Here is a 280,675-nt window from a genome sequence, read left to right as displayed (position 1 = left end):
TGTTCATGCAAATGCCGCAGGGGATATTTAAATCCCCTGCGGCATTTGCAATTCTGACTGGTCTCATTAGCATCCCTTTTCCGGAAAAGGGTGCCAATGTAGACACAGCCCAAGAGTGGTGAACTCTTTGAGATGGTGGATCATCCTCACCAGCATGTTAGTAGGTGCACACTTTCATCCTATACCTCTCTTCCTGTCCTCTCACTCTCCCCTCCGCCTTCCAACTGTGGAGGCTTTTAAAGGCCTTCAGCAAGCCAGCAGTGGAGTCAGCTGGCCCCAATTTGCTTGAGCCAGCCCCCTCACAGCTGCTTCTAATTGTCCTGCCACCCTCTGCTCCTATTTAGCAGGTCTTTCCCCCTGTTTGGGCTGCCTTTCCCCCACTCTGCAGGAGCCCTCTGGCCTGACCATGCCACACATCGTACATACCTGGCAAGGACAACATCACTGCCGATGTGCTCAGCAGGTATTTTGTTACAAACCATGAGTGGGAACTACATTACCAGGTACTACACGATGTCTTCTGCCTCTGAGGGTTCCTGGGTATAGACCTATTCGCCACACACCAGAATGCAAAATGCTGGTACTACTGTTCCAGAGCAGGCATTGGTCTGGGCCCCTGTGGGATGCATTTCTTCTCGGCTGGAGCACTCACCTGCTTTATGCCTTTCCCCCTTCTCCCATGATACCAAGTCTTCTAAAAGATCTCCAGGGACAATGCAATGGTAATTCTCATAGCTCCCTTTTGGCTGCATCAGACATGGCTCCCTTATCTTTTTCGCATATTGCCTCACCCACCCTACCACCTACCCAGACGCCACGACCTGTTGACCCAGAACCAAGGAACACTCATGCACCCTCAACCCAACCACCTTCGCCTCACAGTGTGGTTCCTAGTTGGTTCCAAGACTCAGAAATTATTTGTTCCCAGGATGTTAGGTTCTGCTCCAGAGTAGAAGGCCCACCACTTGGACTATTTACCTGCACAAGTGGTGTAGGTTTCATTCCTGGTGCACTGATAACAGTTTAGACCCGACCTCGGCCCCCATCCATCGCATTCTTGACTACATCCTACTTTTAAAGCATTCTGGCCTGGCGCTGGCTTCTCTCAAGGTTCACCTTGCTGCGATCACTGCCTTTCAACAGCCAATAGACAGGTATTCTGTATTTGTTCACCCAATGTGCTGGAGGTTCATGAAAGAGATGGCAAATCTCCCCATCCCCAGTGGGTTCTGCAGTCTCACGGTGCTTCTTTTGAAATTGGTAAACCTTAAATTACGAGGAAGAACACCTTTTTTGAAAGAGCTCTTTCGAAAAAAGGTGTGTGGGGACGCAGGGGAGGCAGTTCTTTTAAAAAAAAAAAAAAAAGCCTGCAGCCTGCGGTAGAAGTAGGATTTCCTAAATACGCAGGCATCATGTGCCGACCCAACCACGCAACACAAATACCTGTAAACTGTCCCCAGTGGTCAACCAGGGCCTGCAGCACTACAGAGACGTAGCCCTTCTTGTTGATATACTGGGCCTCTTGATGGGGCAGTGCACGGATTGGTATGTGTGTCCCATCGATGGCTCCTTTACAGCTCAGGAATCCAAGGGCAGCAAAGCTATTCACGATGGTGTCCAGGTCTTCGAGGTGGACGATCCTGCGCATCAGCTCTGAGTTGATGGCCCTCACCACCTGCAGAAGGAGATGTATAGAAACACACAAAACAGGGAATTAGAGAGGGGTGCCTGAGCCCCTGGGAGGTGCCCGCCACCTTCCCCTCCCCCCCAGAGACCCCAGGAGCCACACACCCACCAGACTGCCCCCCAGCAGCAGGGCTGGGTGAGGCCAGGAGGTCCCCTGCCGGGGCCGGCCCTTCCCCCACTCCCATTCCACCCCTCACTCCCCCTACCCTTTGCAGACGGTCCCCCTTTTCCAGCCCCCCCCAGGAACTGACCCCCAAGAGTGCCTCACCTCCATCAAGATGGTCCCAATGGTGGATTTCCCCATGCTGAACTGGTGTCCCACTGAGCAGTAGCTGTCGGGGTGGCGAGCTTCCACACAGCAAAAGTGACCCTCTTCTCCAGGGGAATGGCGGGCCGCAAGTGGGTGTCCTGTCATTGGAGGGCGTGGATGAGCCAGGCACATAGCTCCAGGATTGTGGCCTTCTGCGTGCGGAAGTTGCTGAGCAACAGCTGGTCATCCCACCACTCCAGGACGAGGTGGTCCCACCAGTCAGAACTGGTATTCAGCCTCTAAAATCGCCTCTCCGACAGGAGGCTTGGGGGCAAGGGCATTGGTCCTGCATGCAGGTCAAGGGTCTCAAGGTTGAGGTCTAAGTCCAGATGGGGCAGGACTGTCATGATGGTGTGATGGAAGTGCTACAGAAGCAGCAGTATGACAGTGTGGGGCCATCACCTGCCCTGGGACTCTTATGCCTTTTCCTGGTTTTCTCTTCTATCCAAGGTCTGTTTGAAAACTGCACAAAACAAAGCGAGAGTTATTCTGATTGCCCCTTTTGGCCAAGGTGAGTCTGAGTCCCTTACCTGACACAGATAGCTCTATTCCCTTCTTTTCTCCTTGGCTGAATCCTCAATCTCTCAAAACAAAGCCCTGCTCCTTTTCCCCAACCTGCACGTCCTTCACCTACATGTGTGGCTCCATCTTAGTTCCAAGACTTAGAGGCAGAATTCTCTGATGAGCTAAAAGACGTGTTGCTTACACAGCCTAAGTTGACCACTCAATATACTTACCCACAAAATGGAAATGATTCCAAGTTGTTGTTCATCTCAACACGTAGACCCAATCTTATGTTCTGTCCCTCTGATTTTACACTACATTTTAGACCTCGAGATCAAAACTCTCACTCAGCACCATTAAGCTACATCCTGCAGTGAAAACGTCCTTCCACGACCAGGTAGACAAATATTCAGTGTTGTCTCACTTCTGATGAATAGATTCCTTAAAGGTATTGAGAATCGATTCCCATGTGTGACACCACCCGCTCCAGCCTGGGATCTTAACCTAGTTGTCAAGACTTTGACTACACCTCTCTTTGAGTCTATGACAAATTGGCCTCTTGTACATCTGTACATGAAAAGCACATGTATGAGAGATGGTCAATTCCTTTTTAAAAGACAAATTAACTCAAAGGCCATATCTTGAGTTTCTCCCTACCATTTCTGCATTTTCCATATGAATCAACAGATCCATCTCCCTGGGTTTTTTTCCGCAAAACACTTTGTGATAAGAGGGGGATGATTCTGCATATGCTACATGTTGGAAGAATATTCTACTTGGAAAGGACTAAGACTGTTAGGAAATACCCTAATCTCTTGCTTTCATCCACTGAAAGATCCCAAAGCGCTGCAGTGTTGGCTCAAAGACTCTCCAAATGGGTCAAGGATACAATGTGCTTCCGTCCAGAGTCCACATGCACTTCACAAGGTTAATTTCTACCTTAGGAATATCTGTAAGAAATATTCCTCTCTCAGTAACCTGTGGAGTAGCATCTTGGGCCTCTGCCCACACACTCTCAGAACATTATGTGATCACCGAAGATTCAGTCCCTAATTCCATCTTTGACTCCATAGTACTCTAGGTAGTAACAGACTCCACTCCAAAGCCACAGCCTCCAATGGTGAGTACTGCTTGGAGTCACCTATAGTGCAGCTCCCATAGGGACACTACTCAAAGATGAAGAAGTTACTCACCTTGTGCAGTAACAATGATTTTGCCAGATGTGTGTCCCCATGGGTGCTCCACAATCCGCCCTCCTCCCCTCTACTTTGGAATTCTATATCGAGCTCTGCGGTAGAGAAGGAAGTGAGGGGATTTTGCCCACGCCGTGCTCACTAGCCTTGAGGCAGACCACGGGGCGGGAGAGCTCAACAGGCACTCCTACCAAAAATCTGAGTAGAGGCACGGGAGCGCGCATATACCCACAGTGGTGCACCCACAGGGACACACATCTCAAAGAACCATTACTGCACAAGGTAACTTCATCATTTAGTATCTTTCAAGTCACAAATGATTTCCAGGACATATTCTCTTATGAGCTATTTCTTCATGCTACAAATACAGGGAATGTGTAGAGCATGAGAGTTCTGATACTGCCTGTCAGAATAACTGGAAAAGCTTAATTTTGAAACTTTTCCAAAAGAATTAATCATGCCAGTTTTAGTGTTTGCATTGCACATACTGTGCCGTTTGGATGTACTGTAAAATGTGCGAGCTCTCTGGTTGTACTAATATTGCTTTTTTTAGGGGGTTACATTACCAGTTTGGCTTATTACTGTCCCTGTTCGAGTTGTCAGACTAATTGGACACTTTTGCTTCCTGCCTGAGAGAGTATGACTTCCTTCAGTGTCCATAGCAACCTCACGTTTCTCAGCAACCGGGACTTGCTTCTTGTGTTTCCCCCATTCTAGAAATATTACCTCGAAGTATAAGAAAAATGTCCCTTTGAAACAATGAGGAAGGAAGATTTGTATTTAATTATTCAGAATATTAATCAATTAATTATTCATCTGTGTTTTGGCTACTGAGATAATGTATAATGTCTTGACTTGAGCCTTTCCTGTGTATTGTAAACAGCATTCATTTAAAAGCAGAATCACAATACTTTGTGACTTCCAAGCCTTTGGTAGATAAGAAAGAAAGGTAAGAATCATTACTGTTTTTGAAAAGAGATTGTATTTACAATTACAGCATGAAAATAATTTCCATCCCCCCTAAAAAAATAAGAAAATGTTTTATATTGCTATGTTTTATTCTGTATTTAAACACCCTGAATATCTTGCCTGACTAAGGAAAGCAGAATTGGGCCTGTTGATCTTCTTCTATAGGTATCTTTGCCAGCCTTTTTATATGCTTTATCTTAATGATTTTTTCATATTTAAAAAAAAAATTGATGCCAGGATATATTCTAAAGACCCAATTCTGCAAACACTAATGCAAATGAGTAACTTTAATACATGTGATTGTTCCCACTAACTTCAGTAGAATGGCTTATGTGAGTAGTGTTACTTATACCTTGCACTTCTGTTGTGACTTATGTTTGCAGATGAGTTCTAAAGGTGGTATGAATTCTGCCGTGCATATTCGTGATTTATCTTATGTTATTACTTTGTTTGCTTAGGGCCTACTTAATTATTAAATAAAACACTTACTGTTAGACTTATTGTTATTGACATCAGATCTTACTGAAATTGACAGGAGGTGTAAATGCAACTATTAGTTCATACCTGAAAAAATATTACTTTTACATAAAGTATGTGAAATAAAAAGGTATAGAACAGGTATTAACTTGAGACAAAATCCTGTTCACCTCTCAAGTAGTAAAGGCACTCACGATTTAATTACCTCTCTTTCAAACACAAAAGTTTATACATTCACAGAGTGTGTAGGTGTGATAATGTAATAATGCCTTAAACACTTTGAACCAAATGCATTGCTGATGCAACGCCATTGATATCTGAGGCTCAGTGCTTCAAGATGCTGAACGCTCTAATCCAGGGGTAGGCAAAAGGGCCTACCCGGGCCAGATCCAACCCGCCAAGCAGGTGGACCCAGCCTGCGGAGGCTCTGCTGCTCCCCTGACCAAGGCCAATTAGGGCCTGGGGGCAGGGGAGCACCCAAAGCTTTCTTCACTCTGCCCCTGCCCCCTGCCTTAATTGGCCTGGGAGCGGGGGAGCATTCCAAGCCTCTTCCAGAACATGGATGCCTAGTGGGAAAGGGGGGCAAAGGAGCTCCCCACCCGCAGACCAATCATGGTCTGGGGTTGGGGTAGCCCCTCCCCTTTCTGTTTAGGTCCTGTCCCTTCCTGGGTGGCCTGGGGGCTACTTCAAAAATGTTTGAAGTGGCCCCCAGGCAAAAATTATTGCCCACTCTGCTCTAATCCAACCCAGCAAAACACATGAATACATGCTTCACTTTAAGCAATTGAATAGTCCCATTAATTCAATAGGACTACATCTACGCTAACTTCTAGGGCCAGGGTCTCCAACCTTTTTAACCACAAGATCACATTTTCAATGTAAGTGCAAAGTAAGATCTACCTCAAACCCAAATTCCCTTGCCTGGCTTCCTTCCCTCCCTTCTCTGAGGGATCACCCTGCTCCACCCCTTCTCCGAGGCCTCACCCTGCTCACTCCATCCCCGAATCTCATTCCCTTTCACCAGCCTGGGGTAGGAGGTTGGGGTGCAGGCTCTGGTCTTGGGCCAAGGGGTTCAGAGTGTGGGAGGGGATGCCCTGAATGTAGGCAGGTGGGGAGGGTTCAGGAGTGGTTTAGGGGTGTGGGCATTTGCCGGGGAAATGCAAGGTTGGGGACTGGAGTCATCCCCACCTTCCACCCACCCTGGGAATGGCCTGACAGCTAACACAGGCTGTGCAGGAATGGAGCTGGTGTCTGCATTAGAAAAGCAGCATAAGGGACCCTCTGCAGGTACAGGGTGGGGTTCTGGAGTGGCATAGCAGCTAGTCCAGGCATGTCCAAAGTCCGGCCCGCGGGCCAATTGCAGCTCGTGTTCCGATTTAATACGGCCCCCGCTTCCTCCCCCTCTCCTGGCTCCCCGGCGCTCTTTTGAACTGGCGCGCCCAGAGCGCCGCTTCCGGCCGCACCACCGCCGCCGCCCATGGCCTCCACGGCCCTAGAGCCTGCCCTGTAGGGCATGTCCGCAGCCCTGCTCCCCCGCTCGGCTGCGGGTTCGCCCTGCCCCCGGGCCACCGTGAGGCTGGCATGCCCTGCGCTCTCCGCCCGCCTCCGACCCGGCCCTCACGCCTGTTCACTTCTTCAAATCTGGCCCTCTTTGAAAAAAGTTTGGACACCCCTGAGCTAGGGTATTCATCTGGAGAACTCAGAGTGGCAGGATCAAGCCCTGCTAGACTACAGGGTTTTTTTTTAAAGTGGCCTTTTTTGAAAAACACTTCACCTGCATCTAGACTGCCGCCGCATTCTTTTGAAATGAAATTGAAAGAAAGCAGCAGTTTTTTCGACAGCAGTAAACCTCATTTTATGAGGAAGAACGCCTTTTTTCGAAAGAAGCATGTAGTCTAGATGTACCCTGGAAGCAGCCAGACAGCCAACCACGGGCTGCCCAGGGATGGAGCTGGTGCCTGCACCTGCCTTAGGAAGGCAGGATAAGGGACTTTTGGGTTCTGGAGTGGATTAGGGGCTAGGGCATTCACCTAGCTCAGGGTTGTGGGATCAAGTCCCATCCCTACTAAGGCAGCTCCAGCCCTGCCTCCCTCCCCCAACTCACACTGGGAGCAACCAGACAGCCAACACAGGATAAGGGACTCTCTGAAGGCAATCAGGGAGGTGGGTTCCAGAGTGGCCTAGGCGATACAGCATTTGCCTGGGGAGCTCAGGGTTTGGGGCTTACCACCTGGGAGCAGCCAGACAGCTGGCCCAGAGATGGAGCAGTGGAGTTAAGGCAGGTTGTGCAATCCTGCCCTGGCCCTGCAGCAGCTGGCATGTACAGCAGTGGCTCCATGTGCTGCCTCTCACCTACATGTCCTAGTCCCACAGCCTCTACTGGCCACAGTTCTCTGTTATTGCTCAATGGGAGCTGCAGGAGTGGTGTCCACAGGCAAGACAGTATGTGGAGACCTCCTGCTCTGCCTTTCTCAGGGGCTACAGGGACTTGCCAGCCACCTCCTGGAGCACAATCACCACAGGGATACTTACTCCAGACATGACAGGGTAGGCATTTTAGATCTCACTACTCAAAGAATTAAATTGAAGCATAAGAGAGAAATGGACGTTATTAAATGCACAGACAAGTCAAAATCTGAAAAGAACCCACCTTGCGAGCTGTCCAAGTAGTAACAGCCCCCCATGTACATACGTGCTGGGTCAGGAGATGAGGGAAGGACAGTGTGTGTGTGTGTGAGAGTGACAGAGACACACACAGTGTGTGAGAGTGACAGAGATTTGCATTGCCAAGCTCCCTCCATCCCCTTCTCTCTGTGTGGAGATGGGGTGCAGGAGTGGGGGGATGAAGGACACCTTGACATCAGCACCCCACCCTTCTCTCCCTCCCACATCCTGCACAGTAGGCAAGAGGCTTCCAAGGGGCAGCTCCAAGGCAGAGGGAAGGAGCAGCAGACGGTGGATGGAGGAGCAACTGAAGTGCCAGTATTTGATAGCTTCCCAGCCAAACCAGTCAGGATCAGCTGTCAGAGGCTCCAGGATCTACTGGTAGATCCCAATCTACTGGCTGATGACCACTCTTTTAGGATATGCATAGATGTTTTGGTGGATCAGGCTGAAGTGTTTAACATCTTGCGATATCAAGCCTTAACAGATTTGCTCTCAATGTATAACTTCACTGAAGTCGGTGGAACTCTTACAATTTATATCAATAGTGTGCTTGTCCTATGTATCCTTATACACAATGTCTCTTCTTGCTTTGTTTTGTGTACTTTTGTTGGGAAAAAAAGGTAATTCATGTAACAGAAGCATCTATGTGTTTATGGATTCAAGAAAAGTAAGGCAACCTTAAACGACACCTTTAATAACAACTTGTGCTGTGATGCACTAGCATGTACCTCAGCTGTCCTTGGATAGCATTGATTTCCCTGGAACTAAGTTGTACATCTGCTTAAGAGAATTGGGGTTAGCAGAGCTAATGTAGGATCAGGCCCATAAACTGTAATAAGGAAGAAAGGAAAGAAGAGATGGAATAAAGAGAATTTTAAAAAATGATATTCCTTTCAAAGCAAGAGTTTTGAAAAAGTCTATAAATGAAGAAACAAAAATGCTGGTTCCTTTATTTAAAAAATTAATATGGAAATAAAATTGGGACCCAAAGTGACAGCTTTCACCAAATTAAATGGTTATCAATATATCTACAATGGACATGAGTTTTTCAGACCCAATAATAGATTATTGACTTTCTATGCAATGCAATTGGTATACGTATTACAAGTTGAATCTCTATAGTCCAGCACCCTAGAAAACTAACTGGTGCCAAACCAGAGAATTTGCCAAACCATGTTAGGTCAATGTTATTCAGCAGCATTACCAACACTTCCTCTGCTTACTGAGCTCTTAGAAGACATTTAGGGTAAATTAGCACTAAATAACAGCATAGAATACAAAGCCAGAACTGATGGCTGTAAACAAACTTTATGGGACTGCAGGAAACTTGGCCACACCCATGATAAGTAGACATCTGGGTAACTAAAATCATGCTGGACCACAGATGTGTGGGACCAGAGAGTGTCAGACAAGAAAGGTTCAACCTATACCATGTTAATTTAATAAATAGTGTTCTATGGCTATGAGTGGAAATATACAATATGATGAAAGCTTGGATAAAATTCAGCTTTAATGTCATATTTACTATTAATGTTTCAGATAATTTCCAATTCTGACTAGGTTTCTTATTTCTTGTTCAACTGAACATCAAGATTTTTCACTCTGAATATAATGTTTGAGGAACCTCATAACTCTGTTCCATTGTGCCCCATGTTGCTAAAGGTGAGTGCATAACTAGAAGATAAATGTCACAGGAATTACATACAGCTAAGAATGGAATTTAATTTAATGCATTTCTTTAATGCAATATAAATTGAGAGTAGAGCTTGAAGTCTCCACTGTTCTCAGTGGTATAAGGATTTTTGTTTTCCAGAGCAGGAGTGGATTACAAATGTTTTCCTTTTCCCTTTCTGTAATAATCTTTGAAAAGAAATAACAACACCTTAGCTGTAGAATTGTATTACGCTTGGAACCATCTAAAAAGTTGAATTATTGAACCATGTGCAATTGAACTTAAGTGACTAGCAGACTTCAAGACATGCTTTCTTCTCGGGTATTATTTACTCTTGAGTGGCTGGTAAAGTTGTATGTGCACATTGGATCATTGAATAACAATAGAATCCTTCCCATCATGTACCTCCACTTAAAATTTCCGTTGAACCAATTTGATTGTCCTCTCACATCAATTTACAATTACTCCTGTTTCACCCTGACTAGGAGAGGGGAGGCAGGCCCATTGTCCTCAATTGGTGCAGCAACATAATAAGGGGCTCCATTTTAAAGTAAAAACATGTTTAATTTAATCTTGTAAATATATCAAGTAAATTAAGATGCCAAGTTTAAAAAGCTTCTACATACCCTGGCTAGGAGCTGTGATTTAATGATATTTTTGTATGGTTACAGAAAGTCCAGTGGCATCTGTCCATTCTAAGCCTTTCTGTGATGGATCCACACCAGCAAGGTAAATATTATTATCAAGTGCTTCCCACACTTCACAGTGTCCTAACTGGTGAACTTAACAGGAGTTGTTTAATCTTTGAATCTTTGTTATAATTCAGGAGACCCAAACTAATGCTATGTCAGGTCAGCCAGTTGTAGATCATACAGCTTAGAACAAGGATTTCCTGGTTGTGTTATTCTTAGGCTATGTCCATGCTTGCAAGTTTTGGTGATGAAACTGCTGTCAACAGGCAAAAGTCGCCAAAATTGGATACTTGCCAAACTGTTTTTTCTGGTACCCTCTGTCAGCAACTCATGGTCACATTTGCAGTTAGAGTAAAGCATCATGGGTATTCATCCCAGAGTGCTTTGCATCACCTTCACTTGGGAAGTCCTGTGGGAAAGTGCAACATAGCACTAGGCATGTTGGGAACTTGAAAAATGTCCAGTCAGACATTTCTTTTCTTCCCAGACGTCCCTGGGTTTCTGGCTTACTTTTGCACCAACACTAGCAACTGTGGCAAGACAACATGGATCCCAACCTTCTGTCCCTTATTGTAAGCACCGTGCAGAAGAAGGTATGCATTGCAGCATAGCTAATTATGGACCTACCATTGGATGACAAGGACTTGTCAGATTTGTATTCAGATTCATATTAAGATTCACAAGATGATGAATTGATATATCATTGGGCTATGGCAGTTGTTCTCAAACTTTTTGTACTATGGCCCACCTAGCTCAATGTAAACCTTTCCATGGACAACCATTTGCTAACGGAAACTTGCTATTAATTACATAATTATGCCTGAACCATTTTGCTAGTGCTTCAGCTAAGGAGAATGATTTAATTTAAATTATTCAACAGATTAAGCATTTTAACTTTCTCATGTTAGTTTATCGAACACAAGAGGTTTCAATGTTTCTTTATTTTTAGCTGGAGTGGGGAACCATTTTTGAGTTGGTGGCCACTGGCCCACAGAAAAATCAGTTGGGGACCACACAAGTGAGAAGCAAAAAAACTCCTGCAAAACCCCCCAAACCTCACTGATGTGGCCCCAACTGAGACATCTTATTCCTCTGATGCTCTAGCCCCACAGTGCACGAGGAAGGGACAGGGAGGGCTGAGGTTCAGGGCTTTCCATAGACCAGATTTACTTTTTTTGGATTCTGGAGTTAGTGGATTTAGTGGCCACCTTAGGCTCTGGGGTGGGGACAAAGATGAGAGGTTCGGTGTTTGGGACAGGGCTGCCAGTGAGCGAGATTGGGATGGGTGTGCATGATCTTGGCAGGAAGTGGGGTGCATGAGGGATGAGGGGGTAAAGTCTGGGTGGGAGCTAGGGTGAGCCCTCGCTGCTGCTCCAGCCTCATGTTCACTGTGCAGCCATGAGGCTGGAGCAACAGTCTGGCTTCCCCCTTGGAGCGTGCACAAGGGCAGGGGCAGAAGTGAAGAAAGCCTCAACCTTCCCTGCCAACCCCGGCTCCATGCCAAATTACACATGAGGTCCATGCAGCAGTGGTTAGGGACTGTATACAGACCACATTACAACAGTGTCCACAAACTAGTATCAATCCCGAACAGAATCAATCAATCACTGGACTGGTGGCAGACCCAGAAAACATGTGCGTTGTGGTACCTTTTTACAGACATCCCCCAACCATGACCATCACGATGGATACCTCTCTCCTCCACTGAGGGGCACAATCAGGCCTTCTCAGAACTCAGGGACATTTGTCTCTGCAGGAGTGCACCCTGCACATAAACATACTAGAGCTCAAGAATGGTATTTTATACATGCCAACATTTCCTTCATCTTATACGCAACAGCACTGTGCAGATTTTTACAGACAATCAAGCAACAATGAATTACATCAACAAGCAAGGTGGGGCCAGGTCCCACCACCTATGCAGGGAGGCTGTCCCTCTGTGGACATGGGGCATTGCACAGTCACATACAAGCCTCTTACTTTCCGGGCAAAGACAATCTTACCACAGTCAATCTCAGTCACGAATGGGAAATGGATCCCAAGATTCTATGACAGATTTTCAGTCTCTGGGGATTTCCAATGATGGACTTGTTTGCAACTAATACTATGAGGACTGTTTCCCACTCTGGCACTCCGAGTATAGAAGATGGGGGCCCACAAGGGACCTTAAATACCTTGCCTCTATAGCCTCTGCTTCCAAAAACTCTCCATAGTCACAGAGTTACTTACTTGGGGGGTAGCTGCCACCATCAAGTGATTTAACCCTGAAAAAACAAGAGGGAACACTTGCATTCCTTCCTCAGGGGTACCCCAACCTCTTTTGCCCCAAGAAAGCTTGAAAAAAGAAGCAAAAAACACAAAAAAATAAACTATGGGTACGTCTAGACTACATGCCTCCTGGGATGAGGCTTACCTGGGTTGTCGACAAATACCTTTGATGTCGACACCCGCGCGCCCAGACTATCGCGCTGAGCCGACAAACAGCTGATCAGCTGTTTGTCGGCTCAGCGCGGCAGCCATGTAAATTTAAATGAAGCCGCGATTATTTAAATCGCCGCTTCATTTTCCTATGTCTGGTAGCCTAATCTACATGCCTCTGGCGACAGAGGCATGTAGTCTAGACGTACCCTATGTTTCTGATAGCTAACCTCAAGGCTAGGCAAACACACACAGACCTTCTGCTACCTTCCAGGACACAAGAATCAAATCATTGCCTTAAAAAAAATGACTTTATTAACAAAATAAAAAGATCTACTTGACAAAGGATACTTGGTTGTTAGGTGTTACAGAGCAAATAAGAAAAGGGCAGGTCAAAAACACAACAAATCATAGTTCTTCGGGCTGTAACTCAAATGGTGAGTGGGGGATGGAAAGCACAGATTCCCGCAGAGAAGTTTAATTAAACATCCAAAATAAAGAAAAATACCCTGCTCATGACTAAATATATGTTTTTCCCTCTACTCAAAATCTGTGCTGATCCATACTTCAAGGCCCAGTTAACTCCCATGTCCAATATTTCTTATAGGCATCATAATTCTGATTACTGCATCTGCTCCCTCCAGCCCTTAATTTAGAATTCATCACAAAGAAAGCAGGCAAGGATCTGTATACAATTCAGATGTTAGCACTGAATGCCCCTTCGTTCTTCTTGCCCCCGTCAACACCCTTCGCTAGATACCTGAGTTTAACCCTTTAGTCACCGTGTGCTAGCCAGCACTCCTCCTATCCATCACAAATGCCAACGTGAAGTGTCCACAGTATTGTTCCCATATGGGCATTGGCTTGCACACCCTGTGGGAAGCATGCACAATACCTTAAAATGCATCTCTCCTATATGCATTTCCTCCAATACCACTCCTTCATCAAGTAGTCAACAAAACAAGGTCAGATGCTGCCTCAGTAATTCTTATTGCTCCAGCCTAGCCAAGACAGACTTGGTACACTTACCTGATTCAGATGTCCAGGAGGATGCTATGACATATCCCACTGCTTCCTCATCTTCTGACACAGGAGGGTGGCCAGGTTCGTCATCTATCCCTCCAAATTCTTCACCTCCAGGTGTGGTTTCTCAGTAGTTCACTTCAATAAAGATAGCATTCTCTGGTCAAGTTAAGCAAACTCTACTAAACAGTTGCAGACTCTCAACCAGGAAATCTTACCTGTATAAATGGTATAGATTCTCGACTTGGTCTGAGCAAAAATGTGGGAACCCATTGACGATCCCGCTTTCACATGTTTTGGAATATCTTCTAGGCCTGAAACACTTGGGTCTTTCATTTAGTTCATTGAAAGTTCACCTTGTGGCTATAACAGCTTTTCATCAGCCCATTGACAACAAATTGCTTTTCATCCATCCAGCAATCAAGCATTTCCTTAAAGGCACGCAGAATACTTTCCCACCTATCAAATATCCAGTCCCAGTCTGGGACCTCAATTTAGTACTCTGGGCCCTCACCCATAGGCTATTCAAACCCATGGCAACATGCTCTACCTTTCTATGAAGGTGACCTTCTTGGTGGCTGTCACATTGGAAATTGGAGCACTTATGGCAAAACCTACTTTATGGTATTCCATTTTTTGAGGAGTAACATTAGTTCGGACTAAGGGCTTTAGTCCGAACTAACGCATCCCGGCGCGCACTTCCTGGTTCGAATCAGCTGTGATTTGAACTAGCGCGCCGGCGAGATCATGTTAATGAAGCGCGGGATATTTAAATCCCCGCTTCATTAACTACTTCGGTCGTCTCCATTTGCATCCCTAGTCTGAGCTAGGGATGCAGTATAGATGTACCCTTATGGATTTTTGCAGATCCGTGATCTACGTGATCTTCTGACCAGATGTTCACCAGACATTATGCTTGTAGGATGAAAATTTCTGAGGCAGAAATTTTCTGTTAAGAACCCAATCTAAATTCAGACCCTGGGAATGGCACATAAACACAGGACATGGTTATTTCCCTTCCCCACCAGTCTAGCCCGTCAAAGGAAAGCCATCACCCAGGATGGGAGGCAGGACAAGACATATTCAATGATGCTAATGTCTCTTCTTTAATCACCAGATATTCACAGACATTCCCAAATGGACCACAGACATATCACCACCTAACTGATAATTGATAATTGATGTCTGCTTTGTTTAAATACTTGTTTTACTGGAAACACTGATGTTGCTTTGTTTAAATGGAAGCACTATGTAACTTTATATTATTACTCTTATTAGTACCTATCCAGGGGTCCAGGATCTTACTCCCCCCCATCACTTTGATCTGCCCATTGAGCATCCTATGTAACTAGTTGTAACCTATTGTTTGGCAGTGTTCACTGAGCTCAAGCAAACCATGTGGCACTCCACCCAGCGCTGCGTGTAGTAAACTTCCGCTTGCTTCACATTCGATGTCCAGATTCCTTCAATGCTCTTGATACTTATCTCTCCCAGGGCACTAGATCTGGCCACACCATTCTGGCCACTGTCCAGGACATTGACTAGCTGAAGCACCCACCTCTGATTATGGGTACTGCTCTATAGTCATCTCAGGTGGAGCACCCACAGGGACACTCCTGGAAGAAGAAGAGAGAGTTGCTCACCTTGTGCAGTAATGGAGGTTCTTTGAGATGGTTGTCCCCATGGGTACTTCACCACCTGCCCTTCCTCCCCTCTGCTTTGGATATAGTTGTTTTTCTCTGGGACAGAGAAGGAACTGAAAGGACGGTTGGCTGTGCATGGGTAGTAGCTGCACCATGTGTGCCGTCTGTTTCACGTGCACGGCCTACTGGAGAGCACTGCTACCAAAAATCTCCAACAGGCACGCTGCAGCGCCCTAAATACCTAGGGTATGTCTAGACTACATGCCTCTGCTGACAGAGGCATGTAAATAGGCTACCCGACATAGTCAATGAAGTGGGGATTTAAATATCCCCGGCTTCATTAAAATAAAAATGGCCACCGCATTGTGCCGGCTCAGCTGATTGTCGGCACAGCGCAGCAGTCAAGACATGGATACTGTAAACCTCATTTCACCAGGCATAAGGGAATGGTCGACACAGGCTTCCCCTGTCGACCGATCCACATCTTGACTGCTGTGCAGTGCCCGGAATCAGCTGAGCTGGCACAGCGCGGTGGCCATTATTAATTTAATGAAGCCAGGGATATTAAAATCCCCACTTCACTGACTATGTCGGGTAGCCTATTTTACATGCCTCTGTCGGCAGAGGCATGTAGTCTAGACACACACCCCAAGGTGGAACACCCATAGGGACAACCATCTTGAAGAACCTCCATTACTGCACAAGGTGAGTAACCCTCTCTTCTCCGAAACAACAGCAAACAACAATCTGACAAAAGCAAGACTGGACAGATGGCATAGCAGACACAGGTTAACATCTATATCATAGGAAGCAACTGAGAACCTACAGGATCTATAATTTGCTGACTGTTAACATTACACTTGTACATATGTGAAGAACCACTACTTGGCCCACTTCCACAGGAAACAAGTAGGGAGTTTTGTGACCTGTTTTCAGTCATTTATGCATGTCCAGTTTATCTACACTCTTCATTGTCGTTAGTCAGATTTTAACTCAGGCTATGTCTACACTACAGAGGTTTTTTTGGAAAAAGGCCATTTTTCAAAAAAAATTCACTTACATCCTCACTGCAATCGTGTTCTTTCAAAAAAAAAATATCCAAAGAACAGAAGGGTTTTTCTGACATTGGTAAACCTCTTTCTATGAGGAAGAAGCCTTTTTCCAAAAGAGCTCTTTCAGAAAAAGGTGTGTGTGGATGAAGAAGAGGGAATTCTTTTGAAAGAAGAGGAATGAGGTGCCCTGGTGGCCATTCTGTCCATAGCAATCACAGCTTAAATGCGAGATAGCATCCATTCAGTGAGGACGCTATCTTTAAAAAAAAATTGCTTTTCGATGCGCTTTGGCAGTGTGGATACTCTCTTCCAGAAAAGCTTCTTCTGAAAGAAGACTGCAGTCTAGACATAGCCCCACTAACTGTAACTGAGTCCAGACTGAGAGCAGGTGTCATCTGGACAGTTTGAGAAATCCTGCTCTCAGAGGTCAGGTTTCTGAAGGCTCCTTTCATAATTTTCCATGTTCCCTTAAGTGTTCCTCCATCCCTTCCCTTCATAACTAGCATAAGATAATCGGTGGTACATTATATATGTTTTCTTTTACAGAAGCTCTAAATGAGGTGCAAAACACCATCTATAGAACAGCCCTGAAATTACGCACTGTGCAAATCCTGTGCCAATGTAAGTAGCTCAGAGAGGTCATGGGAGAGGGGAATCTGGAAGAGTCTGAGTTGCCATCATAAATGATACTACTTGCTTTTCTCTAATGCTTTCCATTTGAAGATCTCAAAGATTATCATCAACATTAATGAATTAGTAAATAATACTCATCACATGCATTAGCATCCTTTAATATCCTCGGCTGAAAGGCATGAGGTATCATTATCCCCATTTTACTGATTGACAAACTGACGCACAGAGGGGTGAAATGACTTGCCCAAAATGACAGTTTAGTCCGTTAGTTGGGGGGTAGAGATTAGATTCTACATGTTTTAATAACTAAATGATTTCCCAAAGCCTCACAATACAGACATGACATGGAGAAGCATCATTGTCTCTTTTTGTGTTGTTGTGAATGAAGTACATATAGAACTGTTCAAAGTATTTTCAACAAAAAATCAAAAGTGGATTTTTACTTAAAACAACACTTTCTAAAGAAAATGTTGATTTGATTAACTGTTTTTTGTTTGGAAAATTTTCAAAAGAAATGAGAAAATTGAATTTTATTTTTAAAATATCAGGAAAAAAATTTTCACTTCCTTTTTTTCTTTCTGCATTGCAAAAGCTAAATACATTTTTTAAAATGAAAAAAACCCTGTCTTTTCAATAGAAAATCAAAAAGGAATAAAAGAAAATGGAGAAAAAACTAATTTCTCCTTTCATCTTCCCACTTAATCGTGGAAGCAGGGAGTACAGATATTTATTTTTAAAAATAGCATAACAATTTAAAAAATGTTTGTTTCTTTCTGTTGGAGGGGGGAACCTACAATTGAAGTGAAATATTGGGATTCCACCAGTTCAGCATAACCCTTTCATAGTTTAGCTTTCATTTATTGAAGCTCAGAGGCTAGAACTACTTCTGACCAGAGGAATCCCCAAGGAAGAGAAGCTGATCCTCAAAAGGTACTTATGTACCTGTCAAAGCTGTTTCCCACTTTGGCTCTCCAAGGGCGGAAAGTGGAGGACCGCATGAGACTTTAAAATACCTTGCCACTAAAGGCTTCTGTTTAAAAATTCCTAAGGTCACAGATTCCCTGGCCTTAGATTGGCATTGCTGCCACCACCCAAATACAAAAACCACTTTGAAAACCCAGGAAGGTGTTTTTGGGAATTCCTTCCTGTGGGATACCTTCAAACTCTTTAACCCTCCCCCTGGAGAGAGCTTGAAAAACTGTCAGGCTGTGTCTACACTGGGCCACTTATTCCGGAAAATCAGCCGCTTTTCTGGAATAAGCTGTGAGCTGTCTACACTGGCCCTTGAATTTCCGGAAAAGCAACGAAGCTCTATTGTACAAAATCAGCCACTATTCTGGAAAAACTATTCTGCTCCCGCTCGGGCATAAGTCCTTATTCCGGAACACTGCTCCGGAAAAGGGCCAGTGTGGACAGCCCAGTAGTCTTTTCCGAAAAAAAGCCCCGATCGCGAAAATGGCGATCGGGGCTCTTTTCCGGAAAAGCGCGTCTACATTGGCCACGGACGCTTTTCCAGAAAAATGGCTTTTCCGGAAAAGCAGCCTGCCAATGTAGACGCTCCTTTTCCGGAAAAACTGAAAACGGAATAGTATTCCGTTTTAAGCAATTCCGGAAATTCATGCCAGTGTAGACACAGCCTCAGGGTACGTCTACACTGCCACCCTAGTTCCAACTAGGAGCTTTAGTTCGAACTACCTAGTCCGAGCCACGTGTAGCTGCAGGCAGGTAGTTCGAACTATGGGGCATTTAAAAATGGCGGCGCCCGGGAACATGCAAATAAAGCCCAGGATATTTAAATCCCAGGCTTCATTTGTAAGTTCGAATGCCTACATCGAATACAGTGTAGATATACCCTAATTTCTCCTAGCAGTATGGCTTGCAGTCTTAGGCACATGCACACAGAACCTCCTGCCCTCTAGGACACACAAATCAGATGATAGTCCTAAAAAGGTGATTTTTTAAATTAACAAAACAAAGAAAACACTTGGTGTTTAGTTTTATACCAAGTATTGTAAGTAGCTTTTGTTTCCACATGTGTCATGCATTTTCAATTCAGAAACATTCTTCCATTTGCGATAAAGATGGGACTGATTAATTTCTCCCATTATTTTCCACAGTGGGCTGGACTGATGTCTCCCTGATCCAGCACATCTTGCCAAGCCGCCAGTGTCAGGAGAAGCAGAACTCCCTGACAACTCAGCAGCTATTGCAGTTGCTGAAGGAATTATTCCAGAAAGCTAAATTAGAGAACCCAGGCCAGGTAGATCCACAGGGCCCTGAGCACACCCTGAACTTGATAGTTTCCATGTATGACAGGTGAGAGCAAGAGTTCATCTACACTGTAATAACGCCCATTCCCATCCCCTCCTGCCATGTTCAGTGAGAAACTATCCATCTCCCAGTTCAAAAGGTGCATATTATTTAAATTATATATAGCAATTAAATGGGTTTTACCCATGAAAGCTCATGATCCTATATGTTTGTTATAGTCTCTTAAGTTCACATTTGCACTGCACCCTTACCTTGAAATAAGCTACGTAATTTCTAAATAAAGCACTATTCAGAAACATCCCTTAATCCTTGTGGGACAAGGTTTACAGGGACATCAGAATAGCGAGCCCATTGTGTTCCAAAATAACAGGCGTGATGAAAAGGCGTGGAATAGCTATTTCAGGATACGTCCAGTATTCTGAAATAGCGCCACAGTGTAGACATAACCTAAGATGCCACCGGACTACTCATTGTTTTTATTGTAAAATGGGTTTAGCTTCAAATGTGGATTAAGTATAGGCTTAAGGTTTGGGATTCAGGTCAAAGTTGAAAGGGCTTAAGGTTCAGGTCAGGTAGCATAAAAAATTGCAGACTTGTTCTCATGAGCTTTCAGGCCAAGTTGGTGGAAATCTCATCAACTCTGCTGCTTTTGCATAATTTCTGCCATTTTGAATCAACCCCCTCGATGGCCATCTCAGCCAAGAGCTAGAGACTGAAAAGCAGCGAAGGCTGATCTCTTCAACCTTAGAAGCAGTGCTTCCAGGTGAGGGTTGAGGCACGTTGGCAGAGCAATGCAGGGAAGACTGTACATTGGCTGCCCGCTCTGCAGTGATTTAGTCTGATAGAATAATTCACTCTCCAGTTCTGGTGAACTTCACCCACCAATCCCTGTTATTAAATAGAATAAGCACAAAGTTCACAAACAGCAACACAAAAGGGAAACGTACAAGTGAGTTTTGAGAGAAAGAAGATCTGGAGAAGCTTTTTTGGTGTTTGAACAACCTCAGTCATGCTATAAAAAAGCAATAATTATGTGCAATAAGGGCTGAACCTATAGGGTACGTCTAGACTACCGGGTTTTGTCGACAGTATCTGTCGACAAAACTTCTGTCGACAAAGAGCGTCCAGACACATTGAGTTCTGTCGACAAAGCAAGCTGCTTTGTCGACAGATCCCTGTAGTCTAGACGCAACCCTAAAGGCAATAACACCTTCTGTCGACAGAACTCAGCGGTAGTGTAGACGCTGGTATAGTTTTGTCGACAAAAGTCCACTTTTATCGACAAAACTCAGTAGTCTAGACACACCCACAGTGGCTTTCTATGCCTCGAAGAAATTTAGTGCTATGTTACATGGCATAAACTGTGAGGCTGTGTCTAGACTGGCAAGTTTTTCCGCAAAATCATCTGCTTTTGCGGAAAAATTTGCCAGCTGTCTACACTGGCCGCTTGAATTTCCGGAAAAGCACTGACAATCTCATGTAAGATTGTCAGAGTTTTTCCGGAAATACTATGCTGCTCCCGTTTGAGCAAAAGTTTTTTTCCGAAAGACTTTGGCGCAAAAGGGCCAGTGTAGACAGCACAGTACTGTTTTCCACAAAAAAGCCCCGATCGCAAAAATGGCGATCGGGGCTTTTTTGCGGAAAACTGCGTTTAGATTGGCCACGGACTCTTTTCTACAAAAAGACTCTTTCCTGCCAATCTAGACGTGCTTTTCCGAGAATGCTTTTAACGGAAAACTTTTCTGTTAAAAGCATTTTCAGAAAATCATGCCAGTGTAGACGTAGCCTGAATGTTCTGTGCAGATCTTACTTGAGAAACTGAGGGATGGTGAATTGGAAAGGTGGATGAACCTCATTTGCTGTTCACTGGACTAAAAAGAAATGCCCAACCTGTAGAGTGACAAGAAGACAGAGTGTGCACTGACAGCAATGGCTGTGCTGACAGCTGGTTTTTACTAACAAGGAAGCCATGGAGCTGAACTCATTTTAATCATGGTGGGAAATTAATGCAAAATTTCACTAATGAACACAAGGCTTTTCAGACAGTTTTGCAAAAATTCTCAGTCATTCAGTTTGACTCTGCTAACACCTCATTCTCCAGTTTAAAAAGTTTGTCATCTATTCATAAGCAGAATCAATCAGGCACAAAAGAAAAAAACTAAGTTCATTATTTAATTTATTCACAGTGAATGGAAAGCACCCCATGCAAAGGTCCAGAACAAAACCTGTGCACCACATAAGCCTTCAAAAACAAATTACGTGATTCATAGTATTTTTACTATCCCTCTTGAATTTTCCATAATGAATAAGTTGAGCTGCTCTGTTTGTAATTCCATATGATGAACTGCTTACAGAAATCATCTGAAGGTTAACTAAAATCTACTGCATTTTGGAACACAATGAGAAATAGCAGCAATATTTTCTAAGCTTCATACTCTAAGTATGAACAACCCAAGGGAAATTGCATAGAAGAATCTCCATTACAAGATTGACTTGGTCCCTTTTTGCAAGCCATTTTCTGCCTTCCTAAGACTAGGCAGCGCAAGGAAAGTGATCCAAAGATGAGTCCAGACTCCACATCAACTTGCTTGAGCTTTGAGCAGTTCACAACATGTGCAAGCACTTCCTTCCACATATTCGAGGATCTTCAGTGAGTATCCTTACAGACAATATGACCATGCTGTTTTACATCAACCGCCAAGGGGGTGCAAAATACCCTTCGCTATGTGCAGAGGAGATCCGGCTTTGGAATTGGTGTATCTGCCACAACATAACCATCATGGTGGCATACTGACCTGAGGACAAGAATATCATGGCTGATACCCTCAGCCTCAACTTTCTCACAGAACATGAATGGGACCTACACAGTCAGATTACCCACAATCTGTTCCAATACTGGGATCATCTGCAAAAAGACCTCTTTGCAACTAGCCAAAATTCCAAATACACCCAATATTGTTCGAGAGCAGACATAGCATATGGCTCCTTGGGAGACATAATGTTCCCCAGAGTTCTCTGGAAGATATAGACTCATAGACTTTAAGGTCAGAAGGGACCATTATGATCATCTAGTCTGACCCCCTGCATAGTGCAGGCCACAGAATATAGACAGATGGGGCCCATGTAATTCTAATAGCCCCAGCATGGCCTCAACCAACATGGTTCCCATGTCTTTATTAACTATCTCTATGACCTCCCTACCTGCTTCTGACCTGCCTGGATCTCCTCTCCCAGAACAAGGACACGACACTTCATCACTAGCCGCAAACACTGCACCTGACAGCATGGTATCGATCTGGTTCTCAGAAGTGGAGCAACAGTGCTCCCAACTGTGCTCCATAGCAGGAGACAAATGACATGCAAGACTTACCTGTACAAATGGCAATGGTTTACACAGTGGCACAGACAGAAGGGAGTCCAACCATCTATGGCTCTGCTCTATTTGATACTAGAATACATCAAGAACCTGAAACAACAAAATTATCCCTTTCATTACTCTGAGTTCACCTGACTGTGATTATAGCCTTCCACACCCTGCTCTTCCATTGATGGGTTCTCTATATTTGCCCATCCCATCTTCAAGAGATTTTAGAAGGGTCTACAGAACCTTCACCCACCATATATATCCGTACCTCCCATGTGGGATTTAGAATTGGTCCTCCACTCACTCACAAAACCACCCATCAAGCCAGTGGCAGCTTCATCACTTACCCAAAGTTGGTTCCAAATTTCATATCAATGAACCAATAGTTCTTCTCACCTTCTACCTGAAACGACATTGCTTCAGGGACAAAGCCATATTGCATATTCTGGATGTCAGAAGGGCCATTGCCTTCTACCTAGATAGGACTCAGCCCTTTCAACTATCCCAGATATTGCTGGTATCCATGGCCAAAAGGTCCAAGAGAAAACCACTTTCATCCCAGCACATATTAAAATTGATAACATCCTGTATTACTACCTGCTATTCACTACAGAATAGAGCATTACCGACGATACCCAAAGCCCATTCCACCAGAATGATGGCAATGTCAACTGCCATATGCAATTCCACCATGCTTGACAACAGATACTGCAGTAGCTACTGCAGTAGCCATAGCCTGTAACAATTAGCCAAAGCCCACCTTCCATCTAAATGGGCACTGCTGCACAGTCACCAACAGTGGACCACCTTCAGGGATATCCCTGGGAGAAGAAAGAGAAGTTATTCACTCTGTGCAGTAACCATGGTTCTTCAAGATGTGTGTCCCCGATGTGTGTCCACTACCTACCACCCTCTCCACTTCTTCAGGTATTAATAATCTGCCCAAAGGACATCAAAGAAGAAACAGAGGGGAATTGGGTTACGCACACTAATTTCAAAGGTGGGAACACCTCTCACACATGCGCTGCCCAACTGGACACTGCTCTAAAAGTCTCCAATCCGTGGCAGCAGGATGAGCCTGACACCAATAGTGGAGCACCTATGGGGACACACATCTCGAAGAACCATCGTTACTGCACATAGTGTGTAACTTCTCTTTCCACATTTATGGTCTCTCAGAGATTCCAAATGTATTCAGTTTAAAAAAAGAAAAATGATTAACTGCCCACCTGCCCAACTGTGTCCTTTCTGGCCTATACAGTTAAGGCACGTCTACACTTGCTCCCTAGTTCGAGCTAGGGATGCAAATGTAGGCGACCGAAATTGCTAATGAAGTGGGGATTTAAATATCCCGCGATTCATTCACATGATCTCGCCGGCGCGTTACTCCGCTCAACAGCTGATTCAAACCAGGAAGTAAACACCGGGTCTTGTTAGTTTGAACCAAATTTGGTTCAAACTAATGTTACTCCTCATTTTTTGAGGAGTAACGTTAGTTCGAACCAAGGGGTTTGGTTTGAACTAATGCATCCCGGCATGCACTTCCTGGTTCGAATCAGCAGTTGAGCGGAGTAACGCGCCGGCGAGATCATGTGAATGAAGCGCGGGATATTTAAATCCCACGCTTCATTAGCAATTTCGTTCACCTACATTTGCATCCCTAGCTTGAACTAGGGAGCAAGTGTAGATGTACCCTTAGAGCTTAGGCTCCCAGCCTGCCTATCTGTAAGCCTATGAAGAGTCCCACTGACATTTGTTGGTATCTGCTCAATCACTAGGACCTCCCACACAGATCTGTTGGACGATGGACCAAGTTAAGACTTTTGATGATACATAAAACACTGTCAGGCCCCAAGCATAATTTTCTGGACACAGTACAAACTTGTCAGATGGGCCCCCTCACATATACATACCACAATTTGCAAGCTGGGCCTTTTCTGTATCCTTTTTCCCCTTTGTCCCCTCCATTACTGTCCCACAGCTGCCTGGGCACCACTGGAGTCAAATATAGTAAAAATTTGGGGAAGGGGGGCTACAGTTAAATAAAGCAGATCTGAAACATGCCTACTGAGTAAGAGCATGCCAATTTATAGGCACCTTTCACAACTGAATCATGTTTTACAACAGTGTTTCAGATGAGACATCATTTTGTTAATTTTTGTGATATAACAGTGTAAAATCTAAGGCGAAAATCTACTTAGATTGTAACCTTTGTGCGTGTGTGTTCATACAGAGCCTGGCACAGTGGAGCTCTGGTCCATGGCTATCTCCTAAGCACTGCCCAGTGCAGAATAAATATGGTATATCAAAGCATGTACATATAAAAGGACCTGGATTTGTATGAGATTTTCTTCCAATATAACAATGGATTTTGCACTAGTAGATTTAGCTTTCATGTTCCTAGCTTTATTTTTATCTTCTTCTAGGAGTGGAACAGGTTTTATCAAAGCCAGATCAGCTGCAACTGCCCTAATTGCTCTCTCAGGAGACAGTCTGCTTACTAAATACAAAGGTGGGAAAAACAGACTTTTAAACATTGCCTAAAGTACTATGTACTGAGTGCTGGCCAAGTCTCCAATGTGTTTTATTTTTACACAAAAAGAAAACAGTATCCTAGTGTTCATGAATGTAAGTATGTGGGGCAAAAATGTACTGCCTTACTGTAGGAAAAAGGTTCCTGCACAAGAGTTATGTCCATCCACCCATCAATTATTATTACATAACTAGCCAATTAGCCTGTCATAAGACAGGATTTTCAGGTATCTCCTCCACGTCGGTCTTCTCTCCTGAGCCTCCGGTCTCTCGCTCCGTCTCTTTCTCTCTCTCTCCTTCTCCTCCTGCCTTCCCCTCTCTCTCTCAGCTCTCCTCCGCCTTCTGCCTCTCTCTGTGTCTCTCCCTTTCTCTTCTCCCCATCCTGCCTCTCGCTCTCTCTCCGCTCTCCTGTCTCCATCGGGGATGCATGCTCATCCAGGCCCTACCCCCTGGGCATGTATGTCACCGCCCCGCCCCCCCTTCGCCTCCCGCCATGGTGCTCGGCTGACTTCTGTGCCACTTAGCCGGGCCACCGCGCAGGAGCAAATGGCCTCGCTCTCTCTTCTCCTCCTACTGCCTCGCCCTCTCTCTCTCTCATCTTTTGTTCGCCTCCTGCCTCTCTCTCCTTCTCTCTCTCTTTCTCTTCTCCCCCTCCCGCCTCTCACTCTGTGTTTCTCTTCTCCTCCTCCTGCTGCGTCTCTCTCACTTTCTCGCTGTCCTCCACCTCCTCCGTTCTCTTCTCTGTCTCCTTCGCATCCGCTCCGCTTTCCTCGTTTTGAATCCAGCGCCCTTTCCTGACGTCAGAGATGCACGCTCGTCCGGGCCCCGCCCCATGGCTGTTCCCTCTGGGCGGCGCTGTTGCCCCCCGCCATGGTGCTCGGCTGACTTCTGCGCCGCTCAGCCAGGCTGCCGCACAAGAACAAGCAGCGGAAGCGGCTGTTTGGGCCCCACGCTCCCCATGCAGCATCCCCATGCTGCTTGGGGAGCGCAGACCCCAAGCAGCCGCTTGCATTGCTTGCTCCCACACGGTGGCCCAGCTGAGCAGCGTAGAAGTCAGCCGAGCACCATGGCGGGGGGCAACAGCGCCGCCCAGAGGGACCCGCCGGGGTTTCAGCGTTACAGAGTCACAGACATTGGGCTACTATATAGATGATACCCTTCGTGTATGCATCTCAGAACAAATCACAGACAACGTGCCAGTGCCGGTAGTTTTCTTGATAGTGGCACCCAATTGTTGCCATGCAGCTTTTGTTGGAAATAAGCTACATTAAGAATCTGCCTTCTCTGGTCCTTTCCAGCTTTCTTTCAACTCTATGCTGACCCCAGTGGGAGAGAGACCCTGATCACTCAGAGCGCCATGAAGAGCCTGCTGACAGACTTACACCAGGTAATGTCATCGCTATTCTATAAGTGAAATGAGAAAATGCACATGACAACGTGTAGTCAAGTGATCCATCCTTCCTGTTTCAAGTGGGGGGGATGGGGACTATTCCTCACTTTGTTGTGCTATAGCTAAATAAAGCAGCAAGTTCCCAGCCTGCAGCTGTGAACTGAGAGTTTGTTTTGTTGGATTGAGTCACTTTACAAAACTAACTGAAGTCAGGGGGGCTCCATCTAAGCAAAGGGATCTACCATGCAGACCCATTGTTGGATCATGGCTTCAATGTCTAAACCTGTCTTTACACAGTCGAAAATCCCATTCATATCACTGTCGCTGTGGCTCAAATTTTGGCTCAATTTATGGTAGCCAGCCCCTGTAAGTAATTTCAAGAGCATGGAGTTGCACCTATGTAGAATCCTGCATAGTGTTAGCCTCCTTGGTGTCAAAAGGGGCTTCATGCAGGCAATGTCCATTTCCTGGAGCTGCTTTCTGGGTCCAGACCATAGCTACTTGGACTGTAAGCTCCTTGAGGGAGGGACCTTCTTTTGTTCTGTATTTGTCCAGGGCCTTGCACAATGGAGTCTTGGTCTCTGTCCGGGGCTCCCGTGGGGCTATGATAATACAAATAATAAGGAGCAGCAGCAAAGAGGCATTGCTCATTGGCATGGCTCTGAGAATGGCCTCCAAGAAGTGCTCAGCCAGGAGATGGTCTCAGGTGCGAGGGCGAAGGTGGGAATTTTCTCACTTCACTCTGTTTAGGAAAACATGAAATAAGTCTATGCTGGAATAAAAGAGAGTCTGTCCAAATACTGGGTCCATCGCTCTAAACCAACAGCACGAATTACTAGACCAGAGGCGTCATTATGACACATACTCAGGTTTGAAATTACACTATTGTCATGTCTCTACATTGAAACAGTCTTTCCCCAGCACAGGAAGTAAATGGTTTTTCCACTGACAGTTTCCCATATATGCTGTCACCACCTACATATTACACGGTGGTGGCAGCTGTCTTTTATTATGGCATTTTTGAACAGCTGTCTTTCTTCCTGATGTAGATCCCAGCTGCTGTGGGGGAAAGCTGTGGTCTGTCTTGTGTGGAAATTGCTATTCAAAGCTGCTTCCATGGGGTAAGTGGAATTCAGATGACTCTGGGAAATGACAATTGAAATTACCAGTATAGCACATTACAACAATTAAAGTTACCTGATTTGAATGGGCAAGCTTGCTTCCCAGCTCCAGATGATAAACATTTGACACCAATAGAGAATACTCAGAATGGTATTAGCATGGACCCCTCCCTGCATCTCTGTGGAGACCCTTTGAAAGCAGTGATATTTTATATGGGTGGAGTCTATGCTGCCATATCCTGATCATGGTTTATATTATCAGCTGTGACAGACGCAATAATTCTGTTTAAATACATGACAGAACCAGAGGTTGATATTTTTCCAGGTTCTGAACTCAGCAATAGGTGAAGAGAAATTCCTATCTTGGCTACGATCTGAACCTGGCCTTCTTCTGTGGCTTCCTACATGTCATAGATTATCAGCCACTGAAAGGGTTACACATCACATTCGATGTAGCATCTGCAAAAGTTTCCCCATCACTGGGCTAAGGTACAGCATACTTACTATGTAAAGTATTATTTGAAGTGTGTAGAGATCAGCAGAGATCAGGACCCCATCGTGGTAGGCATTTTACACGGACATAGTGAGAGATAGAGAGTGTCTACTCTGCAAGCCATTATTTTGAAATAATGGTGAGCTGGAGGACTTCTTGCTCTGACTCCTGTAACCCTAATTTTATGAAGAGTAAGGGAAGTCAAGGGAAAAGTGTTCTTTTTGCGCAAGAGTTAGTCCTCTTTCTACGAGCTCTTATGCAAAAAGGTGTGTGTCGACGGCAAACAGGGGTTTCTTGCGCAAAAACAGCCTATCAGAAAAAGCACAGGTGCTCTGATGGCCTTTCTGTTAATGGCAATCAGAGCTTTCTTGTGCAAGAGCATCCATGCAGTGTGGACGTTCTCTTGCGCAAGAAGTTTTTGCAGAAGATCTTTTCAGAAAAAAGGTTCTTGCACAAGAAGTCTGCAGTGTAGACGTAGCCTGAGTCAATGTCAGTGCTGCACACTCTGGTTGTAATCGGGACCTGATACAGAGACAAGCCTAGGCCTGGACCACCACGTTCCCCTTGCAAGCAGTGTTTCCATTCTAGACGGACATCATACCAGATGCCCCCTCGCAGCTAGGAATATAAATAATTGTTTAATTAGTTAACTGGTTAAACAACTAAAATATTCACATTTAACCAGTTAACCCCCTGCCCAACTTGGGTCACTCCATCACAGCTGGGGCCTGGGAGGTCCTACCAGCCTGCCCACCATTTATGGCCTTTCCTTCCAGCCTGGCAGTCTATCACTTCACATTGGTAGACTCTCAGTATGATGGAGCATGTTATAGCCTACAGCTCCCTGGATCCAGAAGATGGGTACATGGCCCTTAATCTCAAGGACGAAGTCAGGGTCTGACTTCAAAAAGATTTTGGAAAAGGGAAAAAATGACATTTTCAAGCCAGAAAATTTCAATTATGAGTCAAAAAGTTGTTTTGTTTTAAAGTTGTAATATATTTAGTCTAAAAGGTTAAAAAATCAAAAAGGTCAGAATCACATTTAAAAATTATCAACATGCAATGTTTCAGTTTTTCAGTTTGTGAAAATTCAAAGTTTGCAATATCTCAAATTTTCTTGAACCAAGAAAACTGTTGTCTGCCCGGCTCTGTCTATATTGTCAAACATTAGTGGATGTTGATTTCCAAGATCCCATTTCTTATATATGAAGTTGCCAGTCCTTGGAGGTTAATCTTATTCTTTCTGTTTCTCCTAACAGGTATCGCTGTCTGAAGTGCCTAAATTTTGATCTTTGCCAAGTCTGCTTCTTCACTGAGCGTCACAGCAAACCACACAAGAGGTCACACCCTGTGATGGAATGCTGTGTGCAGGTATCATCCCAATTCACTTGCCCTGTTGGTGTGGACAGTAGGGGTATGAATGTTTAACCAGCTAACAGGTGGGGGCTGCACCTCAAAAAAGATATTTTGGCCTTAGAAAGGGTTCAGCAAAGGGCAACTAAAATGATTAGGGGTTTGGAACGAGTCCCATATGAAGAGAGGTTAAAACGACTGGGACTTTTCAGTTTAGAAAAGAGGAGACTGAGGGGGGATATGATAGAGGTCTATAAAATCATGAGTGGTGTGGAGAGGGTGAATAAAGAAAAGTTCTTCTTCGGGTAGTCCCCGTGGGTGCTCCACGTCTGGTGTTGGGCTGGTCCTGGTGCCGCAAATCGGAGCTTGCCAGAGCTGTGTGTGGCCGGACCGCGTGTGTGCGAGCCAGTTTCACGCCTTTCATCTGCCGCGCGCGGTCCGGCGCCCGCCAGTTCTTCTCATCCGCTTTGGGTTGCAGACGGAGCTCCCCCTTTCTCCTCAAACAGAGGTTCCCCTTCTCCTTCAGGCAGCTACCTGAGGGGAAATTTGAAAAGAATAAAGCCGTTCCTCATTTAGCCCGAGTTGCGGGCTCCTTGTTAAAAAAAAAAAAAAAAAAAAAGGAAAAGGAAAAGAAACCAAAAAACTGAGAAGAAACAGTTCTACTTCTATGTAGTGATACTGTTGTTTTCTGTTAGCTACTGTTTTTACCTCCATTGACTCCTCGTTTTAAAAAATATATATATATACATAGACAAACCCGAACAAACAAACCGAAGAGAGACGTTTCTCCTCATTCACTGCCCTCCCCATTATCTTTAGTGTTTAACTTAAAAGGAAGGAAGGAAGGAAGGAAGGAAGGAAGGAAGGAAGGAAGGAAGGAAGGAAGGAAGGAAGGCAGGAAGACCTTTGTAATAAAGAAGTACAAGCAAAAAAAAAGCCGGTGACAGACAAAAAGCGGCGGCACTTAGGGGGCGCGAACTCTCAGCCCTTTCAGAGTGCAAAAATGCCGGGCTCCCCGGGCTTTTTAAAATATGCCAGATGCGCTGAGCCAATGCCGGTGTCAGACGGGCACTCGGCTTGTGTCCGCTGTCTTGGGGAGCACATATCCCCCAGAAGTGCACCCACTGGGGCAGCTTGAAGACCAGAGCCTGCAAGGAGCGGGAGAGTCGTTTAAAAGAGATCCTGTTCAATAAGGCTCTCATGCCGTCCACTGCCTCAGGATCCTCTGCCTCAGACCCCACGGCTGAGAAGCGGAAGGCTCCTTCTGAGGCTGTGCCTTCACCTAAAAGGAAGAGAGCCTCCCGCTCATTCCCTGCCAGCTGCTCCGCAATCGCGGGTGAGCGCAAGTGATAAGCCGGGTACCTCGGGCTCGAGGGTAACCCATGCTCCTTCGACAAAGAAGCCGGCCGGCATTCCCCGATCTCGGCAGCCCTCGGCACCAGGGCTTCTTAAAGAGCCAGCTACAGCGGCACCGGACTTGTTGGCACCGAGTGCTGAGATGCCTGCAATCACTGCTCCTCCCAGGGAGCTGTCTTCAGCACCCGCAGGGGAACACCATACTCCTGCCCAGATGCTTCCTTCTGAGCCTTTAACCCTTCAGTCTCCAGGCTCTGCACAGCTTCCAGCAGCATCAGGAAGTCTCCCTGCGTACCTCACCGGGTTTTTCTCGGGACCCATCTCCTCACCCTTGTGCTTCTACACGCCATACAAGAGATCACAGGGAATATCATCAGCGAAGTCTTTCATCTCGTCACCATTATTATAGAGAGCGTAGCTGTTCACACCAGAGATGCTCTAGATCTCGTTCTCCTACAAGACGCTCACGCTCACCGACTCGTTCACCACGAAGCACCTATTATGTCAGGTATAGCAGTACTAGGTCTTCTAGACGTTCGTTGCCTGCAGGGTCTGACCGACGTTATACGCACCATCATAGACCTGACTATATTGAATCATCTCATTGCAGTCACTCTCGATCTCATCACAGGTCTCCATGTTCCTGTCAGTCAATTAGCCCACACTCTGTGCTTTCAGAGATTCTCAAACACTCTCCGCTACGACGTACGATACCTTCTCGTTCTCCGATACCCCGATCACAAATGTCAGACCTAGAGGAAAGGCAACTCTCAGAAACTGACCCGGGCATGTCTCCTAATGCCTGCTCATCTGTGCCTTCTAGGGATGAACCGGTGTCTCTTGGCGAAACGTCACCTCTGGACGATCTTAAAGAATTCCAAGACCTATTTAAATGTGTCGCGCAATATCAGGAGGTACAACTTACTGAATCCCAGGTTAAACAGCATAAGTTATTCAAGAATTTACACCTTTAACAACAATGAAAGATTGCCCTCCCGATAGATGATGCTATCATGGAGGTAGCACAGGACATCTGGCAGATGCCAACATCAATACCGCCCACCAATAAGCAAGTGGATAAAAAGTATTTTGTCCCATCCAAAGGTATGGATTTTCTTTTTAATCACCCACAGCCAAATTCCCTGATAGTGGATGCGGTTCGCCATAAGAGCAAGATGCCCCAATTTAAAAATTCCCTACCGGATAGGGATACAAAGAAATTGGACTATTTCGGTCAAAAAGTTTACTCCTCCTCAACCTTGCTCCTGTGGGTTGCCAATTATGCTGCTCTTTTGTCAAACCATAACTTTGACAATTACTCCAAGCTCCCGAAACTTATGCAACATCTCCCTGACAATAAGAGGTCTCTCCTTAAAGCAGTTGTCCAGGAAGGGTTCACTGCGTGTAGAACATCGCTTCAGATCGCCGCGGACGTTGCCGACACAGCCGCTCGAGCGAAGGCAACAGGTATTGCGATGCAAAGAGCTTCCTGGTTATTGTCGGCGGGAGCCCCTAAGGAGTTGCAGTCCAAAGTGGAAGATTTACCATTTGACTGTCAAAAGCTGTTTGCTTCCACTACCGATGAGGTTCTCCATTCTGGCAAGGACTCTCGTACTACCCTTCGGTCTCTAGGGATGTACACGCCACCTTTCAAACGCAGGCAGTACTATCCCTTTCAAAGGAGATATGATTATTTCTCCTATAAGCAGCAACAGCAGCGTGGATCTGACCAACCTAGATTTAGACAGCGCCATCAACGCAAACGTCAGCAGCAAAATCGCTCTTCAGCTCGGCCTCCTCAGAAGCAGCAGGTTTGACTCCTGTGCGGGGGACGCGAACACATCTCCACTGGTCAACACACTAAAGCCTGCCACCACCTTATTCCACCACCGCCTGAGGTCATTTCTTCATCAATGGGCCACCATTACCTCGGACCAATGGGTCCTAGAAGTCATATCATCAGGCCTAACGATCCCGTTTGCCTCAATTCCCCCTACTACTCCTCCCACCCCCTCCCTTCTCAGGGACCCATCTCACGGGGCCGCTCTTTGGGAAGAAGTTTTTCACCTGCTCAAGATCGGAGCCATAGAGCGAGTACCCGACGAATTCCGGGGGAAAGGGTTTTACTCCAGGTATTTCCTAGTTCCCAAGAAATCCGGGGGAGGGGGGGTGGAGGGGGGGGGGTGGAGACCCATCCTCGATCTGAGGGGTCTAAATCATTTCATCCAAAAGCAGCGCTTCAAAATGACCACGCTGGCCAAGATCATGCCAGTACTAAACAAAGGAGACTGGTTCGCAGTCCTAGATTTGCAAGATGCATATTTCCATGTGACAATACACGTAGCGCACAGGCGTTTTCTGAGGTTCGTAGTGGGCAACGACCATTTTCAATACAGGATACTGCCTTTCGGCCTCATCTCAGCCCCAAGGGTGTTCTCCAAAACGCTGGCGGTAGTGGCTGCCCATCTATGCAGAACAGGAGTCTCCATTTTCCCCTACCTCGACGACTGCCTCATCAAGGGACACACCCAGTCAGAGGCACATCACATGGTAGTCGCAACTCGGGATTTGTTCGACTCCCTCGGCCTTATTGTGAACATTCAAAAATCACGGCCGCAACCAACACAAATTCTAAACTTCATAGGAGCGCGTCTCAACTCCCAGTCAGAAAGAGTTCATCTGCCAGTCGAGCATTTTCAACTAATACAAGACCTGATAAAAACAGTCTTGCAAGCTCCAACACTCCCAGTACGCGTATGCCTCCAGCTTCTGGGTCATATGGTGTCGACTACAATCATAGTGCGCCATGCAAGGCTACTCCTCAGGTGTCTGCAGCATTGGCTAAGCACGGTATACAATCCTACCAGGCACAGCATCCACAAGACCGTGGTGCTTCCGACACATGTCAAAGACTCCCTCTTATGGTGGACCGATCACAACAACATGCTGTCAGGAGCCCCCTTCCACGCACCGCAGCCGTCAGTGGAGATAACCACAGACGCTTCTCTCATCGGCTGGGGTGCCCACATGGGCGCAAAAACAGTTCAGGGCCGCTGGTCCACGATGGAGATGATGCTCCATATCAACCTTCTCGAGCTCCGAGCGGTGTTTTGTGCCTGCAAACACTTCAAGTTACACATAAGAGGCACTGTCACCAGAATTCTCACAGACAATGTAGTGGCGATGTATTATGTGAACAGACAGGAAGGTGCCCGATCCCGTTCACTTTGTGCAGAAGCTATCCGCTTCTGGAACTGGTGCATTTCTATAGTCTCATCATACTTACTGGGTGCGAACAATACCACTGCGGATGCACTGAGCAGACATTTCCCTCAAGACCACGAGTGGGTTATCCGCACGGATGTCCTCTTACCTCTCTTCCATCGGTGGGGCTTTCTGGTGATAGATCTCTTCGCCACACATGCCAATGCGAAATGCAGAGCTTACTGTTCCGGAGCAGGAGTGGGTGATCACTCTCTGGGAGATGCATTTCTCCTTCATTGGGGCACATCACTCTTATATGCATTCCCCCTTGTTGTACTCATTCCCAGAGTACTCGAGAAGATCGTGATGGACAGGGCACGAGTGATACTCATAGCCCCAGCGTGGCCCAGACAGCCATGGTACTCAACTCTTCTGCAGCTCTCCGTACGAGCACCACACCAATTGCCTTACCTACCGGACTTGCTCACACAACAGAAAGGCTCCCTTCTTCACCCGAAGTTGGATACTCTGCACCTGACTGTGTGGATGATACATGGTTCAGCGCGTCCGAGAATCTTTGTTCGGACCAGGTGAAGCGTGTTCTCTTACACAGCAGGAGGGATTCCAGCAGGAAAACTTACCTGTCCAAGTGGTCTAGATTTGTGCGCTGGTGCGCTCCTAAGCTTCTAGACCCTCTTGTTTCACCACTACATGTGTTACTGGACTATGTCCTCCAGCTACAGTTGACTGGACTCTCCATCTCATCACTTAAAGTCCATGTGGCGGCGATAGCTGCTTTTCACTACCCCGTTGAAGGCAAGTTGGTGTTTTCCCATCCCATGATGACTAGATTTCTCAAAGGATTGGCTAACCTTAACCCACCACGTAGGCCTCTGCCACCTGCATGGAGTCTTGACTTGGTGCTTGATGTCCTAACTCGACCGCTGTTTGAACCATTGGCCACGGTACCCGTGTTGATGCTTACAATGAAGATACTCTTTCTTCTTGCCATAACATCGGCACATAGGGTGAGCGAATTAGCCGCACTGATGTCAACACCTCCCTATACAGTTTTTAATGCAGAATCAGTGATACTGAGATCTCATCCAGCCTTTCTACCTAAAGTCTGCACAGATTTTCATATAAATGAACCAATCATTTTGCCATGTTTCTATCCAAAACCTCATACCTCTCAGCGTGATGCTCTTCTGCATACGCTGGATGTTCGTAGAGCCTTGGCATTCTATATAGATAGAACCCGTACTCTGCGTAAGACGGATCGCCTCTTCATTTCAACATCAGGGCCTTCTAGGGGCATGCCCTTATCAGCCCAGCATATTTCTAAACTGGTTGTCTCTTGTATTACGACTTGCTATACTATTTGTAAAAGCCGCTCACATCACAGCCTAGGGCCCACTCAACACGAGCAGTTGCTGCGTCTGCAGCTTTCGTGAAAGGAGTCTCTCTGCGGGACATCTGCCAGGTGGTGACTTGGTCTTCTACTGCCACCTTTTCAAGGCATTATGTAATTGTTCAGCACTTCTCCTCTGACTCAGCGGTAGCCTTAGCAGTGCTGCCTAGCGTTCAGAATCCTGATTCTGAAGCCCACGTCTAACTGAGATTACTGCTTCGGAGTCACCAGATGTGGAGTACCCACGGGGACTACCCGAAGAAGAAGAGGAAGTTACTCACTTCGTGCAGTAACGATGGTTCTTCGAGGTGTGTCCCTGTGGGTGCTCCATGACCCGCCCTCCTCCCTGCTTCGGAATCTTGTCTTTCTGTCTTTCAGATAGGTGGTGAGACGAACTGGCGGGCGCCGGACCGCGCGTGGCAGATGAAAGGCGCGAAACCGGCTCGTGCGCGCGGTCCGGCCACACACAGCTCTGGCAAGCTCCGATTTGCAGCGCCGGGACCAGCCCGACACCAGACGTGGAGCATCCACGGGGACACACCTCGAAGAACCATCGTTACTGCACGAAGTGAGTAACTTCCTCTTATTTATTAGTTCCCATAATAGAAGAACTAGAGGACACCAAATGAAGTAAATGGGTAACTGGTTTAAAACTAATAAAAGAAAGTTCTTCTTCACGCAGCGCGTAGTCAACCTGTGGAACTCTTTGCCAGAGGAGGCTGTGAAGGCTAGGACTATAACAGAGTTTAAAGAGAAGCTAGATAATTTCATGGAGGTTAGGTCCATAAAAGGCTATTAGCCAGGGGATAGAAATGGTGTCCCTGGCCTCTGTTTGTCAGAGGCTGGAGAGGGATGGCAGGAGACAAATCGCTTGATCATTGTCTTCAATCCACCCTCTCTGGGGCACCTGGTGCTGGCCACTGTCGGCAGACAGGCTACTGGGCTAGATGGACCTTTGGTCTGACCCAGTATGGCCGTTCTTATGTTCTTACGTTAAGCCCCTCTGAAATCAATGTGGTCTCCGAAAGCCATATGAGACAAAGGTAACCTGTGGAACTCCTTGCCAGAGGATGCGGTGAGGGCTAGGACTTTAACAGGGTTCAAAAAAAGAGCTAGATAGATTCATGGAGGTTAGGTCCATCAATGGCTATTAGCCAGGGTGGGTAGGAATGGGGTCGCTAGCCTCTGTTTCTCTGGAGGTGGGTGACAGGGGAGCGATCACATGAGGATTACCTGTTGTGATCCCTCCCTCTGGGGCATCTGGTTTTGGCCACTGTCGGCAGACAGGACACTGGGCTGGATGGACCTTTGGTCTGACCCAGGGCTGTTTTTGTTTTTATGAAATCAGCTTGCAGAATTAGGGTCTAAAGGTGTGTGGTCATTAGAAAATAAGGTGCCTTTGAAAGCAGTTGGCACACTTACTCTTTAAGCCAAACTGAGCACAGACTTTACTTGGCTCAGAAAGTACTCAATAGCTCAAGTGAAAGCAGGATAAATGGCTACTAAATTGATATAGCCCATTGTTTACAAAACCCCCAGGGGGTATGTGGGAAATGTCAGTGCTATTTTTCTTTACTATAGTGACACCTTGTGGTAGTTTTATAATCAGTATAAGGAATGAGCAGACAGCACATGGGTTGCATTTTTTTTCCTGTTTGCATGTGCCCAGTGTCCATACAGATGTACTAGGTGCATAATGAGCATGAAGTGCTCCCAGATCAGAATGGCAGCATTTTACACCCACTTTGCACAGCAGGAGGGTGGACAACTAGGTTCCTTATGGTCTTTCAAGCACACACTTTAAAATAACCACTGGAGAGGCAGTAGGTTCATTCCTATCTACAAAACAAAATCAGGGTGAGTGTTCGGTTTTAAGTTCCCAGGCAAACTAGGGAAGAACAACTAAAGTTAGTCAGCATCCACAAAAGTCTACAGTTACATTTTCTTTCTAGTGGATAGAGGGAAGAACATAGCATCATTTAGCTTTGTCTGGGACTGTGTTGACTGACTTCTGAGCAATGCTTGTTTTAATTCCACTCCCTTCTCTGTTGCATGTTATTCCAGCAGATGTCAGCAAAGGAGAATGCAAAGGTCTTTTTTCGCACTGTCAGAAACAACCTGCTTCCCGAGCGCTGCAGAAGAAAGGAGGCTCAAAGAAGGCAGACACTGGAAATATTCTGGGAAATCTCCTCCCTCCGTCATGCTCAAGCACTGTGAGTGTGTCAGTCCCAGGGTATTTATATTGTTATAAATATATGTTATCTGGTGAATCTAAAGAGACCAGACCTAGCTTCAGCACATTCACTACCTCCATCTAAAAGAACTAAAATAGAAACAATTTGGAAAACAAGCTGAGCCTATAAAGTAAATGACTGATTTGATGAATGAAATATGGATCAGTGATCAGTCCATAAAACACAAACGATGACTACAAAATAGAAGGGCATGGGAAAAGCAGCTTCTTTCCATACTTTAAAAAAAATATCATTCATCTGAATAAGTCTTTGCATAACATAAAAATACTATGCCCACAAAGTAGCTGCAGAACCGTTAAGTAAACAAACCGGAGTGGCTCATTAGCAGCTTTCCTAAAGTGGACCTGAGGCATCACCATATTACAAGTGAGCATGAAGTTTTGGAGTGTCAGTTACACTATACCATATCCCCTCCTTTGGGGAGTGGCCCTGGGGGTGGTCGTCCATCAGCCTGTGGGATACTTGGGAGCAGAACAGGTGAAACAATGAACTGGAAGGCAAGTGACCTTTTTGCAGCAACCTTCTACAGGTGTTTGAATATGATGGTGCTAGGGGCCTTACTAGTAGCCATCTAAATAAACAATAAAGATGGAATTAAAATTATGAGCACTATTCACAAACAAGCACAATTTTATTTTGTTTTCTCTCCCTCTATCCTTCCTACCATAAGCTCGTTGTGCCATATTTTATCACACCTACTCTTGGGCCCAGCTTTGCAATACTCACTACCAGACAGTGCTTCCCACTGTGAATAACCCAGTGAAGTCAATGGGGCTACTCTGTGCCCTTTAGACCCAGCTAGCTGACCGAAGTCTGTTAATGCCATTCCTGAATGACCCATGGTTTTTCAAATTATTGAGGTATGAGAAAAAGCTTCCCTTTGGCTCCCTGAAGGTCCACTGCAGTACTTTAGAGCTATGATTGTTTTTGGCCTCTACCATCCTATGGTTGGGAGGGACAGGGTATCACAGGGACCTGGCTCAGAGGCAGCAGCAGCGGGTGTCATCTCCCTCCCCCCCCCAGACACATGGCTTTTCAGCAGAGCAGGGGGCAGAGTGCCCCACCCCAGAGAGCTCCAGTTCCCATCACCTGTGGAGAAGCGAGGCTCAGCAGGCCAGGAGGAGGCATGGCAGAGCAGAGCAAGCTGCTGTGCCACTCAGGCTCCCACTACCTGCCTGGTGAGTGGAAGGTGGGGAGGCGACCCCTGCTGCTGTCACCACACCAGGCTTCCATAATCCCCCAAACCACGTTGCTCGAGGGAGGGGGCAGAGGGACAAGGATGGAGATTGGGAAAAGGATGGAGTGGAAGGAGGGGGGAGCCTGTTTGGGAGGGTTTGTCCCAGGCCCCACACTCCCCTCCGGATGGCCCTGAGTACATGAATGAGACTGAAGAGGTCTCTTAACCATGTGCTGTCCCGTTGCACAGGGCTGAACTTCACCCCTTCATAATTCTGAGTTCTTGTCTGCCTAATTGGCCTGTTCGGTTTGTAAATATCCACCAAACAGGTCTTAAATGAAACTGAATTTCATCCTTCCCAACAAAACAGAAGTTTTATTTGTGATTTTAGATTGCAGGGAAAGGCACCTAGGAGTTTTCCTGTTGAGCTTCTCATTTCATCCTCTCCCTGGTTTTGCTTTCTTTCCTGGTGTACAGGCCCTCCGCAGAGCTCTGCATTTCCCCACAGCCTGCCCATCGTTATCTAGCCTCTCCAGCATACAGACCAACCCCAGGGGTACCCAAGCACTTAGCTGAAAAGTCACCTGCAGTGCAGCACATTGAGAATGACAACTGGGCACCAGTACAGGACAAGACATCAGCTCAGGTGAGGGAAAAAGAGAGCCAGCCATCTTGAACAAATCAGGCTGAGTATTGAAGAGGTGTGGGGAGAGCCAGACCAATTCTCAATCAGCTTTCAGACTGCCTATTAAATACTGAACCTAAGATGTTCCCTTAGTTAACTTCAGCCCTGGGGGGGAAGCGGGCAGGAAAATGTAGGGGAAAACAAACTGGGAACCTGAAAATTTGTGAGTCATCCCTTAAAAAACTTGGCCATATTTCAATATTGGTGATTGTAGAAGAGTTGACTCGCCATTGTCTTACCCTCCTAGTAGAGCTTGGCTGATGCTGTTGACAGTTGCTCTAGCCCCGCCGTAGTCTGTTTCATCTTGTAACTGAGGCCTCTGGCCAGGTTAATTTTAGTTTCCCCTGTTCTGAGGTAACAAACAAACTAACACATTATAGTCCCAGTGTCCTTACAATAGGTCTTCACACCCCTTCTCTCAGGGCTTCCAGTCCTTATTCCCCTTGCAAGGGGCTTCATGCCACCCTTCCACTGGCTGGTAAGGAAACACAGGTCCTCCCAATCGACTGTCCAGGTATCCCAGGTTATGAGCAGCAATAGTCTGCTCTGTCAGACTCTTTGTGGCTGCCTCCCTGGGCCTCTTCCTGCCACATACGGTCATTATGTCAGGTCTCCTGCAGTGACCTACTCGTCAGGCCCTATTCAGCTCATCCAGCCTGATTAATCTTCATTTATACAAAGTGGAACATCTTCAATGGGAGAGATTGAGGGAGCCCATCTCAGAATATCCTGGTGCCCACTGATTCGAGTGTTCAGCAAGGAGAGAGCAGATTCCTTCTCTTTATCAGGTGAAGGGGGCACTTGAACCAGAGGTCTATGAGCCTCTCCCCAGCAATTAGCAAAAACTACTTTGAGTCCTTCACTCCAGAAAGAGATAAGCACCACCCCTCTCACAGGCTACGTCTAGACTGCATGCCTCTTTCGAAAGAGGCTTTTTCGAAAGATACTTTCGAAAGAGCTTCTTTCAAAAAAGAGCATCTAGACTGCAATCTCTTCTTTCGAAAAAGTGAGCCGCTTTTTCGAAAGAGAGCACCCAGGCAGTCTGGATGCTCTTTTGAAAAAGCCCTGTTTGCATTCAAGAACGCCTTTTTTCGAAAGAGCACTTTCAAAAAAAGGCGTTCTTCCTCGTGAAATGAGGAGTACCGCTGTCGAAGGAAAAGCTGCGTTCTTTCGATTTAATTTCGAAAGAACGCGGCTGTAGTCTAGATGCAGGTGACGTTTTTTCGAAAAAAAGGCTACATTTTTCAAACAAAACCTGCAGTCTAGACACAGCCACAGAGATAGACATTTCCACACACCCTTCTTGTCAGTATATCTCATTGGCTAGCTTTAGGCAGCTCCCCACTTAGGGCATGAGTTATTCTGAAATAACATGGTGCGCGTCTACACAGCAAGCACATTATTTCAATTTAAATACATTTGAAATAACAGGCTCCGACTTCTGTAAGGGAAGTCGGGGGAAGAGTGCTCTATTTTGAAATAAGTGCTATGTAGACATGCCCAAAGTCAAAATGAGCTATTTCGATTTAAGCCAAGCAAGTTGCATAGCTTATTTTGAGTTTGGTTCTTCTGCGTACATGTGCCCTTAGTTTTTGGGTTTGTTAATTACAGTCTAGCTCCATTCTTTGTGTAGGGAGCCTAATCCCCTAACTCAGGCTTTGTAGATCAGTGTTGTTCTTGTGATTGGCAATGTACCTAAAAGTAAGATAACACTGAGCACAAAGTAAGATAACAACAAAGGAGCATGAAGCTAGGTAAGGTCCCTACCACCACAATCTCCTCACTTTCCTCCCCGCCCCCTCCAAGACCTGGCAAGGTTCCCTGGAGACTTGTCATGCTGGCAGTTGACTTATTTAGTTTCTCTGTAGGCTGAGAATTTTCTGAGGAGCTTTATTCTCCTTTCATGTTTCACACCGACATCATGCAGGTTTTTGAGTTCTGCTTGAAAAGACACAGACTGGAAGTCCTCGAGTCGTGTTTTGTCAGAAGGTAGATATCAGTTACACCAGGTATATTCTAAATTAAAATGCTTACATGTTTCTGAGGATCTGCTTCCAGGCATGGTGGAAAAGTATGAGCTATAGATAAGTATCCAGATTATCTGTTAGAAATGTGCCAATATGTCAAGTTAATGGCAGTCAGTTACCTCAAGGCAAAAATTGAGACATGCCCTAAATATTACAGCAAGGTTTAGAAAGTAAATATGATTTTAAGCAGCACAATGGTAAAATTCAAAACAGAATTTTCTCTTTCTTCTCTAGACAATAGCCTCTATCAAGGCAGAATTGTTAAAAGCTCATGAATCCATCAGAGTCCTTCACAGTGAGAAGAGGTGGGTAGGTGTGTTAACAACAAATCTGAAGTCTAGTGGAGATAAGTATTTTAATATTAAAACCAGATAACCTCTCAGTTACAACCCTTCCTTTCCAACTCCAAGCCAGAACAAAGCAAGAAGGGTTTTTATTCTTGTGCAATGTGTGTATCCATCAGATATTTTTTCTAGCTGTCAAATGCTGAGATACAGATCTAATGTGCATTGTTCAATAAGACAGCTTGCAAGTGCTAAGAGAGTCTTAATTCTGCCATGTGGACATCAATTTAATGAGCCAATTTTCTGCTGGTATCAATTGGCATAATTCCATGTAAGTCAAAATAACTGTGCCAGTTTAAACAAGGGAAAAGTCTGGCCTTACATGGATCAGTAATATGTACACAATATATACAATTAGATGCAGTGTATGTTAATTGTGGCCTCTTATTCTGTTTTCACATTCTCAAGGCCTGTGCCAGAGAACTTCATTAATATATATTCTCACTTATTATATCCCTTTAAATATTGTCACAATAATGCACCTATTTTTATTGGTTCATGAACACAAGCAAGATATTTCTGCTCCTATCATCCCTGAAAAGAAAAAAAAAAATCTCACACAAATAGTCTTCCTTTAGACTACTGTAACATTATCCATTTTATTTACTACAAATACAAGCAAAAATATTCCATCATTTCCAGAATACAAGTTGGAAATTACTTCTATGCTGCGTCTACACTGGCATGATGTTGCGCAAATACTTTTAACGGAAAAGTTTTTCCATTAAAAGTATTTGCGCAAGAGAGCATCTATACTGGCATGTGCCTTTGCGCAAAAGATTTGCTTTTGCGCAACAGCATCCGTGCCAGTGTAGACGCTCTCTTGCGCAAGAAAGCTCCAATGGCCATTTTAGCCATCAGGCTTTCTTGCCCAAGAAATTGATGTTACCTGTCTACACTGGCCTCTTGCGCAAGAACACTTGTGCAAGAGGACTTATCCCTGAGTGGGAGCGTCAGAGTATTTGCGCAAGAAGCCCTGATTTCATACAGTAGAACAGTGGTCCCCAACCTTTTGGGGCTGCCGGGCGCCTGGGGGCGAGGCCGCTCACTTTGCAGCCTCGCCAGTGCCCCCCTCCCCGCTGACTCTGATAAAGGCAGCAGCGCGGGAGCAGGCGGATAGGGGGCATCAGGTGGCACTGCAGAGCTGGTGCTGGGGGGAACCAGCTTTTAAGTCAGCTTCCCCCAGCACTGGCTCCTACTCCTCCTTTGCTACATCTGATACAGGGGCAGCAAGGAGGGGAAATGAGAACAGTCGACTAGATTAATTGATAAACCTAGGCAGCAGGGGGCAGCAGCAGAGCGGATGGGGTGAGGGGAGGATGGGAGGGATTGTGGCAGAGGGGGAACGGGAGAGGTTTATAACTTGGATGCCATGGTGGCGCGTCCAAACAAGTGCACATGACTCAATATCGGTGCACAAAACAAAACTCACTCTGCTCACGGATGGAAAATCTTAGAGGGAACACTGCCCAGTACCACCCTGGCTGCACCTTTTCCATCTTCCCATGTCTTGGGCTTCCTAGAATGTACCTTGTGCCTACACTTGCTATGGAAACAGCTTAGCTCTTGGAATACTAGCCCCTGCGTTGGGGTATTCCCGGAATGGAAAGGTTCTTATGCCTGTGCTATGGCCCTTTTGCACCAACCCCGCTGCAACACTTGTTCTCTCTCATACCCTGCTTAAGGGAATTTTCATGGAAGGTAATTTAATCCAGTAAATGTGGACCCTCTCTGTTGCCTGTAGGTATCTCAGAAAGCAGTTAAACAAATGGAAAGACAAGATGCTGCTCCTCCACAACACCCAGGATGACAAAACCTGCCAACAAGAAGCATTGCTCCAAGTCCTGATAGCAAACCATGAAAGCACGCAGGCAGAGCTGCAGCAAATGAGACTGGAAATAAAGGTAGACCAAATGCATCAAGAATTGTAGCAATTTAGTTATTGGCATACTCTGACCACTGTTTTTCAAGCACACCATAATTATCTCATGTTACTTTGTACTTCCCCTGTTGTCTCTTGTCTTATAGATACAGGTACATAGATAGATTGTAAGCAGGGACTCTTTTTGTTCTGTGTTTGTGAATCAGGGGCTTATTGTGCTAGAGGCTGTACAATGGGGCTCCAGGCACTACAAATAAATAATAATAATGATGATGAGTGAGAGCATGCTTAGAGAAATTCTAACCATAAAAAAGTCTTGAAAAAGAATTGCTCAGTACATCTTAAGCAAGACTGGACAGTTCTGTCTAAAGAACAATCTTGTCAAGTGATAAGAATTAGAGATCTAGTCTGGTAATTAAAGAAAGGCTTTCCTGGATGTGGATCAATACCTTTTTTTGGCTTTTTTCTTTCTGAGCATTTTAATTCTGATCCATTTAAAGTAACCCTGGATTTCTAAAGTTTAAATGATGTTCTCACTTCAAAATATTAGTTCATGTGCCATGCAAATACATCTCATCTTATAGTTGGATATATATACACTTTGTTTGCATGAGTCATACACACACACACACACACACAAATATGCATGTACACATTGCATGGGGGATGCTCTCACACACACAATTTGATTTTCATAGTTAAATTCTTTTAGAATCATTTTCCTGAAATTTAAATCTTGAGCTACTATGTTTTCCTCCTTTTACAGGCACAGTAAGACAAGGTACATCTACACAGCAGCGTTATTTCGGAATAACTAACGTTATTCTGAAATAACAGAGTGCGTGTCTACACTACAAGCCATTACTTTGAAATAATGTTGTGCTGGAGGACTTCTTATTTTGACTCATGATAGCCCTCATTTCATGAGGAGTAAGGGAAGTCGGAGAAAGAGTGTTCTTCCTTTGACTTCCTGCAGTGTAGTCTGCACCAAAAGCCAAATTAAGCTATTTTGACTTAAGCTATGCCATTGTCATAACTGAAGTTGCATAGCTTAATTCAGCTTTAGCTCTGCTGTGTAGAGGTGCCCATACTGCATCTTGAGACTGAAATCACAATAAGTAGAGACATTGAAAATTGGGGAAATGAAACTTGTGTACAATATAATAAGACACAATACACTGAACACAGCTAAGTAAAAGAAGCACTGAGAGACAAAAAGGAATCCTTTAAAAAGTGCAAGTTAAATCCTAGTTAGGAAGGACAAAAAAGAATGTGAAGAACAGCTAGTCAAAAACTCAAAAAATAATAGCCATACAAATTTAAATACATTAGAAGCAGGAAGTTTGCAGAACAACTAGTAGAACCATTGGACAATGCTAAAGGAGCACTTCAGGAGAATAAGACCATTGAGCAGAAATTGCAATCAGTTCATTGCATCAGTCTTCATAGTTGAGGATCACAGACTCATGGGGTTGGAAGACACTTCAGGAGGTCATCAAATCCAACTCCCTGCTAAAAGCAGGACCAATCCCAACTAAGTCATCCCAGCCAGAGCTTTGTCAAGCCAGGACTTAAAAATCTCCTGGGTTGGAAATTATACTACCCCTCTAGGTAACCTATTCCAGCGCTTCACCGCCCTCTAAGTAAAATAGTTTTTCCTAATATCCAACCTAGACCTCTCCCACTGTAACTTGAGACCATTGCTCCTCGTTCTGTCACCTGTCACCACTGAGAACGCCTAGCTCCATCCTCTTTGGAACCCCCCTTTTAAGCAGTTGAAAGCTGCAATCAAATCCCCCCCTTCACTCCTCTCTTCTGTAGACTAATTAAGACCAAATCCCTCAGACTCCCTTCATAAGTCATGTGCTCCAGCCCCCTAATCATTTTCATTGCCCTCTGTTGGACTTTCTCCAGTGCATCCCTGTCTTTTCTGTAATGAGGGCCCCAGAACTGGACACAATACTCCAGATGTGGCCTCACCAGTGCTAAGTAAAGGGGAATAGTTACTTCTGTCTATCTGCGGGCAATGCTCCTCCTAATGCATCCTAATATGCCATTAGCCTTGGCTACCAGGGCACACTGTTGACTCATATCCAGCTTCTCATCCACTGTAACCCCCAGGTTCTTTTCTGCAGTCAGTGCCAGTCGGTCCCCAGCCTGTACCACTGCTTGGGATTCTTCCATCCTAAGTGCAGGACTCTGCACTTGTCCTTGGTGAGCCTCATTAGATTTATTTTGGCTCAATCCTTCAATTTGTCTAGGTCACTCTGGACCCTATCCTTACCCTCCAGCACTTCTACCTCCTCCCCCACCCCCAATAACTTAGTGCCATCTGTGAACTTGCTGAAGGTGCAATCCATCCCCTCATCCAAGTCATAAAGATGTTGAACAAATCCAGACCCAGAACTGACACTTGGGGCATTTTGATTTACACCAACCACAACCAGACATCGAGCCATTGATCACTACCCACTGAGGCCGAGAATCTGGCCAGCTTTTTATCTACTTTATAGTCCATTTATCCAATCAGTAGCTCTTTAACTTGCTGGCAAGAGGGAGACCATATGAAAAGCTCTGCTAAAGTCAAGATATATCATGTCCTCTGCCTTCCCCATATCCAGAGAGCTGGTTACCTTATCATAGAAAGTTACTGGTCAGGCATGACTTGCCCTTGGTGAATCCATGTTGACTGTTCCCAGTTACTTTCCCCTCTTCCAAGTGAGCTTGTTTAGTCTGCAGAAGAGAAGAGTTGGGGTGGGGATTGATAGCAGCCTTCCACTTCTTGAAGGGAGGTTCCAAAGAGGATGGGGAGAGGCTGTTCTCAGTGGTGTCAGATGACAGAGGGTATGTCTACACTACCACCCTAGTTCGAACTAGGGTGGTTAATGTAGTCATTCGAAGTTGCAAACGAAGCCCGGGATTTAAATATCCCGGGCTTCATTTGCATCTTGCTGGGCGCCGCCATTTTTAAATCCCCGTTAGTGCGGACTCCGTGCCCACGGCTACACGCGGCATGGAGTAGGTAGTTCGAATTAGGCTTGTCACGTTACTCCTTGTCAGCATGGCGGTCAGTTTCTAGCGAAGTGCCCCAAGGTTCGGTTCTAGGACCGGTTTTGTTCAATATCTTTATTAATGACCAGGATGAGGGGATGGATTGCACCCTTAGCAAGTTTGCAGATGATACTAAGCTGGGGGGAGAGGTAGATACACTTGAGGGCAGAGATAGGGTCCAGAGTGACTTAGACAAATTGGAGGATTGGGCCACAAGAAATCTGATGAGGTTCAAAAAGGACAAGTGCAGAGTCCTGCACTGGGGACGAATGAATCCCAAGCATTGTTACAAGATGGGGACCAACCAGTTAAGTAGTAGTTCTGCAGTAAAGGACCTGGGGGTTACACTGGACGAGAAGCTGGATATGAGTCAACAGTGTGCCCTTGTAGCCAAGAAGGCTAATGGCATATTAGGGTGCATTAGGAGGAGCATTGCCAGCAGATCTAGAGATGTCATCATTCCCCTTTATTCGGCTTTGGTGAGGCCACATCTGGAGTATTGTGTCCAGTTCTGGGCCCCCCACTACAAAAAGGATGTGGACGCATTGGAGAGGGTCCAGCAGAGGGCAACCAAAATAATTAGGGGGCTGGAGCATATGACTTATGAGGAGAGGCTGAGGGAGTTGGGTCTGTTTAGTCTGCAGAAGCGAAGAGTGAGAGGAGTTTGATAGCAGCCTTCATCTTCCTGCAGGGAGGTTCCAAAGAGGATGGAGAGAGGCTGTTCTCAGTAATGACGGATGGCAGAACAAGGAGCAATGGTCTCAAGTTGTGGTGGGAGGGGATATTAGGAAAAACTATTTTACTAGGAGGGTGGTGAAGCACTGGAATGGGTTACCTAGGGAAGTAGTGGAGTCTCCATCCCTAGAGGAGTTTAAGTCTCAGCTTGGCAAAGCCCTGGCTGGGTTGATTTAGTTGGGATTGGTCCTGCCTAGAGCAGGGGGCTGGACTTGATGACCTGCTGAGGTCTCTTCCAGGTCTATGGTTCTATGATGCTATGATTCTATAATTAGACAAAACAGATAAAGGAAACAATATTATCCTCTTTTTAGAGGTGAGGAAACTAAGTCATGGAGATTCACTGATGGGAAGGAACTAAAACCAGATCTCTTGAATATCATTTCAGTTCTTTAACCACAAGACCATCCTCCCTCTTTAATGGCCTTTGTATCAGGCTTTGTAAAAAAAAAGGTTTCCTGTGTTGTGTTCATTTTAGGCAATGTTACAGCCACCAAACCAGTCTTCATTTGTATTGCTCCAAAATATGATGCCAAAAAGTGAGGACCTGTGGGAGGAAAGAAAACTTCATAGTGGATCAGATTCGGCTTTGGCAAAGCCTATGCCCACTAGCTGCACTGAGTGGAAGTCCCTGTCTCGCTCCTCTGCAGAAAAAAGGCAGCTACCACAGACACAGACTAAGCCAGTAGCAATGAACCCAGGATCATCAGGCACTGCTTTGGGGTCAACACTCCTGCAGAATGGCAATCCCTTAATGAGAGAGCATGAAAAATCAAAAGAGAAAGGGATTCCTCAGACAGATTGGGAGGGGAAATCACAACCTGAAAATGCCAGCAACCTTCCCCAAGGAATTATGCCCAGAGCTTGTAGTCCCATCGCAGCAGAAGTGCCATTTAATGAGAAGGAGATGAGTGAAGAGGAGGAACTTAAGAAGCTACTGCTGAAGCTGAAGGATGCTTTGTGTCTCCAACTGCAACCAGGTAAGAATTTTAAAGTCAGAGCCTGTACTGAGCAAATATTGTTCAGTCTTTCTCTGTCATTATATTTCACTTTTGGAAATGTTTCAGAGGTTCAGCAGGTTTGTTCCCTAGAAGTGTGTGCTCATTTTCTTGACTTCCCCAAGAATTTGAATTCTCATCTGAATTTCTTTCACTGATTCAAAATTAGTCTAAAAAGGACGGCCACAAAGTTCACATCCATTTTTCAGAAGAGGGGATGTGCCTTCATATCTCCTTTTTGCAGGAGTCCCATCATAGTAATGATGGCACCTGCTGTTTTTCATCAATCTGAATTTAATTTGATGAGATTTGTTGCGTAAGTGTCTTTTGTTTCTAGACATACAGTAACTAACCCTTAACATTACCAGAGAACTTTTACAGGGAAATCTGAAATTCATGGCAGACAGTCAGTCTCAGTGTTCCCAGGGAGTAACCTGGGATTCTGAAGAATCTGTAGTAATCGGTCTCTCTCTGACCAGAAGTGGCTAGATTCACAGGTCATCTGCATTACAGTGGATGGGTTTTCAAGGGCAGAGGGAAGTTGGATGTGAGAAAAGATAAAATAATTATGTAAAAATGAGCTAGGATGATTTAAAAATCATTTAAAACTGCTTATATTCTGAAATCAATAACATTCTATTAAGCCTTATGCCAGGCCAAGGCACTTTCAGCAAGCCTTACTTTCAGTAATGAGGATATAAGGAGGAAAGCCAGAGGATAAAGCCGTTTATCCCCCCTCCACAGTTACCTTGAATTGGAGTTTGAGAGTCATTCAGGGATTTTGCTGCATTCAGGTGTTCTGAAAGAGTTCTTTTTTTTCCAGCTCAGCAGTCTGCTACAAAGCACAATCTGCTCTCCACATCTGGGCATGTTTGCAGGTCCTTCTCTGACCTTATCAACCATGTGACTTTGCCAGCTTGGAAGTAATGGGATGCCAGTATTAGCCTTACTACTTCACTGTACTGTTGCCCAGGTAATTACAGCCATGTGTCATCTCTAAAGATGCTCAGATATTGAACTGTCGTAATCTAACGGAATGGAGTCTTCTGTGGTGTTAGAGAAGGAATTCTCCCTTCGAAAAGTACCATGTATTCCTAGACTATTCCTAAAATAAAGAAAATATAGAGCCACGTCTTGGCCAATGCACATCAATATGCTTCCATTGACTTCAGTGAATCTATGCTATCATACACAGTTGATGATGTGGCCTGTACTATCTTTTCATTACTATAATATCTGATAATTGCTTGTGTTTTGGGAAGCGGTATTCTTTCCCCCACATGCACATGTGGCAGATAACATATCAATGAGACTGGTGAGCTAAAGCTATCCACATTGCATCAGTTTGAGAAGCACGGAATAGAAGGAGTAAATCCTTAGTTGTCCATCTTCTCCAAGTGCCCATTGTCTCTAATATCTGACAGTTAGGTGTTTTCATTTTTCTAAATTAGCGACTTAATTGGTGAGAAGGAAGATCTATGAACAAATTAGAAGCAGTTCATTTCTTAGAAGCCCCTTCCCTTACTTAATATGTATATATAAAAATAAACCTGGAACTGTTAAAGAGCTTAATGTTACTCAAAGCACTTTGAACACTAGAAAAGAAAAATGTTTGTTTTTCTTTTGTTACTAGCAAGTGTAGTCGCAGAGTCATCTGCAAACAAGTTCTGAATATATTTCCAACACATTCAGAACATTGACAATAATTAAGGGTGGTGTTTGTACATGGAGGCTATGTCTACGCTACAAGGTTTTTGCGCAAAAACCAGTGGAGCATCCACACTTCAAGCGCATTTTTGTGCAAGAACTTTTACAGTAAAATGGCAGGACAGAGGGCTTTTTGCACTATAGTCATTCCTCTCCCCACGAGGAGTAACTCCTTTTTGTGCTACAGCTCTTGCGCAAAAAGGTCTGTGGACTCTCCAGAGGGGTTTTTGCACAAGAACTGGCCTCCCGGACAAAACACGGGTGGCCTCTTGGATGCTCAGTAGCAGGCAATCACAACTCTCTTGTTCCTGTCTGCTGGCCCCTCTTAAAACTGCAGGCACCCTGCACAGCCATTCTGGCAGGAAGCTTGCCCACAGCAGGTGCCTTGGCCGTGTGGCTCTCTGTCGGCGAAAATGGCAGAGCAAGCAGGTGCCCAAGACCCCCCTGACCCTGCCAAGGAGCACCCACAGGGCTCCCTGGACCACTCCCCCCCCCAGGGGAAGCAAGTGCTGTGCCCCAGTTTGGTCATCTGGAGAAATCATGACCCTCCTCAAATTGTGGGACAAGGAGGAGTTGCTCCAGGAACCCCGGGCAAAGAGGCGCAGAGCCAAGATCTACTTCCACATGGCCACATTCCTGATGGAGCAAGGTCACCCTGCCCGGACCATGGACCAGGTCCGGGCCAAGGTGAAGGAGCGCCGTCAGGGATATGTGAGGGCGGCGGAGTGGAGGGGGCGCTCAGGGGCAGGACCCCACACTTACCCCTACTATAGGGAACTCCACTGCATCCTGGAGAGGGGAACCCTCTTCCGCCTTCATCCTGGTGGACTCCAGGATGGAGCAGCCTGTACTCCAGGGCTCCGGAGCCTGTACCCAAAGCGGAGGAGCCAGAGGTGCAGGTCCAGCCCCCGACGGAGGAGGAGAAGGATGACGACGACTATCAGGACAGCAGAACCATTATTCTGTCCCTAGAGCCAGTTCCTGCCAGCCTGGACATCTCCCAGGCCGCCTCGGATCTTCAGGTACATTGGTGCGCACACGTATGTGCACACGCACGCACACACACACATGGCGGGGGGGGCACACAGTGTCTCACAGGCTGTTAGGCCAGCACATGCTGCTGCAGTCTTTGCACGTGCAACCACGTGCCTGGGAGCCTGCTGCAAGCCTCATGCCTGGCCACAGAAGTCCTGCCCCCAGCGGGGAGGGGGTGCGCAGCCAGCTGCAAGCAGGCTAGCTGCAAGGGTGCAGGCATGACCCCACACACGCCCTGGACCATTGCACACAGCACATAAGCATGCCTGCATGTGCAAGGAAGCAGTTGCTCACACACACACACCACAGCAAGCTGCAACTGTGTGCGCACATCCCAGGAAGGGACAGGCTGCACACGGCTCCTCTGCTGCCCATGAGGGATCCCACTCTGACTGCACACTTCCCTTGCCTCCTGTGTGTGTGCGGGGGGAGGGCTAAAGAGAGCAGCACAGTCCTCTGACCACCTCGGGGCCCCTGGGACATAGGCGAGCTCTGCAGGCCACACATGACCTTGCACCTGGGACATCCCTGGGCCGCGGACAGGAGGGCATGACCTCAGGTGTGAGTGTGTGCAGGGAGGACTGACTGCCCTTCCCTATTGTGTCTTCTCCACAGCCGGACCAGCTAGGACTGAGGGCCATGCCAGGCCACTGCAGTGCTTAATGAATAAGTCGGCCCTGGATCACTTATCGGTGAAGTAAGAGTGCTATACCAGCTGAGAATCTACCCCTGAGAAACCAAACTTTAAGCACAAGAGACTGTTCATGGCTTTAAGGACTAGAAAAAGAACTCAGCATGCGGGAAATTAGTGCGCTATCGGAAGAAGATAAAGTAAAGGAGTTCATACGCTCAAACAGAGCTCCATAAATAATGCAGCAACATTTACACCGATTGAAACATGGAGGTTAACAAAGAGAAGCAGTCTTTTAAGGCTGCCTAGAAAAGTTCTGTATTTTAGAAGTCTTTAATGAGATTATAAAGCAACACGATAAAGGGGGCTTTCTGACTCAAATTAAGATGAATAGAAAGTTTTCCTTTGGCAGGTTCTCAGCTAGCCACTCAAGAGACCTTTAAATTAGTGATCATGGTAACAAACATTCCTAACTGTTCTTATAGGCTTTGGTCACAGAAGTATCAAATCATGCTTAACAGATGTCACACAATACATATGATGAATGAAGGGAAGGAGCTAACGGACATTAAAGATCAGATACTAGTTGGCTGGTGATAATACAAGAAGAAATGGAAGAAATGGCAGAATAGTAGGGACCAATAGGATGACAGTACAGCTGTATCCCCATAAAGAGAGACAGAAGGAGAGGGGGAGCGAGCGAGCTAAGAACTGGATAGGATCTTAGTAGCCTTAGCAATAGCAACAATATAGTACATAGTCCTGTTTGCCTTGGACAATATACTTGATGGCTCCAGATTACAACATAAAGAAGGACATTTTCATATGGGACATAGCTATTTGGTTGCTCACTTCCCAATGAATAAAAGGGACTAAAGACGGAAGCTTTAACTTTGTTTTTACTCAGGTTTGCCACAGGCCAGCTCACACTGAAGTCTGAGACTTGGCCAAAGAAAAATCTGAGTGAGGACTTCAAGGTTTGCACTTTCAAGTTTCAGATGGATGAATCCCCATGCATTCTACTGACACTTCACCCCCAGAAGTGATAACAGTACTCACTGAGGCTACGTCTACACTACGAGTTTTTTCAGCAGTGTAAAAAGAAGCAGTATGCACTCTTTGGGACAGGCATAAGGATCTTGTGAAAAACAGGGTTTTTGCACAAAAAGGAAACGTCCATACTGCTTCTTTTTGTGCAAAAACCCCTTGCACAAAAAGAAATGGCAGAAAATATGCTAATGGTGTTGTGACTCATGCTAATGAGTCCCTCGTTAGCATATTTTCTGCCAAAAAAGCTCGTAGTGTTTTATTTCAAGTTTAAGATGCGTAATTAGCGATATGCTAATGGAGTATCTTATCTTGAATCTATTTTGAAATAGCTTATTTTGTCATTTGGCACTGTCTACACAGCACCAAATTTTGAAATAACGCACTATTTCGAGCCATCCCTTAACCGTCATGCAACGAAGTTTACCAGGATAGCAAAATAGCATGCTTGTTATTTCAAAAAATATTTTGAAATAATGGATCTGGTATCCCGAAATAGCTGTGGAGTGTAGATGTCCCCTTTATCATGGGTACATCTGTGGAGTGTAGATGTACTTTATCATGGTAGGATTGAGGAATAATAAGGAAAAGGCAGCAGCTGCTTACAGCACCTGTGGCTCACAGCAGAGCAACTCGTGGGGTGGCAGGATGTGGTGGTGTCAGGCTGGCAGGGAGGCAGCTATATTTCTTCTTACTACATATTAGCTGCACTTCCACTCACTGCAGTAGTGTTGGCCATTTTAACCATAGAGCTTTCTTGCACAAGAAACCCCTGCCACGCGTCCACACTGCCCTCTTGCGCAAGAGAGCTTACACTTGTTAGACAAGAACGTAGCTCTTGTGCAAGAACCCCTCTCTTACCACGCTTTACTGTAAATCTTCTTGCGCAAGAGCAGGCGGGCAGTGTGGATGCTCTGCGGAAGAACCCGCCAGTGTAGACATAGCCTCTTTGTAGTTTGCACTGACCCCTTCACGGCAGGCATCCCTAGGTCTGATTAAATCACTATATTGGGAGCAGCTGGTACACAGCTATTACCCTCTCAGGCAAGGCTGGGCCCAACTCCTCTTAAAGCACAAACCAACCTGTGACAGGATCCAAATGTAGAGTCAGTGAATCTATAGAAAGCATTAACATCATCTTACTTTCAGTGCCATGAGGTTATATTTTCATGCCAAGCAATTGAGCTCAAGTAAAAAACAAACAAGACCTAGCCTATGAAATGGAATTAAGCTCTGAGGTCTTCAGACAGGAGGAAATGCCTGAGGTAACAGTTCCTTCAGGAATTCATTACTGGCAAGTTTACATTTAATTGCCTCATTCTTTTATTTCAGCAAAAGTAATACCATGAATTGATTCCCTTACTGCAGCCACTTCCAGTCCTCTTCATAGTACCATGACCTCAAGTTATAAACTCAACTAGTCTTGCAACCCCACACCCACACAAACACCTTCCCCAGCCCATTACCTCAAAGGTTAAATGGCTGCTATTATTTCTTAATGACAGAAAAGAGCTGGTTGGTGGATTGGCCCGACACTGAATGTTGTCTTGGCCAGCAGTTACCTTTTGCCAACAGTCTTGCTATTCATCAGGAGAAAGGAGAGGGAGAGGCCTGTTGTTTCAGAATTAAATTATAGAAAATGACAATAGTCACTTCTTCCTGAAGGCCCCTCCTACTGCATGTCAGAGACAGCGAGTCTTCTGAGACTCTTCCTCCTGCTACTGACTTGGGAGACACAACCAGCTCTCCCCATTGTCCAATGACTATCCATAGTAATAACAAGTGCACGTGTACATATGTGTATGTCTTTGGCTCTGACTTGTCTTCATGGATGGTAAGTTCTTTGAGTGGGGTAAGTTCTTTCTTTCTATGTGTTTGTACAACACTCAGCACCATGAGGCCCTGATACCACAGTGCAAGAATGGTCCTGGCAACACGCCCAAGCAAATACTAGGGACACACTTTCAGGCTATAGTGACAGCCTGAAACAGTTAAAGCTTCTGAAAGCTGCTAAATACTTGACAAAAGGCAGTGCGGCTGCCCGAGCACAGCAAGCAGCAGCGGAGGTATAGCTGAGCTGTGCCAAGTACAAATCCTCAGGAAAGCCTTGGGTACATGCATGGCCCAGCTTAACTTATCCGATGCTGTTGGAATCCACGGTACTGTGGCTACACTTCTGTTCATACTCCTGCTACCTTGCAGAGAGCTAGTATGAGTACGCACACATGGGCAGGGGAGTCACACCTCTAATGTATAGTACCGATGTAGCTTAATAGTTTCACTCATTCAGCCAGGTAATAGAAACATGCCCTGTGACCTAAGCATCCCTTAAAACTGCCACAATTTTGAATATTAAATTCTGGCAATGAATTGCATATTTAATCAGTTTCAATTCATTGATCATTCAGTGCCATAGGTTGAACCTCTGGGGGCCAGGACTCTCTGGTCTGGCAACATCCACGGCCCGGCAGGACCACAGATGTTGCTGGACCCAAAGATCCCCAACTGCAGAGTTTGTCAGCAGCTGGCAGCCTTCAAGGCCAGTGGGCTGGGAGAAGGGAGCCTTGCTGGCCGGTTGATGCCAGTGGCCAGAGAGAAGCACCACCTGCTGGGGATGTGGAGCTCTGCTGGCCAGAGTGAGGCTATGCTGGCCGGGGTGCAGAGCTCTGCCTGTCTAAGTGAGCCCAGAAGCTGGAGAGAAGCCCAGCTAGCCAGGGACACAGAGCTGTGCTGACTGGAACCCGCGCCCGCTGGCTGAGGATGCAGAGCCCCGCTGGCAGCCTGGAGAGGTGCGCCACCAGTGGACTGGGGCAGCAGAGCCCAGCAGGTGGGGTGGGGGCAGTACACTGGCTGGGATATTCTCAGGAGGGGAGCCCCAGGAGAGCTGGAGGCCCGATCTCCCCTGGTTTGGCAAACTCAGTTGTTCAGGACCGCTCAGGTCCCGAGGGTGCTAGACCAGGGAGGTCCAACCTGAAATAGTTTTGACTAAGTCTTGAAACTGAATAATGTTAACTTGAGGAAATTGTGATTTATCTGCAGGCAATCTAAAAACAGAAAAAGCAGCAAAATTTGTCAAATATTCAAATTATGTCACAAACAGGTAATAGAAAATTTGTTATCAAAAAATTTTTTTATTTAATGACTTTTCCCCACTCTAAAGATTAATTGCATGTTGTCAGTATTAACTTGGGTTAAAATTTCCAATTTTTTTCCAGTGAAAAACCAATACAATTTTTGGAGAGGGAGAAGGCATTGGTAAATACGTTTTGGGATTTTTTAATTTTTACATTTTTGTTGAAAAACTAGGAACTTTTCATGAAAATTTTTGAAAGGAGAATTTTGTTTGTTTTAACTTTTTGTGGAAAATATTTACTATTTTCCAACCACCTCTAGTAATGAGCCTACTTACCCTGTTCCCTACAATGTATCTATGAGTTCTCCATTCATGATAAGTATTTGGGATCCCAACCCTGATCCTGAGCTGCAGGGGCAAAGTCAGGTGGGTTCTGTACAGGGAAGTCAATTTACTTACCTGGGGTCGCAGAACAGCACTGGACCCTTTAACTTTGCTCTAGCTTCCCTTTTATCCACTTAACCTTGAGAACTGAAAAGTAACCGTGCGCACTGACTGTAACAGACGCAGAAAGCATTTGTATGTGAGTTTCTTTAGATTAGGATATATTTGTCTCTTTTGATTTTTGTTTCATTTTGGTTTCTTGTGGCCTGCTCCTGCTCCAGGGAAATCAAAGATAAAATGCTATTGAATGCAGGGGAGCAGGATGAGATGCTAGCAGTGGGAAACAGCTGCCATTGCACATCGTAAAAAATAGTGTGTGGAGAGTGTTGTTTATGAATGCTCTTCCTGAAATGTAAACTTTGAGGACATCTGTTCTCTCAAGGAATGGAGAATGTTTGGTTGGGTTTTAATAACCTCTGGAAGAAAAAAATGGAAGCTTAAAGCTTGGAGGTCCTGCTTTTGACTGCCTTTTCTTTTTATATAGGATAATATTTTGGCCACTGTTTGTGCCTTATATGCATACAAAATATAATTAAAACAGAGCAAGTGCAGCTACTTGGTCCCAGTCATGCAACTAAATCTATACAGGCAAAAAGCTGTTGAGTTCAGCGGAGGTCCATGTCGAGCCCCTGCTCCGCCTGGATATATCCAGTCACATAACTAGTCACCTTACTTCCCAGCAGCCCCTCTGATAAAACGTCAGTAGCTTATGTACATGCTAAGATGGCCAGCTGCGTATAAATCATGCAGTTTATTAAAGAGACAGTTCATGGGCATCATTTAAAAAAAGCTACGACAGTCCCCCAAGTGAAAGTTAACGCACAGGTACAGTGCTTATCGCTACACTCTACCGCCTCCTACAGCAGCTGTCCAATGAAGATTCAAAACCAAAACCAAACGAAAATTGTTTAAAAAACTATCCAGTGTACAGATAAATCTCAGACTAGACTAATTGTTTCCTCTTTATCCCTACCCCCCCAGTAACTCCTTGGAGTAATGCAGATCCACTCTTGTGCACATAGATGCTTATAAGGTCTTCAATCAGCTCTTTCTTGTTCAGCACCCGTGTCCTCTGATTGTGAGAAAATGTCCCTGGAAATTGGAGAGAGGAAAAAAAGAAAGGCACTTGAAAACATATCTGAGGAAATCAGGGTCAGCTTCCAAACAATGTAGGGCTGGCAGCCTATCAGGGTGCCCTCTAGCTGCACGCCTGCATGGCCACAAACCTGTTAGGCCTGTCCACCTCACCTGCAGAGCCGTGCAGCAGCACTCAGCCCCACTCACTTCCCTGCTGAACGGGAAGGTGAGTGGTGGCGGCGGTGGCCTGGTGCGTTCTGGTGGGGCCACGTGGTAGTGGGTGCTTGCTCTGCCCCCATTGGCTCTTGCTGGAGCCAGGGTACAGTGAGGCTGTCTCTGTTGGGACAACCTCACTGGCCCTGGTTCCAGCTACAGTGGGTGGCATGGGAGGCAGTGGTTGCTATGGTGGCCCCTGCCGGAGCTGGAGCCACATGGCAGGTGGTGGCAGCAGCTCCAGTGGCTGGTACTGGAGCCGCCTCGTGGCCTCCAAACCTATCCCCCGGCTCTCGGCTGCAGCACTGGCCAGATGGCCAGCCGCCAACCAGCAGTCCCGACTCCCTTATCCCAGGAGCTAACCAGCTGGCTGGGCGTGTTGGGCAGCACAGCCCCAGCTCCCTCCTTGGCTTCTGCTTGAGGGAGCTGGGAAGCCCAGCCCCAATGCTTCCTCCCATAAAGAGCTGCTGGCTGGTGAGGGGTCAAGCAGCCCAGCTCCATTTCCCCCACAGCGAGCAGCTTCCTGGGGGTCTGGGCAGCCCAGTCCTGCAAGAAGCCGCCAGAGGAATGGACAACCCAGCTCCAGCCACTCCCCAGCAAGGAGCTGCCACCTTCCCCATCCTGAGCTCTCCCCGCCCTAATTCCTACACCGCAGAGTCATGCACATTGTTAATTATCCCTTTGTTTAATATTTGTGTACAACAATTGAAATGTATGTCTATACATATAATTGTGTTAGTTACTAGTGGGTGCCACAGTGGTGCACATCAAACAAGCGCACAATGTCAATGTTGGTCCACGAGACAAAACTCATTCCACTCGTGGATGGGAAATCTTAAAGGGAACACTACAGCCTGGGTATCTTTCTTCCTCCATGTTTTGCCAGTCAAATATTTAAGATCAATGTTGTATCCAGCTAATCAGAGCCAATCATTGGCTTTAGATCCAGTGTTACAATGGGCAAAACTAAGGAAGTGTCCCTTCTGTTTTCAAGTATTCCTAGTTCGCAAATTATTTGAAAATCTGTGTTTCCATTATGTGCCCTATCTTGGAGCCTTAGCATGAGCCATAAAAGACAATAATAGGCTTTCTCCTGGTAAAGAAGGCAGAATCATAATATTGTCTGTTGCTATCAGTCACAATCAGAACGGGATCCAAATCCTATTGCAGTTATTGAACTCTCACCATAATGATCCCTTACCATTTAATTCAGTAGGAATCTTGCTCTTTATTTGAATGAGCACAGGATGAGACCCAAAAGTCAGCGCACTGATTTTTTAAGTGCAGTTCTAGTCTGAAAAGTGGGACCCACCAATTCTATGCAGCTCCAGATCCTGATATATTAGATGTAAAACCTGAAGCTATGCCTCTACTGCAAGAGTGACCAGTATACCAGTTAGTCTGGGGCACCGCTATATCTTTCAATATACATGAATCCTAAGCATGCCTCTCATAATGTGATGGATTTCATCCAGTTCACTAAATGCTCCACTAACAACATGGGTGAAACCAAACCATCACTTAGCATTTCTGTCTTTTAGTTTTCTGCGTGCATTCAGTTGAGAATTATCAGCCATACATGAATACTTTTCACAAAACAATCACTCCGTATCTGATCTCTCAGGCCTCATCCGCAAAGAAAACCCATATAACACTTTCAAAAACAAGCCCAGGAGCTTACCGTAAATTCAGAACTTGCTAGATGCTAGAAGTTATGGTAGTAATAAAGACACTGCGGCTGCGTCGACACTGGCATGATTTTGCGCAAATACTTTTAATGGAAGAGTTTTTCTGTTAAAAGTATTTGCACAGGAGAGTGTCTATACTGGCATGTGCCTTTGCGCAAAAGCATCCATGCCAGTGTAGACGCTCTCTTGCACAAAAAGCTCCGATGGCCATTTTAGTCATCGGGCTTTCTTGCGCAAGAAATTGATGTTACCTGTCTACACTGGCCTCTTGCGCAAGAACAGTTGCACAAGAGGACTTATCCCTGAGTGGGAGCGTCAGAGTATTTGCGCAAGAAGCACTGATTTTGTACATTACAACGTCAGTGTTCTTGCACAAATACTCGCGGCCAGTGTAGACAGGCGGCAAGATTTTACGCAAAAGCGGCTTCTTTTGCGCAAAATCTTGCCAATGTAGACACAGCCTGGATTTATGGCTCATTGAAACAATCTGTAACACAGTAACTCCACTCCCCCCTTTTTTTGTCCTATGAATGTGGGGCTGTTAATGGGACACTTCACTTTGAGTGGTTCCTTGAGTGGACTGTGTGTCAAATATTTATGGTAAACAATCTGTTGTATTTGTACTTAGGTCTGACACTGAGGACCTATCCCAGAATTGAAGAAGAGCTTTATGTAGCTTGAAAGCTTGTCTCTCTCACCAACAGAACAAAAGAAAGATATTATCGTACCCACCTTGTCTTTCTAGGTAAAAGCAGAACCTTCTTAGTCAACAGATCTGGTCCCTATGTGTATTACAATTAGAATTGCTTATTTTAGGAACTCACATAATTTAATCTACATTTCACCTCCTACTAGCCCTGCAGAGCCAATATAGGTACGAGAGAACAAGCTAGATTAGTTTCATTATTTTGCACAGTCAGCAAGATGGCATGGTAAACCGGTAATTACAGCTTCATTAAATGACACCTGTACAAGAATCACAGACTCCTAGGGCTGGAAGAGATCTCAGGAGGTCATCAAGTCCAGCCCCCTGCCCAAAGAAGGACCAACCCCAACTAAATCATCCCAGCCCGGACTTTGTCAATCCCTGAAATCCTCTAGGGATGGAGATTCTACCACCTCCCTAGGGAACCCATCCCAGTATTTTACCACCCTCCTAGGGAAATAGTTTTTCCTAATATCCAACCTCAACCTCCCTCACTGCTACTTGAGCCCATTGCTCCTCATTCTGCCACCTGTCACTACTGCGAACAGCCTCTGTTCAGCCTCTCTGACTATGTCTAGGCTGCAGGAGTCTTTTGGAAGAAGCTTTTCTGGAAGGGATCTTCCAAAAAAACTTCTTCTGAAAGAGAGCGTCCACACTGCAAAAGTGCATCGAAAAAGCAATTTGCTTTTTCAACGGATAGCGTCCACACTGAATGGACACTATCGCACATGTAAGCTCTGATTACTATGGACAGAGGGGCCACCAGGGCACCTGTGCTTTTTCCTCTTTCCTCTTCTTGTGGAAGAACTTCCTCTTCCCTGTCCACACACACATTTTTCCAAAAGAAAATGTCAGAAAAACCCCTCAGTTCTTTTGATTTTTTTTTTCAAAAGAACGCACTTGCAGGGTGGACATAATTGCAGGGTTTTTTTGAAAAATGGCCGTTTTTCCAGAAAGACACTGGAATGTAGACATACCCTCTGGAATGAAGGCTCCGATCAAATCCCCCCCTCACTCTTCTCTTCTGCAGATTAAACAAACCCAAATCCCTCAGCCTCTCCTCGTAGGTCATATCCCCATATCATTTTCGTTGCCCTCCACTGGAGGCATTGACCACTGTGGAAGTTGCATGGCTGTTTATGGAGGCAGAATTTGGACCTCATGCAAAAGTGTGAGAAAGAACCAGTGTACATTGAATTAGCAAGGCTGCAAATTAGAAAGGCCATCTCTGGACTTGTGAAGGGAACATGTTTGCCTTGGAGACAGAAAAAGGAAGCACTGTTGCTGGCTGTTGGGGTTCTCCAGCTCTGTGCTGCCACAGGCTGCCACAAGCGGCCAGGCTTCGTTGGCCCCTGAACCTGTGCTGCCGCGGGTGCCTGGGCTTCTACAGCTGCCGGCTCTGTGCTGCCTCAGGTGTCTGGGGTTTCCCAACCCACAGCTCCACTCTGCCATGGGCTGCCGGGGTTCTCCAGTCCCTGGTTCCCAGCACTGTTGTGGGGCTCCTCCAGCCCCCCTGTCCTCGGCTGGGATGCTGGCCCTCCAGCCATTAGGCTTTCGGACTCTCTGGTCTAGGAGCATCTGTGGTCCTGCTGGCCCTCGGGATGTTGCTGGACCAGAGAGTACCAGTTTTCAGAGGTGCAACCTGTACATGATAGTGGGGTATTCTCGATAATACTGTTATAACAGTTCTGAATCCATACTAATGGGCTGTGTCTACATTGGCACCCTTTTCCGGAAAAGGGATGCTAATGAGACCAGTCGGAATTGCAAATGCCGCGGGGGGATTTAAATATCCCCCGCGGCATTTGCATGAACATGGCTGCCGCTTTTTTCCGGCTCGGGGTTTTGCCGGAGAAAAGCGCCAGTCTAGATGGGACCTTGCGGAAAATAAGCCCTTTTCCGGAAGATCCCTTATTCCTACTTCCTTTTCTGCAAGATCCCGTCTAGACTGGCACTTTTCTCTGGCAAAACCCCGAGCCGGAAAAAAGCGGGAGCCATGTTCATGCAAATGCCACGGGGGATATTTAAATATCCCGCAGCATTTGCAATTCCTAAGTATCTCATTAGCATCCCTTTTACAGAAAAGGGTGCCAATGTAGACACAGCCTTGTTGTATGTTAGGATTAAATGGCATAAGCCATCAAAAATATTTTTAAAAGGTGAGACAAAGATCATTTCAGTAACCGAGTCTGAAAAAATACAATAGACATATGAAGAGAGAAATTTGGAATATTTTTACATTCTAAGAAAGCACCTGAAAGTTGCCTTGGCTCTCCCATCTAGACCCAGAATTGGACCATGAATTCATTCAAATGCTTGTAGTTCAGTTCAAACTAAAGAATCAGGCTTGCATGGTTTGTTATGCTTAAGAAGTAGCAGTTCAATTTCTCTCATCATTTGAAGATAACAATCTTCTTCTAACAATCGACTTTGGCTTTACTGACTAAGCAAGGCAAATACAAAGCTATGAACAACTTGACTTTAAGAAGCTACAAGACCTTGGATGACAGTTTAGATAGTTCTACAACAAAAATTAGACTGTCACAGTAGCAGTCTGACCACCACCAGCAGGTGCTAGTCAACAGCATTAAGAAATCAGATGGCCTGATTACAACTCACAAAACTAAGTAGATGTAAGAACAGAAGCAAAATATAAGTCCCTTTCTATGAATGTGTGCACATTGACTGTGTTGAAAAATCTCCATCCTTCTTTGTCTCATGTTGTATAGTATCAGTCTTAAGCGGAAGGGAATCCCTGTGTACTATAGATATTAAGCCTCCATGTAGCTTTTTCCCCTATATGGTCTACGAGGCCCTGGCTGGAACTTGGAGACAGCTAGTGGCTGAAAAGTTTGCATGTTTAGTATCCTACCCCACAATGATTCCAATGGGACTGCTCAAGGAACAGGATACTAGTGAATAAGGCTGGCCTAGACCATCCATTACCCATAAAAGCATTAATAGGACAGTATATCTTCATGTGTTTGGTTATTAATCTAGCTTCCCTCTCTGTATTCATACATGTTTCAAATAGTCTGCTTCTACCTCTTCTTTTTAATCCCTGAGGGAAAGGTCAGACATCTGGTGTCTGAGCTTTACAAAGAGTGCTGCTGTTTCTCCACCTCTACGTGTGCATGCATTGGATAGAGAGCTAATAACCTTGCTTTCTCTCTGTGAGACGAGAATGCAGAGCTGTGATTTTCTCTTCAGCCTCTGCCAGTTGCCTCCTCCCTAGGCCATGGGTTCTGGAGAGCACACAGTCTACGTAGATATCCCAGAAGAGCTGGGCCAGGTCCCAGAACAGAGCCCCATGCTTCAAGTTCTCTGATGACTTCAGGAAGATCATAAAGTCCCAAAAGCCACTGACAGAGTCAGAAATACGTGGCTTCCTCATCTCCAGCAAGGCAGCAGAGGAGAACTCCCAGCACCGGGGATCAGCTCGACCAAGGGCCAGTGGATCATTTTGACTCTGGCAGAAGAAAGGAGTCACGCAAAATGCTCCCATGACTAGCAGAGAGCAGATAAGTCTCACATTGCAGTGAATTCTTCCTCTGTTTCCAGGATCCATTGTGTCACTGAAACTTCACAAAAAAAAAAAAAAGACATTGAAAAATCATCTAACCTTAATATGTTGCTGGGCTAAATGAAGGAATGGGATGGGTGAAGTCAAATCCTATTGCTTGTGTTGTACAGTGGGTTGGCATAGATGATCACATTGGCCCCTTCTTGCCTTAAGCTGGTATGTACTTTGTATATTAATTCAATTCCATTATATTTGATATCAACATTCCATTTTTTATCCAAAAGTTAAATCCACTAAAAACTCATTAAAAATGTCTTCTTATCTAAAACAGCAGCGTATCTGCTGATGTAAATTGGCCCCCATCCCTAGGAGTATTTTTATTTTAGAACACTTTCAAAATGTGTGTATCTATTAATTTTTGAAAAGCTCTGGAATGAAATATGAAGGTCATATTAAATGCACACCCATGTAGCCCAGAGGACTGTGACTCTTTCCTGTTGGTCTAGATTCAAGACGTTTGATACACACTTATTATTGGCTGCAAAGAGAAAATATTTGAAATCTGACCTTCCCATCAGCTGTCACCAAAAGATCACCACTCTAGTCAAGGCAAGAACATAAGTGCTGTTACTGGACCCTCCCTCCATCTGCTAAGGTCCTCTTAGGAGAAGTTCCACATCTGGGGAGTTAGATTCCCCCCCAGCATTCAGCCCTGCTACTTGGTTTGAGTACTGGAGGATGAGGGTGGGGGAAAATTTGTATCCTAATGTGACTTAACATTCTAGAAATTTACAGCAATTTATAAAGTAAATTAGGTGCCCATATAAAAAAGCTCTAGTTGGACCACCCTGGATCTGAAGTTCTACATGTTATCAGCAGAAAAAGGGTAACACAAGCTTTGTCACACTGCTCTGTAGCTGTACGAAACTCTGTCCTGAGTGCAGTATCAGCTCACCGCTACTGCAGTGATGGTTTCATAAAGTTGATGCCTGTCTAATATGAATTGGACCCTTGTCAGTGTGAGACCAAAGCCACCAGGTTTGTAAAAGCACTTCTGCCTTTTATCCATTGCTGTACATAGGCACTGATTGAATCCTCTTTATGGACAGTCTCCACAGCTGAGTTTTGGCAGTGAGCTTAAGATGCTTTCAGGGTGGCCCTTCCCTATTATACCTCCTATTTTTGTGGTCTAGTGCAATATGTATCCTATCCATTTGCTCTGACAAAGTCAACTTCAAATCTTATCAGCTTTAAAAGAGTTGAAGCTGAAAGTCATTTCAGATGCTTCTGGTTCCCCTAGCAATTTTTGGCTTTAGTTACACTTTTCCTAAACCACCTCTTGCTTAGCAACAGGAAAAAGCCACATAATGCAAATCAGTGTAAGAGATGGTCCATAATGCAGGAGAAATAGTGAACTGGCTAGATTAAATTGTTCATAATCACTAGATCTTGTTAGCTGTGGATCTCAAAGCACTTTACAAGGGAGGCGTATCTTTATGCCCGTGTTATAGATACAGAAACTGAGGCACAAGTGGGCCAACTTACTGGGCCTCAATGCTTCCCAATAAAAGACTTTTTCTCCTTCAGTTCTAACAATCGCAGATGCGGGAAGTAATAGAAACACTCCAGATAGACATACAGTAGCTAAGCTGGTGTCCCTTTAAGGATGTTTGTCATCTGTTGGGGAAGCAATCTGGTGTGTGTACCCATATTAATCAGCCAGTGTAACAGCTGTTTCATTTCTGCACTTGGAAACCCTCCCATAATTCTAAGTTGCCATACTGACCACCGGAGAGCAATTAAAGAAGGACTCTGATCACTACCACGCTGGGCTAATTTTAATTGGTGACTTAGAGGTAAAAATGCTTTATTATCTATTCCCCCAAGCCAGACTCATCAAGCTGATGGATGTAAATTAAGAAATCTGAGTCTTGGCTTCATTTGTTTAGGAAAAAAGGTAAATATTTTTACAATTTTAAACATATTAAATGAAAAATTTCAACCAGTTTTAGAAGTAACATGAGAAAGCCCCAAAGTTTAGTCTTTACATGGAGTTCTGCTTACACTCCTCCCCTGGCCCCCTCCTGACCAGCGTTTCCTCTAATATTTTCCATCCATGTATAGAATAAATTTTGATATGTGCACGGAGGCATATGTGGATGAGCACCACCAATAGAAACACTTGCTGCCAGCTATGGGCAGCTGTGAGTTCTCTGCTAATCAGTTGGGTGGCATTTGAATGTCTCCTGTCACATCACGGTTGCAGGTTTCACATGTCAGCTCACCTTCCTCAAACGTTAGCTATTGCACTCAGACACTGCCTACACAGCACCTCAGTTCTGAGAGAGTTTGTGCACTAAAATTCTTATGTTCTTACATTGCAAATTCAATTTGCAGGAAAATTTTACAGACGCCCTCCATTCCAGTCAGATATCAGTATTTTTATCCCCGTGTTATAGATACAGAAACTGAGGCACAGAATCCCTAATCCTCTGGTCTCCAACCTTATAAAGCATAAGATCACTTTTTGAATTTAAATACAATCCAGGATCTACCTCAGACCCCAAAACCCTTACCCTGCCTCCTTCCCTGTGGCCCTGAACTTACACCACTCCCTTTCCAAGGGCTCGCCCTGCTCACTCTGTGGAGATGGGGGACATGGAAAGAGAGAGGGGGACATCCTGACATCAGCACCCCCTTCTTCCACCCTGCACAGCAAGCAAGAGGTTCTTGGGGGCACCTCCAAGCAGGAGAGCAGGAGCAGCACACCAGTGAGGAGAGAGGCAGCTAAAGACAGCCTCCCAGCCAAACTTGTCAGGATCACCGGTCAGAGGCTCCTGGTTCTACCAGTAGATCCCGATCTACTGGTTGGTGACCACTGCCCTAATCTGCGAGCACATTTCCGTAGAAACTTGTTTCTGTCTAGAAAGCTTTCTGTAATGAACAACCACCTTCCACACATGTCAAATAGAGTTTGGAGTCACTTTCTGCTCTGAGACAACTCTTCTCACATTGCCCAAGCATCTAGCTTATAGGGAACACTGCTGTTTGCATCTTCTAGACCTTTCTTCTAAATTACTTTTCGTTATTTTGAAAGTCATACAACTTTTTGAAACAAAGTGATTTGTGCTATATAGACACTGAACACAGCAAATACTTAAAAGCAAATCAAGTCCCATAACATGAAAATATTCTCAGTACACAATTCCTACTGATGACAGGTAATATTCATCATATCCTCGCTTGACAAAGTCATGGAGGAGCTGGACACTTTCCCCAGGAAAAGATGCCCTCTTCCACAATGAAAAAAACTGAGCCAAGTCTTGGAGCATAAATCCTTGTAGCTACGAGCCCCAGCTGGAGTGAACCTGGCTGTTCCCACAGGAAGTGAGCTTTTGGTCCCTTGGCATGGCAGGTACATTTGAGACGAGCTCTTGTTCTGGCTTCTATTCAGAGGAGATATTTAGTTGTACTGAAGTAGCAGCCAGAGGCCCGACCGCCAGCCTGGCCCTCGGGTGCTCGGCGCTGCGCACTGCATGACGGAGACGGGCTTTGCCCGGTGCCCGCTCGCTACACAGCCCGGTGGCTGATAGATAGTTATTGCAGGCAGCGCCCGACACGCGCCCATTCCCCGAGCAGAGGCACCGGCCGGGCTGGACCGACGCCCCGGCAGCCCCTTGGCAGCGCCGGGCGCCCCGGGACTGGCACGGGCGGGCGGACTCGCTCCCCCCCCCCCCCCGGCGCGGAGCTGGGACCGGGGGTGCAGGTGAGACCCCCCCCCCCCCGCACACAGCGGCTCGCGGGGCGAGTCCGGGACAAAGCCTCGTGCCCGCCCCGCGCCCCGAGAGCCCCCCCCCCCCCTTCCCTCTTACCTGCGCCCGCTGCGCGTTCGGCTCCAGCTCCCGCCGCTCCCGCCGGGCGGCGCCTTAAGAAGGGGCGCGCGGCCCCCCCGGGCTACGTCAAGCGCCTGGTGAAGCCCCCCCCAACCCCGCCAGCTGCTGCGGAGCCGCCCCCGCCCCCGCAGGCCCGGCCCGGCTCGGCTGCCCACGGGTCCCGCTCCAGGCGCTGAGCCCCGGCCGCTCCCGCGCCCCCTGCCCCTGCCGGGGAGCGGGGTCCTGGGCGGGGGCCCTGGCTCGGCGGGGGGGGGGGGAGCCCAGCAGAGCGGCCCCACCCCAGCGCCAGGGAAGCGGGGCGCTTGGCGCTGAAGTTCCCACCCAGGCTGCTGTAGCGCCGGGGGCTGGGGCGGGGCGGGGGGCGCGGACTCCGAGCCGGCTGCAGACCCGGCGCGGGGCTCTGGCACTGCCCCTGCGGGCCCAGCCGACGGCTCAGGACCCCGCTCGGAGCCTGCAGGTTGGGCAGCGGGAGGGGCGCAAAGTGGCCGCCGAGAGTTAAAAATGGGGAAACTGGCTCCCTGAAGCTGCCCCCGGGGCTCTCGTGTCCGCCAACATCCGCGGGGCCAGGGAGGTTCCCCCTGGGTCATGTTCTGTACTTGCACTAGATCGTACCTAGGGCCAACCCCCTGAGCTGCTGGGAATTGGCCCAACTAGAATAAACGACCAAAATATCTGAGAAACTGCTAAATAAGTGTTTTGAACCCAGACCTGGGCTCCATTTTTTCCCTTCTGGCTAGTTTCTCAGTTTCTGTAAATCTGCATAGTTCCACTGACATCAATGGAAATCAACCAGTGTACACCAATTGAGAAACCAAGCCATTCTTCCCAGAGAATAAGTCCTGGTCAGTTACACATCTCTCAGCTTATACTGCTTTGCATTTGGAAAGTGGCATCATTCCTTGTGTTACAGCCCTGTTTCAGTGGAGCCCCAGCACCACTCAGTACAGCCATCATACCACCCAGGTCAGCTGAAGAACTGATTCTAAATGCTCATCTCCTGGGGGAATTCTGCAGCAAAAATTAAAAATTCTGGGCACAGTACTTTAAAGTTCTGCAAAATGCAGCATATTTTATGAAAGAAACAGTATAATCATGCCAATTTCAATGACTGTGGTAATTCATTTGAAAATCCCTGTTAATGTCTAGAACAATACAGATAAAAAAAAGATTCAGGTTTTGGGTTTTTGTTTTTTTTACAAAAATTCCATATTAGGCATATTAATACAAACTTTGATCTATGCATTGACACCAGCATGTCTCAACCCTTTTCAGGGGTCTGATTTGTTCTGAATACTCCCAAATTTCACCTGACTTAAAAATTACTTGCTTACAAAAATCACACAAAAATATAAGTTTCATGTTAGTTTGTTCAGGAAAAAACAACAGGAAATCCTGACACACCTTAAAGACTAACACATTATTTGGGCATCAGCTTTCATGGGTTGGAACTCATTTCTTCAGCTACATGAAGTGAAAACTTCAATGCCACACATGTGAACATGGGTTACTTACATTACTATGTGGAGGACCAATCCTAAGGGGGGTCAATTCTGTCAGGGTGGATGTGGTACACTCCGAACAGTTGATGAGGTGTGACATGAATTCTATGTGCTAGTGCAGAATTCCGCCAGGAGTAAATAGTTACAGTTCTTCAAGTAGTGTCACTATGGGTGCTCCACAGTAGCTGTATGAGCACCTCTGTGCCTCTAATCTGGGATTTTTGGTAGCAGTGTCCTTTGAGCCTGGGCACGTGCTCTCCCTCCTTTGTGGCCTGACTCCAGGTTATCTAACACAGTATAAGTGAAAGCCCTTCACTTTAAGGATGTTAAAGACTAGGCAACTAGTCCATTCCCCCTTCCCCCCGCTGCCTCTATCAGATAGAAGCAGCAAAGGAGGGAGAAGGGATACTTCAAAGTGGCAGTGTCCCCAGCTAATACAGGGCTCAGCTGTGCGGTGCTGCCCCTTTGAAATGCCTCCTTGGTGTTTCAAAGCAGTGCCACACAAAGCTGGCCCCGGGCTCCACGTGGTGCTGCCCCTTTGAAATGCGTGCAGAGCCTGGGTTCCAGGGAAATGCTGTGCAGAGCCCAGGGCCAGTTGGGAAGTCCCCAGCTGACCCCAGGCTCCATGCATGCGCTTCCACTTTGAAATACACAAGAGCCCCTGCTGGGGATTCTTGTCCATTTCCAAGCTGGCACCCCGCGTTCAACCCAGAGTCTGCGGGGGCTCTTGTACATTTCAGAGAAGGAATGCGGAAATGCCTATCGACTAGTCGAGTAGTCGATGTAAATTCCATCAACTACTCGACTAGCAAATTGTTCAATATTTAACATCCTTATTTCACTTCCTTCTCAACAGGCTTGGGCCTCAGAAGGAGCAGTTTTCCCTTCCTTATCCTTAGCATAATTGTTGTTGTTTGTTTCTTTTGTTCTCCCTGATCGTGTAGGGAGAAGGTTGTTTTGTTTTCATGTTGTTTCTTTTCTTTTGGTAATCCCTCGGGATTTAACAAAAAAGAGAAAGAAAGAGAACTCCACTCTGTCCTGCCTGGGGGCGCACACAGGCTGTATGTAGAAGACTATTCTTAACCAAAGAAGAAGAAGAAGACGACGACGACCCTTGTTCTGCATTTCTCATTGCTAGAGATTGACAGTCCCCCCCCCCCCCCCCCCATCCCATGGCCTTTCCTAGCTCAACCAGCTCTAAGGTGCGCCTCTCTAGTAAGCAGTTCCTGTAACAGCCAGACACTCTCCCTGTATCTGATGCCTGGGACAGAAGAGTTTCACCTGCCACAGCTAAAATGGCAGTGTCACAAGTACTGGGAGCTGAAGTTACAATTTCTCCTTATGGAGAAGGCACTACAGACTTAGGATCATCCCCAGAGCCTTTAATTTCAAAGGGGGTAGAGTTATTTAAAAAAACAACAACCCACCAACATACTGTAAAGGCTCATTAAAAAGGCTTCCAGGGGTTGGCCAGCCAGAGGGACTCCCATGTGCAGCCACTTCCATACCCATGGCCCAGCAGCTCTGAAGCACAGCGCCCAGAAAGGAGCACCCTGCGGTGAGTTCTGCTCTGCAGCAGGGGCTGCACACTTCTAGGGGTGTTAACGACTAGTCAGCTACCCATTCAACCGATAAGCAATCGGGTTAACTGCAACCACCCCCTCCCCTCCCTCCCCTCCCCGGCGCTCTGCATTTAGAACTCAGACCATCAGGCTGCTCAGTCCCTGCCCACCCATCTGAGTTTTCAATGAAGAGTGCACAGGGAGCCACCTGCCACTCCACACTGCTGCTTCAATGCAGAGGCAGGCAGTGTGTGGGGGTAGGGGGCTCCCTGGGAGTGGAGCTGGGAACACACTGGCTGCCTCTGGGGAGCATCAAGTAGCCACTAAGAGGCTGAGCGGTTACCCGATTATTAAAATAACCACTTTCTAACATCCCTAGGCACCACCAGAGAAGCCAGGAGCAGTCAGGCTCTGAGGCAATGGTAAGGAGACAGTTACCATACAGTCTCTAAAAGAGTGGCACAGAGAAAACTTTTGTTACCAGGTGTGAGAAAACTCCCATCCAGGAAGTGCTCTGCACCTTCCAACTGTCGGTACTGACAACATACCACAGACACTCCCCTGTGTTACTGAGTCCATGGTAACACAAGAGCACTGGTATCCTGGAGACCTGGGTCCTTGGTACCCAGGGAAAGAGAGTTATAGTACCACTGTTAAAAGTGCGCACTGACAATTTTCAGTACCTGGTGCAACAAAACTCTCCTCTAGGGAGTGCTCTGGCCTGTCTCAAAGATTGGTGCTGATAAAGTAACAGGCATTTCCCTGTGGTACTGAGTGAGGCTAGGGTACCACATGAACTCTGGTACCCTGGAGACCTGATGATTAGGGAAGAACCACAATCCCCATTATGCAGTACCAGGGCCCTAGTACCGAGCACAACCAGAAACCCGGAATTGCTCTTGGCCCCAGGCCGTGTACCGCCAATACCCTAGTTAGTGCTGCCTCTACCCAATGACAAGTCTGACAGCGGCCAGGAGGAAGTCATGGTCCATTGTCACTATACAAAGACCCTCCCCAGTTCCATCGAGCCAACCCCTAATCGTGGAATGGGACCCCTGGGGTAACCCTCTCATCCATATCTGCCCCCCATTACTTTATTGCAATCCCTGGGCAATATGCACATACATGGTGATCCCATCTGGTGTCTCTCAGAGAGGATACACCAGATGGTCTCCCACAGCCTGGCTGAGCCATTGGCAGAGGAAGCTTTTTCAGAGCAGGAAGAAGGGCTTGAAAGGGAATCTACCCCTCCAGCAAACTTCTTTATCTCTACTAGACTAGACAATTAGCCCGCCATAAGATGGGATTTTCAAGTCTCTCCTCCACGTTGGTCTTCTCTCCTGAGCCTCCGGTCTCTCTCTCTCTCTCTCTCTCTCTTCCTTCTGCCTCTCCCTCTCTCTCTCAGCTCTCCTCCGCCTTCTGCCTCTCTCTCTGTCTCTTTCCCCCCTCCTGCCTCCCACGCTCTCTCCACTCTCCTCTGTCTCCAAGGTGGATGCACGCTCATCCAGGCCCCACCCCCTGGGTGTGTACGTCACTGCCCTGCCCCCCTTCGCCTCCCGCCATGGTGCTCAGCTGACTTCTGCATCACTCAACCGGGCTGCTGCACGGGAGCAAGTGGTGCAAATGGCCTCTCTCTCTCTTCTCCTCCTACTGCCTCGCCCTCTCTCTCTCTCTTCTCCTCCTACTGCCTCGCCCTCTCTCTCTCAGCTCTTGTCCGCCTCCTGCCTCTCTCTCCTTCTCTTCTCCCCCTCCCGCCTCTCACTCTGTGTTTCTCTTCTCCTCCTCCTGCCTCTCTCTCTCTCTCTCTCTCGCTGTCCTCCGCCTCCTCTGTCCTCCTCTCTGTCTCCTCCACATCCTCTGTGTCTGCTTCACTTTCCTCCTCTTGAATCTGGTGCCTTTTCCTGACATCAGAGACACCTGCTCGTCCAGGCGCTGCCCCCTGGCTGTTCCCTCTGGGCGGTGCTGTTGCCTCCCGCCATGGCACTCAGCTGACTTCTGTGCAGCTCAGCCAGACCACTGCGTGGGAGCCCGGCTGAGCGGCGTAGAAGTCGGCCGAGCACCACGGCAGGAGGCAACAGCACCGCCCAGAGGGAACCGCCAGCGTTTCCGCGTCACAGAGTCACAGACACTGGGCTACTATATACACCAGATGAGACTTCTGCCCCTACCCTGATGATTTTAAGAACGTTCTGGATTTTTCCAACAGAGTGGCAGATGAGCTGCAGATTTCCCTACACATCCCAGGTTGGGGGATATTCTGCACGCCTCCTCCTCATCCAGAATTGCCCTCCCAATTAATGAGGTGATTCTAGGCCCTGTCAACATTGTCCACAGCAACAGAGAAAGAAAAAGAAAAAAGAACACACACACCACAGAAAAGCTCTGCCCTGTATCCCTCAACATGGGAGTCACCCTGTTTCAGCATCTGCAACCCAACTCCATAAATGTGGATGCGGTTAATGCACGAAGCAAACAAACATAATGCCCATTCAGCTGCACACCATGTCTTGTGATAAGATGGAATATTTGTCTGTGACACAAACTGTTTAGAATTGTGAATCACCAAACTGTCATGGCCAAATAGGATTTTTATTAATTACGGGAAATGAGTGTTTCTGGAACGTTTACTGGAGGCACAAAAGTAGCAGTTTCAGGCCATCTGTAGAGGGGATTGGTTAATAGTCAGCTTGGTGCTAAAACAGCACTGTATGTAGCTGATACAATGGCTTGCCCAGGCTTCAGGACAGTGGTACTGAGGCAGGCTTCTTGACTACACCTTTCTGAATTGCCCAAAGAGGTGCAGAAGACTTCCTGTGTAAAGGGGCCAAATTCTTCCCAGGGAAGACATTCCTCTCTCCACATCCTGGATTCCAGGACCATTTTATGCTTCCTACAAGTCTACACGCCAGGGCAGAAAAGAAGAGATACCTCTCCACGCAATACCCTCTGTGACAGGGTGTGGTCACAGCTGACCCTTTGGGTTTGTTCTGTGGTGTGTTGACTGTACCGCTGATATCTGCCTTCTTCCTCTCTATACCACCCTGTCCTGCTGGGCCAGATTCTCTGGTCTCCCACACAAGGCAGAGCTGGGATTTAAAACAAATAAAAGGAAGTTTTTCTTCACACAGCCCATAGTCAGCTGTGGAACTCCTCGCCAGAGGATATTATGAAGTTCAAGACTATAACAGGGGTAAAAAAAACTAGATAATTTCGTGGAGCATAGGTCCATCAATGTAAGCCAGGATCAGTAGGGCTGGTGTCCCTGGTCTCTGTTTGTCGGAAGATGGGAATGAGTGACAGAGGAGGGATCACTTGATGATTGCCTGTTCTATTCAATACTGAGCTAGATGGACCTTTAGTCTGACCCAGTCTGGCCATTCTCATGGGGTAACTGCCATCCCTGTAGAGCAATGCATACACTGAACCACTTCACCTCTGGGAGGATGCAGTTCTAGGGCACAGCACTCAGGAAACCAACCCTCAAAAGGAATCAAAACTCCAAATAAACTTGTCTTTCTCTGAGTAAAAGTTTTACACAAAGAAGGTTCATGAGGATATTCTCCCTTTTTATCAATGACAGTGACATGCACACTGATTTTATCCCTTCCACAATTATTTACCTAATAGTAAATAAAAGTGTTTTTATTAAGTACAAACAGTAGGATTTAAGTGGTTATAAGTGAAAATAGATCGATCAAAGTAAGTTACTTTAAAAAAAGGAAAGAAAACACATAGCTAGTTCTAAATTACTAAAAAATGTATTGCAAGCAGATTCTTACCCTGCTTCAGAATGGAATCCCAGTACCAGGTGGTATGGTCACATGTCTTACTAATCCAATCACCTTTGGACTTAAAAGACAAAGAAGATTATTTACAAGTCATTAAGTTGATCACCCAGTTGTTAAGACTTCTGAGGAGGTATCAGTAATGGCTCTCGTTGGTATAGTTAAAACTATAAAGTGTCTTACTTCATATTTCTAACCAAGGTTTCCTCCAAGCTCTGTGGTAGCACAATCCCCTAGCTACTTAATCAGTCCCACCTAGTCAGGCAGCTACATGCATGGAGCCCTGAGCCCCTGCCTGGGCAGGGTTGATTAAGCAGCTGCAGGGCCATCCTGCCATGCAGCTTAGAGGGAACCTTGCTTCTGACTTTACACACAAGAATGATACATGCACCAAAATAGGTTACACAGCCCCAGCAGATGGCAACATTAACATTGCTAGGCTACATGAGGTATTTTGTTTCAAGTGTCTTTGAGTTATGCATTTTTATATTCATAAGCCAAACTTCATAAAGCATGGGGTGAACCATCGCACCTACCATCTTAGCACTGTTATTAGTCCTAGTGTAAGAGGACCAGGACTCAAAGGAGGAAGCAGTCTGCACCCAAATCTGCTACCTCTCAAGCCTCCTCTTCTAAGCACTATTCACTGGGAGGTCGAGGGGCTGAACAATTATTTCTTGCAACATTAGCTGCCATCTACACACCTGTCATGACTCCTCAGAAGTCACATGGCCCTATTTCCCATCAATTGTATCTCCTTGACAGGTTATGTTGAAGTTACGCCATTCACTTCATACCCCTGCCTTCCCTGTCCCCATTCAGGGACCCTTCTCATGAGAACCTACTTCATCAGGAAATAGATCACTTGCTATGCCATTGAACCAGTCCTGCTGCAACTCAGGAGCGAGGGGGTTTACTCCCATTATTTCCTGATCGTCAAAAAAAAGAGAGGTTAGAGTCCCATTTTAGATTGAAGGGCATTAAACAAATACTGGAAGGCGCAGTTGTTCAAGATGGTCATGCTAGCAGCCATTATTCCCGCTCCTGAATAATGAGCTTGATTTCCAACCCTTTACTTACAAGATGTGTATTTCCATATCTCGATACAATCATTGTACATGAGATTTCCTACAGTTTTCCTTTGGGTAGGACCATCAGCAGTACAGGCTGCTCCATCCAAGGTACTGGTCAAGGCTGAACAAGAACACTCCTCCTGGTACAGCAACTGGAGTTTATTAGCGCCACCCACAATGCTGTACAAGCGAGAGCTTTCCTCCTACTCCACAGATTCACCATCTCGGGATAGATGCCTCCCTAAAAGGCTGGGGAGCTCAACTACAACCACAAGGTTCAGGGCAAATAGCCTTCACAGACGTGACTCTCCACGTTGCTCTTTTGGCGCTAAGTCATGGCAGCAATGCCCATGTGCACTTTCATCAAGACCCGCCCCCCAATTAAGGTCATGATGGACTTAATATGACCTCTGTTTTTTACATAAATCACCAAGGCCCCATCTACACTAGCACCTTAGTCTCAACTTAGCCCCTCAAAGTCAATTTTTCGAAGCAATGCATCCACATTACCAAGGCTGTTATTCTGGACTAAGGGGCCATGCAATTCAAACTCTGTAGTCCTGCTTTTCAGAAGGAGTAACACTACTCCTGAACTTGTCAGTCTGAACTAATGTTAGTGTAGACACTCCAGTGCTGCTCATTCGCCTCCAGGAGGCCTCCTGGGGCTCCGAGTCTGAGGCCGGCTCCATTAATGTGGATGTGCTACCTCAGACTAAATTCGATTCTTCCTCGTCGTGAGGACACGAAACTTAGAATTTGTAAAATCGGGTGCCCATAAGACGAACTTAGTAAATTCAAAATAATCGCCTAGTGTAGACATGGCCCAAGAGCATACCAGCTCTCCCTCCCTCTGCAGGGAAGTACTCAGGCTGTGGGGGGGTGGGACAGTCCGTGCCCCCCCAGGTGGTCATTGAACCTGAGGCAGAGGGCCCTGACCAGGAAACGGAGGAGGAAGAGGAGCCGCAGGAGCCTGGAGGGAGCACGCCACGCTCCCAGGACTCCCAAGTGGTCCCAGCGGGTCTGTCTCTGGTGTCGTCTGAGGCTGGGAAGGCAATGCCATGTGAATGCCATCACTGTCCCCTTACATGGGGGGTGGGGGGTGGGGAGAGGGAGACCAGGGACCGCACACATGGCCTTTGCTGACCACAGATCACGCAACCTGTGCATGTGCCATGCTACTCCTGGGCACGAGGCCCCACCTGACTGCCACGCAGGGGCCTTGGCCTGTTCCCCACACACGTGTATGTATGAAGGCACATGACACACTCCTGACCCTGGGGTGGGACACTGCACAACGCCCTCCCTCCAGAAGCAGGGCCCATCTCCACCCCTCCCACGCCCACATTATATACAGCACAGGGGCCTGGGTGCAGTCCCGGGCCAGCTCCCACTCCCGGGGAGAGCAGGACATGCTGAACATGGCCTGTGTGCAAGCACATCAGCACCAATGGTGCGGAGACCTGCCGTCTGTGCCTTGCAGAGGGGGGGCTGGGCTTCACCCAGTGTCCCCAGGGAGAACTGACACTTCTCTGGTTTCTCCACAGCCGCACCAGCTGCGAGTGCAGGGCGGACCTCCCCGCCCAAGACATCCTCCCGCACCCGGGCCAGCCGGCTGACCCGTAACCAGCAGCAGCACCTGGGGATACTGCGAGGCCAGCACCACACCCTGGACTGCTGGGGGCATGAAGACCTTCAGCTCCAGCGGGAGAGCTGCCGGAGCTGCTTGCCCAGGGCCATGCCATCTGCAACCACCTGCAGACCCTGGTGCAGAGATTGGTGCCTCCTGTCACTCCAGCCATCGCTCCTCCTCCCACTTCTTCCTCCCTTCCCTCCTCCCCGGCACCCCTGGGGATGCTGAGGCCCCCGCACCCGTGTTGGGAGACAGGTGGACTGGCAAGACCCCCGACCCTGAGCTTCTCCTCCCTCTTCCTCCCCTTGCCTCCTCCTTCCAGCTCCCTCCTCCCAGGTTTAACCCTCCCCCTCCCACCTTCTCTCCTCCTTTTTATGTGTGTGCTAATATGGACTTTTCAACCATCAGTTTGATGTAGTGTGGCCGGATTCTCATAGGCACGCATTTTAAAACTCCCTCTACACCCCAGAACAAGGCAAACTGTAAATCAGGTAAATGAGACTCAGCCCTGTTTTCTCCATTCCTGGCTGTGAGGTTTTCAGTGACTTGCTGTCAACTTCCATGTTGTATAAGGATATGAAGAACTGCCAAGCAACTTTAACTCCTCTTCTATTCCTATAGCATTTGGATTTAGCAAAAATTTGAAGAAATATTTTATCAGAATGTTCCACTTAACCACAAACAAAATCAGGCAGATTAGTTGCTAGAGAAATAAACTCAGACTCTGAAATATAAATTCTGTAGATATGCTGGAGGTAGATCCAGGCTATGTGTTTCATACACCTGACGCCCATTCTCTAGGTATCTGAATACAACAGTAATTTACAGACTTTCTTAAGGAATATCCTAACAGTATCTTTGTAATGAAGGTGCTGACAATTAACTGCTTGTGCCCTGAGGACAGTTTGCTCCAGAGAACTGAAATAGGATAAGCTGATGGAGATCACAAGGAGAGCGTTCCTGATTAATTTGAATGAAATCCAAGCACATTTGTGTGGCGTTTGTGCTTTTAGAAGCGATTCATTTGCAGAGGAAGAGGGGCAACTGCTGAGACGCTGCTTTAGCGCTTCCGTTTTTTCTTTCCCTTTTTCCCATTATTTGTGGGCAATAATCATGCCCACTCCATTGAGACATTTTAGGGAGGCTGTGAGTCACCCTGCAGCACAAAAGGACAGTTCTGGGTGGAACCCTTTGGGCATCAACCTAAAACTAAGACGGTGGCAAAACCCATGACTGAAGAGCCGATAATTTTACTTGGCCCTTTTTTCTCAATCAAACCTCCTGCAGGGGTGGGGGTGGCGCTTGAAGAAACGTAGAATCGTTTCTTGGTTTTCTCAGGGAGCACTACACCGCTTGCATGGGCGGAAGCTAGGCTGTGTCTCTCAGATCAACATTGGCGCAACTCCAGCACAACCTCCTTCACTAAAAAGACATCGTCCTTACCAATGTCAAGCCTCCGTATCAGCCTACTGGTTCTCTTTCCAGTGTATTAGTATCCCTGCACGGTGCTTGCCAGGTTTGCAGTACTTAGAGCATCGACAAGGTATTCTAAACTAGCCCTAAAACAGCTTTATGAGGCACTGAGTTAGGGTGAACAATTGAGAGAGAAATGTACTGAGTGTACCAAAGGGGATGAGGTGAGTATGGCTGGGAGAACTGGAGCTGGCAATATTTATTATCATTAGATGTACCCAGCATTACTCGGGTCCTCCACTCAATTCATTTTTATTTTTTGGAAGTTAAAATGAAAATGTCCATGCTTCATTTAAATCCTTGCTCTAGGGTGGGGCTGGGGGCGAGGGGTTCAGTTTGCAGGCTGCCCTGTGGGGAGAGAGAGAGAGAACAATCCCAACCCTCTGTCACCACAGCAGCTTGGGGCCAGGTGAAATGCACTTCTCCATGGGTGCTGCAGCTCAAGCAGGCACAGCCAGGGGAGGAACAAGTTACTCACCCTGTGTAGTAACGCTGGTTCTTCGAGTGGCCCCGTGGGTGCTCCACTCTAGGTGTCGGGTCCGTCCCGGCGCCGCTGGTCGGAAGCTTTCAGAGCCGTCTTCGGCCGGTCTGCGCATGCCCCCTGCAGCGCGCGGCTTTCGCGCCTTTGATCACGAGCGCAGACCGGCCCCCCCGCCGGTTCCTCTCACCGCTCGGTCCCTGAAAGATAAATCAAAGGGAGAGACCCGGAGCGGGGAGGAGGGCGGGTCGTGGAGCACCCACGGGGCACATCTCGAAGAACCAGTGTTACTACACAGGGTGAGTAACTTGTTCTTCTTCTTCGAGTGGCCCCATGGGTGCTCCACTCTAGGTGACTGTATAGCAGTAACCAGGACACCAGCACTCCGGGTCAATTAATTATTGCCTGTAGAAGACAGGACTGCAGAAGCCACCGCGTGGTCTGACGCCCATTGTTGCACTATGGCATAGTGTCTCATAAAGGAAGTACTTGAAGCCCAAGTAGCGGCTCTACAGATATCTGCCAGGGGAACTCCCCTGGAAAAGGCCGTAGAGGTTGCTACTGTCCTAGTTGAATGTGCCCGTGGATTGGAGGGCAACGGTCTGTTACGAATAGCGTGACACCGGGTTATGCAGAGGGAGATAAGCCTAGCTATGCGTTGAGTTGAAAGCGGCTGTCCCTTGCATCACTGCGCTGTTGATACCAAAAGCTTATCTGTTTGGCGCCATTGTCTGGTTCTGTCTATGTAGAAGGCCAGGGCACGTCTGACACCCAGTGTATGAAGCATGGCCTCCTTATTTGAGGCATGTGGTTTTGGATAAAAAGAAGGAAGTACAATCGGTTCGTTGATGTGGAACGACGAGGAGATCTTAGGGGTGAACGCCGGGTGCAACCATAGCGTCACTGATTCTTTTGAAAACAATGTGAACGGGGGAGTCGACATCATCACTCATAACTCACTGACTCTGCGCGCTGATGTAATTGCGAGCAGGAAAGCAGTCTTCATAGTCAGCATCTGTAATGCTACGGATGCAAGTGGTTCAAATGGGGGAAACATAAGTGTTTCAAGAACTAAGTCCAAATTCCACGACGGTGGAGGAGGTCTCCGAGGTGGACTTATATTATTTAGACCCTTGAGGAATCGCTTGGTGGTCGGATGTGAAAACAATGAGAACCCCTGTATTGGGGAATGGAACGCACTGATGGCCGATAGATGAACACGGAGGGATGCCAGCGAGAGTTTTGAATCCCGCAAGTGCAGCATGTAATCGAGGACCTGGTGTAATGGAGCGGACAGCGGTTGGACGTTGTTTAGAAGGCACCAAGCCGAGTATCTGCGCCATTTAGCGAGGTAAGTGCGTCTTGTTGAATCCTTTCTACTATGAATTAGAATGGACTTGACCTGCTGTGAACAAAGGTTCTCATCCTGGTCGAGCCAGTCAGGAGCCACGCTGTCAGGTGTAGCGTCTCCAGCGTGGGATGTAGCAGAGAACCCCGTTCTTGGGAGAGAAGGTTCTGGTGTAAAGGCAGAGGCCACGGAGGCCGTAGAGACATCCTGTGCAAGAACGGATACCAAGCTTGCCTGGGCCAGACCGGTGCTATCAGAATCACCGTTGCTGCCTCCGTTCTGATCTTTTCCAGTGTTCTGGGAATGAGAACTATTGGAGGGAACGCGTACAGCAGTGATTTCTTCCAGCTGGTTAGTAGTGCATCGCCTAGCGATCCCTTGCCGATCCCTGCTCTGGAACAGAACAGGCGACACTTCTTGTTGGAGGCCGTCGCAAACAGATCTAGCAGGGGCGTGCCCCATCTGTTGAAGACGTCCTGAATCACATCTTGCCTCATCTCCCACTCGTGGTCGATGGGGAAGCGCCTGCTTAGGGAGTCGGCAATGACATTGGCTATGCCAGGTAAGTAGGATGCTGCTATGATGATATTGTTCCTTATGCACCAGTTCCAGCACCATACTGCTTCCAGCTCTCGGCCCCGAGTTAATGCTTTCCCTAGGCAAGGAGCGAGTGCTCTCACATGGCACCAGGGGTGCTCCGGGGGAATTTCTCTCTTGTGGTGCCGTCTGCCCTGTCGGCACCGTGCGGTGAGCCGTGGTCTCTCGGTGCCGCTGTGTCTTCTCTGGAGCGGCCAATGCTCGCTCCTGTGGAGGGGTCGGGGATGCCTCTCTCAGCTGTCCCGACCCCGTTGCAGCTTCTGACTTGTCCCGCTGCTGCAGGGACAGATCCCTGTCAGGCGGTTTCGTTGGTGGCATTAGCGCAATGGCCAGGTTATCCCCCGAAGGGGTTCTGGTCCGTACATGCTCCCTATGCGTAGGGGCAGCTGCTACAGCAGCCGAAGCTGTGGGCGGCTTTGCTGGTTCTGCCACAGACCAGGGAAGCATTTTTGATGCCGGTCTCGCCTCCGACTTATCCTGGCTCACCTGCGGCAGGGGGACAGCGGGGAGCGAGCGGGCGGGAGATGCCTTTTTCTTTTAGGCACCCCTGGGGATAGCGCCCTTCTCTTTGGAGCAGCTGTCTGCTCTTGTGTAGTTTGTGGTGGCTGAAGAGCCCTTGAGCCGGAGATCTCTGTCCCTGCGCGCCCGCGGGGTTAACTTCAGGCAATGGACGCATTTTTGGGGTACATGGGACTCCCCCAAACAGCTGACACATACTGTGTGTCCGTCTGAGGCTGGCATAGCCTCTTTGCACTGGGAGCACCTTTTGAATCCCTGTGTCCCAGGCATGATTCAGTTGCTAAGGCAAACTGCCGCCCTGGCAGAAATTGCCTAGAAAAACGTCTTTTTTTTTTTTTAAACTAACTAACTAACAGGTAACTAACTATCTAATCAAAACTAACTAATTAACAATATCTCTCTGACAGGATTTGCTCTGAGGGGATCATGAAGCTCCGCCAGCAACCAGGGGCGGTGAGAGGAACCGGCGGGGGGGCCGGTCTGCGCTCATGATCAAAGGCGCGAAAGCCGCGCGCTGCAGGGGGCATGCGCAGACCGGCCGAAGACGGCTCTGAAAGCGTCCGACCAGCGGCGCCGGGACGGACCCGACACCTCGAGTGGAGCACCCACGGGGCCTCTCGAAGAAGAAGGGTGAGTAGTTACTAGGGTGCACGTTCCCCAGCTGGGCAAGGTCTAGGTTTGTCTGGCCCCTGCACTCCCCATCCAGAGCAAGGAACGCAGCAACGGTGCCCTTCCCCGTCACTCCCTGATGCCAGGGTACAGCCAGCAATGGTCCTGTACAATTTGTTGGGGGGAAACTTGAGGCTGCCCCACCTTCCCCAAAGGGCACCTGATGAAATGCTGTTAAACTAAGTTTTCTTTACCCAGTGCACGGGGAGGGACTGGGGAAAGAACCTGGGAGAGGAGAGTGGTGGGAGGGAAGGGGGATGAGACCCTTCCAAGGGGAAGAGAGAGGCGCCTGGCTTGGCTGGTTCCACTGCCTTGTGTGCGGGGACTTCGGGGACCACTGGGAAGGGGGAGGCTAGGGGGTGAGGCAGGAGGTGGATCTGGAACAGGGTCAGGCTTAGGAGGTGGGGTAGGGGCTGGTCTAGGAGTTGGGACAGGCACAGGAGCTGGCTCTGGGGGGGCAAGGAGAGGCTGAACTGTTGCGCACATTCTGCAGCAGGGCTGTACAAACTCCCTCCAGCTCTCTGCGCAACTGCACGTCCTCCTGGAGCCTCTGGTCCAGTGTCTAATGCAGGACCTGGAACACAGAAATGCCCTCCCGCAGCAGTTCTGCCTGTGCTCTCTGGCGCCTGCGCTTATGGTCCTCACTTTCTTATTGCTCGTCTGTATGATCTGTCTGGTTTTGAATGGTTCCTTTCTGTTGTACAATTAATTATGCCAGGCACAAATCAACTAAGGTGGAGGGGTACAATTGGCTTGGCAATTCTGTTACAGTATAAACTTAAAGAACAACCAATAGATTAGCAGCATCTTAAAGACTAAGGAAACACGTACATGAATCATGAGCTTTTGGGGTCACAACCCATTTCTGAAGCTGTTACAGTATGTTACGATCTCTTAGCAAAATGATAGTCAGATAATTGGTTACGGTCTAGCAAAGCAGGACTCACGTTTCACTATATACACTGGAGTCCAAGGAGGAGACCAGCAGAAAAGAGAAAAAGGAAAAAAGAAACAGAAAGGAGGAGGAGGGAAGACCTGGAAGAAGAACTCACCTCCAAGACCCAGCCTAAAACCAGAGCTGCCAGGACTCCTTTGCATGCCTGTGACCTGCAGCAACCGGGATCCAGATGAGACTGACCTTGCCTGCCGAACAGGGGGAGTGTGTCAGGCTTGACCAGGGCTGGTGAGCATGGCACCGTGTGCGTAGCACGTGTATTCTGCTTTCTTGGGAACTGTCAATCAATAGAGCATAAGGAAATTACTGTGTAAGGCTTGTTCAGTGGTGAAAGATCCTGCAGACACGCAGGAGAGTTACACCCTGAGCTCTAGGAACTGGGTAAATGTGTGTCCCTAAAGTGTGGAAGTGATAAAGAAATCTGTGCAGGTAACTCTCCTAACATAAGTCATAATTAACATAACGGACACTTGTAGCACTAATTTTAAAATGTGCTTGAAAATTATCTGAAGTGAATCCTACCCTTTAAGCCGATTGAATAGTGCACGTGTAACATCAACAGGCAGAATCAAACCTAGAATCTCTGGCGCTTAGTGCATGAGCTGTGCTCTCAGCTAAGGGCCTGTATCATAGAATCATAGGACAGGAAGGGACCTTGAGAGGTTGTCGAGTCCAGCCCCCCGCCCTCAAGGCAGGACCAAGCTCCGTCTACACCATCCCTGACAGATGTCTATCTAACCTGTTCTTAAATATCTCCAGAGAGGGAGATTCCACCACCTCCCTTGGCAATTTATTCCAATATTTGACCACCCTGACAGTTAGGAATTTTTTCCTAATGTCCAATCTAAACCTCCCCTGCTGCACTTTAAGCCCAATACTCCTTGTCCTGTCCTCAGAAACCAAGAGGAACAAATTTTCTCCTTCCGCCTTGTGACACCCTTTTAGATATTTGAAAACCGCTATCATGTCCCCCCTTAATCTTCTTTTTTCCAAACTAAACAAGCCCAGTTCATGAAGCCTGGCTTCATAGGTCATGTTCTCTAAACCTTTAATCATTCTTGTCGCTCTTCTCTGTCCCCTTTCCAATTTCTCCACATCTTTCTTGAAATGTGGCGCCCAGAACTGGACACAGTACTCCAGCTGAGGCCTAACTAGTGCAGAGTAGAGCGGCAGAATGACTTCACGAGTTTTGCTTACAACACACCTGTTGATACAACCTAGAATCATATTTGCTTTTTTTGCAACAGCATCACACTGTTGACTCGTATTCAACTTGTGGTCCACTATGACCCTTAGATCCCTTTCCGCCATGCTCCTTCCTAGACAGTCGCTTCCCATCTTGTATGTATGGAACTGATTGTTCCTTCCTAAGTGGAGCACTTTGCATTTCTCTTTATTAAACTTCATCCTGTTTACTTCTGACCATTTCTCTAACTTGCTAAGGTCATTTTGAATTATGTCCCTATCCTCCAAAGAAGTTGCAACCCCACCCAGTTTGGTATCATCTGCAAACTTAATAAGCGTACTCTCTATCCCAATATCTACATCATTGATGAAGATATTGAACAGTACGGGTCCCAAAACAGACCCTTGCGGAACTCCACTTGTTATCCCTTTCCAGCAGGATTTAGCACCGTTAACAACAACTCTCAGGCTCGTTATTCTCTCTGTACCACTGTCTTGGTACCACTTGATAGGACCCAGAAGGTGAATAGGTTACACTTGCATGGAAGCGGAACTTCAGCTGCTGTAAATCAGTATTGCTGCTTTTATGTCGGGGATATGCCAATTAAAACCAGGTCAGGATTTGGTCTACATATTGGTTCATCAGTGTGCTTCTAGCACAGTATTTGTGACAACTAGCTGAGGGTATGTCTACACTTCATTCCTCTCTTGAGAGAGGAACGCAAATGCAGATACCCAAAATTGCAAATGAAGCGGGGATTTAAATACCCCATGCTTCATTTGCATGATCACATTATGGCACTATTTTGAGAGAAAAAAATGGGCTTATTTCGAGATAAAACCCTTCCCTCGAAATAACCCTTACTGAAATGAGGAGCAAGGGTTATTTTGAGGGAAAGGTTTTATCTCAAAATAACCCCGTTTTTTTCCTTGAAATAGCACCATAACACAATTATGCAAATGAAGCACAGGATATTTAAATCCCCGCTTCATTTGCAATTTCGGGTGTCCGCGTTTGCATTCCTCTCTCGAGAGAGAGGAATGAAGTGTAGACATACCCTAATGGAAGGAGGGCCCCCTTCACATATTTGAAGTGAGAGCGAAATAATCTCTATATAAAATAGATGCAAAGCTGGAGTAGAGGAGCAAATCTGTCACTTTGAATAATTAACTGATTTGTCACCCTTCCCTTTAGACCGTGAGGGCACATCTATACCATGTAGGAGACTATTGCTGCTGCAGTCAGTCTTCCTAGATCTGCTAAATCAAACTCAGAGGCTTTGTCTAGACTGGCATGATTTTCCACAAATGCTTTTAATGGAAAAGTTTTTCCGTTAAAAGCATTTGCAGAAAAGAGCATCTAGATTGGCACAGACACTTTTCCGCAAAAGCACTTTTTGCAGAAAAGCGTCCGTGCCAATCTAGACGCGGTTTTGCACAAGAAAGCCTCGTTCGCTATTTTCGCCATCTGGGCTTTTTTGCGCAAAACAGTTTTCAGCTGTCTACACTGGTCCTCTTGCACAAACACATTTCCGGAAAAGGGCTTTTGCCCAAACGGGAACGTCAAAGCATTTGCGCAAGAAGCACCGATTTCAGACAGTAGAACGTCGGTGCTTTTGCGCAAAATCAAGCGGACAGTGTAGTCAGCTGGCAAGTTTTTGCGCAAAAGCACTTGCTTTTGTGGAAAAAACTTGCCTGTCTAGACGCAGCCAGAGGGTGCCCCCATTGGCACCAATACTCCTGCTCCTCAGGAGGGTAAGGAAAGCCATTGGGAGTGTTTGCTGCCATTGGCCTCCTGCTATGTGGATGGTACAGAAACGCGATGTAGGACGCGTCCACTCGAGCAGTGTCATTTATGTAGCTGTAGTTGCACGTCTTACTTGGATCTGACGACGGGGCGTAGACCAGGTCTCAGAGTCTTCGCCCTGTGTTGCTGTTCCTGAGACTTGCTCCGTGTTGACGTTGACTCTTTCAGATCTTGTGAATGGCAATAGCAGTTACAAATAATAGTCCACGCTCGACTAAGATTTCAGCCAAATGGGAGTGCTGCTCCAAGCAGCATGAACTATTATCGTACTTTCAAGCAGTCATTGGAAAGCTTCAGGAAATTAGGGTTTTTGAATCTTCCTGTGGTTAATGAGGAGGTCCTGAACTCAAGAGTCAGAGCCGCCTCATTCTAGAGAATGAAGACAAATAGTTCCCTTCATTAAGAAAGGCCTGTGTCACCCCTCCAAGAGGAGCAGGGTAGCCCAGCGCGCAGGGCTTTGCTCTGGGGGTTCTGTGCACAATAGCACCACAAAGATGAACAAGTTGCTTTGCTTCTTATGGATTTAGGGCAGATTTAATCCAGTTTAACCAGCTATGTGGGGGTTCTGCTTTGGCTGTGGGGCAGGGAAATCCCACTCCTGGGTCCAGTACCCAGCTCAGTCCTTCCTTGGGCAGTCTCACTCCTGTGCTATTAGCCCCTGGCAGGGTTCAAGCTCTGGTCTCTCAGCCACAAAGGCACTGGGGCCAGTGCCCCAGGGTCAGCCTGGGCTGCCAAGACAGCCCTTCCCAGCTGGGCTCTCAGGCTACCGGGAGAAGGGGGGCTTAAAACCCTTGTGTGGGGCTCCTCACCCCCACTGTTCTCTCGCTGGCAATGTTGCTGTTCCCTTTCTTAGTCTGCTCTGATCTTCTCTCACTCCATGAACTCTCCTGTAAGGGCTTCCTTTTAAAAGGCTCCATGGCAGCCTCAGGTGAGAGCAGCTGGCTCTGATTGATTTACAGCAGCCCTATCTCCTTTGCTCTTGATTGACCAGGGCTGACACTGCACAGCTCCTATACGCTCCCGCTCTGGCCCCAGGCTTTGGAGCATGTCTGGGGAGCTCCACTTTCCATAATGCCCAGCCAGCACCATACATAGCTTGTGTATGATAGAAAAAAACCTTTCTAGTGCAGGGCTGGGCAAAATGCAGCTCGGGGATGGATCTGGTCTGGCAAGCCATCAGATCTGGCCCACGGACCACCACCCTGCTGAGACCCTCAGGCATGCAGCTGCTGCAGTTGGAAACAACCAGCCAGTCGGAGCTGAGGGATTATCCTGGGGGATGGGAGCAGCGCAAGCCTCTTTGCCCTCTGGGACTTGAGAGCTGAGTGGAGGGAGCAGCCTGCAGTTTCAAGTGGTCTGGGGCTGCAGCAGGCAGAGAATCCAGCCTGCCTTGGGGGTGCTGCAGGGCTGCTGTTAGCACCTCCCAACCAAAGCCTGCTTCTGGTGCCCCTCCCCCTCCCACAGCCCAACTCCCTCCACCAGGTCACCATACAAACCCTCTGCCCCCCCCATTGCAGTTCCCTCTCTACCCCCTTCTACACCCCTCCCCCAGGCCAGAATCCACTCCTGCACCCAAACCCCCTCCCAGACCCCGCACCCCATCTCCCTGCACCAGGTCGCCATCCAAAACCTCTGCAGTCTGCACCCTTTTCCCCCTTCTCCCAGGTCACAATTTTTTCCCAGACTTCAAAATGGATTCCTTGAGGATCCCCTGCAGGATTTTTCTGGGGACTGAGGCGCGGCTGATTGTTCTATAGTTCCCCAGATTCTCTTTCTTCCCTTTTTGAAAGATGGGTACATTTGCTGGGACCTCCCCCGATTGCCACAAGTTTTCAGACTTAATGGCCAAGGATTTCACTGTTAAGCCAGGCCGGTCACCTAACACGTTTGCTTTTCTTACTGCACATCGGGATGGTTTGTTCCTGAGCCTTTAATAAGGCTTTTTAAAAATACAGCCAGCTCTCCTGGGTTCCTTTTCCCTTCTTGTTAGAATCCCAGGGCATCCTGCCCATGAGTTCCCGGAGGGTACGTCTACACACCAGAGTTATTTTGGAATAATTGATGTTATTCTGAAAGAACAAAGAGCCTTTATTTTGACAAAATGTCAAAATACACTCAAATACACTACAAGCTTTTATTATGACATAATGTCGAGCTTGAGGACTTCTTACTGTGACGCATGGTAACCCTCATGTTACAAGGAATAAGGGAAGTCAAAGGAGGAGTGTTATTCCTTCGACCTCCTGCTGCGTAGACAGTGCCAAAAGCCACATTAAGCTATTTTGACAAGCTACACAATTGATGTAGCTAGTTGCGTAGCTTATTCCAACTTTAATCCTGCTGTGTAGACGTAACCGGAGGGAGCCAAAGTCTGCGTTTCTGACATCCAGGGCGTGTATTTTGCTGCTCTCCTTCCTTTGGTTGGGATCCTGAAATCTACCATCTCATGATCACTGCTGCCTAGGTTGCCACCCACACCTACTTCTGCTACTAGCTCCTCCCTGTTTGTGAGCAGCAGGTCAAGCTGCGCATGGCCCCTGGTTGGTTCCATCAGGACTTGTACTAGGAAGTTATTCCCAACATTCTCCAAAAACTTCCTGGATTGTCTGTGTCCTGCTGTATTGGTCTCCCGACAGGTGTCAGAGTGATAAACGCCCCCCATGAGAATCAGGGCCTGTGATCTGGAAGCTTCTCTCAGTTGTCTGAAGAAAGCCTCATCTACCTCATCCACCTGATCTGGAGGTCTGCAGCAGACATTGAGAACATCATCCACAGAACCATAGAGCTGGAAGAGCCCTCAGAAGGCCAAGTCCAGCCCCCTGCTCTAGGCAGGACCAATCCCAACTAAATCAACCTGGCCAGGGCTTTGTCAAGCCGAGACTTAAACTCCTCTAGGGATGGAGACTCCACCCCCGCCCTAGGGAACCCATCCCAGTGCTTCCCCACCCTCCTAGGGAAATAGTTTTTTTTCACTAACCCCCCTACTTTTCTATGGTCATAGCTGTCCCGATCCCCATCTGGCCTGTTGCTGCCCCCTATGATCATTCTACAGCGGTGTTTCTCAAGTGGTCCCTGAAACCACTCTGCGAAACCTGCTAATTGGCTGCTTTGGAGTGTTCATCTATTGGTTCGGCAGCCATGGAGCCTTGTGACTCCCACTGGCTCCAGCCCAGCCCACTCCGCGTCCTGTGGCTCCCCTGGGCTGCAAATGGCAAACTGGAGCCAATGGGAGCGGTGAGGCTCTGTGGCTGCAGCGCTGGTAAATGAACACACCAGAGATGCTTGGTAGCAGGCTCCTCTGAGTGGTTTCATGGACCACTTTGAGAAACATTGTTCTCTAGTGTAACTGTACCTGCTAGCAACCTCCTCCCTTTCTGTATTATTAAAAACAATCCCATTCCAGGCACATCCCACTGTCCTGGCACAACCAAAACCTTCCCTTGCTTTAAGTCAGGCCTGGGCGAAATACGACCCGCAGGACGAATGCAGCCTGGCAAGCCACCAGATCCAGCCTGCAGACATAGCGGGGAGCCCCACCCACATGTGGCTTGAAAAAGCAGTTGCCAGGCCATTTCTCTTTCAAAACTATGAGCTGGAGGGAGGAGGAAGGGAGAAGCTTCAGGCACTGCCTCTTGCCCCCAGCACAATCTCATTTGCTGGTTTCTGGCCAGAAACCAGCCAATGGGAGCTGCCTGTTTGAATAACAGGCAGCCACAAAGCACCACCAGGCTGTGCGGGGGTAGGGAAGGCAGGCTGCCTGAGAAACATGCTGGACTGTTTGCCAGGAGTCACCCAGGTAAATCTCCTGGCCAGAGCCTGTCTCTGGCACTCCAGCCCCTCCCTTCCCCAACCCTCTGCCCCCCACTCCTTCCTCCTACTTTACATACCCAAACTCTCTGCCCCCTCCTGCACTCATATCCCCTCCCAGATCCAGCATCCCCTCCTGCCCCAGGTCACAACTCAAACTCCTGAACCCCCTCTTATACCTCAATCCCCTGCCCTAGGTCAAATCCCAGACCCCTGGCATCCTAGTCCAGTGCCCCAGGTCACAACTGCCTCCTTCACCCAAACTCCTTTCCAGACACTACACTCCTGCCTACACTCCAATCCCTTATCTCAAGCTTCTTTCTGAAGCCAGCCTCTGTCCCAGACCCCACACCTCCTCCATTAATATAATGGAAGTGTGTGGACCTTGACCACTTACCAAATTCTTGGAGTGGCTTCCCATCAAAAATTACTGCCCACCTCTGCTGCAAGTGATGAAAGAGGACACTGTATACCAAATATGACAGTCCTAGCTCTTACCATTTAGGAGGAGTTCTTGAACTAATGGATGGACAGACTCGCTTGCTCACAAACTCACTCAAATATATAGTAGATTTTACAGTGCACACATGTAGTCCATACAGTAACGCTGAGGGCAGTACCTGCTGGTATCTGGAACTTCTCCTTCTGTGAGGAAAGCACCTCTTCTGTTCCCTATCTGCAGCTAAGGCTGTCTCAAGGCTACTTACTCTCTGTTCTGGCATCTCAGTGGGGGTATAATTGCATCCCCTTTTTGGCAGAATGTATTTTGTGAGAAAACACAAATTCTGTGCAGCAAGGAATTCTGCACGTGCAGTGGTGCAGAATTCTTTTATGTTCTTCCTACATGTGGAATACCATTCACTTTCAATGGGACTTAAGCTTTGTTATTGCTTCTCGCAGCTTTAGAAATTTTATTCATATGTTGTTCACATGAAAAATTTGATTAATGTAATTTGTGAGTGTGACGGGGCAGCCCCTCCCTGCCCCCTGAGCCACGCCGAACAGGCGCTGCTTGGCGTTCGGGGTGGGGGGTGGTCGGCACGGGATTGCGCGGCTTGCACGCAAGCCGTGCCAAGGTTTAAAGCGCCGGCAGCCGCGCTGGCAGCCGCACCGGCGCGTGGCCACGGCGCGACAGGAGAGGAGGGGATAGGGCGGGAGGAGTTCCCCCGCCTTGACAGGCCCTGACGGCCGCCAATCGGTGGCAAAGGCGGACGGACACTTCCCCGCCCCGACCTGGGATGTCAGGGGGGACGGCTACGGCGGGACGTTTAAAAGCGCCGCCGCCATGACCAAAGGGAGACGAGAGGGCAGAGGGGCTGAGCACGGAGCCGTGGGAGGGGGAGATCGGGGCGGCAGCCCCAATCACGGACCAGGAGCACGCAACCCCACCTAGGCGAGGGTCGCGGTCGGACCGGCAGCCTGTCGGCCAGGCATAATGTAAACACCCCGAGCGGGGAACACCGGGGGTGGGGAAAGGAAGCTGCCCAGGGCAGAGCCCATTAGGGCTGGTGGGCTGACGAGTTACGGCAGGAGCCCCGTCAGCCGGACCGGAGCGAGGTAGTTCCGTGTCCTTAGGGCCCTGGGCTGGGGCCCGTGAGTGAGGGCGGGCCCGGGCCCCCCTTTCCCCCACCCCGCGGTTGGGGGGGACTACAACCACGCCAAAGAAAAAAGGTGAATCACCTAAAAGTCCGGCGGAGAACCGGAGGTACCGGCCAGAGACCAGGGTACAGCGGGGTACACCTGGGCACGCCGGGGTACAGTGAGGTATTAAGACAAAACCATACTTTTCTCCCATGAAAGACTGAAAAAAATTACTAAGGACATTCAGCTTCTTACACTACTATCAGTGAGAGGTTCACGACTATCACTCAGCTATAAGCATGCAACTCCACTGAATAAACTGGGGTTGCACTTGTACAAATGATGACAGGAATTAATTCAAAATCATTAATTTATTATGTTGGCATTTATGGTACTTACATAAGATTTAAATCCTTGAAAGCAAAAGTACTGTAAATTTTCATATGCAATAGACCAATATTTTATCATTTAACGCAGAAGCACTGTAGCTCCCACTAACTTAAATGGGAGTTCTACAGGGTTTTAGCTCTTTTTGATCATAAAATAGACCATCATTAGAACTGGCATCTCTACTGAACCAACTCACCCATTTTTTTCTTCTGATGGAGAAGTCTGTAAATTTTAAAACAAAACATCTCACCTGAATGTTATAATTAAACAATCTTTCAGTATGTGAAGTTAGATGAATCTATAATCAGACATTCTTATTGAGGCTTCTGATTGTTCCAGCAAGCTTGGTGACATTCTGAACACAAGAATTTAATACAATAAGCATACATAATTAAAAAATGATCAAAACAAAGTTACAATATTCCATGTTTATGATATTTTAATTCTCATTTTACTAAGAGTTGCAGAACAATGACTATTAAATTTCCATTCATGAGCAGCCAACAAGTTATGAATGAGCATTAACTCCAAACAAAAACTGGTTCATAACATCATATTGTGCACTTAAAAATATTTACAAATCATTAAAAAAAAGATTAATAGTGGAAGCAACAATGAATACAAAACATGGCTGATAGGCTTTCAAACAAAAATAAATTCAAGTATTATTTTGTAAAGTTCCCCAGACATTTGTCTTTACATTTTGTTTGTGCAATGCTCATCTTTGCATAGTAATGAAAACTTTATAAAACTCTAGTTCTATGTAATTTGTTTCTTTTAACATGCACCTACATTACATTTAATTTGCCTCATAGACCTCTCTTACAAAAGGATTAGGTCAATTCAGTGGGATCATGCAGCATAGCAGTAAGAGCTGTATAGTTACCATATATTTTCTTGTCAAGATGAATCATATAATGGAACAAAAATATAGGGGGTGAAATGGGAACTTGTCATTGCTTAATGTTTACTCTATTAATATTAAAATGTGACATATGTTATAATAAATGAACATACTCTACTAATTGTGGCAAACAAAGGGCTTAGAAAAATCAACTCTATCTAGCTCAATGGATAAGACTACATAATCCTAGTACTGCAGAAAAAATGTAGTAGAATATTTTGTGAATGATGTGATGTCTTTTACATCCTGCGCATACAGAGCATAATGCTTGTGTATTTTACGCATACACGCACACAGCTAAACAGTGGAGTCTAACCAATACAGAAATCGTATTTCCCATGAAACTGCTAGTGTAACAAAAAGTTACACCAACACTTACCATATGTACATAATATTTGGGGACCACTGTGGTCTGATTAAAAACATCACATCGCACATTTACAATGTTATTTGTGAAATGCTTATCATCAAAGTTTTATTTTACAGGTAGTTACATTAGACACCTCATTGATTTTTGTAACCACAATGGCATTTCTACTGTGGTTACACTGATCCTGGAGAAACAATGTGTGCAGCTTAGTACCTGTCAGAGTAATTATACCTTCCATACACAATAGCAAAGTGGAACTAAACATAGTGCCAGTGGACAATATCACAACGCAAGTACTTTGAGTTCCCCTCAAAAATTACAAGTGTTCACTGTCATCAAACATTAATACAACCAAAACTCGTGTTCTGAAGTCAGCTACTGTTAAAATAACGCTGCAAATAGCCCTGTTATCACAATATGGTGTAGAACTATACCAACATAGACTGCCTCAGCATAGCACCTCTTACTCATAATGCAATAACAGTGGTAGGTTTAACAAAACCACATGTTAACTAAAACATCATTTGACAAATAACTATTGTGTCTGCAAAACAGCATAGAGTAATTTTCAACAGAAAGACTTCTTTGAGAATATCCAATGTGAAAGAGTTTGAAATACATTTGGAGACCAAAACATTTTATAGAAAAAAATAAAGCACAAAAAAATTGTTGTAATTGCAGCACTAAGTAAATTTTTAACACTAAATCTAGAAACTAGTTTAACATTTGAACAAGGAAAATGGAAGTCAGGAAAATGAAATTTGACCTAAAAAGGGTTCAAATTATAGGACTAACTCCCTTTCATTTGGTAATTCTATTGAAACCTATCAAGTTACCAGTGTAAAACCAGAGTAAGCAGAAGTGCGAGCGGCTCTAAACCTTATCTATGCCCAGTTCACCAAGGCCCATGTCCAATGCTCATTAAAGTTAATGGGAGCCCTTCCACTGGGCTGTACTATCTCATGTATGAACATATAAATAATAAAACTAATGTACCCAATCCTTGGAAGTGAAATCTGAACAAACCCTAGGAGTGACAATAACCATCTATAGCAGAAATAGTAGCTCTCCAGATTGTACTTTGAAAGATGATAGGTACTAAAGAGGGAAACTCAGAGTGACTTGGATGTTTGGATCATCTTTGCAGGCCTACAGGAAGGGAGAGAGGAGTATGGGCGGGAAAATAGAGACTACAGGGAAAGCCTGTTTTAAGCTTTCAGCATTTTGTGAATATTTTAAGGCTTATTTAAGCTTGTTTTCCTTTTCACTTGAGAAAGCTAGACAGAGGAAAATAGTTGTTAAAATTAAAAAGATATGAGCTTGGCACTTTTGTGATTAATTTGAGATGGTGTCAATTTTCTTACATTTTATATATATATAGAAAATCTGCATGACAGCCAAAAAAGTAATTCAAAAGAGACTTATTAAATACATATGCATTTACACATTTTAATAAGGTTTGTTTTTTGGTTTCAAGCATACAAATTTGAGATCACACCTGTTTGGTGCCAGAACTCCCTGGAACTGCATGCTACATCTGCCTTTTTTGAGCAAGCCCAGAACACCCGCTATACAACATGCTAGAAAGATTAAAAGGGGAGCAAAATTAAACCACCAAAAATAGATTTACATAGAGAATAGAATGTTTCTAAGGAAATCCTTCAATAAAGATCTGTGAAAATGATATGTCAATTTCTTATTCCCTATTTACATTTTTTCTTTCTATAGAACTACTATACATTATCACAGCTCAAAAACAATAGCTCCCATACCCAAAGGAATTTTAGTCCAGGGGATAAAAACACAGGGAACTATGGCATCCAGAGAGAATGAATGCACTGCACTGGTGGAAGATTTCATAAAAAGAGACTGATATCACCACCTTTGTACTCTGTTGTTTTCTTCTTTGTATATATTTGGGTGCAGATCTTGCGTAGGTTGGCTTGCTAGCTAGTATGTTGTACATATGCCATGCAGTTTACCCTTTCTGAAATTAGCTGCTCATGCCACTGGAGTTTGTAATTTAATATGAAAAAAAAAAACCCAACCCAAAACCAGTCACGCGAACTCAAGTTTGAGTGCCAGCAGGCTGGGGAAAAAAATCTTCTATTTTACTATTTTGGAACAGTTTTCTTATTGCACTTGCTTGGTTTGCCCCATTCTTTCTTTCTTTGAAAAAACAAAATAATAAATAGTTGTCCATCACTGTTGTCGCCTTTTTTTTTTTAAAAAAGAAAGGTGTAAGGGAGTATTTGAACTTATCTCCAAAAAAGACAGTGTTCCTTCATTCCATCCATAGCAACCTGACTTTAGTTCTAATGTTCTTTTTTTTTTTTTACTGAGTTCCTGCACAGTGACAGCAAAGACTTCACACTCAGAATCCAGTAGTGCAAGAAGAAGCTTTTCCAATTAAGTTCCTTCAGATAGGACCTTGCTGATTTGGATCATACCTTCTCTTTTTGACATTTCTTCCAGTGTGCGTCAAAAGGAAATGAAATGAGGGGGAAAAACATAAAACATTAGTTAGGCATAATGGAAGAGAAATATTGTTAACACCATAGTAAAGCAATAAGCTCACTTTGAGGTAGTCTCACAAACTAACTTTACAGTGAAGCAACTGTAATGATTTGACCTTGAGGGAGTTTGGACACACGGTATTACAGTATCAATTCCTGCTGTCTTTATGAAGTTTAAAACTGATGAGTAAAATCGATTCAGTATATACAGATAACTTTTATTTTTGCAGTACTACAAGTGGCAGTCAATCCTGTTTAGAGGGGAAGTTTTTCAGACTGTACAGACATGTCATACAGTAAGCCAGGACAACATTTGTATATCATTTGAAACCATCCGAACCAGTGACATTTCACATACAATATTGCCTTTCTTCATTTTAAGAGTACTTGGTTGTTTATAATCTCCAATATAATAGATCCACTACAAATGAGGTGACCATGCCCTCTCAGGTATCCATCTTTGAGTGGCTACACTGAATTCACATAACTTTACAGTAGACCAAGCTATGTTAGTGCCTCTGTGAGCCTTTACTTTACTATGGACAAAGTGCTTTGAATCTCCAGTAACATACAAAATATAGCAGATACTGAGACATTGCAGTCGAAGGAGAATGGACAGAGGCTTTTATTTATTCAATTACGATTTAGCTTTGATACTAATGTCCAGTCTCCTACGACACTGATACCCTATATCAATAAAGAGCAAGACATTACAAGGCAACAACACAAATTGGGTGCAACCTCCCCAAAATCTGGCTTTATGTGGGGCATCAAGCAAGGGGCTCATGCATTTAGTCTTAACATTGGGCATGTGCACCGCTACCGCCACCAAATTTTCATGCAAAAGTTGTAGAACAGGAATTAAATGTTATATACACAAAGCCCAAAATTTCCTTGTTGACTGTGCTCTTCCCATGACCACCATTTCTGTAGTGCTTAAGATGAAACCAAGCCTTTCCTAAGTTGCACAAGTAACTTAGGAATCACTGCAAAAAGAAAAATTATCCAGCATAGGTCTTTAAGAGAACCTGGCAGCCTTTGCTCATGTGCCAGTGACTGCTAAACTATTTGTAACAAAGGCATGCATCGTAAGAATTACAGGCTTTTAAAATTTCATTGTTTTACTTTTTATAGAAAAGTGCTGTACTAACTCTCATCATGACTCAAACTGACCGCTGGGTTGATAATCTGTTCAGCATTCGTACCCTAATGAGTAGCTCTGGTATTAACGGATATACTTTCTAGTCAGATGTAGACTTGTATAGTAGGAAGTCTGAATAATATTGGCTATTTAAATCTGAATCAAAACTTGTCTGCACTTTACTAGTTTCTCTATTTTTTTATGGTGTGTGAAAACGAGTGCTTTAAATGACTGTATTTTTATTATGTTGCACACAGAAATTCAAATTTCAATAACCAGCAGTTATTTACCTTTACAACAAATCTGAAAAAAAATCAGATCACTAATACATGCGAAAAATCCAACTGATTTAACCCAGACCATTGAGCTCCAAATGTAAAGAAGTATTCTGAAAAATGTCTGCATTCCTGTTATTTTTAAGGGAACAAATCACTATTCTATTATCAGTCATGTTGCTTGAAGTTTTTCTATTGAGTGAGCTCTGCTGTGACTTTCAGTACAAATTTACAGCGGGCAAACGTATTGTTAGCTTCCCAGGATAACTCTCCAGGTCTTTCCAATTGACCATCTGCTAGAGTAATTCTTCTGGGGAGAACAATCCTGCTCAATACTGTCTTTGAACAGTGATGGACATACTTTGAAACAACTGCCAAACTCTTGTGGAAGCATAACATAGCTCACATCACAGAAAATGTCTTCTAGGGTCTATTTCAAAGCCACAAATTGCATTTCAATCATGTCCTACAGTTCAGTAAATGAAAATACATTCTTCCAAGGGTTAAAAAAAATAGCTAATGCCTTTCTTCTTTTTCAATGTTTCCTTAATACGTTACATCAAAATGTATGTTTCCTCTGGTCAATCATTAATAACAACCGTTTTCTCCACAATATCAGAGTCGGACAAAGCCATTGTCCTGAAAATGAAGGATGTAGAGCTCTAAATGTGACATTCAAAATGAGTACACAAAACTGGGGTTTTTTAATACACTATGCTTGATGTTGGTTTTGCTTCTTAATGTTTCGGTAAGAAATAAGACCTTGCACTTACGTAACACTTATCTGAGTATCTCCTAGTGCTTAATTAAGGTGGATAGATTCCCCAAAAGAATCATGCTCCTCCCACATATTAATCAGCAGAACAGGCCTTATGTGCAATCAGGCTGGAGAGGCACATGCCACATTCTGTTAAAGGGTTTTGCAGAAGCTGTGCTTTGTCCCAGGAAGACCTAGGCGCTTCCACTGTGGCAGTGCAGCTTTGCACTATCCCCTACTGCAGGCTGTGGCTTCAGACCATGTTTCAGTCTTAATATTTGAAATATAGAGATCCACAAAGCCCAGTTCATGTAATGGACTAAAGACACCATTAAAATCCAATTACATCTAAGACTATTGTGCTATATTTTTATAACTTCAAAAAAGTAAAGCAGAGCTTCTGACTATAAAATTAACTACTAGCAGGAAAGATGTATATCAAAATTCAAACCATTTTTGTAGCTGAGTTATAAAGCACTTAAAATAGAGACTTCAAGTGGAAATGTTGAAGGATCATTTCTTTTGTTAAATGATCAGTTCCCCTGAACTAAACAGACTCAGTCACATTCTTCTCCAAAATGAATGCATATGGATGTCACTGAAGAGAACATAAATGGGCACATCCGAGTGCAGAACTTGGCCTATCACATGAAGGTAAATATCCTGGCTCCTACTGATGGAAGTCGATGGAAGACAGGCCTACCTGGGATGTGGCCTTTCCGTTCTGGCTGGCTCACCTGTTTCTGGAAATAGCTATTCTGAGATACTGAACAGCAAGCACCTCTCTCCCCAATAGAAGTATCTCTACACAGCATTTTGGAGTGAGACTCTGAGCATCCCCTCTCCTACACTTCAGAGTCTGAACACCAGTGACCACTTTAAAATGCTGCATAGAAATACCCTAAAAGGAATTTTGCCGGGTTTCACTGCTGCTTAAGAGACAGATACCCTCCACTAGCAACGGCTGTTCTTTTGGACTCTCTCTTGGCCCCTTCTGCTCATTCTTCTTCAGCAGCAAAATGCAGAAGCACTAAGATCACTTCCTTTTCACACTAAAAGAGGCTGCTGTTTAGGGCTCCATATCCTACTCCGGTACATACAAGCAGTGGCTCGTCTTCGAGGCTCCATTCACAAGCTCATTAGCCGGAGAAGGAATAGCCTAGGTTCTTTCACTAGCACAATAAAAATACCATTGCAAGGAAGAGATGAGCCCACACAATAAGGGTCATGCAACAGGTCACACAACTTCTGCAGTGCCTTTTGCTTTGGGGGAGGAGGGTTGCACCCTTTTAGCTACAGAACTCTAACACAGCATTAACTTTTTCTTTTATATTAAAAATTCACAGTAATAAAATCCAGCCTCCATTACCTTTGAATCCAAGAAAATACAATTATTACTTTTGTTAACCATAAAATACTCATAGCATAATTATAACAAGCCAGAGTGCAAAGTAATAATCACCTACGTTCCATCTGGGATAGTTGCTTTGAACCTTTTGATGGTATAGTTCATTCTTTGCACAAATAAAAATGCAAATTAAAAACACTGCTACCCCACAGTCTTTTATTACACTTTTGAGGTAACCTCTTTTTCTTCCCTTTGCTTAAGTGTTTTGAGAAGAACACAGCACTAATGCACAAATACACCGCTTATTTTAGTAGCAGTTAACTACTACTGCTGATATTACAGTATATTATATTCTTGTAAGCTGGTTCCTTTCTCCATGTTCACAAAAACAAAATCTTGAAGAAAAAATAATCAAGGGATACTCCAATGATAGTACAGTCCCTTCAAATCAGTAATGTTTCCGTAAAGTTTCCCCACATCAAATCTTGAAAAAGAAGTGAACGAATCCATAGTAACCAGGCTGTTGCTATGTAAAACTGCAAATTAAAACATCAAAGCTGGGGGAGGGACTTTCAGCCTCAAAACCATGATAGAGTCTAGGGCACCTGCTTAGCTAGCCTGGCGTCATCTGCCGGGATGAGGAATAGTAGTAGACATAGTATGTTGTTTGATTTTTGAGCAGGTAGATTCATGCTGTGCACATATTTTGCAAGGAAATGCAGAGTGGAGGGGAAAATAGTGGTTATTCACAAACCAGAGAGCAGTGTAGTTACTGTATACAGCATACAGGCATTTCAGAATCTGACTGCACAGGCTCTCTACTGTACTGCTGTGCAGCACAACAGAAACATAGCATTTTAAAAAAAACTTTCCTGTGTCTACAGAAACCAGCACAAGATTTGGCTCTGCCTTTATGCAGAAATTTAAGGATTGAGTAAAAACACTACAAAGGCAATTTCCTCTGCCTCTGATATTCGCATTTACACATCAAAAGCTATGAATGGAACACATCCAGCCTGACTCAATTAGCTTCATTAACACTGTTCCTACAACTGACAGGTAACTGCTTTTGTCCTGTTATATATATTCTGGATTTTGTAATTTCCACTCCAACTCATCTGACAAAGTGGGTTTTACTCACAAAAGCTCACGATATAATATATTTTTGACTCTCTAAGGTACCACAGGACTACTTATTGTTTTTAAAGTTACAGACTAACATGACTACCCCTCTGAGACTTTTGGCCCACTTAGTAATCCTCCACCTGGCAGGAAAGAGCTGTTTTTCAGCAGATATTACAGAGAATAATACTGTACCTATGCATTTTTACCTACCACAACACTTCCTCTCCTAGTCTGTTTCACATTCTGAGGACTATTTATGCAGTCTCAAAAGAAACTCTCCAATTTTTTAAACATTTAGTTCTTCTGGTACTATTACTAAATATTGTTATTTATATATCAAGTATCCTCTTTCAAAATGCAACAAACTATCAAGCCAACATTTAAAAAAGCAACTGAATTCCTTACTCCAGCAAAACTACTTATACAGTCTTTATATTAAAAAGAACTGGAAAGTAGGCCTAAACATGAAATTAGGAGGGCCTGTACAAGACGGCACACATTATCTAACTCCTTGTTCCACTTCCACTTCAGTCTTTAATGAAGCATTGTAATGTTTGGAGTGAGGTTCATGGACCTGCTCAGCATCAGTACATATTATGTGTTTGCACATTGCCTAGGACAGTGGAGCCCTGGCCCATGAGAGGGGCTCCTAAACTACTGCAGTACAAACATCAATAACAACTTTGTCAAAATACGAAGAAAGGTCGTCTGTGAAACAAAGTATAATTCCTAACAGGGTGCTCACTAGACAACACTGAACTCAAATTCACAAAATATGTTACTTAATATCTATGTGCACTAAATGCCCTCCTGACACTTGAGCTCAACATCTTTTCTTCCCTATTTTTATCCCTATCTTTCCAGAAAAGGTCGAAACTTAAATCCTAATTAGGGTTACCAGATGGTTTCAACAAAAATACCGGACACACTTGACATTACATCACAATCTACATTACATCTTAGTTAGAAAATAGCGAACATTTATATTTTCTCAATTTGTTTCCCGAACAGAAAGCTCAAATATTGGACTGTCCAGTTCAAAACCGGACACCTGGCAACCCTAATCCTAAAGTTAACTTTACTTCTTTAAAGAAAATTTTTTTTTTGCTAATTATTATCAAACAGATCCACTACATTCATGAACAAAATTTGCATAATTGCAGCTTACGTTTCATTTGGAATTGAACCACAATACTGTATGTGCATGTGAACACCTGATAACCTGTGGAACAGAAATCATACCCCCTAATTTATAAAGTACTGGCTATTTTTTCCTCACATTCCTAAAGACTTAAAATGAAAATTGTAACCCCTTCTATTAGGCTACAAAAAAATCTGGAAACAAAGTGTAAGAGGACCTATATTGTGCTAGCCTTCTTCCACATACATGTGAAAAAGCCTTTTCAATTCCCCCCCAAAAAACAAAACCATGCACTTCAAGCTGTGAGCTAGGCCAGGCCATTATATTTGAGGTTCTGCTACAGAATAAATATTCATATCTTGCCCCTTTAAAAATATTGAACTCCTGATATTTTCACTGTGAGAGTTTACTCATACAGAGATACCAAGTACTTCTACTTTTTTGTATGACAGGAAGACATTCAGGATGCAAAGTGGAACATTTGTATAACTGATTTAAGCAATGGGGGAGCAGGTTAGTTTTGTGGTAGACAAAAAATATGTTGACATACCAAGAAGAATAATTAACATTGCATTATTTAAGCCAGTCAGCCCATTTAAAGTCCTGACTGACAAACACTCTTGAGAGTGAACTTAATTTCACCCCTATTCAGGACAGCACTTAACTGCTTTAAGCAAACATGTTAAGAATATGCTCAAGTGCTGTCCTGAATAGTAATACTTTCCTGAATCCAGGTTTACTGTACTAACATCCAGAAACAATTATCACACTAGAAAGATCTTTAAAGGAGTTTAACAGGATATGCCCTGGAATACAACACTTCAAACATTTTTTTACCAGAGATATATGTATGTGGCTACCTTTTACTTCACTGGGAGCAGTACATGTCAAATGGTCAAATACAGACCTGGGGCATATACTGTAATTCATGCATGAATTATTCAGCCATGTAATTCACATCACATTAATTTCTAGGAAAATAGTCCAGAAGTGGAGGGAAGGACAGGCGTGACATTATTTGCATGTGTACAATTACAAAGGTACAAATTCTGCAGTCCTTACTTGAACATTTGTTCAATAAAAAAGGGCAGAATTTGGCTCAATTTCCTAAAGAGAATTAACAATACTATAAATAAGTTATCTAATTAAATTACATATATCTATATAATGTACCTGCTATGATATTGCAGACAGCTAATTTTCTTTTATAATTTGGATTTAATATGACCTGTGCTATAGAAGATGCAATGTAGACCAAAACAATACTCAGAGAAAGGTTGTGAACAGTAATTAATGTACCACAGAGTAGGCCTTTATACATTACAGGCAATCTTGCAGTCTCTTCGCTTGCAGAAGCCCCACTTATTTCAATGACAAGTCTGCATGCAAAGAGATATAAATCAAGTCCAAGAGCTGCATATTCCAAAGCACATACCTCATCTACTGTTCTGCTTTTAACCTACACACTGAATGTCATAAGAGCCAGATTCTTCCATCTTTAAATGGGTGAAGACTCTGTGTCAGAAGTGGCCACGTGAGAAAATTTGATGAACCAGTACAGGTCATCATTAAGACTATCTTGCAAGGAAGACATGAATTTTCAGGGCAAATTCTGCCCTCACACTTCTCCACAGATATTGAAATTAATAGGCAGCACAGGAGACTATATAAGGACAGAATTTCTTAAACTCTCAGGGTATTTCTACACTTGTACCCTCTTTTGAGAGAGGGATGCAAATGAAACCAGGATTTAAATATCCTGGGCTTCATTTGCATATTTGCGTTATGGCGCTATTTCGAAATAACAGATGCTGTTAAGACACAGTTATTTCAAGAGAATAAGGGTTATTTCAAGAGAAGGCTTTTCTCTCAAAATAACCGCATGTTAACAGCATCTGTTATTTCGAAATAGCGCAATTTCGCCAGAGCGTGAATATGCAAATGAAGCACGGGATATTTAAATCCCAGCTTCATTTGCAATTTCGAATGTCTTCATTTGCATCCCTCTCTTGAAAGAGGGTACGAGTGTAGACATACCCTAATAGATTGCCAGTTTGGTAAAAAAGAGAATTATAGACATTTTGCTTATGTTTAAAGCATGGACAGAATCAAGTATTTTTAACTACCCTTTTCTTCCTTTTGAAATCATTTAGTTTTGAGCTGCTATCATACCACCCTAGTTCTGGAGGGTTTCATATACCACTCCTGAGAAAATTGTGAATGAGAGATTAGGAAAATAATTTTAAAAATCACAAATTGGATATCACCTCTTTTGTACTTTTTGAGCATGCAAAACAATATTTCCCTAGCTATCTAATTCTTTCTATAGCTAACCTGAAGTGCTTTTTAAAAAAAATATGAAATCAATAAATTCAGAAAACTATTTAAGAACTTCATTGATTATTGGTTGCCTAATGCTCCTAGTCCGAACAACTTAACTGAGCATTTGTGTACAATGGCAAAAGCGGGGATGCATTCTTCATCCAGATTGCGTCTACTCTGCCTCTGCTTCTCCAGTTTACTATTTGGGAGTAGCTTTTTCAGACTCCAGCCTGGTTAACATACAGCTGTACTCTCTCCATGGGCACATAAGCTCCTCCCATGGAACTGCACTCTACAATCCTAACAACCACTATGCCTAAAAAGAGCTTTTAGCACCCACAGAGATTGAGGCAAGACTTGCCCCAACTGAATGTGAATGTGTAGCATTAACATGAGAAATTAATAGGTTTTAAAAAGTAAACAGATTTTTTTTCTAACCTACTAAGGTTTGAGGGTTATATTTCTCCTAAAAGAGAATGCTGAAAACTACACACATGTATTTTTATAAAGCTTTAGATTATTTGCTGTAGTAGGCTTTTGCTGGAGAAATTAACAATCCTGAAATCTCGTATTGGCTATTATGCAAGAAAGGAAATTATTTCTAAATACTCTATATCTAAATACACATGTAATTTTTATGACTACCCATTGTTGAAGATTTAAGATCTTAACAGGCGTTTTTTAAATTTGTACATTTTAGGTAATCTTTACTCAACCCCACAATTAATAGTCAATAGCTGTTGTCATGCATGGATGCACAAAAAAGCAGCCACAACCTTAGTTGTCTTTTCTTACTGCAACAATGGGGAGTATTATCACCATCTTTGCTGGGGCTAATCACCTTGGGAGAGATCCTCATCTGGTATAAGTCAATCTAACTCCACAGAAGTCAGTGGAACTTTGAAGATTTACACTAGTTCAAATTTAAACCTTAGTGTGCTAATTTGATATGGACAACACAAGGAAAAGCATGATTTTATATCATATCACACATATAATAATCCAAAATCACTCAAAATACAATTCCATTTCAGTCAATGGGAGTTATACCCGGAATTAACTTGCTCATGTCAATTAATGGTAATAGGTGGGCAGGAATCAGGTTTCTTGTCTCAGAAAAAATTCAGAGATTTTGCAAAAAAAATCCCATCCCATGGACAAAAGGTCAAAATCTTGAAAATGTTCATGACCTTATAATCTGAAAAAAAAATCAGTTTGGATTATTCAAATTCTTTGATAATTTGTAAATGTTTTATTTTAATTTATATCTTTTCTTAATCTATACATTAACTCAATTTTAAATATAACTTTTTTATTTTGAAATGATCAAACACTGGTTTCCTCAACATTTTTCAAAATGGGAAATTTCTCAAAATTGCCCATTTCCCATGAAAGGTTTCTATTTCAAAGAATCAGTCTTTATGACAGAAAGATATTTAGTCAAAAAACTCAACTAATTCTATAGTAAACTTCATATGAGGTTAGCCATTTGTAATCAGACACACTGTGTCAGTTTTCAAGCACTCCTGTACACTATTTCATGTTAATTTACTTTTCATACTGTACCTTTTGATTTCCTACCACTATATTTCACTCTGCAAAGCATACCAAAAATAATACTAATATAGGGAAATGGCTTGACCTTCTTCATGGGAAGAAAATTATTTATTTTTTCTACTTTTGGGGTTGTTTTCCATGATCTTATGAAGGTTAATTCACATATTCTCCAACTTTGCACCCTGGTGACATCTGTGGTTTTTTTTTTTTTTAAACATTTTCCCTCTTTTTCAGTGCTAGTGTAACTATTTATTTGAAGCAGTATTTTTCACTTTCAGTCTTGTAGCAGGAACTCAAAACTTAGTGTTGTAAGCAGAGAATAGAAATGCCATAGCCACTGAAGAGAAGACATGCGGCATTGCTTACTTAAAGCCCCATCCTGTCCCCCCAAGGACAATAGCTGCTACCAGGATGGCACCAGCGATGGAACCTATTATAAGATTGGTGGCACTAGGACCTGCGATAAAGGATTATGGGAAGAAAACATAAGAACCAACCACTTCATTCAAGACAAGGGAAACGTAATCAAGCAATTTAGGAAAACAAATAACCTACAAGATGTATCTAAACATTTTCAAAAGGCCCCCACTTGCTTTTCATTTATAGCATGAATAACCAGAGCTATTGTAATGTCTCTCACTGTGCTATACTTCTTTTCTAATACTAGATTTTTACGTATCTCAGAAATTAACAACACTGTCATTCACTTTATTCTCTGGCTTAACTATTCCAATAAGCACGTAGTACGCGAACCATCAGTTCAAAACATTCATATATTTGTCAAATTAAATAAAGTCTTAACTTTTTTCAAATTAGGATTCAAGGAGTAATAAAACATAACTGTTGTACTTAATGCCTACTTATTTCACTCCAATGGCAAATGAAAAAAAGGAATTTTTAGGTAGTTAGGATCTTGGAAGTTGCTGAGTACCCCCATATCCCACTTATTTCAACTTGATCAGGTAGTGTTCAGCACATTTTAGGAAGCCCATAGCACCATATAATCCCTATGGCTATGTCATCCTTAAGTTTATTAACTACAGAGAATTCAGCTGAAAGAGTGGTGAGTAAAAGGATACAATTCAAATAATAAAGATCTGTAATTGAAATAAAAGTTGCATTCCCACTGAAGCATTCCAAACATCAGTGCATCTCCATTATCTTCAAACAGCCACGGAACAATAAAGTGGGGCAGGGAAAAAGAGACTGAATAAAAAATGGCATAAAATCCATTTGATGTAATTTTCTTTAAAAGGAAATAAAACACTTGAAGATCAATTAACAATTTCTTGCATAAGTGCTTTATTTGCTTGGGGAAAAGCAGGAAAAAAATACAAAATAGATCTGACCAGATTAATTCCAGACCACAAAATTCTTTGGTATTAGACACTCCTGAATGTACATCTACTATCTCTAAGTCAAAGGCAAAGTAACATCTAATACAATTCTTTTGCATATCACACAACTTATAATTCAATATAAACATTTAAAACCCATTAACAGACTTTCAAAAATAATACTAATGAAAGAAATCCAAAAAGACAGCTACTCCATGGTATTGGCCATTTTGTTATTCTAAATAGCACAATTCTGGTTTTGGTATCACAAAGTGTTTGGAATACTATCAGAGAGCTACAGGGAGGAAAAGAGGAGCATGAAGAAAAGATGGAGGAAGCAGAGAGGAGTACCTGGCACAGCCGAAGGAACTCAAGGGCTAGTTTAGCATCAGATGCCTTAATTGCCAAGTACCAGATGTAGTAATGAGAGTATAACCTAATGTTATATTCATTTTAGTGACCTGGTTTTGAACAATACATTACATAAGTCAGTTGTTTCTTTGGGTTGATTTTATGATATCAGGTCAGACTGAATAAAAAGCAAGCTCCTCAGCTTTTGTTTTCAATATACAGTACAAAGAAAAAACATTGTCTATACAGCGTATGTTTCACGAGTTCATGTCTATGGATTAAACAATATACATATCATCATGCTGCAGATAATTCATGATTTATTATTCTGAATTAACACATAGAGCTTATGCAAATTTTACTAATATTGAGTAGTGCCTTTTGTTCTATAATAGTCTGATTTACTTCAAATGGACTATTTGTGGTACTCACCATAGATGGGGGCAGATTATGGCCCCAAAAATTATGTCTAATCAGTCTAAAAATTAATTAATCTATTCCCTTTTTAAAAATACTTCTTTAGACAACAAGTATTCAGAAATATTAATAAGAATCTGAACTTAATAGATATGAGCAGAGCGCAAATGTAACAACAATAATAATACATAAATTTTCTAATAATGGAAAATGTATCTTACTGAACTTACCTTTCATAGTCAGACTTGGCTACCAATCCGTAACACTGAGCATGTTGGAGGATTAACAAATGCTGTTGCATGGGCATTCTATTTCCAATTAAGAGATTTTTTTCCTCAATTACTAACAATGTATACTTTTCCATCTATTATCTTTGCCTGATCCAAAGCACAACTTCTATCTTTTTTTTTTTTTTTTGGTGAATGGATTTGGATTCAATACAAGCATACTATTTTTAGAGTTTTTGCAAGCATAGCAAGTAACTGATTTATACAACATTTCAGTTTTGGGAAATCCTTAGAAATTATTTTTCTGCCTGGCCATAGAAAGTAATTTTTCCACAAAAACACCACAGCTAGTACATTTATCTGACATATTTGTAATTTTGAATCAGAAGTCCAGAAATGGCCATTTCAGGATATTTGAAATATGTCTACATGTACAGAACAAATAATATTCCATGTGTCTATTATATGTTTGATAAAATGTTTTACACGTACATAGAAAAATGTAAAATGTTAATGATTCAAAAGAAGACTTGAGCTTAAGGAAAGCAAACAGAGGAAATACTGTTACTGTGAATAAATTTACCATCAAGCTAATTCAAATCAGATTTAAATAGGATTAAATAATTAAATAAAAATTAGATTTAGAAAATAAGGAAAACTCTTTAAAGTTATAATAACTGTGGTGAATACCATAAAGTCCTGATACAAGTCACCTGAGATTGGCCCAACTGTGTCACAATTAGAGAAGGGACATCTTTTCTTTGACTACAGAAAATAATTAGAAAACCAAGCTCCTGTGCCAACAGCCTTAAAAATGGGAACATAATATAGTAGTGGATAGCTGAAACCCTTGTTAAAAAGATTCTGGCTAAAATTCCTCTTTTTCCTGTGGAATCTAAGTAAATACTGGTAGTCAATAGATTCCTATTCATAGAGATTGATAGATATCGCAAGAAAGATCAATTAAACAGAAACTGAAAATGCCTGTGGAATACACTCGGGATAAAATTCTAACTCATGGAACTCAATGGATATTTTGCCACTGACTTCAGTGGGTCCAGGATTTTACTTGGGACTTCAATGAAGACATATATTACATGATTTCTTCTGTGTAAAGAATTATACAAATAATAATTATTATTATTCCATGGTGTCAAGGAGCCCCAGTCACAGATCAGGACACCAGTATGATAGGTGCTATACAAACAGAACAAAAAGAGGTAAAAATTAATTTGTTTAGAAAAGAATTCTCCAGGTAAAACTAGTTCCGGTTTGGAAATGTATAAAGAGATCAGAGACATACTGGAAAACTAATTTTAAAGACTATGTTACAATAGATTAAGCATTTAATGCAAGATAACTTTAAATACCATGAAAATTGGACATTTTTATGTTTTAATGTTTACCTTCTTTTTTGCATTTTATCAAACAAATAATACATAGGAAATTTATATTTTTATTGAGATGTCATTATTTAGCTGCTAATGTAAATACTGTAAAGTAAATACCACTAGATATTTCTTTATTGCTTCAGTAAATGATAAAAAGTACTGGTTATGGAGGAAACAGCAAACAGATTTCGGCCATATAAGTTCTACAGTCAAAATGCAAATTTAAAGTATTAAATTGTGTTCACTGTGGCCTTTTGGATGCATTTTCTATTCTGCCTGGTGGAGAGAAATAAAAATTGTAGAGGTTAAATTCTCTCAGATCTGTTAGTACTCATGATCTGCCAACCCCTGTTAGTACTCATGATCTGCCATTATTCAGCCTACTGGCACTTTTTGAGTGGAAAGAATCCTTCTGACTTCAAAAGGGCTTGGGATCAAGCTCTATATTCCATCACCAGGATTATCCCATTGAAGAGAGTAACTAAATTAATGTTCTGTATATCTATTACTGATAATATTAATAACAGTTCTAGATTAGGCCAAATCTCTTTAGTATAAGCACAGATGGTAGCTCAGTTAACGTTGCTTGAAACTTTTTACTGTAAGATCCTGTTTTCAGTTGCTTATAATTTTGCCAAATTGTTCATGCTAAAATTTTCAGTGACAGACATCTCTTTCATGCTGAGTTTTTTTGGAAAGTTTCAGATAAAACAGTTATATTATTTTTGAGACTGAGATTACAGGAAAATATTATGTTGAGTTCAAGTTAAAAAATTCTTATAATAATTTAACTGAGAAACTGTAGCATGCCCATACTTGGACGGTAGCTTCGCCATTTGCAGCAGAAATGCGCTGGTGTGAGAAATGTGCCTTTCTCCCAGTTATAAACCTCTGAAAAATATCAATTTGCACATGCTCAGAAGAGAACTGTTCAGAGTTCTAAATTCTGAATGCTTAAAGCCCATATCAGGGATTCAGTAGGACACTTCCTCCAATTGCTGTGAGCAGCTAGGGTTCATTGTGGCACTAGGCAAAGGAACTGGGAGCAGGAATTCCATCTCTCTTGTGCTTTCAGTGCTCCTGTTCCTGGTGCTTACAAAACAGGGAAGGAGGAAGCTGTCTGATGCAAAAACAGAGGGTATTGCATGAACCTGACAAGGTGAGGAAAGTGGACTAAAACGGAGGGATGGATAGGAGGAGTGAGTCTGGTGGAAGGGTTATCAGGAGCAGAGGCTAAGGTAGGGAGGATAGGAGCAAAGGAGAAGGAGAAAGAGTCAGGATGAGTGACTGTGGACTGAAGCAGAGATAGGCAGGAGATGGGGAACAGGAACAGAGGTGCTGATTAGGAGAAAGTGGAAGTGGGACAAGAGCTAGGGGCGGATAGGAGTGGAGAAATGTGAGAGAGGGGTGAAGATGCAACGCAGAATGGTCTGTAATCATAAGAACTCTTGCTCCGTCAGAATCTGGAATTGAACCCTGTAGTCCTTTATCTCTATAATCCTCTGCTGTCAGTAAATAGCAGTGAAACCCGCTGGCAAATGTTTGTCTCATCCGACTAGTAGGTGGCCCACACACGGGATAATGACTTTTTACTGCTATTAGCTCAAGTGGCAGAAGTAAGTATTGTGCAGCTAATAAACCAGACTTTACTGACCACCAGGCAGTGTCCTCAGTAGGATTCCTCATTGTTTTATATAATTACGTACCATTGTAAAAGAATGTTAATGATGCAGAGTTAAGAATTCAGAAATTAAGAAATGCCAGAATTCAGGTGGCCTGGCAAACTTAATTTCCCCTTCTTTCGTATGCACCGTGGTACAATCTGTAATTACATAACACATACTATTCCCATAGGGGAAACACTTTCATGGGGTTGAAATCTTAGATAAAGTTTGTGTGGAGTTATATTTCTGGGCAGAATGCAGATGAAAAATGTTAAAAGATCAAAATAACGGCAGTTTATTTCATGATTTGCAGTGTATTCCCTGAATACGGAATTAAAGGAACTTACTTCAGGATTATCATATACATCATACACATTATATAAATACCCCTTGTTAAAACGTACATGTAAATTAGTATGTTGATGCCTCAGATTTGAACTCCCCAAAATTATAAAAGGCAATATCGTATCTCTTGTTCAAATGTTAAATAATGTACTGCCCTGTGATAACTGAAAATTCTATCAACAGAACATCCAGCAACTTTGTTAGAAAGCTATGTATATATAATTTCAATTGAGTAGTTTTCTTTTATGACCCACTGTTAGAATGAATGCCCCATTCACTAAAACAAAAAAATGTGAATTGTAGCAAACAGTCCATCTTGTTCTATTAGATTACATTTTGCAAAAATAGATAATCACAATCTTCAAATTATTATTGTTTTCTTTTTTTTATAATTTGGAGCAATGAAACATTTAGACATCTAATTGTATTATCTGTGATGATGTAAAAATTCACAAACTTATTTTTTTATGCCCCACATTGTCCCAGACAGGAGAGGGTTCAACACTGCATGAGCAAATCACATGACACAGACACATTCAAATCACATGACGAATACAATCACCACATGACACAAAGCTAATGGGATAATACACGGAGGGCTCAGGTGCGTACCTCACACACTAGGCACCAAACATAAAACTCTTAAACTAAAAAAAAAATGCTTACTCTATTCCCCACCCTGTGCCTCCAAAAATCACCCCCAGAGCCAGAATGGTCCCTGCCACTGCACCTATTAGCCTGTTAGTGGCCATGCTCACTGTGTGGAGGGAAAAGGGAAGATTTTTAAGGAAATGATCACATAACTGTATATGTCTGAAATGAAAAATAAAATAGACCTCAGAGGGATATTTCACTTTGTAATCCATTGTTTGTGAAACAGTTCAAGTCCCCAACAAATCTTTCTCTACACAAATACTATAGCTTTAAATATATGGAAAAGCCAAATGTGGCCTCAGCTAGTATTTGAATGCTTACAAAATTACTTTAACAAATTTTATTGTAACATTAAAACTAATGTTTCATAACCTGTGATTACATCACATTATTATTTAAAAATAAAACATCCTCAGCCTATGTGAACCTAAAATGTATTTAAAATGTAAGCATATACAATTTGATCACCAATAAGAAAACTTTCTTCTCTCACCAGAAACACACTGTATCCAGGACATTAAACTAAACAGTTAAAGATGAACATTGTTAACTTATTACATCATATAGTGTTGCTTACAAAAGACCAAAGTACTCCTAAAAATTTTAAGCATTGAATAAACTGCAATAAACTCTTTATTTAAACAAATTTAATGCAATTTGTTTTAAAAAATCTGTGTGGAAATATGTTCCAATCACTACCACACCCTGTATGTGTGACAGAGAGATACACCAGGTTATTTTGAATTATGTACTACTGGCCTGCTCATACTTCCATGGAAGTCAGTCAGTTTGCCATCCAACTGAAATTGAGCAGGCACCAGACAAAAACAAAAATTGAGTAGGATAACTGATAGTCAACCCAGGGAGCCAAATTAATATCTTGTACAATTCCACAAATTTATGTGAGAGATTAGTTTGGCCCATTATGTTTAAACATTGGAAATGCCTCTGAACAGAATGACATTTATTTTCAGTGCATATTAATCTCAGTACTTACAGTGGTTTTTAACCTGTGGTCTGCAGACCTCGGGGGTCTGCAAACTTATGTCTTAAGATTTCCAAAGGTGTCATCTCTTCCATTCAAAAATTTGTAGGGTTCCACAAATGAAAACAAGATTGAAATCACTGCTGTAGATACAATAGACCAGATTCTCCACTGCCTTGTCCTCTGTGTAGACATTTAAATGCTATGCAAAGTAACTGAAAATGAGCTGTAAAATATTACCAAATCAGTATGGTAGTGTTTTATACCCATTTATTATAGGCATACATGATTATACAGAGGGCGAGGCAGTGGAAAATCATGCTTATAGAGTCCTTTAATCTAAAGGTTTAATTCTGAGCACAGTTAGATTTGAATTTCATGCTTTTCCCCCTCCACACACATACATTCCTGCCCACCCTGAAAAAAAAGATTGAAGAGATAGAGAACACCTATGAAGGCATTCAAAAGAATTCTTAAATGGATATCATTTATCCAAATGATCAAAATAACAGGGAATTACACTTTTTGGGGGTAAAATAAAGAATTTAAGGTTTTTTGGCAAAATAAACACCTAACTACTTCAAAGAAATTAGAATATCTTGGCTTATACTTTTTCCTGCTGAAAAACACATACGCCTGATTCTTCTACCCCTTCTCCCACTGAGCAATACCTTACTCCATAAGTAGTCCTCTTGATTCTGAATTGTTCACCAAAATCAATTCTTCTAAAGAATAAGCTACAGTATTTTTTAATTTGTTCAAACAGAAAAAAATATGCTTGTTACTGTTATTTTTTTCCAGAATAGCTACATATTAAAAGCATTGAAACCAAGGCCAAGGATATACTTGCCATATTTCAGTCCAAAGCAAATGTACACAACTGAGGTATAATGGATCTAGTATAATTTGTTTTAATCTTGATTTCTTAGACTAACCATAACATGTAAATGAAAAATTAGGGGCAGTGAAAGGAGGTTTAATTATTTGGTGCTGGTATTTCTTTCAAAAGAGATGACAGAAATCAAAGTACATGATACTGTCATAACTAGACCTTCTTGGCCTGGAGCTGGCTTACTCCTTGAGGACTCTCATTTTGTGCAATCCTCACAACTCCAACGGTATGTCTAGACTACATGCCTCTGTTGCCGGAGGCATATAAATTAGACTACCCGACACAGTCAATGAGGCTGGGATTTAAATATCCCCAGCTTCATTAAAATAAAAATGGCTGCCGCACTGTGCCATCTCAGCTGATCATTGGCACAGCGTGCAACTCACAATGCGTATTGGTTGACAAGGGAAGCCTTTGTCGACCTTTCCCTTATGCCTCGTGAAATGAGGTTTACAGGAGCAGTCGACAAAGGCTTCCCTTGTCGACCGATCCGTGTCTTGACTCGTGCGCTGTGCCGATGATCAGCTGAGCTGGCACAGCACGGTAGCCATTTTTATTTTAATGAAGCCGGGGATATTTAAATCCCGGCTTCATTGACTATGTCGGTTAGTCTAATTTACATGCATCTGGCAACAGAGGTATGTAGTCTAGACATACCCCAAATGTGTAGTTTTGGAGACCTATGAGTGGAGATGGAGGGAACAATGCACCTCACTCCGTGGTACACTCTTCTCTGAGCCTGGCAGATATTTGGGCAGTTCCAAAGCTCCCATTTGTGTCTGCACCCCGCCCCAGAGAGGAGTATGTGTATGACAAAAACAAGCCATCAGCACATAGGATCTGAGGTGTTGGTCATATCTCCTGCCTCTTGTGGAGCCCACCCACAAACTCATCTCCTTGATGGAAACATTCAAGATAAAATTTGTTAGGTGAATTTTGAGAAGTTTCCTGGCCTGTTTCTCTCCTGAGGATTTTATTGCAGGAGGTCCTTGGTCACTTCAGTTTAATAGGGTTTTTTCTCTCTTTTCCTAAGGTTCCTTAACCTATCAATGACTCCCTCCTTACTACTGTATCTGATTGCCTTATGATCTTAAACATATTTATCTGTAAAGTAGGGAAGGGTTATCACCATTTTACAGAAAGGAAGCTGTGGCACAGAGAGATTAAATAGCATGACTAATACCATGTAGGAAACCTACATGTAGGAGACAGGTGTCAGAGAAGGAAACTGAACTAAGTCTCAGGCGAGTGCCTCACCCCAAGTTTTTGTTGTTTTCCCTATTATCACTGCTTTTTTTCCCCCTTTACCCACCCTATAACTTTTCCAAAACTGGAGATGTTCTGAAAAGTTACAGAGTAGCAAAAGGAAAATAAAATTATTTTGAATTTTTATTTGAAAATGTCTTCAAAGTTAGTGTATTCTATTTGTCCTTTAGCCACTCTATAAATGTTTATAAAATTACAGAGTGGAAAAAGAAGTAGGGCAAAATCAAGAAGTAGAGGGGAGAGGACAGACGAAGCTCCTACATGTCATTCATTCTATTGCAGTCAATGGGGAAAAAAGAAGGGGAAAGGTCAAAAAACAAAAATCATTGTTTTAACTGAAGTGAAAACTAAATTGTAAACCAATCCAAATAAAAAGCTTATTTTGATTTTTTGTTGTTGAGGGATTTCTTTTCCAATAGATAGGTTATTAATGAATACAAGTATTTATATTACTTACACTGTAATGCTTCCTAAAGTGGACAGATTTTTTTGTATGTGGGAAGTATTGATTTTAAAGTTACATACTTTGGACACATAATAGCAGTTATAAGAAGAATCATTCATGATATGTGCTTGTTAGGCAATGATTTTGGATTTAAAGTATTTTCTACTTGCTGATGCTCTCTTCTTATTACACAGAGATTTATTTTTCAGACACAGCAAGGAACTTTCCTCTGAGAGGAGAAAAATTTCCTGTATACTTCCCATAATCTAACAATTAAATTCAATAGTAATAGACTTTTGCTGACTCACTGAACTCACACAGGCATGAGTCTCTGTAAATCTAATGTGTACCTATTTCTCTAGCTTTAATGATTAGAGACTTGAAAGTGAGACTTTATTACTCGTAAAGAAAGTATGTTTTAGATAGTCTTAAACTGTAGTCTATTTCATATGCTTCAACTTATGGTACAAGTACAATACACAGTTAAATGAAGCCAAAGTCAGATACTGCAAATGAATCTGCACAGGAAGATACTCATTTATGTAAAAGCTGACTTCAAGAACATAATCTACTACTGTAAGTAGCTATAAGTTTCATTCACCTCCAAAAACTGCTACTGTCCTGCAATATTCTATTCTTGGTCTGCCATTGCAGGATACAATAGGTTTCTGAGTTTAGACTAGCTCATATCATCATATGAATTAACTTTAAAATAATAAATGACCACTGACTGTTTTAAACCCTTAAAATACAGGAAAGTGGCAAAAGCAACTGAGAAAAAAAACAGAAAGAAAAACAGAAGTGCAACAGGAACAGCATTCAATCATCACAACAGAATAAAGAAATAGCAAGCAATATGTTTGCTATACATACTACCAACCAATCATAATAAGAAAAATGCAGGGATTTATACTGTGAAAAACTGCTAATTATATGAATTTTCACATCTCTGAAAAAAGTGTTAGTAACCTTCACCCAAATTGATCTGTTCTGATGCTTCAGCACTAGAGAACACGGCAGAGAAATTGAAATCAGAAAAAATTAACATTCTTCAATTTTGTAACATTTTTCAGAGTTACTATAATTCTTCCTTCAGCTCAATCCTTGTCAATATCAACCAGTATGAGAATTCTAATTAATCTGTACTTTCCAAAGGCATATTCTCATTTTAAGGGATATTAAGCATTTAACTCCTTTCATCATCATAAGAATATCATCATAAGAGCTTATCTGCCTCAAGAATTAGACCATGGCAAGCTGAAGTGTGATACTGCATTGCTCTAGCTTGCTTAAACTACATTAACAAGCTGCTAATATGTCTCAGTAGGATGCACATGGATCATTAAATTGGTAGGGTAGTACCAGGAAGATTCACACAACCGGTTTGCCATAGTCTAATCCAGCAGTTCTTAACCGCCAGTCTGCGGACTGGTGCCAAGCTGAGAACCACTGGCTACTGGGCTATGGTGGCTCTGGAGGCTGGGGCTAACTACCCAGCACCTCCCCTCCCACCGTGGCTATTGGGAGAGATGTGTCCTGCCCTGCCTCTCAGCCAACCAGAGCTGAGGTCTCCTCCCAGACACAGAAGAGCAGGTGGCTGCACAGTGGGGGTATGTCTAGACTGCATCCCTCTGTCGGCAGAGGGATGCAGATTAGGCAGGTCGACATTGCAAATAAGGCAGGGATTTAAATATCCTGCTCCTAATTTGCATAAAAATGGCCAACACGTTATGTCAACTCAGCACTTTGTTGGCAAAAAGTGGCAGTCTAGAGGGGGATCTGTCGAGAAAGAAAGACTTTTTCGACAGATCCCTTATGGCTCCTGCAAGGAGATTTAGAGGATCAGTCGAAAAAGGCTTTCTTTCTCGACAGATCCCCCTCTAGACTGCCACTTTTTGCCAACAAAGTGCTGAGTTGGCAAAACATGGTGGCCATTTTTATGCAAATTAGGCACAGGATATTTAAATCCCTGCCTCATTTGCAATGTCGACCTGTCTAATCTGCATCCCTCTGCCGACAAAGGGATGTAGTCTAGACATACCCTAGGAGGGCTCCACAGATCTTGACACAGCAGCCTTAGAACGGCCGCAAGCCAGGCAGCAGCACTCAGCTGGTGGCTGGGAGGCAGCACAATGCTAGGTGAGGGGGGCAGGCAGGCACGGGGAGTTCAAGGGAGCAGGGCTAGTGCTGGGGGTGTTGGGCTTACACTGGGGGGCTTTGGGGTGGGACTAGTACTGGGGAGCTCTAAGGGGTGGGGGCTTTAAGAGGCAGGAGGCTGACACTGGGGTGTCTGGGTTGGGGAGCTGGCACCGGGTGGCTCTGGGGGCAGGGCTAGTAGCAAAGGGGTTACACTGAGGTGGGGTGGGTGCTGGAGTGGCATAGAGCATTAGCTTGTGGCGGGCACGGTGGTGGCAGGTTCAAGTTCTGCCTACTCTAGGAGGGGCAGGATAGCCAATACAGGCTGCCCCAGGGACAGAGCTAGCTTCTGTATTTGAAAAGCAGGGCAAGAGACCCCCTGAAGGTAGGGAGGTGGGCAGGGCTCTGGAGTGGCCTAGGAGTTGGGGGCTTGAGTTCCACCCACCCAGGGAGTGACCAGACAGCTAATAAAGGACCCTCTGAAAATAGGGTAGTGGGTTGGGCTATTGAGTGGACTATGGGATCCATCACTTGACTGGAGAGGGCAGGGTGGTGGTTTCAAGTCCTGCCCCGCCCCCTCAAGAGTGGCAGGATAGCCAAAAGGGGCTGCCCCAGAGACGGAGTTGGCTCCTGCACTTGAAAAGCAGGATAAGAGACCTGCTGAAGGTAGGGAGGTGGGCAGGGTTCTGGAGTGGACTTGAGGATACAGCATTGGCCTGGGGAGCATAGGGTTGGGAGCTTAAGCTCCCCACGCCCACCCTGAAAGCAGCCAGACAGCTCACCCAGGGATGAAGCAGCAGAGCTAAGGCAGGCTTACTCCTGCACTATTACTGAAAGCAGCTGGCACATACAACCATGGCTCCATGTGCTGCCCCTCATCTACAGGCCCCGACCCCACAGCCTCTACTGGCCACAGTTCTCTGTTATTGATCAATGGGAGCTGCAGGAGTGGTGTCCACAGGCAAGACAGTATGTGGAGACCCCCTGCTCTGCCTTTCTCAGGGGCTACAGGGGCATGCCAGCCACCTCCTGGAGCACAATCACCACAGGGATAATTACTCCAGACATGACAGGGTAGGCATTTTAGATCTCACTACTCAAAGAATTAAATTGAAGTGTGAGAAATATGAAGGTTATGAAATGCACGGACCAGTCAAACACTAAAACAAACCCACTTTGGGAGCAGTAAAAGTGGTAACAGCCCCCGTGTACGTGCTGGGCTGGGAGAGGAGAGGGAAGGACAGTGTGTGTGTGAGAGTGACAGAGATTTGCACTGCCAAGCTCCCTCCATCCCCTTCTCTCTGTGTGGAGATGGGGTGCAGGAGTGCGGAGAGGAGGGACACGCTGACATCAGCACCCCCCTTCTCCCTCCTACGCCCAGCACAGCAAGCAGGGGGGCAGCTTCAAGGCAGAGGGCAGAAGCAACCTGACAATAGGTGGAGGGGCAACTGAAGTGCCAGCAATTGGTATGTTCCGGGCCACACCAGTCAGGACCACCTCTCAGAGGCTCCAGGATCTACTGGTAGATCCCGATCTACTGGATGGTGCCCAGTGCTTTAGTGTAAACACTATGAAAGCAGTCAATCACCTTGTGCGTGGTGTAAGTCAGGTAGGGCCAGCCCAAGCCATTCATGCGCCCCGGGCACCAGGAGTGCGGCGCCGCCCCCGGGAGTGCGACGCATGCGCGGCCTGGCCACCCAGGAGCACAGCGTCCCCTGCCCCCGGGCGCCCAGTGCATGCGCAGGCCCGTTCCGGGCACGTGGCGTATACGTGGCCCCGCCCCCAGGTGCGCAGAGCCTGTGTGGTGCCGCCCCGGCCTGGCCCGGCGGTCCAGCCCGGCAGCCCTGCACGGCGCCCTCTATAATGGGGCGCCCCGGGCGGTAGCCTGGTCAGCCCGTAGGTTGGGCCGACTCTGAAGTCGGGGTAGGTGGGAAGGTGCTGCTAACATTTTTTTAAGATATTGAAGCTGTAGAAGATTTTTGGACTTTGTTTTTGTAATTCTTGTATTAGTATCAGAGTTAACATCAGAAATCTTTCCTCCACCCAGCCTCCAGGTATCTGAATTGTTAGATGTCAGAATCTGGAGGAAGCAGTACCTCTGACTCCTGGGATTAATGCTAAATTAATTGAACCAAGTGACTTCTTATATTGTAGACAAATTAATATGATACTTGGGAATACTTCTGTATGTTTTGGAAGTAAGTTACATTGAAGGGCAAGAGAGATCACTACATCCCACTCTAAGAGAAAGTTAGCCTCTTAGAACACTGATACATTGCAGTGTAGTTATTTGTAACCAAAACAGTAAAAATGGAAGGTTTGAGATGAATTCCACTGAGGTATCTATCATCAGATTTATAAAGGTTCTTATTTCATGTATTTTCCTCTGCATTGATTTTGTGAGTCTCAGTGCAATAATCCTTGCATGTTTTTTAAACCTGTGGTCATACTAGGTGACATTTGTGACACTGGAGTTAATCTAGTTGTGATGTTCACACAATTGAATCTGTGTTATCTGAATCTTGAGAAAATTGAGTTTCCTTCTTCAGCAATGTTATGGAACTTACATTTTGTGCTAAAGAAATATAGAAAACATTGTAGTTCATGTCTGTTGTTTGTATGCTGACATGTGAGGTATGTAATTTTAGTAATAAAAAGCAAATCTTAATAGGAAGTACTCGAGTACATTAGAGTTGTATATCATTGCAGAAAGCTATTTATTTCCTTACACTTCCTTATACATTTTCCCAATTGGATTTCTCTATTAACAGACCAAAATAAACTGAAGAAAGTAACCAATGTCCAATTCCCTGTCATAAGTCTCTTAGGGATTCAACTTCAATAAAATAATATTGCCACATGTTTTTAAAAACTATCAATTCACCTTATGTTTCACTCTTGTATCAAATTAAACTAAAAAGAAAACTATACATATAAAGTTCATTTTTTTCAACATAGCCACTATATTGTATTATAGTAATTCATTTGTCCATTTCTGCTAGTTCAATGTTACTAAGAGAACTGGCAATATTTATTCACAAAGACTTTTTCCCAAAACGTCTCAGAATTTATATGTTTATTTCTAGAATGGCTTTTCCATTTTGAAAGTAAAAAAAGTTTGAAAAATAGGAAGTTGAACTAGGTGGCAAGATGACTTTCTCTATTTGTCTTCAATAGATTTGTTTATAAATTAAACAAGGGGTTTCTTTTTATTATTTCTTATCTAATGCATCTGCAGGACAAGTATTACAGAAATATTAAATGCCTCAACAGAAGCTGCATTTCAGCCTTTTGCGCAGAAAGGAAGAGTCTCTTTTCTAAGTCCTTGCAGGTGGCTCTTCAGAAAGTCAGGGAGGATCTAGGACGGGGCAGGCAAAATATGGCCCGCAGGCTGCATTCAGCCTGCCAAACCACTGGATCTGGCCAGCCAGACTCCATGCCTGCCCTGCCCTCGAATGCTGCTTAGAGCAGCTCTCCGAACACTGTGAGCCTGTCAGGTATCGGGAGGTGGAGAGACTTTGTACACTGCTGCCATATCTGGCACAACTGACAGCTCCCATTGGCTGGTTTTTGTCCAATGGGAGCTGGCTGTTTGCAAGACAGGCAGACTGCAGAGTACTCCTCCCTCCTCTGGGTTGCTGCATTTAGACTCAGCCACACATAGCTCCCGCAGCTGATGTAAGAGCATGGAAGGTAAGGGCGCCATTTCGGGAGGGTAGGGGGGCAATAGCCGTACGCTCTGGGATGCTGCTTGCTTTTCATTCCATTCCCCAGACGCTAAGGGAGAGAGGGGGAAGTATGTGCATTCCGTGCATGCCTCTCACAACTAATGAGAGTGATGCTTACCAGGTAACCAGTTACCTGTTCACATCCCTAATGGGGAGCCACAATTTCAAGTGCATAACTTTCTATGTGAAAAGTATTTTTGAAGAGTATTTCCCTCACAGTTCTGCTAGGTTTTTCTATTTCTTATACAGCTTTTTAGGCATATATTCAACATGCAAAAAATAGAAGACACTAATAACAGAATAAAAAAATAACAGTTCCTCACATATTTTGTTCCCACTTCCCCCTGGAATATGATGCTTAGGAAGCCAAACTTTCTAAGACCTTTTCGGGTCCAATATGAGTTGAAACCCTTTACACTCACGATAACTATAAAAGAAACTTTTCTACAAGGGAGACTTCATTTTTCCATTCATTGTGTTCTAGCTTTCAGGAATGGTTTGGAACAATCAAGGAACATCAGCAACTAGAAAATCTCTACTAAAGGATGAACAAACTCACCATATGGAAATAAATGTAGAAGTCTAGTAAATATAAGCTTTAAATTATGAAGCTGGCTATTAATGAACAGAATAAAGGGGAAAAATTGAGATGAATAGAAATGTCTGTTTTCATATCTTTCTAGGAATGGAATATGGATTATAATAGTCAAAGTATACACACAATCTTCAAACTAATATGCATCTACCTTCTACGGGCACAGTTTTAATATGGCCATAGAAGGCATGGTTTTAATATGCTCAAGGATTTGATTATGAATGATAGGGTTATGTCTCTCCGTTCCCACATATTAATTCTACTGGTGCTAATACAGAAGAATAATCTAAACATTTACTAAATATTGAAAATGAAATCACACAAACCCTTAGGTCCTTCATCCTTCTTGTTGGGAGATTCCCTGATAGGGTCATCAATACTGCAGTCTGTCCCTGCCCAGGAGAAGTTACAAATGCAAGTGGCTTCATTACTACAGACCTAGAAAAGAAGAACATGAAAATAGCTGGTTGTGAAATACTTTTGATTAAGGTTATTCAGTATATGATAGAAATAAGTTTTAAGATTCACAGAATAAAATTTACTGAATACATATTATAACAAATGTACTTCGAACTCTGCTGCTCAGCAAGTGCACAGAAAAAGGCCTGGGGAAATCTGAATTTCACTTCCTGTTTGGCCAGTGTGCATGCAAACCTCAGAGCAGGCAGCACACCTGACCATGAATGCTCAGGGTCAAAAATGAGCTCCAGCATGGAGCATGCAGGAGACCCTGAACCTCATTGCTGTGTGGGTTGAATAATCTGTTCAGGTAGAACTATGAAGAAGCCAAAGAAACAAAGGACCTCAGGCAGGCCTACCAGAAGACAATGGAGACAAATGGATGGTCAGGGCTGGCACTACAAACATGCTGCTTCTATGAGTAGCTGCAGCATGGGATTATAGGGGAGGAACGTGATCAGTGTCCCAACTCAATCCACAGAGTCCTCCCAAGAGTCTTCAGGCACCAGCCTTGGGTAACAGCAGGGAGGACAGTGTGGACGAGGAAGAGGAGGAGGAGGAGAATGGTGTTAGAATGGGCTTTTGGATGTTTAAAGGGAAGGTTTCTCAGTTTATTGACTAGGTTTATCCTGCAGCAGGTGGATGCCAGAGGGAGAAACTAGCCTGGAGGAAGAAAGTGGGGGAAGATGCTGGCCTTCGGACAGGGTAGGAAACAGCCCAGTGCGGGGAGCTGGAGGGCACCCGGAGAACTCGGCGTATTTCGGGTGGATTCCCTGCTGAGCTAGTGGTGGAACATGCCCACCACTGACAGAGCCCAGGGCTGGGGCCCAGTGGAGAGGGAGGGCCTGGGTTCCCCTACCTCCCCATCCCACTGACCCTCAAAAGGGGTGAGTGCCTTGACAGCATTATAAACTTGGCTGCTGGGCCTTACTGCCCCATGAACTGAGGACCTTATAGACTTGCACGCTGAACCTTACTGCTCCACTGATAGTGGCTCTATATGGGGAGGGGGGAATGATTATAGGGTGAGGCACCCAGATGGGACCTAAGAGGCTCCCCCCCTGGCTGGGTTTCCCACACCGTTGCATGGCCTTACACATGCAAAAGTTTTGTAGCCACTGCTGATTGTCCCATTCTTCCTCATTCTTTCAAACTGAAGGAATCTGCTTATCCTCTAGAGAATAGGCCAGGAATTCACTTTAAAACTGTCTTGGAAAATTTGGGCTTAACCCCACCAAAAATTACATTATACTTTTAATAATTATGAACTCCGAACAAATCAATAAAATGTATCATTATAAGAAATAGAGGATGATGGTTTTAAACTGATGATGGTAAAAATTAAAATTAGAGATGGAGTAAATTACTGAGGAAAGTGACAGAAGGAAGGTGGGCTGGAGAAGTGAAAAGATAGAAAGAATGAAATTTTTATTAAAAAAATTAGCAGGGCAGTTAGTCATGAACAGAGGTACCAAATCAACTGGTACATAATGTATAAAAACTATAGACTACATAGTCTATAGCTAATGTTTAACCAAGCTGTCAGACAGTACAAAGCTCTCCATCAAAAGTAAATAATCCGTGTAATTTCTGTTTATACCTTTATCTCATTCCGCATCCTCTAGGGTTCGCTAAAGAAGCTTATCAAGAAGGATAAAGATAACTTTAATCTTACTTGTAAGAAAGGTCTGTTGAACTGAACATTTGAATTAGCAAAGGCACAATAGAAATGTGGAAAAATCTTCAAAGTTTTCAAGAGAATTCCTGGAGCCCTTTCTTAACTCCCCTATTGCTCCTCCCTCTCTCTCTTTCTCTCCCTGCCCCCTTCACTATGCATCCAATTCTCCTTCCTTCTTTCAGTCTGTCTCCCTTTAAGAATTCTCTTCCCATCTGAATCTTCCGTAATAAGAAAAGCATATATATATCTATACTCCAGTCCTCTTTGGTACATATCTGTAGAAATTATAGCAGTCTATCTTATCTCTTGTTGGTCCTGCTCTCCCTGCCAAAAAGTGGGGAGGGGAAGCATAACTGGCCTGAAAAATGAAGTGTTCGATCATTTATTAAGACACTTGTTAATTTAATCATATGTGCTACGATGGAAATAATGTCAAAACTATGTATAATTTAAACGAGGAGTTCCTAAAATGTGGGCCACTCTACTTTGACAGTTCCAGGAAGTCCCCTGGTAAGACTGCGTACTCCAGTCAATCTCTTAGTAAATCTTTAATTCCAAGTAACTCTAAGTAAAAGCAACATAAATAATGTTTTAAGCTGTATACAGTAAACTTCAGATAATCTGTCACCGTTAGGACCTAGGGGGTGCCGGATTATCAGATATGCCGGAGTACTGGAAGGGGGGCTATGAGGAGTCTGGGGAAGGGTCGACGGGGAACTGCGCAGCGTGGGAGAGGGCGGCGCTGCGGGACCAACCCGGCAGCACCCCAGCTGCTCTGCCCCCGGCTTCCCCAAGTCCGCTGCTGGTCCGTTTCACTGGGTGCCACTACTGCGGTAGTGGCCGGAGTCCCAGGCCCGTTAAATTGCTATTGGAGCACTGAAATGCATACTCTGGGTGGCTCAGAGTTCGGGAGTGGGGAGGGGTGTGTGCTGCAGTCTGGGCAATGCTGAGGTCTGGCTGCTTCTACCCTGCACCTTCCGTGAGCTCAGAGCCACTCCTCACCCCTCATCTTGTCCAGGGGCCCGCAGAGGCTGTCCACTCCCCTGTCTAGCAATGTACAGTCTACTATTGACAAGTGTAAAAAAATGGCAAGCGGTATTTTAATCTGACATGGATCTACTTTGCTTTTGAAAATGAGAAAGTGCACTGGTGGGATGAGAATCACAGACCATCTTCACCAACACAAAATGAGCCACCCAAAAAAACAAAAGAAAGTGATGAGAAGAGAGGATGACAAATTCTTTAAGTTTGGATTATACTTTACTTGATTGGATGAGCGTGATAATAGAGCTGTTATATTTTTATTATTATTTTCTAATGAGTAGAGTTGGGTCTTTTCTCACACAGCACAGAATTTAGATTATACACTAAATAAATTGAAAAGCCAGTATTTAAAGACAACTATTTTGATTTTAAAACAACCTTGTTAACATTATTGTGTTGCTTATTCAGTTTTATACTGTGTAAACTTATACATTGTTTCCCTTGTTTGAATGCCACATTTCACTCAACATTTTTTAAATTGTTTACAAAAACTGGTGGGTTTAAAAGATTTTTGAAGCATTTTTGACTGCATATTGCTAGGAATTTCTATCAGTACAACTGTTTACATTAAAATGAAAAGAGAATATGTACACTGCATTTACAGTTAATGTATGTAATTAAAATTAATGATTTTCCTCAAGAAGTTTTAATGGGTCACAGTTCCTATTGATGCAGCACAGATCAGACTCCAGGAAAGAATCCTGGGAAACCCTGGTTTAAACAATAACGACATCTTTAATTAGGCAGAATAAGACAATCTGCATATGTAGAGGGTCAACATTCATATTTCATTCTGGAGTACAATGTAACATGAGGAGGGCTAAGAGGATTAACTAGCCCAATGTTTTTTCTTAAAAGTATATATTATTAATTGTCCTAGGAAAATGTGATATTAAGCTATGAGAATTAGACGCTTTCTGACCAGCACAGTGCAATAGAGACAATAAATAGAATGAGAAGGCTCACCTATGAAACAAACCTGGGATTATTTATGTGAGAGTCTAGAGTCATTAAGAGGTCCCCTATTAAATGCTATCAAATTAAGCTTAATAAACTGGAATGGGGGATTATGGGTTTGTTAAGAGGAAGTATACTGCATGTAAAAAAGAATTTGTGGAGAATAAAGAAACAAGCTTTACTCAAGGAGAAGGCCAGTAATTTAGGATTCAATTCACAAAGTCAGCCTGTATGAATGAATGCACACCAAGTAAGGATGTGCCATTTTCAGGTATTGTCTACCAGGAGACGTTCCTTGGCTACTGTCTGCAGTGGCAAGCTATCCCTGTCATTACACAGGTGCAATCCCTGATAGAGATAGGTAAAGTTATTTGCACTAATGGTTCTTAATCCACTTTCAATGAGATAGACACCTTACCAAAAGAAGTTAATCAGGCTTCAGATGAAGACACAACCCCCTGCATTTGTTTCCCTGCACACTCAAAGTGAAATGTGACTTCCTGAAGGATGATCTTGCTCAATTTGGTCTACTCTTCTCCAGTTAACTTGCTGGAACACTAAACCATTATATTTCCTCTTGCTGCTGCTTTGCAATCTGCTCCAATATGACTCAAGTTATTTCTAGTAACACAATCCTAAAAACCTAGCTGATGGTAAAGTAGGGCTTTCACAGTCTCTTCAAGTATCCCAGAACACTGGCTATGCCACACTGGTTATAAATTTTACGGCAAGAACCCTGAATTTCTAGAGCATTAAAACTAGATTCTGTGGCAAATCAATTTTTCAGAGGTTTGAAATGTGAGGTGAAACTTTAGAGAAGTTTTTACTGTACTGGAGTTCACCATTGACTTAAATAGGACCACAGGCCAGTGAAAAGTGCTTTCGAAGAGCTTACTTTAAATGTTAACATGGAAAAAAATGGTTACCTGTCTTTCATAACTCTTGTTCTTTTAAATGTGTTGCTCATGTCTGTTCCAATAGGTGTGTGTTCACACTGCTTGCACGATCATAGGAGAATTTTTCCCTTAGTGGTACCTGTCAGGTTGGCTGTGGAGCCTACCTCTTCCGCCCACCCCCCGCTCCCCTCCCCAGTGTGGGAACTTCAAAGCATTGTCAATTCCCTTTGGCTCCTTTATTCCAACAGAGGGTAGGTGGGTAGGATTTGGAAAGGGCATGAGCTACACATTTAAAAGAACAGTTACGAAAGGTACAGAACAGTTTTTTCTTCGAGTGATTGCTCATGTCCATTCCAATAGGTGACTCACCAGCAGTTTCCCTGGAGGAGGTGTCAGAGATAAACTGGCTCCTGATTTCAGGACCACCCTGCTGAAAGCTGCATTGTCTTGTGCCTGCTAGGTGATGGTACACTGAAATGTGAAGATGTGGCTGGACAACCACATAGATGTCTTGGACAGGGACTTGAGTGAGAGATACCATTGAAGAAGCCTATAACCTCATGCAATGAGCTGTTATTACTGGTGCTGGGATCTTCGCTAGGTCATAACAGACCTTAATACAGGATGTGATCCATGATGAAAGATGCTGGGCTGATATGGGGAGGCCTTTTATGCTCTCCAATATTGCAAAAAAGAGTTGTGTTGATTTAATAAATGGTTTCATGTGGTCAATGTAAACTGCTAGGGCACATCTAACATCCACCTAACATCATCTATTGTTGACAGGGGCTTAGGAAAGAATACCAGCAGAAATACGTCCTGTTTCATATTCAATTGGGAAACCACCACAGGCAGAAACACCAAGTGAGGGCGTTATTGTAGTTTGTCTTTGAAAAAGAGGGTGTAAAGTAGTTCTGAAGTGAGAGCCTGGAGCTCAGAGACCCTCCTGGGCAAGAATATGGCCCCAGGAAGGCCACCTATCTGGAGAGAGACAACAAAGGGAAGGTGTCTAGGGGCTCAAACAGCAGACCCATAAACCTAGAGAGGACCAGGTTCAGGTTCCATGTAGAAACTGGGTCCTTGACCTGAGGCTACAACCTGTCCAGATCCTTTAGGAACCTCCCCACCATAGGGTTTTCGAGCCAGTACCACGTACACTGTGTGGGGGAGCCTTGGTGGTGCATACTTACGGTCCCCTGGAGAATGGCATCTGTCGGGGGTGGCCAGATGTCTCACGGGAGAACGGTGCCATGTGAGCAGGCTCCACAGCCAGCCCAAATGGTACTGCTAAGGGAAAAATTCTCCAGCGATCATGCATGCAGTGCACATAAACACCTACCGGATGCACGTGAGCAATCACTCGAAGAACTAAGTGAATTGTTACACAGTTTAGAAATCTTGTTTTTTCAAATGTTATCAGTGCCTCTCACATGCTCACAGAATTGAAATTTGTCAGAAAATCCAGCACGTGTGTGTTCAGGAACTCAGGAGGGCTTATGAAGATCATAGGTATAGTACAGAACACTCTACACTAGGCCCTGTTGATATTGGAAGTGGGAATAGGGCTTAACTGCTGGAACACAGATGTGGACTTACCCCATGATCTGAACAGACTTTTCCATTAGAACCAATAGGGCAGTTGCTTATGTTCAAGGATTGTATGGGTAGGCACTTCCTGTCTAGACACATCATGTGAGGGCCACATGGCGCTCCATCTTCCACGTACCCTAAATCTGTATCATCGTCTAAAAGCACATGAGCACCACTAGGAGAAGAAGTTTTAAAATACTATTAATACCATGGCTAGAGCCTTTTAAAATATTAAAACACAATAGTGGTAAGGATGTTAAAAGCTCTTTAATTCATTCATTCCTCAGAACACTATAGGGAAGGTAATGGCATGCACAAATTCACACTGAAACTTTTCTATTAATTGCAAACCTCTCACATTAGCACTGACATGAAGTAGCTGTAATATGGAGAAAAATTCTAGGTATTGACATGCAATCTTAATTTGTTCTTCGTTTCCATTTCTATAATGACAGTATTTTTTTAATATCCTACAGGGATATTTCCAGAAAACTCTACTAGTTCATGTGTATATTTATGTGCATTTTATGAGAAATGTTTTATGCCTTCAACCAGGGATGGGCAAAAGGGCCTCTGTAGGCAGAATCTGGCCCACCAAGTGGGTGGATCCAGCCGTGGAGGCCCTGTTGCTTCCCTGCCCCCAGGACAATTAGGGCCTGGGAGTGGGGGAGCGTTCAAAGCCTCCTGCCAGGAGCACACGGCGCTTTGAAGCACCACGCACTGCTCATAGGGCAGGGGGAGAGCAGAGGAGGCTTTGTGCACTCCCCTGCCCCCAGGCCCTCCCATGCCAGGGGCATGGGCAACTAGAGGGAACGTGGGGAGGGGGGGGGCAATGGCACTCCCTCACCCCCAGACCAATCATTGTCTGGGGGTGGGGAACCTGGAAGCATCTTGGTACCACCCCTTCCGCTTGATGTCCCGCCCCTTCCTGAGTGGCCCGGAGCCACTTCAAACATTTCCGAAGTGGCCCACAGCAAAACATTATTGCCCACCCCATCTTAAACTCTAATCTCAAATGCACTGTCAGCTTAATTACATCTCTCAAGATTGTGGATTCTTTACACCCCTGAAAGACAGAGCTATGCTGATGTAACTTTTCACTGTAGACCAGTCCTCAGCCATAAACTTCTCCAAAGTTATTCCTTGAGCATATTCTTTAGAAAAGCTTCCAATACTGATTTAAAAATTGTCCGTGATAGAGGACTGACCATGGCCCTTGGTGAATTGGTTTGCCCTCATTGTCAAAATTTGACACCTTATTTGCAGTTTGAATTTATATAGTTTCAGTTTCCAGACACTAGATCATGTTATACCTTTCTCTACTAGCGAGAAGAACCAAACTCTGCGGAATTCCATGAGAAACATGCCCATTTGATGATGCTTCATTAACAATTACATTTTCAGACTTATGAGTTGGCCAGCTTTTAATCCATCCAGTTTGGTTATGGATAGAAAAACTATTTGTGTATGCTCTATAGTTTTTTACCTACAGTCCACCACACGTCCCTGGTGGTAAAAAGAGGTTGGGGTAATTTCTCCCTGAAGATGACCAATTCGTGGAACTCTAGTAAGATTAGCGCAGAGTAAAAAGCCACAGAACACATCACTGCAAAAGAAAAATAAAGAAAGGAACAAAGACAAAGTTATCAAATAAATACTCTTGTTATGACGAAGATACAAAATTCTGTGTCAAAAGCAATCAATGCATGAAACCAATATTACTGCAATAAATAACTTCAGGTCAGTTTCTGCCACTGCTGATCACAAAGTATTAATGTACTCAGGGAGAGGTATCACTATCATTGGTGGTACTACTCCAAGTAAGGTACTACTTGACATGAATAAAGATGGTAGAAGTTAGTCATAACCAACATACGGTGTTAATTGCAAAAGCAGAAACAAAAAGTCTACCACTTGATTAATTATGTATAGCATCATTTCCACATATTCGTCTGAACAAAACATCTATTTCCACAATAGTACTTGAATATCATATTAAAAGGTGCATACAAGTAGACAAACCATAAATAGTTTTGCTATGCCATACTACATTACATTGTGCTTTTTTTGGTTAGCAGTTTGCTTATTTTATTCCCTGGGTCATCACAAAACAATCATAAATATTATAAGAATCGATAATGTTCAGGGTGCACAACTGAATTCTTGGGGGAAAAAGATTGGTTTATCTCTGCTGCTTTATAACAAATAAATAACAATAGCCTACTAAGCTTCAAGCTGGCTTCCCTTGAATGGACTGCCCGCATTTTGCATCAAAGTAGCACACAACTTGATGAATACTACAAAAACAGTGTAAACATCTGTGTGCATTCCAAATGGTTGTTCAGTCTGACCACATTTGTGCTCCTTTTTATTAGCTATTTTCAAACAGCCAGGGAAATGGTTTTAGAATTTTTTTAAAATTTGAGTATTTGGGGGGGAATGGCTGTTTTTCACACATTAACAAGAGTATTCGCCATTCATGAACCTACTTTCAAAGTTTCAGTCACCCAGTCAGGGAGCAATACATGTCAAGTGACACATAGCAAATAGTTGTAGTGAACAAGTTCAGACCATGCATAGGTTGAAATGTGTTCACTTAATCAGTTCAATTACAAATAGTAAATAAATTAATAAACATCTAAGTCTACACCAGAATGATTCCTGAAGTGGAAAAATTCACTAAATCAAATAAGTCTTCTAACCTAGTTATATGCTTTCTCAACTAGCTTCCTTTTTGGAAATTCAACACATGCCCAAAACAACAGGGAGAGCTAAAGAAGAGGAGCTTACATTGGCAGGATTAGCAGAGCCAGAGGAAATGTTCAGTACTAAATTAACTGCCTCCATCCCATGAGCACTGTGGATACTTATCTCATATGGCACCAGCTACGGGACATCTTTGGATGCACATTGGTAGGATGAGACTTTGTCTTCCACAGATCAGTGCTCACTGTTATCCATGACTACGAGTGTTTTCCAAATATGTAGTCGTATCATATGCAAGGAAATCCAGCATGATGGAACTCAGTGAGAGCAGACTATTACCAAGTTGTCACCTCCCCTACCCATGGTGGAATTACCCTGAGATCGCAGGATCTAGCTCAGATTTCTTGGCCATGCCTAGAGGCAGAGCCAGTATGCATATCTTTGGCTACTAACAGGGGCGGATATGGGGCAGGGCGAGCAGGGCGGCCGCCCCGGGCCCCGCGCTTCAAAAAACCCCACGCATGCACCGTGGCAAAGGGGGGGCCCCGCAAAACGGTCATCTGCCCCTGGCTACTAACATCTCTGCTTGACTTTGTGTGCATGTATATTACAGATATGTGACTATGTGCTATGATACAAGGGAGTTACTTACCTCATGCGGTAACGAGTGTTCTTCGAGATGTGTGTCCCCGTGGGTGCTCCACTGAAGGGTAGGTGAAGGGTTGCACTGTAGGTGAAGGGTTGCCCTGAGCTTTGTATAGCAGTTTCCCCTGTTGAGCCACACATGCCCAGGAGGCGTGTCGAGCCCTTCCCGCCTCCTGAGGAGTGTGACTCAACCCCCTCCCTTTCAGTTCCTCGTCTCCGCCTGAGAATTTTGACTCCGAGCAGAGAGGAGGTAGGGAGGGTCGTGGAGCATCCACGGGGACACACATCTCGAAGAACACTCGTTACTGCACGAGGTGAGTAACTCCCTTTTCTTCTTCGAGTAGTGTCCCCGTGGGTGCTCCACGGTAGGTGACTACAAAGCAGTATTCAATGTAAGGCTGGAGGGAGCCGGAGTCATTGTTTAGCAGTGGTAGAGAGTACTGCTGTGGCAACTGCTGAATCACTCTTGAGTTGTGGAAGGATAGCGTAGTGTTTAGCAAAAGTATGGTCTGAAGACCATGTTGCTGCCCGGTAAATGTCTCTTAAGGGGACATTGCCCAGAAAGGCTGCAGAAGCAGCCATGGCTCGAGCAGAATGCACTCGTGGTGGGCGTTGTAGCGGTCTATTGCCCAGAGAGTGGCATTTGATTATACACGTCGATATCCACTTTGAGATTCGTTGCGATGATATTGGTGTCCCTTTGGATCGTTCAGCAATGGAGATAAAAAGTCTTTCAGATTTACGAAATGGTTTTGTTCTTTCTAGGAAGAAGGCCAGGGCCCTCCGGATGTCCAGAGTGTGCAGGCTGGCGTCTGTCTGCGAAGAATGTGGTTTTGGGAAAAAGGTAGGTAATATGATCGGTTCGTTGAGATGGAATTCTGTACAGACCTTTGGCAAAAACGTGGGGTGGGGTCTCAGTATGACCCTATCCTTTGTGAAAACTGTGTAAGGAGGTTCTGACATTAATGCTCCGAGTTCGCTCACCCTCCTGATGGAGGTGATGGCTAAGAGGAAACAGACTTTCATAAAAAGGAAGGGAAGTGGTACTGTTGCCAGTGACTCAAAGGGAGGTCTGGTGAGGCAGTTCAAAACAAGATTTAGGTCTCACAAAGGGGGTGGGGCCTTATGTGGTGGGTACACATTCTGGAGTCCCTTGAGAAATCTCTTCGTAATAGGATGGTTAAAAATGGAGACGCCGTCTACTGAGGTATGAAATGCTGCTATTGCAGAGAGGTGTACTCTTAGAGAGGAGATTGACAGTCCTGATGCTTTAAGGTCCAGAATGTAGTCTAGCATGGTATTTAGTGGTGAGGCATGGGGCTCAACTTTGGCTTGCTGACACCAGTGACAGAAACGTGTCCATTTCTGTTGGTAAGTTTTCCGAGTAGACTGTCTCCTGCTATGCAGGAGGACGTCTTTTACTCGCTGGGAGCAGCGCTCTTCTACCTCCGAGAACCAGAGAGAAGCCATGCGTGAAGATGCAGGGTATTGAGTTGTGGATGCAGTATCCTGCCGTCGTCCTGAGATAGTAGGTCTATCCGGTATGGTAGTGGGTGGGGAGGCTGGACCGCTAGCCTGGGAAGGTATTGGTACCAGGTTTGGTGAGACCATGATGGCGCAATCAGGGTGACTAGGGCTTTGTCTCTCAGGATCTTGCGCAGAACTCTTGGGATGAGCGGTATGGGAGGAAAGGCGTAGTGTAGGGGGGCTGTCCATTTGATTAGGAAGGCATCCCCCAGAGAGTGTTTGCCAAGTCCTGCACGTGAGCAGAATTGGGGACATTTGGTGTTCTGGGTAGAAGCAAAGAGGTGTATCAATGGCCATCCTCACTGGTGGAAAATTGAGTTCGCCACCTCCGTATGTAACTCCCATTCGTGGTCTGCGGTGAAGTTTCGGCTGAGGGAGTCCGCTTTGGTATTGTTCACTCCGGGCAGGTAGGATGCTATAAGGGTGACTTGGTTGCGGATGCACGCGTTCCACAGGCGACTGGAGCCAAGAAGCTCTATGCATCACTACCGCTGTAGCTGTAACTTGGGCTGCAGTTATCAGCTACATCCATTGCCATTTGGAGAGTGGCGCGGGCGATCGTATGGCCCTCATGAACTATTGATTTTAAGATGGGTTTTTTGGAGTCGGGGAGATGTGCCATTAGTTCTCCCAGTTTTGAGTAGTTGTCAAAGTTGTGATTTGCTAAGAGAGCAGAGTAATTTGATATTCTGAGTTGTAGGGTTGAAGAGGAGTATACTTTCTTGCCAAAGGAGTCCAACTTTTTGTGGTCCTTGTCTGCATTGCCCGTCCTATACTGTGGAAACTTCGCTCATTGTTGTGCTGAGTCCACGACTAGTGAGTTAGGTTGTGGGTGAGTGAAGAGAAAGTCGTTGTCTTTTGAGGGGACAAAGCACTTTCTGTCAATTTTCCTGTTAGTTGGTTGGATGGATGCAGGCGTCTTCCACAGATCTTCTGAGGTCTCCATGATTGCCTCGTCTATGGGTAGGGCAATCTTGCTCTGTAGTGTCGGATGTAGATTCTTTAACAATTGGTATTGTTTCTTCTGCACCTCTTGCAGGGAGACATTCTGGCTTGTCGCTATTCTCTTGAATAGTTCTTGGAACTGTTTTAGATCGTCAGTCGTTCCAGTGTCTGATGGTACTTCGGTGTCCTCAAGGGCATCAGAGTGCGTGACGTTTACTGACTGAGTATCTGAGTCATTGTCTGAGATTTGTCCCACCTCGTCCTCCGAAAAACTTGCTGGAGGTAGGGGTTGTGGCCGAGGCAAACTTCTCCGGGATGCAGTGGAACGAGGTGGGGAGCGGTGTCCATATGGATCCCAGTGTTCCCATGGTCCCCATTGCGGTGGATAAGGCCAGTATGGGTGCCATAGGCCATGCTGTGGCGGAGCCCTATAATGGTGGGAGCGAGCCTTCCCAGGTGACGGATGTCGCGAGGAATAGACTGTGTGGTGGTCATCATCAGGAAGGGGAGCGTCGTGAAGAGACAACGGTGATATCGACCTGGGAGGGGATCACCTTGATGGAGACCCCTCAGGAGAGTAAGAAGCAGAGGGCAGGCACAGATAGTGATGCCTGCTGTATGGAGCAGTCTCTTGTTGGGGCTGATCCCTAGGAGCCCCATCTGGCTGCTTGTCTGGCTGTGGGAGGACCAGCGGAGCATCTCTTGGTGTCAGTGGCTTTGGAGGCTGCCCATCCTTTTGCTGCGGTGCCGTGACTTTAAGAGGCACCGCAGCTTTAAGCCGTGGTGTAGCTTTCGGCGCTGCAGAGGCTTGAAGCAGCGCTGGGGCTGGAAGCGGCACCGCGGTTTGAAGAGGCGCCGGCTTTTCATGCCGTGCCGGCTGCTTGGAGCGCTCCCGGGGCGCCGCAGACGCTTGAAGCGGTGCCGGGGCTGGAAGCCTCTTCCTCTCCCAAACACAGAGGAGAGGCACACCAGGCTATGAAGTCCCCTGCCACTAAGGCTTCGGGGCGATCCTCCCTCTCCGCGCCAGGATCGGCACTGGCTTTTCATGCCGTGCCGGCTGCTTAGAGCGCTCCCGGGGCCGCTCAGCTGTTGAGCGCCCCGATCCCGGCGCGGAGTGGGAGGATCGCCCCGAAGCCTTAGTGGCAGGGGACTTCATAGCCTGGTGTGCCTCTCCTCTGTGTTTGGGAGAGGAAGAGGCTGGAAGAGAGCGGGATGGAGAGGGTCTCGCTCTCGGGGCATTTCTGGAAGGCGGCGGAGGCTCTTGCCGTGGTGCAGATTGTTCTCCCGCAGGCTGTAGAGCTTTTTCAAATAAAATCATCCCGAGGCAGAGCTCACGGTCTTTTCTGGCTCTCGCCGTCAGGGAATTGCAGTGGGTACAGTTGTGGGGAGAGTGGGTCTCCCCCAAACACCGTATGCAGTCCAAGTGGCCATCTGAAGCTGGCATTGGGTCCCGGCATTGACCGCACTTTTTAAAACCTGAGGAGCCGGACATTGCGGGCTCTCTCCCTCTTGAAATTATTATATTTATCGTCTATATTGTTATAGTTTATGTGGTTTTGCTGCTGCTTCTTCTTTTTTTTTTTTTTTTTTTTTTTAAAGTCTTTATGTGTTTCTTGTTTTGACAGACGGGAGAAAGCCGGTTCACTGGAGTCCCGGTCTGAGGTAAGTTCAAGCCCCCTGAGGGGGGGATTTAATTAAGTCTATTTTTCCTATTTCTAGTTGTTGTTTTTTTAATAAAGAAACAAGGAAAGAGTAACTAGGATAAAACAGGGGAAGCTAACTATGCCTAAATAACTAAGGGGAAAGTAGTCAGACAGTCTGACAGGGAGCTCCTGGCTGCTCCGTCTGCTGACGAGGGCGGTTAAAGAGGAACTGAAAGGGAGGGGGTTGAGTCACACTCCTCAGGAGGCGGGAAGGGCTCGAGACGCTTCCTGGGCATGCGTGGCTCAACAGGGGAAACTGCTATACAAAGCTCCGATCTGCAGCTCAGGGCAACCCTTCACCTACAGTGGAGCACCCACGGGGACACTACTCGAAGAAGAACCTCTAACTTTTCCAAGCCTAAATTGCCCAAATTGCCAGTACTTCTGCATAAAAATCTGGATGCAAGAAACTCCAAAAATGAGCCACATGAGGACTGTGCAAACCAATCTATTAAATATCCTGGAGTTCTGAACTTTTGTAAGAAAAAACTGGAGGATTTAAAACCATGCAAAACAATCTGCTGAAAAAAATTGAAAAATATTTAGCAATTTCACCCAGTTTCTACAAACCTAAACTTACTGTTTACTACACTGAATCCATCGGTCTCCATCCTTTCCACAGTTTCCCTTTTTTGTGCCTTCTGTATTAAGCTTCTCATAACAGAATTTGTCAGACCCTGTAGCCTCTGTTGATGAAAAAAGGAAAAGAAAATGCACTTTACATTGACAGTAGCAAATATTTGTGGCATAAAATTAATGACAGTACTTTACAAAAAAATGTAAATGCAAAACTTTGAAATTTCATCCTGTGTTTTCAATTTATGGAGTAGGGTTTCTTTACATGAGAGGGGGGAAAGAGAAGGAAGAAAAGACAGAATTCTATCAGGCAACTGAAAAGAGAAAGTATTTCCCACCTTATTCTCACATTACAATATCTGCACTGAATATCAGTTGGGAGACTCCCTTGTTGTGACCTGTCTACACAAGCTCTACCTATGTGTGTATGTCCTTCACTTGAATATTCTGGTGGTTGAATTCTTCTCACAATTACATCAGTTCTATAGTGGCACAATTAACTTTCTTCACTACTGTTATTCCTGATTTATACTGGTGTGTAAGTAGAATTATATTTTCTCTGTTAGCACAAGATATTTGCCTTTTGATATATCTAGGGAAAGAATTTAAGGGGCCTGATTCTCCTCTCACTTATACCAGTGTAAATCAGGAGTACAGAAATTAAACAGTTACAAAACAAACATAAGTGAGAACAGCATAAGATCCCATTGGTGTTTTCTGAGACTAACTCAAGGTTTTTCAGTGCAAGCAGAGAAGTCCTCAATTTCCTAATAAAGTAGGTTTGGACAGAGAAGCCACTTTCAATCTAAAACATTTTTAATCTTTCTTTTGTTTAGTCTTTTTGGGTTCCTTCACATTAAAATACTGCACTAAGAATAAATCTTTTTCAGATTCTCTCCTACCTAAAAAGGCAGGAGCTGTAAGCTGGATGTGGGTAAGGATGAGCAAACAATAATGGGAAATTGTTGAAACAGCTGAAAGTAGAGAGAGAACAAAGGCAGAGTCTGAAAAGATATTTTCAGAATGTGATCTGTGATGTTACTTTTCTGTGCTTGTGGATGGACCAGTAAACATCCTTTCACACTCATGGAGTTACTATAATATTACTTCCCTTTAAACTTTCTTCCATTTAAAAAAATAGTGTCTCCATTATTTAGCATAAAACAAAAAGTAACAACTAAATAAAATTGATTAGTTACAGCAAGGGCACATATACAGAAAAGAATCTAAATAATTTCAACTAAAATATTATAACAAAGGTTCAAGATAACAAGAGATTGGATGCCGTAAAACGTAATACTTTTAACCATACAATTAGAGAAAAAGGTGCGCTGTACTGTCATTGAATTAAGAGGTAGATACTAGGAGTTCACTAAAACTACTGTCCACATCCTTCTCTGTATTAAAGGCAGTATATCTTGTGTTGCTTATCAGACAGCAAAAGGTAGAAATCTCCTAACACCATAATGGGTAAGGACATTCATTTTTCTCTCTCAGGCCATTCATACCCCACAATCACATAAGTTGGGATGAATCTGATACACCAACATCACAATGATATGAGTGCAAGAGACTGACACATACTGGTAGTTCAGGTCTGTTGTCTTACGCTCAAAATTATTATCTAGTTGTGCATGACTTCCCTGAAGACGAGGGAGTCAGTAGTTATCTGTGTGATTTATTTTTTAAAAATCATACATTTATGTTCAGATATGAAGAAATATTTTGAAAGCAAAAAATATTTAAAATCATAGAATCCTAGGAGTGGGAGAGACCTCAGGAGGTCATCAAGTCCAGCCCTGTGCCCAAGGCAGGACCAATCCCAACTAAATCAACCCAGCCAGGGCGTTGTCAAGACGAGACTTAAAAACCTCTAGGGATGGAGATTCCACCACCTCCCTAGGTTACCCATTCTAGTACTTTACCACCCTCCTAGTGAAGTAATTTTTCCTAATATCCAACCTAGACTTCCCCCACTGTAACTTGAGACCATTGCTCCTTGTTCTGCCATCCGTCACTACTGTGAACAGCCTTTCTCCATCCTCTTTGGAATCTCTCTTCAGGAAGTTGAATGCTGCTATCAAATCCTCCCCGCCCCCGCTCTTCTCTTCTGCAGACTAAAGAAGCCCAAATCCCTCAGCCTCTCCTGATAGATCAAGTGCTCAGGCCCCCTAATCATTCTGGTTGCCCTCCACTGGACCCTCTCCAATGTGTCCACATATTTTCTATGGTGAGAGGCCCAGAACTGGATACAATACTCCAGATGTGGCCTCACCAGAGCTGAATAAAGGGGAATAATCACTTATTTGGATCTGCTGGCAATGCTCCACCTAATGCAACCTAATATGCCATTAGCCTTCTTGGCTGCATAGGCACACTGTTGACTCATATCCAGCTTCTGATCCACTGTAATCCCCAGGTCCTTTTCTGCAGAACTGCTACTTAGCCAGTTGGTCCCCAGCCTGTAACAATGTGTGAGATTCTTCCATCCCAAGTGCAGGACTCTTTACTTGTCGTTGTTGAACTTCATCAGATTTCTTTTGGCCCAATCCTCTAATCTTTCTAGGTCACTCTGGACTCAATCCCTGACCTCCAGTGTATCTACAGTATCATCTGCAAACTTTCTGAGGGTGCAATCCATCCCCTCATCCAGGTCATTAATAAAGATGTTGAACAAAACCGGTCCTAGAACCTGTCCTTGTGGCACTCCGCTAGAAACTGACTGCCAACCTGACATTTCTCCAAAGATCTAACGTGCCTGTAGAGTTTAGTTTTATATTTTCTGGCAAGTTTCAGCCTGAGTTAGCTAAAGAATATGCTGCTCAGCTTACCTATACCTACAACACAGCAAGTAATAACCACCCGGCTCCCATGGCTCCAACTTATCACAGCACCCAAACTTCAAATGACATCACAAGTAACTCATTATCTCAGGCACTTTTTCTCTGCTCTATGGTGGAAACTTTTAAATGAAGGAAGGTAATACCGTACGTGGAAATACTGAGACTACAAACTAAAGAATACATATGAATAAAATATACTTAAGGTAGGCAATGTCAACCTACTAATTCCCCAAATGTATTTGCATTGATTGTCTCTTGTCTTGCATTCTCCATTATAGCAACGTCCCTAAACAAAAATACAAAAAATTAGTGAAAGGAAACTGAACATATTACTTTATATTTTAAATCAAATGTTGTCCTTTAGTTTTGTTTCATTTTGATAGTTACATTTTATACATTGAGATATACTCTCCTCTTAACATGCTTGCAGTTGTTGTGGGGAGGGGGAATGGAAAATATATTTATACATTAAAGGCCTAATTCTCTACTGCAAGTCATGTTGTCATTTAAACTCACCACAATGGATTGAAAATGCTGCCAAATCAGATTTTCTACCCACCCACACTAGTGACAGCATTAAACATCCACTTAATAAGGTGTAAAGGCTTGCATAAAATGCAAAGTAATGAAAGATCTGGCCCTTCATTTCTGATAACTTCAACTGAACTAACATCAGTAAATAATTGCAGTTACATAAAAATATACACTTGTACATTGGAGTACTCACTGATCCTCACCAGTCTTGAATTTTTATTTTCTGCACACTGTGTGCTGGCCAGAAATAAAAGCCAGTGGAGAAAGTGGAATTTTAAAGTGAACTGAAAGGGGCCAAGCTGACTGTACTTAAAACTGAAATGTTCAATGTTTAAAAACAGCACTGACAGCACAGGGAACATCAGTGTAAGTTTCTTTACATTGCTTCAAATCTAATCAGAAAAGTGAGAGGGAAGAACTTGAAGAGAAGGATGGATGATATCCTTAAATTTAATAAGTGCTCTGTGTGCACAACGTTTGACAAACTGTTATGAATAAAACAGACACTGAAAAATAAGGAAGAAAAGCCATTTAAGAAGTGAAAATTTACACTGAATTCATTATTCATTGATTTGCAAAGGTTTAAAAATGTTACACACCTGATTAGCATCACAAGCATATCCATCTTGTTTATGAAGATTTGGTGGGCACTGAACATCAAAAGAAAAAATCTTCATCAAATTATAACATTTTGAACTGCAGGACAATAAACACATACTGCAGATGTTAAACAATATTTAAAAACAGAAGAGAGCACTAAGAATGGCAAAGGATCCCAATGATTATAACTAGGGACTTACTAAATTCACAGCCATGAAAAGCAAATCACGAACCATGAAATCTGATCTTGTACTCTATTCTATACACTAATTCCTCGCTTAACACGTGCCCACTTAACACGTTTTTGCAACAGCACGATTTTTTTGAGGGGAACATTTTTTGAACAACACAACCCGTCCTCGCAATAACACGATTTCCCTTACAGGCCGGCAAAGTGGCAGAAGTTCGCCGCGTGCCACGCCGTTCCCCGGCGACCCCCCCTGTCTGGATGCCTCGCATCTGGTGAGGAGGGGTCACCGGGGAATGGCGCGGTGAGCGGCAAACCTCTGCCACTTTGCAGGGAGGCAGGGGAAGCCCCGCGCAGCTGCTGGTGATCGGCCAGCTGGGAAAACCCAGCTGCTGGCTGTAAATGGGAGCAGAGGAGAGGGAGCGAAGAATCCCCAGAGGGGGTCGCCGGGGAATGGCGCAACGAGCAGCATACCTCCGAAGGCAGGGGGAAGCCCCGCACAGCTGTCGGTGACTGGCCAGCTGGGGAAACCCAGCTGACAGCTGCAAGCGGGGGGTGGAGGAGAGGGAGCAAGGCATTGAGCCAGACGGGGTCGCGGGGGCACGGTGCGGCGAGCGGTGAACTTCTGCCGCTTTGCAAGGAGGCAGGGGAAGTTCCATGCAGCTCCTAGTGACCGGCCAGCTGAGGAAACTTCGTGGCCAGCTGCAAGCCCCCTCCCCTGTCCTTCCCTTCTCTTCTCCAGAGCCAAACTCCTCCCCTCCCTGCTATAAGTCAGTCCCTTTTCTCCCCCAACCTTATGTCCTGGTCCCAGCTGCTAACAAGTGCAGGCTGGAGCTGCGAGCACACGTGCACTAGAAACACAACCCCCACCTTTTCCATTATTTTCAATGGGAAAATTGACCCCACGTAACACTCGTTTTCACTTAGCACGATCATTTTCTGAAACGTATCTACCGTGATAAATGAGGAATTGCAGTACAGATTTCACAGGGGAGATGAGCGTTATTTCTCAAACTGGGGTTCCTGACCCAAAAGAGAGTTGCAGAGACATTATTTTAGAGGGGTCACAGTACTGATACCCTTACTTCCATGCTGCTTTCATAGCTGGTTGGCTGCAGGACTCCCACCAGCAGCTGCACAGAAGGAAGGGGATCCAAAGAATGGTGGCTGCTGATTACGAGTCCAGCTCTGCAGGCAGCAGTGCAGAAGTGAGGATGGCAATACCATATCGTACTGCCCTTACTTGTGCACTGCTGCTGGCAGCAATTCTGCCTTCAGAATAGGTTTCCCAACCAGCAACTACGACTTGCCAGCTACCCACTTCTCATACTGGTGTCAGCATTAGCAGCAGTGCAGACATAAGGGTAGTGGCAATACAATCCCTCACAATCTTATATTTCCCCCACAACTCCTTTTTGGGTCAGGACCCTTACATTTATAATACTGACATTTCAGATTTAAATGTATGGTTTAAACTGATCTAAATAAACTGTGAATTTGGTAGTGCCCGATTTATAATTTCTGTATAAGAAGTCAGAAAAATTAGGTTTATATTTTATTAGAAAACAGATTCATAGGATACATGACTGTAGTGTATAAAGTTCAAAAGGAAAAATAATGAAGAAGGCTTATTCTGTTTATATAGTATCCAAAATGTGTTTTACAGACAAATTAAATTGATTCAGTAAATGCACCCCCAAGAATTTACACCCTATGGAGAGACATGCGGTAAGGAATAACAAATGCCAGCTGGGAGGAAGGAAGGAAGACAAAGGTTACACAAGTCACATCATATAGCCGTTTAAGAAATATCATAATGTTGTTTGACAGTGAAACTCAAATCAAGAGGGAAAAGAGAATGAAACAAAAAAGGAACCAGACATTTGTGAGTTTCAGAATAAACTTTGAATGAAAGTAATTCCAATGGGGGGGGGGGGGGGGGGGAGGTCCGTTTCACAGTAAACAGAAGAAATTCCAAACATACTCAAAACAGTGTAAAAACTTAAGGACAAAAGTGCTTGCTGGGTTGGTAGACAGATGTGAGAGGTCACCACTTTACCACCTTTCTGAAACATTCACTTATTAACATTACCTGTAACATTCTGTTTTATCTGGTCCTTTATTAAGGTGTGTGTATAAACAGACTAAATTGTATAGTGTAATAAACCCACATAAAATACTGCACAGAACATATTTAGAGAAATAATTTTGGCACAAAGGGGCTGCAAATCAGTTGTGGAGCCTCTGATGAATGATTCCTGATGCAGGAGGACTTGCTGATAGACCCAGAACTTGCTTATACTCAAACCTATACCCTCCTCTCTCCTGCAAGAGTCACTGATGTGGGGGAAGGGACATTCCTAGTCAACTGACAGGTGAGGGGATGTGGCTAGGACAGACCTTACCTCAGCTGTTCATGAGCAGCCACAAAGTCCATAAGCAGCTGGGCATGAGTTAGGGCAGCCCTTGGGATTGTTCTAAGCAGCTGTAAGGATCAAACTTGCTCCTAGAGGTCCCAGATTCAAGTGGGCATAACCCCAACTCTTAGAACCAGCACAGAACTCTACACAGGGTAAATCTGTCCCTTGTAGAAAGAAGTCTATGAATTTAGCTGTAGAAGATCCTGGCTGCAGAGTTATGCAACCAATATACAGATCACAAAAAGAATAACTTTCCATAGTTATTCTCCGCAATGATAAACTTAAGAAAACATGGAAATGCTACACAATATAAATAAAAAGGGATTAAGAATTTGAAATTGAGAGTTCATTAATTTTACCACAACCAAATAATAACGCAGCTTTAGATAGCTACATATATTTCTGTGGTAAGTTCATAAACAGTCATACAGTTGCATATTTTGAATTACAGGCAGTCCCCGGGTTACGTACAAGATAGGGACTGTAGGTTTGTTCTTAAGTTGAATCTGTATGTAAGTCGGAACTGGCGTCCAGATTCAGCCGCTGCTGAAATTGACCAGCGACTGACTACAGGGAGGCAGAGTTGCTCTGCCCCGGGCTTCCTGGAATCAGCCGCTGATCAGTTTCAACAGGCTGAATCTGGACGCCAGTTCTTACATACAGATTCAACTTAAGAACCCCAGGCATCCCCAAGTCAGCTGCTGCTGAAACTGATCAGTGGCTGATTCCAGGAAGCCTGGGGCAGAGCAACTCTGCCTTGGGCTTCCTGTAGTCAGTGCTGGTCAGTTTCAGCAGCGGCTGACTTGGGGACGCCTGGGGCAGAGCAGCTTGGGGAGCAGCTTCCACGGGAGAGGTTTTTATTCAAATTATTTTCTTACTTCAAAGAAAACAGGATACTGGAGGCCGCTTTCAGATTTTTTTCCACCCTACGATTGGAGGGGGGGGGGGGGAAATAGAGGCCAGTGTCTGCCATATGACTTCACACAATTCCATTATGGCTCCATCAATTGGTAGGGCTACTTTAAATGAGGTGGTAGGTTATAGTATCTTAAGCAATTTGTGCTGCTTTTTTTGTACCTCCTGTAGAGCGATGTCTTGAGACTGTGCCACCCTTTTAAATAGGTCCTGAAATTGTGCCAGGAGAGAAGGAAGGGAACACAGCCTCATTGGGAGACGAAAAGGACTGGGGTGGCTGGAGAGTGACTGTCCAAGTCTGATTGGGGTAAGTCATTGTCTTCTTCCACTGGATCAGCCAGGTTGTCACTGAAGGTGATTATGTCAGATGGACCGGAGATGATTGGGTGGTAGTAGGGGGACAGCGAGTAGCTGCTGTTGTTTTTTGTGATTCATACTGATGGGGAGGAGCGAGTGTGGTACTTATTCCACGGTTCCCAGGGTGGCCAATAGGTTGATATTGCTGAGGTGTGTATGGCCACGGATGGTTGAACCTGGGTTACTGAGGTCGATTATGGGATGATTGGTACCTGATTGAGCACCAAGACGCCACTCAACTGGATAGCGATGAATGCTGGGAGGAGAATCTGCTACCATGACCGGTGCTGGTGCCCAGAGAGGATGGTGTAGGTGAAAAGAAAATATTCTCTGGTGAGCAGCGGTGTGGGCTAGTCTCCATAATGGTAGGAGAGTGTGGAGGTGAAAGTCTGCCTGCACCGATCAGCAGCTGTGGTGTTCGGTGCCGTGTCTCAGTCCTCTTCTTAGTCTTGAAACATCTGGTGCCATTGTTTGCTTGGGTGCCGGCACTTCTTGAGAAGAGGATGGTTATAATGGTGCTGCAATGTCCATCGGTACTGGAGACGGTGGCATGTCTGCATTTGTGGGCAGAACCCTGCTGGTTGGTGTGGAGGAGCTAGCTTTTCTCTTTGGCTCTGACTCCACCCTTTCTGATGGTGCCACTTTCCACTTTTCCGCAGCGCTGGAAGTGGATGGCACCAGAGAACGTGCGGTGTGGGACATTCAAGGCACCGCCAGTAACGACTAGGGCCCGCGGGAGTTCTTGGGAGGAGATGAATTGGCACTCTTTCGCCGAGTTGAGGGTTCCAAAGTAGCAGTTTTCTTCAGATCCGGCAGCTGAAGGGATTTCTCTCAAAGTAAATTTTTGAGCCCCATCTCACAGTCTTTTCTAGCTCTGGCGGCCATGCTCTGGCAGTGCTGACATTTCTGCACTACATGGCCCTCACCAAGTCATTTTATGCAAGAGGCATGCCCATCCAAAATCGGCATGGGGGTCTCTGCATAAGTCACATTTCTTAAAGCTGGGGGAACCCAGCATGATGAATCTGGAGTACAAAGAACTTGGAAGAAGAAAAAAAAATGGGGAGCAACTTTTTTTTAACTGTAGGTTCGAAGAAAAAGTAATCTGGAACTGACTAAAACAACAATTAAATTATCTAACAGGTTTCTTTTTTCCTCTCAGAAAAAGCACTGGTCCGAAACTCCATCTTCTGCCAAGGATGGTAGAAAAGGAACTGAGGGGACCTGCACCCCGCATACAGCTAATGGACAAAACAGCGCAAGACAGTGACTTTGCATGTGTGGTGTGGAAAGGCACTGTTGGAGATTTTTAGCCTGACTGCCGGCGCGAGGATGCACCGACATCTGAATGGAGCACCAACAGGGACACCACTTGAAGGAGAAACAATGCTTCAGATTGTCCATTTTTAACTGTCTTCAGAGACTACATTTTAAATAATCTCTTAGCTTTTTAGAAGTTTATCTATTTATTCACTCTGCTGTGAGAAATTTGGAAGTCCATTTTTGTCATTTTCCTCTTATTTCTCGTATTGGTTTAATAGTTTACATTTGCATATTTTACTTATCTTTTCTAACATGCAGGATTTTTAGCCACTTCTGCTTCTAAGTACATGTACTTTCTTAGCTGGATTCCAGCAGTGTTGTTCTTGTTTGAGCTTCATTTTTGGCCATTAATCTGCATACATTGCTAGATTTTCCAGGGCTCTCCTTTTTCTCATGATACTTGCTTATTTTTTTCATTCCAGCAGCCCATAAATTTAGGTTACAATTCTGCTACGCTGACTCATTTTAAATACTATATTATTTCATTAGTATTATTGTTTAAGGTAGTGCCTACATGACTCAACTATGACAGTCCTATTGAATAAGTCACTGTATAAAATTAAGTCTGCCTGGCAGAGCTTAGTCTGAGAGACTGGCATAACAGATGGATGAGACAAACAAGCAGGCTAGGGGGAGAATGGGATATTTTAGTGCAGAGTTGGGGCTTATCTACATACGACATTATTCTGAGGTAACTATTTCTGACTACCTTGATGTGTGGACAAACTTATTCTGGGACAAGAATGCCTTATTCCAAATTCGTTTAATCCATTTCTAAAGCTTTGACAGCATTGATCTACTTTAAAATTCACTTTATCGTATTCTGGATTAATTTTCATGTGCATCAGCTCTAACTGTGTACACAAATCTTAACTGTGTATTAGCAATAATCACAACTGCCAGATGATAGTACAAATGGCAGAGGTGAGCCTGAGAAGGGCCTTAAAGATTGATGATGTGGTGATTAAGGATTCTGACTGGAAACTTTGCTATGCAAGGCAGCAGCATAGAAGAAAGCACAAAGATGCTTGTGAAAAAAGCAGATGAGAGCTTTCAAGGCTGCAATCACTGACAGAGCCAGGAGTTAACCTTTCAGAAAGATGGACAGATAGGCAGGGCTAACCAGTGGAAAGTTAGGATAAGAAATCTACATTAGACGTGACGGAAGACAGGGATCCAAGAGAACTGTAAAAGGATAGTAATGCAGTCCAAGTGACAAGCCAGGGAGTAGCATGTTGAATGAACTTGGGAAGGACAAGCCCTCAGGCAACAGGGCCAAAAGAGAGAGAGAAAGGCTCAAATGAAATACAGGTTGGATCTCCCTGGTCTGGCACCCTTGGGACTGAGCTATCCTGGACCAGGGAGTTAGCCAAACCAGGAGAGGTCAATGCTTCCCTGCTGATTGCCCTGCTGCCAGCTCCTCTCCCTGGGGCTCCCAAGGCTGGGGTTACTCGCACTGCTGCTGCCCTGCTAAAACTGGCCCGGCTGAGGCTCTGCTTGCCCTGCTGCCTGCAGGCTGCGCCAGGGGTTCCCCAGACAGAGCTGCCCATCTGCTGCCAGCCCCACTGCCTCTGGAGGATCCCAGGGGTTCCTCACTGGGGCTGCCCGGCTGCCATCAACCCACTGGGGGTTCCTTGGGGTTCCTCAGCCTCAGGCCATCCAGTTATTGCCAGCCCCCCAGCTGCAGCTTGGTCCCGCTGTCACTGGGCATTTTCCGGGGTTCCTTGGCCGGAGCTGCCAGACCAACTCCACTGCCACCAGGTATTCCCTGCTGGGGGTGGGACTCCCCAGCTGTGGCCTGGCCCTGCACCACAGTTCCCCAGCCAGAGCTCCCGGGACCTGCTGCCTGGCCCTGCTGCCACCAGTGGTTTCCAGGTCAGGGCTACCTGGCCATGTCAGCCCCACTGCTGACAGGAGGGTTCCTGGGGTTCTCTGGCTGCTGCTGGTCCTGCTGCCAGGGGCTCTCCGGCCGCCTGACCCCACTGACACTGGGGGGTTCCCTGACCGGGGGAGAGGCTCCCCGATGCTGCCTGGCCCTGCTGATGCTGGGGTTCTTCCCCCAGCCGGGACTCCACACACCCTGCGTTCTCCCATGTGGCTCCCACTTCTGGGGCTCTTTGATCCAGCAACATCTGTGGCCTTGCTGGACCACGTGTGTTGTTGAACCAGAGAGTCCTGGATTTGGGAAGTTCAACCTTTACAAAGCTAAGACTATCATCTTGAGAGACAAAGCCCATAATGATAGAAGAAGGGAAGGGGTGGGCTTCAGGGAAAAGTTAAAACCATTGCATTTGGCCATGTTAGTTTCAGCTGATGACTGAACACCTATGAAGAGAGAACACCAGGCCAGGATTTTAGTCTAGTTCAGCAGCCCTCAGACTGTTGGTCAAGACCTCAAAGTGAGCCACAATCCCATTTTAATGGCATCACCAGGGCTAGTGTTAGACTTGCTCTTCTACCCAATAAGAGGAGGCTGGAATTTCAACTCCTCTTTGCATTCATTAACTCTGAGGGACAGATGGGAATGAGGGCACTGCCCCACTCCCTCCCCACAAACTCTGGAAATACCACTCTTGACAACATCAATCTTGCTCAGTCTTTGTATTCAGGGAACAGCAAGGATCACTTTATGATTGGCCTACAATCCCTTTCCACTTGTGCACTGTGCAGGACCAAACAATCTTACCCAAAAAGAGTTTTAGGAGCCAGTGCAAATGCCAGATTCCCAGAGCATTATTTTGTTGTTTTCTTCTGCTCACTGCTCGTGTGTATGAGGAAAGAGGGAGAAAAAATGAGCATATTATTCTATCTAAATCTCTAGAAGTGCTCTTTGATATGACAGATTTCATTCTCTACTTAAATCCTGGCTCTGTGGTAAACAAAAATTGTAATGCTTGTGCTTAAGATAAATACATTTCATCAGTAAAAAGTAAAAGTTTAATTTTTTTCTTCAGTTTTCAGCCAAGAGACTGCTATAGCCAAGGTCTCTAGGATTCCATTTGACTCATGTAACCTTTAAGTAGCTCACACCAAAATCACAAACAACAATCAATTATACTGGTATGAATAGCTAATAGTTTTAATTGTCTGATAAACCTTGAAGTGCCATGTTAAATTCTACTCTTACTGCATATCTCTAAGGGAAATTAAGGAGATGAGTCAATATCTGAAATGTCAAGAATCTATAGTGGGTAGAATGAAATACAGCTTTAAATGAATACCTTTTCTTTAATATTTTTGCTAAGTTGTGCCATCACTGAACTCCAGGGAATTCTAATTGGGTTTGAGTAAAGGCAGCCTCTCTGTCATTATTCTTTTGATAAATAATGTTCTGAAACAAATCATTCAGCACAGCACAAACAAGTTTAATTTTCCTTTCTTTATTTCTTTGATTGCTTTCTTTCCTTTTACTTTCCTTAAATACTTGTTTTTCTTTTTGCTAACACATGCATACCTACACTGTGAGTCTGGGGTATGTGACATTCACTCTTTGTATTGTTTTATTAGTTTTCCTTCTTCCATTTTTAACAGGCTGTATGCTTTTTAAATAATTGAGAACAGCTGCTTGCTAATCACTAGAATAAACACCTTCAAAGACACTTCTATTCAAAATACATTTTAATATTTACAACTAGTGAGGGAACTGGTCATTTCAATACAATATATTTAATTGGGATGAAAAGATTTACAACACTGAATAGAGTACGAAGAGAGCATACCTGACCAGAGTCACCAGTACAGTATTCTGTAATATCACACTCGTTCACTGCATACCGACAGTCATAACCTCGTGGGAAAAACTAGAATACAATGACCATTCGTTAGGACTGAGATTATATAATGGCACAAACTCACATATTCCAGACTCTTATTAAGAAATATTTCTTATGTTTCAAAGCTATATTTCTCTATTTTCAAATGAGTATCAGTATCAATATCCTTTGAGTCTTGCCCATTGAATACTACAAAGAACAAACCATATCCAGAGGAAGCCTTTAGTACAGAAATACTGCGTGACTAACTCAGGAACCTACATTTTGTAATACCTGGCTGTGTCTAAACTGGCTGCTTTTCCGGAAAACTTGCCAGCTGTTTACACTGGCCGCTTGAATTTCCGCAAAAGCACTGATGATCTCATGTAAGATTGTCAGTGTTCTTGCGGAAATACTGTGCTGCTCCCGTTCGGGCAAAAGTCCTTTTGCACAAAACTTTTGCGCAAAAGGGCCAGTGTAGACAGCTCAGATTTGTTTTCCACAAAAAAGCCCCGATCGCGAAAATGGCGGGTTCAACCTGTATTTCATTTTATAGCAGTCTCAGATGATAACCTAGCATATGTTTCTTTCAAGAATACTTTCATTGCAGAGTTGATAAAAGGCAAAGAATGTTCCAATGTGAAATTTCTAAAGATAGCTACTGCACTTGACCCAAGGTTTAAGAATTTGAAGTACTTTCCAAAATCTGAGATGGATGAGATGCAGTGCATATTTTCAGAAATTCTTAGAAGTACAACACTGATGAGAAAACTACAGAACCCAAACCTTCAAAAAAAATCTACCTTCTGATGGTGGCAATCTGACTCAGATGAGGAAAATTAATATGAATTGGTCTGCACCAGTTTGGATTGTTATCAATCAGCATGGATGTATGTCCTCTGGAATGGTGGTTGAAAAATGAAGGGACATATGAATCTTTAGAGGTTCTCACTTTCAGGAAAGATTGTAAAAAAGAAGTGGACAGCACTATCTTGTGCAAATGTAAACAAACTTGTTTGAGCAATTGGCTGAACAAGAAGTCAGACTGATTGGACTTGTAGGCTTTAAAGTTTAACATTTTTAAATTTTTGAATGAAGTTTTTTGCACATAATTCTCCATCTGTAACCTTCATGATAAAGTGATTTCACTACAGTACTTGTATAAGGTGAATTGAGAAGTAATATTCTTTTGTTTTCACAATGTAAATATTTGTAATAAAATAAATATCAAGTGAGCACTGATCATTTTGTATTGTGTTGTACTTGGAATCAATATATTTGAAAATGTAGAAAACACCCACAAAATTTAAATAAATGGTAATTTATTGTTTAGCCATGTGATTAATTACACAATTAACACTGGTTAATTTTGTAATCACTTGACCTCCCTTCGTACTTTATACAATTAACAAATTACATGAAAGGGAAAAAATGTAAAGATTTAATTCTGCTGGGAAAATACTGAGACTTGTATTATTATTAACCAACAAAGATACTAAATCTCAACCCAGTCTCGTCCTGTATTTTTTAAGTACATTTAGATAGTTATCTGAGAAATTATATCAACTTCCCCAAGTCAAAAGGATTTTGAGACACACAATTCTTCTAGCTTCCATGGAACAGTTTTTAAGCCACATTCTTTAGGATTTCACGTCCTTGCTTGGTCTCTAACAACATTTTTCAGATATCTAGCTATAAGCTATGCATGAAAGGCTCCCATTGATTTCATTTAAAGTCCTGTGCATGAGACAGGATATCACTTTGTTACCAATACAATCACTATGAGAGCAGCATCTCAATTATCTTTTTTCTAAATTACTCACAATCCAGAATTTTGGACCACAAAATTTAACAATGAACTATCAAGTCCAGTAGTGCCTTTCAGTATCTGCTATTGCCAAGCTGCATTAGAGAAGAAAGCCTGCACTACATATTGCAGCAACAGTTGGTATGTATCATACTGTGTGGCTTCCAAGTGTTTCTGCTGGATGTCAGGTAATGCTACCAAAAGTACAAGTTCAAATATTTGCTATTTCATGCTGAAGAAGATAAATGCATTTTACAACTTTACATACTGTTAGGTTACAGCACACAAAACATTAAGCAGTTTAAAAGTCACTCAATTCAATTAGATAAAAGTAAATAGAAAAATAAAAGTAATCTGGTTTTAACAATCTCAATAATATTTTCAAAGCATTGATCAAAATTTCAGCTATCTGAACCATATCAAAGTCAATGAAAGTCATGTGGCCCAAGCCAGCATAATCTTTTGAAATATTAGGTAAAAATCTTTAATACCCAAGATGAGGAAGTTACTCATCTGGACAGTAACTGACATTCTTCGAGATGAGTGTCCCTGTGGGTGCTCCACATTAGGTCGGTGTACTGCTGTCAAGCCTTCAATCAGAGATTTCAGAGCAGTGTCCCTGGGCTGCAGACATTGCCCCTCGCTCAGTTCCTTCTCTACCCCGGAACAAGCCTATTAAGGAGGCCAGAAATCTGAAACAGAGGGGAGGTAAGGAGGGTAGTGGAGCACCCATGGGGACACTCATCTTGAAGAACATCAGTTATTGTCCAGGTGAGTAATCTCCTCTTTGAGAGAGAGAGAGATGTCCCCATGGGTGCTCCACATTAGGTTACTACAAAGCTGTTCCGCATTAAGGAAGTAGGGACTTCGCATCTGGCAAGAATGCAGTGGAGAGGACCGATCTGGCAAATTTTAGCTTGGAGAGAGGTCCCTGTACAAGTGCACAGTGGTAGACAGTGCTGTGCAAATATGTGGTCTGACAATAGCAGGGCTGTCCTGGAGCTCATGTGTCCCTCGTGCCCCTCTGCTATCAGAGTTCTGAACTGCTGTTTCTTTGCCTCAGGAATGTCTGAAATAAAGTCATTGAGTTTGGTGTAGTTTCCGTAGTCACATTTGCTTGAGTTGCTGTGCTAGCGTGCCAGGGGAATGATTGGTACTGAGAAAGGGTGAATTAAGCGTGAATGAGACTAGTAAGTTTCTGTGCTGCATGTATTTTGCTAGTGTTGACGGTGCTGTAGTCAGTAGCACTGAGGCTGTTTGTGGTGTTGGATTGTGCCTTGGTGCCAAGTGGGCAGGAGACGAGTTATGCCTGTGCAACAGTGGCGCCTAAGTGCTGGGTGTTATAACTGGCGCTGAGTTAGCTTGTTGCATTGGTAAGATGTTGTCTGTGCCGGATGGTGCCACAGCTGACGAGGCTGGCAACTTAAAGCCTGATGTCTGAGAGAGGGATTTTGAGCGTTCTGCTTTTGTAGCCGTGCCGGTGGTTCCAGAGACATCTGGTGAGTTATAAGTGCTTAAGTGCGGTGCCACCACAGCTCCTGGCCATGACAGAGAGGGCCATTTCGGTGCCAGGGTTTCCTGAGGCTCACTTTTTCACAGGCTTTTTATCTCTTTGCACTTTTGGTTCGTGAGACTGTTGGCCTGGGTTGGCACTGGTCTTAGCGATTTCTCTAATAAAATGAGCTTGAGACACAAGTCTCCGTCTCATCACACTCTGGATTTCAATTCTGCGCAGTGCAGGCACTTTGAGCAACGTGCGCCTCTCCAAGCCAGCAGACACATTGCGTGTCTGTCAGACACCAGAACGGGGTCTTTGCAGGAGGAGCAGCACTTAAAACCTGATGAGCCGGGCATAGTACTAGCTATATATCTAACCAGGGAAACAACCTTCTTCTTTTGCTTTTTTCTCTTTTTAAACTGGATTTAGAAACTCCTAACAACTAACTAATTGGGACACCAAGCATAAAACGTAGCCAAAAAGAAGAATGACTTATCTAGACACAAGCCGAGGCAGGGAGCACTGCTGAGCTCCGTCTCTCGCCGGAGGCAGTGGAGGAAGGGAATTGGGAGGGCTTGCGCATGCGCGATGCTTGCAACCTAGGAGCATGCAGCTGCGGTTGTGCACGTGCATGGCCCCAGGGACACTGCTCTGAAGTCACCGATTGAAGGTGCGGCGGCGGGGCACCAGCCTAATGTGGAGCATCCACAGGGACATCTGTCAAAGAAGAATGGCCATATAGCACAGCGGTGGAATGAATCAAATCCAGATGTATGGTAAGTCTCTGTATACATTAAGAATAGCCACATACACATAATCCCCATCGACTGTCACATTGTCTGAAGGCCACTGTTCTTGTTTTGTTCCTTAAAAACATTTTGATTCAGCCTATGTGGCATGTTTCCCTCTCCCCACATTGCGACCCAGTGTTTAACCTGTATCAGGTACATTAATTCAAGGGAAGACAGAGTAAACAGAAAAAAATGCTATAAGACGACTCACAAGGCAGGATGTATTACAGCAGGGTCCATCACTACAGTGAGCTCCATTTGAGAGAGAGCACTTCTTACAGCAATTTTCATAGCATTCCTAAAGAAAATACATTAAGTGTTCTATGAATCTTCCATTCTGTACACTTATTCTTTCTCAACCATCCAAACACACCATCCTGTATCATCAGAGAAAGGATTCAAACCTCCATTGACTAGAAAATAAAATGAAAGAATCTTTTATGCTATTTAATCATCAAATTAGCAGAGAAATCCGTGGAAAAAATTCTATAGCAACAACCAGATATTGGATTTGGGATCATCTAAAGAGACAATGCATATAGTCTCAAACTTGCTGAGGATAAGAATCCAACATGGACTCCATGCCAATGTAAGCAATTGGGGCAATTTGCACTCCCTAGAGAAAACTGCTAAAAGAAATAGCTGTATATACCATTATTTACAAAAGAACTAAAAGAACGTAAATAAAGATCTGCAGAAAAAGACTTGGACTAAGCTAATGGCTTCCTTAATGCTCTTAGCAGTGGAAAAGAAGGAACTGAGGCTGCACTAACTAATACAGCGTTAGGCACTGAACATTCAGTACACATCGAAGGTACATTTGTGCAACCACAGATGACAAAGCTTTGGAAACGACTTCTGATTCTGAAGCAACAAGAGACTCAGTTCACTATAGGGGGAATGAACAGAAATCCTTGAAGTATAATTAGCAAGCTCAAGTGGAAACTCTGCCAACCCCTTTATTCTAGATCAGCTCCTCACGCTGGGATATAATGGTGTAGAGATACAACCTGAAGATGGCAGATTGAGGAAGCCCTCCATGGAGTGATCTCGAGGGATTGCGCCAAACCATATGGAATAAGGTGCCATGGACAGAAAAAGGGAAACTCTGATTTCAAACCATGACAGACAGAGCTCGCTAAGCCTTTTTTAGATACATCTGTCTAGGAGAACGCAACTCGTCTCTCAAACCTGTGTTCTCTCCCTCAAGTGTTCATGTTGCAGTTCCTGTTCATGATGGTTGGCTTGAGAAGAAAGAGCGGGGTTGAAACTCACAACCATTCATAAGTGAAGATTTATCTCTTGGAACTAAAGATTTACCTCTTGTGATGGACAACACCTGGTGAGTAAGGGCTTAAACTCAGGTAACTAGGGTTGTTGGCAGAAAGCCAGGAAAGCCAATGGGAAAGGCTTTTGAAATGTAAATTGAATATAGATACCCAGCTACTCTTCTTGTGTGTTGAATTCTAAGTTAGCAGCGGGAGGAGACAAGATGAAGTAATCAAACAGAATTACCATGCTTATAAGAAAAATTGGGTATGGGAATGGACTGGGCCTGAGAGTATGGATAGTGAGCAGACAGAGAAGTGTATGTTTAGTCGTAATGGGGGTATTTTTATTTATTTTGCTGTTTGATTAAACTTCTCTATGTGAATTCTATGTGCCTTCCCTCCCCCATTCACCATATCTAAGCTGTAGCCCAAAGAGACTGTGTTTCTTTGTGTTTTGATCTGTTCTTTTCTTAGTTGCTCTGTCATACTTAGCAACCAAGTATGCTTTCTCAAGTTTACCATTTGTTTTGTTTTTTTAAAGCTATAATTTGATTCCCATGTCCTGGAAGGTAACAGAAGGTGTTTCTGTGTGTGCCTGCCTAGCTGAGAGGTCAGCGATCAGAGACAGTTTGTTTTCTGTGCTTTTTGTTTATTTTTTTTCAAGCTCTTTTAAGGCAAAAGATCTTGAGATACCCCTTGGGAAGAAGTTCAAGTGTTTCTTCCTGGTTTTCAGGGATTATTTAATTCACTTGATGGTAGCAGGGTCAGTGAATCTGTGACTCTGGAGAGTTTTTGTAAGTAGAACCAAAAGAGGCAAGGTATTTAAGTTCTTTTGCAGGCCCGCACCTTCTGCACTCAAGGTGCCAGAATGGGAAACAGTCCTAACACCTCTTGTAGTAAGTAGTCATATAAGGGTTATAATGAAATCTTAAAGGTCAATGTGAAGTCATGCAGCGTATCTCCCAGTGACCTGAAAATCACAGCTCTGGACAGATTTTTCTGGCAGCAAACTATTGTACAGGTTCTCAAACGCTTTGACAATCAACATATCCAGCAATTACAAGAAAAGCGTAGGATTCAAAAAGAATGTACAACACTCACAGATTGTGGATTTTTATGGGACACCTGTAATCAGATTTGCTGATCAAGGATTGGTTTAGTCGCTTACCAACATACAAGATGAGATCCATCAATCGATGGCTCAGTCTGTGTGTGTGTGTGTGTGTGTGTGTGTGAGTGTGAGAGAAAGAGAAAGAGAGAGAGCGCCCTTGGTGTTTACATAACTAACTTCTTTCCTATCACCATTTATCTCAGGCCCCCAGACAAAAAAAAAAAAAGAGAATAAATTCCTCCTCCATGCCTCATATCTTCCCTTGTTCTGGATGTAGGCATGGATATAGAATTTATTCTCTCTTCTGTCTGTAGCTTTTTGTCATTCAGCCCTTCCCCAGCTTTTTGCTCTTCTTTCTTTGTGCTCTTATAAATGGTGTAATGCTGTTTTATCCCAGCCCCCTCATCATGATTGCCTCTGATCATAGAGTTCAGCAAGCTACACAGAATCATAAAAGATTAGGAGTGGAAGAGACTCAAGAATTCATCTAGTCCAGCCCTCTGTACAAACTTAAGACCATTCTTCTTCTATTATCTGCCACCACTGAGAAGAGCCTGGCTTCATCCTCTTTGGAACCCCCCTTCAAGTAGTTGAAGGCTGCTATCAAACCGCCCTTAATTCTTCTCTTCTGACAACTATAGAAGCCAAGTTCTCTCAGACTCTCTGCATAAATCATGTGCCCCAAACCCCTAATCATTTTTGTTGCCCTCCATTGGACTCCAATATGTCCACATTCTTTCTATAGTGGGGGCCCAAAACTGGACAATATACTCTAGATGTTGCCTCACCAATGCTGAATAGACAGGAATAATCACTTCTCTTGATCTGATAGCAATGCTCCTATTAATGCAGCCCAGTTAGCCTTTTTGGCAACAATCTAGCTTCTTATCAGCTGCAATCCCTAGGTCCTTTTCTTCACAACTGCTGCCTACTCAGTCAGTTCCCAGCCTATAGCAATGCATGGTATTCTTCTGTCCTAAGTGCAGGACTCTGTATTTGTCCTTCTTGAACCTCATCAGATTTTTTTCCTGGCACAAACCTCTAATTTGTCTGAGTCATTCTGGTCCCTATCCTAACCTGACAATGCATCTACCTCCCATCCCAGTTTAGTGTCATCTGCAAACTCGCTGAGAGTGTAAACCAATCCATCATGCAGATAATTAATGAAGATGTCGAACAAAACCAGCCCCAAGACTGACTCCTAGAGTACTCCTCTTCCGACCAGCTGCCAACTAGACATCAAACCACTGATCACCACCCATTGAGCCTGATGATCTATCCATCTTATTGTCCATTCATCCAAGCTGTACTCCTTTAACTTGTTGGCAGGTCTCTCATAGTAGACCGAATCAAAGGCTTTGCTAAAGTCAAGGTATATCCACTGTATTCCCTATATCCACACAGCCAGGTATATCATCATAGAAGGCAATCAGGTTGGTGAGGTTCCTTGCCCTTGGTGAACCCATGTTAACTGCACCAACCATCCAAGTGTTTCAAAACTGATTCCTTGAGGATCTGCTCCATGATTTTTCCAGGTATGGAAGTGAGGCTGATCAGTCTGTAGTTCCCCGGCTCCTTCTTCCTCCTCTTTTTGAAGATGGGCAGTAAACTTTTCTTTTTCCAATGTCCTGGACCTCCCTCGATTGCCAAGATTTTTCAGATAACAGTCAATGGCTCTGCAATCACATCAGCTAAATCTCTTAACACTTCATGGACTTTTGCATGTCCAGCTTTTCTAAATAGTCCTTAACCTGTTGTTTCACTACTGAGGGCTGCTCACCTCCTCCCCATCCTGTGCTGCTCAGTGCAGTGGTCTGGATCTGGCCTTGTCTGTGAAGATCATGGCATTAAGTTCTTCAGCTTTTTCCACACTGTCTGTCACTAGGTTGCCTTCTCCATTCAGTAAGGGTCTCACACTTTTCCTGACCAAATTCTTATTGCTAGGATACCTGTAATAAACTTGCTTGTTATCCTTCACATCCCTTGCTAGCTTCAACTCCAAATGCGCTTTGGCCTTCCTGATTACACCCCTGCATGCTCAAGTAGTGTTTTTATGCTACTCCCTAGTCATTTGTCCAAGTTTCCACTTCTTGTGAGTTTCCCTTTTTGTGTTTAAGCTCATCTAAGATTTCTTTGGTAAGCCAAGCTGGCAAGAATATTCTTGACAGCAAGTTAAGGGAGTATGGATTGGATAAATGAACTGTAAGGATATGTCTAGACTACATGCCTCTGCCAACAGAGACATGTAAAATAGGCTACCCGACATAGTCAATGAAGCGGGGATTTAAATATCGCTGGCTTCATTCAAATAAAAATGGCCGCCGCGCTGTGCCGGCTCAGCTGATTGTCGGTACAGCGCAGCAGTCAAGATGCAGATCAGTTGACAGGGGAAACCTTTGTCAACCGCTCCCTTATTCCTCGTGAAACGAGGTTTACAGGAGCGGTCAACAAAGGCTTCCCCTGTTGACTGATCCGCGTCTTGATTGCCGTGCTGTACCGACAATCAGCTGAGCCGGCACAGCGCAGCGGCCATTTTTATTTTAATGGAACCAGGGATATTTAAATCCCTGCTTCATTGACTATGTCGGGTAGCCTATTTTACATGCCTCTGTCGGCAGAGGCATGTAGTCTAGACATACCCTAAGATGGATAGAAAGCTGGCTAGACTTTTGGGCCCAACGGGTAGTGATCAATGGCTCAATGTCAGCTTGGCAGTCGGTTTCTAACAGAGTATCCCAAGAATCGGTTCTAGGACCGGTTTTGTTCAACATCTTTATTAATGACCTGGATGAAGGGATGGGTTGCACCCTCAGCAAGTTTGCGGATGACACTAAGCTAGGGGGAGAGGTGGATATGCTGGAGGGTAGAAATAGGGTTCAGAGTGACCTAGACAGATTAGAGAATTGGGCCAAAAGAAATCTGATGAGGTTCAACAAGGACAAGTGTAGAGTCTCAAGAATCTCAAGCATTGTTACAGGCTGGGGAACAACTGGCTAAGTAGCAGTTCTGCAGAAAAGGACCTGGGGATTACAATGGATGAAAAGTGGGATATGAGTCAACAGTGGGCCCTTTTAGCCAAGAAGGCTAACGGCATATTAGGTTGCATAAGGAGGAGCACTGCCAGTAGATCCAGAGACGTGATTATTCCCCTTTATTCGGCTCTGGTGAGGCCACATCTGGAGTATTGTGTCCAATTCTGGGGCCCTCACTATAGAAAGGATGTGGATGCATTGGAGAGGGTGCAGCAGAGGGCAACCAACATGATTAGGGGGCTGAAGCACATGACTTATGAAGAGAGACTATGGGATTTGGGTTTCCTTCGTCTGCAGAAGAAAAGAGTGAGGGGGGATTTGACAGAAGCCTTCAACTTCCTGAAGAGGATGGAGAGAGGCTGTTCTCAGTACTGATGGATGGCAGAACAAGGAGCAATGGTTTCAAGTTACAGTGGGGGCGGTCTAGGTTGGATATTAGGAAAAACTATTTGACTAGGAGGGTGGTGAAGCACGGGAATGGTGGTGGAATGGTGGTGGAATCTTCACGGGTGGTGAAGCACTAGGAGGGTGGTGAAGCACCTAGGGAGGTGGTGGAATCTCCATCCCTCGAGGCTTTTAGGTCTCGGCTTGACAAAGCCCTGGCTCGGTTGATTTAGTTGGGATTGGTCCTGCCATGGGCAGGGGGCTGGACTTGATGACCTCCTGGGGTCTCTTCCAGCTCTCTGATTCTAGGATTCAAGCTGGTCACCTGCCATTCTGCACATTGGGATGGTTTATTTCTGAGTTCTCAATAAGACTTCTTTAAAATACAGCCAGCTCTTCTGGACTCCTTTTCCCCCACTTATTAGCTTTCCAGGGGATCCTCATCATCATTTTCCTGAGGTAGTGAAAGTCTGCTTTTCTGAAATCCAGGGTCTGTATTCTGCACCTCTTCTTTCTTCCTTTTTTCAGGATCCTAAATTCAACCATCTCATAGTCACTGTTGGCCAGGTTGTCACCTACTTCTATTTCCCCTATCAATTCTTCCCTGTTTGTGAATACTGAAAGTAAAATGTAAAGTGGACTGGGAAAATCGGAAAGGCAACAAGTTTCTTCTATATGTCAGATTAAGCATAACAGTGTAGAAGAAAAATATTTTCTCATTAGGAAGAATGCTTTCTCTCTTCTACAGAAAGTTGACTAATGCAATTCTCTGATCAAAGTTCTCTCACAGGCAGGCAGCATAGAAGACTATTGTGTTGAATTTTCCCCCCATATAACATTAGATCAATATATTATTGTGAGCAGGGGCTGCAAAAACAACATAAGAACATTTTAAACTTACCATTCGGAAACCACAATCACATTCTTCTCCTGCTTCTACATATCCATTTCCACATTCAGGAGTTTCAAACAACTGAGAGAAAGCGGGAGAGAAAGTAAAAACATTGTGAAAAATGATGGAATCTAGCAACTGACTCAACTGTGCCTTTAAGGAACAGACCCTCATCACAGTGCTGCTAAGACAACGCACCAGAGAGGGAAGATACCCACAACTACTTCTGAGGGGGTGCAAGTAGCATGCAGCTCCTTATGCAGCTAGCTAGCCAATTGTTAAGGAATGCAAGGTGGATGGGCTACTTGTCTCCTTTCCTGCATTAGTTGGGGAGCAGCTATGAACAATCTGGACCAAAGAAATAAAAATAGTAAAAAGAAAATAGAAAGTGCTCTAGTGGAGCTGTATCATTACCTTGTTCCAATCCTATGTATTCCCATTGTTTTTGTTTTTCCTTCTGAGAAATATATGTAATATAATTTGGGGGATCTGTACAAACATCTTGTGACACTTTGGGGAATTTGCTTACGTACAACTTACAATATTATAAAGTCACCATGTATTTAAGCCTCATGTGCTGAGTCCTTACCTTATACGCCTTGAGCTAAAAAGAGAGGTACCTGCAGGTGTCTCTTAACTAGGACAATTGTAATCAGACCCTTAGTAGACCTTGCCCATATATAGCATCCTAGATAAGTCAGGAAAAATGTGTTTTCTCTGAATAGAGCTATGGTTCAGAGCAGTGGAATTTCTCCAGAATGCTAAACAAAGAAACCAGGTTCTAATATTAGCATTTAATAGCAAACAAGGATAGGGGGACTCAGAAATAAAAAATGCTTGGGGCTGAAAAGAATAAGCAGTCATGCTTTCATAGTGGAAGGGACCTTTGAATCACAGAGGCCCAGTGATGTGACTCCAACACAGAAGCCTGGCGAATGTCCAAAAGGGGAAGTTGTGACACACCCTAGACACCAATAAAGATAAACTGTAATAGACCCCATTTTCCTCTCTTAGGGTATGTCTACACTAGCTCGTTAGTTGGAGCTAGGTAGGCAAATGAGGGCAACCGGAGTTGCAAATGAAGCCCGGGATTTAAATATCCCGGGCTTCATTTGCATGTTCCTGGGCGCCACCATTTTTAAATCCCCCTTAGTCCAAACTAACTGCCCGCAGCTAGATGCGGCAGTTAAACGTTAATTCAAACTAACTCCTTAGTTCAAATTAACTGTTTCTCCTCATTCCATGAGGAGTAAATCCCGGGCTTCATTTGCAACTCCGGTTGCCCTCATTTGCCTACCTAGCTCCAACTAACGAGCTAGTGTAGACATACCCTCATTGATTGGACTCATGAACAAAAAAATAGTAACCAAGAAAGATCCCACAAGCATCAAAGGATGTTCTCTGTGTCTTATTCACCAATTAACATATGACGAGCCAGATCAATATGAATAAATATTGCTAAAAGCTATTACCAGGATCAAAAGAAATATTAGTCTATATTGGCTACTTACTTGTCATTCTGCAAACAGTAAAAGTCCAACCATTAAAAAACAGAGAACTCTGCTCTTCAGTAATTATGCATATTATTTTTTGTTTTCTGTTTCAGAGAAAAGCAATAACAGATATCTGAGCCTGGGTTTTAATAATGTGCCCACCACACTAAATTAAAACACCATTCGCTCTCCTTAGCTGAGGATTATGGTATCCTAAGGAAGATCTTAGATTCCAATCTCCTGAGGGGCAGTTCATTCCACTACCCACTGAGCCACAACAGTGGTCATTAACAGTTTTGATTTACATTTTGTGTAACTTATTTGTAAACATTACATTTAATAGGTTCATTTGTGAGTTCCTAATTTTTTTTCTCATTTCTATTTTCTATCTCTTAGCCCACACCCCCTTTACTGTTACATCTACTGAAAACACCCACTGGTAGATGCAAGACAATAACACATCTGCAGGTTTCCTTACTGCTGAGTTCTACAAATGTCAGTGATTCAGGAGTCATATAAATCAACTTAGTCATTCAAGGTCACTTTAGAATTCCTCTTGTCCAATTTTTCATTTCTCAGTGATTTTTTTGTTGACCTCTAGAATATATTTCCATCCTTTGAGTGCAGTAAAGTCACTTCATTAAACCTGTACAAGGCAAATTGCTTTGCCAGCTCTCAAAACATAGTAATTTTTAAAGCAGAAGCTATGATTTTTACAGTGCTGCCATTTTGCAAAGTAATTATTTTTCAAAAGCATTTCCTACTTTTGACATTTTATAATAGTTATGTTTATAAAACAGGACAATAACAAGAGATTTGACACTAATAGGGACATATCAACCAACAGAATGCTACTGAATGTTTGAGGTACATTCAGGTACCCGTTTGCCTGCTGTTTTACTAAATAAAGGATATCATGACATGTCACTGAACTCTTCTTTGAATACTTTTTGGAGAAAAAACATATGGACAATTTTAAAATATTGCTAGGATGAAAGATTCAAACACATTTTTCTCTTTTACAGAAAATATTAGCTAACTGAAAGAGCCTGTACTTTTGGGCATTAAAGGTTGAATGAGTACTGAACTGCTTTATACAAAGTTGTTCACCAATAAAATATAAGCATGATTTAGAATAACTATTCTTCTCTGTACAGATATGAAAACTAAGACATACCTTTTTCTCTACAAGTCATCAATACTGCCGAACGGACAGCAAGATCACCTGTTCTTGCTCTGAACCTGAAAATCCATTTTCCATTATACAATCATCACCAAGGATCATTGTCACCAGAGTAAGAGGGAGTTGGTCTCCATCTTCAGTCAACTGAAGATTTACTCATGTTCATCCATTAGTCAACCATAATCTTACTATGATCACACCCATTAAGACTTTTTTTGTCTTAACATTCATTCCATTTACAGACATCTTTATGCAAAGTCTGCTTAAAATGTAAAATCTATCACACAGTTACAAGATTTTGGAGCTGGGGGGAGGGAGGCAAAGGGTTGGTAACTTGAGAAAAGCCAACGACTTTTCAATTAATGGAGATCAGGGAGAGGATAAAGTATATATAATGTCATAGCGTTTAGTCTCATTTGGGATTAAACTCTCCAAGGCTGACAATTTGGTAAAATGCCAGACTACAATGTCAATTAGTTTTACAAGGGAAATAGTTTTAACCCTACTTCGTGTTTAATATGGTGGGAAACTATTGTTGAATGTCAGAAAAAAAATTGTAACTTTGTTGTATCGTAAATGGGCAAAAGGAGACTAAATGGCTAAGATGACTCGTAATACAAATGGAAATTGCTCATCTGGAACTGGAACTTTGAGATGTGTGGTCTCTATCCATATTTTATTCATGGGTGCTGCATACACCCATGACTTATGATTTGTAGCAAGTATTGTCTGTTGGTCTACGGACGTGAAGTTGCTCTCATCGTGCTCTAAACAGAGGGCATAAAGGGCAGTGTGCAATGCCTTCTCTTACCCAGAATCAGATGGGTTCCAAAACAGAAGGAAAGGAGGGGGTAGTGGAATACAAACAGGGACTACACATCTTGAAAAAAACCAACAATTATCTACCTTTTGTAACTGTTGTTCTTTGAGATTTGTTGGTCATGTCCATTCCAAAAGATGTATGTGCATGCTGCATGCATGATCAAGAGAGAATTTTCCCCTTAGCAATACCTACTGGGTTGACTGTGTATCCACCTGGTGTGGCACCTTCAACCTTCCCCTCTTCTAACAGAAGGAAGGAGGACGGGATTTGGATTGGACACGAGAAATGTCTCGAAACACATCAGGTACAAAAGGTAGCTAATCATTTTTATTTCAAGTTATTGCTCATGTATGTTCCAATAGATGACTCACCAGCAGTTTCCCCCAGAGGACGGGTTGGAGATCACCTGGCTGCCAATTGCAGAACCACCCTGCCGAAAGCCTATGCCTGCTGAGTAATGGTGTAGTGGGACATGCAGGATAGATGACCACATGGGCTGCTTAACAGATGTCCTGCATAGGGACTTGTGCAAAAAACACCACAGAGGAGGACTGCATACTTGTGAAATGTGCTTTCAGCACCAGTGCTGGGACTTTAGCTAGACTGTACACACCCAGATGCAGAATGTGATCCATGATGCAAGGTGCTGGGCTGATATGTAAATATGTAAATAAAATGTTACCTGCCCGCCAAAAGTTTGTGAATGAGTTTGCCGGTTCCTGGTATCAAAAAGGTTGGGAACCTCTGCTCTATCGAACTGTCCACTGACAGGATCAGAAGCATGGTGGGCCATTCCAGAGCCACCAATATGAGGAATGCCCTGTCCTTCCAACTTTGAGTAGGACAGTGTGTATGAGGGGGAAGGGCGGGAAGGCGTCCTAACCAAGATAGGTGAAAAGCAGCTACTAGAGACCCCAGGCTGTGGTTCTGAAAGGAACAAAACAGGTAGCATTTGCGGTTGCTTCTCGTCATGAACTGGTCCACCTGGGGAGGACCCTATCTGTGGAAGATGGATAGGGCGACATTCACCTGAAGTGTCCATTTGTGGGTGCTGAATGAACAGCTGAAGCTTTCTGCTCCCTGGATAGGTATGAAGCATACAGGTGAATGTGATGGGTAATACAAAATTCCTATAGGAGCAGGACTTTGTGACACGAGAGGGGAACAAGCACCACCCCATTTGTTTATATAAAACATTGTCACAATATAGACTATTAGTACTGAAATGTACTTGCCCCGTAATTGTGGAAGGAACACTTGGCAGGCCAGGCACGACCAGTTGAGACGGGTTTAATAGGCTTCCCTTCAGAGAGGGATGAGAAGCTAAGGACTGGGACTGAGGAAGTGTGCAGTGGCGGAGCAGGAAGGACTCTTTTAGGTACCAGGAAGAAGATACTAGGGGCAGTTGTTTGGGAGAAGTAGCTCAGGGAAAAGCTACAGCTCTACTGGTGGAAGATTTACTATCTGCTGCCACTGCCATTAGGGTCCCTGGGCTGAAACCACTATGGAGGTCACCCCTGAGGGGAAGTCTGGGACTAAACCCACATGACTGGTCTATAATGAGTATGGCACAGTTGGCTTTGATCCTTGCCTATAGAAAAAGACAAAAGACTATGTGGAGGGTCACAGTGAGCCTCTGAGGCAAACACTATCTGCTCAGAAGTGCAGGACCCCTGGGGCAAGGCCAGAGATTTCCCACACTATGGCTATGTCTAAACTACACCCCTCTGTCATAGAGGATGTAAATTACATGTTTCGAAAGATCCAGTACACGATCTTTCGAAGAAGTACCCCGTTCTTGAAAAAACCGTGTGTAAACCGTGGTTTCACTTTTGACATGATACTTGTTCAAAACAGTATAGGATCTTTCAAAAAAGCACCTCGTTGTCGAAAAAAATGCATATAGACCGCGGTTTCACTTTTGACATGGTGTTTGTTCGAAACAGTGCCATGACGCGATTATGCAAATGAAGCACGGGATATTTAAATCCCCACTTCATTTGCACTTTTGAAACTTCTAATTTACGTCCCTCTGCCAACAGAGGGGTGTAGTTTAGGCACAACCTATGTAGCTAAAATGTACACTAATGTGATATACTTTACAATACCTTGCCAGCTATCCTTTCTAACAAGCAGAAAGGAACAGTTCAGTGCTGTTGCTAAAGATGAATTAAGCAGTATTTTTGTGTTTGTTATTAATGTTAAGTAGGAACAAACAAAAAGGGTCTATTTGTCACTATTGTTACTTATTACAGTTAGAATTGTTTTCTTCTTTAATTTAAGAGTGCAAGAATATTTTTGCATTACAGTTAGACTTGTTTTCTTCTTTAATTTAAGAGTGCAAGAATATTTTTGCATTAAGGAAGAATATAATAGCAATAGTTACTTTCATCTTAGAATATTTTGTACTAGATCTCTTTTTACAAAAGCAACTATGCGACCTTTTATTGATTAATTTTTGTTTGTGCGAGTGAAGTATGTAAGCATTTAAAAACAGTTTAGTTTGAAGGTCAGCACAGCATGCAGATGGTCAGAGGAGGGGCTGGAAACCTGGGGATACAAAGGAACTATCAAATGGGCCCATAGTATTCAGTGACAGATATGGGGTAAATAAAAATAGCCTCCAAATAAACATGTTCCAAAGTGATGAAATACCATGTAATGCAGCAAAATCCATAGATCTGCCGAAAAAGGAATTCCTACAAAAGATGGATAACTTGCATGGTTTTTCAGGTTCCATCCTGTCAAGATTTGGGACCATTAGTCTGGACCAACAGAAGCCTGGTTCCTCCCTCACTTTTGACTTCACTGGCCATTAAGTCGATGTAAGGAACAAACTAGTAACTATAACATCAATAGGACAGTGTGTGTGTATGTGTTTGAATAAATGCATAAGCTTTTTACCTTTTATTTTCAATAAACATGGCCTACTGCCTTTTCCCCTAAAAAATCCCATATACGTCTTACAAGATAACAGAACAAACCTTTCAGCCAAATAAGTTGAACCACTTAGGGTATGTCTACACTACCACCCTAGTTCAAACTAGGGTGGTAATGTAGGCAACCGGAGTTGCAAATGAAGCCCGGGATTTGAATTTCCCGGGCTTCATTTGCATAAAGCCGGGCACCGCCATTTTTAAATGTCTGCTAGTGCGGACTCCGTGCCGCGCGGCTTACATGCGGCACGGACTAGGTAGTTCAGACTAGGAAGCCATTTTCGCGATCAGGGCTTTTTTGCGGAAAAGAAATCTCTGCTGTCTACACTGGCCCTTTTGCGCAAAAGTCTTTCAGAAAAAGACTTTTGCCCGAACGGGAGCAGCATAGTATTTCTGCAAAAAGCACTGATTTCTTACAGTAGGAAGTCAGTGCTTTTGCAGAAATTCAAGCAGCCAGTGTAGACAGCTGGCAAGATTTTCCGGAAAAGCTGCTGAGTTTCCGGAAAAACTGGCCAGTCTAGACACAGCCATAGTCTTTAAGGATAGCCTGAAATTGTTACTTTTATATTTCCAATAAATGTTCCAGAAACACTCCCAGTTTCCCATAATTAATAAAATTGTATTTGGCCATAACAGTTTGTATCTTGAGAGTCCTAGCATAGTTCTTCTCTGCTGAGAGAACTAAATTATATTGGCTTTAAAAACACAACAATAAAGTCCAAACTTATTGTAAACTACTTACTGTAAACTGCTTACAAAATATAGAAAAATTGTAGTTGACACAGTGAATTCCAATTCTGGCCAAGTGGTGGTAAGAAGAAACTGGAGAGGTCCATACTGACTTCTGTGCTCTCAGTTTGGAGTACAAGGAGAGAAACGGCACAGGCACAGACCAATGGACACTACTAGCTACAAATCTCCAGTCTCAGAAAGACCAACATCTAAAGATGATAGTGCTTTATATCTCTGTGTTTCCAATACAAATCCAATCCAGGTTGGTAGTGACCAAAAATTAACAGCCTATGTGAAGCAAATTACTGATTTCTGTCTAGTTCATTAGTGCAATCATTGGCACCATTCCCAATAGCTCCAGGCACAGAGGATTAACTGAACATGGAGCATTAACTGCTCTTATATCTACGCCTGTGCAAAATGTGTACACAATTTTTTACATAAAGGGATAGGGTACTAACAACCAGTCAGCTTAACTTCTGTGCCAGGAAAGATAATGGAGCAAGTAATTAAGGAAATCATCTGCAAACACCTGGAAGATAATAAAGTAATAGGGGAAAGCCAGCATGGATTTGTAAAGAACAAATCATGTCAAACCAATCTCATAGCTTTCTTTGATAGGATAACGAGTCTTGTGGATAGGGGAGAGGTGGTGGATGTGGTATACCTGGACTTTAGTAAGGCTTTTGATACAGTCTCGCATGATATTCTTATCAATAAACTAGGCAAATACAACTTAGATGGGGCTACTATAAGATGGATGCATAACTGGCTGGATAACTGTTCTCAGACAGTAGTTATTAATGGTTCACAATTCTGCTGGAAAGGTATAACAAGTGGGGTTCCGCAGGGGCCTGTTTTGGGACTGGTTCTGTTCAATATCTTCATCAACGATTTAGATATCGGCCTAGAGAGTACACTTATTAAGTTTGCAGATGATACCAAGCTGGGAGGGGTTGCAACTGCTTTGAAGGATAGGGTCATAATTAAAAATGATCTGGATAAATTGGAGAAATGGTTTGAGGTAAACAGGATGAAGTTTAATAAGGACTAATTCAAAGTGTCCCTCCACTTAGGAAGGAACAATCAGTTTCATGCATACAGAATGGGAAGCGACTGTGTAGGAAGGAGTACGGCAGAAAGGGATCTATGGGCTATAGTGGACCAAAAGCTAAATATGAGTCAGTGTGTGATACTGTTGCAAAAAAAAAAAAAAAAAAAAAAAAGCAAACATGATTCTAGGATGCATTAACAGGTGTGTTGTGAGCAAGACACAAGAAGTCATTCTTCCGCTCTACTCTGTGCTGATTAGGCCTGAGTTGGAATACTGTGTCCAGTTTCGGGCACTACATTTCCAGAAAGATGTGGAGAAATTGGAGAATGTCCAGAGAAGAGCAACAAGAATGATTAAAGGTCTAGCAAACATGACCTATGAGGGAAGGCTGAAAGAACTGGGCTTGTTTAGTTTACAAAAGAGAAGACTGAGAGGGGACATGATAGCAGTTTTCAGGTATCTAAAAGGGTGTCACAAGGAGAAGGGAGAAAAATTTTTCTTCCTGGCCTCTGAGAATAGAACAAGAAGCAATGGGCTTAAACTGCAGCAAGGGAGGTTTAGGTTGGACATTAGGAAAAAGTTCCTAATTGTCAGAGTGGTCAAACACTGGAATAAATTGCCTACGGAGGTTGCGGAATCTTCATCTCTGGCAGATACTTAAGAGTAGGTTAGATAAATGTCTATCAGGGATGGTGTAGACAGTACTGGGCAGGGGGGACTGGACTCGATGACCTCTCGGGGTGCTTCCAGTCCTAGTATTCTATGATTCTATGTTCAATGGGTACAGCTGTCTACTTATGAGGATTTCATAATGGTCCAAATTAGGGCAGAGTTAGGGCTTAAATAATTATCTGAGTATGAAGAATTTACTGAAGACAAGTTTTAACTTTCCCTAATAATTCTTATTAATTAAAATGACTGCTAATGAGGAGGAAGAGCCACAAAACTGCAACTAAAAACCAGAAAAATCTATAACAGCCCAATAAATCATGCATTTAAGGGAAAAGAAGATTCAATGAAACCATTTAATCTTCACTGCAGTGCCTGATAGTCAACCTCAAAGTGAATTAATCTTCTAAGTGAAATTACCTTTGTTGGCCTGTTGAAAAGACAAGCACCTCCCCCTCTGAGTAAAAATTCTTTGTATTCTGCTATGCTGCATCTTGAAAATTTTCTGGGGTGGTAAACCCTAAAATGACAAAGAATCAATTGAGTAAATACCTCCCTGAACCCAGTTGCTAGAGACAAAAGTATAACCCGCCTTTGAGCTGCTCTAATTTTTTTTGGGGTGGGGTGGCTACAAGAGGTTTATGATAGTCAAACACAAAATCCACAGTTCAGTGACAGTCCTTCATGTTTTGAAAAACAAAAGAATCAACCTTTTAATACTGTTTTGTATTTTATTACATTAAATTTCTCTCCCTGCTATATGAATCCACAGCAAGGATGCAACAGTGACCTTATAATCTTAATACGTAACAGTCTCTAAGCCAACTGAACAGCTACCATGTTTGAAAATCAGTTATCTGGATTCATTTTTTTACCCATTAAGGTGTATCTATTCCAAAAAACTGACTGACGTGTGTTTTGTTCAGCAACCAATCCAAGCATGCGAGCAGTAACTGAGGTTCTCTGAGATGGTTGTCCCTGGGACTGTTCCGTGTGAGGTGTATCAGCGCCCTGCCCTTATAGATTTGTAGCAGCAGTAAACTGGGAGGCAGTGCACACGTGGTGTCTGTGTCACACTGGTGTGAGCAGTTCACCACCACGTACCATCAACTGTCCCTCAGTTCCTTCTCTACTCCAGAGGACAGTATGTTGATCTGAAGCAGAGGGGTGTAACAATAGCCATGTGAGGCGGCCTAAAGCCTTCCTCTGCAGCCAGATTGAAGAGCAGCAACCATTAGCTGCAATGCTTGGAGTCACACACTCACATTTCATCTAAATTGCATTAAAACAACAATACCCCAGGCTGTTAGGATGGCGACCCTGTCCTGATAGCACTCACTGTCCCCACATAAAGAAACAGGTCTCAAGATGGGGAAAGAAAACTTAGTTTAACAGAACTTTGTCTGTCGAGAAATTGTTTATTAATAGCTGAGGTTGTGGAACCCTCATTCTATGCTGATGGTGCTCACTTTCCTACTGTTTGTCTGTATGATCTCTGTCTGGTTGTTAACTGTTTCTGTCTGTTGTATAATTTTACCAGGTGCCAATCAGCTAAGGTGGTGGGGTACAATTGACTAGATAATTCTCTTCCAGTATGTTATGCTTGGTTAGCAAAATGATAGTAAAATAATTGGTTAAGGTATAGCTAAGCAGGACTCAAGTTTCACTATATAGATCTGGAAGAACTTACCTCCAAGACCCAGCCTAAGACCAGACCTGCCACAACTCCTCTGCATGACTCTGACGTGCAGCAACCAGGATACAGACAAGACTGATTTCGCCTGGCCAACAGGGCAAGTTTGCCTGCCTTTATCAGGATTAGTAAGCATAAGACTGTATTTTTAGCATGTGTATTCTGCTTGCTTGGTAATTGTCAATAAATAGCGAGTAAGGATATTAGGGTATGTCTACACTACAGCACTAATTCGAACTAACTTAGTTCGAATTAGTTAATTCGAACTAAGCTAATTCGAACTAACGGATCCAGACTAAAAAACTAGTTCGAATTAGCGTTTTGCTAATTCGAACTAGCATGTCCACATTAAGTGGACCCTGAACCGGGGTTAAGGATGGCCGGAAGCAGTGCCGGCAGGGCATCAGATGAGGACTTCGAGCGTGGAGCTACTGTCTCAGGCTAGCCGAGGGCTGTTCTTAAAGGGACCCAACCCCCACCCCGGACAGACAGTTCTCAGGGGTTCCCCGCTTGCAAAGCAGTCCTGGCTTGGATTACCCGGAGTACCCACACTGGGCACATCACAGCACTCGGCCATCAGACCGGCTGCACTTGCCGGAGGCTGCCATCTGGGGAGAGGAGGCAATTGGGGGGCTGCAGGAGAGCTTCCACCCCCAGAAGCCCGCAGAGGCAGCCCAGTCCTCCCCATCGGGGGCTCGTACCCCATTCCTCCCTCACCTCTTTTCACTTCCCCTCTCCCACCTCCTTTTCCCAGTCTCCCCGAGTTTTGTTCAATAAAGAGAGATTCTATTTTTGACCACACGTTTTCTTTATTTTGTACATCAAGAAGGGGGGCTAGGGAAGGGTAAGAGAGAGGGTGTGAGAGGGGAGGGCAACTAAAATGATCACAGGTTTGGAACAGGTCCCATATGAAGAGAGGCTAAAGAGACTGGGACTTTTCAGTTTAGAAAAGAGGAGACTGAGGGGGGATAGGATAGAGGTCTATAAAAGCATGAGTGGGGTGGAGAGGGTGCATCAAGAAAAGTTCTTCATTAGTTCCCATAATAGAAGGACTAGAGGACACCAAAGGAAAGGAATGGGTAGCAGGCTTCAAACTAGTAACAGAAAGTTGTTCTTCACAAAGCAAAGAGTCAACCTGTGGAACTCTTTGCTGCAGGAGGCTGTGAAGGCTAGAACTAGAACAGAGTTTAAAGAGAAGTGAGATAAAGTCATGGAGGTTGGGTCCATGGAGTGCTATTAGCCAGGGGGTAGGAGTGGTGTCCCTGCCCAAAGTTTGTGGAAGGCTGGAGATGGATGGCACGAGACAAATGGCTTGGTCATTGTCTTTGGTCCATCCTCTCCAGGGTCCCTAGGGTTGGCCGCTGTCGGCAGACAGGCTACTGGGCTAGATGGACCTTTGGTCTGACCCAGTACGGCCACTGTAAGCTCAGGGCTCAGGGTCGGGGGTCTCAGTGGACCACCTTGATTTTCATGCACACCTGTTCCTGGGTGGCCAGGCTGGCAGCTCTCCTGCCCTAGATGGCCACTTTCCTGTGCCTAGTGCGGAGGTCGTGGACGAGGTCCACGATGTCCGCACTAGACCAGGCAGGTGCCCGCCTCTTGCGGTCCCAGGCAAGCTCCCAGGAGCCGCCAGCCTGGTCCCAGGAAGAGGGGGAGGGCTGGGGGGCATCGGGTGGCTGGCTCGAGCCGTGCCAGGTGCAGGGTCTGCTAGCTGGGTGCTGGCAGGCTTGCAACTGGCACGGGCACCGTAGCCAGCCCGTGCCCCTTTAAGAGGTCCGGGGCCGGGAGGGGGGCAGTAGAGTTTCCCTGGTGTTGGCCAGAGAGGCCACTAGGGAAACCTGGGGAGGGCTAGCCTCCCACTAGTTCGAATTAAGGGGCTACACACCCCTTAATTCGAACTAGTAAGTTCGAACTAGGCTTAGTCCTCGTACAATGAGGTTTACCTAGTTCGAACTAAGCGCTCTGCTAGTTCAAATTAAGTTCGAACTAGTGGAGCGCTAGTGTAGCGCCTATCAAAGTTAATTCGAACTAACATCCGTTAGTTCGAATTAACTTTGTAGTGTAGACATACCCTAATTGTGTAAGGCTCTTTCAGTGGTAAAAAATCCTGCAGACCCACAGGAAGTTACGCCCTGAGTTCTAGGAACTGGGTAAGGGTGCATGTTTAAATTAACAGGGTTGCATCTTGAGCCCTAGGAATTGGGTAATGGTATGTATCCCTAGTATGTGGGAATGACAGAGAAATCAACTCCCTCAGTACCCTCGGATGCATTAAATCTGGACCCATGTATTTGTGTACGTTTAGCTTTTCTAAATAGTTCCTAACCTGTTCTTTCCCCACCAAGGGCTGTCCACCTTCCTCCCATCTTGTGTCACATAGTGAAGCTGGATATGAGTTAACAGTGTACTCATGTAGCTAAGAAGGTGAATGGAATATTAGGCTACGTTAGGAGGAGCATTGCAAGGAGATCCAGGTAAATAATTATTCTCCTTTATTCAGCTCTGGTGAGGCCACATCTGGAGTATTGCATCCAGTTCTGGGCCCCCTCCTATAGAAAGGATATGGAGAGGGTCCAGAAGAGGGTAACCAAAATGATGAGGGGGCTGGAGCACAGGTTGGATATTAGGAAAAACTATTTCACTAGGAGGGTGGTGAAGCACTGGAATGGGTTACCTAGGGAGGTGGTGGAGTCTCCATCCCTTGAGGTTTTTAAGTCTTTGCTTGACAAAGCCCTGGAGTGGTTGATTTAGTTGGGATTGGTCCTGCCTTGGGCAGGGGGCTGGACTTGACCTCCTGAGATCTCTTACAGCCCTAGGATTCTATGATTCTATGATGGTGGAAGGAGCTTTGTCAGGTGAGAGTCTGTAACCGAGAATACCTCATCTCTGCATCTGCAAATGTTTGGATTGTATAGTGCTGAATGAAGGTGTGGACGCCCATGTGGCGGCCTTGCAGATATATTCCGTGGGTACACCATGAAGGAATGCAGTAGATGCTGCCATCGCCCTTATGGAGTAGGTCCTGATACAGGGTGGTAGCTATCTCCCTGCTACGATATATGGCAGGTGGATGCAGCTAGATATCCATTTTGACATTCTTTGTTTTGATATAGGTGACCCTTGTGATGCCTCCGCAGATGAAACAAACAGCTGCAGTGATTTCCAAAATGGCTTTGTGTGCTGCAAGTAAAAGGCAAGTGTCCTGTGGACATCCGAATTATGGAGTGTTGCCTCTTTATTGTCTTTATGTAGCTTTGGGAAGACGACGGGTAAGTATGTGGGTTCATTGCAGAAGAATGAGGTAAGTACTTTGGGGAGGAATTTTGGATGGGTCTGCAGTACCACTTTTGTCCTTGTGGAATATTGTGTATGGGAGGCTGCTATTTCCCCAACACATCTAGCAGAGATAATTGCAACAAGGAAGGCCATGGATAGATGTAACAATGAACACTTGGCTAGGGACTTGAATGGCTTGACCATAAGAACTTTTAGCATGAGGTTCAAGTCCCATGCTGGAATTGGGTCCTTATGTTGCAGATCTCCTGGAATTTGCCAAAATTAGCTGTACGGACTCTGGAAAGGACCTTTCCATATTGTTTAGCTAACAAGCATCCACACCTGAAGGTGTAGCATGTGGACTGTCAGATGTGTTATCTGACCCCTGCACTGTGTAAGTAAGGAGTGTACTGGTGGAAATCAAAATTGATCGGTTTAGTTCCCATTCGTGATTCTGTGGAAATTGTCTGCTCAGTGTGTCAGCAAGTATGTTGTCCTTGCCCGGGAGCTAAGTGGCAATTAGGTGTATGTCGTGCATGATGCACCATTCCCACAGTAGGACCGCTTCTCAGCATAGCTGGTAGGAGCATGCTCCTCCTTATCTGTTGATGTGATACATTGTGGTAAGTCCGTGAGAATTTGGACTGTTCTGTTGTGCATCGGGGGAGAAAATGTAAGCATGCCTTTCATATTGCCCTTAGTTCTAGTAGGCTGATGTGTTACCTGGACTCATCCTGAGGCCATTGGCCCTGGACTACTCTGTGGCCTAGGTGTGCTCCCCAGCCTAGAAGCGATGTGGCTGTAGTAATTGTGGCTGATAGGGGACTGCATTGTAAAAGGATGCCTACACATACATTGCCCTGCTGGGTCCACCATGTGAGAGAAGATTTTATTCTGGTAGGTAAGGGGAGTTGCTTAGTCATAGAGAGGATTCACAGGCGGTAGGTTGAATGCAGCCACGCTTGTAGTGGCCTCATGCATAGCAAACGTGGGGTACTATGAAAGTGGCCACTGCCACGTGACCCATGATTTGAAGGCAGAGACGTGCTGATGTCACTGGGTTATTTTGGGCTGTTGTTATAAGGTCCCTCAGTGTAGCCCACCTGCGGGTCAGTAGTGAGGCCGGCCCTGGCTTGTGTGCAAACTAGGTATGCCCCGATAAACTCGTGTCTGAGTTGGAGTGACTGTGCACTTTGCTATGTTTATTTGGAGGCCGAATGTTTCGAAGAGGGTTCTTGTTAATTTGCCTGCGATGTGAGCTGTTGTGAAGGGCCTGTCACTAGACAGTTGTCTAAGTAGGGAAAAATGGTGATGTGCATCTTGTGTAGATGTGCAGCCACTACCGCCAGCACCTTTGAGAACACTCTTGGCGTTGTTGAGAGTCCGAATGGTAACAATCTGTACTGGAAGTGTCTGTCTCATATTGTGAAGCGTAGGAATTTCCTGTGTGAAGGGTGTATTGATATAAGAAAGTAAGGGTCCTGGAGGTCAAGGGTAGACAGGAAAACTCCTTTGACCAAGGCAGGGATAACTGTGGCAAAGGTCACCATCTTGAAGTGCTGGTAGTTGATGGTTTAATCTGTGAAAGTCCAGATTAGGTCTCCACCTGACTTCTTGGTGGTGAGAAAGTAATGGGAGTAGAAACTCCTGCCCCTCTATTTAAAATAGCCACAACTCCCAGGACTTCACATCTACATCTGGAGTCTCCCTTCCCTGTGGGAATTAGTGCAGGGGACTGCAGCTTCTCACTCTTCAATTAGCCATTTTCTCAACCAACCCTCAGCTTCCTGCAACTCTTTATAGGGAATGCCTATTACACTTTCAGCTGCATCTGATTAGTGAACAGGGCTGATTGGCTCTAGCCCCCTGGCATTTAAATAGACAAAACATATTGTAGAATAGATATTAGCAACAGTTTCATGGCAAAACTCCAGTTTGAATTATATGTTTTGCTTACCTACATTTCCCCCCACAGCTTCAATTGGAAAAGTTTTTTTCTTGCTAGTTATCCTAAACTATTGTGTATTACTATTGTGTTCTGTTAAATATTTATATGATAACAGTATTCAGGGACATGACAACAGTTTTCAAATACCTAAACGAGTGTTACAAGGAGGAGGGAGAAAAATTATTCTCCTTGACTTCTGATGATCAGACAAGAAGCAATGGGCTTAAATTGCAGCAAGGGAGGTTTAGGTTGGACATTAGGAAAACCTTCCTAGCTGTCAGGGTGATTAAACACTGGAATAAATTGTGTAGGGGGGCTGTGGAAGATATTGGAGATATTTAAGAGAAGGTTAGATAAACATCTATCAGGAATGAGATAGTGCTTGGTCCCGTGGTGAGGACAGGGGACTAAACTTCATGACTTGACTTGATGACCTTTCCAGGTCCTTTCCAGTTCTAGAATTCCATGATTCTATGATGTTTATTTTGTTCCATCACAAAAGTGACTGCACTTCAGTAGCGGGTTCTTTGGTTTCTATATCCAGCACATACAGTTTAAAATGTTTACATACATGTTGGCATCCTTTTGTTATGAAAGAGATATATAAAGGTAATTTTAATTATTGTCTGGAAAACTAAGAATACAAATTGGACATATCAAAACAGTCAGTACAAATTCTCTTAAATTTTTTCCTCTTCAGAAAATGTGGGTAAAAGTATCTCAGCTGTGAAATGTGGTTTTGCAAATTACTCCTTGTTCCCTTCCATTTTGTCATACTAGACAGAATATCTGTCTTTTCTGGTAGCTAAAGATTTTGTATCTCTTCTCTTATAGGGATACTGAGCAGGGAAACTCTGGGCTAAAAGTCCCACTCTAAAAATATAAGCTAATATCAAAACATCCATGTAATGAGTCCATGTTATGTTCCTTAATATTTTTATGCTTGATTTATTCAGCACAAATGTTTGTCTTCACAGCTAAAGTACTGGCTTTTCATCTTACCAGTGCTGAAACAGATTTATAATGACTAATAAATACTTATGTCACAATGTGCACTCTGATGTCATCTCCAAAGCCCTCAGTTATAAGTTATTACAGCATACCCTGTTTCTTCCATGATGCAGCCACCCCAGTATTCTGTGCAGTCACATTCTTCTCAGACAAAATCAAAAGAAAGAAGATTTAAATTAGTTACATATGGTGGTCAGATGGCTGTTAATTGTAACAGAATCTAACCCTAAAACTGGAATGTCCTGGTGCGTAAGACAGCTAAATTTTGTTCCCTCTGCTTTAACAACATCTCAAACTATCAATTAACTTATCTCAATTGCACAGAGGACAGAAAGTGGTTGAATAAAAGGGATTTGTACTAGGGATGTAAAATCCCATTTTATATCATAACCAGTTAAACTATATGTTTAACTGGTTAACCTGCTTGTGGTGGGGCGCAGTGGGCCTAGCCAGGCTGGAGCAGCCTCCACTCCCAGTGCACCATGGGCAAGGGGCTGCTCCAGTTGGCCCGGTGCTGGTTAACTGGTTACTCCTTTACATCCCTAGTTGTACTAGTTACATCATCTAAGTCAACACATTAATCATTTGTTAATTTAAAACATAGGAGCAATAGGTTATTCAAAGTAAAAATGTCTTACAATCTGTAAGACAAACATTGAATAATACAGACAAGAATCTGTTAAAAAGAGATGCTGTATTTTGGATACATTCAGTATTCAGAACACAAAATAACCACATGTAATTTGGTAGGATTGTTATGTTATTCACACCTTTACACTTTTCCATCATTCTGCTATTGCATCTATCTGCTGGTTAATACTACTAATGCTTGCATTTCTACTACCATTTTCAAAAATGTTTATACTCAATTTACTTGCCTACTCTCTGAAAGACATGCTTAAAACAAGAATATAATTGCTTGATATTTCCTTTTAAAAGATTATTACTAACCCACCCCAACAAAGTGAAGAAAGGTATTTCTGATTAGATTCTGCTGCTTTCTGAAGGACATTTCCAACACACAACATATATCAATAGTTATATCACAACCATATTGGAAATAGCAGTTTTTTCCTATTCTAAATCAAACAAAATAATGCTGTATCTCATATACATGGTATGGTAACTGCTAGTTAAACATGATCACATAATACTGCTATGGATGAAAGATGGACAAGCATGTGTGAGTTACTTAACATTGGGGCTTCATCTCAGACTCCCTGGTCAAATTGAGAAGAGATACATAAAGTGATGAACGTTAGATAATCAGGGACAAATCCAAAACCCACTAAAGTGAAAAGAAAAGATCCAACTGACTTCAATGGGCTTTGGATTAGACTCTTAGACTCCCCTAAAAGTACTTACATACACTCTACTCATGTGCTATATTGTGCAAATTAGGATAATATATCCGCTGTGGAGCAGGTGTAAAAAAGATTTAAAATAAATTAACATAATCCAATATTTTGCAGCTTCTTGGAATTTAAGGTAGACTCCTTTGCCCACAGATTCCATGTGACTTAATTACATCTATTCTACTTAATGTTTAGGTAAGGGAATCTGAATATAAGAGGGGAAGGCATCTAAGTTAGAATAACAGGTTCTAAGACACACCACTGTACACATCAATTATGAATTTGACTCCTTGATGGAGACAATACTGTCATTCAAGTCACTGAGAATGACGATTGTAGACCGTGCAAAATCAGATTATGATTTATTTGGCATCTATTTGGCTAAACTCAAGTTTGGGTTTTTACTGTAATTCTCCAGCATATAACAAAATCATTTGCAATATGTTATTTATAGTTATGTCAATGTACATATATATGTAACCACACAGATTACAAAAACTGTGTACGTACAGCAAAGGAGGACAGAAGAAAGTCAATGCACAATTACAGTACATACTTGGTTTTCTGGTTGCTGGCTCCCACTGTATTCCAAGGTTCTGAGCCAAACTTTGTGATAATTCTTGTGCCATAGCCAATGGAAGGGCATACTGTTTTTAGAGGAGAAGATAACATTAAAAAATAGTACACCAAGTTAGTTACTGCAAATTATATTACAACACTTTATTCTGGGTTACTACTAATTCAATACCACATATATAGTCAATTTTATCAAATCTGTATGTAACTTGCATGCATACACCAAAGAAACAAAGGCCAGAGGAGCTGGTACCTGCCTTTACCAAGAAGTCAATTGGTCCATTTGGTACTTTTCACAGTGAAATTTTTGAAAACAAAGTCATTAGCATGATATACATATAGGACCAAATTCTCCTCCTAGTTATGCTGGTGAAAACACACTATAGTCAATGGAATTCCACTGGCTAACTTAGGGTACGTCTAGACTACATGCCTCTGTCGCCAGAGGCATGTAGATTAGGCTACCAGACATAGGAAAATGAAGGGGCGATTTAAATAATCGCCGCTTCATTTAAATTTACATGGCTGCCGCGCTGAGCCGACAAACAGCTGGCGACAGAGGCACGTAGTCTAGACGTACCCTAAGGCTGTCTAGACTGCAGAGCTTTTCCAGGATACCGGAGACATCCCGGAAAAGCTATGCCATGTCCAAGGAATGCATCCACTTTTTTGGAACAATTTCCGAAAAAGCAGATGCGTTCTTTCGCCATCCCTGTAATCCTCATTCTATGAGGAAGAAGGGATTTGCTGAAAGAGGAGGTTTTTCTGAAATTTGGCACTGTGTAGATGGAACAAATTTTGGAAAAGCATCTTTCAAAAGAAAAGCGGTTCTTTTGCGTATCTTTTTCCAGCTTTTCTTTACAGTGTAGACCTAGACTAAGAGAAGAATTTGGCCCAATATATAGAGGGCAAGGTTTTGGGTAATGCCATGTCAATACAATGAATTGTCTACAGTATTGTTACATTTTTGGCGCTATTGTCATAGAATAAAACAAAAATGCCAAATATAAAAGTTGGTGAGTTCATAAACAGGAAATTGTACATTTAAAAAATAGTAATTGAAAAAGTTACCTCATTCACTCCAACTCCTCTGGTCATGGAACAAACCCCTCCAAAGTAACTCAAGCTGCTCCTCTTGTAGTGGAATGTCACATTCCTTAAGAAAATAAAGAATTAAATGAAATATACATAAGAATTTGAATGAGAAATTTAATCAATATACTTCAATAGGCCACTAGTCAGTCATCTGAAAGCTCAAATTCTCATACAACAATACATTTTGTGCATATTTGTATTCATTTAACAACTATTCATTTATTCTCAATGGAAACTATGATTCACTTTTTAAATGGAACACATGAAAAGAGATGCTTATTTTGCAGATTAAGCCCCACCCTTCAACCAGCAAACAAAAAAAAAATCACAAAGTGTAATATATCACATGTTCTTGAAAGAAAAAGTGATGCTGTATCCATGAAAAGGCAAAAATAGTGAAAATGTTACAATTTACTATAAGTTATCAAGAAGAAATTTCTGCAGTAAAATGTATGTAATCAGTTTAGCACATCTCTGCTGTGATATTCTTAAACTAAAAATCAACATACTAATTGACTGTTTTACCTTGAGTCATTTAATTTCAACCTTTTTAAAAACTGAATAGAATTTAGTACTTTTCCTGTCGGTGTATTCCAGGCCTACATCCTCCTCATGTAATCAGTTTTTTGCTGCATAACAAATGATACTGTACCATGTAAAGACATTCTCTATTATTTCTGTGGAGTATTATCAACTGTACAAAAATATACAGTATGATTTTATATACCTGATGCCTTAACAAAGCAAAATGCTAATGCTCAACAACACTGTATTAAAGGCCTAGGCATGATTCATTATCCTGTTACCTTACTTAATGACTTCAAAAGTTAAAAAAAAAATCAAACTGCTTGCTGCCATATTACCGTAAGCTGAGATCTTATCAGAAGCCACAACTAAGACTAGGTCTAGCTGATCTTGAACAGACTCCTAAAAGAAAAATTATTCTGAAAAACCTCAGTATCTTCTGTGCACTTGACTGCAGCTATTATTTTATCTTCTATGAAACTTCATCTTTCAGTTCCAATTACACAGCTACCATTAGTTTTCTTTTACTATATTTCACATTTAATTGTCTTTTAAGGGATATTATAAAGATAATTTGCACAAGTGTCAATAAATTAAGATGACAGTCTTCCAGAATTCCTAACCCAACTTTCTTTTACATACATACTTTACAATTTCAAGAGACTTTAATTCATGACCACATAGGAAAAATGGTTACTCACCTTTTCTAACAGTTGTTTATGTCCATTCCATTCAGGTGTGTGCACACGCATGTGCACAGTAGCCAGAAGATTTTTCCTCTAGCAACTACCCAAAGGGTTGGCCTGGGTGTCCCATGGAATGGTGACAATATGGTGCCCAATATCAGGCCCTGCCAACCCACCCGCTCCTCAGTTCATTCTTGCCAGCTGCTCCCAACAGAAGGGAAGAAGTATGAGTATTGGAATAGACATGAACAGCACATCTCGAAGAACAGTTTTGAAAGATGAGTAAAAGGGAGTACCTCACTTTGTGCAGTAACAACTGTTCTTTGAGATGTGTGTCCCTGGGAGTGCTCCACTGTGTCACCCGGAGCTGCAGATCAGAGCATTGCAAAGCAGTTTCCCCTGTTGAGCTGAGCATGTGCAGGAAACGTCTCATGCAGCTCCCGCCCGAGCATGTAGCTCACGTGGCTCAAGCCCACCCTTTCAGTTCCTCATCTACACCCAAGTAATAAGACTCTGAGCAGAGGAGAGGGAGGAATGGAGGGTCGTGGAGCACCTACGGGGGGGGCCATATGGTGAAGAATAGTCATTACTACACAAAGTGAGTAACCCCTTTTCTTCTTCGAGTGTTGTCTCTGTGGGTGCTCCATTGTAGCAGTATCCAATATGGATGGAGGGAGCCAGAGTCACTGTTTCGTAGTGGTGGACAACAGATGAGGGAGGCACCAGAACATCACCTGTGCCAGCCCCTACTTAGGGTACGTCTAGACTACATGCCTCTGTCGCCAGAGGCATGTAGATTAGTCTACCAGACATAGGAAAATGAAGGGGCGATTTAAATAATCGCCGCTTCATTTAAATTTACATGGCTGCCGCGCTGAGCTGACAAACAGCTGATCAGCTGTTTGTTGGCTCAGCACGATAGTCTGGACACGCGGGTGTCGACATCAAAGATACTTGTCGACCACCCAGGTATGCCTCCTGGGATGAGGTTTACCTGGGGTGGTCGACAAATACCTTTGATGTCGACACCCGCGCGTCCAGACTATCGCGCTGAGCCGACAAACAGCTGATCAGCTGTTTGTCGGCTCAGCGCGGCAGCCATGTAAATTTAAATGAAGCGGCGATTATTTAAATCGCCCCTTCATTTTCCTATGTCTGGTAGCCTAATCTACATGCCTCTGGCGACAGAGGCATGTAGTCTAGATGTACCCTTAGATGGGGCTGTCTCCTGCCTGCATCAGGCAGCTGCAGTTCCTGGCACTGGTTCCATAGGCAAGTCCTTCCTGACCTGGTGGTGATATGGAAGCAGTGAGTGACAGGGCAAAGGGAGTTGATGGGGGAAAGAGGAGCCAAGGGGAAGGAGTGGATGAGAATGGGACCTCAAGGGGAAGGGAGGGGCAGGGTATCAGGAGCAGGTAGAGCAGGGGAGGTTCCAACACTCCTGCTGGAGTATCTGTTTGTTTGTTTGTTTTTTTAAATATTACCAAGATACCAACCCTAATTCCCATTTAAAACAATGAAGATAGGATGTGCAATGTTCCAGGACTAGGCCCTAACAGAGTAAAGGAAATAACCCTCCTCTGCACAGAAGTGAAGTATACCAGAGTTGTGGGCAAGGAAGTGCTTAAAAGCATTTGGCTATATCTATGTCCATACTTGCAAAAAATGTAATTGTTCCTACTGTTAATGTAAAATTTAAACATAAAGAGCATAAATCTAAACACCACTAATCAGACCAATTATCTTGGCTGGATGCTAAGGAGATGGAATTCACACCATCCCTGTACAGACTGTAAAGAGGCATTAAAAAACGCCCCACTAGATACGGCTGGTTGGAGTAGCTTCTAAACAGTTTCCATGGGCCCCTAGACAGGTGAGGGGGGGGACTATCTCCAAGCTCCTGGAAGAGGTGGGACCTGGGGCAAAAGGGGAGGAGCCAATACAGCCAGAGCTCTTTGCTGCCCCTCTCTGCCAGCTCTCAGAGCCACCCAGAGCACATCGCCAACTTCTTCCCTTCCCCGACCAGCCTTCGGAGCTGCCTGGAGCACACAGCACTTCAGCAGCAATTTAAAGGTCCGTGGGCTCCAGGTGGCCGTCACTGTTGCAGTAGAGCAGCAGTGGCCAGGAACCCTGAGCCCCTTTGAATTGCCAGGCCCCGGGGCAACTGTCCCATTTGCCTCTCCCTCCGTCCTGCCCCCAACAGCAGGCCTGCTAAATCCCTAGCATTCACCTTCCACAGGTGAGACTACAACTGAGGATGTGTGTATGGACAGATCCCCTACACACTCATACCAGAGAGCCCCTGCCAATGCTGGGACTGAACTGCACAATGGATGTGCAACCCTAGGAGCTCATCTAGACTACAGGGAAAGGTCGAAAGAAATGTGCATATCTTCTTTCGATCGCACTTTCAAAAGCCGAGCTTTTGAAAGTGAAAGTAATTAAGATGCGGCTTTTTTGGCAAACCCCCTTTGTCGAAAAGCCACGTAAACCTCCTTTTTTGAGGAAGAGCGGCTCTTCGATGAAGGGGGCAGTTCGCCAAAAAAGCCGCATCTTAATTAGTTTCACTTTCAAAAGCTCGGCTTTCGGAAGTGAGATCGGAAAAAGATATGCAAAGTCCCGTAGAATTTGCATATCCGCTTCTGACCATTCCGCGTAGTCTAGCTATGCCCTATGTGCCCCTCTCCCAGGCCTACTTTTTTTCCCCCAACTACATGCAGCAAAAACACTGTTTGTGTTGCCAGAAGCCTCTCTTCTATTCCCACAGACATGCAGGTAGGATTTGCCCCAGAATGTATAGCCTCAAAGGTCAAATTCATTTCTGGTTTAAGCATGTACAACTGCAAGAGTTCCTTTAACTAATTGCAGTGCAGCCACAGAGCTGAGTAAAATATGCCAATGGAATATTCCTGTAGAATACACCCTCAGTTCTGCCATATCTTGCTACTCATTGTTAGTTTGATGGTAAACTGTAGAGCTGGGTGACATGTCCAAAAACCTCAAGGGCATGCTAATAGCCATGTTTACTCAATCCTGTAGCTGCACTGATTTCAGCCATAGGAGTATATCAGCACCATCTTGGAATCTCAAGAATGTCTTTAAGGCTGTGGTGTCCAACCAGTTCTGAAGCAGTAGCCACAAAAATGGCTACTGCTACAGTGAACTAGCCATGGCTTTAGGGTCTACTGCCTCACCATGGAAATATCTATGCAAGAGGATCTAATATAGTAAATAAAAACTATCACAAGGTAATCAATAGAAAAACATTCAGGAGATTACTGGGCTATGTTCCTTGATAAATAAGCTGTATATGCAAGCTATTTTTTTAAAACAGAGAACTATCAAATCTAATCAGATCTCATGAAAGATAGCTAGAACATACAAAGGTAAATATGTGGGCTCTATTAATAAGTGAATACCAGTTGTATTTCATAATACACATTGGTATACCCATAATATACCTTGTTGAACTCTGTAGACGGGATTGCTGCTAGATTAAAATACCAGAAACTGGCAAATATAGGCAAAGGTTGGTTGACATTCAGGTAGAGAAGAAGAGAGAGATGTAGGCTACTAGGCAAGCAGACTTCCTACATAGGTATAAAACTAATAGATTAAATCATGATCTAATAGTACATACGAGAGCAGATGTACAGCATCAGTATGCTGTTTGATGTAGTACTGTCGATATTTGGAGAAGTCATGAAGCATCTGCAGAGGGTCAGGGCGAATGTTAATACGATCTCTGTCTGTCCAGGTTTCCACAGCAACCAAAACCACCCTGGTATTCAGCTGTTCCTTGTATATCTGGGGGCAGAGACAGGACAGGCACAGGAGTAGAACACTGGGTCAGACATGCACAATTAGCCAGTCAGAGTCAGTGGAAGGACAAGGAGGATAAAGAAAGAGGGAAACATGGGGAAATAGTTAGCTGATATGCCTAAAAATCTATAATCTGCTAATCTTATTTTATTAAATTTACTATTCTAAAGAACAAAATCAATTTTCTACATTTCAGTACTGACCTCCTTTTCCCCTTTAGTGTTTCTCATTTGAGTAACCAGTCACTACATAGGAATATCTACATTTCCCCATAGAAATTTCCTCAAGATACACTAAGGCTCTGTCTACATTGGCATCCCTTTCCGGAAAAGGGATGCCAATGAGACACTTCGGAATTGCAAATCCGCGGGGGATTTACATATCCCCCGCGGCATTTGCATTTACATGGCTGCCGCTTTTTTCCGGCTCGGGGTTTTTGCCAGAGAAAAGCGCCAGTGTAGGCGCGATTCTCTGGAAAATAAGCCCTTTTCCGGAAGATCCCTTATTCCTACTTATTCCACACCAACTCCCAAACTTACAGCCCTCAGGAAACTAATATCTATATAATAAAGAAATGCCTCTTTCCAACCTTTGTTTATAGAAACCTCTTTTTATACTCAAATAAATCAAGTAGCATCTTTGTTATCCTCTTTTGAGAGTAATATCATTTGTTAAAATTATTTAAACAAATGTAAAACAGACTTTTTGCCTGTAATTCAGACAGCACATATATGCTCTTGGAATTACATTAAATTCATGAACATTGACACCTAGTGCAATAGTCAGCCCACCTGTAAGGACTGCATAGTTATCTATAATTTAAGAATTTGGGGACAAATATCTACCAGAGATACATCTACATAACATGCACTCAAGACAAATGCCTAAAAAAACAGTGTGGACATAGTGGCACGGGTGGAGGAGGCATAAGCTAAATGCCCAAGTATATACTCAGGGTGTCAGACTGAACTGTATTCAGGCAATTGGTCTAACACGCCACTCATTAGCCACAGTTACACGGCTTCTTTTAGTAGGCTAGCTCAAGTGGAGCTAGTGCATGTACATCTAGCTGAACTAGGAATTACACCTCTCAGCTGTTGCTCAGCTGTACCCTAAGCAAGCTTAGATGTGTTATATTAGATAGCACAGAAACAAGATACTTCAACTAACCATACTACATAGTCAATATTGGAGTACACTAGCTCTGCTACATCATTAAGTGCTGATTTGTAACAAATTCATTTTCTCACAGTTCTGGCATACACAACAAATTTATAACAGAGTTGAAATTGCAATAATTTTTCTGCACATTTCTTCTTTTGCACTGTACTGCATCCCATATTCTTCCTAGTTGTATAATTCTGTTTTAATTATGGCATAATTATATATTTTGTACAAGATAGGTCAAGTGTCAGTGGAAAAGTTATGATTTGCATGATTATCCTATTTGTATGCATGTATGATTTTTGTATCTGAAATTAAAAATATTGACTATGGATCTATATTTCAAATGGGCTTACTCTAGAGAACAGCCATAGTTGCAACAATGGAGAAGCCAAACAGTGCTAATGGTTCTTCATCCAAGACAATGGGCTATGGAAGAGCTGAGCCTTCCTGAAAATGCTCCAGACAAAAAGTAATGGCTGCTATGACTCTGCAAGGACATCTAACACCACCACACGGCTCTGGACCCCAGTATTTTACCCCAAAATGGTCTGGGAACCAAGTTTGAAAAAAAGGGTTGCTGGCATTTGAAGAAGCTTTAAGAGGCAGGGAAATGACATCATTGGCTGTTCTTCACTGTCCCACAACTGAACACCTACGAGAAGCTCCAAAACAAAAGAACTTGAAACAGGAACAGGGATCCCAAACTGCAAAGCAAGTGCAGCTTGTGCCTTAAGAATCTGCAAGACTGCTTGTACCAGTTAGGGTGAGGGACTGTTAATTTTAATCCTATCCTTCCAATACGTTAAGCTTAGTTAGCATTTTTGTTTGTTTATTAGTTTAATCACTTAAAATGTATCTTTCATAGTTAATAAACTAAAGAACATAAGAACATAAAAACATAAGAACGGCCGTACTGGGTCAGATCAAAGGTCAATCTAGCCCAGTATCCTGTCTTCCAACAGTGGCCAATGCCAGATGCCCCAAAGGCAGTGAACAGAACAGGTATTCATCAAGTGATCCCATGCCTGACATCCATATGCAGCCTCTAACAAACAGAAGCTAGGGACACCATTCCTATCCATCCTGGCTACTAGCTATAGATGAACCTAACCAACATGAATTTATCTAGTTCTTTTTTCAACCCTGTTAAAGTTCTGGTCTTTACCATGTCCTCTGGCAAATAGTTCCATTGGTTGACTGCGCTGAGTGAAGAAAAACTTCCTTCTGCCTATTAATTTCATTTGCTAACCCCTAGTTCTTATAAGACTTCTCAGGAAAGGCAGAGAAAGGCCAAGGACTGAGAGTGAGGAGTTACACTGAGAGAACAAAGGATAGGTGCTGTGGAGGAAAAGGAAAGATTGCTCAGGGACTAGGGATATGGTACTAGAGGGATCATTTGGGGAAGTAGCCCAGGGAGAGGCTGCAAGACTGGGAGTGGAGGAAACATTGCCAGTTGGTACTGCCTTAGGGTCCCTGGGCTGGAACCTAGAGGAGTGGGTAGGCTCCCCTTCTCCTCCCATCTGGTATGGTGCTGCTACGATGCCTGTGCAGCCAACTGTCCCCTCAGTTCCTTCTCTACCCTGAAAGAAGAAACCAGCAAGTCCAAAGCAGAGAGGAGGAAGGGCAGGTGGTGGAGCACCCACGGACAATCATCTCGAAGAACCTCTGTTACTGCACAAGGTGAGTAATCCTCTCTTCTTCTTCGAGAAGTGTCCCTGTGGGTGCTCCACCTTAGGTGACTAAGAAGCAGTACCTGTGATGGAGGCAGGTGCTTCGGTTGGTTATTATTGTGCACAGCAGTTAGGACAGTGTGTCCAAAGTGGGTACCGCAGGAGGGGTGGCTGTCCAGAGCATAATGTCTAGGGAACATGTGAGAGGAGGGCCACGTTGCTGATGTGCACATGTCCATGAGCAGGATGCTGTGTATGTAGGCTGTAGAGGTCGCCCGTAGCTGCAATGGAGGTGCTTGGCCATAAGTGGAATAGGCTATTTTGAGGCACTTGGATGAGAGGAAAGTGATTAGGAATAGTCAGCATGGATTCACAAAGGGCAAGTCATGCCTAACCAATCTGATTAGCTTCTATGATGAGGTAACTGGCTCAGTGGACATGGGAAAGTCAGTAGATGTTATATACCTTGACTTTAGCAAGGCGTTTGATACGGTCTCCCACAATATTCTTGCCAGCAAGTTAAGGAAATGTGGATTGGATAAATGGACGGTAAGATGGATAGAAAGATGGCTAGAAGGCTGGGCCCAGCAGGTAGTGATCAACGGCTTGATGTCAGGTTGGCAGTCAGTTTCTAGCGGAGTGCCCCAAGGACAGGTTCTAGGACCGGTTTTGTTCAACATCTTTATTAATGACCTGGATGAGGGGATGGATTGCACCCTCAGTAAGTTTGCGGATAATACTAAGCTGGGGGGAGAGGTAGATAAACTTAAGGGCAGAGATAGGGTCCAGAGTGACCTAGACAAATTGGAGGATTGGGCCACAAGAAATCTGATGAGGTTCAACAAGGACAAGTGCAGAGTCCTGCACTTGGGACGGAAGAATCCCAAGCATAGTTACAAGGTGGGGACCAACCAGTTAAGTAGTAGTTCTGCAGAAAAGGACCTAGGGGTTACAGTGGATGAGAAGCTTGATATGAGTCAACAGTGTGCCCTTGTAGCCAAGAAGGCTAATGGCATATTAGGTTGCATTAAGAGGAGCATTGCCAGCAGATCCAGAGAAGTGATTATTCCCCTTTATTCGGCTCTGGTGAGGCAACATCTGGAGTATTGTGTCCAGTTCTGGGCCCCCAATTACAGGAAGGATGTGGACGCATTGGAGAGGGTCCAGCAGAGGGCAACCAAAATGATTATGGGGCTGAAGCATATGACCTATGAGGAGAGGCTGAGGGACTTGGGTCTGTTTAGTCTGCAGAAGAGAAGAGCGAGAGGGGATTTGACAGCAGCCTTCAACTTCCTGAAGGGAGATTCCAAAGAGGATGGAGAAAGGCTGTTCTCAGTAGTGAGAGATGGCAGGACAAGGAACAATGGTCTCAAGCTGTAGTGAGAGAGGTCCAGGCTGGATATTAGGAAAAACTATTTGATTAGAAGAGTGGTGAAGCACTGGAAGGGGTTACCTAAGGAATTGGTGGAATCTCCATCCCTAGAGGTTTTTAAGTCTCGGCTTGACGAAGCTCTGGCCGGTTTGATTTAGTTGGGATTGGTCCTGCCTTGGGCAAGGGGCTGGACTTGATGACCTCTTGAGGTCTCTTCCAGTTCTATGATTCTATGACTCTCTTCCAGCCTACAGGAAGGATCCACCGAACCCTTGACTCCAACTGATTATGAGGGACAAAATGAAAATAAAAATAGGGTGTGAAGGTCAAAGAGCCAGAACAAAAGAACTGGATGGGGATACCGAGCAGAGAGCCCTGAACAGCACCCACTGCTCCTTGAAAGCATCAAGGAAGCCAGTGGACACTGCCCAGATGTGTGAGCAGAGAGAGAAAATGAAATAGATCCCACAGTTGCAGGCTCCTTCCTCAACCAACTTTTTCTCCCTGGTCTTACAAATGGCTACTTTGGCCATAGCCAGGAGGAAGTTGATGAGGAGGTCCTGCGACTTTGTAGGGCAATGGATGTGGCGTGCAAAATCAGTAAGTGAGGTGAAAAGTGCAGCCAGAACCTCAACAAGAGGTTCTGGAGGAGCTGAAAAAGCAGCTGTAATGTGGTGCACTCAAGGTAGATGTGTGCCAAGGTCTCCCTCACACCGCAAAAGAGGCAAGCATCAGGGAAAGGAGAAACTGTATCAAGTACATGCCCGTGCTCATAGTGCCATGGAGGATGCTCCAGCTGATATCCTCAGTGGGTCGTGTGAGGTAGAATGATGGAAGGGAAGTATATTAGCCTTAGGTTAGGAAATCTCTATTCCCAAGGATTAATAAGAGCTAATAAGAGCTAGCCGAGAACTAGCTGGAACTTGCCAGAATCAATCAGGGCAATTAAGCACCTGGAGCCAATTAAGTGGGCTTCCAGAGTCAAGTGAGGCAAGGCTAGTTGGAACACCTGGAGCCAATTAAGAACCAGTTGATATTAGTTAAAAAGAGCACCACTGCAGGTAGTTTGGTATGTGAGGAGTTGAGGAGACAGAGGGTATGTCTAGACTACATGGCTCTGTCACCAGAGTCATGTAGATTAGTTTACTAGACATACCCAAATGAAGCAGCGATTTAAATAATCATCCCACGAGGCATACCGGGGAGGTTGACAAATGCCTTTGATGTCGACCGCAGAGCGTCCAGACTACAGCGCTGTGCCGCCAAACAGCTGATCGGCACGGCGCAGCAGACATTTTAATTTAAATGAAGTGGCGATTATTTAAATTGCCGCTTCATTTGGGTATGTCTAGTAAACTAATCTACATGGCTCTGGCGACAGAGCCATGTAGTCTAGACATACCCAGAGAGAGCTGTGGAGGACCTAGGAGGAGCAAGCACAAGTGGGTACCAGGAGGAAGAGCCTGTGATAAGGGAGGTGCTGGGAAAGGTGTGTTACAGAAAACTATTTTTACCAGGCCTTAGGCTAGAACGTAGAGTGTGGGGAGGGGGACAAGTTCCCCTCATTACCAACTCCCCATTTCCACTCAGCGAAAAGTCTGGCTGGGGAAAAAGGGGATTATTCAGCTCTGTATCATTTGGAGGGTTCACTGAGACTATAGGATTTGGTTTCCCTCTGTTCCTCATGCTGGCCAATGGTGAAAGTAGCTCAACAAACAGCAAGTGGATGCCCTAGAAATGGTGCCTAAATTGAGAACATAAGAACGGCCATACTCCGTTAGACCAAAGGTCCATCTAGCCCAATATCCTGTCTTCCAACAGTGGCCAATGCCAGATGCCCCAGTTGGAACTTTGTCATAATATATACAAACTGAGAAAGAGAAATCATATTTTTATCTCTCCAATCTTGGTTTCAGTTTATAGACTATGTTTCATACAAAACCAGTTCACTTCCTATCATATGCATATTGTGACAAAGCTCCTATACCCACCATGAGTCCTGCGCTTCTGGGTAGCAGTAGTTTGATATTTTTCTTCCTCTCTTGGGGAAAAAATGGCAACTTCTGGCCCTAGATGCTCACTTGAATGGCTCATTACAATTCTAAATCTGGTCCCTTTACCTCAGTCTAATTTAGCCACTCATCATCAGCTTGTGGGGAAAATTGAGAGGAGGAACTCTCTCAGACTCAGGTGGCCTCTGTAGGCAGTAAGGCAACCAAGCTAAACCTTTCAACTAAGTCTCTGTCTCCTTAGCAGGTGTTTACCTCCCCCAATCTTTCTGACTCTCAGTGATTTTCCTTATCCGTCACCTCTGTATCTGCAGGGTACACACCTGGTATCTGATGGTGTTTGTGCTGTCAAGCTATCCTGCAACACATCCTCACACAACTCATGACAGACCAAGACCAGCCATCTGCCTCCACTGGTGGAGGGAATACATGCTGGCACTTGAGTAAACAGTTTTCTCTTTCCTGAGTAAAAAAAAGACCAAGCCTAATTCCAGCATAATGAGGCAGACACCTGGGGTCAGTTAGAACTTGCTAGAAGCCACAGGCTATTTAGACACCTGCAGCCAATTAAGGCCTGTGGTGCTGCTTTAAAAGGTCTCCCCATAGACAAGGAAGGGAGGAAGAAGGAAAAGAGCAAAGGACAGGAAGTGCTGTGTGGAGGAGCTTTGTGGGTATGAGCTGAGAACTGATAAGCAAGTACTAAAGGGGAAGTACTAGTAGGTACTAGGAAGGATTGTTTGGGGAAGTGGCCCAGGAAAAAGATACTAGATTGAGAGTAGTAGTAACCCTGTCTGTTCCCCCCAACCTCCCCATGACATCTCAAAATGTGCCTTGAGAAGGGAGATCAGGATTCCAGATGGAATTTTACCCCAAACTAGCCTGTGATGAGTATGGCTCAGTAGGCCGTGGCTCCTGTCTTCAGTAAAGAGAAAGAGTCTGTGTGGAGGGCCACAGCACGGCTCTGAGGCTAACACTAACCACCAGTAGTGCAAGACCCATGGGGAATAGCTGGGGCTTTGCCACAATATATATATAAACACACACAAAAATCAGCAACTCATGTGGAAAGCTCCTTCACACTCCAGAGAGCAAATCTGTGGAAGCTTTGAGAAAACAAAAAAATAAATAAATCTGTGGTTTCTTATGGATAGGAATCTTTCTACATAACAGCCTGAATCAGTCCTCTGCATAGAAACTGTAAAATTATTTTTCAACTATTTAACAGGAGCTGAGTGCATTTATTTCATCCTAATGTCTGTAAAGTCAACTTTCCATATAATGACTTAAAATAATTAACTCAGTGAGATAGTTTTCAGATACTTACGGCATCTACAAGGTTAACCACGGACTTTGCAAAGTTGTTTGTATAAACATGGGAAGAACGATGTTTTTTGAACTAAAAGAAAAAAATTAAAAAGAAATTAGAACTTCAATAATTACTGGAGATACATTATTTGTTTATGAATAATCTCAACACATGCTAAGTGAGAACTCCCACAAATAGTCTTTCTGGATCACAGCATGCCTCCAAATGTCTATGTTTCTATGGAACTAAATGAAAGCTGTGCCAGGCTCAAAAACATTTATCATATACACATGTAAATCATTTAGTAAAACTATTCAGCCATAAAAGAGCCTCTTACATATCTTTTAACAGTTTAAATAGTCAAATTTTTCAAAAGACATAATTAGGGCTAACAGGACTTTTTCTATGCTGGACTGGGAGATGTCCTGGGAGGGCGGGGACTGGCTCCAGCATCATGACAAGCTTCTGGCTCTCAGGGATTGCTGGTTGGCTAGTCTCCTCCTCCTCTTCCACTCCCCACTCCTCCAGGCTGATGCCAGGTGTGACTTGGCCTGACTCCATGACCACACTAGGGAAGCTGTCTGGGACCCCCAGGATAGTGTCTAGCTGGTCATAGAAGCAGTAGATGTGAGGTGCTACACCAGACCGTCTGCTCTCCTGCTTCACATTATAGTAAGACCGGTGCAGCTCCTTGATTTTTACTCTGCATCGCCGAGTGTCCCTGGAATAGGCTTTAGCCCCAGGCAGCTTGCAATCCTGCTGTAAATCTTGGCATTCTTCTTGCTGGTTCGGAGCTGGGTGAGAATGGCTTCATCGCTCCACACCTCAAAGTCCAAGATTCCCTGGACACTCCACACCAACACTCTTCTGTGCCCCTGGGAACTGGATCCCGTGGGAGCAGAAATCTTCAAAGTTGTCTCAGTGTTCAAAGGATTGCTGGGAGTCATTTCCATATGTGCCTCGGTGTGCTGCTTGCTCTGAACAGGCTTGCAGCTCTGGCCAGATGGGACAGGCCATTCTACTGTTCCTGGGATTTTTTTAGGTCAGTGGGAGTGCAGTAGAGGCACAAGCAGTTAGTGCAGGGGTCTGCGGGAGGACCCTGTGTGCCAATAGTGTGGAATTTCTGGCATCTACACTCCCTTAACTTCTACCGTGCAAGGTCAGGAATGGAGTGACTCCTCACATGGAAAGCAGAAGTACTTAAATCGATTACAGCAGCTCTTAAGGTTGATGTGACAGGCTTAGCAGAGTGGATGCATCATTTAGGAAATTGACCATATGCGACTAAAATCGATGTAAAGTCCTAGTGTAGACCAGGCCTAAAGCACTAAACATTCACAAATACTGGGGTCAGATGTGCACAGAAGTATGAAAAAAGGGAACAGTTAAGCTTGCCATGCCTAGTCTGTGTTAAGATAATGGTGAGTGAGAGTTTGATGATGAAGAAATAGAGAATATGTATTGTTAAATGGATCAACTTTATTTTTTCTTTCTTTCTTTCATGGATATATGGTGCATGAGTAGTAACCTTAACTGCTTCTGAAGTTTTTTTTATAGATTATAATAAATGCGTGCAGGACTTTCTGTATATTGGTTTTTCAATTCCTTCTGCCAACAAGTCAAACTTGCCAAAGATGTCAAACAAAATTGTTAAATTACAATTATATTTCACAATATAATCTGCAAAGAGGAAAATGTACGCCTTCAAAATGTCATGGGCAGTGAACTCAAAATCTGCAATAACTGATGACAGCTTAAACTTTTCCATGAAAAAGTGTGATAAGGGGGAGGGGTTCAAAGAGTCACATGACCCTCCCCAAATGCTGTGGAGGAGGTGGCAAGGGGTCAGTAGCAGTGTTCCCCTTTCAGCCAAGTAGCAGCACAGCTTAACAGGTGATTAATCAGCCCCGCCCAGTCAGTCAGCTCCATGCATGGAGCCCTGAGCCTCTGACTGGATGGGGCTGATTAATCACCTGTGAAGCTGTGCTGCCAGGCAGCTGAGAGGGAACACTGCTACTGACCCCTTACCCCCTTCTCCATAGTATTTGGGGTCAGCAGCCAACCAGGGCAGAGCTGAAGGGGTACAAGCAGGGCCAGAGCCTCGCTTCTTCCATCCACACTGCCCAGCTGCTGAAGTCTCCCAGGCAGCCTCCAGTCATGCTACTGGGAAGGGATGCAGCCCTCCTTGGTGCAGCACAGCAGGAGGAGACACCCCTGCACTAGGTAACTTGCTGGGATGGGGAAAACAGGGAGTGGGGTGACTGCAGTCTCCCAGGCAGCCTCTAGCCACACTGTGTGAGATGCTGCTTGCTGCCCATTGCAGTACAGCAGGGCATACCTACACCCCAGGTAACATGGAATGGAAAAGGGACAGAATGGGGTGAGTATGGGGGCTCCGAGCAGGGGAGGGAAGGAGTCACGTGGGGAAGGCATGTGGCCACTTTTGGCTGGTGCCCCATTTGTATCCCTCCCCACTAGTTGTCTAATCCAGTTCCACAAAATATCTTATCAACCCTTATTCTAAAACAGGGGTGTGGAACCTAAGGTCCAGGAGCCAGATGCAGTCCCCAGCTTGCTTGGATCTGGCCTCTGGGGCTCAAGGTTCTTCCCCCCACCCCCAGCATTGGGAAGCCCATGCTGGCACTCCAGTCCCCGCTGCCCCCCACCTGACTGATTTTTCTGTGGGTCAGTAGCCCCCAATCCAAAAAGGTTCCCCACCCCTGTTCTAAAGACATGATGTGAGACTGAGGCAAGAGGGTTCATGTGCCAAACTCTAAGCAACCGAGTAAGTATTCACATGCTTAAAAACCATCCTGAATCAGGGTGAGTAAAACAAAATCTCCCTGGACTACAGCAGATAGCATGGAGATCCTTACAGAAGGAAATTTAAAAATTACAACTATTTATAATTTTCATCTGGACAACCAATCATTTTACCTGTCAAACTGAAAATGACAGAAATAATCTCTCAAAGATGTTATACTACATTATATTGTTAAACTGCAGATCAATTTTTCTTTTCATTTAGACTGATGCTATTTTTGCCTTACACAAGTCATTCAGCTTCATAAAGATGAAATACATAGAGGTGGTGGATTTTACCCTATCAGCTTTCACTGAAATAGCTGCAGCCCAATCAATTAATTTGCACTGGGTGATAAACCATTTGATTTGTGTAATCACTGATCCCATAGACCGACCCCCCTCCTGTGGCCTACCTGAACACCACCTTCTGCAGTGACCTATGCACAGCCTTGGTGGGATCCCCACTTCCCACACCACATAGCATTGGCAGGGGACCCTACCTATGTAATTGTTCATTTGCCAAATTACCACATGCAGCATCAAAATGGGCCTTAAATGGCATACACCATCACCATTAAAGTAGATTTTAAAGTTTTTCTTGAGGAACCCTTTGGTACAAAAATATATGCTATCCTTAACAAGTTGAAAGATTTTTTTAGAAGTGACTAGTGAAAACAATATTCTTGTGTTCCATTGTTCTTTAAAATATTTGAATACAGAGAGAGCTATACTGAGAGTACATTACAAAATACCAGAGAAGTTCCAAAAATAGAAAATAAGATTAATATAATTGTCCAAAAATAAGGAACAGAAATAATGCATGTACTTGGACTTTCACTGTTATAATGACAGAAACTTTTTAGAAAATATGAAAAGTTGAAACATTAACCGGTTATCAATACATGATAAAATTGAATGTCTCAAACACTGCATAAAAAGAGGATTTTTTCTGCGTACAATCTTATTGCAGGAGAAATCTGCCCTCTGCTGGTAAGCAAAAACTCATAAATATATGCTTAGAAGCTCAGAATAGTACAACTCTTATTCACGTTGGTGAATACTTACAAGTAGCCTCATCTGACTTTGTCAAAAATGGAATTACCTGTTTGTGAGTCACTGAAAGTTGGGGTACTAGCTCCCCCCCTCTGCTACAGTTCACCAAAACACACTATAGACCATTATGACTGGCTCCCTTAAGAATCCACGTGTTAATAGCCACCATTTGCCCCAGGAAATGAATGCATACTCTGGTAGTAGTCAGAGGAAAAGAGAGTTCTCACCCTGTGTAGTAACAGGGGTTCGTTAGAGGTGTGTCCCCGTGGTGCGTCACTCTGCTGCTGCTGTGTCCTCACACTGGCGACCGGAGATTTTTCCAGCAGTGCCGAGATGTCTCCTCGTGCCGTTGGTGTCAGTTAGGCATGTGCGCGGCATGGCCCCTCCATTCCTTCTCTACCCTAGCTCTAGCCCTGGAAGAAGCTCCAAAGCAGGGGAAGGAAGGAGGGTAGTGGAGCACCCATGGGGACACACATCTTGAAGAACCTCCATTACTGCACAGGGTGAGTAACTCTCTTTTCTTCTTTGAGTGATGTCCCTGTGGGTGCTCCACTCTGGGGGACTACAGAGCAGAGTTTGTATCATGATGGCAGCCCTGCCCCTGAGATTGAGAATAGTACTGTTTGTCCAAGCACCCCAGATGGAGTGATCGTGGAGGTAAGAGCTTAGTGTTTGGTGAAGGTGTGGTCAGATAACAAGTGGCTGCCTTGCAAATGTCCTCTAAAGGCATGTTTTTGAGGAAGGCTGTTGTGGAGGCAACCACTCTAGTAAAATGAGTAGTGGTGGTATCTAGTGGTTGTGTCTTGTAAATAGTGTGTGGGTGCAAGATGGATTGACCCTTGGATCGCTCTGTGAATGATAAAAAGAGTCTTGTTGATTTTCTCCATGACATAATTATATGATTGTCTCCAGGACATAATCCGTGACATAAGTATTCATAACAATCTCCTATTTGTGAAGTATTTTCATGTGGATTGTTTATAATTAGAGGCTGTGCAGTCAGTTTCAAAGGTTCCCACCCTTGAATCATTGTCTTTTCCCCTCTTTATAGAATGACTTACAATTAAGAGTTGCCAACTTTGCACCAATTCCATAGTTTCAATGCTTCTATACAGAGGGAAGTAGACCAGACTCTACCCTGCCGATTGATGTAGTACATACATGTGGTATTGTCTGTAATGGCATTGATTTGTCTTGTGTGCTATTTATGATATGAAATGATGACATGCATAACAAACCGCCCTAGGTTCAAGCAAGTTAATGTGGAGTGTTTGATCATTGAATGACCACTTGCCTTGTACAGTGTGGGGGCCCAGATGGTCTGTCCACCAGTCCAGGGAGCTGAGGACATGTGGAGGTATGGTAACAATTGTTTTTTTTTGGGGGGGGGGTCACTAGAGGGGGTGAAGACAGTAGCCAGCCAACCTTGCAGGCACCTCATGTGCAGTCTGGCCTACCTCACCACATAGGTGGTTGCCACCATATGACTCGAATTTTGAGGTATTCGTGCACTGTTCTAGTTGGGGTTGTGTGTGCTGCAGTTATGAGGTTCTGGAGAGCCTCGAATCTGTGCCTGGGTAGTGCTGCCCTGGCTGACGTGGAGTTGATATGCGCTCCTATGATTTCCAGAGTTTGTGTGGACTGGAGAGTAGATTTCTGGTAGTTTACATGGAACCCAAGGTCAAGTAAAAGGGAGATGGTCGTGTTGACCATGTCAAGTAAAAGGGAGATGGTTGTGTTGACCTGGGTTTCCTGAAATGATTCACCCTTCACAAGGTGGCCATCAAGGTATGGGAATACTATCCCTTGATGGCGGAGGGTGCCATTACCATAGCCAGACTCTGAAAAAACTCCGGGGGCTGCGGAAAAGCCGAATGGGGGAAGGCAGTACTGATAGTGTTGGTTTCCCACCATGACATGTAACAAGTGTCTATGTGTAGGGTGTATTGCTGAGAAAGTATTCATCCTGAAGGTTGAGAGCTGTGAGCCAATCCCCTTAATCCAAAGCAGGTTGTGATGGATAGGAGGATTGCTGGCCAGCACCTGGTGACTAAGAGGTTAAACTCAGGTAGTTAGCAAGGGTATTGGCAGGGATCCAGAAGAACCAATGGGAATACAGTCCTGAAATCTGAATTGTATTTAGATACTTTGCCAGTTTTCTTTGAGAGAGAATTCTAAGATGAGGGCTGGAGTAATCAGAATTACCATGCCTGTAAGAAATAATGGACATGGGAGTGAACTGGGCCTTGAAGTACAGATCAGCATGGATCATGAGTAGGATGATCAGGGTATTTTTCTTTGTTTTGGTTGTTCGATTAAACTTCTGTGTGAATCTATGCTTCCCCTCCCGCATTCACTATCTAAGAGCAGTCTCTGTGTATTGTCTTACTCACTTGCACTGTAACACCTAGCAACTAAGTATGCTTTATCAAATATATCTTTTTTGTTTTGTTAATAAAATCACCTTTTTAAAGTGATGATTTGAGTCTTCTATCCTGGAAAGAAATAGGAAGTCTTTCTGTGTATGTGTATGCATGCCTCAGACTAAGAGGTCAGCAACCAGAGACTGCAGTTGTTTTCTCTTTGTTTTCAAGTTCTCTTGTAGTAAAATAGCTTGGGGTATCCCTGGGGAAGGAATTCAAGTGTTCCTTCCTGTTTTTTCAGGGTTTAAATCACATGATAGTAGCAGCATTTGTTTTTCTCAGAGCCAGTGCATCTGTGACTCTGGGGAGTTTTTGTAAACAGAGCTTATAGAGGCAAGGTATTTAAGGTCTCTTGTGGGGCCCCATCTTCTGCACTTAGAGTGCCAGAGTGAGGAACGGCCCTGACACAGGTATAATGGTTGCTAGTGTCACCATCTTGAACTTTCTGTATGTTACGTATTAGTTGAGTTTCCTTAAATCTAAAATGGGCCCCTATCTGCCAGTTTTCTTTTGTGTTAGGAAGTATGTTGAATAGAAAGACTTCCTTGAAAAGCCATTGGCCCTTGCTCTATTGCTCCTATTTGTAGAAAGTGTTGGACCTCCTGTTAGAGAAGAATCTTGTGAGAGGAGCTTCCAAAGGGGGGGCATGTGAAGGAGCAATGGGTAGGGGGAATGGAGATAAAGGGGACGGCGTAGCCCACTTCTATGAGCTCTAGCACCCTCAAACTGATGTTATTTGTGCTCATTGATGTAGAAAGGGCTGAAGATGGTGGGTGAACTGAAGATATGTAGTTGATGCTGTCACAATAGTAAGGGTTTCCCTCTTGCTCACAAACCTTCAAATTTGTTGTTTGCATGATGAAGGTTGGGACGTCCTGGGCTGCTGCTGACATTGTAGTCTGTGCTCCTGTGGCCTATGTTTCTACCTGAAGTCGTATCGGGGTTGTTGTCTCTATGGCTCTCCTGGTCTAAGATATTGTTATATCTGAGTCTCTTATTTGGTGGTGACTTGACTAGAGTTCTCAATGTCATCTGGGAATCCTTCATAACATAAAATTCATCTAATTTTGCTGCAAAAAGCTTGATCTTATCAAATGGGAGGTCCTCCACTTTTTGCTGCAGCTCCCTAGGTACACCGAATGAAGCCAAAAGACTCTGCGCATGACAATAGCTGTTGTGGTGGTGTGGACTGCAGTGTCTGCCACATCCATTGCAGATTGTAAAGTGGTGTGGGCAATGGTGTGTCCATCTTGCATAATACTATGGAGCAGTGGTCTTTTCTGCTCCAAGAGACACTGGGAAAGCTCTTGCAGCTTAGAATAGTTGGTGTCGTCATAGTCAGCAAGCATGGTGGCATAGTTGGTGGCTCTTAGTTGCAGTGTTGCCGATAAGTACACTTTTTTACCCAGGATGTCTACTCTCTTATGGGCCTTATCCTGGGGAGTGGACCTCAAACTAGGCTGCCTCAATCTGTGACTGACGGAGTACACTACCAGGGAGTTAGGTGGATGTGAGAAAAGAAAGCCTATTCCTTTGGGTGTGACAAAATATTTACAGTCACCTCTTTTGTTGGTGGGTGTTATTGATACTGGAGTCTGCCAGATATTATCATCATGATCCACTATGGCCTCATCCATCAGGAGCACAATTCTGGAAGAGGTGGGAGGTTGTAATGAAGTCTGCAGTGTTTCTCTTGCACCTCCTGCAGGTCGCGTTCCTGTGCCAGAATCACCCTCTTAAACAGTTCCTGAAATTGTTTTGTATTGTCTGATGATGGCTTCGTCAGGCGATGAGGAAGAATTGTGAAGTGGGGATCTCTCCTCTCCCTTGGAGTCCTCTTCCTCTGAGTGTGGACAATCTGTAATGCCGTGTCCCTTTAGAGCAGAAGCACTGTCTGGAAGGGGACTGTGGTGGCCCAAGAGTGGATTTACCCCTGTGTCAGGGCCCTGCTAAATCTGGAATGAGCAGCACCAGCACTACAAATCGCCCCTTTGCAGCTGACACGCTTTTGACCAAGGTCCATAGCTTGGTGCAGTCCTCAAGCATCTCAACAGGGCTTGGAAGCTTGAGATGTGGCTTGCTGGTGGCAGGTTGAAGACCTTATGAGGCACAATCCCTGGTAGCAATGGCAGAATCCGGACTGGTATTCACTACAATCCCAGTGCTACTCAAGAGACAAGTCACCCGTTCAGTGGCACCACTGCCCACACTAGCATTGTTCGCCTGCACAGGCTTCCCCAAAGCAAATTTCAGAAGAGCACTATGGATATTCTCACTCTCACTTGGGGTCTCATCACTGGTCGTCCACTACTTAGTACTGTTCACCAATCCATGTTTGGCACAGATCTGCTGATAGATGTTGGTCACTAAATGCTCCTATCTGTCAGTCAGGTCCACCGTGACCAGGTACTAGCAATACCAACACCAAAAGGAGCCTCCGCTCACCATCTTCCTGGTCAAGGGACAGCAACCACTCTGCTAACTATGCCTCAGTGTCCTGCTCCTTACATGCAGCACAGGCTTGAGTAAAAAGGTGCAGACAACTACATCAGTGCAACAGATGGGGCTGCAATCAGTGCCGTGCTCTGAGTACCCCCGCCCCACCCATGAGGATTTCCCCAGCTTGCCCTTTTCCTTTTGTGGGGCCAGGGATCTGCCTTTCCCCACCTTTCTAGACTTTTTGATTCCATAAGGAAGGCTCTCAGTTTTGTTTCTTGGCTTGAAGGACTTAGAAATTCAGCACTTATCATAAATATGTGCTTCTGTCAAGCACCATATGCAGCTATCATGAGAATTGCTAATAGGCATAGGCCTCCTGCAACCTGGAGGCTGAGACATGACCCATCCCAAGGCAATGTCCCGAAGGGACTTCACAAGTTTCTACTCAATGTCAATAAGAAGCACAAATGAGGGAATCTATTTACTGAAAATAGATAATTAACACTGAAGAGTAATGAGAAGCAACAGTGTGAGATATAGCAGCACAGTTCCAAGCATCATCACTGGTGGCAAGAAGGAACTGAAGGTGGGAGACACCAACAGCGCTCTATATATTGCAGCATGCACGTACCACTCCAGAGAGTGTCAGAGCCAGTTCCCTGATGAGGGAAAAATCTTCTGGCATCAGGGCATATGGCGAGCACATACACATAAGTTGAATAGACATGAGAAAGTACTTAAAAACAGATCTTGTCAAATTAACTTCCTTTTTAAAAAAAAAAAAGATTTCAACTTTGATTGATAAGGTAATAGTGTTGATGACAGACATTAACACTTCTGCAGGACATCTGATTTGATACTACATGACATTTTGAACAAGAAACTGAAGAGATACCAAATTAACATGTCACACTGAATGATAAGTCTCAAAACATAGATGTAAACAGGAAATCATCAATAAGTGCATGTGTCTCTAAGGCTAAGCTTGTCATTTCAGCCAGACTGACCATTCCCTCAATGACCTTAAAACATGCATATTGCTTCAAAGAGACTTTAACTCCAGACTTCAACAAGCAGCTTCAGAATTGTCATTCATGCTTAAATTTGACACTTTATGTATGGGTCTCAACAAAGACTCTAATTATCTCACCCATTACAAAGATAGCTTCCTCAATTATCACCCCTAATGTCATTACCTCATAGAAACTTCCCCTATTATCACCCCTATGTCATTACCTCACAGACACTAACCTTTCCGCCCACCCCCACTCTGTTCTAAAATTTGATTTGTCAATTTCACATGCGTTCATTTTTTTGATTGTATCACTTTGGTATATATGGTCGGGCCGATTTTCTTCCACATATTGATCTGAGGAAGTGGGTTTGGCCCACGAAAGCTCATCACCTAATAAACCATCTTGTTAGTCTTTAAAGTGTCTTTAGTTCTGTCTTTGTTTCAGCTAGACCAGACTAACACGGCTGCATCTCTATCACTATTCTGGGAGCACGGAAGGCAGGGAGCCTGCCTGAGGGACCTGCTGGGCTGCTGGCTGGGAGCCACCAAGGTAAGATAGAGCCTGCCTGGCCAAAGCCTGCCTCTGGCATCTCAGCACCTCACTTCCCCCAATGCTCTGCCCTCCTCATGCACCCCTGCCCAAGGTCACAACCCTAACTCTCTGCATCCCTGCTACTGCATCCCTACCCCCTCCCAGACACTACACCACCTCCTGCACCCCCACATCCCAGGTCACAACCCAAATCCCCACACACCTCCTCCAGATCAAAGTCTCTTCTGCATCCATACCCCCTTCCAGTCCCTGCACCCCCTCTTACATTCATCCTCCAGGTCAGAATCCTCTTCTGCACCCACACACCCTTCCTGGATGCTCTACTCCCTCCTGTAAGGTGCCACAGGACTCCTCGTCGCTTTTACTCCCTCCTGTACCCCAATGCCCTGCCCCACGTCACAAACCCTTCCTTTACCCAAACTCCCTCCCAGACCCCCCATCTCCTTCTGCACTCCAATCCCCTACCCCAAGTTCCCTTCTGCCCTCAACCACCCCATGAAAAGTGCTTTGAAGAGGTGCTTTGAGAGAGAGTGATTTGGGACGCAGACAGCTTCAACTTTTGAGCTTTGGTCCTCTTACACTATGGCTCATAACAGTTCTGAGATGGTGGGTATTGTGTAGCTGATAGGTATATCTTCTTTTCTTCCCTGAAATGTATATTTATAGGGAGAGTAATGTGGTCCAGGAATTCAGGATGTGGAGAGAAGAATTTGTCTTCTCCACAAAAGGGCCTTCAAATTGGAAGTCATCTCCACCTCTTTAGGCAATTCAGAAAGGTGTAGTAGTCAAGATGCCTGCCTCAGTACTATTGTCATTAAAACTAAACAGGCTGATCTGTCAGCTAAATACAGTGTTATCTTTAGCACCAATCTTGTTATTAATGGATTCTAAGGATGGCCTGAAATTGCTATTTTTGTATCTCCAATAATGTTCCAGAAATGCTATGAATTTCCCATAATTAATACAATCGTATTAGGTATTTTGCAATTCTAGCAATTATGTCACTGGCAAATAATCCATCCTGCCAAACTCGATTGTATGGGGCACTGTTGGCATTGTGTTGCTTGCTTCACGTATTAATTACATCCACTTCAATGGAGTTAGGTGGCAGGTGTTGAAACAGAAGTCTGCCACGTTGAGGGACATGCGGTTTTAGGGGTTTTTTGGTCATAGTTTGTTTGGGGTTTTTTTTTGCTGTTGCCGGTTGGTGTGATGGAGTCACCTGTTGGACAACTTTGGTAGAATCTAGAATCACTTCATTAGTTGGGAGGGCAATTCTGGATGAGGAGAAGTTGTGCAGAATATCCCCCAACCTGGGATGTGTATCCTGTAGGGGAATCTGCCACTCTGTTGGCAAAATCCAGAAAGTTCTTAAAATCACCACCTAGTGATGGGGTAGGGGCAGAAGCCTCATCTAGTAGAGATAAAGAAGTTTCTTGGAGAGACAGATTCCTCTTCAAGCCCTTCTTCCTGCTCTGAAAAAGCTTCTTCCGCCAATGGCTCAGGGGCTCTGGACAGCCAGGCTGTGGGAGACCATCTGGTGTATCCTCTCTGAGAGACACCAGATGGGATCACCATGTATGTGCATATTGCCCAGGGATTGCAATAAAGTAATGGGGGGCAGATATGGATGAGAGGGTTACCCCAGGGGTCCCATTCCACGATTAGGGGTTGGCTCGATGGAACTGGGGAGGGTCTTTGTATAGTGACAATGGACCATGACTTCCTCCTGGCCGCTGTCAGACTTGTCATTGGGTAGAGGCAGCACTAACTAGGGTATTGGCGGTACACGGCCTGGGGCCAAGAGCAATTCCGGGTTTCTGGTTGTGCTCGGTACTAGGGCCCTGGTACTGCATAATGGGGATTGTGGTTCTTCCCTAATCATCAGGTCTCCAGGCTCCGACTGGAGCCTGCGCTGCTGCACATTTCAGGTCAGTGCATCGGGGAAGCGAGAGCCCGGCACGCAGTGTTCCCTCACACCATAAGAGCCAGTGGGGGCAGTGGCAGCCCCAGCAGCAGTAAGGCGGCGGCCAGAGCCCCGAGCTTGGCGTGTGCAAGGACGAGTTTTCTGGCTCCCAAGCCTGCCCGGCTGTGCAAGGGGAGCAGCTGCTGCTGCAGCAGCACCTGCAGGCACCAGGTGTCCTCTTTTTTGAAAATTCAGATAACATAACCCTGCTTAAACAAGTACATGCTGCTTGTTTCTTCTGAAACGGAAGTGCTTGAAAAGACACGTACCTACGGGCACAGGTACCACTAAAAAAAAAAAAAAAAAAAACCTGCCTGTAAACCAGGTCAGCAGAAATTTGCAAAATTGTTCCCTTCTAAACATCTCCATTCTACAGAACACTGAGGCACAAATCAAGCCCTCCTACTGACCTGCAGGAGGATCAAAGTTAAAGTGAAAACTCCACAGTTTTGAGGGTACATAACGTGCTAGTGTGGGGAATAGATGGGTAGAGTTTGTGGCCCCACATGGTAGGCAGAGTGAATGATTTATTCAACCCATAGGTAACCTGAGATTTGGGGAAATCTCTCAATACACTCCACAACATTTGTTGAGAGACCTCATATTCCTATACTACTCCCCATGCCTCACCTTTCTTATTTAATCTTCTCAACTGGCAGGGCACTGACATTTTGATAAATCTCTCTTACTTGGCACAATTAATGAAAGAAGTAACATTTAAATGTCAGCTGATCTAGTTTCTTCAATATCTCCTTGAGGAAAAGAAGAAATAAGAGCTGAATTCTTCATAAACGTGATACATCTTGCTTAATCCAATGGCAAGATTTATTGTGCATTTCATTACACTGCCTATTTATAAGCATGAATTTTCCAGGCGGAAAAAAAAGAGAGAGATAACTTCACATGCATATCTTACTGCCCAAATATCAAAGCTATTTGCATTAACAATGTGGCTATTTGGCTGGTTGAGTGTGGCTAGATCGCTATAGCAGTAGCTACTATAGTGTCTACTGCTTCAGAAATGGCTGGGACACCACAGCTCTACGCTGTATCCTACTAGCCTCAGCCTGTTTCTTTAATCTAGGGATGTTAACTTGTAGATGACTACAAAATCAACTGATAAACCTGGGTTTATCGTTTAATCCCGTCAACTACACAAACTCCCCCACCCTGACACAGAGGTTCCTCATGAGCACCAGATTCCATGGAGCCGCCTCCTTCCCTTCCACCCCCACAGCACTGCCTCTGATGGAGAGGCAGCAGGGCGTAGGAGACAGTGGGAGCTGGTACACGCAGGGAGCTGTCTTCAAGCCGGCTGTCTGAACGTATTGGCCCCCGCAGAGCCACCTGGCCTCTCCATGCTGCTGCTTCTCTATCAGAGGCAGCAGCATGGGGGAGGGAGGGAGGTGGGAGCTGACACGCGTGGGGAGCCAACTTTTAAGTTGGCTCCCCATGTGTGCCCTCTCTGCGGAGCTGCCTCCCACAGAGGTGGGGGAGCAGATAGGAACCAATGCTCATGGGGAGCTGGCAACACTGACTTCATCTGCTTCTTCTTCCCTGTGCTGCTGCCTCTAATATCAGAGGCAGCACAAGGGGGAGGGGAGGAGGGAAGCTTGCCCACTACTCCAGGTTCCAGCCCAGGGACCCTAAGGCAGTAGCAAGTGACAGCGTTTCCTCCACTCCCAGTCTTGCAGCCTTTCCCTGGGCCACTTCCCCAAATGATCCCTCTAGTACCATATCCCTAGTACCTGAGCAATCTTTCCTTCTCCTCCACAGCACCTATCACACTGAGAGAACAAAGGGCTGGGAGTGTATCTCTTCACTCTCTGTCCTTGACCTTCTTCTGCCTTTCCCGAGAAGCCTTATAAGAACTAGGGGTCACCAAATGAAATTAATAGGTGGCAGGTTTAAAACAAACAAAAAGAAGTTTTTCTTCACTCAGTGCACAGTCAACCTGTAGAACTCCTTGCCAGAGGATGTGGTGAAGACAGCATTCAAAAAAGAGCTAGATAGATTCATGGAGGTTAGGTTAATCAATCGCTATTAGCTAGGATGGGTAGGAGTGGTGTCCCTAGCCCAGTGTTTCTTAAACTTTTTAAGACCGAGGAACAACAAACAATCATTTTTTTATGAGGAACACCGAGGATCTTTTGTTGAAAAAAAAGGGGGGGGATTGAAGGAGAAGTTATTGAGCAAAAAAAGGGGGGGGGAGAGATCATGTGATGATTACCTGTTATGTTCCCTTCCTTTGGGGCATCTGGCATTGGCCACTTTCAGCAGACAGGATATTGGGCTAGCTGGACCTTTGGTCTGACCCAGTACTGCTGTTCTTATGCAAGCCTTTTAAACTGGCCCTAGAAGGTTTTAATTGGCTGCAGGTGCCCTGATTAGTCTGCTGCTTCAAGCAAGTTCTTAATTGGCCACAGATGCCTGCATGCCTTGATTACATGGGTCTGTCACAGTGTGTATATATCATAGAATCATAGAAAACTAGAACTGGAAGGGACCTCGAGAGGTCATCAAGTCCAGTTCCCTGCCCTCATAGCAGGACCAAGCACCATCTAGACCATCCCTGACAGGTGTCTATCTAACCTGCTCTTAAATATCTCCAGAGATGGAGATTCCACAACCTCCCTGGGCAACTTATCCCAGTGTTTAACCACCCTGACAGTTGTGAAGTTTTTTATATATATATATGTGTGTGTGTGTGTGTGTGTGTGTGTGTGTGTGTGTGTGTGTGTGTGTGTGTGTGTGTGTGTGTGTGTGTGTAGACAACACACACACACATATGAACACCAATAATACCTACTATATCATTAATATAAATATTAGTTTGTTAATGTTTGTAAAGTACTTTGACTACTTAAAGTTCTGTCTAAAATGCGAGATATTATTATTATTAACTGTTATGAGCCGCATTGTATCTTTTAGCATAGCAAGGGGTAGTACCAGGAGATAGTGCCTCAGATACACTTTTCAGAAGCACGTCATGCCATTCCTCTCTTGCTCTGTGGGAAGAATTTCTGCAGTCCTTAAAAAGGATGTAATTTATTTTCCCTATTACACACAGCTACCTTATCTTGCCCCCACCAGGGGTATAGATCCTCTTTCCACACTCAGAAATCTGAGCCAGAGTGAGATAACTCAGATACAATGCAATACAAAATGTTAGACATAGATAGACCAACCTCTGAATCAAATCACAAGGAAGATTACCACTGAATCAATATCCTTACCATTTTATGGTCATTGACAATCATGAGCTCCAGATATTTCATTTCTTCAAATATACCACGAGATGCCTGTTGGATTTAAAAATACATTGTGAGAAATGACAGTGATGGTAAGTTTTAAAAATAACTCTGCAGCTGGTCTAGCTATCTAGTAGCAGTGGGAGAGCCAAGTTTGTATAGCTCACCAGCTTAAACAGTACTACTCACATAAATGTTACTTGATGTGAGTAAGTTTGCCAGAGTTGAAAAATCTCTTCAACTAATGTAAATTAACATAGCCCTATTAACTTCAGTGGAGTTACATGGATTTACATCAGCTTAGGATCTGGACCATATCATTTAGAATAAATTCAGATCCAACCTCTTTTTCCAATGTTTACAGAAAAGGCTATTGTTGCCATACAATTTAGCATTTAGAAAGACCCTGAAAACAACTTTAGAATCCCTTGGCAATATTTAATAGATATAGGGAAAAGTGATTTTTTAAAATAGATAGGGTTTGAAGTCCCAAATATTGTGCTGTATGATCCCAGAACAAAGCTGATCTCACAGAGACAAATTAGTACGAAGTAATATTAATGAAAGCTAAAAATAGCCACAAACATAGTCATTCACATATAAGTAAACATAATGAAATGCAGACTAAACTACAGGTTGAACCTCTCTCAGCTTGGACTAACTGGTCTGGCACCATGGATGTTGCTGGTGGAGACCAGGTGGAGGTTCAGAATTACACATCACTCCTGAATAGGACTACTCTAAAGTTGTTGTGTGAAGCAGAAGGAAGCTGACAAGCAGGACTTAACTACAGATCATCACAGCTCAACATTAGGATGGGATAGAAATTGACTGTTGAAGATATGAGTCAAGCTCAAGAAATTCTTGTCCAAGAAATTGTAAGACTTGATGGCCAATTGAAAAAGAACTGGAAAAGACACAGGGAAAATATGTTTGTTGTAGGATGGTTGCTGACATTATCGGTAATGATCAGTCTATTTTCACTGCGAACCTAGAAGTAGGTTGCAGTAACACTCCTGAATGTAAAAATATATACTGAACATAATCACATACATAAAGAACATAAAAGAGAACCTCCAAAAATGAAACAAGTTTTGTGGCACCAAATAAAATAGTGGAACTACACACCACGGTGATAGTGGGGGAAAATCTCAACTTGCTATGTGATATTCAAACACATACAAATGAAGTTACTAAGATGGCTTTGGATAAGTTCTGAACAGTGGATCCCCATCATTAGCCCTCTGCAGGGAATCCCAAAAACCTATGCAAATTGGACAAACTGCTTTGTTAACTTATAAAATAAATGAAGTGTCACCATTCACATTCCAGACCTAATTAAAACAATACAGAGTCATACATGAGGACTTGGTCTATGGACCAAAGTATTATTAAATGTGTCTACCATGTGCAAGCATGTGAAGGAGTTTGTCCAACTCCAATACTAACCCCATCCCTTACCACTCTACTCATTGACACTACTCCTCCAATGGAGTGTCCCTCATACAGCTGTGGCCCACCTCAGGAATATTTTACATCCTACTGGGGGGTATATGGCAGAAAAAGTGGGATAGGTACATGTGCCACTGAAGCTTGATTGTGCCAGCATGACTGTGCCAATGAAATACCCCAAACAATGCAAACATTGGTTCAATTTGCAAATTGAAACACAAGCACAATAATGAAAGGGTTTTCAAAATACTCTGCAAAATCAAAGAAAAAAAAGAGTTCTAATGGAAATTGTATGGAGTGGCTCTAGCCCTGACATATCCATCTGGAATTCTTCAGACACTGAAATCCTCAATTTAAAAGTCAACAATATTGTTAATGGAATAGAAAGATCAATGAAAACAAGAGGAGGTATTAGGTATCACTTTGGATAACATCCAGCTACTTACCCAAGGATTTAGTCACCTAAATATTACCATTTTGTTAATTATTGCCAGCCTAGACAATAATGATATTTAATTGGCAGCTGCTTGCGAGGACAAGGTAATCAAATTAATTAGAAAATCTGCTGCACCTTCAATTACAAAATTGGTCACAAATGTCTAGTATTTGCACAGCCAACTTGAAACAAATACAAGGCAAGGAGTAAATCGCATTGCTCCAATAATTTCACAATTTGCCAAATTTAATGAAGTATCAAAACTGAATCATGATGATATTAAAACCATATACCTCAAGATGGCTGTTCCAAGATGGACACAAGAACCAATCACAATCCCGCATATAATGTGGGAACTTTGGTAAGGAATACATACAGCATTCTCTCACTACATGTTTAGTTACTGAAGTGGGCTTGGAAATTAATCAAGTTTGTTGCTCAAGGATGGTGGCTATGCAAGTGTTAAGCCACAATTGATATCAACAACACAAAAAGAGGCTGGGCTCAACTGGTACAAAAGAAACTAGCTACTGAGGTGGATTGAATACAAGATGCGGTGTGAGTGTTGGAATATTCCAAGTACCCTATACCAGGAAACATATGACCTGCGAGTGACACAGAATTCTGTGTGCCAGTTATGGGTACAATCCAAATAGGAGCCCATGCTTTTTGGCTAACATGCAGTGCTAGCACTGTCACTGAAACAATAATTCCTCCTTGACACCTGCATAATGTGTTAATTGAACTCTTTCCACTAGTGGAACAATTACAGTTATATATACATGATTTGGTAACTACAAAATAAAGAAGCTTTGGTACCCATACTCCAACTTATCCAACAAGGGAACAGAAAGTGTAAAAAACCTGGTGAGCAAGTCCAGATGATATAACTTTTCATCCAGTAGTCAGAACCCTAAGAGTACTCTTAAAAGGAATTCAGGCAATAACAGTTATTGCTTTACTTGGAATGGTATTTTGCATCAACAAACCAAAAAAGCCAAAATACAATTTAGTGTAAAGAAAGGAATGGAAGGAGCTATTAGCACTGCCATGTTACAGCTCACTCCCAACAAGACTCCACGTATCTATTATGGTCCCAGACCTAACATTCACAGGACCACCATAAGGGACTAAAAACAATAGAAAAATAAAATCTGTCCATCAGTTGTATGAGGGAATGTGCTGACTAAGGAACAGATGGGGCACGAATGCGAGGATTGTAAAGAAAGGTAAAGTAAACACGTAAGTGTTTAGTCCACTAGGTCACATTCAATCCAAACATTATGCTTCTCTGGGATGATGAGTAAACAGCTTCCTCATAAAAGACAAAAGTGTAGTAAGATGAGGGCCTGAAAGAGAAGTTCATATTTCACAGGCCTGATGTGAGGCCTGAGGCCTAGGCAAGAATGATCAAGGCTTTGCTGACAAAAAGCAAAGCTAAGCTGTGAGCAAGAGGCAGGCCCTGCTCATCTAACTTGGGAAGAACAGGGCTGATATCACAGAAACACTCATACCTAAGAGGTACTATGCACTGGCCAAACACATTCTAGAGGGATGGTAATGGAACACCTTGTTAAGAAACATCTTAGTACCAACACACTCTCCAAAGATAACATGGACATACTGACCCAGGTTGAGGCCAGGGTCCAGGTTTAGGCCAGGGTCTAAAATGACAGCATGATGGATAGGAATGTTTTGATCAAACCACCATGTACAAGATAATGGATGGTATGTAGGTAAAGTTGGAGGGTGGTAACTTAATATGTTAGGAGTGATGTGTAACTGGTTTGTAAGGAGGTTGCCCTTGTCCAGCCTAGGGGGTAGTGGGAAATCCTATCACTGACTGAGCTGATTTTATTGGCAGGGGGTACTCATGTACTAGCAAAACTGTCGACATCTGAGCTAGGGAGCTAGAGGCAGTGTCTCATCTGACAACAAATCTGACCTGGTGCCTTCATCTTGTATCTGATTTTTGTGGTCTTCGAAGTGTGTTCTTGGAGTCTTCTGTGCTGGGTACTTGCACAGAGCCAGTGCAACACACAGGGGGAGTACACACACACAGTCAAACAGTTATCATCAGTGACTGCAGCAAGATATCTGTCAGGACACCACAATGGTGACTTCAGACCATAATAATTTTGGATCACACATTTGTTACTTGTGCTTTTGGACATGCTATTTAATTAGTCATGTGATCACAGATTAGGGCTTCTATATAGTAATCAGACTTCAACCAGGGCTGTACTCTGTCCACAGTATTGTCAGACCTTACTAACCATTAAAATTTTAATCACACTTTCACTATCAAATTTTGGTTCAAATGGTACATGGTATTATTGTCACAGTAATGGTATTATAATATTTATATATTATACCTATTTTACTCCGAACATTTAGGTGCAAATATAATGCCATCATTTGGTTGAACACAGTACTGCATTATAAAAATAAGAGTCATATATTTTAAATTTTGTTTCAAACCTTCAAAAGGTTTTGTTTGCTAAGAAGCTATGCTCACTTTTAATTAAAGAATTTAGAAGTTTATGCAGCACTGCAGAGCTTAGTCTAAACACACTTACACTCACAGCCCTCTTTCTTCTCCTTTTCCTCAGCCACTGTAACTCAGACAGGAAGGACCACTCAGAATTTGATTCTGCCTCTGAAGAAAATAAAACAGAACTCAAACATTTATGAAGAAAAACAGAGTTTAAATCCTTGCAAACATGGAAACTGTTTACAGTGATATAGGTATATGTGTGTACATTGTAATTGAAGATAGAAAAATTAAAAAGTTTAGTGAAATCCAAAGAGCATTCAATAAAACATTTTAGAAATCACTGTAATGTCGATAACCTATCCAGGGGGAAATGGACTGTGACCATCTAATTCATGCATATTCCTTTAAAGGTGAACTGCAGTGTAGTCATCAAAATCTGCAACTTTTAAGGATTGCACATCAGTAACAATATGTGAACAGATTTAAAATAACAATTCAACATGCACTAAAAAGGAACAAAGAGGCTAAGACCTGACCATACAATGTGGCATTTTCTCTTTCATTTGTTAATGACAATCATAAAATAATAGCAGCTGGTTAAAGTTTTAATTATTAAAAATAGCAGCTGATTAAAGTTCTTCTGTCAGACGAACCTCAACACAGGTGATAAGTGATAACATTTTAGTTCAATTTTAACATTTCTGAAATAAACTCAGTATTTACATTACATTTAAATTACATTTGTAATTGTATTTACATTACAACTACAATTATTTCCGTTACTGAAAATAAAATGGAGCTTCCACTAATCGTAACTCTGGTCATCTGAAGAAGTGGGCTGTGCCCACGAAAGCTCATGATACCATCTACATGTTTTTCTTAGTCTACAAAGTGCTACCAGACCATTTGCTTGCTGTTTTTTTCTGAAAATATAATGTAATCAGTTGTGACAGATCCAGACCAGTTATCTGCCATTCACAGGTAGAGGGAATACATGGAGCTTGGATGAACAGCTTTCTCTTTCCTGAGTAAAAAAAACAAAAGTCTAAGCCTAAATCCAGCATAATCAGGCAGACACCTGGGGTCAATAAGAACTTGCTAGAAGCCACAGGCTAATTAGACAGCTGTAACCAATTAAAGCCTTTGGTGCTGCTTTAAAAGGTCTCCCCCAGGCAAAGACATGGAGAGGAAGGGAATGAACGAAGGACAGGAAGGCCTGTTGGTGTGAGCTGAGGAATGATGAGCAGATACCAAAGGAAATTTACTAGGAGGGATTGTTTGAGGAAGTGGCCCAGGAAAAGCTGCTAAATTAAAAATAGCATAACCCTTCCTCTTGCCACTGCCTTAGGTTCCCTGGGCTGGAACCTGGAGTAGTGGGTGGGCCCAGGTTCTCCCTAACCTCCCCATGACATCTCAAAATCTGCCTTGAGAAGGGAGATCAGGATTCCAGAGGGGATTTTACCCCAAACTTAGGAACTAGCCTGTGATGAGTATGGCTCAGTAGGCTGTGGCTCCTGTCTCCAGTAAAGAGAAAGAGGCTGTGTGGAGGGCCACAGTGAGCATCTGAGGCTAACACTAATTGCCAGTATTAGAAGACCCATGGAGAATAGCTGGAACTTTGCCACACAATACATACCAACATTCTTCATCTGCTTTGAAGTTTGTGTTCCTAAAGTCCTCTGGATGACATGTGGCCTGCCTGTGCTTTTCTAAAACAAAAAGAATGTACAAAAACATTTTCTTATTAACAATGCCAAATGAAATGAAAGATTGACATTTTATCTGTTCTTTCCTTTAAAATGAAATAGCAATATCCACTGACATAAATGTAACTTCTTTAGATTGTTGCTAATTAAATTTTATCAGGATAACTCCTAAGCATTGGATTCTTGGAACATTAATCTGAACAGAAAAGCTTGCATTGTTCAGAACGATGTACTGGTCTGTTGTAGAAGGCCTTATTTAGAGAACTCTCTTCCAGAACAGGTTACAGACTCCCAATTAACAATGCTGTATCCTTCTCCAGGGCCAGAAGAGGTAACACAAGTCTCTCACTGGGTCTGGTGGTCAGGCTTCTTGCCTCTTTATTCTAACCCTGCCTCAGCAACCAATTGTCTGTGTGGTGAATAACTTGCCCTCTTTGGCTTGGTTTCCTAATCTAGTACATGGTCCAATAGTACAAAAACACTATGGCTAAGTCTAGACTGGCATGATTTTGCGGAAATACTTTTAACGGAAAAGTTTTTCCATTAAAAGTATTTCCGCAAAAGTGCGTCTAGATTGGCAAGGATGTTTTTGCGCAAAACGTGCTTTAGTGCAAAAGCATCCGTGGCCAGTCTAGATGCGATTTTGCGCAAGAAAGCCCCGATCGCCATTTTAACCATCGGGGCTTTTTTGCGCAAAACAATTCTTCCCTGTCTACACTGGCCCTCTTAAGCAAGTATTCTTGCACAAGAGGGCTTTTTCCTGAGCGGGGGCGTGAAAGTATTTGTAATGTACAAAATCAGTGCTTCTTGTGCAAAGTCAGTGGTCTTGCGCAAATTCAAGTGGCCAGTGTAGACAGCTGGCAAGTTTTTGCGCAAAAGCAAAATCTTGCCAGTCTAGACGAACCCTATAATTAAAGAGACTCAAGTTAAATAAAGCAGGCTCAGAATGTAAAAAAGGTATTTGAGTAAATATATTTCTAAACCCTGATGGCTCATTTCCATATTGAAAGTGGAAATAAGATTAGAAAATTTAAGTTTAAATATAGAATTAAAAATAAATCTTTAATCATTCTGATTTGCAAGCCACTAGTCAGAAATGACATTTATGCAGTCCCGTGACAAACAAAATCCAACATATTACAAATTATGAACTTACTGCACTGTGGGTCAGATCCATTGGTTCTATGAAGTAAACATAGGTGCTATCTTCAAACATGCCACTGGAACATTAGAAAGCAAAAGGAAGAAATGTAGGACCGATACAAGTACTAAGGAATACTTTTAATCCAACCTATGGTCTTTGGTAAACAAATCCAATTGTACCATTTAAAACTAGTGAAGAAACCATCATAAGTCTGATTTTTGTTTATTTCTGATCTCGTTTTAATCAGCTACCTTGATTAATATATGTCTAGGTATTTACAATCTGCAAGTGTCTTGCTAAACAGAACCAACAATTTCTAGCATCACTCGTGCTTAGAAACAAATTAATAGTAGTGGTCAAAGCAAGATTTACAGAAGACAGGCTCTGTACAGTACAAACTTCCCCACGTTGTCTTTCCAAGACAACTCATTCCTGACTTAGAACATTTCTGTTATTCCAGTCCTGAACATGGCTTGAGGAAGAAACTGCAGAACACTGAAGAACTAAAGGGAACAAGGAAAAAAAATCCTAAAAAGATAAAGAAGTCATCAACCAAAAGCTAAAATCTATAGACAGGGAGGAGGGTAAAAATCAGTTTAAAAACTGCAATGCCAATCCAACTCCATAGCTGAGCATGGCCAGCAAGGAGTTGATAGAGGGTATTCGAGGGGAGTGACTGAAGCATTATTTTTTAAACAAGATTGTATTTCAGGATGCCAACAATCTTTGACAGTTTCAAGAATTTTAGTCTAGCTCACTCTAAGAGATGAAACCCAAAGCACAGGAATCCAAGCGTAGCAAGCAATCTCTTTGCAAGAATGAAGATTTGAACTCACTTAAGTCCATTACATGTTGAAAGGGCAGCCCTGGAGTTCTGGACACCTCTGATGTACCCATGGTAGTAGCAGTGCTCTCCACCCTAAAGATATTAAAGAAATAATTAAATGATAATTTAACATATTTACTTAGATTAAAAATGGCTCCTACATACCAGGTGAAGAAATTTCAAGGAAAGAGTCTGCTACATTAACAACCACTGAGTAGCCTCATCACGAATAAGGGGGAAATACGCTGTCTAGAAAAAAGCAAATAACTTACTTATATATGTCTTGCAACTATAGAAAAGGTTGATCTTTTCCTTACTTACAGTCACAATGTCATTAATTATTTTGTTTCTTTAAAGAGAAGTTCTCCTCAAAAACGATTCTTTAGATGTGGAATTATGGGGATTCAAGTTTATTATTTCTCAGAGGGGGTCAGATCAAAACCATTGACATTAGAAGTTTTTTTGGGAGGGGGTTAACATTATCCCACATACGCTTTGCCTGGAAAGTCAAACTTAAGATGGTCTTGCTAAAAATAATCTAGAATGAAACTCTGTATAACTGGGACTTTACTTAAACAATATAGCTGTTCATGAATGGCTAATGAAGAAAGTCCAGCTTAGAAATTCAGAACAGTATTGTCTCCACTATACAAGCTGAAAAACACTAGTAAAAACTTGATTTTTACCACATTTTTAAAATGTGATAGTAAATACAAACAAAAAGCAGATAATTTTGAGATGATGCTGTTTTTACTTATCAATAGACAGTTCTGAGATATTAGATAAAATATATTAGTAAAAAGCCACGAGTCCATTGGTCGCGTACTACAAAGCCCGTTGAATCTCTCTTAGGGGCCACAGAAGTCAATATCTGTACTCCTGCTTTTCCCCAGGAGTAACACTATTCCCAACGGGGGGGGGGGGGGGGGGCAAAGCAGAGCAAAGCAGAGCCAAGCCGTGGAGCGCGCGGTCAGCTGACAGCCCAGACACGTCTGGGCTGTCAGCTGGCCGCTGCTCCGCGGCTTGGCTCTGCTTTGCCTTGCTTTGCCCCCCCCCGTCCCCCCTCCCATCCCCCTGGTCTGCAGACCAGGGGGACGGGGGGGGCAAAGCAGAGCTAAGCCGCGGAGCACGCGGGCAGCGGACAGCCCAGACGCGTCTGGGCTGTCAGCTGACCGCGCACTCCGCGGCTTGGCTCTGCTTTGCTCTGCTTTGCCTCCCTCCTCCCCTCCGTCCCCTTGGTCTGCAGACCAGGGGGACAGGAGTGGACGGGGGGGCAAAGCAGAGCCAAGCCGCGGAGCACGTGGGCAGCGGACAGCCCTGTCCGCTGCCTGCGTGTTCTGCCGCTTTGCTTCCTCTCCCTGGTCTGCTGGAGACCAGGGAGAGGAAGGGCCCCGTTCGTAACTGCGGATCCGACATAAGTCGGATCCGCGTAACTCGGGGACTGCCTGTATTGGTATAGAAGGATACAGCTTACTCAGGAAGGACAGGTGAGGGAAAAAAGGGAGGAGGTGTTGTTTTATATATTAAAAATGTACACGCTTGGACTGAGGTGGAGATGGACGTATTGAGAGTCTCTGGGTTAGGCTAAAAGGGGTTAAAAACAAGGGTGATGTCATGCTAGGGATCTACTATAGGCCACCTACCCAGGCGGAAGAGGTGAATGAGGCTTTTTTTAAACAACTAACAAAATCATCCAAAGCGCAGGATTTGGTGGTAATAGGGGACTTCAACTGTCCAGATATATGTTGGGAAACTAACACAGCAGGGCACAGACTAGCCAATAACTTCCTGGACTGCACTGAAGACAACTTTTTATTTCAGAGGCTTTCAAGGCTTCTCTGATTAACACTGCCCTTTGCACTGCTGTCCAGCTGCTTGAACTCTCTGGCTAGGAGTTCTCCTTCAACCTTCCACCTAGCCAAAAAAAGTTTCCCTCTTGTTCTCACACAGGTTGTGAAGCTCACAGCAAGCCACCATCATGAAGAGGATGCTGCATTCACTGAGGTCCAGGTGAGTAAGAAGACTCCTGAACCTCCACCCTTTAAATGTCAAAACGCACATTCTACCACCATTCTGCCCCTATGTTGAACTCCTTCTTGCTGGAGGACTCCAGACTGCCCATGTACGGCTTCATGAGCCACTGGAGCAAGGGACAGGCTGGGTCACACAGGATCACAATGGGCATTTCCACCTCTCCAACTCAGATGTTCCAATCAGTGAAAAAAGTTCCACTGTGCATCTTTCAGAAGAGGCAGGACTTCCAAAAGATGCAGGCATCATGCACCTTTCCTGACCATCCCACATTGAAATCAGTGAAGCAGCCCTTGTGATCCACAAGCACCTGCAGCACCATGGAGAAGTGCTCCTTCCAGTTGCTGTACTCTGAAGCATGGTGTTCAGGGGCCAGGATGAGGATGTGTGTGCCATCTATGGTGCCCCCACAGTTAGGGAAGCCCATGGCGGCAAAGCCCTCCACGATGTTGTCTACATTCCTCAAAGTCAGAACTCTCTACAGCAGAATGTTGTTGATGGCCTTGGCTATTTCTATAACAGAAGTCCCAGCTGTAGACTTCCCCACCCTGAACTGGTTCCCAACTGACCAGTACTTATCTGGCATGGCAAGCTCTCATAGGGCAATTGCCATACGCTTCTCCATGATAATGGGAAGCAGGTCTCATGCAAGTATTCTGGCACCTTAGGGCAAGGGAAAGTCATTCATACAGTTCAAAGAACATGGCCTTCCACATGTGGAAGTTCTGCAGCCTAAGCTGATTGTCCCATCTCTGCATGACAATGAGGTCCCACCAATCTAAGGTCATCTCCCAACACCAGAACCAGCATTGCACTATGTCTAGCAGATTGACTAACAGTTGTGCTAGTATGAGCACCAGAGCTTGCCTGAGCAGGGCCTCCGTGCCACACCGAGCTTCATCCTTATCCTCTTCCTGGCGGAGCAACATACGTAAATTCTCAAACTACAGTGCCATGTGGCGCACCATGACATCCATGAGCACACACTGTGTCCCCTTTATCTTGTGCAAGACAAGAGGGACTAGAGAAATGCCTTATGGGTACGGTGACCATATTTTCTGAACCAAAAATGGGGACACAATAGCTATGCCCTGACACCACTAGCCACGCCCCATAACACCGCTAGTTTCTTATGTTAGTTTATCAAACTTTATTTTAAATAAAGTAAAATATTAATTTATGTCCAATACAAAAGGTTTCAATGTTTTCTTTATTTATGGCAGGGGTAGGGAACCTTTTTTGAGTTGTGGGCCATTGACCCACAGAAAAAAACAGCTGGGGACCACACAAGCGAGAAGCAAAAAAATTCCTCCAAAAACCCCCAGCCCTCCCTGATGTGGTCCTCAGTTGAGACACCTCGCTCAGCTGGTGCTCTAGTCTCAAGGGGTGAGGGCAAGGGACAAGGAAGACTGAGGTTCAGGGCTTTTCATAGGCAAGATTTACTTTTCTGGGGTTCTGTAATTAGTGGATTTTATGGACCCCCTTAGGCTCTGAGGTAGGGACAAAAATGAGGGGCTCAGTGTGTAGGACAGGGCTGCCAGCGACTGAGATAGGAATGGGGTGCAGGATATGGGAGGGTGGTGGGATGCAGAAGTGGGAGAGGTTGCGAGGTCTGGTTGGGAGGCAGAGTGCAGAAACAGACTGGGAGTAGCATGGTTTGCCAGGTGGAGGGAGCAGGAACAAGGAAAGGTGCAGCGTGCGGCCAGCAGGGAGCGTGCAGGAACAGCAGTGGATGCAGGAGCAGGGGGAGGGTATGTGTCTGGTGAGGGGGTAGGGTGCAGGAGCAAGCTGAGGTTAGGGTGTCTGGCCAAGAGAGAGGGTGTCTTGCCAGGAGGGAGAGTGCAGGAGCAAGGGAAGGTATAGGAGCAAGCGGGGGGTGCAGGGTCTTGGCAGGGGGAGGGGAGTGAGTTAGGGAGTTTGGGACATGGGGGTCTGGCATGAGGGGACACTTACCTGGCTTTGGACCCCTTACAGTGGGGAAAGCTTCTGGATTACGCGCTGCCATTCCCCCAGCAAGGTGGGAAGGGAGTTTAGGGCCCCCCCCCCCTTCCCCACACGCAGCAGGGAGCCCGCACAGCCATGAGGTTGTAGCACCACCTCCAGCTTCCTACTCTGAGGGTGCATGGAGTGAGGGGAGAGAAGGGCAAGAAAGCACCAACCACCCCAGATCCGGCTTACGGTGGCAGAGCGAGCAGCTCCATGTACTGCCATTCTCCCAGCAGGGTGGGGAGGAGTGGGGAGAGAGTGGCAGTGCATGGAGCACACCTGCAAAGTCCCAGCATGCCTCAGCTGGGCTCTGCACAGCCCCTGCGTAGCTCAGGCAACAGCTGCAAGGCACCGAGGTCTGAGACTGGCTCCTTGGCACGTTTTGCCTTGGACCTCCTCTCCCTCTGGCAGCAGCAGCAGCCGCTGTTACAAAGAACAAGCAGCCAGCTGCACATTTGGAGGAGGAGGCTGTGCAGCCAGACCAGGATCCCACACAGTACAGGCAATCCCGTGGGGCAGGGAGAGAGCCATGCAGCGTGTGGTGGTGGGGAGGAGGCGGCCTTGACCTCCCCCACTGTAACTTCAGACCATTGCTCAGCGGGACACAGTATTTAAATTCGGGACAGTACCGGAAAATCTGAGACACACAGTCAGCGTACTTATGGGACACATCCAATATGAGCCCCTCTAACCGCCCGCTTCCAAGTTTTGGACCCAGCGGACACCAGAAGCATAGCCCATACTGCCGAGCTATCCACAATGCCTCACTCTGAGTCAACAGCAGGCTCCATAATATGACGCAGAGACACAAGAGCTGTGTCTACACTGGGCCACTTTTCCGGAATAAGCTGCGAGCTGTCTACACTGGCCGCTTACTTTTCTGGAAAAGCAATGACGATCTACTGTAAAATTGTCAGTGTTTTTCCGGAAAAACTATGCTGCTGCCGTTCGGGCAAAAGTCCTTTTCCGGAAAAACTGTTCCAGAAAAGGGCCAGTGTAGACAGCACAGTAGTCTTTTCAGCAAAAAAGCCCCAATCGCGAAAATGACGATCGGGGCTTTTTTCCGGAAAAGTGCGTCTACACTGGCCACGGATGCTTTTCTGGAAAAAGTTCCGTTTTAAGCATTTCCGGAAAAGGGTGCCAGTGTAGACGTAGCCAAGGAGAAACATTAGGTTCTTGCCCATACTGAGGACACAGACCTTCGACTTCTCAAAATTGGGTGTCCATAAATCAACCATAGTAGATTCAACCTTATCTAGTAGTGTAGATGTGCCCTTAGTGAATAACAAAATTACTAATATCTAAATGTGAGTCATTTTATTGATGGGACTGCTAGAGGCTTAAGAGACTATTCATTGTGAACAAGGATAGCAGAATTGTGTTTCATGTGAATAATTCAATTCAGTAAACAAGTATAGTGCATTTACTTTTTATTATTAGAAGGCTGGCGGCAAGAGCAAACCTAGAAACCATTCAGTCCTTATATTCTTAAGTTGAAAGCATGAGTCTCAATTTAAACTTTTACAGAGTGAACATTTAGGAAAAAAGCTGAAAAATTTAGAAGAGAAAGAGCTGAGGAATTTAGAAGCTTTCAATGCCAGATCCTTAGCTAGTGCACATCAATATAATTCCACTGAAGTCAATGGACCCATGCTGATTTATATCAATTAAAGTCCCAGACTTTAATATGCATCAACAATGCTAGCTAAAATCAAAGTAAAAAAACTGCTTGCAATAGTTTTATCGAGAAAAGTGTAAATACAGTTCGATCATGCTTCTTCCTCCAATTGTTCTAACCTACCATGTACCCTAAGGAATCATCTTGCATGTAATGTTTTTTACTGAACTATAAATACCAGCATCAATTTCATGTTGTATCTTGTTTATTTTAAGAAATGTTCTGTTCAGAATCTAGAACGGGTATAGCACAACCTTTTCTTATGAACAATTTAGTTCATGTACTCTTAACATAATTAAGTAAGTCACTACTGTTATACAACAGTTACCCATACACAGTGCTTTTTTTATTTAAAAAAAAAAAAAAAAAAAAAAAAAAAGGTGCCGGTACTCCAGATGCAAAGTTGTTGAGCTCTGACTGAAGTTGCTGGTACTGCGTCTGGAGGTGCCGGTACTGCATGCCAGGCCAGTACCATCACAAAATGAGCACTGCCCATATATGCGTTAAGCAATGGCCTGGGTTCTGAAGTTTATGGAACTGGACTTATTTAAACAGTTCTTCCCAAAGAACTAAACAGTGATCATTTTTCTCATATAAGTAGTTCCATGGAATTTAATAAGATTACTTATGAGACTAAGGAGATCATGATCTAGTCCACGCTATATATTGTAGTTCTAGAAAGAGCTGGTTTAATCAAGATTTCACTTCTCTATATTCAGTGAGAAATAAACAGCTTGCCATTTGTCAAATGTATCTAAATAAGACAGAACAGATTTTTAAAAATCCCTAGGTAAATTTTCTTTACTTTTGTTAATTATGCTTCTTGTAGATCAAGTGACCTCAATAATCCTATTAGTGTTTCTAAGTCAATCAACTCAGAAAATATCCTACAGAAAGTTTAGATCAAATTACCGCAGCTTGCAAAGGTGGCCCATTTGCTGAGTCTAAAGTTAGACTCATGATTCAGCAACCGCAGTGCTCATTGCTGGTGCTGCAGCTGACAGTTGCTTCAGTCTGTGTAAACGCCAGAAGGAACTGTTTTCTTGCTTCCTTTAGCATTTTTGTGCGCTCTCCTGAGTAATGTTTTAGCAATTTCCTTGATGTGCTGCATGAAATTACTTTTTTCTATTAACAGATTATAAATTGATACATTTAGAATAAAAGCTACAATTTTGAACTCTTAAGATCCTCAATGAGGAGGACTGATTATGGACATACAGCAACCAGACAAACCGCAACCACATAAAAGCTGAAGTTCAACCTGGTTTTGAGGATGTCAAAATAAGATTTGCGTGTTGTGTTGATCTTCTGGCCCTCTGAACAGTGACATGTTTCATGAAGAGTGGCTTGCAACATCTACTATATTCTGGCATTTATAGCTATTTTAATAGCTATTTATAGCTAAGAGCACAGTTAAAGACATTTTCCCCTTATCTTTGCTATTCCACATCCCAGAAATATAGTAATCTTCCCTGCATCATCTAAATCAAACTAAAACATACATATTTTTCCCCTGTCTCCCTAAAGGACTAGGTTATGCAATCCTTTCTCTCAGAAGTGAAATTTATCTCTGTGCAAAACCTAGCACTGCTTAAATGCAACTTTAAGCTCTAATGTGAGAGCGTAAGTAAGGCATAGGCTTTCTACTGGCATTCTGAAGGAGGTGGGAGTTATTTCACTCAAAATATATTTTTCTGATTCGTGGTTTTATAAAAACTCTTGCAAAGAAAAGCCACGAAGGGCACATCTACCCAGCAGGGCTAAAGCTGAAATAAGCTACACAACTTGAGCTACGTCAATTGTATAGCTTCAGTTGAAATAGCTTATTTCGGCTTTTGGCGCAGTCTATGCAGCAGGAATCCAAGTTAAGAGCATTCTGCCTCCAACTTCCCTTACTCCTCGTAAAATGAGGGTTACAGGAGTCGGAGTAAGAAGTGATCCAGCTCGATGTTATTTCAACATTATGCCAAAATAACTGCTTGCTGTGTAGATGTGGACTATGTTATTTCAGAATAACATCAGTTATTCTGAAATAACGCTGCTGTGTAGACATAGCCTGAGTTTATTTACTGGCTTCCCATTATCACATAGCCTTGCATTTTATGCTAAGGACTGGTAAATGCTTAATAAAGAATTTAGTGATGATGACCCTTGGTGTGGGAGCAACTGCAAAAGTTATATTTTAGAAAGGGTACCTAGGTTCATCTTTGGGACTTTCACTTGCAGATACCTGCCCACTCTTTTTACAATGTTTCTGAAGAATCTTCATCTGCTAGACAAAATCACAATTCCTTGATGTATATAGTAAATGACCTCTAGTATTTGACAAATATTGTGAACACCACAGAAAGTTTGTATTTCACTGCATTGTCATTGTACAAAGGAAGGGGAAATGAATCTCTGATATTTAATATAAATAGTACCTTAGAAAATTGTGGTTTTCCATCTTCATAGTGAATCTCCACATAATCGGAGGATAACAAATCACTGTAAAAAAGGGAAACGTTTAGTATGGTATTTCTTAAAAAAAAAAAAAAAAAAATGCACATGTAATCACTTATTTTATCATTTTTGCAGAAGTCCTTGAATTATTTTTTTCCTAACCTGGCTAAGTAAAAGAATCAAGAAAGCCATATCCAGAAAATGGCTTGCTGTTACATATCGAGGCAAGAAAGACTTTAGATTTATGGGAATTTGACTCCCTGGCTAAATTTCCATTGTGTTAGTTTCACATTAGTATGATTTCATTTGTCTTTAATGTATACACGAATTAAAATTAATATAAATTAGCTTTATGAATTTTGTTTGTACTAGTTCTTAGAACAATGTATGGGTAGTTTAACTATTGTTTTCAAATAAGTATTATATTTATTATTCATATCAAAGTAACACACAGAAAACCTGTCCCAAGAGTATGAAGTCTAAAAAATATATTACAGATTATCTATTAACCATAATCACCCTACTTTCTATATATTAGTTCTTTATTCAATCTTCATCTACAAACTTTAACTATTTTAAGTAACTCTTAACATTTCTTTACAAAGCCTTTAATATCCTGGCAGGACTATCCCCTATTTCTTTCACATCTCATATTCTCTCATTCAATCTTACCCTTTATCATTCCCACACTTCCTTGCCTGAAAACTCCTTCTCCCTCTGCAAAAGTTCCCATTCTGTCAAAGAGATGAGAAAAAAATAAAAACAGCTCTGATACTAAAGGAGATCATCGATATAGTGGAAACATGCTAGCTACTCTGACAGCTTAAAGCGCCACACTTGGGTGCCAGATGGTTGGTTCCACTCCTGGAAAGGGGGACTTCTGCCTCACGTAGTATTTGAGGAAGTAGGAGCAGCACTGGTCCCTGGTGTTCCCAGACTGCCTTATTACCCCTGCACAGCAGATAAGAAGAAAGCCCTAAATGGGTAGTATCCTATGCCCCCCCAGCCTCTGGCTCAGTCTTTACATATCTGGGACAGTTTCAATGCCCCAACCACACTGATTTAGAGCTCAACTCAACAAGACTTTGGGGCCCTTATAAAATAAATCACTTAAACATATGTTTATAGCACTTCTCACATGCTCAGAGTTATGCAAATTATGTGACAGTGCATCATATTAGCGGATATCATACTAATAATTTTGCAGTACTAGCATCGCCCCAATGCCTGGCACATGTTCTTCCCTCACTATGCCAGCCAATACTAGCAAACAGCTTACACCAGGACTGGGCAAAATATGGCCCAGGGGCCAGATCCAGCCCACCAAACCATCGAATCTGGCCCATGGACCACCCTGACAGGACCCTCAGGCACGCAGCTGCCATGGCTTAAAGCACAGTCCATGGGGCTCTCTGCTCTGCAGGGAGTGGGAGGGGGAAGCTTCGTGTGATCTCCCAGCCCCCAGCCCAATCTTCAGAACCTACAGGCCATTTTAGCCAGGCCACTGCGGGGGGAGGAAAGAGGGGCGGTGAGCCGATCAGCTGTTTTGTCGGCTCAGCGCGGAAGTCTGGACGCTCCACGGTCGACATCAAAGGCATTTGTCGACCTTCCAGGTAAACCTCATCCCAAAGAGCTAATCGGCTCAGCGCGGCAGCCATTTAAATTTAAATGAGGAGGCGATTATTTAAATCGCCGCTTCACTTTCCTATGCCGGTTAGCCTAATCTACATGCCTCTGTCGCCAGAAGCATGTAGTCTAGACGTACCCTACGAGATCTGGTGGGATGCAGTGCTAGCAGGGACCTACTTTCTTAGGGTATGTCTACACTACAGTGTTATTTCAAAATAACATGTCTAGACACAAAATGCATTTCAAAATAGCGTTTTGCTATTTCGAAATAGCACATCCACATTGATAGGACGCTGAATCGCATTTAAGGCCTGTCAGAACCGGGGGAGGGAGGGAGAGGAGTTTTCTTGGTTGTGCCCAGAGTCGCCACCAAGGCACCCTGGGAAGGGCTGGAGGCCCCCTATTTTGAAATAAGCATCTACACAGCGCTTATTTCAAAATAGCAATTTCAAAATTGGCGCTATTCCTCATGGGAAGAGGTTTACCAATTTTGAAATAAGCCCTCTGCTATTTCGATTTAATTTCGAAATAGCGGTTTGGCTGTGTAGATGCTGGTAAAGTTATTTCGAAATAATGGCTGTTATTTCAAAATAGCTTTGCCATGTAGACATACCCTTATTTATTATCAGTGACTCAAGCAGGCTAATATTTTGCGAGGTGTTTGCAGCTCCTTTGCTAAGCTGGGAGAAGATTTCTGGATATTTGTACTTATCTTCAGCTTTTAATAAAACAAACTGGTAATATTTGAAAATGTTGGCCTGAACATGATTAATTCCCTTTGGTATGTATTGTATTATATTAAGGGAAATCACGAGGAGCCTATTTAGTATTATTGTACATGTCATAAGCACTTTCAGCCTTCATTGACTAGACCAGTATTTTATAGTCTTATTGGGAACTTTTAAAATCACTGAAGCAGAATTTCTCACCATCCAGATTTTCAGGATTTTCCACCTACTTTACCTGCCAGATCTCTCACAGGCACTAACAACATTAATCCTCCCATTACCTCTCCAGTCTTCTAAAACAAATTGTGTTTGCCACCTTTTGAAAGGGATTCATTTGTTAAGCAAGGACTTATTGGGGCAGCCTCACCACAGCCCTGGTTCCAGCTCCGGCAGCATTCTGGACGCTTACAATATAGCAGGAGAGATTATCTTATTTTGTCTACAAAAAAATGGTATCATTTTCTTAGAAGGCCTATATAGAAAACCGTATGTCTCTTTTTATGGGTGGCTGCTTCTGATCAAGTTAGAAAGTAATCATTGTCTTATCTTTCTAGTGTTGCATGCTCACTAGAAGATTTACCCAGTGTTGCTTGAGTCCTTAGCTCTAAGTTTTGTTTTGTTTTGTTTTATTTATATCATTGCTCTCTAGATTATGTGAATGGAGTCTGCAAACATATAGTTCACAAAACAATCCTGAAGAGACAGAATTTAAATGTGTGGAGTTAATGGAGGAAAGTTTATAAACCCTATATCTTTTAAATAACTTGTCACCTCAGCACAGGGTCCAGGCAGGTTCTACCATAAAGGACCCCAAGAGATCATCTAGTCCAGCTGGGGGAGGGTCTGGGAAAGGGCTATAAACAGAGGAAGCTGGCTACTGAAAATGTTGCTATATTAATCTTCTTTTTATTTGACTTCATATCAAAAAAACATTTAAAGTCATGCACCTTTTTAATTATCTCTTATTTAAGTATTCTTTCTTCCATAATGTTTTAAAAAACTATATTCAAGATATTTGCTAAATTGGGTGACATGGTGGCACACATCTGATCAAGTGAACGTGACCTCAATATTGGTGCACAAGACAAAACTCACTCCACTCATGGATGTAAAATCTTAGAATACTTTACACTTGTCCTTGTTGAACCTCATCAGATTTCTTTTGGCCCAATCCTCCAATTTGTCTAAGTCACGCTGGACTCTATCCCTCCCCTACTGTGTATCTACCTCTCCTCCCCACAGCTTAGTGTCACCCACAAACTTGCTGAGGGGCGCAATCACATCCCATCATCCAGATCATTAATGAAGATGTTGAACAAAAGTGGGCCCATGACCAATTTCTGGGACAATCTGCTTGATACTGGCTGCCAACTAGTCATTAAGCCATTGATCACTTCTCAGTGAACTCAATTCTCTAGCCAGCTTTCTATCCATTCATTCAAGCCATACTTCTATAACTTGCTAGCAATAATACTGTGGGAGATCATATCAAAGCTTCGCTAAACTCAAGGTATATTATGTCCACTGCTCAAGGTCTATCACGTCCATATCCACCATACAAGGCAATTAGATTGGTTAGGAATGACTTGCCCTTGCTGAATCCATGACTGTTCCTGATAATTTCCTTTCCTCCAAGTGTTTCAAATGGATTTCAAATGTTAATCTATGGGCTCTATCACTGCTGCCAAATGAGGACAGAATTTTAGTAGGAAATTTAATTACTGCTCTAACTTGCCTGAGGGCAAAGAAGGTTCTTGATCTAAATCAGTGGTCACCAACCAGATGATCAGGATCTGCTGGTAGATCTTGGAGCCTCCGACAGATGATCCTGGCTGGTTTGGCCAAGAGGCTAGCAAGTGCCGGCACCTCAGCTGCCCCTCCACCCATTGCTGCACATCTCCTGCCCTTTGCCTTGCAGCTGCCCCTCCCGTTGGGCAGCCTCCTGCTTTCCGTGCAGGGCAGAGGAGTGAGTGGAGGGGTGGTGATGTCAAGGTGTGCCCTCTCCCACTCTGTATCCTTTCTCCACAAAGCAAAGAGGGGGCACAACAGGACTTTGGATGGAGGGAGTTTGCTGGCTGCTTTACGGAGTGGGCCAGGGCTAGGGCAAAAGTGAGCCTGCCTTAGCCCTACTGCACCACCACCCAGGAGCCACCGGAGGTATGCAGTGCCCAGGTGAAGCTCACATCCCAAACTCCTACCCAGTCATGAGCCCCCTTCTACACCTCAGGTCCCAAGCACCCCTGCATCCATATGCCATCCCAGAGCCTGAACATAGAACCCCCTCCAACATCCCAACTGCCTGCCAAGAGCAGCTCAGAGCCCCTCTCACACTCCAGATCCCTTAATCCAAGACTAGAGCCTGCACCCCAACCCTCTGCCCCAGCCTGATGAAAGTAAGTGTGGATGGGCAAGAGAGGGAGGATGGAGTGGGCAGGGCCTCGGAGAAGAGAAGGGGAAGGAAGGAGGTGGGGCAAGGGTATTTATATTTGAGGTAGATCTTGGATTGCACTTCAATTCAAAAAGTGATCTCGTACTTAAAAAGGTTGGAGACCCCTGATCTAAATATAGAGGAACAAAAGATGTCTCTTACTCTACCTTCTTCTCCTAAGCATAGCTGATTGGAATGCATCATCTGGTCTATCATCTGGGCCTATTGCCCAGAGCACTCTCTTCCCCTATATATGCAAAGGCTTGTAAATTCAGTTTGTAACGTCTCAAAGCGTAATAAATAATGTCCAACACTGCAACTCTGCAGATTTTCTATACCAAACATTGCTGATAGTTTGGATCTGGACATGAAGGGAAGACATTCTTGGCAAGTATGAAAGGACCTTGAATTAAGCTATGGAGCATGATCAAACTATGTATTCTATCAAGTAATACACAGAGTACGATTCTTCACATTCTGCTAACAGAAGTGCTGATTAGTGTTCTTTGAGAGTTTCAAATGCCACACAGCTGATTAGCAGAGCACCCACAGCAATGTCCACAGAAACACAAACATATGTTTCTACTAGCAGTGCACATTCACATATACTTTGGTGCACATAAAAATATTCTGCACATGGATAGAAAAATTAGAGGGAACATTGGTGCAGCTGACTATAAAGCAGATTTTGTAAGAAAAAAATGTATGGATCTACTGAATTCTAGGACTCAACAAAAAGAGCAGTATGTGACAGGCTGCACTCAGAAATCCCATAGGGATTGTTTCCCAGTGTGCTGATCACGCCACTGACCCCTGCCTTCTCCTTTTTTAGGGCCCCCTCATCCTGTCCTTCTGGGCCAGATTCTCTGGTCTACTCCAGACAAGGCTTTGTAGAGGCCTAGATCCCTATGTGGACCTTGTCATCTGCATATACAAGTAGCGGCAAGAACGAAGAATGCAAAAGACAAGCTGCCCAGAAGTCCTTCCACTCATGTACTGCATCACCCTTCAAACCTACCCAAGCCAATCTGGCTCATTAGCAATTCACTTGTGAAGAAAAACAATGGCACTGTCACTGTGCTTCCGCAGCAGATCTGGCCACATCATCTCAGTCTACTCAATAAGAACAAGAAGCTTGGGGAAATAATCTGGTTCAGACAGATGAGGAAACAGGACTGATTTTTTAGGGAAGTCCCACAGTTCAGCCAGTGGTTTGATGTCAGGCTAAAGGGTTTGGAGACCTTTAAGGAATCTCTGTCAATGGGTGTGCAAATATATCAGTATCATCCATTTTTATATGGAAAGTTGTAATGGCTACAACATTTGCTTTTATGGAACTAAAGGAGAGACCCGAGTGTTTAAGGTGTAAAAGATAATGAAAGATTGTTGGGAGGGATGCAGAAGCTGGTGGAGTGCCTCTGTCGAAGCGACCAATGTGAGAATCTTTCACATTTCTGTATATAAGCTTTTTGAATGGTCTGAGCTTTGCTCTGGAGTAACACTACTTGGACAGGTTGTGAACATTCTAGCTCCAGGGGTACCTGGAAGGCCTCATTGAGGTAGTAGGCTTTAAGTTTTAGCATATGAAGGCTTGATTGCTGTGCCTATATTCCCAGCTGTGACAGAAGATTATGGTTTGTGGAAGGGTAATCGGTGGAAAAACTGACATCCTGGTGAGGAAGAGGTACCAAGGTTGTCTGGGCCATGAGGGGGCAACGAGTATGACCATCGCTCTGTCCATCCAACATTTTTTGACCACTCTATTGAGGAGAGGTATTGGTGGGAATGTGTATAGGAGACCATAGTCCCATTTTGAATTAGTAGTGAATCTCCCAGAGATCGTTTTCCCATTTCTGCTCTGGAGCAGAAGTCTAGGCATTTCTTGTTGCTCTAAGTGGCAAAAAGGTTGATATTATCCCGAAGTTTGAAGACTAGGATGATAACATTGTCACTTATCTCCCATTCATGCTCTGGGGAAAGAGCTCTGTGGAGGATGTCCATGGTAATACTGAGAACCCCTAGAAGGTGAAAAGCATATATTGTTATTCTGTGCTGGAGCCACCAGTTCCAAAGTATCATGGGCTCTGTATAGAGGGTGTGGGATCAGGCATGGCCTTGTTTGTTTATATAAAACATGCAGGCTGTGTTATCAGTGTAGACTTTGACATGCTTGTTACTAATGAGAGGAAGAAATTGGCTGCAGGCGTATCAAACTACCTAGAGCTCAAGTTTATACATAGTGCTCTTTCTGTGGTCTCTGGGAAGTATGGTTCCCCAGATGTGCTCCCCATCCAGTAAGGAAGGTATCTGTAGTGACAGTCACAGAGGGATCTTAATGTGTAAACAGGACCCCGAACAAAGATTGTGAGCAAGCATCCACCATCTAAGGGTGTGTTTGATCAACAGAGTGGTTGACAGATCGAAAGGAGCTCAGTTTCCTTGGTCTGTAAACCGTACTCAGCCATCCCTGTAAACATCGCATAAAGAGGCATGCATTTAGGATAACTACACTGCAGTCGGCTATGTATACCAATAATGGGAGAGTGTCACGGGCTGTAACTTGGAGACTGTGCTGCAGTTTGTTGGAGAGTGTGTTGATGTTTTCGAATCTGTCAAGTGGCAGAGAGGTAGTCACAGTTGTTGTGTCACATTGAGCCCCTATGAACTGAATGTTTTGTGTTGATTTTGTTTCATTTATTTGTAGGCTGAGGAATTGGAAACATCAGATGGTGCTGGAGGACCTAGTCCTGCATGGAATGCACCTTCAGAAAGCAGTCATCTAGGCAAGGAAAAAATGATGATACCCTTCTTTCTGAGATGCGCAGTAACTACCACCAAGATTTTGGAAAACACTCTTGGTGCCATGTAAAGGCCAAAAAATAGGTCTTGGTAGTGATTGTGAGCTAGAATAAAACAGAGAAAACATCTATGAGCTGGGTGTATGGAAACAAAGAAATATGTGTCCTGAAGGTCGAAGGATAAATAGTCTTCCTGCTTCAGCACTGGGATAAGAGTTGTGAGGGTTACCATTTTAAACATACTTGTTAAGAGCTCTACGGTCAAGAATTGGGCGCCATCCCCCACTCTTCTTTTCTGTGAGAAAAAAGTGAGAATAGAACCCTTTCCCTTTGTATTGGGTTGGGATGAGTTCTGTGGCTCCAAGTTGGAGGAGATGTTGAACCTCTTGGTGAAGCAAAAGATTGTAAGAGTGGTCCCCGGTGAGGGACAGTTTAGGGGGTTGCGGGTACAGATGTCAAGGGGACAGTGTAGCCTGATCATATTGTCTGCAACATCCATCTGAGGTCATGGCTTGCCAACTGTGGTAGAATGGGAAGAGACTGTGACCAAATAGTTTGAAAAATGGTGACACACTGGGGAGGATGACCAGTTTTCCAAACCCTCAATTAATTCCTCAAATCGGTTTGTTAGATTGAGCGGGTGGAGGCATTGCAGTTGAAGCTGGAAATCAGCATTTACACCTATTTGTTTCTCTGGAAACAAACCTGCAAAACCTGTCTCTGTGATTCCCAGAGACAAACTTATTCAATCTCAGTCCTCCTAAGATCCGAAAAATACAAGAATGGTTCCGCACTGCCACCACAAGAAAATATAAAAATAAACCCTTTTCCAGGGAGAGATCACTTGGGAATCTACTCCCCTAAGGTAAAGCTCTCCCCACTGCTCCCAACCTCCATTTTGCTTAGAGTTGGGAAAACAGAGAGAGGGAATCCACAGACAACAATGGATTCTGCCCTTGTAACTAGGCACTTAATCCTAAGGACACAACAACCAACCAGTACTGGTTAATTAAAAGAAACAGAAACTCCTTTATTATCAAAACAAAACTACTGTTGCAAGCATAGTAAATTGGCTAGGTGATAAATAGCCACAATTTGATATATACTCAGAGAAAGTCCCTGGGCTGTAATCCTTAGTTACAAAAGAGAAAAACAATTAGCCAGCTCAGACATGATTTCCAAACCCCCAAACAAGGAAAACAATAAACCCTGACAGACTATCTAAACTTTTCCCTACTTACACATTTCAAGAAGTCTGTTCTTGGAGAGAAAGCATCTCCAGTCTCCCTTAATTCCTGGTGGAAACTGTTCTGCTCTCAAACAAAGAAGAGCGAAAGAAAATTCCTACCTGCATTGTTATTGGCTGATTGCCCAACCCCCCCAGCTGACACCTTTGCTAGGTACCTGAGTTAACTCCTTAGTCATCACGCGCTGGTCAGCACTCCTTCTGATCATGACATGTAGATGCCAATGGATCAAAGTGTGGCCTTGGAGTCCTTCATAGTTTGAAGGACCTCATTGGTGTTTGCAGTGAAGAATTTCTCGCCATCAAATGGGAGATCCTCTACAGAGGATTGTATCTCATGTGGGAAGGTTGAAGAGTTGAACCGCGATGCCCACCTCATAACTAATGTGTCAGCCGTGTCAAAAGCAGCCTGTAGAGCCATTCATGAGACTGTACAGCCCACTGCTAAGACTGCTTTAAATTGCTATTTCTTTGCCTCGGGAATGGCATTAATAAAGCCATTGTATTCTGAATAATTTTTGTGGGCGCATTTACTAAGGAAGGCTGCATAATTGCCCAATCCAAATTGGAGGGTAGAAGAAGCATAAAGTTTGCAGCTGAAGAGATCCAGCCATTTGCTGTCCCAGTCTGCAGGAGCAGAATGAAAATGTTGCTGCTTGTTCCTTTGGGCTATGTCTAGACTGCAAGCCTCTTTCGAAAGAGGCTTTTTCGAAAAAGAGCGTCTAGACTGCAAGCAGTACTTTTGAAAAAGCAAGCCGCTTTTTCGAAAGAAAGCAGCAAGTGAGTCTGGATGCTCTCTTTCTAAAAAGCCCTGTTGGCATTCAAGAACGCCTTTTTTCGAAAGAGCACTTTCGAAAAAAGGCGTCCTTCCTCGTGAAATGAGGTTTACCGCCGTCGAAAGAAAAGCCACGTTCTTTCGATTTAATTTCGAAAGAACGCAGCTGCAGTCTAGACGCAGGTGATGTTTTTTCGAAAAAAGGCTACTTTTTTCGAAAAAAACCCTGAGTCTGGACACAGCCCTGGTGAACAGCTTCTACAACAGGGAATTCAGGACAGATTGTTTGAAGAGGTGGCTTTACAGCAACCCATTAAAAGAGGTCCTGAAAATGGGTGACATCAGCTGCTGTAGGAAGGGGAGACAAACATTCCACATGAAGAGGGTTACAGGCTGTCTGGAACACCATCCCTGATGACACGACTGCACACCTGGTTACAGAGCTCTGTGACTTTGTCCTCACCCACTACTTCCAATTTGGAGACAATTTGTATCTTCAAGTCAGCGGCACAGCCATGGGCACCTGCATGGCCCCACAATATGCGAATGTCTTTATGGCTGACCTTGAACAACGTTTCCTCAGCTCTCACCCCCTAGCATCCTTACTCACACTACATTGATGACATCTTCATCATATGGACCCATGGGAAAGAGACACTTGAAAAATTTCACAGGGATTTCAGCTTCCACCCCACTATCAACCTCAGCCTGGATCAATCCACATGAGAGATCCACTTCCTTTACACTACAGTACATTAAATGATGGACAAATTTCCACCACCCTACACCAGAAACCTACTGACCACTATACTTACCTTCATGCCTCCTTTAGTTTCCATCCCAGACACATTTCTCAATCTATTGTATAAAGCCAAGTCTTTGCATAAAGCCAACTGGATTTGCTCTTGTGCATTTCAAAGCAGAAGCTGTCAGTGGGACTTCCCACTGGACCCAGGCTTCATGCGGAGTTCCAACTTTGAAATGCACAAGATCCCCCTCTGGGGAGGAATGGGGAGTGCCTATCGACTAGTCAAGTAGTCAATGGAAATTGACTAGTAAATTAATCGATGTTTAGCATACTTAGCTATGAGGGAGAATGGATCCTCTGCTTGCCTCCCTCATGAGTCCCCCCTCCTTCTTATAAACAATGACCTCCTCATTGTTGCTTTAATTTGCCCAGGACTCCTGGGAGGTATCCATGAAGCATTTTGGTAGTGGCATGTCTATTTGGCAGAATCAGAACAACCATTCACCTCCCTAGACTTCTGGTATGCTTGCTGATGCTCCTTTATTTTCAAAAGCACTGCTGCATTCCCTGGTGTAGCCTTTCTGCTACATGTGAATGTGGCATAGATGTTGTCAGAGTTTCTTCTGCTCTGTAGCCTAGTCTCTTTATCAATCATAACTATATGCTTTGCTAAAACTAGAGTGTTCTTCTTGAAGTTTATTATTGCTCCACTGCACATTTATAGTAATCTCAATTTTGGTTGCTGCCTTTGAAGTTGCTCTGACAAAAATGTCATCCAGGAATAGGACTGAAGACAAATTCCTTGTGATCTCAAACAAGGAACCAGCATGAGTATTACTTTCATATATTCAATGCAAGTTATTTATAGGCCAGTGGTGATGTCTTGTATTAAAACTATAGGTTTTAAAAATCAAATGTACGAATTTACTGAAGACATAGATCAATTGAAACTTCCAAGTAACTTTTACTATATCTGTGAAGTCCCCTAGTATTATTACTGTTTATATGAATGATGCTTTCCTATAGAAGGCTGCATAAATGGTACATCCACTTAAAATCCCTTAAAATCTAGTACAGCTCTGATTTCCTTCTAATTTCATCCAATTAGACACACAAAAAACCTCTCCCATCCCCCCAATTGTAAGTTACCACACAAAAGAAATTATAAGAAATAACTTCTCCCTTAATGCCTGAATGAAAATGGAAGGAGAAATGTACATAAATTCTATGGAGAATCTCAATCTGATGAATTCCTTCATGGTATTTTGATGGATAATGTTCTAGCCATTCTTGAATAAATCCTGATTATTATCCCCCTTTTCAGAGGAAGTACTGCAAGGGAGTCAGGGATCCATGTTTGATTCTCATGACTATGAATGCATTGCTAGATACTTTTCTTCTTCCTGTGTAATCTGTTTAAGAATCAGTTTCTTCTGTAACTTGAGACCATTGCTCCTTGTTCTGCCATCCGTCACTACTGTGAACAGCCTTTCTCCGTCCTTTTCGGAACCTCCTTTCGGGAAGTTGAAGGCTGCTATCAAATCCCCCTTTACTCTTCTCTTCTGCAGACTAAACAAACCCAAATCCCTCAGTCTCTCCCCATAGGTCATGCGCTCCAGCCCCCTAATCATTTTGGTCACCCTCCCCGCTGGACCCTCTCCAATGCGTCCACATCCTTTCTATAGTGGGGGGGGGGGGGGCGCCAGAACTGGACACAATACTCCAGGTGTGGCCTTACCAAAGCTGAATAAAGGGGAATAATCACTTCACTGGATCTGCTGGCAACGCTCCTCCTAATGCAACCTAATATGCCATTACCCTTTTTGGCTACAAGGGCACACTGTTGACTCATATCCAGCTTCTCATCCACTGTAATCCCCAGTTCTTTACACGACTTATTTTCATTCAGCTGTGCATAAAACACGACAATTTTCAGGCCAAATGAAGTTTCCTAATCAAAATTAGAGAAGTTATAAAAAGGTTTTATAATGGAACTTGTAACTATTGTTTGGAGCTATGACCATGGCACCAATTTTGAGTGTACATGAGCAGGGACGAAGGGGTCATTGGAAACAGCCATTTCCCCCAGAATTGCTAAGGTGGCTCCTTATCATATTGGCAAAAAGAATTAGGCATTATTTTTCAGGAATAGGAAATCACCAGTTCTCCATGTAGTAACTAATGATACGGCCAAGAATGACCTTGAGTAGGTCACAGCAGATTATGTAGTGCTAAGAAAGATCAAGGAATTTGAAGCACAAGTGGTGTTCTCGCCCATCCTTTCGGTTGAAGGAAATGGTCCGGGTAGGGATTGCCGAATTGAGAAAGTAAAGGTGGTGTTGAAGAGAGGGCTTTGGTTTCTTCGACGATGGGACTCTGTTCCGGGCACAAGGATTGTTAGGAAGAGATGGGATCCACCTAACCAAGAGAGGAAAGAGCATCTTCGTGGGCAGGCTTGCAAACGTACTGATGAGGGCTTTAAACTAGGTTTGTTGGGGGTTGGCGACCAAAGCCCTGAGGTAAGTAAGGATGTCGGATACGGGGAAGAAATACAAGGAGGAACGAGCAACAAAGGAAGACCCCTGACTGGGGATTACAGTGAATGAGAAGTTGGATATGAGTCAACAGTGTGCCCTTGTAGCCAAAAAGGGTAATGGCATATTAGGGTGCATTAGGAGGAGCATTGCCAGCAGATCTAGAAAAGTGATAATTCCCCTTTATTCAGCACTGGTGAGACCACATCTGGACTACTATGTACAATTCTGGGGCCCCCATTACAGAAAGGATGTGGACACATTAGAGAAAGGCCAGCAGAGGGCAACCAAAATGATTAAGGGGCTGGAGCACATAACTTACAATGAGAGGCTGAGGGATTTGGGCTTGTTTAGTCTGCAGAAGAGAAGAGTGAGGGGGGATTTGATAGCAGCCTTTAACTTCCTGAAGGGAGGTTCCAAGGCAGATGGAGAGAGGCTGTTCTCAGTGGTGACAGATGGAAAAATGAGGAGCCCTGCCCCGCAACCTGGCTGGGCTGCCTGCCCAGCTGCTGCCAACTCCCTAGGCATCAGAGGCTCTGACTCCTGCCTCAGGGCTCCAGTTCACACTTCTGGGGGCAGCCGTGGTACCCCAGCCCCAGGCTCCAGGGCACTGCTGCAGGGCTTGGCCCCGGGGCTACTATGGGGCTCCATCCCCAGCCTTGTGCTCCAATAGGCTGCTCCAGGGTCTGGTGCCATGCTGCCATGGGTTCGACTACAGCCCCACCTCTGGGGGCTCCTGCAGTGCAGTCTCACATTAAACCCACATATTTCTAATACAGGCAGTCCCCGGGTTACATGGATCCGACTTACATCGGATCCCTAAATACAAACGGGGTGAGGCAACCCCGCACTAGCTGCTTCCCCCCAGCAGACCAGGGAGACGTGAAGCTAGCATCCCCCCCCAGCAGACTAGGGAGACGCGAAGCTAACGCCCCCCCAGCAGACTAGGGAGACGCGAAGCTAACGCCCCCCCAGCAGACCAGGGAGATGCGAAGCTAACGCCTCCCCAGCAGACCAGGGAGATGCGGAGCGGCTTTTCTCAGCAGACACCTCAGCTTGAGAATAAAGGACTGAGGGAAGTGAGGTGTGGGAGAATAAAACTGAGCTCAGGAGAAATGTTTGGCTAGAGTTTCCCCTACAATATGTACCTGTTCCAACTTGCATACAAATTCAACTTAAGAACAAACCTACAGTCCCTATCTTGTACGTAACCCGGGGACTGCCTGTATTTCATTTCAAATATTACCAGTAATGTTAATTCAGGTCTTTACATCATATCCTCTGAAGACACTTTTTTCTAGCTATCCTCTTTTCAGTACATTTTGTTCAGTTTAGACTCTCCCTAAAACTGATTAAGGCAAAGAAACTCTGCCAAAATGAAATCTGAGAAAGTTCTTGCCTTGCAGAAAGGTCTTCTAGTCTTTCAAAATATGAAAAGTTCTTGCTGCTCAGCAGTCGCATATAGCGACACAGCCTCTGAAATAGCTTACACATGTGCGCAATAAAGAAACTCATTAAAATTAGAGGGGAAACTGAATCTTTCATGTTTAAAGTGTGTGCAAGCAAGGTCAACAGTCACCCTTTAAATTTTCCACATTACTAAAAAAAATGCTGCTTTAGCTAGTGCTTTACATACTGCTTCAGACCCTAATGGTATATTCAGACCCTAAAGGTATATTCATGTTCATGGTCAGTTTCCAAATTTGCTACAAAAAACAAAATCCCAGTGATAAATGTGAAAGCCGCATTTTTTCCATTTACTGTGCAGAAAAGATGTCTGAATGTGATAATCTAGTAATTTATCTCAGCAAAGCAGGAATGATGGTTCGAGAAGCTGGTAAGGCTCTCAGAGACACTCCTTAGACTCTCATTACAAGCATACAGAAAGGTCTACTAAGAGCAGAGGCAAGTGGGCAGGAGCCTGGGGAGGGAAGAAGAGGAGAACTTGGAAAAAGGGGGCTTGTCTCTCCCAAAGAAAAAGATAATTACTCACCTTCCCATAACTGTTCTTTGAGATGTGTTATTCCTGTCCATTCCAAACAGGTGTGTGCGTGGGTCACTTGTACAAACTTTTCCTCTAGCAACTCCTGAGGGGTTGGCTGAGGAGTCTCTTGGGGTATGTCTACACTATAGCACTAATTCGAACTAATTTAATTTGAATTAGTTAATTCGAACTAAGATAATTCAAACTAGTGCATCTAGACCTAAAAACTAGTTCGAATTAGCATTTTGCTAATTCGAACTAGCATGTCCACATTGAGTGAACCCTGAACCGAGGTTAAGGATGGCCGGAAGCAGTGCCGACAGGGCATCAGATTAGGACTTAGAGCGTGGAGCTGCTATCTCAGGCTAGCCGAGGGCTGTGCTTAAAAGGACCCGACCCCCACTCCGGACAGACAGTTCTCAGGGGTTCCCCGCTCGCTTGTCTAACTCGATGAGGGACAGCAAAGCAGTCCTGGCTTGGAGTGCCCTGAATGCCCACACTCGGCACGTCACAGCACTCGGCCATCAGCCCGGCTGCACTTGACGCAGGCTGCCATCCGGGGGGGGGGGGGGGGGGGGGGGGGGGAAATCAATCGGGGGCTGCAGGAAGGCTTCCACCCCGAGGAGCCACCCCAGTCCTCCCCATTGGGGGCTCGTACCCCATTCCTCCCTCACCTCCTTCCACTTACCCCTCCCTAACCCCCCTTCCTGATGTAAAAAATAAAGGACACGTGTGTTAAAAAATAGAAACTCTCTTTATTTAACGAAACTGGGGGGGGGGGGGGGGGAAGAGAGTAACCTCTGGGGAGACTGGGAAAAGGAGGTGGGAGAGGGAAAGAGAGAGGGTGGGAGAGGGGAAGGGGAAACCTGGGAGGAGGGAGCTGTAAGGGGGAAGGCAGGGGAAGAAGGAGGAGGGGAAGTATCAAACTATGGTACGCCATATCTTCAGTACTGTGTACAGATGTGGTCTCCTTACCCCAGAAAATATGTTTTGGCCTTGGAAAAGGTCCATAAAAGGGCAACTAAAATGATCAGGGGTTTGGAATAGGTCCCATATGAAGAGAGGCTAAAGAGACTGGGACTTTTCAGCTTAGAAAAGAGGAGACTGAGGCAGGGATATGATAGAGGTCTATAAAATCCTGAGTGGTGTAGAGAGGGTGCATAAAGAAAAGTTCTTCATTAGTTCCCATAACAGAAGGACTAGAAGACACCAAATGAAATGAATGGGTAGCAGGATTCAAACTAATAACAGAAAGTTCTTCTTTACAAAGCAAATAGTCAACCTGTGGAACTCTTTGCTGCAGGAGGCTGTGAAGGCTAGAACTATAACAGAGTTTAAAGAGAAGTTAGATAAAGTCATGGAGGTTGGATCCATGGAGTGCTATTAGCCAGGGGGTAGAAATGGTGTCCCTGGCCTCTGTTTGTGGAAGGCTGGAGATGGTTGGCATGAGACAAATGGCTTGGTCATTGTCTTCGGTCCATCACCTCCAGGGTACCTAGTGTGGGCCACTATCAGCAGACAGGATACTGGGCTAGATGGACCTTTGGTCTGACCCAGTATGGCTGTTCTTATGTTTTTATGTTCTAAGCTCAGGGTCGGGGGTCTCACTGGACCACCTTGATTTTCATGCAAACCTGCTCCTGGTGGCCAGGCTGGCAGCTCTCCTGCCCTAGACGGCCACTTTCCTGTGCCTAGTGCGGAGGTCGTGGATGAGGTCCACGATGTCCGCACTAGACCAGGCGGGCGCCCGCCTCTTGTGGGCCCGGGCAGGCTCTTGGGAGCCGCCAGCCTGGTCCTGGGAAGAGGCGGAGGGCTGGGTGGCAGCGGGTGGCTGGCTCGTGCTGTGCCAGGTGCAGGGTCTGCTGGCTGGGTGCTGGCGGGCTTGCATCTGACACGGGCACCGTAGCCAGACCATGCCCCTTTAAGGACTCCAGGGCCGGGAGGGGGGCAGACAAGTTTCCCTGGTGGTGCTCAGAGTGGCCACCAGGGCAAGCTGGGAAGGGCTAGCTGGGGAGGGCTAGCCTCCCACTAGTTCGAATTAAGTGGCTACACAGCCCTTAATTCGAACTACTTAATTCAAACTAGGTGTTAGTCCTCATAGAATGAGGTTTTCCTAGTTCAAATTAAGCGCTCCGCTAGTTCGAATTAAGTTCGAACTAGCAGTTTGCATGTGTAGCACCTATTAAAGTTAATTCGAACTAACGGCTGTTAGTTCGAATTAACTTTGTAGTGTAGACATACCCTTGGAGAGACATCATTATGGCAGCCTAAATATGTCACTGCCAGCCTGACTCCCACTTCGGTTCCTACTTGCTGGCAGAGGGGCAGGAGGGTGAGTACTGTAATGGACATGAACAACCCATTTCAAAAAATAGTTAAGAGAAGGTAAGTAACTGTCTCTTCTTTAAGTGTTCACATCAATTCAAACACAGGTGACTCCCAAACTATTACACCCGGAAGGTAGAGTTCAGGAATCATTGATTGGAGCACTGCTTTACCAACCGCTGCATCATCTCTGGCCTGCTGGCTGACTGCATAATGAGCAGTAAACATATGTACTGAAGACTACTATGCCACCCTGAAGATCTCTTAGATTGGAATTTGGGTCAGGCACACAATTAAGGAAGCCTTTGTTCTCACTGAGCGGGCCATGACTGCTGGCACTGGGATCTTAGTTAACTTGTAGCAAGTGCAATCTGAGATCCAAGATGAAATGCACAGCAATGAAACTAGAAGACCTTTCATCCAGTCCGCTGTCACCAAGAAGAGCTGGGTTTTCTCCCAAATGCCTTAGCGCACTCACTGTGGAACGCAAGAGCTCTCCAGATATCCAGTGTGTGAGGTTTCAGGTAAAAACCCAGGAGGATAATATCTTGTCCCAAGAGAAACTGGGATATCATCTTGGGCAAGGCGGCCAGGTGCAACCCGAGTTGTACCTTGCCCTTATGAAAGACAGTTAAGTATATGGAAGTTACCTGATGTTTATGTGAAAAGCCAATCAGTCAGGGTATGTCTACACTACCCCGCTAGTTCGAACTAGCGGGGTAATGTATGCATACCGCACTTGCTAATGAAGCCCGGGATTTGAATTTCCCGGGCTTCATTAGCATAAGCGGGGAGCCGCCATTTTTAAATCCCCGCTGCTTCGAACCCCGTGTAGCGCGGCTACACGGGGCTCGAACTAGGTAGTTCGGACTAGGGTCCTATTCCGAACTACCGTTACTCCTCGTGAAACGAGGTGTACCGGTAGTTCGGAATAGGCACCCTAGTCCGAACTACCTAGTTCGAGCCCCGTGTAGCCGCGCTACACGGGGTTCGAAGCAGCGGGGATTTAAAAATGGCGGCTCCCCGCTTATGCTAATGAAGCCCGGGAAATTCAAATCCCGGGCTTCATTAGCAAGTGCGGTATGCATACATTACCCTCCTAGTTCGAACTAGGAGGGTAGTGTAGACATACCCTCAGAGACTAAAGACCTTGAGTTCTGAGGCCTCTCAGGTGAGCTCTCCACCCCAAGTCCAATGCATCTGTCAACTATGATTTTTGAGGGCTGTCGTGTCACAAAAGGGACTCCAGAGCGTATTTGTTGTTAGTTCATAGAATCATGGAATACTAGAACTGGAAGAGACCTCAAGAGATCAAGTCTAGTCCCCTGCCCTCATGGCAGGTTGAGCCACCAAAGAAGAGAGTCCAGCACCATGAGGGGGTAATGTTAACCAGGCTGTCCAGCTTGTCTCAGGACAGGTGGTAGGTTGATGCCAGGCATAATTGAAGAGGTCTGAATCTTAGTCTCACGTGCCATACCACATTTGTGCATGAAGCCAGGAGGCCTAAAAGTCTGAGGAAGCCTTGACTGTAGCTTTGGGGAAACTTCTGGGTCCTTAAATAATAGCAACCATGGTCTGAAACTGTTGCATTGGGAGATAATCCCTTGCTTGAGTCAAATCCAGGACTGTCCTGATGAATTCTATCCTCTGAACTGGGGAGAAAGTGGATTTCGGCATGCTGAAGAGGAGGCCTAGATTGTTGAAAATGACCCTGAAAAGGATCACCTGGACCTCTACCTGACTCCTGGACTGGCCCTTGATGAGCCAGTTGTCCAGGTTTAGCAAGACCTGCACCTGTCGCCTGCGAGGAAAGAGGTGTTGACTGACACACATTTCGCAAATACATGAGAGGCAGAGGATAGGCCAAAGGGGAGCACCATGAATTAGTTGAGCTTGTTGGGTAATATGGACCTCAAGAACTGCCTCTGAGGTTGATAAATCGAGATGTGGAAGTACGCATCCCTCAAGTTGAGGGCGATATACCAGTCATTCAGATCCAGAGGGAAAATGATAGATTCCAGAAAACCATGCAAAACTTGAGTTTCCCTATGAATTTATTGAGTTGTCCTGGGTCTAGAATGGGCTGACGCCCTCCCTTGGTTTGTGGAATTAGGAAATAGCTGGAGTAAAACCCTGTCCTCTGTTTTCTGGAGGAATCTCCTCTACTGTCCCTAGAGATAGGACAACTTGCACTTCCTAAATTAGGAGTTGCTCATGAGAAGGGTCCCAGAACAGGGATAGGAAAAGGGGGTGAAATGGTAGGAGGAGGGAAACTAGATGGAATATCCCTGCTCTAGCTTGCATAGAACCCAACAATCTGAAGTAATTTGGGACCAAGCACAGTAGAAAGGAGATAGTTGGGATGAGAAAGTAAGGTAGAGTAGATCTGAAAGTATAACTGATGTTGTTCTGGACCATACCCTCAAAACTGCTGCTTATGGCTTGCTGAAAATTTGGGTTAGCCCAAGCCCTGCTGTTCCTATTTCACCTTCTTGGCCACTCCTGACAGCCAGCCATGAGGTACATAAGGGTGGGTCTGACTGTGAAGTGCAATATGCCTATGTTGTGTGGCTGGGGTATGGAATCCTAAAAATCTATGTGTAGCATTTGAGTCTTTAAGACTATGAAGTCTCTTGTCCATCTTTTCCAAAAAGAGGAATGTACCTTCAAAGGGGAGGTTCTGAATGATTTGCTGGATCTCATAAGGCAAACCTAAGACTGCTAAGACCCCCACTCACATGGAGATGCTGGTGGGCATAACCCTTGTAGCTGCACATCCTGCAGTATCCAGAGCAACCTTCAGGGATGCTCTTGAAGCAAACATTTTACACTTCATAGCCCTCCTTTATGAAGGGTGAGAACTCGGTTAAAGATATGGAGTAAGAGCCCCCCAGTGGAGTGGACAGTTTCTGTCTATTGTCTGATGATAACCCAAATCACTGACATCAATATATATTATATTTCTCATATTATAACTTTAGCAAATGTGTTGAACAGGTGGAAGCAAGTCAAAAAACTGTTCTACAAGAATAGATTTCTTTGAAGTCACACATTTTAAGAACATTCTGAAGGAATATTGCAAACACTACAGAAAGAAATGCTATTTATCAGTAACTGAAATTATTCTAGAATGCTGCTTTTGCATATTCGTGCTGGTGGAAAACATCCCTAGCACAGTTTTGGAACCACCTGGGAAGTAATGCCCATTAGGACTAAGACATTAACCTCCACACAGCACCAAATGCAGACATTTGCAAACGTTTCAAAAGCAGAAGCACCTGCAGTGGGAACCAGCGCCAGCTGGGACTGAAGCAGTCCCTGCTCATGTAGTTTCCCCACTGTGCCTCTGCCTCCCCTGCCACCTGCTGAGATGGTGCTGGGGGGAACTGGTTTAATGCCAGTTCTCCTTAGCACTGTCTCCTGCTCCTCCCCCCCCCCCCCCCCATTGCTGCCTCTCTCTGATAGAGGCGAGGGAGGGAAGCAACTAGTCAAGTGGCTACTCAACTATCCAATATGCATTTGCTTATCGGACAGTCGACTAATCACTAACATCCCTAGTTTGTGCCATCTCTGGCAGCAAAAAAATGACTACACTATCTCACCTCATCTTTAAAATGTTCTAAGACAGAAATTTTTACTTAACTCCTGGTTTAGCTTCTTACATCCCTCCCACTAGTTCAAAATAGAATTGATCAATGGCTCTGTTAGCCCAGTATAACAGAAGGTTATGAAGAGCACTATTCTTGAACTGCAAAGTAACAACACAAAAGTCCTTCAAACCATGGATGATAAAAATACTAAGAGAAAACTCTGCTGTAATCTGTTCCAGACAACATACATAAAGATACTAGATAAGCATACACTAACTGACTAACAGTTCACAGATTGCACATTCATTTAGATAGCATTTACTACTTTATTCAAGTAACAGAAAAATCAAACTCCTTTTTATCTGTATAATTTAAGAAAATGATACTAAACTGAAAACATATAACTTTGAATGCTTTAACAAGGAGAAGAATTAAAGAGAGAGAGAAATGCTATGTAATAGATTCTTGGGGGATATGGAATTTACCTCGTTCAGATAGGCACAGATGAATTATGAAGGTTCTTCGTTGCAAATTAGATTATTTTGCCCCACTGGTGCCAATTACTCTTAGTACAAAAGGAGATGATACTAGCTAAAACATAACTTAAGTCACCTTCTACTCTGTCAAAGTATCACTCTATAATGAAGTTGTGCATGGATGGTTTATATCATTATTCTGACAGCTGGTTGAAAGTGCAAGTATGATACAATGGCAAGATCTGCAACTCTGCAGAGGAACACAGTTCTCATGTGGAACAATCTCACTGAAGAGTTTGAAACCTGTATAACCCCAACTCAATTCAAAACCCCCTTCCCCGCTGGTGATCCAAAACAAGCTTATCAATCCCCCACCTCAATACAAAATAGGGCCACCTGGCCCTTTCTTGCAAGACAAAGCTTATCAGCCTTTTCTCACCCATGCTTCAAAACAGACTTCAGAAAAAAAAGGGCTTATCGAGACTCACGTGGGATCAAACAAACTTTCCTCAAGTGATTCTGTGGTTCAAGAGATGGGAGAACTGCCCACAGTGAAACTGTGAAAGATCAGGGGATGGAGACTGGTGAGATTCCTGAAAGTAACCGGAGGTTCTCTCCTTCTATCGACTTCAATAAGTCAAAGGAAGTAAGGGACTGTTCCTCTGATTTTTCCACCAAACCTCCTGTCACCTAGATCGTTCATACAACATGCACACAGATCCACAGAGCTCCTCCCTTATGGGCCCAAGGATGTCTGCAGGGAGAGGCAAGTAGCCTAATTTCTGAAGAGGAAAAAGGGAGTTGGGAGAATTTTAATGCATCTTCTAAAGAGAAAATACCCAAAGCATTTTTACCAAGAAAATTCCTTTTACACTGAGAAGCCTTCTTCATAATCTAATTATATTTTAAATGTTGTCCCTCTACAGAACAGGGCTACACTTTAATTATTTTAAATAAGAGTTTAAGTTTCTCTCGCTAACTGCCAAAACACAATACCAAATTGTGATCCTAATCAATAGCCTTCAGCAAGAGGAATCCAGTACAACTAGGTTTTTGTTTTGTTTTGAGGTTGGTGGGGGTTCTTTTTTGTTGTTGTTTCTGTTTACTTGATTGATTGGTTTGTTTTTTTGCTACAACTTGGTTTATTACTAACAATTTTGGAATTATGTTAAATAGCTCTACTTTTTGGCCACATGTTTTAGCCCTATTCATTTCAAATTTTACAAACAAATTCTGCTCTGCCCTAGATCGAACCCACCAATTTTGACTAATGACTATTTTTTGGGGGGGTAGATTTTAGAGAAGGAAGCTGAACTGGTCATACAGGTCCGGCACCCTCGAGACCTAACTGGTCCTAAATGAGGGAATTTTCTGGACCAGAGGAAGTCCCCTACCACTGGACTCCTAGCCCACCTTCCCCCCTCTCTTTCTCCCCCCCGCCAGCTCTGCTTTTGGCCCCACTGCCATGGTTCTCCTTGGCCGCCGCTAGCACTGGCTGGAGCTCCCTGCGGCCACCAATCCCAGCTGGGGCTCCCACTTCCATCCAGGGTTCTTTGATCCAGCAACACCCGTGGTTTGTTATCAGACCAAAGAGTCCCGGATTTAGGAGATTCAACGTGTATAACTATTGCTCTTTAACTGCTACATACATAGATGTTCACACTGACTGAGCTGTTTTATCAGAGAAAAGAAATTAAACAATACATTTTCCCTTCCCATCTAAACAAAAATGGGCAAAATATTCTCCAAAAAAAAAAGACTTCATGAAATACGTTTTTATATTTCATTATGAACATAAAGTTGGCCCCATTTTGCAAAAATGTCACAAGTGGCCCTATTTCAAGCAGCAGTCATTTCCAAGAGGGAAATTGTGAATCCATTTCAAGAAAAAGTGAAATTTTCATATTTTAGTTTTGAAATTAGTCATGTTGTCAAATTTCACAGCAAAGCAGACGTTGAAGCACATAAAGGAGGCACAGTTTTCAGATGAAATTTTGTGAAAAAATGTTATGATTTTTTCACAATTTTAGCCTAAATCTTTCACCAATCCTCATGACATGGGCATGAATAAGTCAACAAGAAGCATAATAATGAGCACTATCTCCTTTTCTTTATTTTCTTGATAACCTTCGACAAAAAACTTGTAGGACACTCCTTTTAAAAGCTGCATATGAAAATTAAATCAGGTCCAACTTATGTGCCTTTTAAAGATGTGAAGACTAGATGATGCTGTGGAAAGCATACAGATAGCTTTACAGATCTCATCAGCAGGTGCTTCCCCATCACACTGAACTGATTTTTAATTCCTTCAGAAAGGGGCCTGTCACTGTTCTTGTGTAATTTACGGAAGCAGTTATACTCTGTTCATGCCTGAAACTTTAATTGTCTCTATATCTTAGATGGAAAAATACTAGTTGTTTGACGTGCTTTGTTTCCTTCAAACTGATTCAACAGCCCCTTCCATTATCCATCATCAGGCTCCTTGTGCTCTAGAGTGGAATGGAAAAATGGCAAGTTCTCTCTTCTGAGGACTGTGGAAAGCTGAATTTACTTTAGTTATATATTCCAATATAACTTGTTTTTGTTGAACTTACACAACTCATAAAAACATATTTTAATCTATAGATCCAATGACTGAGTTGCTCGAGTTACTTTTCGGCAACATAGCTATTATTTAAAAAGATACTTTTAATGTACAGAAAATTAGACAAACTGCAGAGCCACAGCAGCCCCTTATTGATTAATCATGTACATGATGCAAATTGTATTGAGTACGCGATTAGTCAGTTACTCGATACTTAACACCTTTAGTTCCAGAGTATTTAACTTGTGTCTGGATATAAAGGCAAAGTGATACATGGAGCGAATCTAAAACTGGAATTTCTGGCATGCAGGAAATAATGTCATTAGCTTTTGTCCCAATTCAGAAAAAAGTCAAAATAGTAAAACTTTTTGTTTTGACAGTCCTATATCAAAATGTTTCATTTCAGGTCAACATGAATCTCTCTAGCCACTTGAGCCAATGAAGTTCCTTGTGTGACTTGCAGTTCACTGTCCTTCCTCAAACTATCCTCCTGAATTAGTTCTTATTCCACTGCCCAGGCACTCCATCTTCCATAATGCACTAGGATCTCTTCCTGTGGCTGAAACACAGCAGTACTTAATCAACTCCCATGAGGCTCCAGGCTTTCTTTCCTCTCTCTGGTCCTTCACCCTGCCTGCCGCTTAAAGTCCCTGGCTCCACCTTCTAATGTCCTCATATGTTTTTTTTAGCCATTTTACATTTTAAAGGTGAAGGTGCAAAGGTTGAAAAAATATAACAAATGTAGTTCCATGTAATGCTTTAGTTGCAGAAAAACATTTAACTCTAAATTCAGCTGTGGGCAGATAAAAAGACTTCCAGTTCACTTTTAAAAACAAAACATCTTAATCAGAAGAGCTGAGTAAAAATAAGCAACAGATATGGGAATATAGTGACTCAGTAAATTTTCAAAAGCCACAGCTTGTTCCTCTATAACCCAGTATTTGATACAATTGCAACATTACACCTTGTACCTTTACATCTCAAAAAACTTTCAAAACTGCTAACGGACTAACCGAAAAAAAACTTAACTCGACATCAAGAAGAGAGCAATACTTCTTTAATATTGAAAAATACTAATTTCTGCTGATTCATTTTTGTTTAAAAATACACTGTCATTCTCAAGGACAGCACAAGCTGTGTATGCATTTTTTGTGCAGAGCTTACAGAATTCTGTTCATCGCATATTTAATACTTATTTTATTCCCTCATTCTTTTCCCTCAGCTATATCGCAACATATAGTGGCAAACCTCGGCACTATAGGAGTCTTGGGCTATGTCTAGACTGCAAGCCTCTTTCAAAAGAGTGCCTGGACTACCACCAGTACTTTCAAAAAAGCAAGCCACTTTTTCGAAAAAGAGCACCCAAGCAGTCTGGATGCTCTCTTTTGAAAAAGCACAGTTTGTGTTACATAGCACCTTTTTTCGAAAGAGCACTTTCGAAAAAAGGCGTTATTCCTCGTAAAACGAGGTTTTCTATGGTTGAAAAAACTGCCGGGTTATTTCAATTTACTTTTGATTTACAGCAGTCTAGATGCAAGTAAAGATTTTTCAAAAAAAGGCCACTTTTTTCGAAAAATTCCTGTAGTCTACACTCTAGACACACACATACTCTTTTTAGAAGTACAGACAGCAGCATTTTTTATGTCAACGTATTGCCACAGTTGGGGAGATATGGTAGAGGTAGTGCAACTGAAAAGAATGAGACAGAAGCTGAGTCTCTAATTAAAGCTGCTTTATACCTCTAATCTTACCTACCAATGAAATAAAACACCAGTTGTAAATGAGTTTCTATATGGATTTAATTTGCTGTCCCTTCAGGATACAAGAACAACTTGGAACCAACTTCTGGATGAAGAACCACCCACCAGCACTTCCCACCTGCCAGAGGACCCACTGATCAGCTTCTCCTTCTTCCTCCCAGTGCCTCCTACCTGCCACTATTCAAAGGTGGGGGCTTGGGAGAACTGGTGGAGTGAGGGGTAAGGGGCAGAGCAGAGGTCAAACACCCCTCAGTAACAGAAGTGAGCATCTATATTCCTTAGGACCCAAACTAAAATTTCTATTTCTATTTTTCATCTTTACATGAAAGTATTGAAGAACAGAACATATCGTTTCTTAAAGAAAACTAGATTAATACACCTAATTTAGGCAAGCTTTCCATCTTTCACGCATATTTCAATATATCAAAGTGGCAGTATATTAATGGGTGGTGGTGTAGTTTACCAAAGCTCACAGGATTCTACTTGCCCTATGCTACTGCCCTCTCCCTTAAAAAAGTGCTCTATTTTCAAAGAGACAGTCCACAAATAGCAGGAAACAAAGAAACCCAGAATCATACACTTACTTATTCAATGTGAGGTCAAGGATGAATATGGAACCAAAGGCTTCAATCTGGAAACTTGCCTGGGCCAGATGCACAGCCTGCAGACATGGGGGAAAAAAAACCCTTTACTTTTACTATATGTTTAAAATAAGTCATATCAAAGTCTGTCTTTTTATTACAGTATTTTGTACAATATGATACAACTTATTTAGGACTCCCATATAAATGTTTACATATTTTTATAAATCCCATAATTTAGATCTATATAGTAATAGCATAACAAGAAGTACCTACTACAGTATATACACAGTGTGCTAATTTTATTCAGCACGTAGCACTCATTTTAAAAGAGTGAATAATTATAATTAAGGCCTTTGTAATGCAAGTATGTGCATACAAATTCACAGCAAGGCTCATATGTACAGAATGCAGGACTCCTTCAATAGATCAAAAACTTTGGATTTGTGGATGTAGCCATGCTATTGATTACTAGGTCAACGATTTTCAACCTATTCAAATTTCAGTTTTAACTTTAAATTAGACCTAGTTGCCAAAAACAGAATGGCTTTAATTCTCTAACCTGAACTCTCAAATAAATGTTCAATATTGATCTAAGAGAGATTAACAATATCTGCAGCATATTCATGCATTACCTGGAAAACCAGGTTCACAACAAACTACCTTGTTTAATAAAAGATCAAAGTTTCAGGGCAACTGCACCTGTACTCACCTTCAATGGTCACTCAAAAGCACCCACTTAAAAGTTTCCAGCTCCCACATATCACCATCCTCAGGCAACTCACTCACTCCTGACTACTGGCTTTAAAGCTTCATTGCTCCTGGAAGTTACACTATAATAGTCCCAACTGGTAAGAGAGTGTCTGCACTTTGCTTTCTCTCTGAAGGCTATGAACAAGATAACAACATCGAATCATAGAATCCTAGAGTTGGAAGAGACCTCAGGAGGTCATTGAGTCCAGCCCCCTGCCCAAGGCAGGACCAAACCCAACTAAATCAACCCAGACAGGGCTTTGTCAAGCTGAGACTTAAAAACTTCTAGGGATGGAGATTCTACCATCTCCCTAAGAAACCCATTCCAGTACTTCACCACCCTCCTAGTGAAATAGTTTTTCCTCATATCCAACCTAAACCTCCCCCCTGCAACTCGAAACCATTGCTCCTTGTTCTACCATCCGTCACTACTGAGAACAGCCTCTTTCCAGCCTCTTTGGAACCCCCTTCAGGAAGCTGAAGGCTGCGATCAAATCTCCCCTCACTCTTCTCTTCTGCAGACTAAATAAGCCCAAATCCCGCAGCCTCTCCTAGTCATTTAGATTTTGCACATCCTTTAGAGTATGTCTACCCTAGCCCCCTAGTTCGAATTAGGGAGGCTAATGTAGGCATTTGAAGTTGCAAATCAAGCCCGGGATTTAAATATCCCATGCTTGATTTACATATTCCCGGCCGGTCACCATTTTTGAAATTTACAAGTCCGGACTAACTGCCTGCGTTTACACGCGGCAGAGACCCGGTATTTCAAATTAAAACCCTAAATCGAACTACCTGTTATTCCTCCTGTGAGGATGGAATGACTTTGCCAAGAAGAGGAAGTGGTGGAAGGCATATAAGAGACTGTGGGCCCAACTGATCATCATGGTATCCCCCATGGAGCCCTTGCCCAACCTCACCTTGGAACAATACTTGGGGCATTTGGTATTGTGTAATGTTGCAAATAAGTCTATTTCCACAAAACACCACTTGAGGCAGACATATATACGGCTTGAAGATGAATCTCCCATTTGTATTGCTTGATTAAATACGTGGCAGATGGTCTGCAGTGATGTTTTGGTTGTCTGGGAGATAGGGTGATGTGGTGGTGAATGTACCACTGCCATAGTGTTGCTGCCTCTCTGAAGAGGGTATTTGATCTCACCCTGCCTTGGCGATTTATGTAAAACATGCAGGCAGCGTTGTCTGTGAGTATCCTCAATGACTTGCCCTCTTCCATTCCTTGTCATAAGGGGTGGATTTATATTGTGTTTACTTGCCTCTGTTGTTGGCTGCATCAATGACTAAGGAATTAGGTGGTGGCTGCATGAACAAAAATTCAGTCCCTTTCGCTGGGACATAATACTTCCTGTCTGCTCTTTTTGATGTTGGGGTGATAGATGCTGGCGTTTGCCATAGAATTTTTGCTGGGTCCAATATGGCCTCATTGACTGGCAGTGCAATCTTCGATGAAGGTAAGGTCTGCAGTATGTTGGTGAGTTTGTTCCACAAACATTGTCTCAGGCACCTCGAGCAATGAGATGTCGAGGGTATTATCCACCCTTTTGTATAAGTCTTGAAAAGACTTGAAGTCATCCCCCACAGTTGGTGGAGGAAGCATTATTGTCTTATCGGGAAAGAGGACGAGATGTGCGAGGGAGGTCTCCCTAAGAGTCATCCAAGTCCTATAGCTCATCCAGATAACCTCAGATCTTGCAGCTGTAGGTGACCTGCGGGCCACTGTCAGAGTCCAGGGTGGCGGCATCAATTGAGGTACCAGTATGTGAGTCTTTAAGGTATCAAAAGGGTCCCATCCCTGCCAAGGTTGTGGAATCAGGATGGAGGAAGCCATGGAAAAGACTGCCACATCTGGGGCTGAGCCATCTGCTGCTGTAGCTGTATTTGTGCAGCTAGCTTTGGCGTTTAATGTAGTGAGAAGAATGTGATCTCATCATCACTATTGCTGGAGAAAGGGGTCACCAAACTCAATGGTGTAGCGAGTCTACTTCTTCCCTCCAGTGTTGGTGTGTCGTCGGCACTGAATAAGGGTGTGCCCGGTACCGATGTTATTGTTAGCTCCTGATGGGCAGTCAATGGTCTTCGCAGAGCAAAGGTCAGTACCACCAGTGCCATAAATTGTCCATGCATTAGGGAGTCTGCCTGTGCCCTAGCTGTAGACGGTATCGGAGAGACTTCTATACTTGGGGCCAGTACCGACTTGGCCAGTGTCCGTATCAGCGGTTCAGAATGCCTCCTGTTGGAGGTACTGTGAGATGGTTTAGGTATCATTTTCGTTGGTCCCAGTGCTGTAAGTACCAGTGGCGGTTTTATTCAACTTGGGTGCGGAGACCACAGGGCATGATTCTTTGGAAGGTATTGCCCCTCAGGGTTTGTCAACAATTTTTAACAGTCACAGTTACTAAATACTCCTCAGGATCAGGACCTGCAGCCAGTGAACTCCAGCTCCCAGCTCCACTCCTGGGGAGCCCCTGCCACACTGCACTGCTGCCTCTAACACAGAGGCAGCAGTGCAGAGTGGCACCAGCCCCTGTCTGCAAGGGGCCCGAGCTTCTGTGGACAGGTGCAATTCCGGCATCCCACGGAGCAGCCTTTGTCCACAATGAGCCCAGGCCACTGCAGACAGAGGCTGTTCTGTTGCAGTAGTCGCTCCCCCTCCTTTACTGCCTCAGATACAGCTCCCACCAAGCACCCGGCTCTTACCTGCCCCCATCCTCTGCTGCCTCTGTGGAAGGCAGCAAGTGGGGGCAGGCAGCTCTGCAGAACCAACGTGTATGAAGAACTAGCTTAAAAGCCTGCCCCCTCTTACGCTGCTGCCTCTGATAAAGAAGCAGGAACATGGGAGGGGGCGGGGCCTCAGGTGACTCCATAGGAGCTGATACATGCAGGGAGCTGGCTTGAAAGCCAGCCTCCCATGTGTACTGGCTCCCGCCTGCACCTTTAACCCTCCACACAGCTGCCTATCAGAGGCAGCAGTGCAGTAGCGGGGGGACTAGTGGCTCCATGGGACCTGATGCTTGGGAGCTGGCTTAAAAGCTGGCTCTCCATGGGCACTGGCTCCCACCTCTTCCCCCTTCCCCCCCCCCTTGCTGCCTCTAATATAGAGGCAGCAAGGGGGGCATTGTGTGTAGTAGTTTGGATTAACTGAAAAGCCCAGGTTTATTGGTTAATCATTTAAACATCTATACACTAACATCCCTAACATGCTGTGCTGAGAAACAGACAATGTTAGTCCCTTTAATCTATATGGTTGCTGAAAGTTAGGTAGCGGCATCTCTTGAAGCATTGAGATGGGGGAAGGTTTACCGCTCACTCAAAGGAAAGAATTGCTGTTGTTGTTGAAGCATCACCAGTGAGCATTTTCAAACAGACTAGGGCTCACCGATAGAATGGCATGCCATTAAGACCACAGGTCCCCATTAGCTCCTAGCAGGGCTTACAGGGCCAAGGGAAAAATGCAGAAACAGGTTCAGGAAGAAGTAGAAAGCATGTTGGCAATGGGAGTAATCACCAAACCCAAAAGCCCCGATATCTCCTATAGTGACAGTACCCAAAAAGGATAAGACTATGAGATTTTTGTGTGGATTATAGGAAACTAAATGATATCACACAGCCTGATCCTTACCCCACACCCACAGTAGAGGACCTATTGGACACCCGGGGGAGAGCAAAGTTTATAAGCGCCACGTAAACCCGAGGCTGGGTGCTTTAAGGGAACTATGTTGTTTAGACTTTTCATTAACCAATCAGGTAATACAGAAATTGTTTTGTGCTAGCTTGATAAAACTAAATATTGGAATAGACACCAGCCATCCCATTTCTTGCAATGCATCCTAGTTGAGTGAATTCAGATGACCTCTCCGGAATCCTGGGTATCACACCTGTCGAAAGCAAAACTTTAGCTCAAACAGTGGTATGAAACGAATATATTACTTTTATGTATTAGTGTAATGTATTCACTCTCATGTGGCAACCATAAATCCGTGAGTAGGTCACCCTAATTAGTGAAAACTAAAATAGTATTTCATCCTTATGACTGATTTACATTACTTATAACAATTTAACATAAAATGTTTTATTACTTCATATTTCAGCCATTATAATTTTATGTTATGTGCTGCATTCATAGGAGAGGGACAATTTCTCAAGAATGTTACACACTACTGATATTTTTCTCTTTTAAAGTGCATTAATCCCTATAATCCCTATATGGCGAGACACTGACATTCTAGTGTTTTATAATGCTAAAGTGTGATTTAAAATTTGTTTCTTCTTACACAAACAAGTCACAAATAGCATAAATCTAAATAAGAAAGGATATTCCTCAAAGCATTTAACACTTTGTTTATATGTACACCCTTTAGATATTTCCTCATCTGTGCACAAGAAAAATTACATTTATTGCTTGTGCAGTCTGTATGCATGAACATACTTGATACACATATGGGATATATGTAACTTCATGTGAACATATGTGAAAAAAAACTATTACCTGTTTCTGTAACTCAAGTTCTTTGAGATACAACGCTCATGTCCATTCAAAGTGTGTGTGCTTGCCACATACACCAGTGCCAGAAGATTTTCCCTTAGCAGTACCCATAGTGGGGCTGACATAGGTGCCCCGTGGAGTAGTGCACAGATGCCACATTATATAGAGCGCTTCCAGCCCCCTCCAGCCTCTTGCCAGAAAAATCCAACAGTGGGGAAGGAGAGAAAGATGTCGAATGCACATAAGTAAAACATCTTGAAGAATGCCAGTTACAGACACAGGTATCTTTTCTTCTTCAAGTCCTTGTTCATGTCCATTAAATGTAGGTGACTGCAAGCACTCTCTCTGGAGGTGGAAGAAGTTTACTGACATGCCACCTGCAACACAGCTCTTCCAAAGGCCGCATTGCTCAGGCTTGTTGCATCAGAGTGTGTAGTAAAAGTGATCATTAAGGACCACTTCGCAGTTTTGCAAATCTCCTTGATAGAAACATTGGCAAGGTAGGCTACACAAGAGGTTTGCATTCTGGTCAAATGGGCTTTGACAAGCAGGGGCGGCTGAGCACCCACCAGCTGATAGCTTGTCCGAATGCACGATGTTATCCAACTGGAGATCCTTTGTGTGGATACCAGGAGCCTCTTCATTCTCTCAGCATATGACAAAGATCTGGGGTGACTTACAGAATGGCTTCGTTCTGTCAGTGTAGAGGGTGAGGACCATGTGGACATCCAAGGCACACAGTTATAGCTCCTCACTGGCTGCATGAGGTTTTGGGGAGATGACCGGGAGAAGATGTCCTGGTTCACATGAAAGGCTGAAACCACCTTAAATGGGAAGGCAGGGTACAGCCACAGCTGGACCTTGTCTTTAAAGAAGATAGTGTATGGGGCCGCTGAAGTCAAGACATGCAGCTTAAAGACCCACTTAGCCAATGTAACAGCACTAACTGTGACTTTTTTGTGTTTACCAACAGGTCGAGGCAGTGACATATCGGAGCAGAGGATCCACATCTCAATGGGCCTTGGAGCTGGAGTGACTTTTGATGAGTCAATCATCTAGGTAAGGGTAAGTCTGCTGACTTCTGATGTCTGAGGAGGCACACTGCCATGCCTTTGGTAAACACCCGTGGAGCCTTGAGACCAAAGGCAGTGGATCAATCTCCCGGATCCAGGGAGGTGATGATGGAGGCCATGCTAACCATACAGAATTTGGGCCTCACCATGTTCAAGCCACGCAGGTGCAGAATAGGGTAGAACTCTCCCTTGGCCTTGGGAATCAAAAAATAGCAGGAATAAAACCCTTGATTCCTGTAGCAGCATGGAACCAGCTATGCCGCACCAATTTACAGCAACCTTTCAACATCTTGAGATAGGTCTCTGAACAGGGATGGGCAGAGGGGCTGGAGGAACTGTGGAGGCGAGCTAGAGCATAGAGCTCTGTTACACTGTCCTGAGGACACAAGGATCCCGTAGTCATAACATACCACACAGGGAGGAAAGGGCACAAATGGTGGGAGAAGAGCACAGAGGAAGGATCTAGTGATCTGAGAAGTACATCACCCTCGAGCATACCCTCAAAAGGAGAGTAACATTGGAAGTAAGCTTGGAATGGGAGGAGCCCAGTTGCTAGGAAGAATGAGGTTTGGACTACCTCTGTCTGAACCCCTTAGATTTGCCCTTCCCCACATTCTGATAAGACCGGGAAGGCTGAGCAGGAGGATGCTTAAACTTTTTGTGTTCAGGCCCCAGAACACACAACCCAAGCATACAGAGGGTGGTGCAGAAGTCTTTCAAGCCATGCAGCTTAGTGTCTGTTTGCTCTGGAAACAGAGCAGCCCCATCAAAGAGGAGACCCTGTATGGGCTGCTGACCTCAACAGAGAAGCCGGACAGGAGCAGCCAGGACACCCTTTACATAGATACTGCCAATGCCCATGGTACAGGCTGCTGCATCCTGGAGTGCTGCCATAGCCCCTTCATCCACCAGGGACCAAAACACCTTCTTTGAGTCCTCTGGGAGAGAAGGCTCAATTTTTGTGGTAGCCTGCCACTTGTTTACTTTGTAGCAGGCTATGAGTTGAAGGCTGGAGCATGAATAAATTTTACGCCCTGTCTCTTCGAATCTTTATTTTTCAGGACTGCCCTGTACTGACCTTGCCTCTCATAGTGATTCACAGCCACCTCCACCAGTGAGTTGGGAGGCATGTGCGAATGGAGGTACTAATACCTCTTGGCCAGAATAAAATACTTGCACTCTGCCCGCTTGGAAATGGGAGGAATAGAAGAGGGGGTTTGCTACAGGGCAGTAGCAATCTTGGTCACCCCGTTTGCAGGGGAAAACCCTGTCTGGAGCTGCCTGTCCTAGCACCCCAAAGAGGGGCTCATCAGGCTCCTCGAGTTCTTCCACCAGAAGGTTTAGATTGCTGGTCACCTTCTTTAGGAATTCCTGGTGGGCCTATGAGTCACCCAGGGGAACCACTGGAGGATGAGGGGGATTAGGTCAAAAGGAAGAGGCAGTCTGCACCACTGGTACCTCTTTGGGACCTGAGGAGGCTGAAGATTGTGCCTCTAACTCCTTTTCCACCTACAGAGTGGCAGCCCTTGAGAATTCCAGTGCCAGAGGGCATTTAGAAAAGGAGGCTGACAGTGCCATGGACATGCCAGCTACCAAGCGTGGTACCTGGGACGGCAGAGCAGACCCCCATAGGTACCATTAAGATGGCCAGGTCTGCAGCCACAGAGCAGTCTGGGAAACAAGGGCACTGGACCAAGCACTGAGGCTTGGTCCAAGGCCATGCTGACAGAGGCTACGTCTAGACTGCAGCACTTTTCCGGGATACCAGAGGTATCCCAGAAAAGTACTGCTGCATCCAAGGAACACATCCGCTTTTCCCCCAAAAATTTGGAAAAGCGGACGCATTTTTTCACCATCCCTGTAAACCTCATTTTAAGAGAAAAAAGGGATGGCTCGAAAGAGCAGGTTTTTCCAAAATTTGGCACTGTGTAGACGTGCCAAATTTCAAAAAAGCCTCTTCTGAAAGAAAAGCGGAAAAAGATACGCAAATTGTGGTTCGCAATTCGCTATCTTTTTCTGACTTTTCTTTGTAGTGTATACGTAGCCACAGTGTGCAGTGCCACCAGACAATGAACAAGTTCTGTTGTTAGTGCAGTACCACACTCTGGCATCTGATGGGGATGCCCAGGATAGAGGAGAGACGAGAATGGTCCTCTGGAGAACCTGACTGCTGGGGAACATGTGGTGCAGGCATCAATGGCGCATAGCAGCTTCAGGAGCGGTGCCAATTGTCCAAAGAGCAGTGCCACGAAGCAGAGTGGGACCATCAACCCCTGCACTCCTCACAGACACACTGCAGGAAGACGGAACTGGGGAATCGTGTTGACAGAGGGTGTGGTGCTGTGCTACCAACCGGTACATCACACAAGGCTCAAATTACAATGAGTACCAGTCCCAAGTTTATTATCTGTGGAGACCAGGGTGGTGCCATGGCAGGTTTTCTTTTATGGTACAGTCCCACAGCTACAGGTATGGGCTGCACTAGCACCTGTTCAAAGCCACTCTGATGAAGAGGTGGGGAGAGAGAGAGAGAGAGGGAGCCTCACTCTGAAGGGGACTAAGGAGTCTGCTATAGTGCAGCAGAAGGGTCAACAGCAGCCATCATCTGGGGCTTATCCTTTGTAGGCCCCAAAGATTTGCCCATCTTGTTTGGGCTTGCGCAGAGCCAGAGAAGAGTCCTGGGAGACTGACTGCACCAGCTAAGTGCTGCGTATTGGCAGTCAGTGCTGAGTCTAATTGTTCGTGCACGAGAGCTAAGGTGGATTCCATTAGGAGAGTCTTAAGACCAATGTCTCTCTCCTTTTTGTTATGAGACTTAGAAAGATTTACAAACCTGGCACATATTACTAATGTGTGTCTCTGCTAAGCACCACAAACAGTTGCAGTTGTGGTCACTCACTGGCATGGGCTGGCAGCAACTGCAGCTGACATGCCCAACCCCAAGGCTAAGTCCCTACAGGACTTATACTAGCTGACTGATAACAGTAAACTGACTAACAATGGTAATTATTTACTAGGAAAATAGAGTCCAACAACTGGAAAAAGTGCAACAGCTAATGCTGAGGTAAGCAGGTTCCAAGGACCATCACTGGCAGCAAGAAGGAACTGAGGGTGAAGGGGGCCAAAAACAAAGCATGTGTGTCTCTCTCAAGGGGGCACCTGAGCAAGCTCTGCTATGGGTACTGCTAAGGGAAAATCTTCTGCCACCAGTGCACGTTGCAAGCACACACACTACATTGAATACACCTGAGCAAGCACTCGAAGAACCACCTATATTCTTGTTGTTCCCATCTATTTATTACATAGTTTAAAAGACATAAAAGAAACTATTTGCTTTCTCAGCACAAGTGCTTGTTACACCAACCAAGGCTACCCTCTTGCTGAAAAGCTGCAATATCACATTAAGCTTTCCAGCAGCAAAGTGCTACCAATCAAATGCCACTAGTGGAGCTAGCTCAAGAAGGAAGGGTTGGATTCTCTCTCTCATTTTTGCTGCCACCAAAATAAAATTCTATGAAGAGCACTACCCCATTGCTCTAGTACAGGTGTGAGGAACATCAAGCACAGGGGCCGGATGTGGCCCCTTCTTGCCTGGATTCAGCCCCCGAGACTGAGGGCCTCCCCCAGAATTGGGGAGCCCTCACTGGTACTCCAGCCACCCTATGGTACCACTCTGGGGCTTGAGCAAACAAAATCTAGTGGGCTGTGCCCCCTAGGCTCTGGTGTGTGAGGGGAAAGTGGGGAGTGTCTTTCTCCTTCTCAGTCAAAGGCCACATCATTGAGGGATATATGTTTAGATTATTTAACTGTAAAATTCTACTGCCTTTACAAGCCAATAGATTAAGTAATCAAGTTTATTCATCAGATAGTATCAGACATTTTTAAAAGGATAGATTTTTGCTTAAGTAGACAGACTACTTAACAGTTCCTTTAGATCTCCTACTGTGTATAATTAGATATAGATTTCCACACTGTAAGTTTGATGCTTTTTAGAAAATTTTTGGTAGCCTAGCCAAACACGTAAGAGACAGATGTTGCATTCCTTACTTGGGCAAAACTCCTGAGTTTGCTATTGTAAAGAGTTGACTTCTTGATCCATATTAAAAAAGTGGATTTTTTAAAATTAATAGACCTCATGATTCAGAAGTATACCCAGCTGACTTTCTCTGTACATCTGTGCTACTGTTGTGTACTAAAATAAATGCTTAAATTGGAAAAATGATATGTATGCATGTATCTAAAAGAGATAATTAAGCTTTTTTTAAAAACAGCTACTCATTTATAAATTAAAATTGTTTTGAGCTATATAATTGTAAAATATTTTTTAAAATGGATAAACTGGATTTTTAGTTGAAATGGGAAATAGCTTTTCTATGTTGAGAATTTATCTGCTAAATCAATTTAAGAATATTTTCCTGATGAGATAGAAATAGGTCATGCTTTGCTCCACAGATTTACTCAGAATATATCCAGTTTTATATCTGCCAACTTTAGTAACTAAGCCCCTGATGTCTAACTCTAACCGTGAGCAGCACCACTGATTTCAATTTAACTCCCATTGATTTTAATTCTCATTAAAGCCACTGGAAGTTAGTGTAACCAAGGAAATAATTTAGCTTTAAAGTATACTTCTCGGCTACGTCTACACTGGCATGATTTTCCGGAAATGTTTTCCGTTGAAAGCATTTTCGGAAAAGTGTGTCTAGATTGGCAGGATGCTTTTCCGCAAAAGCACTTTTTGTGGAAAAGCGTCTGGGGGCCAATCTAGACGTGCTTTTCCGCAAAAAAGCCCCGATCGCCATTTTCGCAATTGGGGCTTCTTTGCGGAAAACAAATCTGAGCTGTCTACACTGGCCCTTTTGCGCAAAAGTTTTTCGGAAAAAGACTTTTGCCCGAACAGGAGCAGCATAGTATTTCTGCAAAAGCACTGACAATCTTACATGAGATCGTCAGTGCTTTTGCGGAAATTCAAGCGGCCAATGTAGACAGCTGGCAAGTTTTTCCGCAAAAGCAGATGATTTTGCGGAAAAACTTGCCAGTCTAGACACAACCTTAGGCTGTGTCTAGACTGCATCCCTTTTCCGTAAAAGGGATGCAAATTAGACACATCGCAATTGCAAATGAAGCGGGGATTTAAATCCCCCCCGCTTCATTTGCATAAACATGGCTGCCGCTTTTTTCTCGCTCGGAGCTTTGCCGGAAAAAAGCGCCAGTCTAGACGGGGATCTTTTGGGAAATAAAGTATTTTCCAAAAGATCCCTCATTCCTTATTTTAAGAGGGATAAGGGATCTTTCGGAAAAGGCTTTATTTGGACTGTAAACTAGGGTTATAAAGGAGTAGTTCACTACCTAGGGATATAAAGAAGTAGTCGACTAAGCATATGCTTATCAGGTAGTCGAGTCAATTTGAGAAGGAGTCAATTCCACAAGGAGTACAGCTAGTTCGGATTAGAAGCCTAATCCGAACTAGCTACTCCGTGCTGCGTGTAGCCGCGCGGCACGGGGTTCGAACTAGCCGGGATTTAAAAATAGCGGTGCCCGGCTTATGGAAATGAAGCCCGGGAAATTCAAATCCCGGGCTTCATTTGCAAGTGCGGTATGCCTACATTACCCTCCTAGTTCGAATTAGGAGGGTAGTGTAGACATACCCTAAGGGATATAAGAACAACCCAGGGAGCTACAGACCAGTCAGTTTAACTTCTGTGCCAGGAAAGATAATGGAGCAAGTAATTAAGGAAATCATCTGCAAACACTTGGAAGATAATAAGGTGATAGGGAACAGCCAGCATAGATTTGTAAAGAACAAATCCTGTCAAACCAATCTGATAGCTTTCTTTGATAGAATAATAAGTCTTGTGGAAAAGGGAGAAGCGGTGGACATGGTATACCTAGACTTCATTAAAGCATTTGATACGGTCTCGCATGATATTCTTATCAATATATTAGGCAAATACAACTTAAAGGGGCTACTATAAGGTGGGTGCATAACTGACTAGATAACTGTTCTCAGAGAGTAGTTATTAACGGTTCACAATCCTGCTGGAAAGGTATAACCGGTTCTGTTCAATATCTTCATCAACTATTTAAATATCGGCATAGAGAGTACGCTTATTAAGTTTGCAGAGGATACCAAACTGGGAGGGGTTGCAACTTCTTTGGAGGATAGGGTCATAATTCAAAATGATCTGGACAAATTGGAGAAATGGTCTGAGGTAAACAGGATGAAGTTTAATAAAGACAAATGCAAAGTGCTCCACTTAGGAAGGAACAATCAGTTTCACACGTACAGAATGGGAAGCGACTGTCTAGGAAGGAGTACGGCAGAAAGGAATCTAGGGATTATAGTGGACCACAAGCTAAATATGAGTCAACAGTGTGACCCTGTTGCAAAAAAAGCAAACATGATTCTAGGATGCATTAACAGGTATGTTGTGAGCAAGACACAAGAAATCATTCTTCCGCTCTACTCTGCGCTGATTAGGCCTCAGTTGGAGTATTTTGTCCAGTTCTGGGCACCATATTTCAAGAAAGATGTGGAGAAATTGGAGAAGGTCCAGGGAAGAGCAACAAGAATGATGAAAGGTCTAGAGAACATGAGCTATGAAGGAAGACTGAAAGAATTGGGCTTGTTTAGTTTGGAAAAGAGAAGATTGAGAGGGGACATGACAGCAGTTTTTAGGTATCTAAAAGGGTGTCACAAGGAGAAGGAAGAAAAATTGTTCTTCCTGGCCTCTGAGAATAGAACAAGAAGCAATGGGCTTAAACTGCAGCAAGGGAGGTTTAGGTTAGACATTAGGAAAATGTTCCTAACTGTTAGGGTGGTTAAACACTGGAATAAATTGCCTAGGGAAATTGTGGAATCTCCATCTCTGGAGATATTTAAGAGTAGGTTAGATAAATGTTTATCAGGGATGGTCTAGATAGTACTGGGTCCTGCCATGAGGACAGGGAACTGGACCTCTCAAGGTCTCTTCCAGTCCTAATATTCTATGATTCTATGATTATTGACTTATTTCCATAATACAAGAACTAGGGATCACCACATGAAATTAATTGGTAGCAGAATTAAAACAAACCAAAGGAAGTATTTCTTCATACAGTGCATAGATAACTTGTGGAACTCCTTGCTAGAGGATGTTGTGAAGACCAAGACTTTAAGAGAGTTCAAAAAAGAATTAGATAAAATCATGGAGGATAGGTCTATCAATGGTTATTACCCAGGATAGGCAGGAATAGTGTCCCTACCCTATGTTTGTCTGAAGATGGGAATGGGCAACATGGGATGGACCACTTGATGATTGCCTATTCTGTTCATTCCCTCTGAGGCACCTGGTGGTGACCAATGTCAGAAAACAGAAGAATGGGCTAGATGGACATTTGGTCTGATGGCCATTTTTATGCTGAACCATACAAAACTCAAGATATTTATGCTGTTTAAAATTTTAAGAAATCCTTCTTAGATACACATGTCCACAGAAAGTGGAGGAGAAAAACAGAGCAAAGTAAGGTTTATTTTATAAATTAGCTCTAAAAACATATGCTAATGAGCATATACAGCTAACAATTAACTTATATGAATAGCTATTTTTTGTAGTCATGTTGATCCCAGGATCTGTGAGACAAAATATTTTTATGGAAGAGACAGCTTTCAAGCTTCACGGAATTATTTTTCAGTTCTGGGAAAGATAAACAGACTCTGCTCATACAGGTCTGTGAAGCTCTAAAGCTTCTTTCTTCCATCAAAAAGAGTTGATCCAATAACAGATATTATCTCACCATTCTTGGTTCTCTTATATGAAGTTTATTGAACATTTTTACTACACACTTGGTGGATTATAAATACCATTACCATAAGGCATGTTAACTCATGAGTAAACCATTATTGCCATTATTCTAAATAGTCCACTATAAATAGTTTTGATATGTTGCTCTATAGCAGGGTGGATAAAAAACAGTGATTTAAACAAAAATAAAAATCTGAATTTTTATATTTAAATCAGTTTTTTTAGGAAAAAAACTTGTGTTTTAATTAAGATACATCATAGCTCAAAGTTATGGAATAGGGATTATTAATTCTAATTCTAATGCAAGTAATGTTTAAGACAGGGAGAACTTTTTTTGGGTTGGAAACCACAGACACACAGAAAAATCAGTCAGCGGCTGCACAAAAGTGAGAAGAAAAAAAAAATGGTCCCTGACTGGGAAACAGAAAGGCACTCCCCCCCATTCCCCTCACACAGCAAAGCCTAGGAGGGTCCATGCTAGTAGATTTTCAGGAGGGGAGCCTCCGTGTAGTGCTTTACTGTGCCTGCCAAAGGGAGGGAGAGCAGCAGCACGTTAAGCCACTTCTTCCTCCATCAGGCAGAACTCGTGGCTCTGATCTGGCTCTGGCTTTCCTGAATTCAGCCCATGAGGCTTGGGGTTCCTTCCCCCAAAGCAAGAGGAGCTGCAGGGGTGAGCGATGTGGGGCTGGAGCACCCGCATGGCCTCCCCAATGCTGGGGCGGATGGGAGCCCAGAGCCTCAAGGCTAGGTACACGTGTTGGGGAGGAGGGGAGTCAGCCCCCCAGGAACCCGTGCGTGCTCCTATTTTGTTAGAGGCAGCAATGCAAGGGAGCGGAAGATGGGGGCAAAAAGGCAGGGAGCCAGCCTTTTAATCTGGCTCCCTGTGCATGCCAGGAGCCTGCAGGAAATTGTGAAGATTAACTGATGAGCCCAGGCTAATCAGTTAACTGTGTACAAAGTTACATTTTCACATTCCTAGCGAGAACACACACTATATGCTGTCCTGTGCATGAGGTTTTGTAACAAAGTCACAATGTAGCCCTGACTGCTTTCATCATTTCTTCCTGCATGATTTATCGTGGCTTCTTTTTCTGAAGATCTGGTACGTCGACGACAGATCTGGTTGGCTGCTTTCCATGAAGCAGGGATTACTGCTCAGATCAGAGAATGGGGGAATCTGAGTTTGTTCTCTTTCATTATTTACAACACTAATCCAGTTAACTAAGATTTGTTGGCCACTATAAAAGGAATAAAGTTTTCTTAATACCCAGTGTCCTGGTGTAAATTTGTATCAATTCTATGTGCTGTAAGAAATCTATGCTGTTTTTTGCACCATCTCTGCCCTCAGCTCCTATACAGGCAGTCCCCGGGTTACGTACAAGATAGGGACTATAGGTTTGTTCTTAAGTTGTATTTGTATGTAAGTCGGAACTGGTACATATTGTAGGGGAAACTCTAGCCAAACATTTCTCCAGAGCTCAGTTTTATTCTCCCACACCTCACTTCCCTCAGTCCTTTATTCTCAAGCTGAGGTGTCTGCTGAGAAAAGCCGCTCCGCGTCTCCCTAGTCTGCTGGGGGGGGGGCGCTAGCTTCGCGTCTCCCTGGTCTGCTGGGGGGAAGCAGCTAGTGCGGGGTTGCCTCACCCCGTTTGTAAGTAGGGATCCGATGTAAGTCGGATCCATGTAACCCGGGGACTGCCTGTATGTATATATGTTCATCAACTAGTTTTCTAAATTTGCTAAATGTAAATTGGCATTTCCAGAAAGTTAACATTTGCAAGAGTCCTTTAAGCATTAAGTTGATATTTAACCTTTTCCTATTCTTAAAAATTAATGCATTTCATGATTGAGAATGTAAGAATGTAGCCACATAAACATGTAACCAATAAGCATGAGCTTATCAGTTACCCAAATTGCATAACAGCTACACATGGCTCTTGGTCAGGCTCCCAGGGAGCCACCTGCCTGTATCAGAGGTAGCAGCATGGGGCAACGGCTGGCACATGCTGTAACCATATAATGGATAACATTTTCAGTGGTTACACAGTTAACAAATTACCCTCATTTTAACATCCCCCTTCATAACTAAACAGTGTATGCAATATTGCTGTCACAGCCGACACAAAGATGCATTTTTACAACATACAAGCTGACAATAAAGGAACAATCCTATTTTGTTGGATTAATCACTTACTAGAAGACCACACTGTCATTTTGATCAATGTTAACTACAAATAGCAAAGAACAACGCAGGTAACGCAGTATGGGAAGGAGGTGGGCAGCCCTCGGTGGAGAAAGAGCAGGTTAAGAACTATTTAGAAAAGCTAGACATACACAAAATCCATGGGTCCGGATTTAATGCATCCGAGGGTACTGAGGGAGCTGGCCAATGTCATTGCAGAGTCTTTGGCCGTTATCTTCGAAAACCTGTGGAGATCAGAAGAGATCCCGGATGATTGGAAAAGGGCAAATGCAGTGCCCATCTTCAAAAAAGGGAAGAAGAACAATCCAGGGAACTACAGACCAGTCAGCCTTATCTCAGTCCCTATAAAAATCATGGAGGGGATCCTCAAGGAATCCATTTTGAAGCACTTGGGAGAGGGCAATGTGATCAGGAACACTACATTTGCGTGCATCATTCTGGGATAATAACAAAAGGTGAACATGAATCTAAATAGTACAATTGAGAACTATTAGCCCAGTTGAGAACAACTTCTATTATATATTTGGTGAATTTTCAGAAATGAAATAGATTGCTAGCCTGGTGAACATCTCAGCATGGAGCCAAAGAAGCATTCAGGTACCAAAGTGTTTTAAAATATTTTACTTGTTGCTTGAGAAAAATACATTAGACATTCAGCACTGCACTGACTATATCTTAGAAATTCAAGCTTTCATCTAACCAAAATGATATAGTGTGTTTCTATCTAGGATCAAAGAAAAATTTGGAAGATCAGACGTCAAAAATGATTGGAGGCCTTACTGATAATTTGGACTATTTAGACCTAATTGCAGTGGTCTTTCAATGCACAGATGACACAGAAAGATCACTGGGAAGTACATAGCTTAAGTGGTATAAGATAGGGATGTGAATGACTAGTCAAGTAGTCAACTATCCGATAAGTAAATACTTATCAGATAGTCAACACACTAGCTGATTAATTGTTTCTCACTCCCCCTCCCTCGCTGTCTATCAGAAAGCTGCAGCAAGCAAAGGGAAATGGAGCCTGGGGCCAGATCCCTGGTTCCATGCAGCGCTGCCACTTTGAAACATTACATGCAGCCCGGAGCCAGCTGAGGAATCCCCAGGCTGCACGCAGCGTTTCAAAGTGGCAGCGCTGTGTGGAGCCCAGAATCAGCTAGGACCTCCCCCGCTGACCCCAGGCTCCGTGCGGTACTGCCACTTTGAAATGCCATGAGGAGCCTGATGTCAGGCTCCCCGCGGCGTTTTAAAGTGGCAGTGCCGCACAGAGCTGGGGGTCAATAGGGGAGTCCCCAGCTAACCCCGAGCTCCACGCAGCGCTGCCACTTTGAAACACCACAGGGAGCACAGGGTCAGTGGGGGACTGCCTGGCTGGCCCCATGCTCCCAGCTGCACTTCAAAGGCAGAAGCACCCTTATTGACTAATCAAATATTCAATTCAAATTGCATTGACTATATCACTTGTCAAGTAATTGAAATTTAACAACCCTAGTATAAGTCTCTTGTGCATGTATGTAGATAGATTTAAAAGACATATAAAAATAATTGAGAAGACAGTCAGATCTGCTAAAGGCTACTTTTAAAAAAACTGTGACATTTTGAATTTTTAAAATATTTTTAAATGGCTGAAGAACTTGTGTGCGCAACCAGGCTGGCAGCAGTAAAGACTAAAGTCCTCTAGCCACAGAGCACACATAGCATGCAGAGTGGTAGTGCAAGCTTCCCCACCCTGCACTTTGGCTATGCCTCAGTCATGACGTGATATATCAGGCTGTTTCTTTTGTTTGTTTAATTATTTGTATTACAGAAGCATGTAAGGGGTGCAGGCAGGATTAAGTCATGATTGTGCATTTACTGTGCAGTACAGTTTAAGTTACACTGTTAACCTAGATGATATGATAACAGTGATCATGCATCCATCACACAGAAACAAACATTAAAAGAAACCACCTCATAAATAAGGCCTTGCCAAATTCAGTGGTCAATGTCACAGTCACAGGATATTATGGTCCTGCAGTGGGGGAAGGGGACTGGACTTAATCCTCTCTCGAGATCCCTTCCAGGTCTAGTGTTCTATGATTAAAAATAATAAATTTCATGCATTTAAATCAGAAATTTCAGTGTTGCAATTGTAGGGGTCCTGACACAAAAAGCAGTTGTGGAGGGGGATCACAAAGTTATTATGGCGGGGGGGGGGGGGGGGAGGAGTTGTGGTACTGCTACCCTTACTTCTGTGCTGCTTCTGGCAGAGGCACTGCATTCTGAGGTGACCAGCTGCTTTCTAAATTGAGCAGCTGTTGGCCAAGGCCCCAGCTCTGAAGACAGTATTGCCACCAGCAGCAGCGCAAAAGGGTGGTAATATCATACCATGCCACCCTTGCACTTCTGCACTGCTCTCTTCAGAACTGAGTAGCCAGAAAGTGGCAGCTGCTGACTGAAAGCCCAGTTCTGCAGAGAGCAGCGCAGAAGTAAGTATAGTACCGACAGCCTTACTTCTGCACTGCTGCAGGTGAGGCTCTGCCCAGCTAACAGCCACTGCTGTCCAGCTGCACAGTTCTGAATGCAGTGTAAGGAGGAGGGTGGCAATACCAAGTTTCCTTTAAAATAGTTTTGTGACCTCTCTGCAATTCCCTTTTTGGTCAAGACCCTAATTTGAGAAATTTTGGTCTCGGGGCAGATAAAAAAATCAATTATTTAAAAATAATAAAAAATCATTTTTTTAATTTAAATTGGATTTTTGATTAGGTTTTTTCTTCAGAAAAAATTTATGTGAAGATAGTTTTAATTAAGATGCATAATAATTCAAAGGATATCTCATCATGGAATAGGGATTATAAATCCTAATTCTAATTCATGTAATATTTAAGAAAAGTTTCGTAAATGAGTTCCAATAGTTCATGGATTAGGGACCCAATTTTATGGGGTCCCAGAAGCTTCTATATAGTTTAAGCTAAATAATCTTTCTATCTACCCAATGGGACTCAGTGCTCAGTCTAGAAGACACCATCAGAGAAGCTTAATTTTGTATAATCATCCGTTCATAAATGTTTAGTATACTGTTTATTATTCATAAAACATTTGAATTTGATGTTGACAAATTACGTAGACCTCAAAGGTAATTTAAGTCCCCACAACTTAATACTTATGGGAAATTGTAACGGGGTGGCAGGAATCGCAAGCCCGAACCCCGCGCCCCGCACTTAGGCGCCGCGGGGAACAGCTGCCGGGACGCCCGAGCGGCTCTGCCGCGTCTGCTCGGCGGTGGCTACCGGAGCAGGTTCAGGCGCAGGAGCCTCCCCGACGCCCAACCCCCATGCGCTCCCGGCAGCCCAGGGCGCATGCGCCGGCGTCCCCAACTAGGGGCGCCGGATTCAAAAGCCGGGCGGCCGTGAGCCGGGAAAGAGAGACGGAGCCCCAGTGGGGTGGCGAGCCGGCAGGCGCGGAGGACGGGGAACGCAGCGAGACCGGCAGGCAACCCAGGACTGGCAGCGGAGAACCCCCGCGACCAGAGAGGGTGAGTCACACCCGGCACCCCACCGAACCAAGCGCGGCCAGACGGAACTGAAGGGGTCGGAGGAAGCAGCCGAGGACGGGGTCGGAAAACCCTGGGGACCGGTGAATTGTGGCCATAGCCCCCCCGGTCGGGCGGTGCGTCCTGGACGCCCACCCTTAGGGTCCTGGGCTGGAACCTGGAGAGAGGGCGGGCCCAGGTCCCCCTCCGCCCCGGTCGGTAACCGGAGGACTAATTAGGACTGAGACAGCAAAACATGACGACTCCCCACCCCTAGAAAGGGGGCCAGAATGTTACAGAAATGTTTTAACAAAATACTTTAAAAAAGAAAGTTGTATAATTAAAATTTAGTTAGACATTCCTCTGTAGCATTCGTAACCCAAGCACTGCAAAATACAAAAACCAGAAAATGAAAACAGATTAGACAAATAAAGCAAAGTAGCACAAAGAAAGAGTTTTTAAATAATCAGCACTGTCGCAAGTGTTACCAGTAAGCACCTTACAATATATTGGACTAAATCCTCCTCTTAGTCACATTAATGTGATCCCAATTAATGCAACTGGTTTATATCCGTATAACTGGGAACAGAATAAGATCCATTATTTTAATCCTGACAGTATCTCATTAATTCATATATATATCATCCAGAATAATCAGCTTGTAAACAATTCACCATGAGGAAGAGATTTTAAAGAAAAAATGCTGTTTTAAAGCCCTTTCGACATTGCTCTCTCTGCTCGCCTACATACACCTCTCTCATTATACATAGTCATACATCCATAAGCTTTGCATAGTGATTCAGCATTTAGGAGTCATTCAAAGGCCCAATCCCACAGACAACGCTATGGGGAGTTCCCATTCCTATTAATCACAACAGCAGCTGCACAGAAAGGGTTTATGGGATTAGGCCCTTCATTTCTAGGCATTTAAGTGCCAATTACTATAAAAGAGGTAATAAAACAATGCTCACAAAACAAGATTTGTAGTCATACATCTTACTGAAATGCATAAAAATATCAACCATTTTCCCAACTAGCACATTTTTAAAAGGCTGCCATGTTTTCCCCCTTTCTATTTACACCTAAATTATCAGTCCTCAAAGTAGACCTCCTGTTGACTTGGCTTTGAAAATCATTGATTTGTTTAGCACTTAAAATGTGATCATCTCAGTACAATAATACATAAAAGATAATTCCTAACCAGAAAGCGTTCCAAAAGAAAACAGAACTACAACACACAAAATGCAGTAGGAAATCCAAAAGATGCATATAACTTGTTTATTTATCATTATATTTGTAAAAAGAATAAAACACTCATTTAATGTGGTAAGTGTAGTATTTTGACAAACTGTGACTGAAAGATTACACATTTTTGTGCTGTTTGTCTTCTCTGATACAAATACACAGTAGGAGGAAACAAACAAATATTGACAGAGGGACTGTTGAAGTAAATGAAGAGGACAGCTATGGGACCAGGTCCAAAATATAAGATCGGTTGGAACTGTCAGTACCTTGGAAGTACAGATAAGCAATTTAAACAATGCAATGCATAAGACAGAATCCAGTGAAAACATTGTCAATCCTTTTTGCTGTGTGAAAGGGATCAAAGCAGTGGAAGTTCAACTTCAAAAGGGCAAAAATCCATCAGAGGGAAGAGTGCCAACAAGACGTGCTCTGCTTGACCTTCAAGCTTACTGAAACGCCTCAATAAGAATATGGCATCATGGGGATTGTCAGGTTAAGGGGACATAGCCAAGTAGAAATGAAAACCACTCTACACAGTACTCAGCCCTGAACATAGCAACTGAAATTAATGCTAACAAGATCAGCATTAACTCCTGTAGTTCTGCTCCATCTACAGTTTCTACACAAATCTGAGATAGATACTAGGGCACAGGAAGGCAAGGAATGGCATCAAAACAGTTTTTAAAAATGCATGGAGAAATAACACAAGGAGAGACTAGCTGAGCAGCTGACTATGTGGGTCCCTCAAGATCTGCAAAATTTCCCCACAAATCACAGATCTACATTATTCCAAGACCTACATTCCCAAACCTTTCTGTAGGCCTGCACACACACTCTTCCTCACACTCCACCATCTCTGAATTTCCTCAACTTTTCCCTTTCTGCAGGAAGTCATAAGAGAGAAAAGAGCAAGACCATCCTCATCAGTAAGTTTGGAAAACACTAAGGAGAATTTCTAACGAGTATCTACATAAATGAATTATATTTCCATAGCAAATCTAGAAAAGCAGTACATCAAGTCAAAGAGCTTTACTAATGTTGTTTATATAATAACTAGGGGGCCGTGTCCCCTGCTCGCTATGTTCACCAACTCCCCTCTCACTGGCCACTTTTGTGAGAATTCCCCATTCTCCACACCTGGTTACTACCCGTCTTTGCAGGGCAGCAGTGCTCCAGATGTGCCCTTCCAGCTGGCAAGTGAGCTCCGGCCGCGGGTCTGGGACATGCTCCATGTGGACAGGGCGCAATGGAGAAACATGGAACCATGGGGGAGCCCCCAGCTTTACATGCCCATGCCCTACTGAGAACCAGCTTTGGGTCACGCAGGAAGAAATCCCGGTGGGGAAATCTGAGCCACTAGTCCTTGTCCTGGAGCTCCATGGCCCACAGCCCATGCCCCCTTCTTCCATTCCTATCCCTACCGCCTTCCTCCATTCCTACATCCCCATCCTTCCCTAACCCCTCCCCCTCTACACCCCCACACTGCCCATTCCCCACCTCCATTCCTATATCCACCTCACCGCACTGCCCATCCTCACATACACCCTCTCCCCTTCCTCCACACACCCTGTCCCTCCCACGAATTCGTCAAGCTGCACGCCGTGTGAATGGCCTTCAGGGCAGCTTTGCTCTATGGTGAGCCCAGAGCGCAGAGAGGCTGCTCCAGAAAGTCAGAGAAGTGGCTGGGGTGCAGCGTAACTGCGCTGTCCCCAAAGAGCTGGATGTGCTGTGTGGCCAAACCTGCTGGAGAGCCTGCCTGAGCCAACGTCCTGGTCCCAGGATGTTCCAGCGGGTGTACCCATTCCAGGGGCAGATGACCATTTTGTGGGGCCCCGGGCAGCATAATTCCGTGGGCCCCCCCCCCCTTTGCCACGGCACATGCGCGGGGCTTTTTGAAGCGCAGGGCGGCCGCCCCGTTCGCCCTGCCCTATATCCGCCCCTGACCCATTCCCTCGAAGGCTGGGATGCAGCACTGCGAGCAGGGCAGATGACGGGAGTTGACGGGGGGAAAGGGGCAGTGCTTTGTGGACAGAGGGATGGACACGGCACCCAAGGAGGGCGAGGCCTTCCCAAGGGATCCCAAGTGGGGAGCGAACTCTCAAAGGACAGCATCTCCACAGCATTCGCCAGAGGCTGGGTGTCTTGAAAGCAGGGGAAGTTATCGGTGCAGGGGCCCTGCCCAGTCTCTGGGTGTAACCAGGTGGGAAGCCCCTCGCTCTCTGCAGACCCCCAACCTCAGCCCTTCACTGCAGGGTGGGTCCCACACAGGCCATGTCCTTGCTCCCAATCTCCTGCAGGATCTGCTCATTCTTGGGAGGTTCTCCGCCATCTTGGGTGGGAGGGAACCAGGCAGCAGCGTCCCCATGGAACACGCTGGAGAGGTGGGGCTGCAGTCACTGCCAGGGACTGGGGCCCCACGCTCCTCGTCCTCACCCCAAAAGTTGCAGCATGGAGTCTCATCAGGGAATCCAGGAGGTGCTGCTAGTGCCAAGCCCACCCACTCTGCAGCAGGCTGCTGGGAGAGGTGCATGCCCTGAGCACTGGGGAGAGGGAAGGCCATGTGACTCCTGTTCTGCCTCCCAGAGCCCCAGTGAGGGGGGAGGCTGCACGGCTCCCACAGCACCCGAGAGGGAGAAGGCCTCATGCCCCAGAATCCACACAGCTCCACCTCCCCTGAGCACAGGGGAGAGGGGAGGCCATATGGCTTGTGGCTCCCCAGAGCACAGGGGTTGCCATGTAGCTCCTGGCTTACGGCTCCCCGGAGCATGGGGGAAAAGAGGAGGCAGCAAAATAGGCTAAATAAACAGGATTCCAACAATGGATGATAGTGCCATAGAACAGCTGTTCTCAAACTTTAGCAATCCAAGGACCCCCCTATTGTTTTAAAAATATCCAGGGACATCCTGCCCAGCCCCTTCTTCAAGGCCCTTCCACCACTCGCTCCATCCTCCCTCCCTGTGTCACTTGCTCTCTCCCTTCCAAACTCATTTCACTAGGCAATGACTTATTTGGCTAGAATGATTTAGCTTTTAGCAGGGGTTTGGACTCTATTACCTCCTTAGGTCTCTTCCAACGCTATGATTCTATGGCTTTTAAGAGATAATTTTCAGTTATATTTACTTCTAGGCCTGCTGACTACACAAAACTATATTACTAAATCACACCTCAAACCAGACATTTCTACTGACCATCTCAAGTTGATAAATCTGTAATATTTATCTTGTGTGGGTAAAGTATTTTTTGTTTTTAATTATAAAAATGTTGTTTCTGGCTAAAGATTTTGAAAACTGGCAGCTTTTATAATTATCGTTACTGTACATGCATTAGTAGGACATCCGAATTTTGTTTATTTGGCAACACTTTAAGCTAAATGATTTCAAATAAGGCAAGGGCCACAAATACTTGAGTAGTTTAGCACAGCTTTATAAGAGTATTTTGCTGCTTAATGTATCTCAATTCAGATGTAGTCAAACTAACATGATTTATATTGATAACATTGAGCAAAAAAAATGCTGAATTCTTATCCAATTCCACCATTTCCCTGAAATACCTGGATAAGTTATTTGGATCCAGAATTTCAGTTTAGGCCCATATTTAAATCTCCACAATTTTTTTAACTTCTAAAAGTGGTGCAGTGACCTCTGAAGTCTTGGTGTCCTGTTTAAATAAATAATTTAAACTATTACATTTCCATACCAGAGGATAAGCTACTGTACAATACTAAGTCTGGTTTGTCCCTACCTTATTGTGTTTCTGCTGGTGCCTTGCCCTAGTGTCCAGGATATGGTAAGGGCTTTCAAAGTCTCTGTTGATATAATAGACCAGTCTTGAAGGCAGTGTGATTTCTTTCTGGATTTCATTGCTTGGGTTGTTATTCTTACTGCTACTTCTGTTATTCTGTAGGAGTATATTCTCTTCATCTGCCAGTGCTCCTGCTATTCCTCCTGCAGTTTCATTCCAATACAGAGCTGAGGAAGAAAGATGTGACAGCCATAAACTAACGTGCAGAATGTGTCTCTTTCCACAAAATTAAGCTACAGATTTTTTTTGCTGTATTCCAGTATATTATTTGCTTAAACAGAAATGATTAATGAAATAGGTCTGATTTATTTTTACACTTTAAATGGTTTTCTGCTATCCTGTATTATTTAAATTCATGTACATTTTCACATGCAATCTCAGATGTTGAATGTTTTAAAGCCTTTCATCTTTATGAGATGAGGGATCTCTTAACAGACATGCAGTTCTCCCCTCTCTGCTAGTTACACGTTTGCACACTGTGCTGTACATCTATAAAACTGCTGGGAATGCTCCCCACGTTCTCAAGACAACTTGAGTACGGAGTCCATGTGCACAGAATGTTAATCGATTCCCTTTACATAATGGCCAATCTTCCCTACTCCTGTAACTTTGAGGATGCCAAGAACACTTCTAGTGAGCAGCATTCCAGGGTTTTCCTGCTCAAACCCACATTTCCTTTTTGTTCATTTTTAAGGTGTGTGGTATCATTCAATCTGGCAAGCAACACAATAGTAGTACTAATATCACCATTTTAAAGACAAGTGTCTCCGGCATTCTGCATTTCATTTAAATGCAGCTAAAACGAAATCAAATCTTGAAAAAACATACGTTATTTGCAGATGTTCTTCTTACAAACACCCTCCCAAACATCTGCCAGTGCTTCATCAATGCATTTTATACATGTTCTCCTCCCGGCCCGTGCAAAAAGAAAGGGACACCGGATTTAAATAGGATGTGGGTGTTTTCATCCATCACTGCTTGGTATTTTTAAAATGCACCGATCTGGACACACACTACAGCAAAAGGGAAACGCTGAGCGCTGAGACGGCTCTCTGCATTGGACAGCAATGGTCAGAGTAGACTGGCGAAGAAAATGGTTGGGGGGGTGACATGGACGGGCGGACACACACATGCACACACACACATGCACACACCTGACACACCTGACACACACGCGCACACACCTGACACACCTGACACACACGCGCACACACCTGACACACCTGACACACACGCACACACACGCACACCTGACACACACGCACACACACGCACACCTGACACACACGCACACACACGCACCTGACACACACACCTGACACACACATGCACACACACGCGCGCACACCTGACACACGCATGCGCACACACACACACGCACCTGACACGCATGCACACACACACGCACACACACGCACGCACACCTGACACACGCATGCACACACACACACACGCACACCTGACACACGCATGCACACACACACACGACACACGCATGCACACACACACACACGACACACGCATGCACACACACACACACGACACACGCATGCACACACACACACACGCATGCACACACACACATGCACACAGCGACGGGCCGGTCTCTGCGTGCAGAGGACACACCGGGCGGCGCGCGAGCTTTCTACCCACCGGTGGCTGCAGCGGCCCCCCAGGGCTGGGGCCGGGCGGGGCCGGGGAGGAGCAGCAGCCCCAGGAGCAGCTGGAGGCGGCCGGAGAGAAGCTGCCGCAGGGCGCTGCAGCCGGGAGGCTTCATGGCTCATCGCTCCCGGGGCGGCCGCTGCGGAGGAGCCGGGACGGGGCTGCCCCTGTGCGGCGGGACTCACAGCCGCGCCGCCCGCATGCCGCCGGGGGGGGGGGGGGGGGGCTCTGGCGCTGTGCGGGGGGGCGCGGCTCCCGCTGCCAGGCAGCCGCAGTCCCCACCGCGGCACGCGCTAGCCCGGCGCGCGGCTCGTCTGCCAACGGCTGCCGCGACTCCACCCACCCATCGCCGGCGCGCGCTCCCCTGGCCGTGCTGCGGCGGGAGCCCCGCCCCCTCCTCCTCAGCAGCCCGCCGTGCCGGGGCCGAGCGGGCTCGCGCCCGGCGGGGGCAGGCGGGTGCGCGCGCGGCGGTGCGGCGGTGCGGCGCGCGGGGCCGCTGTCCCTGGTGCCGGCGGGCGGAGACCCGCGTCGGGGGGTGACGGGCCCCGATCCCCGCGCGCGGTCCCAGGCTACAGGGGCAGGCGGGAGCAGCCACGAGGGAGCCTGAAATGACCTCCCTTCGTCTGGAGAAATCCCTCATCCGGGGCCAGCTAGGCCCCGAGGGTGCCGGGCCGAGGCAGTCCAGCCTGTGGTCCCGCGGGAGAAGTGGCCTGAGATCCACAGACATCAGATGGCGCCTGCTGTCCCTTGGAGCAAGCAGTTGGCCAGCGCTTGTGGCCTTGCTTCTTTGAAGAGAAGACGTTGATAAGACCAGGCAGCTGTACTTTTTGGAACAATCCCGCTTGTTTACAAAGAATACACGCACCGTCCTGTGTCCCTCAATACAGAAAGAGCCACCACCAGCAAGAAGTTGTGTTCACTGTTCCCAAGTCTTCGTGCAAGTTCCATGCCCCCAAAGAGCGCTATGACTGTCACACTTCGACTGTGACTCTCAAGGCCACACTTAACTGCCTCTTTGATTCTCTGCTGGTTGTTGGGCTTTCTGTCTCTTCTACACAGACAAGATGGGTGAGGTCATGCTTTTTATTAGACCAACTTCTGTTGGTGAGAGAAACCAGCTTTTGAGCTTACACGGAGCTCTTCTTCAGGTCTGGGATATCTCCTCAGAATGTCTCAGCTAAATACAAAATATCTCACACATACAAATGTTGCCAAAAAAAATCCACTAACCCCTGCATATATAATGACAGAATCCCTCAAACCACACAGCTTAGCTTCTGATTGGTGGCTTCTATTGTTTCCAGCCACAACTATGCAAAGGGAATTTAATTACTGTCTCCTTTTAATCTGAAAAAGGGTGTTTAGCACCACTGTCAGTTTTAACCACATCTGGTGTCCTCTATAAGACAAATACCTGCTTGATGGAGTAGTCAGAAGTCACCGGTGTGGTTTGTCCTGACAGGTATCTTGCTTTATTCAATGATGATGACCATTTTGCTGCATGCATCTCCCCCTGTATGTTCTGCACAGGTAGCTTGCACAGCAGATTCGGACAGAGTCCCCAAAGACCAGGTTTATTGTAAATGAGCACAATAATAGCTCCCTGGATCAGATGTTTACAGTTATGCTATGAATGTGTGCCCATGACAATGGACTCAGCTCAGCCAATGACAGATTTTGTGTTGCTCCCTAGGCTGGAGAACAACAGCCCCTCTAACACACGTATTATACACAGGTACACACATTACACATCATTATGGATGTATCATGTTGCCACTCTCTGACGTACCCAGATATCACCCTGACCTCATGCATAGTTGTTCAATCAGGACATCATTATTCATCATGCTGTCATGCTAGAACAGGGGTGGGCAATAATTTTTAATGGGGGGGACACTCCAACATTTTAGAATGTGGTGAAGGGCCACACTCTTCCACGATATTAAAGAAGGAGGTGCGGGGTCTGGGATGGAGGTTGGGTACAGAAGGGAGCTTGTGATAAGGGATTGGAGTGCAGAAGCAGGTGTGGGGTCTAGGAGGGAGTTTGGGTGAAGGTGGCAGTTGTGACCTTGGGCAGGGGACTAGGGTGTACGATGGGGTGCATGCGTTTTACTGCGACCTAGGGCAGCAGGGGGTTGTGATCTGTGACACGGGATTGGGTTGCAGGTTCTGGGTATCAGTGTAGGAGGGGGTCAGAGACTTGGTTTATATAGGTAAGGGTTACACCGGGGGGCAGAGGCTTGGGGGGAGGGAGTGACTGGGATGCCAAGGACTGGCTCTGGCCAGGAGACTTAACAGAGCAACTACCAGCCAGCAGCCCAGCAGGTTTCCCAGGCAGGCTCCCTGCCTTCTCTGCCATCACACAGGCTACAGGGGCCATGTGCATTGATGAATAGCTGTGAGCCTGAGAGGCGAAATGCAGGGCTGTTTGCTGCGCTGCCCTTTCTTCAAATAGGCAGTTCCCGTTGGCCAAAAACTGGCCAGGGAGTTTGTACTGGTGGTGAAGGCAGTGCAAGAAGCCTCTCTCCCCTTCCCAGGCTTGCAGCTGTTCAAAGACAAACAGGGCCCTGCAGCCGCTTTTCTGAGCAGCGTGCAATGGGTGGGGACAGGCAGGGAGTCTACATAAGGCTCCTTGCGGCATCCACAGTCTAGATGGATGGCTTGGCAAGCCAAATCCAACCTGTGGGCCATATTTTGCCCTACCCTGTGCTAAGCTGGGTTAGTATGTTCTTGTGATCTATGGGGAATGTGTAGGTACCAAAATGTCTCGTAACAAGGTGCTCTGTTACCATCCCTCTGGAATGTGTTTACAACCCATGCCTAGTACCACTTAGCATGAGTGTTTCTGCAATATCAGCACTGTCCTTGCCAAGTTTTGTGTGCAGGGGCTGCCTCTTGCTCACAGCTTGATTTTGCTTTATATTAGCGAAGTCTTGACCACTGTTGCCTCGGCCTCACACCAGGCCTGTAATAGAGGCTTCTGTTTTAAGCCCTCATCTTACTACAGCTGGCAGCTATTAACATCTTGCAGCATAACAATACCCTGCATCTCAGCTCTGCTCATCATTCAATGGAGCTGAAAATGATGAAATCCTGCAGGGTTTATTTCCCAGGCAGAATGAAAAGAAATTATTTAAAAAATTAAAATGTTTACAAGCTTAGCTATTTACAGAGCATCTTTCCGTCATGACTTTTTCACATCACCAATCCAAATCGATTTTACTTCTTCATCCTCTGTAAAAGTGCACTGAGATCTATGGATGAAAAGTGCTATATACAAGTTAAGTATAATTGTTATTATTATTAGAAACTTTTAGTCATACATCCCTTTTTAGAACAGTCATAGCAAACCTCAAATGAAATTCTCCCCCTCGCCCACACAAGCTGCTCCAGAAAAATGAAAAAGTAAAGTGAATTACTAAAAAATATTGTAAATGATACAATAGTTGAAAAGATAGACATTCTGTAGACTTTCACCCATCAAAAATTGAAATTCTTTTGCGATCTTTAGTGTGGTGGCACTACCCCTCATCA

The 280,675-nt window shown here is 44.2% G+C and overlaps 3 protein-coding genes and 1 long non-coding RNA gene across 12 annotated transcripts; 2 read left to right on the top strand and 2 right to left on the bottom strand.

The window, feature by feature from the left end:
- Positions 1-4,306: 4,306 nt before the first annotated feature.
- Positions 4,307-49,988, top strand: DYTN (dystrotelin). 3 transcript variants are annotated; one of them, XM_075934356.1, is made up of 15 exons: positions 4,307-4,642; positions 10,150-10,207; positions 16,853-16,927; positions 19,057-19,255; positions 25,001-25,086; positions 26,405-26,493; positions 27,546-27,617; positions 27,943-28,106; positions 29,370-29,481; positions 37,502-37,647; positions 39,344-39,512; positions 41,813-41,883; positions 43,667-43,826; positions 48,069-48,570; positions 49,412-49,988. In XM_075934356.1, the coding sequence occupies exons 2-15, from the start codon at positions 10,189-10,191 to the stop codon at positions 49,513-49,515; spliced, it is 1,968 nt and encodes a 655-aa protein (XP_075790471.1). In that variant the 5' UTR covers positions 4,307-4,642; positions 10,150-10,188; the 3' UTR covers positions 49,516-49,988. The 3 variants fall into 3 exon arrangements, with proteins under 3 accessions (XP_075790471.1, XP_075790472.1, XP_075790473.1); XM_075934357.1 differs by lacking the exon at positions 4,307-4,642 and having other exon boundaries at positions 7,725-10,207; XM_075934358.1 differs by lacking the exons at positions 4,307-4,642; positions 10,150-10,207; positions 16,853-16,927; positions 19,057-19,255; positions 25,001-25,086 and adding an exon at positions 26,176-26,311 and having other exon boundaries at positions 49,412-49,985.
- A 6,408-nt stretch (positions 49,989-56,396) lies between these two features.
- On the bottom strand, positions 56,397-67,732 carry FAM237A (family with sequence similarity 237 member A). Its single transcript, XM_075934355.1, has 3 exons — positions 67,605-67,732; positions 63,369-63,790; positions 56,397-57,617 (listed from the first exon to the last, which is right to left on the bottom strand). Exons 2-3 carry the CDS (start codon positions 63,775-63,777, stop codon positions 57,469-57,471), a joined length of 558 nt encoding a protein of 185 aa, XP_075790470.1. The 5' UTR covers positions 63,778-63,790; positions 67,605-67,732; the 3' UTR covers positions 56,397-57,468.
- A 24,883-nt stretch (positions 67,733-92,615) lies between these two features.
- Positions 92,616-277,487, bottom strand: ADAM23 (ADAM metallopeptidase domain 23). 7 transcript variants are annotated; one of them, XM_075934339.1, is made up of 26 exons: positions 277,133-277,487; positions 275,420-275,646; positions 250,609-250,685; positions 224,401-224,464; positions 216,293-216,375; positions 215,469-215,532; positions 214,243-214,315; positions 212,689-212,768; positions 208,207-208,272; positions 192,735-192,806; positions 185,011-185,177; positions 180,136-180,220; positions 179,045-179,135; positions 177,226-177,274; positions 169,626-169,725; positions 160,325-160,396; positions 153,837-153,923; positions 149,497-149,577; positions 140,575-140,625; positions 139,664-139,727; positions 136,603-136,708; positions 129,983-130,102; positions 128,503-128,671; positions 122,199-122,310; positions 105,806-105,896; positions 92,616-95,725 (listed from the first exon to the last, which is right to left on the bottom strand). In XM_075934339.1, the coding sequence occupies exons 1-26, from the start codon at positions 277,254-277,256 to the stop codon at positions 95,677-95,679; spliced, it is 2,424 nt and encodes an 807-aa protein (XP_075790454.1). In that variant the 5' UTR covers positions 277,257-277,487; the 3' UTR covers positions 92,616-95,676. The 7 variants fall into 7 exon arrangements, with proteins under 7 accessions (XP_075790454.1, XP_075790456.1, XP_075790459.1 ...); XM_075934341.1 differs by lacking the exon at positions 105,806-105,896 and having other exon boundaries at positions 277,133-277,486; XM_075934344.1 differs by lacking the exons at positions 92,616-95,725; positions 105,806-105,896 and adding an exon at positions 107,939-108,968 and having other exon boundaries at positions 277,133-277,486.
- LOC142830260 (uncharacterized) lies at positions 132,070-136,656 on the top strand. Its single transcript, XR_012905412.1, has 3 exons — positions 132,070-132,161; positions 132,613-132,691; positions 135,945-136,656. It is a non-coding gene; the product is annotated as an uncharacterized LOC142830260 (long non-coding RNA).
- Positions 277,488-280,675: the final 3,188 nt, after the last annotated feature.

Source organism: Pelodiscus sinensis, chromosome 7 (assembly GCF_049634645.1).
Source record: "Pelodiscus sinensis isolate JC-2024 chromosome 7, ASM4963464v1, whole genome shotgun sequence".
In the NCBI taxonomy this organism is placed as follows: Eukaryota; Metazoa; Chordata; order Testudines; family Trionychidae; genus Pelodiscus; species Pelodiscus sinensis.
Note: the sequence above shows the minus strand (reverse complement) of the source record. Positions and strands in the feature narration are given on the sequence as shown.

Bases quoted from the DNA above. Each gene is read 5' to 3' on its own strand.
- DYTN (XM_075934356.1), top strand. The intron at 27,618-27,942 runs GTAAGTGGAATT...ATATTTTTCCAG, and splicing joins TTCAAAGCTGCTTCCATGGG to GTTCTGAACTCAGCAATAGG. The intron at 28,107-29,369 runs GTACAGCATACT...TTCTCCTAACAG, and splicing joins TTCCCCATCACTGGGCTAAG to GTATCGCTGTCTGAAGTGCC.
- FAM237A (XM_075934355.1), bottom strand. From the start codon at position 63,777: ATGGATCCTGGAAACAGAGGAAGAATTCACTGCAATGTGAGACTTATC. The intron at 57,618-63,368 runs GTTATTAGCTCT...TCCAATTTCCAG, and splicing joins TCTCACAGAGAGAAAGCAAG to GGACATTTTCTCACAATCAG.
- ADAM23 (XM_075934339.1), bottom strand. From the start codon at position 277,256: ATGAAGCCTCCCGGCTGCAGCGCCCTGCGGCAGCTTCTCTCCGGCCGC. The intron at 224,465-250,608 runs GTAAGTGTATGA...CCTTTTTTACAG, and splicing joins CTTGACCTCACATTGAATAA to TGATTTGTTATCCTCCGATT. The intron at 177,275-179,044 runs GTATGTACTGTA...TTGTCTGAGAAG, and splicing joins GCCAGCAACCAGAAAACCAA to AATGTGACTGCACAGAATAC.